This window comes from Mustela nigripes, chromosome 14 (genome assembly GCF_022355385.1).
Source record: "Mustela nigripes isolate SB6536 chromosome 14, MUSNIG.SB6536, whole genome shotgun sequence".
Taxonomy (NCBI): Eukaryota; Metazoa; Chordata; class Mammalia; order Carnivora; family Mustelidae; genus Mustela; species Mustela nigripes.
The window spans coordinates 65,704,802-65,993,159 of record NC_081570.1 but is presented as its reverse complement, the minus strand read 5'-3'; the positions used below and the strand labels follow the sequence as shown (position 1 = coordinate 65,993,159).

The following is a 288,358-nucleotide window of genomic DNA, read 5'->3' as shown; positions in this document are numbered from 1 at the left end:
AAAAACAATGAGCCAATAATTGAATAATGGTTAAAGAGAGGAAGAAGGATCTTCAAAGCTATTAGAAAAACAATAGCCTAATAGCTAGAAGAAGTTGGACAAAGAAGAATCCTAAAAGTCCAAGAAGAAATGTCAACCATGTCATTTAAGACTGTATAGAATAAGATAAAGAGCAGAAGGTCCTTTCCATTTGCTAAGGCTATTAGGTCACTGAGTACCTTCATTCAAGAAATTTAATGAAGTAATTGAGAGAAAACACCACTTGAAATTGTCCTAGGGATAATAGGAGGTAAAAAAATGAAAGTAAAAGAGAAGACTATTCTTTAAGAAGTCTACACATGAAGAAGTTTAAGAGAAAATCCAGAGGAGATGCAATTTTTCAAAAATGTAAAGCTTTGAATATTTGTAAGTTGCATGTAATAATCAACACAAAAAGTATTAAAGGACTCAGAAAAAATAATTGATAAAAAGAAGTCATGAAAGAGAATGGAAATCAGAAGCACCGGTAAAAGGGATTGGTCTTGAGAAGCAGAGATGATATCTCTTCTATGAGACTGAACAGAAGCAGAAATGCGAGGCACCTGGGTGGCTCAGTCAGTTAGGCATCTGCCTTCAGCACAAGTCCTGATCTCATGGTCAGGTGATTGAGCCCTGCATTGGGTTCCATGTTTAGTGGGCTGTCGGCATTTCCCTCTGCCCCTCACCTCTGCTTGTACTCTCTCTCATGTTCTGTGCCTCTGTCTCTCTCAAATAAATAAAGAAGCAGAAATGGAAGAAATATAACATGTTAGACAATAATGTTTTGTTAATGGAGTTCAGTCCAGATTACTACAATTTGTTTGTTTGCTTGTTTTATTAAAATAAAAGTGAAATTAGGGTAAAATATTTGTTTAGAAGATTTGATTCAGGTAGGTTTTTCAGGGGAACAGGAGAAGAGCTTTAAAGGAGGGAGAGAGAAAGAGGGGTCTTGGGGATCCAGGTGTAGATTACACTTAGCATCTCGTAATTCAGAACAGAACAAGCCAACAAGGTGAGCTATTAAACTAAGGAAATAAATCAAACACCATGAAGGCCCTACTTAAGGTTATGAATGTAAAATTACTCCTGTCAGCATGATTGTGTGTTTTTATCCAGGCACGTTCAGCCATGTTGGTACAGAAATTAAATGGACAGAGACTTGGAATCAACCTTGAGCCTTGGGTCCATTATCTTATTGGCATTTTTAGCCTTAGTTCTTAGTTCTTACCCTTAGTTTACCCTTGGTTCTTAGATTCCAGTTGCCACTAACAGAGTGCTGGTACTCAAATGCATTCATCTTTAAAAGCTGGATATAACATCGGACAGTTGATAACGACCTTCCTACAACATGTGCTATTGATTATTTCTCCTAAGTATGTCTGGAATCTATCAAAATGCCTTCAGTTCCAAAGCTGCCATATCAGTTCAAGGGAGTACTATCTCTCTCATAATCTAATTTGTATCTCTCTTCGTGTTCACCCTTCTTTCTCTCACTTTAATTATGAAGTACTGAAACATCCAGAAAGTTGTTGGAAACAATGATAGATATTTATTTTGTCATATACACTACAGAGATCTAAAAGGAAAATGAGATTAAAATATAGCTAAAATCTTTCTATTTCTTTCTATTTTTATCTATATCTTCTATTTCCAAGAGTAAACACTGTCCTAAATTTGGTGTCTGTCACTTTGATGTATATTTAAAATAAATTTTCCACATGTTTATTATAAATAAACATAGGAATGTTGTTTTTCATATTTTAAAATCATTTAAATGATATACTTCATGCCCATACTAGGTTTCATCTTTATTTAATATGATTTAATTTACAACAAATTCAAACACAGAATTACTCAAGCATTTTTAACAAAATATGTAAAATATAGACACGTGTTGAAAATGAAAAAAAAACTGTTATGTTTATGAATTAGAAAATTCAATATTTCTAAATGTCAATTCTCTTTGAGCTATAGATTCAACACAATCCTTTTCAAACTTATAGTGTGTTTTTTTTCAAATACAAATGACCAAGTTGAATCTAAAACATATATTAAAACACAAATGATCTGTAATAGCCAAAACACTTTTTAAAAGAAAAGATAATATTAGAGATGTTACCATGTTTCAATACTGCTATCTATCTAGATACATTAGTCAAGACTCTAGTATTATAAAATAGGATAGAAAAAGGAATTTATTGAACAAAATAGAGTCCAGGAATCCACAGTAGTATGGTCAATCATCAATTCAAAATACATCATAAATCTAATAATAAAAGCTGAAAATATAAAGCTCTTAGAAAAAAATCTTGGCAATCTTGGAATAGGTCAATATTTCTTAGGACATACGCACAAATAAAAAAGAAAAATAAAACAATGGATTTTCTCAACATTAGAGACTTTTTCTTTAGAAGTTATTTTTAGGGAAATGCAAAGCAAGACCCAAAATGACAGAAATATTTCTAATATCTTTTATTTTATATTTACATAATACTTTAACTAATATACTTTTTAAAAGAACTTCATATTGAGAATCTATTAATAATTCATAGTGCAATAATTAAGGAAAATAACCTACTAAATATAAACAATATAAAACATATATTTCATAAGAGAAAATACATGAATGGTCAAGAATCACCTAAAAAGAGATTTAATATAATTAATTAAGAAAATAAAAATTAAAACTGTAGATTTACAGTATCAAGAATTGGCAAGAATGTGGAGGTACTGAAATTCTTACTGTAAGGAAAAATGGCATAACCACTTAACTGTTTGGAATTTCCTGAATCCAATAGATCCCCAACATACAATACAGAAATTCTATTCATTGGCATTCAGACTAATACCAATTATTATATTATTACTAATATCAAGCACTTAAAACAATTCAAGGGTGGGTCCATGAACACATGAAAAGATAAACAAAACGTGGTATATCCATATGGAATACTACTTAGCAACAAAAAGGAAAGAATCACTCAACATTATGAGTGAATTTAAAAATCATTTTGTTAAATAAAAGCAGCCAGACCTGAGCACATAATAAATTACTCCAGTAGTATAAAATTCAAGACAATGAAAACTGGTATATAATGATAGAAAACAGATTATTGCCTGGGAAAGGAATTGAAAGGAGTTATAGTCTGCAAAGTTGCACAAAGAATCCACCAGAAATGATAAAAATGCTCTGTATGTTGATTTGATACTTTAAATGGGTGCACTCTGTTGCATATAAGTTAAGCAAAATAATACTGTCACTAAAAAATTTCGAGGACATTAGAGATACAAGTATACAATCATACTAAGTTAGCCAACAAAAGAATTTTAAAGCAATAATAAAGCTTTCGAAAGTAGATTCAAGAAAAGAAAAAATAGGTAAAGAGTGAATGAACAAACCACCTTACATTGCATGTGTAAAAATTAACAGATTATGAAGCAAATATGTGTATTTTTTAAAGTATGGAAGACAAATACCCAAAAGTTTAAGGAAAGAAATATTTATTTTCCCCTCTGAAGAACATATTTGGAGTAAATGTTTAATGGAGCAATATATCATACTTATATCATTACTTGCTTGTTTTTTTTATTACCATTTAACTTTTTTCTCCATGCAAATCCATTATATGATTTTTTAAAGACAGTCCTCTCAACTAATAACAGTTTTTTTTGACATAGCACATATCTTTTCTTTCTTAGGTATAAGCTCTAGATGTTTGCCTTGTGCCTTATTTTCTTTAGAGAACATTAATCCTGTCTGTCCAGGGAGCTGAACAACAACCCCAAAATAGCCTTCATCATTTTTCCTAAGAGGCCTTATAATAGAGTATTTTTATGCAAATAAGATTCCTTATAGCTTTTTCTCTGTAACCCTGTGTGTTTTCATAAAACTTATATCCCTTTTGTCTCCCAAGTTATTAAATCAGAGCCCCATTCCCTATAGGAAACCATGAAAATTCCCAAGTAAGCAGAGGAGAGCCTGTGGGTCAGAGGCAAAAGCAGTGGTTTATTCTACAAGTGCAGAGCTATAGTGAGAACACAGAAATGTGGCTTAACCAAACATAACATGCTGGAATTGGAAAGAAACATGTTGGGTCCAGTTGATCAAGCACCACAGTCCTCAGTGCTCCCAGCTGCTAAAAAAACATTGGCAGGTGTTAAAAATTGGCCTTTAGGTCTTGATGTATATTCTCATCCGAATTCCACTAGAAGACCCAAGTTTCAAATGTTCAGAAAAATGTGGGTTTAATTATTTTATTAAGATTCATAATTATTTTTATTTACCATTTTTGACATGTACAACTCCCTGAGATCATTCCAAAATCCCTAATAATATTGTCAAGCATGACAAAATGCTAACAGTCATTCTGTCTGGAACTAAAGTGAGGGGTGGAGTAGTGGCATCTTAGAATGTTAAGCTCTAATAAAATTTTTTCAATTCAAAAAACGTTAATTTTAATACAAAAATTTTAAACAATGCATCCACTGGAAAAAAATCTATGTCTGTGCTCATTTCTATATTCTAACAGAAACAGAATAAATAAACTGATCAGATTATAAATCTGCATTAGAATGAAAAACTTCTGTGTGTGTGTTTATATATAAACACATATATTCCAACTGAACACTTAATTATATCTAAGAATGAAGAGATAAAAAGACATATAATGTTCAAACATAATTATTGATATTCTTTAAGATGATGATAATTAAACCTCAGAGAAGATTCCCATGTCTTTGTTCTGAGTCTGTGGTGGTATCTGGGAAGAGTATTTATCTGCTAGTATTTTGACTTACTTCTGAGAAAAATGAAAGCTTTTGGTAATATCCATCTCTCTAATTAAATTATATTTCAGGGAACCTGGGTGATCAGTCAGTTAAGCAGCCGACCCTTGATATCAGGGGTCTTGATCTCTGGGTGGAGAGTTCAAGCCCTGTATTGGGGCTACTAAAAATAAAAATAAAAAATTATATCTAATCAGCATTTCTTCAAATCTTTGACTCACAAGTTCTAGCCAAATGCCTGACACAAAGGTCTAATGACTCAATAAATGCCTGATGAAGTACTGAGTGAATAAAAGAACACAACTATCTTTATTTTTTTTTTAAGATTTATTTATTTTATTTGAAAGAAAGAACAGGGCAGGGACAGAGGGAAAGAATCTTAAGCAGACTCCCTGCTGAATGGGGAGCTTGACCTGGGGCTGCATCTCAAGGCATCGAGATTGCCTGAGCCGAAATCAAGAGTCAGCTGTTTAACCAACTGAGCCACCCAGGCAGCCCAAACATCTTTAACTTTTTATTTGTAAGTTCTTCATGCCTAAATTAATCTCTAAAATAATTTAAGCACCATCAGCTGTCATAATGGCTTTCATAGAACTTAGAATATGAATTAAAAAGAACTTTAAAAAATTCCTACTTGCCTAAAAAAGTCACTGGAGCATGTTTCTTTTGTCAAAATCCAAAAATGTTAAATCAACCTGTTAATCAGAAATTGCCTTTTGGTTTTTCCTGTGGATGAACACAGTAATATTGACAACAAAAATACTGTAAAGCTGTTATATTTAGTATTTCATCTATATTCACAAATATCCAGATAATTTGAGTGTAAGTAGATGACTATTTCACTTTGCATTTGCAGTGATCGGCCTTTTATAAATAGCCACTGGAAGAGATTTAATCTGGCGGGGGTTAGGAAAGGAGAGATTATTAAATTTTCAGTTTAAAAGTTGTTAATCCCTCCATGGAAGAATCAGCACATTTTTTTATCAGAAGTTTTTAAAGAATTAGATCGAAGGGGAACAGTTTCCATTATCTCGTTTTCAGTATTCAAAATGAAGAAATGATTTATAAACTTTATTACAGAAACTTTGACCACATTTTTAAAAAGTTTCTGAAAGGTGAATCCATTGACTGATAAGAACCTAGCTTTTCCATAAGGAATATATTTTAAATTAGGGCTTAGATTTATCTGCCATATAGCTTTTATATAAAAATGTAAAATTATACATTTCTTAAATCTGTGGAATTAATATTGCTGTAAGAATATATTTCTCTCTGGGTGTATTTAAATATGTCAATTTCATGTAAATGCCCATCTTGTTTTCATTGTCAATGGTAGAATGGAGAAATGTAACATTTTACAAAACAACAAATCTCCAAGATAACCATTACCGGGAAGGAATCTGGCACAATATTAACAAAATAAGATGCCTGCATATTAAGTAAAATGACATTGGCTACAATTAAATGTCACCTTTGTTTTTGTAGGTACAGAGTTGAAAAATAGGGATCAGAGATGTTCATACATTTACCCATCGAATATACAAATAACAGTAAGAAAACCTTATCAGGCACATTTCATGAAAACCTTCTGAACTTTAATCATACACGGATAATGGAAAATTTGTCACAGAATTCATGAAGTGAGATTGTGATTTAATTTGATAACATGTAATGAGAGAGAGGCTTGCATAAGGTAATCATTAATTCAGGTCCTGAAGACCCATAACCAAAATCACCCCTCTGCAAGTTTTCCCAGGAGTATACTATATGCTCATTCATTCTGTCCGTGCGTGTCATGCCTAAAGACATGCATGGTTTTTTAATTCCCTCTTCAACTCTGTAAGCTGTGTATTTTTTTTTCCATAAATTACTCTTTTTGCTTAAGTTATCTTAAAATTTGTTTAAGTTAGTTGGGCTTGCTTTGGATCGCTATCAAATAACTGTAATGAATATCAAAATCAATAACAAGAGTAGGTTATGGGCAACATAACCTTGGAAAAGTGGAGCATTTGGAACTGGTTATTAGATTGTAGTGAACCAAAAGACTGAAATACTAGTTCATATTCTACTACTTCTTTTGTTGACCTGAAGCCACATGCCTACCAAATATTTAGCTCCTGGTATCGATTTTTGTATTAGAATCCTTCACTTACCATTATTAGAGATAAATTATCTTATATTAAATTGTAAATAATTGGAAGGAAAAGTATAAAAGCATACATGTTTTATTAAAGTTTTACATGTACATGGGAGCCTTCACAAGACAACGAAGACCTAAAGAAGTGATTCAAGCAGGAAGCTTTTATTCCTTTAAGACCAAAAATAAATTTGTGAATGGTCAAGACAAATGGGTTTGGGGGTGCCAATGTGGCTCAGTGGGTTAAAGCCTCTGACTTTGGCTCAGGTCATGATCCCAGGGTCCTGGGATCAAGCCCCACATCGGGCTGTCTGCTCAGCAGGAATCCTGCTTCCTCCTCTCTCTCTGCCTACCTCTCTGCCTACTTGTGATCTCTGTCTGTCAAATAAATAAATAAATAATTTTAAAAAAAAGGCAAATGGGTTTGGGCTAGACGTAGTAAATAGTGAAGAACTAACTAAAAAGATAAGGGTTAGTTTAGCAAGGTTTGTTTATACTGATGTCTTGGCCTCAATTTCCCTGTCTCTGAGGATAAGAATGTCTTCCCTCTTCCTGGTATAGAGAAAGCACCTTTCATAGGGGAGTTTTAGGACTTGTTCAAGAGAAGAAGGATGGGGGTAGAGGGTGGGTATGAGAGTGACTTCTTGGTTCTGCTGTTTTGTTTTAAATTCCTTCAGCTTGAGCTATATAATATGCCATATCTTTAGGTAGCATATCCTGAGGCCCATCAAAGACACCAGCAAATGCCCATCATAAGTTAAACGCTATCTGATCAACTCCCAATAGTACAATATGTTAGCCCTAAAGTCAGAAATGTGAATGAGGAAGTTGCTCAATCTACATATGTGTTATTTACATATTTACATATGTATTTGCATATTTACATATTGAAACTTGTCCCACTGTCCACAATATGACCCCATGAATAATTTCCTATGACTGCATGGTGGTAAAACCTCTAGGTTTAGAAAAGGCCCAATAAATGAGACACCAACTCTAGTTGGAAGTATGTTGCTTAAATCTTGCAACTTCACCAAGAAATGGCTTCTAAGGACTATGGAAAGTGATTGTCTTGCATTGTACATAAATAGATAGGCTCATTTGTTTTCTACTTTACTGAAAAAGGAGGTGACCATGTTCAATTAGATGTTAACAATCTTGGAATAAACAAGATTGAGGGATTAGTGAGAAGACTTGGGAAGGGAAAATTGAACTTCATAGAGTAAGTCTGGAGTTTGAACATGACTGTGTTTGATGAGCTCACTCATGAAATCCTTTCCACCCACATCCCCCATTCTCATTAAAGACGCTCATTAAAGGTGTCAGATGACCAGGCACACCCTCTCCAAATGTTGTCATCCTCTTCACTCAACCAGATGACCAATTAGCTGTTAAAGGGCACACTACAAAGCAACTATGGGGAAAAAAAGGCAAGGCACGAACTAAACAGCATGTATTTCCCTTCAACACTGAGCTGGTTTCTTTAGTTCCCAAGGTTTTTTTTGTTTTTGTTTTTGCTTTTTTTCTTGGAATAGAAACCAATTTTAAGTTCCTTAGATGTCAGAAAACTTGCAGAACATCTGCAAGTGTCAGTCTGGTGTCAGTTTGATTAATTGAAGGAGGCAGAAATGTGCCCTCACTGGAACAACGCCTTAGAGTCACTTAGATTATTCTGAATTTGGATTTGGGTACTGAGTTGAATATTGTACTCTCAATTATAAGGTCGCACGTAATTAGTAATTAGTTAGGACAAGATCATACTGGATTAGAGTAGGCTGTAAACCCAATATGACTGGTATCTTAATAAGAAAATGTGGACACAGAAACTGTAAAGTTTTTATTTATAATAAGAAATTGTGAAACTGAGTAAAGGAAACCTCATCTAAAATAGAGTTATTTAGAGGGCCGGATAGGGGGAGCTCTCTAGCCCTACCAACATCCCAGATAAGAAGAAGCCTACTTTACTACACCAGCCACCAGCCAGAGGAAGGAAGAGTCTGCCATGCCTGTGCAGGCTAGCCGATTAAGAAACCACTGCAACTCAGCCAATCAGAAACAGTCACCACCTGACCTCTCACTTTCTTCCAACAGATTTTCATTTAAAGCAACCTCTTCCTACGTTCTCCTTTTTCTCTATAAAGTAACATTCCTCTACTGTGTTCTCTGGATTTGCCTAGGCTTTGCCATAGCTTGCAGGTCCCAAATTGCAATCCCTCTGCCACTTCCCAAGAAACCCAGTTTCATGGTAAAATAACTGCTTGTTTTATTTTCAAGGTCAACAGAATATGTATTTGGTTATTCTCTACTGTTGCTGACATGTAGCTCCTAAAACACTGTAATTCCCTATATAAGAATCATACAGGCATATTTTGTAATAATACTTAGCTTGGTTTCCAGTTCCTAAAATAGCTCCAGAGCAATAAAGATTAAATTGGTGTCTTGTTTTTCATATAACAAGCCCCTTTCAACGTCACCTATGTCTGTGTTACTGAGGTGACTTTTATTACGCCCCTGCAGTTGGGGCTGGTTGCCAGGGGAACCAACTGGGTATTTAGCAGTTTGGAGCTTTTAACTCCAACCCTACAGTCAGGGAGAGGGACTGGAGGTTGACTCAATCACCAATGTCCATTAATCAATCATGCTTAAGTAATGATGCTGCCATGAAAACCCCAAAAGGACAAGGTCTGGAGAACTTCTGGAGTGGTGGGGGTGCTGGGAGAGTGGGGATCCCAGAGAGCGCATGGAAGCTCTAAGCCCCTTTCCCACCCACCCAGCCCTGTGCACTTCTTCCCTCTGGTTGCTCCTGAGCTACTTCCTTTTATAATAAACCAGTAATTGAGTAATGTAACTGTTTTCCTCAATTCTGTGAGCTGCTCTAGCATATTAATTGAACCTGAGGAGGGGGTCATAGAAACCTATGACTCATAGCTGGACAGAAGTATAGACAATAACCTAGATTTACAATTGGCATCTGAAGTGGGGAAAAGGAAAATGTGGTCTGTGGGACTGAGCCCTTAACCTGTGAGATTTGATGCTATCTCCAAGTAGATCATATAGAATCCAGTTAAATTGTAGGACACCCAGTTGGTGTCCACAGAATCTGAGAATTGCTTGGATTGGGACTCCCCTCCAGCACATACACACAAACACACACGCAGACTGAGTGGACCAGTAGTGCTGTGAGTACATAATGTTGAGTAAAGACAGCTAGAGGAGTGGTTTTCATTTGTGGGAGCAAAGACCCAAAGGAGAATACCAGAGAGAGATGGAGACAGAGACTGAGTGATGTGTTTATGGCCAAGGAGTGCCGAGATTGCTGGCAACCACCAAAAATTAAGAGAGAGGCATGAAACAGAGTCTTCCCAAGAAACTTCAGAGAGCATGACCTTACCAACATCTTGATCCCAGACTCTTAGCCTCCAGGAAAGTGAGAATAAATTTCTGCTGTTTTAAGTGTCCAGTTAGTGGCACTTTGCTATGGCAGCCTACCAAACTAATACAGGTTTCTTTACATGTCAGATCACTGGAAGTGTCCTCATCTATGGATCAACAGAATCGAAACAAAATTTCCTCTGAGGAAAACATTCCCTTCAAAATGAAAGAAACACAAAAATTGTTTGATTCTCGGAGGATTTATTATAGTGGTTGGGCCGTCTCTCACTGGAAAAGGATTGAATGCATTTTCAGTTGTGATGGGTTAGTGTGATAGGATTAAAGAAAGATGCATTAGGACATGTTCTCTTATAAAAATTATAGAAATAAGCATAAAAAGAAAGGCCTTCAGTATTGATTACATAATGTTGTGTCTAAAAGGAGAAAAGAATCGGTTTATTTGCTTTCCAGAGATAATTGGGTGATTTCGGATTTTAAATTATATTGCTTTTCTGGACAAGAGTTACATCCCCATATTTTCACCCGTACCCCACTGGAATTGCAAAGTTTTGAGGGAGGATGGAGACTTAACAAGAGAAATAAGTGATAAAACAGATAAGAAAGAAACATGTTAAACTACAAGAAAGAAAGTGTTAGAAAAATTAAAATGAACCTCAAGGAGGTTATGGAAACAAATAGTAGTCAAAGCAGAATAGAGGCTGTATTTTATACAACACAATACAGGCATTTAATAAATATGAATATGTTTTCATTATTACTTTTCCCTTGCTATCATTAACGTTATTAATTTATGAATCACAGCAAACTTAGAAAATAGATGGTAATTGTAATGCTTAATTAAACTAGGCAAAGTGCTACCAGAGTAAATGAATGAGTAAAACTTTCAAGTTTATTTTATGAAAACCTCAGCAGTTTCATGTTATTAAAATCCATACTAGTCGGTTCTTTTTTTACAGGCAAATTTTCTGATGTTTTCCTACATCAAATATTATATTAGTCTCATAATTTAAATAACTGTAACATAGGTAACCAAAAATATGTATTTAAACACATTTTATGTATGTGTTTTAAGTTCCACAGAAATCAAAGCAAATCAAAAATTGATGAAAATATTTTAGAAGAAAAGAAAGAGAACTGGAATTTAAACAGTATTCAAGGTTTTCTGTTTTGTTATGAACTGTTTTTTAGGAAATACATTTCAAGGGAAACTGGATTATAGGTTTATTTATAATTTAAGATCTCATCCCCCCAAAGATACAATTAGATTGTATCAAATTACTTATTATAAAAATACTTCATGTCTAATGAGCACTTCCTATGTGCCGGGCACCATTCTAAACTCTTTTCATATATGTGTGGGCTCACTTATGCTCACAGTTCAAGGAAAGAATTATTGATATTATCCTCATTTTGCCAGAGGAAACTATGGAATAGGGAGGTTAAGATAATCTCTGCAAGGTCATAGAAAATTGAAATAACATCCTTTAATATTAACTGGTTAATACTGTGTAGAAAATAAGATTTCCCACAAAACTCATAATCTAATATGGCATTTCTCCAAATATGTTTTACTTTTCCATTACAAAATAATAGGCAATGTAAAAAAATAAAAGAACTCCATGAACACAAAACACCAAGGGATGTTGGTTTAAACAAAGATAGTTGTGTGTGTATATGTCTCATATATGTATAGGGGGTTGTGTGCATGTGTATATTTATGTGTGTGTGTATATGTGTGTAAATGCATGATGACTTTAGTCCTTTATTCTTTAATAGACTAATGTATGTTGTGATTCATGAAAAGAAGGATATGAACAATTATTTAACCAAAATATTTATGAAATTCTGACTATGTTATAGGTACTAGGCTAGGAACTAAGGAAGCAAAAATGACAAATATCTATCTATATGTATCTATATATAGTATGGACTTCTGAGGAAGTCATGAATGATAAGGGCGATGAAGAAGTACAAGATGTAGATAAAGATATAAAAAGCAATCTTAGGAAAGTTTTGGTAGAAAATTACTTTTAAGGTTTTTGGAATAAAATCAGTAGAAGAATGAGTTACTTAGTTGAAGAGAAAGGAAGCTGTTCCACTCAGAAATATATCATGTCCAAGGACGCTAAGGGTAATAGAATAGATTCTGTAATTGTGAAATCTCCAGTACAGCTGGATTAGGAAGAATGAAAAGAGACTGCCTAAAGTGAGCCCTGTGAACTGGACTTAGGTTCAGAGACTGAGATCTGATAAAGATTTTTTAAAAAATTTTATCCAAAGTGTATTAGTCTTTAAAAAAGTTTTTATTAAATATATGTTAATATTATTTACCTGTTAAATAAAGACACAGAGTACTTGCCACATACCTCATGGTCTGACTTAAGAATAAAGGTCATATTCACTGTGCCTCCAAAGTATATTTTCAATCTATTTGCTTCTCTCATCTATTGTTACTATGCTAATCTAAATCACGATCCATTCTTTCTCAGCCTAATTATACCAATTTACTCCCACTTCCCACTGCCCTCAACTTCTTGACTTAACCCAAAGACCACTTTATCACATAAATATCAGATTATATCCCTCCCGTGCTCTAATACCTCAGTACTGGCAATTGCTGATAAAGTACCAATGTCTCACCATGTCCATCAAGCCCCTTCATGCTTTCATTTTATCTAAGTTCTGATCTTGTTTACTCCTAGTCTAGAGCTTTTGTACATACTATTCCCTCTGTTTTGTCTTTAGACACTCTTTAGTTTAGGGGGCACCCAGGCAAAAGCAGAAGCAGATCAGGATTCATTTTTCACCAAGTAATATAAGATTTATAAAGTTGTTGCTTCGTCCAATTGTATTATCTCTTTAATTTCTAGAGCTCTACCAAGAAGAACCAAAATAATTCAAAATTCTAAATATTTCTGACAATTTGAATAGAAACACAAAGATTAACACCTGATTTTTCTTAGAGGGCACAACAAAGTTCAGAATTGGAGAATACATAAGCTATAATTACCTCAAACTTCTATTTTCCTCTTTATATATGGATATAGGGATATATGGATATATATATATATGTGTGTATATATATATGGGAAGAGATCTGGCTATTTCTTTTCAAGGGAGAATTAAGAACCTCAATCCCCTGGTGCATAAGATACTAATACTGAAACATACTTTCCACTGCCCTTGTTAATTATGATGCTTTACTCTTAGGACTTAAAAAAAAAAAAAATGCTTCTGTAAAACAATAGATGGATTGTTCCTGTCCTTGAATGTGTCTTTCTACACTGGGTGCTGGGATCTGGGTGTGGTTCCTGAGTTGATTACTCAGTCTAAGTGAGTAGTGGATTTTTTAAATAGCAAGCTAACACCATCTGCACAGGCTGTGTATTTTGACTTTTCATAAGCTACAGGAAATGAACTCTGCCCTAATTTCCTACATGATTCAATAGGGTGGAAGCCAAGGGAATACAAACTAATGTGACCTTTAAATACATTCCTATGATATTAAGCTTCAGATGAAAAATTTTGAAAAGAGGTAGACTGCCCTTTAATATTAGGAATATGCATATTTTCTAGCATTAGTAAATAAAACATAGCAATTTCGAACTTATCAGTCTTAGCCACAGAATTGCCTCTAATTCACAGAATTTATTTATGCAAATCTTGTAAAGCTTAGAATTGTAAAGACTATTTAAAAATAATTACAACCTAGTCATCTAGACTGGTGCCCAAATTTAATATAACAAGCTTATAGTATGACTTCTGGCAATATCATTTGTAATTATTTTTATCTTTACATAGTTCCAAGAGACTTCTTAATAGTTTTCTTAGACACCCTCATATTATTAAATCTCTAATCTTACTAGAGATCTCTCTCTCTAGTATTAATATCCTAAATTTATAAATTTGGTATAACCATATATTGGCTGCAAGGACTGTCTGATAAAAATGTAAGGATGTCTACATTAGAGAGTTCATTTTCTAAGAAAATGTTGGTAATACTGATGGATCAAGGTCTATGGCAATAATTTTGTTGCTCCTTATGAGAAAAAGAAAGAAAGAAAGAGTTGCCCAAACCACAAAAATGGCAGCTACAGACCTTTTAGGGACAGCTGGGACTTCAAAGTAGAAAACATCGGAAGTCAATTACATTTTGAGGTAAACATCTGAAAAAAAAAAAAAAAAGAATGCAAAAGAGGCTGCGAGTCTGAAAGGAAAAATTGGGCCATTCTTCTATCTAGATAGAAAGAGGTAATAACACATTTATCCCAATCCTAAAATGAGCACATGGCAATAATCACATATTTCTCCTCTATTAAAAAATGTTGTTTTTTTTAATGTGACTCCAGAATATTGCTTAATCCAGCAAAAAGTCTTAAACAACTTTGTCAAAATGCCATCATGGTGCTGGGAAGCCAATTGCCCTTTCTGGCTATGGCAAAGAAATTAAAACCTGAGACATTCTAGTTCAGGAATACAAATACTAGTGAATGTAAGAAAGAGTTTATTTTTCTCCCAATTTATTTATTCAAAAACATTTCAAAGCTATATGCCAACATTGTGCCATCTGGGGGTTCAAAGATAAAATACTGTCTTTGGACTCCAATAAAAAGATTCTGCCCAACTTATACTGTTACAGTGGTCACTCAGCAGTCATGTTTATGTTTTGACTCTGTTCCCTGAGTCTGGCTAATTAGAGTAGTGGTGAGTTCTCAGTCCAAGCTAGAATCATCAAATTCTCTCCCCAGCAAATGTGGGAAGGGAGTTCAGAGTCTTTCTCTGTGTAGCTGGAACTATAATCTGTAGACTCTTGACCTCCAGGTTAGTCATATTGTATTTTGTCATGAGGATAGAATTGGAGACAGCTGGTTTACAAAGAGAAAATACTGAAGGAAATGAAGACAAAGAAACAAAGACAATGGTAAGAAAAACCTCAGTTCACCTCCGTTAGAGTTTCAGATCCTTGTACCTATTTTTCTTGATGAAAACTTGCTGTGCCCCAGTCCTTGGGTTCCATTAAACATCTCTCAATCTTTACATTAGAATCCTCTATTTTCCTCAAACCAGTTTGTATTGTTTCTGTTAATTGCAAGCAAAATGTCCTTGTATTAGTTAACTCTAAGAGTATTTTACTCTAGCATAAAGCCAGAAAACTCAGCCCATAAGTATAATACAGGTACTAACTGATAAAGAAAGCACATGGAGAGGATTATACACCAAACTAAGCTAGAAGAGATCTTGAAAGCAAGGAAGAAAGAAGAGATAAAGACAGATAATGCTTCTGGAGTGAAGATTTCATAAATTTGATGCTTGGTCCTTATACTAATAAATACAGCAGAAAAACAAAGCAGGCACGAGAAAACATGCAAGATTTGAGAGTGCATATGATTGACATATATTAGATTTGGGTTCTCTCTGTGCCTTTATAATACATGTCTGGGGCAAGACATCCAGGGAACAATCACTCTGAATCAGAGGGGACTAGTTTTATTCTAAGGTAAAATGAGGGGGAGCACAGAGAAAACTGTGTACATGCATGTACATGCGCATACACACACACGCACACATTCCTATTTGCCAGAGCATCGAGCCAATATCGAGAACAGTGACTATTAATTCAGTATCTCTGTCTCTTTCAGATGCTACAGATACACAAAACAGTTAGGTCAGCATAGGTGTTATCAATGGAAAATAAAATGCCTACTGACTTCATTAAGATAAACTTTGCCATTGATGTTAAAGAAATAAAACTTCTTTATTAAATACTATTAGCCAACATCCGTAAGGAATGTTATTTCTGTAATAATTTCATACTTAAGAACTTAACCTATTTCAGTTGGCTGTGGATTTCCTTTGCCTCAGGCTTTCTAGTTAGTTGGTTATTGTAACCAAAAGTCTTACTGCAATTTCCCTTCAGAACCTATTAAGAAAGATTCAAGTTAAGTTCCATCAGGTCTCTATTTTAAATGCTTTGATATCATATTAGCAAGATTTATTACTTCCCACTTCATTCATAAAAATGTAACACCACGGGGGATGCCTGGGTGAATCTGCCAGTTAAGGGTTTGACTCTTGATTTTGGCTCAGGTCATGATCTCGGGGTTGTGACATAGAGCCCCATGTCAGGCTTCACATCCAGTGTGGAGCCTGTCTAAGATTCTCTCTCCCTCTTCCTTTCCTTCTCCTCCTCCTCTCTTTCCTCCCCCACCCCAAAAAAGCAAAATGAGTTGGCTTTTATAATTTTGTCAAATTTCACCACAGTTCTTTTCCTTCTGATAGGAATATGCTATTTAGGAGCCAAAAGTTTCATTCTCAAAAGAAATATGGATAGTAAAACAATTCAGTAAACACACACACACTCAAAACAAAAACAAGAAAAATAATAAACCTATTGAAATGAAGATGTCCACACTTTCCCCATGGCCAGTAGACCTACCAAGTTCCTTGAACCAAGGAGTCCCAAAATCCTGAGACAAGCCCTAACACTCCACAAAAGTAACCTGATATGGAGAAATATGCACAAATCTGTTATTTGCTATTACTAGCTCATTTATCATAAAATTTTAAATCTAAAAAACTCTTAGAAATTATTTTTAGTGTCCTGATTTTACCAGAAACAGATGCCCAAAGAGGTTAAAAGATTCTTGCAATAATCTGTCTTTCCAGTCTGCCAGAAGTCACAACTTACACTTCAATGACATCATTGCTAGACTTATAATAACCTCCTTAACATCAGTATTCTTTAATGATCTCCCTCTCCATAAAAAGTATAGAATAATTAGCATAAGTTAGAAGTAACATTTTCAAAGAGTTGGCTTTTATAATTTTGTCAAATTTCACCACAGTTCTTTTTCTTCTGATATGAATATGCTATTTAGGAGCCAAAAGTTTCATTCTCAAAAGAAATATGGATAGTAAATAATGGAAATTTATGGATATAAATGTCAATTCTATAGACATTTTCTGTCTATAGAACTTTCTACAATGTATCTCTCTATGGTATGCTAACCCAAAGTGTATAGAACCTATCTTACCTTTGCTTTGATACTGTTTCTTCAGGAGTCTGCACTATTCACAATCACCCCGAAAATAAAATTGAAACCACTTTCTTAAGGCTGGAATTAGATTTCTCTCTACATAAGCACTTATCTGTCCCTGTCTTTAATAGTATCTTTAGTTATTGACCACCCCCCTACAACTTATTCCATCTCCAAAAATAACAACATAATTGTGAGCCAATTAACTGAATATTTCCTTCAAACCTCTTCATCTAAAGTTGTGGTGAAATCTATCTTTTCTGTTCTTCTAATTTATATATGATTTTTTTATTCTGGGAAGACAACCCACAGAAATCCTTCTGGCACCATTGTTTATTAGTCCCTTTCTCTGTTCAACATTTTTAACAATGCTGTTCATATCATTGAATCTCAGAGCCCTTGATTTAGAAATTTTTTCCCTAGCAGTGGCTATGGATTATACTACTCAAGGCATAGATGATTGAAATTACTGGTGATACTGCATAATTGGTGGAACAGTTTTTCTCTATGACAAGCAAAAAAGCCAATACAATAATAAACATCATGTCTTTGATGTTATTAACACCATGAACCAAATTCTAGCCGAATAAAAAATATGTTGACCCACTGGCTGGCTTATGTTGTTGTTTCTTATTTTGCCGTTGTTTGGTTATGTTTATTTATCTGGTGGTGTGTGTGCATGTGTGCGTACACATGCATGGGTGTGTATTTGTGTTTCAGTGTTAGACAAAGAGCCCACCTAAAAAAATTGCCTGCATATTTTCATATCATGCAAATTCTAAACAAGCAAAAGACCCTGCCAAGCATTACTTCTGTAACTCCTCTGGCTGCTTTGACAAAATCCAACCTGGCAATTGTTCTTGTCATGAAATGAGTTCAAAAGCAATGAAGTACACCAATTCCAACGCCACCCCCACCATTACTCACAAATGTGTGTTCATGTGTGCGGGCTGGTATACAAGTATAACCTCCTCCCAGCCTATGGTTAGGTCTAACAATTCTGCTCATAGAATTAAAGGCTCTTAGAAAGCAGATGCCCTACTCTTGCCTTAGGATAACACATAGCTCTGGATACAGTCTTCTGCAGCACCTACAATGCCCCAATCCACCTTGGTTTTTTATTTCTCTCCTTTAATAACTTAGTGTTTTTTAAGTTACTTCCTGCCATTGCCAAGAGAACTACGATTGCAAAGTGTCCTTCTCCTTCCCCTGCCATGGATCTCTTGAAACATTTATATTAATAAATGATCTCCTACACTCTGAAAAAATCTTAAATTTGATCTATTTCAGTCTCACTGAATTGTAAACAGTTCCATTTTCCTTCAGCATTTAGGTTTTATTAGCTTTCAAAAAAATATTAAATTAACATGCTGAATAATAAAGGAGTCAATAAGATGTTTTTCTACATGCTTTGCATACAAATTTAAGGAAAAGATTGTGGAAGAGCTGACAGATTGAAAACAGTAATAGTTAATGGACACATAGTGCAGGATAAATCACATTCTTTATGGAAATTTGCAGCAAATAATCTTTGAAGAGCATTTCTTTTCATCAGGGTAAACCAAGAGCAAAGACTATAAAAACAAAAGGAACTTTTGTGTTGCACTCACATGAAGGGTCCAAACAGGGTTTTTTAAAGTCAAACGGTAGTCAAAGAACAATGCAAAAAAAAAAAAAAAAAAAAATACTTTGTTAATCTGCGGTTTGAAAGAACCATGTGCACTTCACTTGCCCTTGAATTTCGGCACCTCATTTTTAGCTGTACTTAGTTTACATTTTACTTACAGAGATTAATCTTCTCTTTTGCTAAGTGCATTGGAAATCATGAGCTCTAACTATGTAAATGATGTTAGGAAATGTATCCCCCAAGTATGAAATAAAGCTCTAAGTAGATAATGCTAATAAATATTAATATGTGAAGATAGCAAAGGAATATTAAATGATTAAGCTGCCCAAAATAAGAATACTAATATACCTAAAGTTCTCAAGGAAGCCACTCAGTATTTTAGGGCTCTACAAATATTAACAAAAGCAGAGCCTGCAGAGAATTGTAGATCCTAAAAGCTTTATGACTTGAATCACGAGAAAAACAAGAATGGGCAGTGGTGACAACTAACTAGGTTAAGAGTTGACTTAGTTGGTTACAGCTGATAATTAATTCTCATAGGCACAGTTTATTTTATCATCTTTCATAATCAGCATTTTTCTATAGAAATTACCACACACCAGTCTTTCTCTTTAAAAAAATAAAAATAAAAAAGAGAAAGAGAAAGAAGAGGAAAAAAAAGTAATTTGTAGGGCTTGGGAGCTTCCGGGGACTTTGCTTCCACTCAAATCATATTACCCATTTTCGGTCTTTAGATAACTGGATAGCAAATATTGAAGTCAAGGGAATAGACCGTGTTACACAGAAGTCTACTGGGAAACATTCTAAGGGCACCTTCTAGTTTGCAGGTTCACAGAGAAAAAGATGAAAGGAGTGGCAAGTTCCCGAATTTTCTCGTGCAAGACAGCACCGTAGAACCAACCCTTCATTTAGTTTTTATTGTTTCCATATTTGAAGACTATCATACGCAAGCCATCACAAATGGCTTCGGTTCAGGAGGGCATTCTCTCCATTGCCCGGCAAGAGGGTTCTTTCCCGCGCACTCCGATACTGCTATAAAGTGACCTGACGGATGACCAGATCCATAGGATTTTCTAAGAAAGAATTTTTACCAAGCCATAAAGGTCTTTTTGTATCCATATTTCAGAAGGGAAGAGAGTACATGGATAATGGGTCCTCAGGACAGCACCGCTCCCAAATCCCATCTCAGTTCCAGCGAGGAAAAGATACAAAATTATACTACTGTATGGATTAGCAGCCTGCTAACAAGTTCTGAGATGGCTGTAAGATTACATCTCATCCCTGCAAGATTTGAAAGGGATGCCTGTCTACCCGCCACATTAGCAATGACTCTGTGATGGTCTGCACTATAAATAAGGAAACTGAGTTGGAGATATTAAGTCAGTGTTCTTAATCACAGAAATGCTACTGCCGTTTAAATCTCACTTCTTGCTTATGGGGATTATGGAAAACCAATAATAAGAGAATGACCTGGAAACAATTGAGTAGCCATAGCGTGATTGTTACCCTGCTTGCAAAAATCAGAGAAACACAAAAAAGGGAAAAGGAAGTTATTAGAAGAAGCAGTACAAAGCAAACAGCACAAAGCAACGAGTCTACAGATGTGATTTCAAGTAATTCAGTGAGTTTCCATACAGTGCATTGCTTTCAGCCTCAATAAAAAGCCAATTATTAATCCTGCAATTACCCAGCCTTATCGCTACTGCCCACACATGCTGACTATGGCTAGAGTTCTAGATGATATTCTTTTCATTAGTGTGGCCAAAGGGAAATTTAATTAGAGATACATCTCTTGAATGGACAAGGGAAAATATAAGGATTAACAAATTAATCCTTACACTTAATTACATTAAAATGTTTATCATTCCGTATAGGAAATACTGACACTCTAGCTAACCTCCTTTTTATCTCTTCTCTCTTATATAACAGTGAAAACACTATTTTTGAAGAGGAAAAAAGGTGGGATTTCCTTCCTGCCAGCTTGTGTACTGCACAGGAAGAAATAATCAACCCAGTTTATTCTGGACCCTATCAGTTCCTGACCACATTCCGTAAATGCAGGCAGGCATTCGGAAGAAAACAAAGTGATACGCAGGTAACAGAAACCAAACGATGTACTGATGGAGAGATAGGGGAATTGTGACCAAATGAATTCAGGTAAGTCTAAAAGAGAGTGATGGAAAGAAACGGGGGGGGGGGGGTAATTAAAGAGACAGCCATATTGCATCACAAACCTCTATTACTCAAGCCAATTCCTCTTCCATAAATTGTAATCTCTGCCTGCCCACATCATTCATTCTCAGTTTCCTTTCTCTGGCATGCTCCTGTACTGCACGCATGCGCAGTTAAGATACTGTGTGTGTTTCTTGGGGGATTTCTCAGCTGTCTAAAAATAAGACCCTCTACCATGGTAGGACAGCCACTCAAACCCTTACGTGTGTCTGCTGGAACTTTACTGTTATTGTTTTGACATTTAAGAAACAGATGCATGTTTTTCACTTTGGAAGGGAGACATCTGTTTTTCAGAATTCTCTCCAGAAGCTGGAGCTTTCTAGCAGGAGCGTATTAAATTAAATTAAAGAGGTTCTGCCATCTTGCCCCCTACTTGGGTCCCTCAATCAAAAATATTTCAAGAAACAGAACAGAGAAATTTATGAATAAGCTTACAAGCACAAAGAGTCTCCTGGTGTTGATTAAAGAAGTCCATACAATGTTCACTCCAAAGTAATCTATGCTAATGCAATTTGCTAGGAAGAAGGAAGTTGAGCTCTGAGCTGTGATATAAAGAGAGTTGCCTAAGGAGCCAGGTAGCCCAGAACTTCAGAAAAATTGCTAAATTCGCATGAAAATTAATTCTGTCTGTTTTTATTAAGTAAAATCTAAGCTAAGATGCATGCAATCATTTGTGCCTGGTTCTGGCATGTTGAACGTCATGGTGAAAAGCGGGGGGAATGTTTCATGAAACATGCATAGGAGGAATTCTTTTTGGTGTGCTGTTTCATTTGGGCTTTATTTTAGGAGGGGGTTCTGTTTTGATTTTACTCTGGAAAGTAGACATTGCCAGCCCCATCAAAGTGTAGTTTCTAAAATATGAAATTGCAAAACCCTCAGAACATATCTAATTCATCTGGAATTTGTAAATATATTAACTCGCTATTCTCCAGGGGGAAAATGGTATGTTTTAGATGAATTTTGGATGTAAATTCTAAACAGGTGGGCAGAGCAGCAGGAGGACGATATCAGGCTTTCCGCAGGGGGCCCAGGCCACATAGTTGTAGAAAATGAATCACAGGGATTGGTGGTAAAAGAAATCAGATTTGCCAAGCCGAATATTTATATATGAAAGGAGCGTGAATGCTCAGTAAATTATAGATTGGGGATTCAAAGCTGTGTGTCCACAACCTCAATTATGCAGACTCACTGCAAGCCGCTAACAGGCCTTCACAAAAACAATGCGCACATTTTTAATTTTCTGAATTTTGTGCTAGAGCCTGAGTGTTCATATGGTGAAAAACATCTCTTCCCATATACAGACTGTGAATGTGCCTCGGAGAAAAGTTGTTTTTTAATTACAAACATTTGTGAGCTTCCTGCTGATGACACCGTTTGTGACAGACAGGAACAGAGTTCAAATGGAGAGGTGATGAACTTTATATCCCTCCGAGTTAAATAATACAGAAGAGAGTTGAGGGAGTCCTTGTGTCATTTTCTAGCAAGGTACAAATTGTCCCGAGAATAAATAGCGGATGTTGTTTTTGGTGTCATTCTCCCGGTGGGGACATAGATATTTTTGTGGAATTTCCATTTATTGCTGGCATTCCAAGAAATGGCAGTTTGTTTGTTTTCTTCCGAGTTGGCAATTTGTAGGAAGCTTGAGAGTTTTAGTGAAAAAAAAAAAAATGCATTTAGCACTTTCAAAACATTGGAAGATCTGTATTTATATGGCCTTGGTTTACAAGGCTTCTTAAAATGTCACGGGTTCATCTGTGTCTCCCGGCCACAAATGAGGAAAGCTCCTCAGCAACACAGCCCCCCTGATTGTCCCCGGTGTTTTGCTCTTCATGACAAGCAATATAATGATAATAATGTAATTAAGATTTACTGAGCATTTACTACTTACAAGACACTGGATTAAATGTTTTGCATTCATTATCTCACTTAATCCTCACTCTAACTCTGGGAGTTAGGAAGCATTATTATCCCATTTACAAAATGGATGAGGAAGCTGTAGTTTGAAGAGGTTAATTAATTTGTCTGAGATTATTCATTTCTAATCATTGGTACCACCCGACTCAGAGGTAGAATTCTCTGACAACAAAGCCATATGTAAGACCTGTCAATGCAAAGTGTCCTGATCATTCTCTAAGTTGATCATTTTAATTTTCACTAATTGCAGTTTTAGAGTATTAACCTTCAAAAATTACCTCAAAACACTGTGGTAAGCTCATGTTGTTTGACTTCATTGAACTCGCCTCTTTGTGGACCTGGGAAAAGATATCTGCTGACTTTTCTCTACAGCAGTTCTCTTGTCCCAGGTAAATGACAAAAGTGATGGTTTAGCACTCATTCTTCAGCTCTTAGGTATTTAACTGCCAGTTTCTTCTTACTGGAGCCTTCCCTCTAGGCAGCCCAATAAGACAAGACCTATGAAGACCATGCACGTGGTCTGTTCCTGATAGTCCTCATCTAGTTAACAATGACTTATTCATCCTTAACTTCATCTAAGTCCGGGCTTGTGTTCCCCCACAGAACAGTGCTTCAATCAAATCAACCACCAAGGCAGGGAGTCAAGTCACATTTATACTAGGTGTTTGTAGGTGGGCGTTAGACCATCATTTGTCCTGCCTTCTAAATGTGGAGGATCACATGTGACACTCTTTGTGGACCTCCATAATATCTCCACTATAGGTTTGATGAAAGAGGGCAAGAAATTATCTCACCACAGGGATGAAGGAGAGAATGAACATGGTCTTTACAAATATTACGTCGTCATAAGAATCATTCCTCATTCACCCTCATGAAATCTCAAAGTGGCTGAGGAAACTCAAAATTCTTAGACCAGATTCTATAGATTTTCCCTGAAAACATGCATGTGGTGATAAGGCAAACATTTCAGCATGTTTTGTGTCAGTGACTGTTAAAATGTCAATTTCTTATATCCTATTGTATCTATATCATTGTATTCATATAGCTATTTTTTTTATTTTTGCCAGTTTCCTCAGCTTATTATTTATCTTTTAAGAATTATTATTTGGGGGTGCTTGGGTGGCTCAGTGGGTTAAGCCTCTGCCTTCAGCTCAGGTCATGATCCCAGGGTCCTGGGATCAAGTCCCGCATCGGGCTCTCTGCTCAGCAGGGAGCCTGCTTCCCCCTCTCTCTCTGCCTGCTTCTCTGTCTACTTGTGATCTCTGTCTGTCAAATAAATAAAATCTTAAAAAAAAATTATTATTTGAATGTACTAAGTATTACATTTGCTTGTGCACCATAATGAGTGTCTCCTCTATGGTTGTTCACAAAGTTGTTTGCAATTTTTAAAATAATATGAAACGATATTGATTTATAAATATTTAACCAAATTCCTAATCAAAAACTAAGGATAGGCACTTGGAAATGTAACTATTGAGTCTACATGCATGAATTGCAGGGTTTTGAGCATATAGTATCAAATTTTTCTTCTAGCAAGTAATATGATAGTACTTTTTTTCCTGCATCAATAGGAACATAGGATATTATAATTTTTAAATATATTTGGTATTTTAATAGATTAATTTGAAAATGTAGGGACTACTATGTTTATATTTAAGAATTTTGCCTTTTTTCATTATAATTTAAGGTTTACAGTACTCAAACTTAACATATTATTTCAAAAGAAAAAATATGTTTGATGCCATTAAAACTATCACTTACATTTTTTAATACCATTCTAATATTGGATTATTTTAAAGGAGTAAGTAAAATGATAGTAATACTTATTGCTAAGATAAGCTAATCTATAATTATTTATTTCTTACCAAACAACTATAAAAATAAGGTTCTTTATGAATCTTTATGTAAAGCATAAAATATCTCCTATCCTTTTTAAAGAACTTCCATTCTTTAGGCTGGAATTGTCCATTTTATTTCTCTTCTCTATTTTTTCCCCGAAGTATGCAGAACTTATTCTGCCAGAGTTATTAATGTGTCAGCATTTCCATCCTTTTTGAGAGGTTTATAAATCAGCCATAAAAAATGTGATGCTGGTGTAAACTTGGCATATATACTGAGCCCAGAAGCATTATTTTTTTCACACTTTTTAAATGAAATAGTTTGGCGCTATGAACCTACAAAAAGGCAAAATCTAAATGTTTTCTGACTCTATATATGTTATGCCCTTTTCCTAAAAAGATCTGTTCAACAAAGAGGAAAGGCACATTTAGAGACAGTTCAAGATAACAGCTTCAGGGAAGTCATTACAAGTTTGCCCTGTCAAAGATTTCTGTGTTAATAGCTTCATATATACATCAATGCATACATAATAATAACTTTAGAACTTGTTTGACTCCCACTTAGGCAGCAATGGGAAAACATTTTCAAGAGAGAACAGGCAGCATACAAACTGAGGTATTTATTTAAACATTTTAACTACTGAAATTCTTTCTTGTTCTCACCCACATTTTTGTAACCAAAACTCACTGAAATATAGCTAATAGAAGATAACATAGCAGAAAAGGCAACATCTTAACAAAAAAGGAAAATATACAAAGCTCACTTATAGATCTGCTCAACATTTCCTCTGTGTGTAGAGAAGTCTCTACACTGCTCTGGTTTCTTGGAGTCAGTGGGGGGCGGGGGGGGGGCAGAGGGAGGAGACAAAGGAAAAGAAAGTTTCTATTATTGTTGCTACTTAACATTTTTTAAACTTCAGAAAAAGTCTTAGGCATTTTTTAAAAATTATTTTAACATGCAAAGACACTCAAAAAAATTAAGAAAAATTCCTTTATATCCAATATTTCTGTAATTCTCTCATTTATAAAGCTTTCTTGAAGTATTAACCACATATTCACTGAAAAGCAATTATGAAGAATTAAAATATATGTTTGTTGTTTACTTTCTTCTTCCTACTTAAAATAAACATTGCCCAAGTTGTGGGGGGCCTGGGTGGCTAAGCCATTAAATGTCTGCCTCAGGCCCAGGTCATGATCCCAGGGTCCTAGGATTGAGCCCCACAACAGGCTTCTTGCTCAGCAGGAAGGCTGCTTCTCCCTCTCCTACTCTCCCTGCTTGTGTTCCCTCCCTTGCTGTGTCTCTCTCTGTCAAATAAATAAATAAAATCTTTTTTAAAAATTGCCCAAATAGTATAACTAAGAGAAATTGTATGGTCTTATCACATAGCTGATAACCAAAAGTTTGTAAGAATATAGTAAGTCTGCAGTATTTGTTTGAAGTGTATCCTTCATATCTTACATTTCAAAGGGGAAACAGTGGTGAGTGTTAATAGGTAATTATTCCCTAAGGGAATTTACTCTTTCAATAAAGTGGTTAGTGTCTCTTAAGAAAATCACCAAAAGCCTTGACAGGGTTCATTGACCTTGCAGAGATTATATTTCAGTACTAAAGACTGCCAGGTTATTTTACCAAGAATATACTCCAAGTAAAATCCGATTTTATATTTCTGCTCTAGAGAACATCCTTCCTATTAAAAACCATGGGAAGTAAAAAGAAAATCTTGGATGGAGGATAAAATCATCTAAATGTAGAAGGAAAGAAATTTTCTAGTATGATAAAATATTGCCCAGTTCCTATAGCTCAAAGAACAAATAAGATATTTCATGTCCATATCCAGATGGATTTTGACTTGGTCTCATTTTATTATGAATCAACCATTTGCAAATCACATATTCTATTCTCAGATAAAAAATTATTCATCACCAATGTCACTTAGCTTTTTCTATAATATATACTACACTTTGCATAAATCATTTTGGAGGGCCATATGAAAATAACTCTGACTTAAGATTTAATTCATGGTTATTATAATCTATAAAATTTCTGACAATTAAAGAACTTCAATAAAATACTCATCAGATTTGTTTTTCTCTCTGTATTTCATCATAACAGAAATACTCAGGTCAACAATACAAAAAATTATTTAACTTGTGTTTCATTCAAAATTCCATCTGTTATCAAGACTCTCTCAGGGCTACAGAGCCTAGTAACAGGTCAAGAACTGTTTATCCGCAGAGGAGAGCAGGGCTTTGTCTCAAACTCCTAGGTGGCTGTGCTACAACTCACCTACAAGGACCTCCCAAGGGCCCTAAAGGACGTTCTTGTCTGCCACCACCACTGTAAGCCCCATTGGATCTGCAGGACCACGCCGGGACCTGCGGCAGATCTCTCTTCTTTTCCAGGCCTCCCTCAAACTCAGCAGCTCTTTAGGTCTATCAAGAAATGGGCTGGAGTAACATACCCAAATGAGGAATTAGTTGCTTCCCAAACCAGAAATGCTCCCTCAGCATTGTGCCTTCTGTGTGTGTGTGTGTGTGTGTGTGTGTGTGTGTGTGTGCACGCGCACGCGCACTCACATGCGTGCACATGTATATGTGTGTACGTGTGTGCATGCGTGCACTTCCAATTCTACCTTTAAGAAATAGGATCATCCCTTTCTAAGAAGAGGAAAATGCATTTGAACCTTTAAGTAACTTGACCTGAGTCACTTTGATAGGAAAGATTAGAACTAAAATTTGAACATAAGATACATTTTGTCTGTTTGAAAGAGTATGTTCTTTCAATGACATCCTACTCTTCTCCCCTTGTGCCCTCTCCCTTCTCTGGTTTTATAGAAAAACTAGGCACTGTTGTGGCAAATACAACAATGGTAAGTGCATTCATCCACTCATTTCACATATTTTATTAATAATTTACCACATGTTAGACCTACACTTAGTATTGGGGATATAAATATTAAAAGATATCATCATTTATATCCTCCAGTAGCTGAATCTAGTGCAGAGACAGATAGTCAGACTAAAATTACATATTAGTTTTATGGATTGGCATAAAAAGAAATTTGTTCCCAGATTTAGTATTGGGAAAAGGGAGGAAGGAGGGTGTGTTTGTGTGTGTGTGTGTGTGTGTGTGTGTATGTGTTAACAAATAAAAGACAAAGAAAAGTGTATAAAAGTTGCTAGCACTATAAGAAATGTAAGCACCTTGGTATTTCTAGAGTGTAAGTACATAGAAGAAAGAAATAAAATGAACTAGACAGATAGGCAGTGGCCCCATCATACAGAGCTGTATAAATACAGTATGGATTAGAAGGCTTGAAATATTTTGAGCATAGGCATGGGGAGAGAATAATAAAATATGGATCTAAAAATATTCTTTCGGCAATGTGGAGGCTGGTTTTGAAGACATATGATCTACTCCAGGTGAGCTATGCCCCTTATGACAATTAGAAAGACAAGACTGCAAAATTCTTTGCCACTCTTCGAACCAAGAATTTGAATCTCTTAAATACAGAGAACCAACTGGTGGTTGCCAGAAGAGAGGATGGTGAAGGAATTGGTGAAATAGAGAAGGGATTAAGAGTACATTTAATCTTGATGAGCGCTGAAAAATGTATGGAATTGTTGAATGATTAGACTGTACACCTGAAACTAGCATAGCATTGTATGTTTATGATAGATAGATAGATAGATAGATAGATACACAAAAGAAGTTAAGTCTACTTATCATCCCTTGAATCTGAGAAAAGAAAGGGAGATAAAAAGTTGGTAGGCTAATGTAATCATCCAGTCAAGATTATTATGAGCCTTATCTAGGACAGTAGCCTTAAAAATGGAAAGGAGGTGTTACATGTGAGAAATGTTTAAGACACAAAATTCTAAAGCAGCATACAATTTGGTGGTGACAGTCTCACAGAAAAGAATCTATAATGAAAAGCAGAGTGTGATAGAGTTATAATATAGTAACAGACACTATGCCTAGAAGCATCTGCCAGACCCTGTTGGTGCATTACTCATATCCTCTCGGTGTTCACCTTTTCAGACTTTCAAATGGTATCCACCCTGCCTGAGGAGTTTGGCATAGCCTTTCTGCTAGAAACATCCAAGAGTTAGTGCCCCTATGAGCAGCCCTAAGCCAATGACATATTAGAGTTTCGGGATAAATAAAGACTTCATCATCCTCATGGCCTGGGTGTGATAATTCTGAAGACTTTTCTATTCTATCTCCCTAAATTCCTAAAAGAACTGAGGCTCAAGAGCCCACACTGGTGACCAACTCATTAACGTACCCTTTTCCCCCTTTCTCAGTCCCGAGAAGTGGCTTTTGAGGTCTCCTTACAATAAACTATTCTCACACAGGTCTTTGCGTTAAAATGATCTTTTGAAAATTTCTATAAACCAGTAATAGGTAAAGAGATTGAATTAGTAATTTTGAAACTTCCCACAAAGAGAAGTTCAAGTGCAGATGACTTCACTGGTAAAGTCTGCTAAACATTTAAAGAAAAATTAATACCAATTTTTATAAAAATCTTCCAAAAAATGGAAGAGATTGGAAGCCTTCTCAATTCCTTCTATGAGGTCAGTCAGAATGACCATGATACAAAAATCAGACAAAGACAACATCAGGAAAGGAAACTATAATAATATCCCTTATGATTATTACATAAAAATCCTCAATAAAATATTGCAAAGCAAAACTAGCAACATATAAAAAGGAGCAATGACCATGAAAAAGTGTGACCTATCGCAGGAATGTAAATCAGCGTAACATCGATCAATGTGTCCTCTGTTTACATAGTACTGGACGTCCTCCCTAGAGCAAAAAGTCTGGGAAGTAACTTCTAATGAGTATGGGATTTCTATTTGGGGTGAGGAAATGATCTGAAATTGGAGACTGAAGGTGATTGCACAATGCTGTGGATATAATAAAAACAGAATTATACATTTCAACAGCATGAATTTTTATTGTATGTGGGTTTAATCACTACAAAGGTGTTATTAAAAAGAAATATACCGGGACGCCTGAGTGGCTCGGTCAGTTAAGCGGCTACCTTCGACTCAGGTCATGGTCCCAGGGTCCTGAAATTGAGTACCACATCGGGCTCCCTATTCAGTGGGGAGATGCTTCTCCCCCTCCCTCTGGAAGCTGCTCCCTTTGCTTGTGCTCTCTCTCTGTTAAATAAAAAATTCTTAAAAAAAAAATGTGCTTGTCAAAATTCGGCATCTCATTGTTTTATTTTGAAAAGCTCTCAGCAAACTAAAAATGTCGTCTATCTGAAAAACATTCTTGAATAAACCTCAACAACATTGTAATTATATATTTAATATTGAAATAGTGTAGGTTTTCCTCTAAGACTACAAACAAGCAAGAATGCCCACTACCATACTTCTATGCAACAATATACTAGGAATAAACTCTTCAGTCACAGATAACATGATACTATTTTTCATATAAAATTGTAAATTTACAATCAAGCTGCCAGAAATAAGAAGTGGATTTAGAAGGCAATATTCCAAGAACAATGGTATTTCCATATACTTCAGCATAAATTTAGAAAACATAATTTAAGAAATTCCATTTATAATAACATTAAAATCATTAATATTACTATTACATTAAGCGATTTAACAAGATACAAAGAAGATATCTGTAGTTAAGATTATAAAATGATGTTTAGAGAAATTAAGAACTAAATAAATGGAAAGATATGCCATTTTCATGAATCGGAAACGATTAAGATGTCGATTCTTCCCTATTTAGCCCATACTTTTAATGCCATCCTGATAAATATCCATTTCTTTGTAGGAATTGAGAAATTGATTCTAAAATTCATACAGATATGCAAATGACAAGAATGGCCATAATATATTTAAAAAGAAAAATGTAGTTGGAGTACTAACACTGATAATAATATACCAATAATAATATACCAGTTTGATATTAAGGATAGGCAAGAGAACAGAGGAAGAGTATTCTGCATGTGGAACTAGAACAACACAACCGATTTTTGGCAAAGACTCCAAAACAAGTTACTGAAGAATAAAAAATCCTTTCAACAAAAGTTAGATAGATAGGAAGAAAAATCATACCAAAATATATACTCATAAACAAAAGTCAATTTGAGATAGATCATAAAGTTAAAGGTAAATGTTAAAACCATAAAACTTCTCTTAGAAGGAAATTTTGGAGAGTATCTTTGCAACTGGTGTGCCCATAAAATTTCTTAAACAGGATACCAAAAGTAACAATCATGAAAACAAACAATAAAATATTTTCATCAACTTTTTAAAAAACATCAACCCAAACACCAGTAATAAAAAAATGAATAGGCAAGCTACATACAGGGAGACATTATTCACACTACCTACATTGCAAACTATTTTTTTTCCATCCTGTTTTTTTGTTTTTTCTTTGTTTTGAGAGAGAGAGCATGAGAGGGAGGGCAGGGGAGGAGCAAAGGGAGAGAGTGAGTCCCAAGTAGGTTCCACTCCCAGTGCAAGGAGCCCATTGGGGGCCTCAATTTCAGACCTTGAGATCACAATTTGAGACAAATCAAGAGTTAGATGCCTAACTGACTGAGACATCCAGGAGCCCCCTTGCAAAGGATTATTATGTAAGCATTTTACAAATGCTTACATAATTAAAAAAATAATAAAAATTTTTAAAAAAGAAAAATACAAAAGAACAAATGCTTAAGTCAATACCAAAATACAAGCAAAGACAAAGGTAACCTGACTGAATATGGAGAATAGTGTTTGATTTGAGATTTGAGCAGATACTTAACAAAAGAATATAAGCAAATGATTAATAACCACATGAGAACGTTAGCATCACTGGGGAAAGACAAACCATAATCACAAAGTATCACTTTATGCCTGTTAGAATAGCTAAAATTTAAGATTCTTGATAAGAAATGTTGACAAATATATGGTGTAATTTGGACTTTCCTGTATTGCTTGGGATGTAAAATGATTCAACTACTTTTGAAAACTGGCAATTTCTTATGAAGTTAGCTATATACCTCCCTTGTGGCTAGGTCATTCTGTTCCCAAAATATCAGTCCATAAACAAAGATATGAACTAGAATGTTTACAGCAGATTTATTTGTAATAACCAAAACCCACTAAACAACTCCAAAGTCCAAGAGAATGGATTAAGAAATTGTGATGTGTTCTCACAATGGAACACTAGTCATCAACAAAATCACATGAACAATACATCCATGATCACAGACTAGGTCCATTGGGAAGCAACTACTGAAGAGGTAGGACTGCACAAAATTATTGGAGAATAACACCTGAAGAAAGAGGGAAGAGAAAACTTGGCTTGGTCAGAACATTTCATGCCTTGACAGTCCTGAAGGTCTCTATCAGCTCAATGTGAAGCTCATGAGCAAAGACTTCCCATAGGAGGGGCTCTGCATAGGGTGTAAATGTCTTGCACCAAAATTTCACTCCCATTGGCAGGAGGCCAGATTAATAACAGTGTGATCTCACCTACTTCTGCCTTGATGTGCCATTATGTGAGAGCAGCCCTCAAAGAAAGTGCAGCACAGACTCAAAGCTTATGTGAGCCGTGAAGGAGCTTCAGGTGGAGGCTATCAGCTGACCACAATTCTTGCAGTTGGGCAGTGAGTTCTTCTTATTGGGAAACTCAGAGCAGAATATTCTTTATCATCTCTACTCAACAAACATAAATGAATCTGATCCTCATTATCTGAGTAAGTGAATGTGGACACAAAACAAGATGTACTACATGAGTCCTTTCATATGACATTCAAAATCAGGTATAACTATGTATGTAGAAATCAGAATAATGTTTGTCTTTGAGAGGATGAGAAATGTTTGGAATGGGGCATGAGAGAATATTCTGGGGTGATGAAAATTTTTATATGATAGCTAGCATATAAATGTATCACTATACTTGTCAAAAGTCATCCACTTGTACAGTACTGCTACATGTTTTGCTCCAATTTTAAAAATCACTATGTTTAACCACTCTTCCTCCTTCTTATATTAAATACAAAAGATATAAGCATCTAAAACTAAAATAACCATCAAAATTGCTTATTCCTTATTTTGAGGTCTCCATCAATAGCCAGTGGGGTGATTATACACATGTGTGCATGCATTCAATTAATCCTGTATTCCATTTATTTTACTGAAATAATACAAGTGTAAGGTTTCATGTAAAAGAGCAGCTCCGTCTTTCTGTTCTCCCCAAAGGAAATTATCCCCTTATACTTGTCCTTGTATTTGTCTTAAAATTTGTTTATGATTTTCATATATTGCTGTTGATTGATTCTGTATTTTATTTTAGTTTATAAGATTTATTTATTTATTTGAGAGAGAGGGAGAGAGCATGAGCAGGCAGGGAGAGCAGCAGAGAGAGAGGGAGAGGCAGAGAAGCCCAAGCAGACACCCTGTCGAGTGAAGAGCCCAGCATGGGTCTTGATTGCACAACCCATGAGATCATGATCTCAGCCAAAATTGAGAGGCGGCTGCTTAATCAATTGAGCTACCCAGGTGCCCTTTGATTCTGTATTTTAAATATTATCTAATTACTCATTTTTATGGTAGGTACAAATTTAGCCCTTTTACACCAATAATCCCATTCTGGATTTTTTTCCCCACCTATCATTCTAATGTAATCTTCAGACTATTTACTTAGTATTCATATTATTTCAAATGTATAAAAACAATACACTGCTAAGTCAAGTGACATATTTGTTTTTTCTTTCCTGTATGATTAGTAGTTTCTCCTATTATTAAAAATTGCCTTGTATTTTTTTGCATACTTACTTCTATGCCAGTCAATTCATCTATCATTTCCAGTAGCTATATTAAGTGCAATTTTTCAAATATGCAGATACCTTCTAAAATTTATCACTTTGATTTATTTGCAGAACTCTTGCTCCTGAATACTTATACTTTCCTGCTCCAATATGAATTAGTTATTCTTATGGTCTACACATAGCTTTTACCCTGAAACTTTGGTTTCTTCATCTTTTACCTACCTTTTCAGCTGGATTTCCAGTTTTTTGATCTCATGTTCTTGTCCTTTCTTATTCAACTTTCTCAAGTTAGTAAATTCCTGATCATATGTGTAAAGATGATAATTTCTTGAGAAATTGCATTTCTGATCATATATTTTTGTATCCTCACATTGGATTCATAATTTTTCCCATTATTGAATTCTATGATAAAACAAGATTTTCTCAAAATTTTTAAATCATTAACCTTTTTGTCTTCTGACTACCATTACTTCTGAGAGTCTCTTGACCTTGCACATCAACTTCAATATCTACGGAATCATTTCTATTAACAAATAAATACTCTATAACAAATTTTGACTTAAAAAAAATTCTTATACCTTGTTGGTCCCTTTTACCTACTGGCACGTTTCTCTGCACCTAGAATTTGTTGTTTGTGCTCAGCACCATCACTTCTCTGTGTCCTTGCTTCTTTTTTACTCTCACATTTTGAAACTGCTATTGTCCACGTGACTCTGTTGCCAACACTAATGGACAATTCTTAATCCTACCATCACCACCTCCTCTTCACCATGGAGATAGTTCATCACTATTTCCTTTTTGAAATACTTTCTGCACTGGATTTTCAGAATACTGTCCTTGTGTCTTCCAATTTGTCAGCAGGTCTCAGTCTCACTTTCTGGCTAAATCTCTAAATACTGTCAGACCACTTACATGTAGTCGTGGCTTACTTCTCTTAGCCCACTTCTCTTTGCTACCTGAACTCCTCCAGTTTCAGGTCTAAATCCCTTTTTTATGATGACGAACACAAACACATATAACTGGATGCCTAGTTTTGATACCTTCACTGGGATAACCACTAATAATAAGAACTTAACAGTACTTGAGTACCAAGAACAGTTAGAACATGAATTAATACATTTTATTTCCCAACAACTAATATTACGGATGATGAAGTTGAAACACAGAGTGCTTAATTCAGTTCTGAATATTATACAGCTAATAAATGATTTAACCAAATTTAAACCTGAACGGTCTGGCTCCACCTGCCTGTGCTCGTACTGACTACACTGTATTTCTTTTTGGCTAATTACCAGCTGGCATTTCATACTAAATACAGGAAAACATTTAATTTAAATCAGATTTGTTTCTAACAGAAACCAGTGCAAAATGTATGTATGTGTGTTTATATGTAAATATACAACCCATATTTAAAGATTAAACAATATATGCTCAGGGCAAAAATGAGGTAGAAGCTGATTTCCAAGACAGCCAACAAATGTACACTCCTAAAATAATATGTTGTCTATTTCCCACTTTTATTCAGTTGAAAATGTGGTCACTATCAGTATTAATGTTAAGGAGTCAGCAGTGCAGAAAACCTAGAGTCTGTGGTAAAGATGGAAGAAATATTTATAAATATGAAGTAAAATCCTATTGCATACATAAATAAATTGATCATCAAACCTAGATTATTTCCATCAGCTTATTCCTGAATGAAACTGACAAAAATAGGCTAGGATATTTCTACAGGATAAATGAACATGTTTCTTGCTTCATGTGACATTTACTATTGATTTGATATAATGTGGAATGATATCATAACCCAAATAGTAGTAGACTCCATCAATAACTAAAAGCAGCACAAATTGAGGACAAATAACATGAAAAGAGAGCGTCACCAGTTCATTTTGTCAATAAAAATCACAGCTTTCCAGATCATGCTTGAATTGCTGCTTTTAATCACACTTAACCACTTACAGCAGACAATATTGTGCGGCTGATGATTGATAATCTTCTTGGACATAATGGCAGGTCTTCCATGAACCAGGAAGACTGGGCACATATTTGAGATGTCACAGATTGTCAGAATCCACAGTTCAATACCTGTTCAAATCAGTTACTATTTTTATTGTTATTATTGAATATATTGGGAGAAAACAACTGAAGAGCCATTCTTTCGATTTCTTAGGTCATTTTTGAAATTCAGGTGAATTTATGACACATTGATCATGAACATAAAAGTTATTAGAAGCAATTGTACTATAATAAAAATTGAGTGCACATAATGTGGTTATAGCACCAACATCTGCCACTCATGCAGACATCATTCTGTAAACCCATCTAACTAACTCTATTTTCCTCTCTGATTGCATCAGGGTAGCTTACGGCATGACAGGGATTTGAGTGACAGGCATCCATCCTGGCACGGTGCAATGCATACTTATGTTTTGTTTGTGGGAATCATCCCTCCTTGAAAAATGTAAATTTTTAAATTGGTTTTTATTGAAAAGAGGTATATAAGGAAGCAGTGTTGTTGCCTTCACTCCTTAAAAAGTCAAAGTTATTATAAGCTCCAGCTTTCATAAAAATTTTACTTAGTTTTTAAGTTGACTTTTTGGTTTTGTAATGAAAAAGAGCATGAATTATTAAAAAGCCCCAGACAGGTTTTATTTATATATATATATATATATATATATATATATATATATATATATTTTTTTTTTTTTCCCCCAAGAAAAAGCACATTACTCACTATGTTTAAGAGAGGTTAACTTCCTCACATCTACCTCCCACAGAAAGAGCCCAAATCGTTTTCAAATTTAAAGTTGTGTTGGCGTCAGGTTGACTATATGTCATATATAACTGGTAAGTATCTGTTATGGAATCCTTATTGAGAAGGTTAGCGTGTTAGATTTAAGAGGATTTTTAAGGACACCTAGTTTCATCCTGGAAGCAATGTGGAAATTTCATAATGGTATGCTCATCCAGCATTTGCTCAAACACCTACTTTTATAGGAAATCTATATCTTCAAAAAGCAACATTATATGTTAAAATTCTATGTTAGAAATCTACTGTTGAAGCGACACTTGATCATATTAAGTCAACATCTGTCTGGACTTGACTTCATAAAGAGGCCCTCCAAGGCTACAAACACAACAAAAGAACTCACAAAAGAGACCCTTAAAAATGTATGTAAGTATGTGAAATGTTATTTTGATGCTGAAGCATAACCAATTATTTCCATTGTTCATATAAATATCATAATGAATACAGGTAACAAATATGAAACTTAATAGCACTTTGGTAAAATAATGGCAATGGCTTTATATAATGAAATTCCTTTTTCTTAAGATTTTGTTTATTTATTTATTTGACAGAGAGATCACAAGTAGGCAGAGAGGCAGGCAGAGAGAGAGGGAGAAGCAGGCTCCCTGTTGAACAGAGAGCCCAATGCGGGGCTTGATCCCAGGACCCTGAGCCGAAGGCAGAGTCTTTACCCACTGAGCCACCCAGGTGCCCCTGAAATTACTCTTATCAGAACAAGTCAATTCCCAGTTTTGACAAAACTGTGATAAAGAATCTAATGTGAATGGGGGAAAGAAGCATGAGGATTTAAATTCCTGAACTTTTCTTTCGTCCTATTCAACCATATCTTCATTCCTTCACAATATAGCAGATGCAATGGATCATATATCAAACATCATAAACAGGTTTCCACCACCAGAGCTGTCATGTAGGTGGTATATGGTCCCTTGCCAATAAATGCATGCTCTCCTTTCAATTATACCAATCTGTAAGTTGGCTTTATACATTATGTATTTCCTAGCAGCAAACTAATTTGTGAGGGGGAGAGAGAATTTTAAAAGGAGAAAACAATGCGTACAGCCTCCAATAGTCATGCACCATTATATCAGGGGCTGTGCAAAAGAAGAAACAAAGATCTCTTTTGTTGTTTTTCTTTCTTTCTTTCTTTTAATCCTGTTGCTTCAAAGACAACTTGGCTTTGATGACTATATTTTGTCTTTGAATACCTGATATTCTCTAAGTTATTAATCAGAAAATATTCTAATGGATCACTTAAAAGAGAAGACAGGGATTTAGAATTTAGCAGAAGCGTGTCATTTTACTGTGGATTAAATTAAGAAACCAAACCTCAGTTCTGACTCAGAATTCTGATTATTTGAACAATGCAGAGAAAACAACCAAGGGGTTTAACTAAAAATTCTACTATGTCATGTATTTTGTAGATTTTCATAGACAAATATATCTTATCTTTAGAAAAAAGGGCAAATTCTGACACATTTCTCATAAAAAATGTTCTCTCCACTTTGAATTAGGGGGAAGGGGACAATAGGTAGGGAGCAGATTAACACCTACCCATTCCTCTGTCAAGCTTGGGTAATTAAAAAATAAGTATATTACATATTTATAAGAGAACTTGCATTTTGTGGCTTGAATTATCTAGCAGAAAGAAGGCAATTTACTCAAACCTTGCCATTTTCACTCACAATCTTAAAACATATGTAATTATTTAAGTGATTCTTGGTGAGGGGTGGGCAGTATAAGAAAAAAAAGTTTAATAGAGATAAGAAAATGAAGGTTTTCCTTTTTTGTAAAAGGATGATGCAATATGAAACATGGAACAATTTATTTTGATAGAGCTGTAGAAAAGAAAAATAATAAGACAGAGATCAGTAAAAAATAGTGTTCAGAGTGCCAAGGACATGAGACAGACAGACAAAACTGGGGGTTTAGAACCCTGAATAGAAAATGAGTAAATCTGCCATTGATGTAGTAGAAAAGAAGGTTGAGGCATTATTTTTTTATGGTTATGTACCCCAAATACTATACAATATTGAACCATATAAATCGTGTATCCTAGCCAGAAAACAAAAACATTGCACTTATCTTTATCTAACAGAATGAAAACATGAGAAAAAGATGCCATTAATTTTATTGTTTATTAAAAATAGTTTATTCTCTAAGAACCACATGCTCATAGCTGAGAAACCTGTCAGGTCTATATATAATTGTTACTTTGAAATCATCCCAGTTACCTAAAACAAGTTCTGTCTTTCTGCATTGGATCTGTGTGCTTTTCAAATGTTCAGAGATAGTCTGACCTATTGCAGGGTCACTAACCATTCTGGTTTGCTAGGAGCCGAGGGATTTCACTGGATACAGAACTTGCAGTGTGAAAACTGGGAAATGTCCTGGGAAAACTCGGATAGTTGGTCACCCCCGTAGATCCAAATTTATGAAGGAATTTCTAAATTTAACCCATAAAAGTAAGTAGAAAAAAGAAAGACGCAATTCCGTTACTGTAAAGCTCCAAATTGATTGTTTCCCAGATCATCTCATAGATGAAATAGAATAAGGATTAATTATTTTTTAAAAATGGAAGCTACCTTAGAGAGTTTGTTTTGTTTGTGGATGGTGTTCCTGGTAGTACTCCAGTTAAAAAATAACTATTATCCTTTCAGAATGATGGCTTTTTTTGAAGGAAAATAAATACTGCCTTTTTTCTAGGCAGAGAATTAATTAAGGGAAATCTAGAGCCAACCTATCCATTATGATGCTATTTGTTAGTTCGGGGTGGGGGGAAAGCTTAACAAAATAAAACATAAAAATAGATGAAAAAAATTGAAAGTGCAAATCTGAATTCAGGGAGAGAAGGCAGCTAAAGAAACATTGTGTTTATGCTGTGGCTGAGGATATTTGATAACTGAAAGAAAAAGGTGTTTTAACAGTAACAGAGAGAAGGAGAGAAGTTGAAAAATATACAAAAAAGGGTGAGAAGAAATACAGTAATTCATACAAAATTTGAGAGCTCAGGTAAACAAGTGAGTAGGAAGAAAGGTTGTTTGTAATTATTTCAAGAAAGAAAGCAAAGATATAGAAAAAGCAGTAATTTAACACTTACTCACTGCTAATAGAGGTCCATAGTTCTGAACTCCCTAAACTATACAGAGTACAGAAAAGGGTTTTTTTTGTTTTGTTTTGTTTTTTGTTTTTTGTTTTATTTGATAGAAGATACAGGGAGAGAGGGAGCACAAACATAGGGTGGTGGGAAAGAGAGAAGCAGGCTTCCCGCTGAGCAGGGAGCCCAATGCGGGGCTCGATCCCAGGACCCTGAGACCATGATCTGAGCCGAAGGCAGAGGCTTAACCCACTGAGCCACCCAGGTGCCCCCCCAGAGAGTTTTTTAAGTGGAAGTGGACCAAGAACATAGATGTGTTTGTTAAGAACTTGCAGGTTTTAGGGAATAGGCACATGGACTTTTCATAGAGGTCTTATCAAAAAGTCTTTTGGCTTAAATAACATCTATATGTTGACAATGACCAAATTTATCTTAAAGGGAAGCCTGTCAGTTTTTCCCATTTAAGAATGATATTTGCTGTGGGTTTTTCATAGATTTTATGAAGTTCAGGAAGCATTTTAATCAGGAACGGATGCTGTTATCTTATCAAATGCTTTTTCTGCATCAATTGAGAGGACTCTATGGGTCTTCTCTCTTCTCTTATTGATTTTTTCTATCACAATGATTGATTTGCGAATGTTGAATCACCCTTGCATCCCATGGCTAAATCCCACCTCATCATAGTGGATAATCTTTTTTTTTTTTTTTAAGATTTTATTTATTTATTTGAAAGAGAGATCACAAGTAGAGAGGTAGGCAGAGAGAGAGAGGAGGAAGCAGGCTCTCTGCAGAGCAGAGCCCGATGTGGGACTTGATCCCAGGACTCTGAGATCATGACCTGAGTCAAGGGCAGAGGCTTAACCCACTGAGCCACTCAAGTGCCCCGGATAATCTTTTTAATGTACTGTTGGATCCTATTAGCTAAGATCTTGTTGAGAATCTTGGCAGCCATATTCATCAGGGATATTTTTGATGGGGTCTTTGCATGGTTTGGGGATCAAGGTAATGTTGGTTTCATACAGTCTAGAAGGTTTCCTTCTGTTTCTATTTTTTTAGACAGCTTCAGGAGAATAGGTACTATTTTTTCTTTGAATGTTTGGTAGAATTCACCAGGGAATCAATCAGATTCTGGGCTCTTGTTTTTTGGGAGGTTTTTGATCACTGCTTCAATCCCGTTACTAGATATTGGTCTTTTCAGGTATTCAAATTGGCAAAGAAGAAATCAAGCTCTCCTCGAAGATGACATGATACTTATATGGAAAACCCAAAAGACTCTGCCCCAAACTACTAGAACTCATACAGCAATTCAGTAATGTGGCAGGATACAAAATCAATGCGTAGAAATCAGTTGCTTTCTTATGCACTAACAATGAAAATTTAGAAAGGGAAATTAGAGGATTGATTCCATTTACTATAGCACCATAAGATACCCGGGAATAAACCTAACCAAAAAGGTAAAGGATCTGTACTCAAGGAACTACAGAACACTCATTAAGAAATTGAAGAAGACACCAAAAGATGGAAGAGCATTCCATGCTCATGGTTTGGAAGAACAAACATTATTAAAATGTCTATAATGCCTAGAGCAATCTATACTTTCAATGCCATCCCGATCAAAATTCCACTGAGATTTTTCAAAGAAATGCAAATATTGAAGATCTATAAAGAATTCAAACTCAACACACACAAAACAGATAATCACGTCAAAAAATGGGCAGAAGATATGAACAGACACTTCTCCAAAGAAGACATACAAATGGCCAACAGACACATGAAAAAAATGTTCCTCATCATTAGCCATCAGGGATATTCAAATCAAAAACACATTGAGATACCATCTTACACCAGTCAGAATGGCCAAAATCAACAAGATAGTAAACAACAAGTGCTGGAGAGGATGTGGAGAAAGGGGAACCCTCTTACAACTGTTGGTGGGAATGCAAGTTGGTGCAGCCACTTTGGAAAACAGTGTGGAGATTCCTTAAGAAATTAAAAATAGAGCTACCCTATGACCCTGCAATTGCACTACGGGCGGATATTTACCCCAAAGATACAGATGTAGTGAATAGAGGGGCCATCTCTACCCTAATGTTCATAGCAACAATGGCCACAGTTGCCAAACTGTGGAAAGAACCAAGATGCCCTTCAATGGACGAATGGATAAAGAAGATATGGTCCATATATATATGGAGTATTATGCCTCCATCAGAAAGGAGGAATACCTAGCTTTTGTATCAACATGGACGGGACTGGAGGAGATTATGCTTAGTGAAATAAGTCAAGCAGAGAGGGTCAATTATCATATGGTTTCACTTACTTGTGGAGCATAAGGAATGACACAGAGGACATTGGGAGATGGAGAGAAGTGAGTTGGGGGAAATTGGAGGGGGAGACAAACCATGAGAGACTGTGGACTCTGAGAAACAAACTGAGAGTTTTGGAGGGGAGGTTGGTAGGGGGTTGGGTGAGCCCGGTGGTGGGTATTAAGGAAGGCATGTATTGCATGGAGCACTGGGTGTGGTGTATAAACAATGAATTTTGAAACACTGAAAAAAAATTACATTAAACTTAAAAATAAATAAAATGATATGAAATTTTCAAAAAAAAAAAAATTCATGCTCTGAAGACAAGAGCAGAAAGGAGAAAGCCAAAGAATCTCAAGTGTAACATTTTCAAGAAGTAAAACCTGCTTTCCCCTCTCCCTCTTGTCGGCTTTCCACTGCTTCTTCTCTGTTGCTCTTTCTCTCTTTTAATAGTCTATTCACATACTTAATAACAACCAACATGGGAGTCTTTCTCTTTTTTCCCTCAGATATAACATTCAATTTATCATCAAGCTGGTTGTATCTCCAAAATATATACAGGAAACGACCTCTTCCCACCATATCCACTTCTAGTCCCCTCTCCTGCTTTGCTCCCAGGGTATACTTCAACAGTGTCTGCATCAGTCAGGACCACAGCAGAAAAGAGATGGCATCCTCAAGCTAATTGAGAAGACTATTTGCAAAGGTGTGGGGAAGGTTTAGTAAAAGTAACAAGGAATGGGATAGAGACAGTGATAGAGACAGTGGTAGATTTTATCACTTCAGAATTAAAAGAGTAAGAATAGAGGGAAAGTGGAGTGGTTAGGAACAGCCGATAGGACTTCGGATTTTTTCTAGTCAGATAAAGCCAGCTCACATAGTCCAATCAGGAAAAAAATATCCCCTATACCTCAGTCTCCCACTTCACTCCAATCTCTTGCTAGTATCCCCCACTGGCTAAACTCCACTGGATGTCAGAGGGAAACGTGCCTCCTGATATGGTCTATGCCAGTCAGTCTCCCAAAGCACACATCAGGTGGGAAGGGATGGATAAAGAAGAGTAGCACACCTTCTAACATGGTTTCCTAATCCTATCTTGCCTCACTGCAATCAACTCATCAGCCTTTACCTTTTCAGAAGAACCTCCCTCAGTGCCCTGTTGTCATTAGCCAACCCTTGACTCACTATTCTTACTCTTTCTCTTATTATCCAGTTCATTCTCTTCCATCATGATCACATGTAACTATCTAAATTCCATGTACATATGGAAGGGTTGATGGGTGGGTGGATGCATAGACAGGCATATGGACAGACAGATGAACGAATCGATAATGGATAGGTTAATGTTCTGTCTCCTTCCACAAGAATCACTCCAAACTCCATCAGAACAAAGACTTTGTATGGCCTGGTCACTGCTGTATCCCTTGTATCAGAAACAATGGCTCATTCAATAAATAGTTGTTGAATGATTTGAAAGGATATTTGGATTATTTTGGATAATGGAATTTAATAATGAGACTCTGAATATTTGGGAAGTAAAATAAAAGAGACTATGTGTGATGTCTTAGCAGAAAGTCAACTCAGACTAACAGAGACCTGTGACCCATTGTTTAGAATGCACAAAAATGTGGAGCATAAGAATTTTTAAAATTTTTACAATCAGACCATTCTTTTTATTTGCTCAAAATTAAGCATACCCTGATATGCAATAATGGCAGCTCATGTATTTTTATCTCTTAACTATTTAATGACCTCCATTCATTGATGTGTAGATATGTAATTAAAAATTTTCTTTTATAATTACTGACAATATCAATCTTAAATAAGGGATTATTTCATATAATGTGTTGTTTATCAGACATTTACATGAATTATTTAATTTTATTTTTACATTGGTAAATATAATTATCTCCATTTTATAAATGATTAATCTTGAAATTCAATGATATAATTGGACCAAAAACATAAAACTAAGATCATCCCAAGAAATCTTTTTTTTAAAGATTATTATAAAATATACCTTACATCCTTAAAGAAAGTAAAGAAAAACACAATTTACAGAAAAATGTAAAATCAAGCACAAATGATGTCTGAGGGGCTCTATTGGTTAAGCAGCTGCCTTTGGCTCAGATAATGATCCCAGGGTACCAGGATAAAATCCCACATGGGACAGCTTGCTCAGCGGGGAGTCTGCTTGTCCCTCTACCCTTCCACCCTGCTCATAATCTCTCTCTCTTAAATATAAATAAAATCTTTAGAAGTAATAAAAATAGGATGCCTGAGTGGCTCAGTCATTAAGCATCTGCCTTCAGCTCAGGTTATGATCCCAGGGTCCTGGGATTGAGCCCCACATCAGGCTCCCTGCTCAGTGGGAAGCCTGCTTATCCCTCTCCCATTCCCCCAGCTTGTGTTCCCTTTCTTGCTGTATCTCTCTCTGTCAAATAAATGAAAATAAAATAAAGCATACAAACAACAAAAAGAAAAATCAATAAAACACTTGTGTATGTGGGCTCATCTCAGGTTCAAAATTCTCTTGTTATTTACAACTTATAATAATTATACATCCATAAAGAATATATTGAATAATTTTGAATGTTTTGACTATTGTATAAATAGTATCATACCTTATATATTCTTCTATGATTTATTTCTCCACCTCAATATCATATCTGGGAGATTCATTAATGGTGATGACTATAGTTAAGTCATTAATTTACACTGCTGTATAATATTGTTTTATAATATTTCACAATATCTTTATCTGTTCTGCCATTGATAAGCATTTGGATTTTCTCTACTTTGGGGATATTAAAAACAATTCTGCTAAAAACATTCTGTACATGTCTCCCTATGAAAATGCAAAAGAATTTCTTAGGATATACACCTAGAAGTAAAATGTCTAAGTGTTGGAACATGTGCCTGTTGAACTCCTCTAGGTAATGCAAATTGTTTTTTCATAATGGTATTAATTAACATTCCCCTCAGTGGTAGTCATAATAATGCTCCTTACAGCCCAAAGATTTCCATGTCCTAATCACTGGAATTTGTAACTGTGTTACCTTACATGACAAAAAGAATTTGCAAATTTATGGATAAGAACCTTGAGATTGGGAGGTTATCATGGGTTATCCCCACAGTGGACTCAATAAACTAGGGCCCTTGGAAGTAGAAGAAGGAGAAAGAAGAGTTGATTCTACATGGGAAGGATTTAACTTACATTAGCTGGTTTTGAAGAAGGATGACACACACAGACGGCCATGAGCCAAGGAATTTAACCAGCCTTTAGAAGGTGGAAAAGGCAAGGAAACAGATTTTTCCTTAGAGCCTCCAGAAGGGAAAGCAGCCCTGCCAAAAACTACAACTTAGGCCATTGAGACCCTGTTGAACTTATAACCCACAAAATTGCAAAGTAATAAATTAATGTCCTTTTAAGTTTGTGAGAATCTGTTATAACAGCAAAATAAAACTAACACAAAGAGCAATCATCTCCATTGTACCTTAACCCTACCAATGCTCTGATTTGTCTGGCCAGTTTGCTGGGAATGGCATCCCATTGTGGTTTTATTCTACATTCATATGGATGTAAATGTAGATACATAGACCTTGAAGCTGATTGAATTCCTTGGCTCATGGCGCCATCCTCTATCTTTAAAACCATCAATATATATTTTCCTGGGATTTTTCTCTTTGTCTATCTCTGTTCTGATCCTTTATATGTTTTGTAATATAGATCTCAGAGAGCATTTTTAGTTTCCTATAAATATTTTTTAAGAAATCTTAAGATTTTAATTTAAAGATTTTTAATTTTTTAAGAAATTTTAAGAAATGTTTATTGAGGCTTTTACAGAGAGTAAAATTCACCCTGCTAGAGAAAGAAAAGGAATGTTCCTAAAAAATTATTTGTATCTAGGGGCGCCTGGGTAGCTCAATGGGTTAACATTCTGCCTTCGGCTCAGGTCATGATCCCAGGGTCCTGGGATGGAGTCCCACATCTGGCTCTCTGCTCAGCAGGGAGCCTGCTTCTCCCCCTCTCTCTCTCTGCCTGCCTCTGACTACTTGTGATCTCTGTCTGTCAAATAAATAAATAAATAAAAATCTTTAAAAATAATTATTTGTATATATATTTTGTGAACTAATTCTTATTTTTTCCTCATGCCTACTTTTATTTATTTGTTCGTTCATTTATTTATTCCTTTATTTATTTAAACATTTTTAAAATTTAAATTCAGTTAATTAACATACAATATATTATTGGTTACAGAGGTACAGGCCTGTGATTCATCAGGCTGTATAATACACAGTGTTCATTATATCACATGCCCTCTTTAATGTCCATCACCCAGTTACCCCATCCTTCCATCCACCTCCACCACCCTCCTCTTCAGGAACCGTCAGTTTGTTGCCTATGATTTTTTTTTAATAATATTTTTATTTTTTATAGACATATATTTTTATCCCCAGGGGTACAGGTCTGTAATCGCCAGATTTACACACTTCACAGCACTCACCAAAGCACATACCCTCCCCAATGTCCATAATCCCACCCCCTTCTCCCAATCCCCGCCCCCCAGCAACCCTCAGTTTGTTTTGTGAGATTAAGAGTCACTTATGGTTTGTCTCCCTCCCAATCCCATCTTGTTTCATTGATTATTCTCCTACCCACTTAGGCCTCCATGTTGCATCACCACTTTCTCATATCAGGGAGATCATATGATGGCTGTCTTTCTCTGCTTGAGTTATTTCACTAAGCATGATACGCTCCAGTTCCAACCATGTTGTTGAAAATGGCAAGATTTCATTTCTTTTGATGGCTGCATAGTATTCCATTGTGTATATATACCACCTCTTCTTGATCCATTCATCTGTTGATGGACATCTAGGTTATTTCCATAGTTTGGCTATTGTGGACATTGCTGCTATAAACATTCAGGTGCACGTGCCCCTTTGGATCACTACATTTGTATCTTTAGGGTAAATACCCAGTAGTGCAATTGCTGGGTCATAGGGCAGTTCTATTTTCAACATTTTGAGAAACCTCCATGCTTTTTTCCAGAGTGGTTGCACCAGCTTGCATTCCCACCAACAGTGTAGGAGGGTCCCTTTTCTCCGCATCCTCACCAGCATCTGTCATTTCCTGACTTGTTGATTTTAGCCATTCTGACTGGTGTGAGGTGATATCTCATTGTGGTTTTGATTTGTATTTCCCTGATGCCGAGTGACATGGAGCACTTTTTCATGTGTCTGTTGGACATCTGGATGTCTTCTTTGGAAAAATGTCTGTTCATGTCCTCTGCCCATTTCTTGATTGGATTATTTGTTCTTGGGGTGTTGAGTTTGCTAAGTTCTTTATAGATTTTGGACACTAGTCCTTTATCTGATATGTCGTTTGCAAATATCTTCTCCCATTCTGTCAATTGTCTTTTGATTTTGTTTACTGTTTCCTTTGCTGTGCAAAAGCTTTTGATCTTGATGAAATCCCAATAGTTCCTTTTTGCCCTTGCTTCCCTTGCCTTTGGCGATGTTCCTAGGAAGATGTTGCTGCGGCTGAGGTCGAACAGGTTGCTGCCTGTGTTCTCCTCAAGGATTTTGATGGATTCCTTTCACACATTGAGGTCCTTCATCCATTTTGAGTCTATTTTCGTGTGTGGTGTAAGGAAATGGTCCAATTTCATCTTTATGCATGTGGCTGTCCAATTTTCCCAACACCATTTATTGAAGAGGCTGTCTTTTTTCCATTGGACATTCTTTCCTGCTTTGTCGAAGATAAGTTGACCATAGTGTTGAGGGTCTATTTCTGGGCTCTCTATTCTGTTACATTGATCTATGTGTCTGTTTTTGTGCCAGTACCATGCTGTCTTGAGGATGACAGCTATGTAATAGAGCTTGAAGTCCGGAATTGTGATGCCACCAACGTTGGCTTTCTTTTTCAATATCCCTTTGGCTATTTGAGGTCTTTTCTGGTTCCATATAAATTTTAGAATTATTTGTTCCATTTCTTTGAAAAAGATGGATGGTACTTTGATAGGAATTGCATTAAATGTGTAGATTGCTTTAGGTAGCATAGACATTTTCACAATATTTATTCTTCCAATCCAGGAGCATGGAACATTTTTCCATTTCTTTGTGTCTTCCTCAGTTTCTTTCATGAGTACTTTATAGTTTTCTGAGTATAGATTTTGTGCCTCTTTGGTTAGGTTTATTCCTAGGTATCTTATGGTTTTGGTGCAATTATAAATGGGATTGACTCCTTATTTCTCTTTCTTCTATCTTGTTCTTGGTGTAGAGAAATGCAACTGATTTCTGTGCATTGATTTTATATGCTGATACTTTACTGAATTCCTGTACAAGTTCTAGCAGTTTTGGAGTGGAGTCTTTTGGGTTTTCCATATATAGTATCATATCATCTGCAAAGAGTGATAATTTGACTTCTTTGCCGATTTGGATGCCTTTAATTTCTTTTTGTTGTCTGATTGCTGAGGCTAGGACTACTAGTACTATGTTGAATAGCAGTGGTGATAATAGACATCCCTGCCGTGTTCCTGACCTTAGCGGAAAAGCTTTCAGTTTTTCTCCATTGAGAATGATATTTGTGGTGGGTTTTTCATAGATGGCTTTGATGATATTGAGGTATGTGCCCTCTATCCCTACACTTTGAAGAGTTTTGATCAGGAAGGGATGCTGTACTTTGTCAAATGCTTTTTCAGCATCTATGGAGAGTATCATATGGTTCTTGTTCTTTCTTTTATTGATGTGTTGTATCACATTGACTGATTTGCAGATGTTGAACCAACCTTGCAGCCCTGGAATAAATCCCACTTGGTCGTGGTGAATAATCCTTTTAATGTACTGTTGAATCCTATTGGCTAGTATTTTGGTGAGAATTTTCACATCTGTGTTCATCAAGGATATTGGTCTATAGCTCTCTTTTTTGATGGGATCCTTGTCTGGTTTTGGGATCAAGGTGATGCTGACCTAATCAAATGAGTTCAGAAGTTTTCCTTCCATTTCTATTTTTTGGAACAGTTTCAGGAGAATAGGAATTAGTTCTTTAAATGTTTGGTAGAATTCCCCGGGGAAGCCTTCTGGCCCTGGGCTTTTGTTTGTTTGGAGATTTTTAATGACTGTTTCAATCTCCTTACTGGTTATGGGTCTGTTCAGGCTTTCTATTTCTTCCTGGTTCAGTTGTGGTAGTTTATATGTTCCTAGGAATGCATCCATTTCTTCCAGATTGTCAAATTTGTTGGCGTAGATTTGCTCATAGTATGTTCTTACAATAGTTTGTATTTCTTTGGTATTAATTGTGATAGCTCCTCTTTCATTCATGATTTTATTTATTTGGGTCCTTTCTCTTTTCTTTTTGATAAGTCTGGCCAGGGGTTTATCAATTTTATTAATTCTTTCAAAGAACCAGCTCCTAGTTTCGTTGATTTGTTCTATTGTTTTTTTGGTTTCTATTTCATTGATTTCTGCTTTGATCTTTATGATTTCTCTTCTCCTGCTGGGCTTAGGGTTTCTTTCTTGTTTTTTCTCCAGCTGCTTAAGGTGTACGGTTAGTTTGTGTACCTGAGACCTTTCTTGTTTCTTGAGAAAGGCTTGTACCGCTATATATTTTCCGCTCAGGACTGCCTTTGTTGTGTCCCACAGATTTTGAACTGTTGTATTTTCGTTATCATTTGTTTCCATGATTTTTTTCAATTCTTCTTTAATTTCCCGGTTGACCCATCCATTCTTTAGAAGGATGCTGTTTAGTCTTCATGTATTTGGTTTCTTTCCAAACTTCCTCTTGTGGGTGAGTTCTAGCTTCAGAGCATTGTGGTCTGAAAATATGCAGGGAATGATCCCAATCTTTTGATACTGGTTGAGTCCTGATTTAGGACCCAGGATGTGATCTATTCTGGAGAATGTTTCATGTGCACTGGAGAAGAATGTGTATTCTGTTGCTTTGGGATGAAATGTTCTGAATATATCTGTGATGTCCATCTGGTCCAGTGTGTCGTTTAAGACCTTTATTTCCTTACTGATCTTTTGCTTGGATGATCTGTCCATTTCAGTGAGGGGAGTGTTAAAGTCTCCTGCTATTATTGTATTATTGTTGATGTGTTTCTTTGATTTTGTTATTAATTGGTTGATATAGTTGGCTTCTCCCACGTTGGGGGCATAGATATTTAAAATTGTTAGATCTTCTTGATGGGCAGACCCTTTGAGTATGATATAGTGTCCTTCCTCATCTCTTATTATAGTCTTTGGCTTAAAATCTTAATGATCTGATATAAGGATTGCCACTCCTGCTTTCTTCTGATGTCCATTAGCATGGTAAATTCTTTTCCACCCCTCACTTTAAATCAGGAGGTGTCTCCGGGCTTAAAATGAGTTTCTTGGTGACGCCTGGGTGGCTCAGTGGGTTAAAGCCTCTGCCTTCGGCTCAGGTCATGATCTCAGGGTCCTGGGATCGAGCCCCACATTGGACTCTCTGCTTGGTGGGGAGCCTGCTTCCTCCTCTCTCTCTCTGTCTGCCTCTCCGCCTACTTGTGGTCTCTGTCTGTTAAATAAATTTAAAAATCTAAAAAAAAAAAAATGAGTTTCTTGGAGGCAACATATAGATGGGTTTTGTTTTTTTATCCATTCTGATACCCTGTGTCTTTTGATTGGGGCATTTAGCCCATTAACATTCAGGGTAACTATTGAGAGATATGAATTCAGTGCCATTGTATTGCCTGTAAGGTGACTGTTACTGTACATTGTCTCTGCTCCTTACTGATCTACCACTTGTAGGCTCTCTCTTTGCTTAGAGGACCCCTTTCAATATTTCCTGTAGAGCTGGTTTGGTGTTTGCAAATTCTTTCCGTTTTTGTTTGTCCTGGAAGCTTTTAATCTCTCCTTCTATTTTCAATGATAGCCTAGCTGGATATAGTATTCTTGGCTGCATGTTTTTCTCATTTAGTGCTCTGAAAATATCATGCCAGCTCTTTATGGCCTGCCAGGTCTCTGTGGATAAGTCAGATGCCAATCTAATATTTTTACCATTGTATGTCACAGACTTCTTTTCCCTGGCTGCTTTCAGGATTTTCTCTTTGTCACTGAGACTTGTAAATTTTACTATTAGGTGACGGGGTGTGGGCCTATTCTTATTGATTTTGAGGGGCGTTCTCTGAACCTCCTGAATTTTGATGCTCATTCCCTTTGCCATATTGGGGAAATTCTCCCCCAAAATTCTCTCCAGTATACCTTCTGCTCCCCTCTCTCTTTCTTCTTCTTCTGGAATTCCAATTATTCTAATGTTGTTTCGTCTTATGGTGTCACTTATCTCTCGAATTCTCCCCTCGTGGTCCAGTAGCTGGTTGTCCCTCTTTTGCTCAGCTTCTTTATTCTCTGTCATTTGGTCTTCTATATCACTAATTCTTTCTTCTGCCTCATTTATCGCAGCAGTGAGAGCCTCCATTTTTGATTGCACCTCATTAATAGCTTTTTTTTATTTCAACTTGGTTAGATTTTAGTTCTTTTATTTCTCCAGAAAGGGCTTTTATATCTCCCGAGAGGGTTTCTCTCATATCTTCCATGCCTTTTACGAGCCCGGCTAGAACCTTGAGAATTGTCATTCTGAACTCTAGATCTGACATATTGCCAATGTCTGTATTGATTAGGTCCCTAGCCTTCGGTACTGCCTCTTGTTCTTTTTTTTGTGGTGAATTTTTCTGCCTTGTCATTTTGTCCAGCTAAGAGTATATGAAGGAGCAAGTAAAATACTAAAAGTTTGGCCACAACCCCAGGAAAATATGCTTTAACCAAATCAGAAGAGATCCCAAATCATAAGGGGGGAGAAAGGAGATAAAAAGAGTTTCAAAAAGAAAGAAAGAAAAAAAAGAAAAGAAAAAAGAAAAGAAAAGAATTAAAAAAAGAAAACGAATAAAGAAAAATATAAAAAAGAGAAAAAATATAAATATAAGATAAACTAGTTAAAAAACGTTAAAAAAGAAAAGTGTAAAAGTTAAAAAAATTTTTTTCAGAAGAAGAGAAAAAAATGAAAAAGAAAAAAATTAAATTAACTGCAAGACTAAAAAATCACTGGGAGAAAGCCATGAGTTCCGTCCTTTGCTTTCTCTTCCTCTGGAATTCTGCTGCTCTCCTTGGTATTGAAACTGTACTCCTTGGTAGGTCAACTTGGTCTTGGCTGGATTTCTTGTTGATCTTCTGGGGGAGGGGCTTGGTGTAGTGATTCTCAAGAGTCTTTTCCCCAGGCGGAATTGCACCACCCTTACCAGGCCCAGGCTGAGTAATCCGCTCGGGTTTGCTTTCAGGAGCTTTTGTTCCCTGAGCACTTTCTGTAGAGTTCCAGAGGACGGGAATACAAATGGCGGCCTCCTGGTCTCCAGCCCGGAGGAGCGGAGAGCCTGGGGCCCCACTCCTCAGTGTGCCCTCAGAGAACAGCGCCGAGTTTTTCCCATCTGCCTGACCTCCGGCCACGCTCCGAGCTCACTGAGCCTGCGACCGGTTCAAGGTAACCCCGAGCTGTGAGCTTACTGTTGGCTCTGTCTCTGTAGCCGGCCTTCCCATTCCAATACCCGCAAGTTCTGCGACACTCAGACACCCCTGATCCTTCTGTGACCCTGCGGGACCTGAGGCCACGCTGACCCCACGTGGGCTTCGCCCCGGTTTAGCCTCTGGAGTGATGTCTCTCAGCGGAACAGACTTTTAAAAGTCCTGATTTTGTGCTCCGTTGCTCCGCTGCTTGCCGGGAGCCGGCTCCTTCCCCCCGGGGTCTATCTTCCCATTGTTTTGGATTCACTTCTCCGCCGGTACTACCTTTCAGAAAGTGGTTATTTTTCTGTTTCCAGAATTGCTGTTCTTCTTCTCTTCTATCTGCCGATGGATTTGCAGGTGTTTGCAATCTTTAGATAAGCTAGCTAGCTGATCTGCTAGCTGAAGTAGTCTCAGCCTGCTACTTCTCCGCCATCTTGACTCCTCCCCCCTTGCCTCTGATTAAAAGTCTCTTAGGTTTTGTCTCCCTCTCTGATTTGGTCTTGTTTCATTTTGTTCTCTTGTTCTTTCTTCCCACTTGAATGTAAGTATCATAACAATAAGGATTTTCAATTGTTTTTCTTCATTGCTGAATGCCTAATACATAGCACATGTTTAATAACTACTTATTGAAAAAATTAATGAATAAATTGACCTTGTTCTTAGATGTGCTTACTGAGTTTTGATTATGGGTTGCACATTTTCCATGAGGCACATTGTAAATTTGAGTTCCCCTAGAGAGGATTTACATTTTCTCCTGAAAGTTAGTCAAGGCCCTACCATTCTGAGATCACCTTAACATAACTGCTCACTCGCTTTAGCAAATCTGCCCAGTCTCTTCAGATATGGTCTAGTTATTTCAGACACTCTAAATATAGACTACAAATCTAGGAGGTCCATACTGTTACAACTTTTTAGACACTTCTGTTGCTCAATATGAAGATTCAAGTACTAGTTCATCTTTCGGGTTAAATGGTGCTCAGGGGATGGATTTTCTTTATTCACTGGTCTAGTGAGGATAACAGTGTAGCTCTTTAGGATAAACCATTTATAGTGATGTTTTCCTAATAGGAATCTTGTCATGATTCTGCACTGAGCATTGTCTCCTGTCCCCTGTGTCCCACAAAATCCATGACAGTCAAAGTTTGAGTTCAGCAAATTCAGCAAATGTCCTCAAGACTAACTTCAGCTTCAGTGCTTAACGTGTTGAGTAATCCTAAATCTATGTACTTTTTATTTACTTTTTAGTACACATCAAGTGCTTCTGAAGGAATGTTCTCCCCTTTTTTGAATGGTATGTATCGACAGAAATAGAAATCCCCAGCCCCCAAATGATTGCATCAAAACCATTATCCACCTGAGGAAGAGAGAGAGGACAATGTTGCATGACTGAACCATGAATGGAGGTAATTTCACAGCTACCAATTAAAGGTAATGGCAAAATATTTCAAATTGGCTAAGCTTATTAAATCTTCAAGTAAACAATTCTGCTATATTATAAAATCAACTGGAACCATTTTTAGTGCTGCACTCACTTTCGTGCTTTTCTTGTCAGTGGAAATGAAAAGGAATGTGTGTTCTTCTTATCATTATATCCTCAATCCCTAGAATGGTCATTAGCACATCCTAGGTACTCTCATAGTATTTGAACAGATTCTGTGCATGAATGAATAATCTAAATGAATAAACTATGCTGTCTATGTATAAGTTAATTGTTTTCTCCACATTGGTGGAATTGTCTCAGGTTCTAGGCATCTCTAACTCAATATTAACACTGACTTCAACAGAGCTTATTTTGTTAATAAAGATGATGTAGAAGAAAAACCAATTTATATACAAGTATAGAAAGCGTGTTATCTAACATTTTACTAGTATAAAGCTTTGAAATTTATAATTCTAATTCTTTCAATAATAATACTTAAGCTGTGAGAGGTTACAAAGAGCCTTTGATATGCAGTACCACACTGTAGACCCTTTACATCCTTGTGAATTATAAAAGGAAATAAACTTTTACTCAGAATTTAGGCAAGAAAATCTAATACTCTATGGCTGGTTAGTGGTATTGCCATGATCATAAATAAGTTAGCTCTTCTATGTCCTATCTCAGGTTCTTTCCTCCCTTCTTTCGATATTGCTTCACTACAAATATTAAAATCAGTAACTTAGATCCCTGGTGATATAGAAATAGTCACTAATAAATTAACTATATAGGTTCTAGTTTAAGATTAACAACGGTAATGTGTTATTTTTTAAAAACACTACAAATATCTCCATTCTTTTTCTGAAAAGAATACAGTCATTTATAAAACCTGAAGATTCTTTTTTTTCACCCAGAGAATACCAATTTACATGTTCAAATCAAGTGCAATATGTTATTTCACATAAGACTTTTAAGGACAAATTAAATTAGCCATTCATCAGAATTTCTGATTATGGGTACATGAACTATGGTAATATGTTGGATATCAAATAATTTGCTTCAATCTATATTCTTGCGGAGGCATTATTACTGAACTTATTCAAATACCTTTCTATAACAAAAGAGGTTTAGTCATGGACAATGAGACAACAATTTTATCTTTGTTCAAAAGTTTATGTTCTAAAAGAAAGAAAATGAGTAAAAAATGATGTGAAGGTCTTATACCTCACTAATTTAAAATAAAAAACACTTTAACATTGAACACTTAACTATTAAAATGATAAATCTCTAAACATTAATACTTAAGCATTAAGATATTAAGTAATACCTTATTTGATCAAGTTTGCAAAAAAGCAGGCATATTTGAATATTTCTAAGGCAACATTATTTAGAAAATTAACTTAGAAAGCCAAGTTGGTGATACTTATAAAAAGTTTTACAAGGTGTTCACAGGCTTTGGTCTCACTTATCCATTTCTAGGAATATATATACTGAAAAAAAGACTTATAGGAAAGTTATTTGCAACATTTTTACCTAGTAATAAGAGAATATTTAAATAAAACATGACCATTTATTTTGTGAAATATTTTATAACAGATATAAACTAGAATAAGTCTATGTGGTAGTGTAGAATGTAGTTGAACAAAAATTGAGATGTAAAAACACTATGGGTGATCATCCTAAGTATTAAAACACACACACAGTTTAATTAATGATTTATATGTACACTATTGGAAAATGTAGTGTTTAATACTACCTTTGAAATAAATTGATAGATTGACCAGCCAAGCCTGAAAGTTCAAATTTGTAACGCTTTGAAAGAAAAATAGATTGTATTTGAAGCTTGATTGAGTTCCACACCAGAAGATGAAAGATTAAACATTGATTATTGTAGATAGATAGATGGATGGATTGATGGATAGGTGGATGGATGGATGGATGGATGGATGGATGGATATGACATAGATAGACAGATTCCTTTCTCTGGGCTAAATTCTTTGGAAAAACAAAAATAAGTATGTTTCAAAAAAGAGCTTACATTCTAGTGGGGAAAACAATTACCTAGATAATGATACAAAAACAATAAGACTTATACTAAATGTGATTATGGGAACTTTCCTTTTTTGCTAATGTATTTATTTATTCATTAATTTATTCATTGGTATAGCACTGAAATTTAGCAAGGCTGAAATTTAGATTCAGAGATCTTTGGTGGGCACATTAGTTAATGGGGTTATCCCTCCATCTTTTCCCCTTGATTTCTGGGTCATCTTGAAAAGGGAGTGAAATTTCTATAATAAAATATATAATAAAATATACATCTTTAGGGCCACCTGGGTGGCTCAGTCAGTTAAGCAACTGAGTTTAGCTCAGGTCATGATCCTGGAGTCCCAGGATAGGGTGCCACATCAGGCTTCCTGCTCAGTGGGGAGTCTGCTTTGTCCTCTGACCCTACCCCTCTCGTGCGCACACATACTCTCTCTCTCTCTCTCTCTCTCTCAAATAAGTAAATTCAAACTCTAAAAAAATACATATATATTTATTTATGGATTTGTTTTTATATTAAGAACACTTAAGTTTTAAGGATTCTAACAAATATTTTCTTCAGTAAAATACAAACTTTTATTTTCACTAGGTAAAGGCTTCAGTAGTTCTCTTCAGTCTTCTTAAATATCAAAACCTAACAGTTTTAAGAATTCAGTATGGGGTGCCTGGTGGCTCAGTTAGTTAAATGTCTGCCTTTGGTTCAGGTCATGATTTTAGGGTCCTGGAATTGAGCACCTGCCCCACCCCCTGCACCCATCTTCTTGCTCAGCTAGAGGTCTGTTTCTCCCTCTCCCTCTGTCTTCTGATTGTGTTCTCTATTGTTCTCTCAAATAAACAAAATCTTTTTTTAAAAATTCAGTATAAATGAATAAAAAATTATAGTATAAATGAATCAGAGCATATTAAACTTTCTTTGATATACACCAAACATCTAGAGCTAAAGAAGAATATTAAAGGCAGGGGAGATTTTTAAAGCATGTGCTAAAACCTCAATTTTGATTAAAAAAAAAAAAGGATGAAGAGAGTTAGTGAATAACCACCCTTTTGAACATTATGCCAATGAAATCAGTACATTCATCCTTCAGAGGGAAGTCTACTCTAGGACCCATACTTATTTCTAGCCATGAGGATTATTAACAAGCACTGAATTAACTGCATTAACTTCCAATTCCAATATCGAATAAGCTTTAGTTGTCTCTTTCTTGCACTGAAAGGAACAAATCCTTACTTTTCTCATTGGATGACTTCCGAAAGAGAAAGAGAGAAAGGGAAATGTGGGATATGACATTAGCCATATCACACACTCTAGGGGATTTTATTACTAGGGTATTAAATTTCTTCTGAATGAAAGCACCCAAAGAGCATGACATGTTATTTCTTTAAAAAAGCTTTTCATTTTACCTTCAATTGACATGAAAGAGAAATTATCTTATAATTCCTCATAAGTGGATATGTATCCTGACCCGAATGTACATATAAATTAATGTTTTCACAAAATGTACATATCTTATCTGTTATTTGTTTAGAATATTCTATTTTTCACTGCAAAACCCCTTGACAAGGACTGAATTCGTTGTCAGGTTAAGTGTATAAGTAATCAACAATACAATTCTAAGTTTTTCAACTTATATTTGCATTTTTATAACTAAAGAAAAAAAAAACACTAGCAGGAGAAAAAGGCTCTTCCTGGTTCTCAGAGAAGCTGGGAGTCATTTGCTCTCATATACTTGTAACATCTCAATTATTCCTGCAAATAGAAGAAGTAAACTCATGCATAATTCAAAAGCATGAATAATAACAAATTGTATTATATTTGGCTTTGTGATACATAATTTGGGGGCAGAGACTTTACCTTCCTGATGTGTAAGCTGCAACCAGAATGATGAGTAGGACTTGGATGAGTTAAAGTGGTGGCACTTGGCACAACCTGGAAATGAAGTAGTTGAATAAATCTTATATTAAGTCCAACAGCCAAGCTCTCTATTATGTTGATAGCTAAATCAAATTCATTTTATTCCTGCTTGCATGAAAAAAACTAAAATTATATCCTAGCTGACTTTTTCAGTAAGATATAAATAACCTTGAATTAGGATTCAGAAAATTTCGATTTCAGTCTGGCTCTCTCATTAACTCATAAGCTTTATGTTCCCATGCAACTAGTGTTATTTTTCTGGGTCTTGAGTATTTCATGAGCAAAATGATGGAATTGCATTAATTCATCTCTAGGGTGCTTTCTAGGTTTTAAAATCTGTATATGTGTAATTACTTCTAACACCAAAGCTGACTCTCTCAAGGAAAGAACATGGGCCAGAGCACCAACTTAAACTTGTTTCCACTAGACACACATTAAATTAGATGTTTCTATGGTTGTTGTCCCCCACTCCCAACTTCACTCCTTCCCATCTTCTTTGCATCTACCCCACTACTCCACAAAACCACCTACTGAGGACACCAATGACTTCCATGTTGATGATTCAATGATCAGTCCTTTGTCCTTCCCTTACTATACATTTCAGCCACATTTGACACAATGAATTACCTGCTTTCTTCACCTGGTTCCTGGAAGATCATTCTGCCTTAAACCCCTCTTGCCTGAGTATGCTTTTTCTTTATCTTTAATGGTCGCAGTGTTTCAAGCATTAGTTCTCTTCACATTCACCATCTGAGTGTTCTCCAGTTGTATGTCGTTATGTATATAGTAGCAACTTAAAATAGTATTGTTAGTCCAGAACCGTCCCTCTACCTCCAACCTCAAAATTCAACTGCCTGCCTGATGTATTTATCTAGGTTTTGAATAAGCATTTTAGACTCCACCTATGGAAAACCAGAATCTCGATTCCCGCTATCCACCTGCTTCCAAATTTTCTTTCCTTCTTATCTTCCCACCTAAGTAAAAGATAGTCATTGTTCCAGTGGTTCAAAGCAAATTTTTAAGACCATTTCTAAGTCATCTCCTAAACAGAAACTGTATATTATAGTTAGAAAATTTTATTTCTTTAACATTAACAATTTTGTTAATCCTATTTATTTATTTATTACACATTCACTCATCCAGAGACATCTCAAAATTTAATTATATTTGTTCATTTTTTTTTGTTTTTTATAGTGTAATAAGCTCATGGACTTATCATACAATATAAAAACTGGCATTCAGTGACTATTTCAGATATGTGTTCCCCCCCCCTCCATCCCATCCTCTTGCCACTCTTAAGCCCAAGTAACTACCATCAACAATTATTGTTCAACATTTCCTTTTTGTAGCTTAATATATTTTTAAACTCATCAATATGTATTACTACATATTTAATTATTTATTCACTCCACAAGAAGACTTTTTTTGTATATGTAAATTTATTTTTTACTTGATATTTATGTTGCTGAAATTTATCCAGATTGTTGCATGAGGCTGGGGTTCATTCATTCTGGCAGCTGCATAATCATTATGTGAATATCCCACAGTTGATATATCTGCTCTCATATCAATAAACCCAGAGATTGCTTCTAGTCTTTGGCCACTGTCAGCCAGGCATGAATGAACAATCTCGTACATGTGGAAAGTTTCTCTCAGGTTGTAGGAGATGCTGTGACTGCCTTACCCCGATTTTCAGGGATTCCTTTGACTGGTTGTAGCTAAAAGTTTAGGCCTACAACCTGCCCTGGAGAATTGCTCTTGGGAAATAGGTTCAGTATCAGCTGAGTTTATTGGATTGTATACCTTCCCCAACACCTTCCCCACCAGAAGCATCTGGAGTCAATGGAATTGTACAAATAACAGCGACCTTGCCTTTAGGCAGGAAAGGCTACAGAAAGATCACCTCTATTACATCCTTGCTCAGTTCCCCATCTTTCCCTATTCTACATCCCAACTTTCTTATAAGTGTCTCCTGGGGGCAAAAGCTTAACAAAGCATTGCTCAAGAACCCCTGCCTCCTCCTATCAAGGGAATTTGACCCAAAACAAGCCTAGGGTTGTAGGGTGTACTAGAGTACAATTTTACAAGATGGTATCTGTTTTTCAAAGGGGGTATATTAATTTACATTCCCACTAAATACAGAAGTCGGTCAGTGGATCCATACCTCCATGGCCTAATATTATCAGATTTTTAGAAAATTTTTCAGTAGAATAAATATAAACTAATATCTCATTTTGATTTTGATATATTTTTCATAATCACACATTTTTTATAATATGCTGACTCCTATCTTTTCCACACATGTTTTAGTTAGTTCTTCAAACTCAAATCCACAAAGTTCTTTGTATATTACTGGTATTAATAATCATTTTTTAAAGATTTATTTATTTAATTAATTATTCATTTATTTATTTAGGGATCAGCAAGGAGGGGCAGAGGAAGAGGGAGAGAGATCATCTCTAGCAGGCTCCGAGCTGAGCATGGAGCCCCACATGGGGTTGGACTCCAGGACCCTGAGATCATGTCCTGGGCAGAAACCAAGAGTTGGAGGCTTAACACACTGAGCCACCCAGACACCCCTGATATTAACAATTCATTTTATTTGTAGGCACTCTAAACTCTATTTCCTAGTTTTAAGTAGTCAGTTTTGATTTCTTTGGTATTTCTAATGAAAAAGGGAGTAAAATAATTTTAAGATAGTAAAATGTAATTTCTTTTACCACAGCCACATACTTTTGTTTTATTTTAGAAAGCTTTGCCTCCCTCGGTTTAAATTTTGATATGTAGTGTATTTTTTACTATTCACTTTTGAGTAGTTTTAAGTTCCCATTAGAATTTCTTTTTCAAATATGATTTATTTAAAAATCAGTGTATAATTATTTAAATATCAGTGTAAAATAATAATGTTTCTAATTATTCAGCAAATTGTCATATACCTTTTACTATGTACTTCTAACTTAATCATTTTGTAATCAGACAATATGATCTGCATATACCTATCCCTTACTTATCTTAACCTCAAAGTTTTCTCAGGACTGCTTTTTGGCCTATTTACAGGATCAGTATTTGTAAATGTTCCACGTGGGTCTGAGAAACATTTTCTAGTTGTGAAATTTTTTAAAATATCTTTCAGATAAACTTTTTTGTTCTGATTTTTTGTCTGTTTCTATGGTTTTTTTTTTTTTTTAAAGATTTTATTTATTTGAGAGGGAGAGTGAGAGAGTTTGAGAGAATGAATGGGTGGAGGGGCAGAGAGAGAAGCAGGCTTCCTGCTCAGGAAGCCTGATAGGAGTCTCTATCCCAGGACCCTAGGATCATGACCTAATCCCAAAGGCAGATACTTAACTGACTGAGCCATCCAGGCACCCCTGCCTGTTTCTTAAAATAAAATATAAAAAAATAAAAAAATTTTAAAAGTGCTGAAATTCTCTATGATTACGCTAATTTTTCTAATTTCTCCTGGGATATACTAACTGTATATCTTTTGTTTCATATCTTGCAAGGCCTTTTTATTAATTGCATATAATTGCATATTGTTTAGAATTTTTATATTTTCGTGGTGAATTGGACATTCTACTCTTATATAGTAACCCTCCCTGATGCTTATGATGCTCTATCCTTTGTATCTCCTTCAGCCCATTGACCACATAGCAGTCAGAGTGCTCTTTTTAAAACATAAATCAGAGCATGTTGCTCTTCTGTGGAAAATTGTGATGTTTGCCCTTTGACTCAGAATAAAATTCAGGACCTTACAGGAGAATCTCCCTGCTTACCCTGACAATGACTGCTCCATTTAGCTCATCTCTTACCACTGTCTCCATTGCCATTCTGTCCAACTTCCAGCAGCTTCTTCACTTTTCTCTGACTAGACTGAACACGTGCTTAGGTCAAGAGCTTTGATTGCCTAGTGCCTGTGCCTGGATGGCTCCTCCACGCACAGCTGTGCATTTCTTTCCTTTACTCGAATCCCATTACCGGAGCACCCTCTATGAAAATACCACTCACTAGCAAACACTCCCCTCCCTCCCTCTTACTTACTGTGTTTTTAGAGAATTTTCATCATCATTTGCTTTTCTATTAATACCATAAAAGTAAGACTTATTATTTTCACCACAGACATGTTCTGGTCTGAATCTGTCATTTACTCACCCATAAGTATTCCTGCTTGCCTTCTAGCCATTATTTTTGCTGAGACAATTGCTAACATTGTTACACTTAGTATATCCCAGGAGGAACAACATTGTTACACTTAGTATATCCCACTAGCAGCAGAATTAAGAGTGTGTGATTGAATGTTGGGTTTGTCCCATGTGAGAAAAGAGAATGAACAGAGAGTGTAACAGATAGATATTGCCTTCAAGACATCAGAGAACAAAATGGACATAAATTCAGGAAACTCAAGGGATCAGAAACCCTATATTGACTAATTAAATATTTTGGAGGACACAAACTGTGGCTGTCCTAGGAGTGTGTCACTCAGTCTCCCTTGAAGGGAGAACCTGTAATGAGGAATATAGTCAACTGACAACCTGCCATGATTTTGGGATCTCCCACAATGTCCAGGGTGAGGCACATTCTTGCTGGGCCACTCCCATAAACTGACCATGTTGGAGTACCAGAGCTAAGGCAAAATCATTGCTCTGGGAGTCCCCAATGGGCTGGTTAAGATTTTCTCAGAGCTCCTTGTAGCTTGAGGCTCTTCCTTGTCTTTCTTCTCTTTGCCCTCCCTCCTTCACAGATATCACACCCACATTACAGGCTCTCTCCGTCTACTCCTCTTGTACCTCTCCTATATCCTTAAAAGCTATTCCCACACACATACACCCCCCCTGCAGCCCCACCCCCAAAATGTCTTTCATTTTAAATTCCACCTTGGTGTCTGCTCCCTGGAGAACCCAAACTAACAAACAATAGTCTTTGCTTGTAGCTTTTAAAATACAAAGCAACAGAAGTTTATTTGGGATAAGTTTAAAATCTGCTGATTATCCACTTATTCAACAAATATTTAAGAACCACTATGCATGCATATGATTATTTTAGGAACTACCCTGATGTTATAAATTTGAGAATGAATTCAGCCATTTCTATAGCCTGTTCATAAAAGCAACTTTGTTTTGGAATCCAGAGAAAACATCTCCTATTTTTTCCATTGTTTGAGCCATGATCGTAAATTATCAGAATGTTACTTTATCTCTTGTGAAGTGGAAGACCTTTCATTTTAAATTCCCAGGCTTAGTTGACTAGTCAGGTGTGCTAGATAATAATAAGCCATGAAAAAATAGGGAGAGAATCAAACTCCTAACTGCACAATTGAAGAATAAAATAGGAACAATGTCAAAGCAGCAGATTATATTTCTGGAATGTTAGATTCTCCAAATAATTGGAACCCAAATAAAAACACAAATCACATACCAAACTATGATCAAGGGTTTAGAATAGATTCATTAATAAAATAAAGTTTACCTTCCTTTTATGCAATAGATGTGTCCTGGAAAGTTTTACACAAATTGAATTTGTCTAATCAAATCATGTACTAATGCTTATTATTAAGGGAAATTATGAATCTCTTACCAAAGAATTGTCCCAAGTTTTATACTGGCTTTGCTTAAATCAAGGTGAATTCTCAAGATGGCATATTTGAATATACTACACATGACAAATAATTGGAAAGGAAGTATCTAATAATTAAATGTAAAAGCTTTACATCCAGACTCCTACAAATTGAAGGGGGAAATGTCCCCCGTTCAACTCAATTTCACAAAATTTGTAAAATAATCAGTTCTTTTAAATGAATACTTCACTCATTAAGATATCTTGGCTCCTTTTCAAGTTACCTTTCCTTTCAAGTACTCAGGAAACCAAGTAAGAACAAATTTTCTTTCTATAACTTATACTAATGGTCCCTTCTTGCCCAAGAATATTTTTATTGCAAATATATATGCATACATGCAAAAATCAAGATACTCTGTCACCTTAGGTACCATTAATATGATGCTTTAACTTATAAAAATCGTAAATTAGAGCTTGTCTAAAAAAAATCTCTGAAAGAGTAAAAGGTAATGAAGGGTGGTAATAGTTAGCTAGTCACTACAAAAGAAACACGATCTGCTAGGCAATAGCCACAATTTCTAAATGCCAGAATCAGTTATTTGGTAAAATCACACACCCACTGCAACACTTCCAGCGGAAGAAGAAATTAATATGTTAAACTATGAAATTGTGTTGAATAACTTGTTTTCTATGCAATTCATCCTATTTTCATAACAGAAACTAAACATATTCCTATGGCAATTAGATGTATTCAGTCCATAAACACACCTATATGTTGATTTCATGAATAATTTTATGTATGGGTAAAGATTGAAGAAAACTTTGTCCCCACTCTGAATTTAAGAACACCAAATTGCAGCTAATAATGTCCAGATAGTGGTTTTGAAATTTCAGTTTTATAGAGGGCTTCCCAAATGGCTATTTTTGATTTTGCAATCTGATTGTTTCAAAGGTATAGCTATTTCTCCTGAGTTCACTTAAGTATCTGAGAGCACGATCTTAAGGGGTCATCTGTTAATGTCTACTGATCATTCAGTAAGCTTCCCCAGGACATTGTAGCTAAGGGGTTATACTAGCTTTCATTCAAAACCAGGGCTAATTTAGAATGCAGAGCAGAACTACTTTGAATTTGAAGTCACTGTTAGCCTTTTTAGCATGAAATGTCATGTGCCACAGACTTTGAAGCTACAGTAGCTGAATCCACATGCTTTCAGTTTTCAAACAAAATAAAATGAAAATGTAGAACCGTACAATATCACATTCCTTCTGCTTAGGGCTTAAATTCCGAAGGCATTACAAAGAAATAATAATTAACACAAACCATTTAACTAAACTCAGCAGTATTCCAGCCGCACAGCAGCAATCCAATGGCAGAGACCTGAGTTGAACTTCATATATATTCCAGAAGTTGTTCTTCATAATCCAGTCTTGACTACTGAAATTATATTAAGCATTGTTTTGATTCTTCTTTGAATATTTAATGCCTCAAGTTGATTATGTATTTATTCTTGCACATTCTGTTAGAGGAAAGTATCATTCCGAATCACCATTAGGAATTTCAACCACAGTATCATTGAGTACTTGATATATCCCCATTCTGACTGATTGAAGGAAAACCCTTCATCAATTCATTTTGGGATAGAATCCAGAAGTTGATTCTATCTTTAGTCTGTTTAACAATAGAATGAATTTTCCTCAAAAGGGGGAGGGGGTGTGAAGGCAGCCACAAACATAGTGTTAAAACAAAGCTATCTACTTGAAATAACAATTCAGAAAAGATATATTTGACTACTCTAATGTTGCTTGGTGGTTTAAGATAGAAAATGAATGTCTGCAGAACTTCCTTGCAAATAAAACTTACTATGATCCCTGGAGCCAACAGAGGTAGCCAACAGGTAGCTATCTCAGAGGTAGTGAAAACCAGTTCTGTTCAGGAACTCAAAGAAGCTTCCTCTTCCCTCCATTCCCCCCCCCCCCCCCCCCAGTCCCCTTTCCTCCATTTTAGATAACTCAAGAAACTCAAAATTCTTTACTTATTATTTTTTTCATTACTCTTGCATTTTTTTAATGCCGATTAAGTAATCCCTGCTTTCAATTCATTTCCCTGGCTTTCTACATGCCCAAATTGTAGCATTCTAAGCTACAAATAAATGAATGAGATGTTCTCCTAATTTTAAAGATTTTTTGATATTAGGAAAAAATAGGTTTCACACAGTTTATGTAATGATCTCCCTTTTTGTTGCAAACATTGGTTCATGCATTTCTGTAATATATATTTTAGGAAGAGCACAGAAGTCAACAATTGTGCTCCTATGTGATAAATCCCATGGTAGAGATTTGAAGTGTTGGTATCTCCAAAGAGAGCACAGAGGAGGGAGCAAGTAATGCCTTCTAGGGAATTTCACAAGTGATACCATCCTGAAAGCAGGTAGTATTCTCCTTCACTTTTCTGTATAGGATTTTATAACTCCAAATACAAGAGTTAGAAAGTAAAGAATCCAGAAGGTTCAAAATCACTTAGAGGGTGATTTTAATTTCAGAGAGATATAAATGGTTTAATTCTGAAGGACTTTGGGTAAAATATTCTTCTTCTTGGTTGTACTGGACTTGAAGATTTAATGTAATAGAAAGTGTATTAGAGTTTTGAATGTGCTAATATTATAATTCTTCTGAGTTCACTTAAGTATCTGTGAGCATGATCTTAATGGGTCATCTCTTAATGTCTACTGATTATTCAGTTAGCTTCCCCAGGACACTGTAGCCAAGTGGGCCTGTGGAGAGCCTATGCCTAGGGAATTAAGTTCAGCTGATTTGTGTTAAAGACAGCTTCTAGAGTTGAGAGCTTCAGGCCAAAACGGTTGTGAAATATAATGCGATATTTCTTTTTTTCAAGAGGAGAAACTGCACTAAATAAGATGTGATTTTATCTTCCTCTATTCTTTCCATAATCCAGTGATATCTATAAGGATCTGTTTATGAAAATTTAGAATTTCCCTGAGTTGGTTTCATTTTCTTATTTCATCTTTAAACATGTATTCTTTTTATTTTTTTTAAGATTTTATTTATTTATTTGACAGACAAAGATCACAAGTAGGCAGAGAGACAGGCAGAAAGAGAGGAGGAAGCAAGTTCCCTGCCTAGCAGAGAGCCCGATACGGGGCTCTATTCCAGGACCCTGGGATCATGACCTGAACCAAAGGCAGAGACTTTATTTATTTATTTTTTTCTTTTCATAAAGATTTTATTTATTTATTTGACAGAGACAGAGATCACAAGTAGGCAGAGAGACAGGCAGAGAGAGGAAGGGAAGCAGGCTCCCTGCTGAGCAGGGAGCCCGATGTGGGGCTTGATCCCAGGACCCTGGGATCATGACCTGAGCCTAAGGCAGAGGCTTTAACCCACTGAGCCACCCAGGCACCCCAAACATGTATTCTGTTTTGAACTGACTTACTTTTGTATAATTTGCGTTCTCCATCAGTCACCTATTACTTACTTAAAAAATCACTCTAACATTTCGAAGTTGACAAATATAATCAATTTTGTTATATTTTTAATGGTTCAACAGTCTGAACAAGGATCAGTTGCAATATTTTTTTGTTCCATATAGTGCTGAATATAGTTACAGGATGCTATTCATCTGGCAGATGGGCTGATCTTGAGGCTTCACAACAGCTTCACTCATATGTCTGGAGCCTTTGCAGGGATGACGGGAGACTGGGCCTAGCTGGAACTATCCACCAAACCATCTACCCATGGCCTCACCTGGGTATGTATTTTCAGGATAGTCAAACTTCCTGTATCCCTCTGGACTGCTGAAGGAGCTATTCCATGAGAGATGGGTAGAGGATAAATTCTTCTTACAATCTAACCTTGAAAACTGCAGATTGTCACTTTTGCTACACTCTACTAGTGAATTAGACTCTCTCTCTCAATAGGAAGAGTAACAAAGAATTTGCAGCCATCTCTAGTCTACCGCAGTCTGACGACCGGTATTGCAGGTCCTCTCAAAACCCCCTAAACTGTCATCTCATTATAATACTGGACTCAAGTTCAAATTCCAGGATTTTGATAACTAAATCAAGTCCATATTCGAATGTGCCTAAACTCTGTTCCAGCTGTATATTTTTTTGTCTAATATCTACCCTAAAATGGGGCACATGGGTGGCTTGGTTTGTTAAGCATCTGACTTCAGCTCAGATCATGATCTCAGGGTCCTGGGATTAAGGTCTACATTGGGCTCCCTGCTCAGCAGGGAGTCTGCTTCTCCCTCTCCTTCTGCCCCTTCCTCCTGCTTGTGTGCACTCTCTCTCTCACACACAAAAATAAAATCTTTAATAAAATAAAATAAAATAAAATCTAACCCACAACATTGACCTAAAAATATAATTATTAGTCCTCATGATTCTATAGAGTTCCTGGGCCCAGTTGTGTGTTCCTCATTCAGTATCTGTCATGCTATAACATTCAGACAGGACCTGGAAACAGAGTTACGTAAAGGCTTCTTTATTCACAATTTGGTGCTTGGGTGGGAGGCTTTGAAAAACTGGAAAATGGTCACCCATATTTTCCCATGTGGAAAACACTTGGGTGTTCTCAAGGCAGAAGAGTCGGACTTCTTATGTAATGGCTGACATTCCACAGAGAGAACATAACAAGAGACAGAGAGTAGAATTTACCAACCCTTTAAGATTCAGAACTGAAACCAGTGTAATGTCACTTGCACCATAATCTATTACTCAGAAGCTGCTCAAATTCAATGGAAAGGAAATACACACCACACCCATGAGAGAAGTGTCAAGTAATTTGTAGCCATGTCTAATCTGTCACAGCCCCAGCTCTAGTTACAAATTATTTACATTTCTTTAAATACCTCAAAATATGCTCCTGTCCTCCAAAGACATCCTATAGTCTTACCAAATTATAATTATAGTATAATGTTCAGGCTCAAGGATCTTGTCATCTAAATGGCTTCAAGTGTGGATGAGGCTCCCTGGGTACACTTTCCCTAGTATATCCCCTCATAGATTTCATTCAGTCTGAAACCTAGTGAACAAATGAAATAAGTTATCTGACCCTCTCACACATACATCCAAAAACATTGATGAGATAGTGTAGGATAACTACAATCAACAGTCTGTTTCTTGGGAGCACAGAGAGAACCAGAACCACCGGCAGTCATTATGGTTCATAGAAATTCTGAAATACAACTAGACATATCTTCACAATGCACCTATTAGGAACCTCCCAATGGAACTTGGAAGTAATTCTTTGGTTCTGCTCCCTGGGTTCTTTATAATGTCCTTGAAGTCACCTTTCCTTTTCCATAAAAAAATGGCCAGTATTTGATACTATGTAGCTTTTTCATCCTGCTTTGTTTTTGTAGAAATTTGGAATCCTAAAGTCACATTTCTTCTTGTACTATCAGTCTCTCTTTCAATCTAAGCTGGTGGTATAATTCCCTTAAAGATTCTGTGGGTTTTCTACAAGCTTTATTGGAATTCACTCAAACAAAAAATACACTCACACATTGCCTTGAGATAAGCCACTCTCCATCAATGGCCACCTAGGAGACCATTGTGAAATCACATCTTTAAGTTTACTAGAAATCCTTTTGTCTAAAAGAAGAGAGTCTATAAATCATACCCTTAAATTTTGTAATGATTTATAAAGAGGTTTTCATCCCTACTCTTGATTTTTTTTTTCCTTTACCCAAAGATTACATGTTACTTCAAGAATATTTTACTAAGAGAAATAGAGAATGAGAAACAGTATTAATTTCAGGTCTAGCATATTATAACACCTTTATAGTTCCTCTAAATTCTACCGGAAGACTGAAATATTTTATCTATAGGTGACTCCTCTTTTTATATTTCATCTTAAGGATCCATAAGAAGTCAATTGGCACTTTCTATATTCTGCCTGGAAATCTCTCTAGTGAGATCAATGAGTTCATTTAGTGACCTTCCTATTTTCTATTTACTGTAGATAACACAGGTGCCAAATTTTTGCTGCTATATAAAAGCTGTGTTTTTTGCTCTGACCTCTAAATGTTTTATTTATGGTCCTTCAATTCCTCACTAATAGTCTTTTCAAGGCTCTTCCAACTTTCAAAGATTTCTTCACATTTTTTTCCAGCTTCTACCTATCACTTGTGCTCAAAGATTCCCACTTCCTGCTGTCAAATTATGTTCTGGTCCTCTATCACAGCAAAACAAATAACACAAAAATTAGAAGATTAAAACAATAATTATTTTATCACATCTCATGGTTTCATGGGTTAGGAATTAGATCAGGACTCTGAAAATTCTTCCTTTACTTTGCCTGAATTTACTTGGTGGTATTCAGCTGGCAGAAGATGGTTTAGATGTTCAAATATGGCTACTCACATCTCCGGAGCCTTCACAGGGATGTTTGGAAGGCTGGCTTTTTGTGGAACTGTCTACTAAGGTTCCTATAAGTGGTCTATCTAGCTTAGCAATCTTAGAATAGAAGGACTTCTTCCATAGTGTGTTAGGGCTCCAGAGAGAGTGCATTATAGATGATATGGATGGAGGGGCACCTGGGTGGCTCAGTACATTAAGCACTTGACTCTTGATTTCAGCTCAGGCTGTGATCTCAGTGTCTTGGGATGAAGCCCCTGGCCAAGCCCTGGATTGAGCTCCAGGGTCAGGCTCCATGCTCAGTGGGAAGTCTGCTTCTCTCCCCCCCCCCCCCCCCCGACCACCCCCACTCCCCTGCTTGCAGGCAACACAGGCACACACAGGCTCTCTCCTTTTTTTCTTCTCTCTCTCTGAAATAAATAAATAGATCTTTTAAAAATATATCTAGATGGAAATTAAAGACTTCTAATGACATAGCTCTAAAAATCCCAGAATGTCACTTTTATTTCACTCAATTGTTCCAAAAAGTCACTACAAACTAGATTTAAGGTGACAAAAATTACATTCCACCTATTCATGAGAGGAGTAGTAAATAGCCTGCCGACATTTTTAATGTATGACACATTTCTACAACACAGAACCATTTTCAGAAAAAGCACATTTTGATATGGGCTTTTGGGTGTCGTTTATGTGAAGGTTGTTTTGAAACTGGCAGTTAATTCTCCAAGAAATAATTTTGTTGTGTTTAAGATTCAAACCATTACTTTTCATGGGAAAATTTTTTGAGTTGTGAAGTAACTAGTCTACAAATGCACGTTTACAATCCTAACTCTCGAAATGTTTCAAGTGTGTTCAGCTATGATTCTGTTCTGAAGTACAGATAATTCTTTGGGAAGGTAAAATGTTATATAGGAGTAAGTATACTGGTTTTGTTTAAAATTAAATTTGGGAAACTTTTCCTCTCTACAAAAGTAATTCATATAAGCACTGTCAAGGTAAACCTATAAATTAGTTTTGATGATAAGATAATGTCATGTATGATAGAATGAGCTAACAGCCCCAGATTTTACCTTTCCAAGTCCGTGCTCTGGCCAAGTAACTTCATAGTTACTTTATAATTACTCAGTCTTAACCAATACAATTAGAAGTAGCAAGTGTGTCAGTTCTGTCTGGGTCTCATCACTCTTGGCACACTTGTACTTCTATCACTGCCATGAGAACATGCTCAGGTTAGCTTGTCAGAGGGTAAGTGACATGTGGAATATAGCTGAATTGTCCGAGTCACTCCAGCCAGAGCCAATCTAGATTAGCCAACAGTCAGCACACCCTCAGCCATGGGAGGGAGTCTGAAACCTAAAGAACTCCAAGCAGAGTCCAATCTAAATCGCCAGCACAAGACGCATTAGCTAAATGGTGAGATTGTTACTGTCACTTTCAGAATGACTGCCCATTGAGGATTATTGTGGAAACAAGCAACTGATGTGGAAATTGGTACTAGTAGGGTGATGCTGCAACACAAAATCTAATATAGGGCACCAGTTTAGGGACCAAGTGGCAGGTGAGGGCTGTAAGTACAATGAGGAGACTACAAAGAAGTTTGGGAAAATGGTGAGAGAGCTGCCAAGGAAAGCTAAAATATGGTGACATGTTATATAGTTGCAAAACCAAGTGGTATATCTCTTGCCTACCTTAATTTCCAAGATTAAAAATGTAACTAATAAATATTTAATCTTGAACACAGAGACTTCCAGTCAAAAAGTTGAAAACAGTAATTTCTTATTAACTATATGAACATGTACTACAAGGGATGAGCTCAAAATTGATACTGGAAGTGCGCAACTAGGAGGAAGATAGAAGGGCCAGAACTTGTTAAATTGGAAGATAAAATTGTTTCTGCTCTCCAGCATTTCATGCTAGACATGGCCTAAGCAATATGGCCAAATCAAGGCAATGAGTCCCTTTACTACAGCCTCAGAAAGGATTAAGCAGTTACTAGTAAACCCTTTCACCTGGCAAAAGGACTTCTAAGAAATGAATGTCCTAGTTCCATAGCAACCTGTAGAGCCTCAGCCCTATGAACAAGATGAATTGGTGAAAGGACAATCCAGCTAATCGACACTGGACTGAGCTTTTGTAAAATGTAAATAGATCTTTAGATTCCTAAATTTATATGACCAGAAAATAAGCTTTGAATGATCTTCGTAGAGCAAATTTTCCAAGTATCTTTAGAAGTACCAAAGGATCTCATGGGAAATGAAAGACATCCCAGAGAGCAGAGCCAAACGCTGTAGAGAATAACAAAATGAAAAACTTCTCTTCGGTATCAGAATTGAGCCTAAGAACACTCTCCAATCCCGGAATAGAGGGCCTGGCTATCATTGCCCAGAGCAATTTCAGAATTTTGAGATGAGGGACCTCTAAAGAGCCTCAGAGTCTTTGTCTTTTCAAATAGCAGTATTTATTGTTATTACCCTGCTGCTGTTTCACCGCCTGTATGCTGGATTGAGTGAAAAAGAAAACTTGTCTTCTTTGTTTCATAGGAGTCCAGATTAAAAGTCACTGCATTCAAATTGACAAGATCCTGGAGTTGGAGCATACGTGTGATTGTAGGGGAGGTTAGTATATTTTGCATAAGAGATAGATACGAATAATTGTCACATTAAGAGCAGATGTGGCCTTGAATAATGGCTCAAATTCTTCATCTCTCCGGACTTACACTCTTTGGCATATGAATTTGTGGTGATCTTTCTCTCTGCTTCTTAGCTCATCCATGTGACCCATTCTGACAAAAAGAACTGTGAGACCCAAACTCAAGAGGCTTTATGGGTTTCTGTTTTCTCTCTCTTGAGCTTCTACCATCATCCTGTTGACATGCTCAGTAAGACCAGGGATACATGGAGGATAGCTGAGTCCCCCTAGTCTTACAAACTGAGACCAGTCTATACCAGGTAATATCAAGCTGATCCCCCAAACACCTGAATGAGCCCAGGTAGGACCTGAAAATTGCCTACATGAGACAAATAGGAATGATATCCTGAGTTTGTACACTTCATAAATGCTTATTTTTTAAGACATTGAGATTTAAGATTGTTAGTGTTTTATGACAGTACACCTTTGATACATTACCTTTAAAACTTTTTATAAAATATTTCAGGAAACCCGGGGCACCTGGGTGGCTCAGTGGGTTAAGCCTCTGCCTTCAGCTCAGGTCATGATCTCAGAGTCCTGGGATCAAGCCCTGCATAGGGCTTTCTGCTCAGCAGGGAGCCTGCTTCTTCCTCTCTCTCTGCCTGCCTGTCTGCCTACTTGTGATCTCTATCTGTCAAATAAATAAATAAAATCTTTAAAAAAAAAAAAAGAAAGAAAAGAAAGAAATATTCCAAATATTTGAAGCCTCTGTATATAACTTATCATCAAATTTCTTTCTTTTCTATACTCCAGAGATAACAACAATCACATTTTTATTATCCTTAAGCATTCTCATAACTCTACTATGAAACTATTTTTCTGTAAACAAAATATAGTATTGTTTTTCGTTTTTTAAAAATATTATGTGATCGTAACATTCTTTATCATCTGCAGTGGCTTTTTATACTCAACATTATATATTTTTAGTATTCACCATTTTAAAATACATTGCCCCAGTTCAAACATTTTCACGATTATATTGCATTACTTTATATGGCTGTGCTACAATTTATGAAAATATTTTCCTTTGTATAGATATTATGTTATTTTAGGCCATTGGACACCATTTTGAATACTGGCTAGATATAAGAATTAGGTTTTAAATTTTAAATCCTACTGTTCCGAGTTACTAAAGCAATGAAAAGTCCATACACCAGCATATATTTTATTCACGCTTCAGAATTTGTCTCATGTATTCAGCCAACAAACCCCAAATGTAATAGTATTTATGTTGACATATTCCATACTTCACAACTCTGCAAAACTACAAAAGTTCATATAAACATAGATTGGCTTCAGTCACCAGGAACATTAAGAAACATTTTTAAATAATATATAACTATTCTGTGTAGACTTACTCAATGTGCTATCAATCCGGAAAAACAATTTGCATTATTTGCTCATAATTTAGAAGAATCAAAACAGACTCCTTAGCGTTTCACTTTTTCATCTTGGCCTGGGATCATTGCTCTTGGTGTGAATTAGAATACAGAGAAGTATTTATGTGAGACTGGCTAATGTCCTGTACCAAGAAGGCATTATTGAGATTCTAAGTGTGCAACAAAGCCTCTTAAATGGATAATCATAAAGTTCTATAAGTAAAATTAAATTAAACATTTATTTTATTATTCAGAATATCTCTTAGTGATTCTACATGGGTCTTGCTTCTCCTAACTAGATACAAATATGTTATTTTTACAAACCAATTCATGTGTATTGAGAGAAGCTATTACTTCAATAAGCTCAGAAACATTAAAGGCAATATATTCAAATGAAATTTTGTGACCTATGCTCTTGAAAATGCCTGTGCTGCAGATTGTTGACTTATCTTAATACCAAAATACTTTTGTTGAAAATATTTCCACTCCATTTCATTCACTATGGAGTATGATTTTCAAACACAAGAAATTCTAAAATGTCTAGACAGCCCTCTACTAATGAATCATATAGATTACCTCTTTTGTCTCAAGATAATATGATTAGAAAGGATTCAGACCCATAATTATTTTTTAACAGGACAAAGACTGACCTAATTTAACCATCTTAATTTTTAATTGTAACAACAGTTCTTATTTCCATCATTGTAATATCATTTTTAAGACTTAAGGGTTCAGAAGAACTGAGGAGAGACTTTACATTAATTATCAAGAATTTCTTTAGAAAATATGTAAAAAGCAATGAGGATGTGTTCACCTTTTGATAAAAATGGTTTAAAAATATTTAGATTTTACACAGCTTGAACAATGTTTAATTATGTCAACTCACTACACTCTGTCTCCATTCAATTTTAGAGCTATGTATATCTATTTCACTTTTGCATTTTTCTCTTTTTAAATTATGACAATTTTAAAGCAAAGCTATATTCTCTCATTCATTAAGCTATTAAATAATATTTTATAAAGACTTTTCCTAGTGCCACTTGAACTCCTATTCGATAAACTTTCTATATATATATTTTAAATCTATATAAATGCCACCAGAAACAGGTGTTACCTGCAAATTTTAACATAATAATGTTTGAATTACATTGTAAATAATTAAGCATTAAGTCGGGCCACAAATAAACAATTTGAAATCTATATATTTTTAGTCTCCATGTTCTCCATTTAAAACTAAACTGAAAGCAACCACTTATTGTTTAGTTTGCTTTCGTAAGTAATGCATTAATATTCATTAGTGAAACAGAGTCTTAGAGTTTGATGTGGTTTGGAATTATCTTCATATTTTAATTCAAATCCATTCTTCTAAAGTTATAGATGTTCCTACTATGAATATTTTCAGATTCTGTTATGCAACAAACCACCCCAAATTTACTGGCTTAATGCAAACTTAATTTCTTATTTCTCACAACTGCATGGGTTGGCAGAACAATTTTTCTGTGGTCCCATCCAGACTCACCCATGCAGTTGATTTCAACTATAAGTCAACCAGCAGCTGAGCTCAATGAGGGTCGCTGAAGCAGGTGAATCTTTCTTCCCATGTGGTCTTTCAAGGTGTCTCCATTGATTTCTTCAGAACATGGTCATCTCAGAGCTTCAAAAAGCTAGGTTGGCTACAGAATTGGCAGGGTCCATGAAAGTGAAAATATAGGGCCCCTTGCTTAAAGGAGCAGAGCATTAAACCAAGTGTGTCCCTTTCTGAGAAGGGACCTTGTGAGACCACACAGGTTACATGCCCAGATAAAGGGCAATCGTGGGAGCTACAGAATGACTTGCTCCACCCCCGCCCCCACCCTGGATCACATGACTCATGCCAGCTCGATTCTATGGGCTAAAGGGCCCATACTCAAAAGGATGGACCGGAATGGGGACAATGTGTGATTATATTCTGCAATCTACCATAAGAGAGGTTTTAATTCCACCCCTTCTTAAATCGTCTAGTCGTTCTCAGCATTTTTGTCCAACAAAAATAATCAATCTTTAAAAGCTTTAATTGAATTGTTTAATAAACTCAGATGGAATCTGCAATCTCTAACCCTGTTCACTTAATTTTCAGAATTTGATTAACTAGGAGGGAAAGTTAAAAATAAATAAGGAAATACAATCATTAAAAACATCTATATGTTGAAAAGAAAATATATATTTGGAAGGAAAAAGAATTCTAAGGAATCATCAGGGATTATTATTATTATTAGACATATTAGAGAGACATCTGCCTGATAACCAACTATGTACAAATGCAGCTGGGTGGGTGTGGAGATATCACATTTCAACAAAACAGACGTATGTCATCCCCAGGTCCCACGTATTTCTGACCTATAGGGAAAAGGGACTAGTTTGCAGAAAGATGACAAAGAGAAACTTCACAAGCCAAAACCTTTAAATCTAAGGAAAAGAGGAAAGAATCCAGGTTGCTGTCATTTTCACTGTGGGCCATCTGTGTCCTTAGAGCTGCAGGGCTAAGGTCATTGTGCTAGGATTAGCAATAAAAGACTGCTTTATAATCTCAAGAGATTCAATTAATTTTCCCACCAAAGCTTGGGTGTTTTCGGTATTATTTTAATAGTGTCTTCTGATTTTATTAACTTCTCTTGAAATGCAACTTTCCCTTGGAAGGGAATGGATCTTAATTCTCTCCATTGACTCTGATCTCTCAGTGACACTCTATTATAGTGTCTCTATGCTCTGGTTCTAAGTTACCCTCATCTTCCTTTAGCAATGCCTGAAAACATTTGGGAGGGCAGTTGTTTTTAGCCCTTATAATGCTGTCTTGCCTTATTTGCATGAGATCAGAACCTTTGTTTAATAGAAAGGAAATGGACATGATATATTTGGTTGTAAAATGCGACCACTGTAGAGACTTTGTGTCGAGGGAGGGAGCCAAAATGTTTAGTAACTGAAAGCGGCAGAAGGTTTCCTGGTGTTTTCCAATAAGGTTTTTTGTTGTTACTGCAGTTTTTCCACTTGAGAAAGGCACATGAAAGAGGAAGGGAGAGCAGTGATGTGTGTTTCCAACTTCAGGGTAATTGAGGGATTGGGTTATTCTGCTGAGAGTGCATCAAAGAGAAGAAAACCCATTACCTGATGGGGGCGAAGAACCCAGGGAGAGGCCAGATTGCCAGAAGTATGATGCTCACCGTACTGAAACCGGGCGTGAGACAGGGCCCCCCACAGCTGCAGACAGAAGGATCCTTCCCTGCCCCTGCGCTGAGCATGAGTGAGGCTGAGGACATGGAACAGGCCAGGTTTCATGGGAATTTTCAGCTTTCCATATGCTACCGACTACTGCCAGGATGCATTATGTTAATTAAACCTCTTCCTCCAAAGTGGTTGTTACAAAAGGGGTCTGCTGGTGTCCAGCATAGTGTGCAAGCCCAGAAAGAGAGGACAGGGGCTCTGCCAAGGGATGAGGCCCAGCCCAACCACCAGGACCTGGGCATTTGGGGGAAAGTATACTCAAAACAAGATTAACTGGTTTCTGTACTTTTAAATGTGTGGTGCATAAACAATGAATCTTAGAACACAGAAAAAAAATTAAATTTTTAAAAGAAAAAAAAAAGAGAGACAGTGAGCTCAGTCCCCAAAACAGCACTGTGAGTAGTAGATACCTAGGAGCCAAACTTCTTAATTAGAATAGTCTCAAATGACGCCGTGTCTCCTGCCAAGGACACCAGTGGAAAAGAGTAGATGAGTGCTTTCCTCTGTGGAGCTACTGTGCCTTTATACTCCCCCTCCCCTGTGGTGTTGTCTGAAATGGCAGATTTCACACCAGCACTGAGAAAAGAGAGTAAGAACCCATAAAGTCTATATGAGATCCCAAGTCTCTAAAATAGTGACAAAGGTAACTTCTCTACATGACTGCACATAGATGATTAGTACAACAATAGATGATAGATAGATAAATAAGAGAGAAATGTTAGACTTCTTCTTCTTTTTTTTTTTTAATCTTATAAGCCTGGGGGCGCCTGGGTGGCTCAGTGGGTTAAGCCTCTGCCTTCAGCTCAGGTCATGATCTCAGGGTCCTGGGACTGAGCCCCACATCAGGCTCTCTGCTCAGCAGGGAGCCTGCTTCTCCCTCTGGCTCTGCCTGCCTCTCTGCCTACTTGTGATCTCTCTCTGTGTGTCAAATAAATAAATAAAATCTTTAACCTTATCAGCCTAAAGGAACATGAACTTGTGAACATGAGTTGTGGCAATGAGTCAGGTGATACAAAAAAGGACAGAAGAAAAAAAAAGAGATGAAACAGAAAACAAAACATTCCTCAAAGTTCCACACATGAATAAAATTTGTTTTAAGTGTTGTATTTACATAAAGTTATGTGGGCATGTATCTGCACGGACAAAATGTAAAGAACCTCATGTAGTCAGAAACATTGATTCTTAGAATGAAAAGTCATTTCTAGATTCTTTCATGTTAATTTCTGAACAAGTGAAAATCTTAACAGCCATTAATAGTTACATTTATTGGGGCCAAATAAACGTCAGGCATTATTGAAATCGTGAGGCCCAACAGCCTCCTTCCCCATTGTTTCTCTTACCACATCATAAAAGCAACAGAATAGTATGTGGCATCATGGGGTAAAAACAAGAGGTTTTTCACGCTGGAACAAACCCTATCAAATCATGTGCACCAGCAGTGGGAGTAGGGGACACTTTCCTGGTACAGATGAAGGATAGAGATGTTCATGGATCCACAGCTCAAACAGGAAAGACGAAGTTTTGTAACCACGTCCTGGACACACACATCCATGCATCCACATCTTTGCTCTTCTAGATAAAATGGTCTCAAAAAACTTAATGATTTTTACATATAAAATAATTGAGGTATGATTTGATTCTCATAACTTTTGCATTTTCTTAACATATTCATTTTGGGGCAATGCAAAGTAGAATCACCTTTTTACCGCAATTTATTAATTGCCCAGGATATCATTCTTCTCAAATATGTACCCGCCTGGTTTTTATTCTCTCCCTAGTCTCCACGATGCTGCTGAAAATGTAATCTGATACTTGGCTATTCTGTAAAAAATTAGTTTGATGTCAGGAGCCCAATACTATTGTCCTTTCCCTGGCAAAGCTCCCAATGAGATCAATCAGAGCTTTCCTTCTGACCTAAGGAGAGAGAAATTAGGTCCCAGGGCAGGAGAAAATGTGGGCAAACACAGCAGCTGTTTGGTCACCATTGATTGCTCAAACATGGTTAGGAGAATTTGAGTCCCTTTAAGTCCCGCTGGGAGGCTGACCTTAAATTCAGGCTGCAGAGAGCATCAGGAAGAGAGGCCTGCTTCGGAAATATTCCCTGTCCTTCTTATTCCAGTATTTCTACAGTCACTTTTTTTTTTTTAATTTCTCATGAATTCTTCTGATTCTGTCATGAGGTTAAAATTTAGATACATTCACTGGGTAGATGAAGGTGGCAGTCAGCATGGCTGGAGCTGGAAAGCAGGCGGGGGTAGGGGGTGGTGGTGACCCTTTACATGGGGTGATGGAAAAAACTTTCCCATGAATATTTTGTCCTAGGACCCTAATTACCACAATCAATACAACAGAGAAACTACAACAACATAATTACAATAATATAATCTAGTAAATTATGTGTTTAATCTCCAAAGCATTTTTTAATATTTTCCAAGTCAACAAACTAAGCCTACCTGACTGGAATTTTCCCTATCACATGCTATTATAGAACTAAAGTATTTATCAGAACATGAAGTTTCTAATGTAGTATTTGAATTATGGCTTGAACAATTTTGCTTTAGTCATGTAAAAACACCACCAGGAGAAACTAGATTATAAAGTATTCCAAGAGGCAAAGCTTGCTTTCTCTTTATATATATACATATATATATATATACACACACACATATATAAATATTATATAAATATAAATATATATTATATATATTATTGTTGATGGTGATACTTTATTCCCTTTGCATTATGGAAGTTGTTATTTATCATCAGGATTGTCTGTGGCTATTTTTCTCTAAGGTTGTCTAAAAGAACTGGCTTGAATTTCTCTGTTTAATGAGCTTCTATTGAAATGTAAGAAGCTTATGGAATTTTATTTTTTATTATAGAAACAGCACTGGTATTTACCCTTTTAACAGATTTTTCAGTGTTTGATACACTATTGTTATCTATAGACACAATGTTGTATATCAAATCTTTGAAACTTACTCATCTTGCATAACTGAAATTGTATCCCTATAGTTTAGTAACTCCATACATGGGGTAACTCCTTACCCCAGCACCTGGCAACTGTTTTCATTTCGTTGCTTCTATGAGCTTGACTTTTTCAGATCCTGCATAGAAGTGGAATCATTCTGTGTTTGTCCTTTTGTGACCATTTTCTTTCACTTAGCACCATGTCCTCCAGATCCATCCATGTGGTTGCCCTATTGCAGGATTTTTTTTTTTTTCCTTTAGACTGAATTCTAGACAGGGGTTTCAATAATGATGGAGAAACAGGAAAAGTAACAACTATTGATTAAGAAACAGGAACATTATACAAAGATTCATATAAAGACAAAGAAAATACTCTGGGGGCAAAGATCAAAAGTGTCAAAACAGAAAGGCACTCTCCCTTGACTTCAGGACCAGTTCTTCAAGCATTTGGGGTTTTTGCTAGATTTTGTGGTTTGCCAGCCTGAGGTCTATGGCTTTTAAGTCTGTCATTCTTGAAACTTGATGAACACACGGTGTTGCCGGGAAATACCTTTACCAGGCAAAGGGCACAGCACACAAGCAAGTACTGGGAAAGATATGGTTCTGAGATGGAATATAATTATTCATTAATAATCACAGAAAATGAATCTGAGGCATCCAGTTCATCTCCTTGCCATTTCAAGATTTTTCTCTCCATTAAGATACTCATAGTAATATAAACAAGTAATATCGTGTTTTATTAGTTCACATTTTAATATGACATTTATATTCCATTTTCTATTTCACTAGTCGTCATGTATATTCCTATTGTTTTCATATTTCCCTTTCTGTCAATAGTGTTTTTTAATAAGATTTTTCTTATAAAGTCAATTCTAAAATGTTTTGATGTTCTATATAATCAATTTTCCGTAGTTCTGTAATGATTGCTTCACAACATACTATGGCTGGTTTTATTGCCTTTGTCTTCATTTATAAAACTATTATAGGAATTGAAAATACAAATGCATCTGTAGAGCTTTTCATATCACTGCAAAGATTTAAATTTAGAATTTTTGCAGAGCAGTTTATAAAAACATGACAATATCAGAGAGTTAAAGGATGGTGGTTTCCTGATGGAGTATTGTTTTCATAAAGCAAACTTATAAATGGATACTGAATGACCTGAGTGATCATATTTCTGGTTAATAATCAGATTTCTAGTTTTCCCAGCATCATCATTGCCTGCTGGAGCTAGTCACAAATGTATATGTCTAATAATACTCTCAAATTATCTTAAAAATTAAGATCAATGAAATACTCTAGTATTTTGCTATTTTTATCAGTTTATTTTTGAAGACAGTGAAGACAAAACAAGTTGTGAATACACTAAATTAAATTAGTGAAATCTTTAACTGCCTCACTGATTTTCTATCATTGGAAATGCACACAAACACACACAGAAACAAACAAATGAAAACTAGAGACAAGAAAAGTCTGGAACATATTATGCTGCAGAAGAAAATATGTTATAGACAGAACTATTCTTAGAAATTTTAGTATCTCGAACTATCCTTTAGGGTACACGATTACAGGCTATTGGTCCTTGACCCGATCAATTCAATACCTCTCTTATATAACATATGTATTTATAGTGCCACTTTTACTCTCCCAATATGAAATTCAGTTATTATCATCCATCAATACATATTCAAAAACATAAATCATTAATGGAGAAAAATAAATTAATTTATAACAGAATATTATACATTCAATCTGAACATTTTAGACATGACTGTGCAAGCAGTCATAATGAAATAGGCAAATGCTCACTCCTATAGGTATTATCGCTATGCATGCTACTGATAAAATGCAAATTGATTCATTTTTTGTTGCATCTTTGTTTCAAAAGCCAGAGAAACACAATGCCATTGGTGATGTATTTGCGGGAAATGGCGAACCACTCTTGGTAAAGTTCTTAACAAAACCAACCATCATCTTTCCTCAATTCAAACAGTAGTCGCAATACTGGGAGGAAAAAAAAATCTGTGTGTACTAAAATGATTCACAAAAATACTTGATTCTCCTAGGCTTGGTTATGAAAAGATCTTTCCTTTCCTGGAGACTTGGTGGAGCATTCAAGAAAGTCAAACAGGGACATTCGACCAGACCTTGTGCAGGACTTTCCCGTACATTTCCAGAGCTTCCGGGATTCCTGGCACTTAATTCCTTACTAAATGACAGAGGTGTCCTTCCACTTGCCATAACAGCAAAATGCCCTAACGCATTTCCAGAAGGACCTCCAAGGGATGGTCCAGTGAAGAACCGTTACTCTAAGTAAATCACACTCTATCTGTTTGCTACTAAGACCAAAGCTTTGTTCTGAACAACGACGACAACAAAGTAAAGTCACTGTACAAGAGAATCCCCGAACCTCCCTGTTTTTCTCTTGCTCTTAGTCCAAGAGCCTCCAGTACGATGGAGAGAAGCAGATCTACACTCATATTCTACTTCCTTTGACTTCGGAAAGGTGAGTGCTTGCTATCACCGGAACCCAAACGTGTTTTGTGAGACAATCACCGTTCTTCTATCTGCTTTTTGTTTTTTTCCATTTTTTTCAAAGCACAGCTAGCCACACGAGGGGTTTATGAATAATCAAAAAACCTGAGCCTAGAGATAAACTTAGCCCATTAATTGTATAACTTCAGTAACAAAGGTAATGCTGAAAGGAGCTACTGACCACTGTGTCAAGCACTGCTCTAAGCAGGGGTATAGATATTCATGCATTTAATTCCAACAAACCTGGAATGTGTGGCCAGTCTCATTTTATAAATGAGGAAAATCACACAGCTGGAAAGTAGCAGGCAGGGCTGAAAACCCAGCAGTCTGGTGCCAGAGCCTACGTGCTTCACTACTTTTTATCCTCTTTCTGATGCACAATGGGGAAGGGAGTGAAACAGATATTTATGAACTAGTTGTTTGTCTACAAGTTTTAGAGTTTTATTCTTTCTGTTATTTTCATTTTTTTAAATGTCAAATGATGTAATCCTCCCTTCTTTTTCAGCTGCATCCTCAAATTATGACTGTTGTTCTAAGATAGTATCAGAAGTCCCTAAGCCATAGGTCCCGTGGGAGTTGCCGTGAGCTTGTTGGTCCTGGGGATGACTGATTTTAGACTTATGGAGACTTCCAGAATATGCATCGGCACATTGTGTTTCTGCTCATAAATCTTGGCTTTCCACTTTTTCAGCTTTAATTAAATTGTCTAGCGAACATTTTTATTTCCCTGATGCACTCTTGCACAGTGAATTTATAGGTATTTAGCAAGTCCAGAAATATCATGGCTCAGAAATTATAGTAGTCCAGGTTATAAGTTCTATGAGGGCAGATAATGTGTTTGTTCTGGTTAGCACTTTGTCTCTTAGCACAATGCTTAAAACCAAGTATGGGTTCAGTAATGATTGTTGAATAAATGAATTAAAAAATAAATTGTAGCGGCGCTTGGTTGGCTCAGCCAGTAGAACGTGAGGCTTTTGATCTCAGAGTCATGAGTTCGAGCCCCATGCTGGGTATAGAGATTAATTAAATAAATAAACTTTAAAAAATGGATGTTTTATAAGATTTGAGAAAAATAACTTGGTTTGAATTTACTCATCCTGATACTATTGTTATGGCCACTCTCTCTTCTGTACCCAGTTCTTCCACCTTTTACCATTATTATCATTCAAATTGCTCAACATTCTAGAGTCCTTAGTCATACATGATCTAACTTATCCTGGCCTACAGCTCCTTGAATTAAGTACTGCATCAAATTTGTATGGAAATCATCCTTTAAAAAATCTCCAAGATTGTTTTCATTATACTGAATTACTGCTGGCTGCATATTTATCAAGGAAATCAAACTATATAGTAATCATGCTGTATTCTAACTGTATCTTTTTTACTACAGTAAGTTTCTGCCTTTGGAGAAGTTATTCTCCAACCACTGAAAGGAAAAAAAAAAAAAAAAAAAAAAAAGGAACATTGATATATATAAAGGTCAAAACTGTAAGCCAAGTATTCAAAAACTATTTCCTTCATTTAAATAATTTTTATATGAAAACCAGAACAAAAAATACCAAGTCTTGCCTCATTACATTGGCATGCACTGGTAAAGGTTCACCTTTCATTGCAGGGATACGTCAGTGTAGGGGGATACAGCAGGCAACCCCAAAAGAGACTGTCCTCCATAGCATGCATTTTGTTGGAAAGCCTAAAGATTTAAAATAACAAAAAATTTGGTTATAAAATAAGTATATACAAAAGTAAAATAAAGTGACTTAATCTTCTAACTGTTGTGAAAAAAGCAATTCCTCAAAAAATATAGAATAAGCTTAGAAACACAATATTTTGTGTTTCTGTTATGAAGTGTATGCACAAATCGGAGCAGACATTTTAGTGAAATTCTTCATTTCCTTTTCCCCATTCTGATTGTTACTACATTTTATCTTTTTAAAGGAAAATCCAAATTCTGCAAGAAAAAAAAATAATTGAACTGAATTGCAAAGACCAATTGAAAGTCCCACCTAGGAACAGACCCTAAATTAATTCTCTGAAAATAGTTAATGGAAGTGAAAATGAACTATAGTTTCCAACATAAAAATGCATAAAAATATTCCCATCAGAGGAAATAAAGTAAAACCAAAAATTGGCTCTGGTATAGGAAGTCTCAGAATGGCATGTGGAGCAGATCAGAATGCCTAAAATTTTAGGGAGAAATAAGTATTTAAGAGCGGGGAAAAAAATTAAATGATACATATGATTTTTAGATATTTGCAAGAATATTTTTAAAAGGTAACATGAGAATGAAAATAATAGAGATATGTCATTATAGCATTTTAGTCCATGGCTAGAACATAGCTGTCCCTTCGTCAGACTCAAAATTACAACATAAAACATGCATTTGGATCTTTGTCCTGGTAGGAAGAGTTGGAGAAAATGTTAAATTTTGTTGATACTCTGTAAAATTCTCTAGGGGAGGCCTGGGTGGCTCAGTCAGTTAAGAGTCTGACTTTGTCTGACTTTGGCTCAGGTCATGATCTCAGGATCCTGGGATTGAGCCCAGAGGCATAGGCTCCAAGTTCAGTGGGGAGTCTATCATTGCGTCTCCCTCTGCGCCTCCCCTCCACTTTTGCTCTCTGTCCCCACCTCTCTCAAATAAATAAATAAGATCTTTAAAAAAATAAAAATAAAAAATAACATAAAATAAAATTCTGCCTTACTGCTTTGTCACATTGCCAGTTATTTTCCCTTTATTGGTGTTCCCTGAGAACATTTGCATCTATTTTCTTTCCCATATATATTCTCTTCTTACCTCTTCAAGTTTACTTGAAGTCAAAATACCGTGCCCATAACCCCTTTTATTATTAACATAGAAAAGACAGGTCCTGCTATGTCCACAGAAGTGCTTCTGGTCTGTCATTGCATCCCTCAAGGATTACAGACACATTTTCTATTCGTTGACAGTGTGTTTTCTTACAGCCCTTCCAGGTTAGTTAGTTCCCACCTATGTGATCAATTCTTTCATGTAACTGTGGAAAATAAAGTTAATTGCTGTGTGCTGATTAGAAAGAAGTCACTGTGTCTACAGACGCTGCCCTGTCCTAATATTCAATACAATGCTTCTTTTGTGTATTTATTTATTTTTATTTAAATTCAAATCATGTGAGACTCTTGACTCTGGGAAACAAACTGAGGGTTGCGGAAAGGGAGGTGGGTGGGGGATGGGGTAACTGGGTGATGTTTTACTTTTAAGTAATTTGGGGAGGATTTAAAATGTTGGCAACCAGTCTGCCAACTGCCTCTAACCAGAAAGGTGCCACTTATACCCTTTATCTAATTCCACCACCTCCACCCCTCCCTCCTCCCCCAGCCCACTGCCTAAAGAAACCTCCACTATCTGGTCTTTCAATACATCTAAAAAAAACCAGTTGAATGACTACAGAAGGAACTTTCCAGGTAAAATATTTTCCTGCTAAATTGGAAGAATACCTTACCTAGGCTTTTTGTTTTCAACTTTAGAATCAAGTAACTTTTTGAAAAGATGTTTTAGGGTAGAAGAACAGTTAGAGACCTCAGTGGTACCACACTGGTTGAATGACCTTGACATGGCTCTCCCTCTGCCTCTCAGCCGACTCTTCCTTCATAAAGGATGAGACTGATCATACTCATTTCACAGGGTGGCAGAGAATTAAAATGAATTAATAGACTTAAGGGCTTTGTATATTCAGTATCTGTCATATAGTAAGGGCTATATAAACATTTACTGTCAGGAAGTTGCTGATAGTGATTCTTCAACACAGGAATAAATGATGCAATCTCAGAAACAATCTTAACATGAAAAATGTGAATGGACATATATTTCTATATATCTAGTGAAGCCTTTTTAAAAGAATTCTTGTCAAGAATTCATGACATGAGGCACATATGTGTACTTTTCCCCAATATAACAAATATCTACTATTATTTTCTTCTTTTGCTCTCTAGACTGGGTGATCTGAGGACATAGCTCTTCAACTTTATCAAATGGGGGTTACCGTTGGGAGAGTCTTGATGGAGTGTATCTGTAAAGATGGCCTCATCTAGCTGAGGGCAGAGTTCCAATGTCCAAAACTGATTTCCCCAGGGAGACCTTACTAGATATGAAGTTTTGCTGAAATTCACACCCAATAGCAAAGTGCAGGGAGGGTCACCATTAACCACAGTGTGTTCAATTCTTCAGGTCAGCTCTTTAAGAGACAGCTATATTTAACCTAGATGTTCCTTCTGTATCTACCACTGATGCATATTAGTTCAAAATAGAAGCCAGGGAACTCCTGGACATAGTCTAATAACTGAAGGAATTTCATAAGTCTTTGTGTTGTTTACTTATATAGACACACCTGGGAAAAGATTGCTCATGGGAGTCAAGACAATTCCCGATCAACAAGATACATTTGAAAGTGTGCTTATTCCAGTGGGGAATAAAATAGAATAAAAGCCACATTGCTGCTCAGAAATCCACTCCTGAACAGAGTTAGAAATGAATAAGAAAAACTATTTTCCTCATTTAATTATTTGGCATAGTTTTAAAATGTTATTTCTCCACAAACAGCAGTTTTATTTATCTTAATAGAAAAAAAGTTATTTTGCAAAATTTTCTTTACAGGTGGTTTATATATTGTTTTCCTTTATTGGGAGATTGGGGATGACATTTGTTTATCAAGTGCATCTGGTGTTTTATGATCAATATATAATATACTTATTCTTATTTAAGACTTATAACAAGCAAGTATTGTGTTTTCTAAATTTACAGCTGAGCAAAGTGAAGGTCTTAAGTAATGTCCAACAAAAGTAGGGCTGTGGCAGGACAGTAATCTAAACCCAATTCTATTCCACTTTCAATTTTAAGCTATTTACACTATGCTGTGCAGTTACTCTACCAGACATAAGTATTTGGGCTAAATTATGGGTATTTTCTGACTGTTCGTTTTGTCAGTGTGGCAAATATGACAAGGCTTTTGTTTGTTTGTTTGTTTTTAACTTCCCTTTAAACAGCTCAGAAGCTCTACTTTTGTTTTCTGCTTCTTCCATTCTGATTATCATTTCTCCGTTTCATCTTCTGGATTAGTGGATGTTATTGCATAAGCAAAGGTGCAGACTGAATCATTCATCCAAAAGATTTGTGTGACCAGATCTGTGGCTACCAAGTGTTCATTATAGCATCAGGATATCTTCCACAGTGTTTTCAGGAAATCTACTATTGGAACGTTTCTTCCACCGTTATTCCAAGAAAGCTAAATTTGTATAGCCTTTGGAAAAAAGTTAGCAAAATAACAAGGAAGCTATTAAGAGCCACTTTAAGAATAATCAGTTCCTGTGCCCATACAGCTGCCTCTTATCAAAGGAGGAACATCTCCACAAATTTGAGGCTAAACATGCTTTCGAAATTTGTGAGCGCTTATACCAAGATCTCATTTCCACAGGTAGGTCCTGAGATACACTCAAATAGAAGAAAAACAAACTATACAGGGCTCTTGTAAATCAGTGGAGTTTTTGAGAGGATCCTTGAATGCTGGGATGATATTATTTGTTTTCAAAAACTATTGGGTTTAAAAACTGTTAATGGAAAATAAGATGATACAAGACAGTTCCCAAAATCTAACAAAACAAAACAATGTCTGTGAAGTCTTTTGCTAAAGACCAACACAACATCTACAGAACCAGGAAGCTCACTCATAAAGCAAGACTCCTCACTTTTCACATTTTGGGATGAATGAAAAGTATAATTACTTTGGAAATAGGAGGGAGACTATCTCAGAGTATTGAAATTAATCTTGTCTTTAATTAATTAATTAAAATTAATCCTGTCTCTGAATCTGTGAGGGCAGGGACCCTATCTCATTAATCATACCCCCAGTACCTACTGTTATGTATGAACGATGTAGGTACCTAAAATATATTGGGAAAAGGAATTAGTGAAATAATAAATGGATAAGTTGGTAGTGGCTCCAGGCAGAGAACACCACATGATTCCACCGTAGGATAAGAAGCTGTGGTGAAAGCTGAGAATGAACCTCAAATCTCTTATGATATACAAACCCAAGCGGGAGTGTTAGTGAAAGCTTTGTTAGGGCTCATTCTCTGTGTCCCAATACCAGAGAACTTGTCTCTCTGCCAGATTTTGGTTCATTTTTCTGTCTCCTTCTGTAGGCTGCTCTGTCATCCTTTCTAATGTTACACTGAGCAGAGAGCACTCATTGCAATATTCCCCTACCCTAACAATCCTGTGTTAACTTAAAAAAAAAAAAAAAATTTAACATCATAAAGGTCACACCAAGCAAAGAACATCAGTCATCCTAGGATCTCTCCCCTAAATATGCACTTAAATTCCTTAATCAATAAATTCAAGTCACCAGTTGTCATTAGTAGTCTTATTCAGGGGGGAATAGGGCTATAAAATTGATGGGTTAAGTAATTCATCAACCACTCCACATGAGTGCCCCAGAACCTTACCTCCATAACTCATTGTGTCCATTTACTACACATTCTCAAGTAAGTGGTATTCACTCACAATAACATAGTAAAATCCCAAATAGTTTTTTTTCTCTTATAAATTATGCAGCTACAACTAAATGAAATGGCAGACATCCAATTTAAAATTTAGTAACGTATGATTCAATTTTAATGTTTTGTAAAGGGATATTTTTCATTCAATTCAAAGTAGTTTTACAATCCAGTCCCCACAACGAAAAATTTTGTTTTGAGGATTCAAAACAACATATTTTGATGATTCAAAAACAGGTAAGAAACAGTTTCTCAACCTTAAGATCTACTAATTAAGAGGGATACAATTAAGTATACAAAGAGTATTACAACCATGAAGCAGTAAACACGGGAATTACTTTTTAAAGATTATTGATTTATTGATTTATTGATTTATTTATATCAGGTAGAGAGAACACACAAGCAGAGGGACTGGCAGGCAAAGCGAGAGGGAGAAGCAGTCTCTCCACTGAGCAAGGAGACCGATGTGGGACTCAATCCCAGGACCCTGCGATCATGACCTGGACCAAAGGCAGATGCTTAACTAAATGAACCACGCAGGTGTCCTGAAAACATAGGAATTATTAAATATGTTGATGGTAAAGAAGAAAAAACCTTATCTATCTGTTAGATATAGCTGTCAGGAGGTTGTTGGGTGTTTGAGAATGATGATTAGAATTTCACGATCATCAGGTGATCAAATAGGCAGAAATATAAGGGATAGGAGCCTAATTCCATCCTGGCACAAATACTGAGTATATACTTAAAAAAAAAAAAAGCAAATAAATGTGTGTTACTGCAACATGAACTGTCTTTACCTTGCTAACTATATGCCATGCACTATCCTAAGTGCATGGGTTATATCTCAAGTTATATCTTGATATATATATCAAGATATATATATCTTAGTTATATCCTAAGTGCATTGAGTGATATCTCAATATTGAGATATAACTAGCAGGTGCCATAATATAATTTCAGGCATACAGCATAATGATTCAATATTTGTAGGTATTGAAAAGCAATCATAACAATAACATCCCTCACCATAAATCGTCATAATTTTTTTACATGCAATGAGAACTTTCAAGGTCTACTCTCTCAGCAACTTTCAGTTGTACAATATAGTATTATTAACTATAAAAATTCATCCGTACCACAGCAACATGGGATTAAGGTGTTAAGTTACTTTATTATTCCAATCACAGCTGGGATGGACCCGAGCAGCCTTCCCCCATAAAGCTTGCTCTTAAACACTGCACCATACTTCTCTCGCTTCTTATAACTGTCTAACTGGGGGAGTGGCATGCATGCTACAGTCCTTAGCAAAATCCCAATGTCAGAAGGAACCACTCTGGGTAGAGAAAAGATGAGTTCCTATTTCTATATTTCCAGTTACAGGATCCATAATCTCATGGAGTTGCTTTTGAGAGTTGGAAGAAACTCCAGTTTTGGTTTGGAAATGAGCTCCAGAGAGTTGAGATAAGAATAAACAAGTTTACCACAGAAGGAAAAAGAAATGTGAGAGAGAGGAGGGTAGAAAACAGAGCCTTGAGGAAAGTGTTCACTTAAAAGAGAAGAACAGGCACCGTTGCTATAGTTGCCCAGCAGTTGGTGGTGTCCCCACCTAGGCCAGGCTTTGCAGAGATCAGTCACTCCGAGTGGACCACACCCTCACCTGTCTTACTCGCCCTGCTAGGCTTTGTGCCTGGCACATAGGAGACTTTCAAAAGTCTTTTCAGATAATATTAGAAAGAACTAACATTTTTGCATGTGCACGGTATGAGCCACAGGTGTTGATAACTCTGCCTCATGGAATACTCATGGTTCCTCTTCTCCCTTCTTAAAAATGAAGAGCTTCCGGCATTCAAACAGCAAACTTTGAGGCAACTTCAGGTTTGTCGGATTCCAAATTGGTTTCTATTTCTAAATTGTGAATCAGAGATGTCTGCCCTTTGTTCTTTGAGTTGCTTTTAGTGTAGTTAGTTTTCATTTTTATGGGGATGATGATTGGTGTTTGAAGAAATGAGAAGGCTTTATTTCACATGAAATAATGAGCTGTCATTGTTATGGTCGTGCTCCTACTATCATGAAACAAAGCGGAGAAAATCAGCAATGGGACTCAGATTTGTGTTTAAACTAATGATTACTCTGTCTAAACAAAATGAACCAAGTAGTTAGCCATATATGACACGGTTGAGGAGACAGTTTTTTAATACCACAGTTGCTGTCCTCAACAATCATCCACCTATCAAAAGATACAAAGAAATCAAGATTCTCTCTCTTCTCTCTTTCCCTCTCTCTCCCTCCCTCTCTCTCTCTCTCTCTCTCACACACACACACACACACACACACACACGCACATACACACACATACACACACCCACACACTTTTTTTGTCTTGTATCAGATAAAAGGTCATTCTCTTTCTAAGGTTTTGTTGTTGTTTTTCATTGGTTTGTGTAAGAAAAATTTCTTTTTGTCATTAGGGCTCTCAGATTTATTCTAGACAAAAATCTCTCGATTTGGACCCTGAGGAAATAGATTTAAATCTTCCTTTAAGGGTTATCAGTGAGGTCAAGAGGCATGTTAATTTAGGTATAAAAAACACCATGGCCAGAGAGATGAGCTATCTGTTGTGTCCCCCAGTTTCTCGGCAACTCCCAGGAGGAGAAGAGCAGGTCATGCATTTTCAGAGGAAGGGGTGGGAAGTGGCATTTCCTCTTTTGTAAGAGGAAAAAGGAAACCCATCCATTTAGGGTGTTTGAGTTTGATCTTGATCCCTCTCATCTAGAGTCATCATTTGTTTGTTAGATAGGAAAGAAAGTTGTGCACTGACCCAAAGGAAAACATAACATCTGAATTATGACCCTACTCCTCCCACCAGCAGCCACATAAAAGGACCTTCTGCATTACTAACTATTCAAGTTGACAGGGAAAGTTTGAATGGAAACGTGACATAATGTCATAATGTAAAAGATGGAAGGAAGAGACAAAAAAATGCCACTTTATTCTCTGTTAAGTGTTCTCATTCATAGAAGACCTTGAGGAAAGAATAACAACACAAAAGCCAGTATCAAAAGTATACTCAACTTTTATTCTAGCCACTCACCCTTTAGCACTGTACCTCATCTCTTAAGTTTTTTTATGGTTTTCATCAAATGTGATGTATTTTAGAAAGCCAATATAGAAAGGAGAAGCTAAAACTGAAGTTCCCTCTTTTTTTAAGTTATTTGGATGTTAATGTTTCATAATGAAAATAGTTGTATTTCCTCCTCAAATTAGAGTGGTTTGGTTTTTGTTTTGTTTTGTTTTGTTTTGTTTTTATTTAAGAGGGAGAGAGAGAGTGTGTGAGTAGAGGGGAGGGCCAGAAGGAGAGGGAGAATCAGACTTCCCACGGAGCAGGGAGCCCAATTCAGGGCTCGACCCCAGGACTCTGGGATCACAACTTGATCTGAAGGCAGATGCTCAACCAACAGAGCCACCCAGGTGCCCTGGAGTGGTTTTGATATTTCATCCTGATGTCTTCAAGATTAGTGACCCATTGTAATTTACAGAATATGTTGATACCGGATGATTAATCCACACCAAGGACATTACATTATGTGTTTCTTAAATAAAAATGTTATTTTCTCCAGTGTGACCTCCGTCTCTAAGAACTAACCTATCCATTCATGCAACATAGTAAAAATCAATCAAATACAGAGGTACCAATAATGATAGGTAATCTGTTTGCAATAGATGTGACATTCCACGTGATTGAGTTCACTGAGTTTGCTGCTTCATTCAAGCTTGGCCAATGTGGCAGATCAGTGCTACAAAAGATATTTTTTTACAAAGCATCCAGCCCTCCAGGCCTTCAATATTCATGTGTCATTTTACACTGTCATTTTAAAACACCTATCTGCCCTTGTTAGAATTGTAGGTCTTTAAACAAAAATGGCAAAACTATTGTTGCAAAAATAGAAGGAAAATCAATATGCATGTTCCTTTTGCTTGGAGATGTTACTTTTTCTGTTATTTAAATGAATGTGCATTTTATCATCCTTTCCACTTTTCTATATATCACTATAATTTACATCATATAGAATATGAAAATATTATTGTATCAGATTCTATAAAACCAAAGCTGAATGATTAAGTCCAAAGCCCAAAGCAGGTGTTCAATAAACATCTGTTACATTAACTCAAAGTTCTGATTCTGATTCTTATTTCTATTAATTAGCTCTTTGAAGTTTGAAAGTTATAGACATATAATCAAATAGAGTGGAACACAAAAAAGAGACTGGACATTATTGACTTCATAATACGCTGAAGTCCCAAAGTTTACCCTCAGATATGGTTGTATCCAGGGGCTCAAAAAGTCATCAGGACTTTTTGTTTTTGTTTTTGCCTCCCTAAAGCCCCCCCCGCAACCAGGACCAGGCTTTTCTCCATATTAGCTTTGTTTTCAGGTAGGTATTTTCCTCCTAGTGGTCCTGGCATTTTCCATATTCCATCCTGCTACCCATGGCAGAGGAAAATCCCTCTTTTCAATAATTCTCAAAAAAAAAGTTACTGTTTTTTTTTCTTCAAAAAAAAAAAAGGATACTTCAATGGTCAGGCATAAAATCTGTGGTTTCTCCCAGATCTCAGAAGTGAGGATCTCCTACATAAAGATGTGGACTGAGTGAAAGAGTAATTTCCCAAAAGGAAATACAAATATTATTCATATAACATTTATCTATTCTATAACGTCATCAGAGATAAATCCAATCTTTTAGTATATTTTAATAATAGAATTTCACCAATATTACAATTCTGCAAGATGTGTCTAAACTACTTCTAAAGGTCATTAATGGTCTTAAAGGCTGTTATTTTAGACTTTTGGTATTTAATTTTACCTAATTCAAACTAGTAGTGGACAAAGTATTAATTATTATCATACTTACCCATCTGAAATTAGGGCCACAAGCCACTATTTTGAGAACAAGCTTAACAACATGATTTTAAGAATACTTATTTTATTGAAAATGATAATTCCATGTGAAAAATGACTTTAGTTTTCTAAGGAGTCTGATCAGGTTTCCCTAATAAGTGAAATTGGTGCCAATAAAGTGAGAATAGTACATTTGAGTTGTTCTTCCAAGACTAAGAGGAATTTTTGTGTTATTGTGTATATAGTAACTTGTTTAGTCTCTTAGGAGTGGCTCATGTGCAAAACACCTGGCCGGCCCAGGTTAGATATGCAGTTGGTGATCACTGTACAGAGAAAAGAGTTAATTGGTCCATCCAGGGCTTGAGCCCCTGACCTCAGCCTCATTATGTGTAGAACCAAATCAACTGTGAATGCAGGAGTATCCTTCCATGCCCCAGATTTCCTGACATAGGTTTCTTCCCTACCGTGCCACAGCAGCACAGTTTGGTGATGACTCATCTAAGAAGCAGTCATGCATATCTCAGTTTCCTGAGGAAGGAACCAGAACAAGAGACCAAACAATCTTTAGAAGCTGATAAGGTATAAGTCAGCACCTTCTTCATCAACATCTCCCTGCCTCCTCCACTGACTCTTTCCTTGGCATACTGATGCATCATAGTGACCTCATTTTGCAGGAAATAGAGTCCAGAGCCCAATGTTCTCTGTAGAATTATGATTATTGTTATTATTTTTGTTAAGTGCAAATCTAAGTAGTTCTTTGTTAAAAAAATCTGTTGGAGGATGATAAATCCAACTAGATGCATCTCTGGTTTCAAGCATATCAAGAATTAAATTTCAATTACTAGATTTTGAATTTACTTACAGCAACTTGGACATATTCTTTTTCTCTTTTTCATGCTCTAAAATTAGATTGCAAACGTGTAAGTACTTTCTCCTTCAACACCTGATGAACGTGCCCTAGCTCTCCATCATCACAGCTTTTGGTTTCTCCTTATATAAGAGATCGTTTCTAGACCTTGTCCTGTATGACTAAAAAGACATAGTCAATTTTTCACACGTAGGTTAAAATGCATGTTGTACAATTCAAAATATAGCTACTGACTGAATGCACTTACAGTACTTACTTACATGTGGTTACCACAGCTTTTCTGATGCATGATGCCTATAATTATATTGACATGAGGTCATCACTTCTTAAATGTCTTTGATAACAAGCATCATCATCAGAATCCATAAACTGAGCCTTTCTTTTTAAAATAAGTGGATTATTTTACAGGTTTTGATGTTAAAACTCTTTTCTTTTATCTATTATAAAAGGGTTCACATTTTCTGGAGATTGAATCAAAGATGCTTCCATTAAGTACATGATCTGAGCTGCAGATACTTGGATAAGTAAAACTCTAGATGATAGGATCCATGTTACTAACTGTTATTTTAAGGCAAGAGGGAAGGAAGAAAGGAGTAGAGGAAGGAAAATAGGGAGGATGAAAGGAAGGAAGAGAGAAAGAGGGAAAAATAAAAGAAAAATCACTTACAGATTTTTCACATACCTTTAGTAGTATGATTATGTATGTTAGTTTAATCTGACCCTAAAAAAATCAGAACATGAAAAGTACAGACCACTTCATTAAAGCCAATAGGCTATGAAAACACAGCTTTATTTGCAGTAGATACCAAATGAATATGTGTTGAAAGACTCTGGTAAAATGGCTGAGACATTTCTAAAAGAGATTGCTTTCTTTTTTCCTTCAAGCCAAAATACAGTAGAAGGAAAGCAGGAGTCCATAAAGGAAAGAGAAGAGAAGGGACCATTTTGTGTAAAAGATTTGGCAAGTCACTTTCCTCATAGTGTTTGGAAGGACTCTTTATGTGAGTTCAGAAAGCTGTGAAAATACTGTATATTGTACAACTGAAAAACATTACAGACATCCTGAAAAATAACAAAGGTGAAATACAATGCCATTTCAATGGCAAAAAGTTAAACATAAGGATTTACAATAATGTAACTTATATGATCAGTTATAAACATATAATTCGAGACACATATAAGAACCAGTATAAAGTTCTGTAATTAAAACATCCATTAAAACACATATGGACTTAAGAGTCTCACTGAAATTCCACTATTAACTTTTAAAGGGTCTTAAAGCTGCCAGTTCAGCTGTTTAAATAATAGGAAGACTTGTAATAGGAACATATTAGGTCATTGTATTAGAAAAGCCTACATTTTATACCTCTTTAATGTTAGTCTTTCTGCGATATTCCCTACATATTTTATTAGTAGCAAAGCCTTGCCTGGGTGTTATTTCAGCTACAGAAAGTCTCTCTAGAACCCGTGAATGTATTTGGTTGGGTGAGCAACATAAATGAAAACATTTTAAATACCCTTAAGACTGGTGAGCAGGAAGTACGCTTCTGATGGCAATTTTATCTCTCAATCAGAATTTCATAAGTAGGCATTATCCTACAGTGTTAGTGCTTAGAAACTCTCTTGGAAGGGGAAAGTCCCATTGCCACGAATTTATAGAACAGATGAAACATCCATGTATATATTCAATGCAACATTAACCTTACCCATTCAATAAAGAGCCTCACAGAAATGGGACAAAAATCTCATCTATTAGATTATTCCTGGTTTAAAGACTACGCTAGACACTTTGACAAATTCACTGAAAATTTGCAACCATCTACTCCATCCAACACTGGCTGGGTCCACATTATGTGGAAGAAAGAACACCTGCCCAGAAGGCACAGGCTGTGCCTTGACCCTTCTCCACTGCTTACCAGCTGTTCAATCTGAACACCTCGCTCTACTTTGGTATTAAAATCAACTGAAGATAATAATGGCCAAAGTTCATACATGGCAATAGATATGAAAATTATCTTTACATTTCAAAGTGCTATTCAAGTAACGGGTATTATAATCTTCTGTAAAATTGCACAAAAGACTACCTTTAAATTTTCACATAATTAACTTTTTGTAGCGTAAATTAGAGCCACTTGAAACTTTCCCCTATCACAAGGTCACTTCAGTTTCTCATGTATTCATATGTGGGAGAAAAAGGGGTTGGTAGAAGGATTAGAATTATACATTATTAGTCAATATCCTCAAGCTTCTTCCCTACAATTTTTAAAGCTACTGAGAATCAAGCTTTTATTCTGTGCTAAGTCAAATGCTTTACGTATGTCTTTTTAAAACCATGATGAACATGGCTTCAATATTCTGGAGGAGAAAAGGAAAAAGAAGAAAAAGAAAAATCAAGGCTGAATTGACCTGTTGGTAAAGCTTTTGGGAACTGGAAGTGAGACTGAAAAGGAAGAGCCAAGAGCCTAACATGGTTTTGAGTCAAGCAAGTTAGTGACAAGTTTCTGGTTGGGGAAATGGCCTAGAAACATTTGAAAATGGTATCACTTGAGCATGCTTCATTGAAACATCTGCAAATCTTTGAACTTTAGCTAAGCCTGCTCCCCACCCCCAACCCCACACAAATACACTCTTATGGTGGTGGTACTCCTGGGAGGGATTAAGAATCAAGACAGCACCCGATATATACTAATGTGGTATGGAAAAGGAGACGAGACAGCATGGGAACCAGCAGAAACCAGAAACGAAAGGGGTTGGTATACATGTGTGCTTTATTAGGAAGCCTTAGAAACTAGATTTAAATTGAGTATCTTGCAGTTACAATGGCGTGATACTGGGAAACTTCCTCATTTCTGAGACACTGATCATCAGGAATAATTGAGGATGATAATTTCTACCTTGAGAGATTATTGTTTAGATTAAATATGAAAAAAAATATATATGTAAGACTAATGATGAGTTACATGAATAGCCTCAATGGGCTCCAGTCTCTTTTTAAGCCTTTCTGAACTCTGAGTTAGATCAATGTTCAAAGTCTACCCCTCCTTCTTTGATTGTCTCTAGTTTCAAAGAAGATATTTCCAGGGATTAAAAATTAAGGACCCTTGCTGCAGAGAACCAAGTGGTCACTTTGACTCCATGACGTACAGACTCCTTCTGATGTATAAGCTCTTCTTGCCTACGTATGCTCTGAATTTCACTGTAACAGTGAACTGGGTGGAACTCCACGTGCCACATCACCTGACAACACAGGAAGCAAATGCCAGCCATCTCCATCTTCTTAGCAATACCTAAGATTCTGATTCTGGTCTTATTTCAAGATGGGAAGTAATCAGATAAACCAGATTACGTTGAGGTGATATTGAATGATAGTCTAATGAGTAAACTTCTCTGAGGGATAGGTATGCATTAAAAACAACAATTATAGAAAACATATACTGAGCTCTTCCTGTGCTAACAGGCACTTTCTAAGCACTTTTTACCTATTATACACAGTATTTAATGTCACACAACCACATGGCAAAGCTGCTTTTAATATCCCTATTTTGAAAACAAAAATAACTAAATTTTAACAGCTTAAAGAAGTTAGATAACTACCTCATTACCATTAAATAGTCAGACCATTAAATTCTCTATAGTCAATAAATATTAGCTATCACTATCAGTTCATGTAGTTATTAATATTGATATCATGGATATTAATATTTAATATGTTTATTACTGATATTCTGCTTAGATGGGTTTTTATCATCTCATGACATTACATCTCAGGGCAAAATGGATTACCATATACTTTGTCTTATACAAAAACAATCTGGAGCACCTGGGGGCTTAGTCTGTTGAACGTCTGACTCAACTTCGCCTCAGGTCATGATCACAGGTCTTGGGATTGAGTCCCACAAGAGGCTCCATGCTAAGCATGGAGCCTGCTTAAGATTCTCTCTTTCCCTCTCCTCCTGCCGTTTCCCCTACCCTGTGTGCTCTCTCTCTGAAACAAAGAGAGAAAGAGAATCTTATCTTACTGTCCTGGAAATATTTTCTAATAATCTAATTCTACCCATATGACCTTGGACTGTTAGTATTTCTGAGCTCTAAACTTTTGTATCATGCCACTTTCTTCTTGAATTCCCTCCAAGTTTTCTCATAGTTCCTAGAACTCAGTCTATGTTTCTATAAGACTAGGGTGACTGGTCTGTCCATCTATCTTTGTTTTGTGAACATGTCAACGCTGCTTCTACCTCTGTGCAATGCTATCCCCACATCCTTCATCACCTTGTCAAGTTCCATTCACCTCCAGGGCCAAACTAGATATAACTGTCACAGTGAAGAGTTCTGAGACCCTGTGCCTCAGGCTAGGTTAAGTCTACCCAATAGAACTTCTGATTAAACGTTCTACTTCCCTATGCAACACTAACACAGCACTAACACTAATTTTTATGATTGTTTGCCCTGTATTTTCCCATAGGTAGCTAATTGCATGAAGGAAAGAATATGTCTATTTTGTTTTATTTTTCTTGTTTCACCATTTTATCTCATTTCCTATTATATCATAAACTGTATCCAGGACTTTCCAGACTTTTTTCTAATACTCATACAGGCTAATCAAACTTAAAATGTCCAAGACTTAGCTTTTTAATCTTTCCCCCAAACCTTCCTGAGAATCTAAGCAATGACTGTCCATCTACTGATACTCAGTCATCTAGGGGATTATTCTCCACTGTCCCCTTCTCTCCTTCTGCTCACCCATTGTCATTAGGTTGTATGGATTCTGCTTCTTAAACTCTTTTCCTCCTCTTCGTTTCCAAAACCCAACACTCGGTCTGTCTTGAAATACTTTCAGAACTTGTCTGGCTTCCTTGTCTCAAATCTGTCCCTCAAATAGGTTTTTCCCTCCAAAACACACAGCTGGTCAAATTAATGTTCTGCTGAAAGACTTTCAGGGAACTATTTAACTGTCTTCAAAATATTATTCCATGTTTTTCTGTTGTCTGCTCCTGTTGCCCACATCCACCCTCCCCTTCAGCCATGCTATACAAATATCCCCACCAGTATCATGGGTTTCATGAGCCCTCCCCACCCCCCACCCTCAGATTACTTTTCCTCCTTGGAGAAAGTAGCTAACACTTATTTAAACATCACCTGTTAATTCCTCTAGGAAGCTTTTTCTTACTCATTATTACCATTACTCTGTTCTCCAGGGTTTACTTCCATAGTGCCCTGTAATCAAATATAAAAATTTCATATTGTATATTCATTGTTTATTACTACTGAAATAGGGAAGATCAGATTTGGTTAGAACAATTCCAAAATTCACAGTGGTTAGAAAAAATAGTTTTTTTTTTACAGTCTCTGTTTAGTTTCACATTCAATACTTCATTCCTATTTCAATTCCAGTTTGAGAGAAAATCCAGACACTACAAGAACCCACTGAGGTTTGTGGTTTTGTTTTAGTTTCATAATCTAACATTTGAAATGAAACCTTTCTAATGATCATGAAGCCTATGGGAACTGTAAAAACATTCAGTTCCTTGGAGCGAGTTTTGTTTTGTTTGTTGGTTTGTTTGTGTTTGCTTTGGGGTTTTTTGTAGCTTTAGATTGTTGGTTTTTAAAATGAAAGCTTTAAAGGCTTCAGAAATGATTTGGGGTACTTTCTGCTTTTTTAGAACTACAAAGATAATATTCCAACCAAAGTGTGGTTTTCTACATTAAGAGAATCTCAAAGGAATCTCCACAAAAGTGAGCTGTGGTTTATGAGATACCAAGCCTGATCCTTCAGACTTTTGCAGAAATCATAAGATGACTTCAAGGAATTGGTTTCCTCTTCTTTTCTGTCCTACTTGCTTGCGTTTTAGAGAAAGGAAGGGAGGAAGAGAGGGAGTTTGATGCTTCCTTCCATCTGCAAGCTTTTCTATTTATCCTCTACATTTTTGTTACTTATAAACTTATATGTTTGAAATGTGAAAGGAAGACACATGGGGATGAAGTTACTTTCTGTTTTTGTTTTTAGTTCTGCCGCTGCATCTTTTCAATGTGATCCTGAGCATTGTGGTTGAAATTACCATGCAATTTATTGTTTCACTTTTTATATCTAAGAGGTGATTAGATAAGCTTGAGTGTATATTAAACATGTTAAGTTAAGAAAATTCACAAATATTGTCACAAAATAAAAATTTGAATTGTGTAATGTATATATATATAGATCTATATACACATATATTCTGTGAAATATCTCTTTATATGTATCATTCACAGAAACTACTGGCAAGATGGAAATCTATAGGCAGGATAGATAAATCCTGAAGTCAAAAGGCCTTGAAAAAAATTTTTTAAATCCATCTTTATTAACTTGACTGAAGTTCTGATTCCGTCTTAGTCTCAGCTTTTTGCAGTAAACAATAATAGCATTGACTTCAGATTTCTGTGTGAGTCAAATAAAATAATACACTTAAAGTTCCTAGCACAAATTCAGGACAAAGAAACCCTTGGTAAATGTAAGTATTTTCCCTTCAGACTTTTTAAATCCTAAATGTTCGAAAGGTCTAATAGTTGTTTTATGTTTACAATCATGGTCATGTAATATTTTAAATTATCGGAAAAGAAAATTTAACTCTTAGACTGCAGTCCTATTCTGGTTTAGGTATAGTGTTTTTAGATGTCCTGAGCGTATCTTTTGATTTAATCCACCTACTATTAGCATGGCAAATGGTAAAATTAATGTCTTTGTTAAAACTATAGAAGGGCGCCTGGGTGGCTCAGTGGGTTAAAGCCTCTGCCTTTGGCTCAGGTAAGATCTTAGGGTCCTGGGATCAAGCCCTACATCAGGCTTCCTGCTTGGTGGGCAGCCTGCTTCCTCCTTTCTCTCTCTGCCTGCCTACTTGAGTTCTCTGCCTGTCAAATAAATAAATAAAAATCTTTTTAAAAATTTACCATATTATCTGGGACACAGAGTGTGACGTTTGTGGCTCACAGAAAGAGAAGGCAGCTTTCTGGTTTCGTAACAGGAAATCTTTCTCGTGACCTCTGAAACATTGATATGCAATTTTTCCTTGCAAAATTCAGTGATTGCATTTTCTAACCTGTACAGGGAGATAATAAATACAATTCAGTAAGTAACCCAAAACAAGGAGTTTGTAGGGTTGTTTTGTTTTAAGCAGTTTTACTCAGGCAAACTTGAAATAATATACTGAACATACTTAAAGTTACAATTTAATAAGTTTTGACATTATGATCTGAGAAACCATCACCACAACCAAGACAGTGAACATATCACCCCCCTCACAAGGTTTCTTCCTGCTCCTTTGTATCCCTGCCTCCTGTCTCCTGCCCCTCCCATTCCCCATATAACCACTAATCTGCTTTTTGAAACTGTAGGTTATTTTGCATCTCCTAAGGCTTTACATAAAAGTAATCATAAAATATGTAGTCTGTTTTTTACTTACTCGGTTTAATCATTTTGATTCACCTATGGTACTTCGTGCATCTAAAGTTTGTTCACTTTTATTTTAAGCAGTATTCCTTTGTATGAATATTCCAGAATCTGTTTATCCTTTCACTTGTTGTAGGACATCTGGTTTCTCAGAACAAATAAAGCTGCTATAAATATTCTTGAACAAACCTTCATACGGATATGTGCTTGAATAAATACCTAGATATTTCTTTCTTGATATTTTTCAATTTTTTCATTTGTGCAAAAGAATTTATAGTTGCTGGGTGAAACACCTTTTGATGGCTACTTTGAAAATCCTGTCAGATAACCTGTTTTAGTAGGCAGTCCCCAGGTGAGGTGTCACATGAGGCCAGTTGTGGGTGTGTGACCGTCTTCCCACATGCCTGGCATGTGGACATCATGCACGAGTGGGCCCTGACTCCTACCACTGATGGCACCTAGCTGGGCTGGAAGGATAGTTTCCCCTTGACCCTGCTGTTCCTTCTCATTAAATAGAGGACATCTATTCATACCACCTCGTTACCTCTGAGCAGAGGGGTAGATCAGCTTTCCCTTGGCCTCAGCTACCACCAAGGAGGTGGGAAGTGAATGACTCAAGGCCAGAAACTGCTGATGGATGGAAGATGGAGAAGCTCACCTCTGCGCTGGCCCTCTTCACCATCACCCCTACTCCCAGAAACCATGAGAAGGAAAGTGGGGCAAGTGGAGTTTCAACTAATCCTGCCTCTACTACTTTTTCACACCTCCTGAGGTGGATTCTCAGCAACGATGCTGGGGTGGGGTGGGAGAGGATGTTGTATAGAAACAGGAGTGGGGCAATCCCTGCTTCAGACCACTGTATCACAGTATCTTAGTGTGGCATCGTGGACAAGGCAGTTCAGTTCTCCTTAAGTGGGCCTTAATGACACCAGGGATGGGGAGAAAGGGAACCATTCATTAACACCTTACACCACCTCGTGCCATTTTATTGATGCCAAGTAGGGTGGAGGCTCTTTTTCCCACTAATATGGAGGAGAGAGATGTAAATTCTAATGGTGACCAGTTTTACCAGCACCGCCTCCTTAAGTCTCTTTGCTTCCAGGTGTGATATGGAGACTCAGTTGGCCTCCAAACCCCCTAATACTATTCTGGTAGGGAAAAGGGAACAGCACTTGCATTTGCCAGACAAATGATGAAAAATAAGCTCCCTGCCCGACCTGCCAATACCGAAATCAGTTCTATAGGCAGGGTGCGGAGTGGAAGATCAACAGATCTTCTCATGAAACACAGTGACACAGTGTCTTGAAAAGCAATGTTTCATATATTTCATCCAGTTTTCAGTTATTTCAGGCAGAAGGGTAAACCTGCTCACTGTGACTTCATCTTGGCTGGAAGCAGAAGTCTGAAACAATTCTGTTAAACTAATTACCAAAGTTTTTGAAAAGATGGACTTGAGCAGAGCCGAACTGGTCACAGTATCCAACATTGCAATCAAATGTAATAAGCTGGGATACATCAGATCGCAGGACCAGAAAATGAGTCACCGTGGTATTCTCTCCATAACGACTTCAGATTTTAAAAATGGAGTGTTCCTCAGTAAGATCCAATCAATTGCAAACTGACGCCTTACATCTATACTCTGTTAAACATTCCTTAGTGTTTTATTTTAATGCAAACAAAAATAATGAGATGGGGATGGAAAGATACTTATTCAAATAATTAACTGAGGTTATCACTTACGTACATTTGTGAATGGCATTTATAGTTTCCTTAGCCGTATTGCAACAATATAAACTTCTTAATTTTGATAACTGCACAATGTAAGCTGTTAATTAGAGGAAGCTAGGGGAAGGGAATACAGAAACTGTACTATTCTTGCAACTCCTCTGTAAGTCTAATTCATGGCAAAGCAAACAGTTAAGTCAAAAAAAAAAAAAAAAGAAGAAGAAAAATGTTCTCTATATTCCTATAATCATAGTCATTGACTTGAGATATCAGTCTGTTTCATCCTTAATTCCATTCCATTCCTCCAGTCACCAAACTTGCATTTCTTATCTCCACACCATCTTTTGTCTTCTGTAACACACTCTTTGCTCAAGTCCTCATTATTTCTAACTTGGACCATTGCAGTGGCCCTCACATTAATCTTCGTATTTCTATGCCTGAGAAGGAACAAGGAATGTTAAGTAGGCTCCTTAACTCTTCTAGACCTCAAATGTCCTCAACTGTAAAATGGGAATAACTACAAAGTGACAATGAGACACAAATTGCATGCATTTATATCTCCTGAAATTGGCAAAGCACTTGCATTTTAAAATGCTAATGCATAATCACTTGCTAGATGCAACCAATCATAAACAATTGCTTCCAAAAAAATCGTTTCACTCACGTGGTGTTTTAGGTTCACAGGCTTCCTGTGATCTGCTTGCATAAAAATAGCCTCCAACAGTGACACTAAAACCCAAAACACACTGACATGCCTCAAGCCAAGTCCATCTTGGAGATTGTAATGGCCTCCTATTTCTACTTCGTTCAATTACAGCTAAGTAATATAAGCATACAAGGCTAAAGCTGTTAATTTTCATTTTGTCGCCTTCAGTAACTTCTTAAAGCCATATAGTTCTAGAGCTGCCTACAAATTAACCCCAAGTAAAATAAGTCACCCTCAAATGATTGAATCACCTTCCCAGATACATGTAACAACATCCATTGATTAATGCCCCTGTAAGTACTTGGGTAAAACTAAAGTAATAAATGTTTCGAAAAGAAATGAATTTTCACAAGTTCAATTGCAGGAAACAATAGGATGTGCTTTTAAAATTATTCATGACATTTAAGAACCATCTTCACCTTTATAATTTGTTGTATTTAAATATTCTTCATGAGAATGAACACAAACATTAGCATGGTTTACAGCCTTTTAAAATTAACAATATTTTGTAGAACAGTTGTGTTTACAAGGCACTAACTCAACCCAGCCTTTCCAGATCTCCAACTTCTCCTTTTTCTTACCTTTATGTAGAAGAAATAATCCAAAATTTCTAAATGATAAATAGTGCTGAGATATCTTAACCTTTTGATAATGAACCAAGCAATTTTTTTTTTAAGTTAGCGTAGTTATTTGCAAAGGGTTTAAAAACAAAAGCAAGCTCTGTATTTTAGTAAAAATTTTCCAGTTCTTAATAAAAATAACACCCACACAGTACCATATGTCGGCTGGGTAAAGGGGGGAAACGTAATGAATAATTCAGAATTGCCGCCAGAACCTTAACATCATAATGGTTTTCATACTGCTTGGTTATTTCTTGCTGGACTCGCTTAACTGCCATAGTCCACGTTTCCACACAGCTTTATTCAGTGAAGAAAATCTCTGCTGAGACCCTAAGCCTTAACAAATTGCCAAGGGATGAGGCTGGAGATCTCCATATATTTAAATATTCAGGAAGAAAACCTGATAAATATGGAGAGTATGGCAGACATTTAAGTAAAAGAAAAAGTTCCTATTTGCATCCCAGGTAGTTCACCATTTCACTACGATGTTAGATGAGAACCTTGGCTTTCAATATTGACAGATGAATGATCTGACTCTTGAGGAAGAGTTATTATCCAGTAAGGGCTCTGTGTTATAACAAGCAATTCTATGCTAGTTCTGGGGGCACTTGGCAGAAGGACCCTCCGCCATTATCTGCAGCTTGAGAATGCACAGCTGGAATGGCAATGGATTTGTTATTTGTAAAACAGCCATGAATTTCACCACAGGCCTCTACCAATGTGGAAGCATCTGTGAGTCAAACTGTTCTCCAGCTGCTCATTCACTACCTGCAGGTTCTTGTAGCATCAAGTCCCTATTAATACTGCTGGTTACACGGCACCCCTGATGAGTTCCTACAAAATCGTTCCTCTTATACTACAGTTTAATGCATGAAATCCCTCAAGATAAATCCCTTAAGGTTTAAAAAAAAAAAAAATCCTATCTTTTTGGAATTACTGCCAGGGTTTCGGGAACAGCTCTCCACATTTTCATCTGCACCCTTTCAGTTTCCTAAGTTTTTGCAAAAGGTCCTGCCTTCCAGGCAGATACATCCTTGGTGTTTTTCCAAACAAAGAATAGAGAAAATGTCCATGAAAGCAAGATTCAAAAGCTAAATAGGAAAAGGAAAAAAAAATGACAGTGGGAAGCTGTTTTGGGTCTTATCTTCAAAAGCACCAGTGCTTGAGGACCCCTTAACAAATAGCTTTTCTTTCTAAGGCTCTGGAAATTTTAATTTCTTTAACAGTGACACACATATTTTAGGTTTTAATTAAAGGCTTTAGTGATAATGATTTGTATCATTGTACCACTGTACTTTTATTTAAAAACAAATTGCATTTATAAATCATTTGGTAAAGTGTATTTAACAGTTTTACTTCAGGAAATGGAAAAAGGAGTAGACTTTCATATGAAAAGCAAAATAATAATATATAATGTTTAAATTTGCAAAGAACATTTATTTTAACATCAACACCAACTAATAATTATGGTAAATGAATGATTACAAGGTTTAACAATTCAACAAAGTTTTACAAACGTTCATGGAAAAAAACATATGATGACTTGTTTTTAAAATCCAGGTATCTTTGATGGTTATATTTTGTTTTATAACTGCAGTGTTCCCATTGGATCAGGCTAACTGCTGTAATGCACAACCCCTCCCAACTACAGCCTGCCATTTCTTCCACATCCTCAAAAGTAGATTTTTTTTTACATCAATTTGGGTATTCTCTCTAGTACTCATGTTTGGTTTTCTATAAATTTACGTTTCTCTGAATCCAAAAAATATAGACCCAGTTTAATAAAAATATAGTCACATGGGTATAAAGTGTAGTAGTTGAAACCTGATATCCAATCATTCATTAATAAAGCAATACCAACAGTTTCACTGTGAGTAGATTTCTAGATTCAATTCTGATTTTCAGATTTCAGATACTGACCTTTGTTTTTAGATTTTTTGATATTAGATTTGTTTGTGTTCATACTATAATTTACATAAATAGAATAAATAAATTTAAAATAAAATTTCTGGTATAGAGGCCACTTTAAAATGGGAAATTGTGTATTTGACTCTGTACTGGAAGAAAGAAAATAAATCAAATATTGCCTGCCTACTGACATTATAGGAAATACTTTACCAGTTCATAAGTAGGAGAATAATTGATATTGTGTGTAAACGCAGCAAAGGATTGGTTCATCAACTTCTGATCCATGGCCTGGTTACCCACACTAAGCAATATTTCTCTAAAAAAATAACCACTCTCTTTCTCCATGTATTACCCCTCTCCATATTGTTGCTTTACATACCTCCTTCTCAACCCCAATTTCCATCCAAGCACTTTCTAGGGAGTAACTTCTAGTCATCTACTCCATGATCACAGAAAATATTATCATAATTCATGACACTTTGGCAACATTGGTCAAGCTCAAGACTGACATATGATCATATACTAGATCTGCCCTCTGCCTGGGTTGCTTTTCTGTATATATTACATGTTTATGGCCATGACCACTTCTTATAGCTTTAATGTTATCAATAATGCCTTCCCTAATCTTCCAGTATATATTAATCACCATCCATCATTTCTGTATAAAATATGAATCACATTTGTCTCCAACTAACAGAAAACTCAGTCAAAGAGTAGTTTACATGAATTAAGACTTTATTTTTTCTCACACATGAGACAAATCGGTGAAGTTAATTCAGGGCATTGCCCCGTCTTTCTCACATGGTCACAGCGTGGCTTCTCGTATCAGCCATCCATCACTTCTGCTTTCCAGTTAAGAGTTGGGGACTGCCTCCGGCCAGGAAAGTCCCCACCATTACAAGATGGCGCTTGGCTCACTGCCAGCAAAATACGCTGCAAGTAAACAACGAACTTTCTGGTGAAGCCCGCCTAAAGGAGGACATAGTCATTGGCTGTTTCAAATTTAATCAGCATAGTAACAGGACTCTCATTGGCTCTCCCCATCACTTGGCCCCTTATTGGTCACCCTGCCGCATATAAACTGAGGAAGTTGACGAAATAAAGGAGAGATGAAGCATTAAATAAAAGGGGAATGAAGCATTAACACCAAACCAGGCTTCTTGTCGTCTTTGCGGGTTGAGGGCGATAGTTAAGAAATAAATGGCAAAGGAGAGGCACATCTGTGTAAGGAGAGCAAAACCTCCCAGAAATTTCAGAAGTCTTCTTACATTTTCTATTTTCGATTTTCTATGTTCTGTTCAGAACAGTGTCATGACCACCATTAGATGCAAAGGATGCCTAAATGGGTAAAATTCTTGCCACTTTGAGCAGCAGTGATATTCTGTCAGCAATGAAGGGAGAGTAAATAAGCAACTAACGACATCTGTCAAACTTCCATGCACATCTTGGATTTTATTTTCTTTGCTGCCCTTATTAACTGATTTATTGGGTTATTTATTTAAGTATCTAATGTCTCTCTTACTAGAAAATGAGCTCCAGGAGAACAGAAGTCCTGACTGTCTTGTTCATTCCTGCATGTCTACAATCTGGAAAACTCTCTGACCCATGGAATGAGTTACAAATATTTTCTTAGTGAAAGAATACTGTGAATTCTTTCTTGGTGAAAGGATTAAAGAGTTACTTTGACTTTTGCAATCCAAATATCATGTCTTAAATTGTCACAACATGACTTTCTATTTTCAGTTAAGTGTCACTGATTACTTAAATTTTTGAAGCAAAGACCTACCATGTAGGGTTACTTGGATGGCTCAGTTGGTTAAGCAACTGACTCTTGATTTAAGCTCAAGTCATGATCTCAGGGATCTGAGATAAAGCCCAGGATTGGACTCCAGTCAGGGCACAGAGTCTGCTTGGGATTCTTCCTCTCTCCTTCTGCTCCTCCCTCTACTCACATGCTATCTCTACCACTCTCTTTCTCAAATAAATAAATACATACATACATAAATACATAAAATCTTCAGAGAATTACCATGTAGAATCAGACTGCAAGGGTTTTCTAAGTCAACACTTGCTTTTGATTTGAAAGAACTCTAATGCTTGGAGACCAACACTATCTTCTCAAGTAGAGTTAATAATTCCAGTCACATCACCATCTTCTTCTTCCCACATCCAACCCTCACCAAAAACAAAAACGTAAGAAGCAACATAATTTTGAACAAGTACTAGTCTGTCAAAAACTCTGCTATATATCACATATATAAATATTTCAGACACAAAGAAAGTCATTTGCTTATTTAAGTTCTGTAATACTATAAATGAATGAAAGATGATTATTATTGGCTTTATAAAGCATCATAATCTAATTTTAAAAAGACAACATTTCATAAATGGCTATTATGTGTAAATTAAGACTAGGCCATGTCTTTAATGGGTTTAAAATGAAATAAGCATGTAAATTCTTGCTAAATATAGTATGTCTATAGTTTAGTTGGAAGGTGTTTGAGCACTTTTTAAAAGACTATCTTAAACAAGTACAGCTGGGGGTATAGTAGCTTTCTAGGAACAAGCACCTACAGGCAGAATGGGAAAGTTTACCCACATATCTCCCATCATTGTTAGCACCTGTCATCAAATGCTATCCTTCCCGGAAGTAGGCTGCCTGGAAAAATAATTACTTTTTTATTTCCTGGACTTTGATGTTGTTGGAAGCAAAGGAAAAATCGTTCATTTTTCAACTCTTTTTCAGTACATTTGAGACTAGTATAAGTGGCCATGTATCTAGGTCTCACCACCTGGAAAGGAAATTTCAAGATTATAAAGACAGAGAAGTTCCTGTTAGTTCACTAAGAATTCTCCAGTAGTTTCTTTATAGAAAAATCACAGAAAACTGATGCAATCCTTTTATGTCCCATTATTCTACAATAATTTTTGAAGGATATTATTTTAAATTATCCAAGCAATTGCTTTTCCCGTGAGAGAACTAAAGAATTAAGATACTATAATTTCACTGAGTGAAGAATTACAGAATCACCTTAGGAGTGGTATTAAAATAAAATTCGATTTTCCTGACTCCCAAGCCTGTGTTTAGACCATTCGTTCACTAGGGTCCTTGATATATTGTTAACTGAAAAGGCTCATTAACTCAGGGCACAAGGATATCATTAAAACACTCAGGAAGAAGCTACTTGCCCATTGTTACACAGACTCCCTGAAACAATTTAAAAAAGTGAAGAATTACACCCCCAAGGTATTTTATAGACCTTGGCTCATTCTAGAATCAGAAGTTATCTTTAACTTTTACCTTTTAAAATAAATTAAACTTTAATTGCATGTCTGTATTTGTTTGTTGATTGCTTAGGAATCCAGAAAAGCATTGTAACCCCAGGTGTTCCATTCCCTCTCCTGTGGATCTGCATGAATTTTCAAGGATGGAATAACAAGAATGTGACAGTAAGGCTGAATAAAATTACAATTCAGAGTTTCCGGTTTGTTTGTTTGTTTTTTAAACTTTAGATTACATTATGTTTCTATTACCGAAGACTAAGTTTCTTTCAATATTCAAAACTTCTCCATAAATGATAAAATTTGAATGTCTAATACTATTGCTAATAAAAATTTGGCAGGTAAATATACTCATATATCATTAACTACTTTTGCAATCAAAATGAATATCTGAACTCAATTCTAGAACCATTATTTAAATGACTCAGTTGCAACCACCTATATTCTTGAAGCAAATTTTATTGAGCTTTTATCTAAGTTTTATTCATGTGTTACTGATATGCTGATAAAGTTAACTTTTTGCATATGACAAGATCAAAAATCAAGTAAGATGTGTTGGCCTTTTAAAAGCAATTCTTAATAGTAATATTACTAAGAATACAGAGCCTATAATTATTGCTGGCTAATTGCAAAAGACAAAGTGTATTCTAAAGTTTTAATTATAAATCTACTTTTCTGAGTTTGAAACATATACCAGTGAAAATATGATGAGAATGAAGTTGGGAGGGCAAAGGAAAAGAATGAGAGAGAAAGAAGAAGAAGGAGGGAGATGGTGGAGACCAGGAGGAGGGAGAGCAGAAGGAAGTGAGTGGGAGAGAAGGGAGGGAGACAGGAGGAGGGGAGGAGGGGAAGAAGAAAGAGGAGAAAGAATAGGAAGGGAAGGGGAAAAACGGGAAGGAGGGGAAGGATAAGAAGAGATAAGAAGTGGAGAAAGACTTGAGGAGATCACCAGGCAAAGCACAGTATCTCCTCCTGCTGTGTTCTGTTTTGGCTAAAGGAAGAAATCTAAGCAAAGTATAATTATGTAGTATTGAGGAATTTATTTCCAACCAACTTGGCCTATAACACCTACAACTTCCAACTCCCAGGAGGTAAAGGCACAATTTCTTCCCTCCTTCCCTCATATCTCTTTGTTTCTCTTGGTTTTCTCCTCTCTGTTCCTTCAGTATTTCCATTTCTCATCAGATGTAATCGACTCGCCTGAAGCAGGATGTCATGCTGACTTAAGTCTCCTTGCTTCTTTATCTTTCAGAAAAAAAATCCACTCTATCCTTGAAATCCCAAATTACAGGAAGAAATACACAAGGCATCAGTGATTCAGATTTTGATCACCAATACAAAGTAGTAGTCTTTTTTTTCCTCTTGGAAGTAAAATGTTGATCTTGTAGATAGATTGATAGAAGAACTAATAGTAATGAGAACACTTTACATCTGAACATTTTTAAGTAAATTTGGTTCTAGAATTTGTAGGTGACATCGGAAACATTTGCTTTTGTTAAAATATTGTAGTATTAAAACCAAAACAAAGTGGGGTATTTTTATGATTGCATTTCAGATTTGGGAAAATATTAAAGAATATTTGTATATTTAACTCGAGGAATAGAAATTCTTTCTTTTGAAATGCTCTAAGGGCTACATCAGTCTCATACGTCTATTTTTTCCAATGAAATATTTCTAGTCCATCTGCTGATTTTTAAGTATATGAAGAGATTTTAATATTGCAAGAGATTGATGACTTATCCTTGAGATAACTTTGTAGCTGCTTCTTTTTTACTCAATATTTGAACCTATTATCTTTGTGTTAATTTAGCCATTCAAACTGTTATCTGTTCATATGAATACAACTGATAATTTGTATATCTCTGAAAGGTATAGTCAAATTTATTTTATGCATGTTTTCCAAATATATTTCACCCTTTATGTACAGACCCCATTTGAAAGTCCTTCAGTGTTGTTTCCATCAAGAGAAGGTTAAGTGGAAAGAATAATTGCCACTAGATCTGTTTGATTCTTCCATTTTAATTTTGGGAAGAAATTGAAGTTGTTTAAAAATTTATCTTTTGACGTATCATAGCTAGAGTTCTTCAACTTCTGCCTTTAGTTTGCAATCATGGAAGGAAAATGCCCATAAAAATTCAGCTGCCTGAATAACTTCATACCAAATATACTTGAAGAAAGATGATTTGATAATATACCTTTCTGAAAGATGTTCTCACCAATTTAGACACAAGAATGAATCTATATCATTTAAACTAATTTTCCAACACGTTTGGCAAAAAGCAGAATTTTTTTTCCCCTACTCAAATGTTGCTTCTCTGAAAGCAATTACATTGTTCATGGAAATCAAGCTCCTGGCTGTCTTTTACTCCTTTCAAGGTTTTTGATCCTTATATGGACTCAGACTCCATTTTGCAGGTACTGTTAGACAAAAACCATGAATATTAAGCCATTATTTTTCCATTAGGAACTTTTCCCATGGTGGGGTTTTATCATTTTAAGACATTTTGTTTTGTGTGCGACTCCCTTTTTGTCTAATCACCTCTAAAATTATGAACTCTACAAGAATAATACATGCTGAATAACAAAACAGCTTGAAATATTCATAACTAAGAAAGCAACTGTTAAATGTTCATAAACAAAGTTGTTTGGAGACTCCTTTATTAATTTTTAATTTATTTTCAGTCAATTCCTTATTACTTCCAAATTCCTGTAGGGGATTCTGTTAATTAGTCATGTGTAAAATATTCATTAAAACCAGCTTCCTATTTTCTTCTTTTATTGCAAATTTACATTTCTAATCTTATAACCAAAATAAATGCCATTGGGTAGGAGAACCACATTAATTTTGATCAGCCACTTAAAATAGAAACTCGTGCAACAAAAGATGTGGTAATATAAACTAGAATTAATACTGATCTTGTACTTTTATACCTTTGCACATTAAGGACATTTCAGAAACAAAATATACTTTATATATAAAGATTCAAAGATAATCCATAGTGACGAAGTTGATGACACATTACATCGTTGGGTTGCACAAGTTTTGCTAGACCAGTAAACTTCATGTTTAAAACTAGATTATTTGTTATTTATTACTTTTAAAAATATTTTAAATGTCTGCCTTTGTTATAGATTACTGTTGTTTTGGGTGACTACAAATAGCAAAGTAGGGTAGTCAATGGGACATTCACATGAGCTGAACAATATGTAAAACATTCACACAGATATCCTTAAAAGTAATACATGCTGGCTTTGTGAGAAATAAAATTTCCAGTGCCAGGTATAGTACCACAAGAGTGAAATTCTTCGTCTGGTCAAAAACTACTGTTTTGGGGTACATCTTATACTGCTCTCCTGAAACACTCCAGATAACCTGTGCAGACTGTATCTCGTCTGAAAATCTTTGCCCAAATTTTAATACTTCATTCATGTAATTAAAATATGTGAAAAACAACTCCATTTGGAAAGGTTGTTAAAGTTAAATGATTATTGATGTACTTGGGAGGGTTCAGTGAGCTTAATGTCCGACTCTTGATTTCTACTGAGCTCCTGATCTCAGGGTTGTGAGCTCAAGCTCCACATCAGGGTCTGCACTCAGTGGGAAGTCTGTTTGAAGATTCTCTCCCTCTGCCCCTTCTCCCACTCTCTCTCTCTCTAAAATAAAACACAAAATCTTTTTTTAAAAATTAAATACTTGTTGGGGACAAAATCAAAAATAGATATTTTGAGAGGGAGGAAAGGGAAATTATAATAAAATAAATGGAATATTCTGTTTGCTTTGGGGGTGAGGGGAGCAGTAAATTTACTATCAAATCAAAGTCATGGTTAGTGACAACATATTCATACCAGAAGAAAATTCAGCAATACTAATCAGAGACCTCACAGACTTCTAACTTTGTCTTCAGACATGGGGCCATATGGAGGCAATAATGAGAGTAGCACAATTTATTGGTTGTTTTAAAAAGAAAATGCTGATTCAATAACAAAAACTACTCATCAGGATGCCTAGGATATATTTTAAAAGATGTATTTCTTCATTAAATGGAAGGTCTAGCGTAAGTCTGAATTTTTGGCAGACATAATAGCAATATTAAATGAGATCTGTAAGTAAGAAATAAAAATATATACTAAAAAAAAAAGTGCTAATCATAGTAGCATATGGCCAATCATTAGAGATCACTTACCAGGCTAATTTGAACTCTCGGTCAATACTCTTTAGGATTGTTTATTCTCCTAAAAGTCAACCTACCTGATTATGATCTAGCCTGTATTGATTTCTTCATCTGGACCACAGGATATCAAGAAAGTTTTTCTATGGTGACATGCACACATAAACTAATCGACCAGTCTCATAATTTTTAGAAGTTCATTTAATGTGCCTGTTGGTAAAGAATTCATGCTTGTCCCTTTTCACTGCCTTCTTTTCTAAATACTCACAAAACATGAACTCTCCAGCAATATTTCTCAGAATTAACAACTGAGAGTTTTCCACATCTCATTTTGACTATAGGGTCATTTATCCTCAATATTTTGCAGCTCTTCTTCTCCAAGAGTTTTCAAAAGATCATCAAGTAGTCAAGATCTTCTAACTCCATTATTCCATTATTTTTTTAAGACTTGAGCAATGTGATTCTTTAAGACCATGACCTTCTAACTTACATAAAGCCCTTTAGAAGATCTTAGAGACCTCCTGTTATTTTGGATCTGCAATTTCCCTTGATCATATATGTTGTGTGCATTCTGGGTTGAAAATCATTTTCACATTTTAGATGGGAGAGTAGGAAGTGCCTAAGAAGAACATGAGATTCAATCCTTCTTCACAAATGAGGACCCTGAGATCAAGCACAGGGCCAGAGAAACAGAGGGCCAGACAGGCCTGGGGTCGCTGCTCATTCTCATTCTCTGTGGAAAGAACTTGAAAGCAAAATGAGAACAGTGTGTGTGAGTGTACTATGAGGAAAAACATACTCAGTTTTGATTTGGAGTTTAAGTTCAGCTTAACCCTTAGGCAAAGTTTTGAATATAGTTTCCTCATCTGAAACAAGCAAAAAATTGCCTGCTTTTTTTTAAAATACAGCACTGCCATGAGATGTCTAATTGAGAAACAAAGCAAGAAAACCATAGTGGAGTATACAAGCATAAGTTATTATAATTATATAGTAAATTACACCATCTGTCCTTGTTCTTGCTATAAATTACACCCCAAATTTTAACATAGTCTGCCCTTGCTGCTTCTCAAAGCGTTTTAAGATCGTCAGATTGTTTCTATCTTTCTAGAGTTTATTCCAGAGAAAAGATTGTGAGTTTTTGTATAACCCAACAATAGTTTTTTCCCAAACATATTTTTGATGATGATCAGCATTTAAAGTTTTTAAATAGTTTGTGTGTGTGTGTGTTCTACATGAATAGTTTGATGAGTTTGCTTCCATTTAGAGTTGGGATGGTAGCTCTTCCAAAGAACAAGTAACAACCACTTTCTCAGAACTGTAAGAATGATATATTTCTGAAAATATCCTCAGCTGTGTCTGAGAGACTTCTAAATGCAAGCTGTGGCTCTTTTTTAGAAACATCTCCGCAACAAGAGATTTTCCCATTTAAGACACTGCCATATGCAACATTTTCTTGCCCACTCAGAGATTGTAATTTCTACAGAAATCTCTTCAAAAATATATTGTGTTGGTTTCTTTTGAAAGTAATGAAACTTTAAGTAACAGTAGTATCTTTTAATAAAGAACACCTAAATTTTACACTACTCTAAAAATGTTTTCTGCTTCATTCTTCAGTAGCTGATAGGAAGCCAAGTATTATAAAAGCAAAACAAAATAGAAATATAGTCTATAACCTAGGCAAATGATTAAAGTATAATTTGTCTTTACTGGATACACCATGAAAATTGACTAAAGCAAAGCACTTAATTATTGTCATAAATATATTTGGTTCTTCCAACAGATAAATAAGAAATAGTTCCTCATAATGTTATTATAACCAATTTTGTAAAAAAGTCTTCTATCTCAAATAATTTCTTTAATTAAATGATTAGTTATCAAATTCATGTAAAAAGGGGGTACATGGGTAGTACACTTGGTTGAGCCTCTGGCTTTGGCTCAGGTCATGATCTCAGGGTCCTGGGATCAAGCCCCATGTCGAGTTCCATGCTCAGTGGAGATCCTGTTCCTCCTCTCTCTACCTCTCCCCCGACTCATGCTCTCTTGCTTGCTCTGTCTCAAAGACATAAATAAATAAAATATTTTTTAAAAGTCATGTTAAAAATACAGAAAGGACAGTTTTTATAGAAAGATAGTTGTTTTGTTTAAAGAATTAATTAAGCAATTATCTTAAACATAGCCCCCAAACTTATTCACAGTTGAGCAAAGCAATTAAATATAATGTAATGTTATGAAATTACACTGCTGGTATCATAATAATCTTATTTTTGCTTCACTGTGTTATAGGAAAAAGAAAATTATTTTCCACCATCATTTTGATCTCTAAAAATAACTTATGCTCAGAAAATCATGTGTAAAACTTGGACCCTGATAATACATTTGAACACATTTTTATTCCTATTCAAAAATCTCTTTAAGTTAAAATTCAGGTTGAAAGGGAAGGGATTTAGAAAGACTCAAAGATTAAGAATTCATCACTGCAGAATGACATTTCTTTTGACAACATAACTTGATTGCTACTTGAAAATAAATCATTTAGGATTCAAATGCAGTGAATATTTATTTAGCGTCATACCTATCATTTCTTTGGCACTTTCCCCCACGGAGAGAGGAGAACAGCTATATATCTTTTATTACACAGCCCAAACCATTCCTGGTAGCAAAAATCCACAAATGCTCTGTACCTTAAAGAGTACAGAAGAATTTTTCAGTTGTTCTAATAAACCATAAGAAGAACTAACATACTTCTCATAATAATACTCCACTTGCTCTAATGCTAACACTTTACAAAACGTCATTCAAACGCAACAGTAGAGAAATCTTCCCAAGCTATTTGATAGGATGATATTAGTATTAAATTTAATTTAAAAAAAAAAAAGCTGAAAGTGTCAAGTTCCCAGCCTTTTCCAAGATTAGGCTCCTGTGAGGTCAAAAAGTATCTTCATTTTTATAATGTCATGTCCGTGCCAAAGTTTTCTTTAGGAACTACCCATAATCCTGACCAATCCTGGTCCAAAAGGGCATGATAGAACTGAGAATAGGTAGGAATTAAGAACAACTTGTAGGAAATTAGGTTAGACAAGACACTATTGGATTCTGGGCAGGAATTAGTCACATTTTAATTATATTATGGTATACCTATAAAATAATGTTTCAACATTTTAAATGAACTTGCTTTGAAACTACTCCGCTTCTCATTTTTTTGTTGTCGTTGTTGGAGACCAGTAAATTTAACATAAATTTTTTTTTTTTTTTTTTTGGCTCGGTGAAGGATTTTTGAACAAGGCATTGACCCTCCAAAATTTCTATCTTGTACTATTTTTGTGATGACTGATTGAAGTTACAAATGTAAAGTACACTGCCCAACAAAGCTCTATATAAATATAATGGATTACTGTGCTGATAGTGATGACTAGTATTTTTTAGGTCAATTTAACCTGATACTTTTTAATTGCAACTTAATGAATTTTTAGTAGTAAAACCAGATAAAATGTCTAGATTTTTCAGAGAATTGAATTTTAAGGGAAATCTGTTGATAACAATAAAATAATGAATCAAAAATGTTGAAACCTCATAATAAAGTGAGTGAAACAAGTCAAGAATTTTAAGATCTAGTCACTCAACAAATCACGGACCTAGTTTCTCATGATCTGTACAATATATGAATTGGATTTTAGGTCACCAAATTTCTACCCAGCAATAAATTTCCATATTAACAATCAGAATCAGAAATCAATAGTTTTATAAATCACTAATAACATAACAATACAAATGGTAAATTGTACTTTTTTAAGTCAAACATTATTTCATATCCATTATCTCAAACAATCCTCTCCACCTTCGACCACTTCCCCCCCAACCAAAAAAAAGCTATGAGGGAGCCAGGACAGAATCTACTATCCCCATTTTATAGGTAAGATAACTAATGCTAAATGTGCCATAAATAGAAACACACGATGCTCAACTGGGGCTAAAATAGATTTTTTTTCATCTAAGAGAATGAGTCTTTCAGGATTCTTATAAAACATTCAAAAATGAAAAAAAAATCATTGAGCATTTTGATTTCTATTAAAAATAAAATCTCCTTTGAGTTAAGGGATAGATTAAAATATACAAAGATTGAAATGTTCTCTTCCCTATATTAATATGTAAAAGCAAGGAAACAAACCCTGCTTGTTTATTCTTCATTAGATATTTTTAGCAAGTAGTGGGAAAATGATTGTTTAAGTTTTTCATTGTTAGGTACCTGTCTTTAGCAAGTTACACTTGCATTTTAAACAGTGTATCAGAAACACAAAATACATATAATTATTATAATAGTTAAAAGAATTCTTTTTCCTCTGGGTTCAAATATGAGTAAATAAATCATTCTAATTCTAAAAACTCTAGAGTTGATTAGAATCAAGTTTAATCATATTCATTTTATTATAAAACAAATTAGTTAACTTACAAGAAAGGTACTCATACTATTAATACTATTAATGCCAAATGTTTTTGATATTTTATATTAATATTTCTTTGATTCAAAGCAAAGTAATCATTTCTTAAAGTTGCTTTAAGATGTCCTGTAAATAAATGTTTTAGGCACATGATCTATAGCTCTATTCCTGAATTTCCGTGTTCTATAAAAGGTCATCAGTTTTGCTGTGGTTTATAAATTTTGAAATACAGTGATAGAGGTTGTGTACCATTTATATGTCAAAGACATTTGAGTGTTAACTCTTGAAAATTTTCTTTCATCCCTAATACTGATTTCCTGTGAAAAATAATATATTAGAATGAAATGCAAATCTTGAATGGATACCACAAATTAAGACACAGTAAAATGTATTTACTTCTTCCAATAAGCTCAATTAGATAGAAAGATTATGCTAACTTGTAGATTTCCTCTTTTGGGCTGAGTGACAGGAAATAACCAAAATATCTGTATATAACTATCAAATGTTATTAGCATATAGACTGAGAAAGCGCTATGGTTTGCTAAAAATTAAATTTTTCTAGTCCAACTTTAAAACTTACTCCTGGGTGGACTCCATTCCTTTAACTCACAAAATAGGGAACATATGTACTGCATTTTAATATCTCCTTTTTTAAATGCAATTTATGAAAATAAAATATCAGGATAAAGCTTTTGAGAGCATTATAATGTTTTAAATTACAAAGTGAACCAGAAGAAATAGAGGGAGGGAGACCTGCAAAAAACAAGGAGTGGAAATGGAAAGGGAGCGGGGAGGGGGAAGGAAAACCACCCTCATACTCTCATAAACAAACTTGTCTTCCATTGCCTCGTATTCCTGCACACGGAGCAGTTTGTCAGTTGGCAGAATGAAAAAGTAATTCACAGATTCTGCACATTCCAGTCACACGCACGGGAATGGATTGTGGACTTCCTCGGGACTCACTGAGGAGATGAAACTTGGCAGAACCCATGTGGAAATTCATTTCATCTGTTTTCATTTTATACTGTCTATCACATATTTTTGATGACTAAATGGAAAAGAAAAAATGAAATTCCGCCATATGAATTTCTATTAAATATCATTTTAGCTATCAGTTGTCACACCTGTTTTTTGATGCATTTCAGCCAATTGGTGTAATTATGTATCTTTGCAACCTATATCACTCTACGGGGCCTTATTTATTTTGCAATAAATCCAATTTATTAAAAATTTACTCAAACATTTTAGTATATGCCAAATATTTGTTTCCAATGTATTTAAATATTTTTCAGTCTGAATCTATAAGGAATTGATAACATGTGGTTGTTTTTAAGTGAAAATGAGTCACTGTTTTCCATGATAATGTCATGACAGCTCTGCAGGCTTTCTTTAGAAAAATAAGTCAACACATGCACTTAGATTTGCATACAATTTCAAGAAGTTTTGAGGCTCCCTGATAGCTGTTCTTTAACCCGCCCAGGTTCTGAAGCTCCATCAAACCTCTATAGTCTATCGGTTGCCTCCAAAAATTTATTAGAGTCACATATCCATTACATTTTTTAGTATTCCCCCATATGTGTATATTTTTATAAAATACCATTCAAATTGCACTCTTAAATATAAGATAAACATATATAAAAGTAGACTTGAGGGCGCCTGGGTGGCTCAGTGGGTTAAGCCACTGCCTTCGGCTCAGGTCATGATCTCAGGGTCCTGGGATCGAGCCCCGCGTCGGGCTCTCTGCTCAGCAGGGAGCCTGCTTCCCTCTCTCTCTCTGCCTGCCTCTCCATCTACTTGTGATTTCTGTCTGTCAAATAAATAAATAAAATCTTTAAAAAAAAATAAAAGTAGACTTGAAAAGACAATACAAAGATGCAATGAATAATATTTATTATTTCCTTATTGATATAGCTTCAGAACACCTATATAATTGAGAGTGATTCATAATTAATGATGTTATTTATATAAAATTGTGTTTCAAAAAGAGTTTTCAACTTTTTTGGTTTTGTTTTTTGGCTAAATTTTTGTCAGATCTGATTAGTCCCTGTTTTTGCCTCCTAAAATGATTCACAGTGCAAGTGTCGACATCCCACTTTCAAAACCGGTAGTCTACATATTATAAATCGTGCCTCAAAACGTCATGAAGATGGCTCATCAACCATTCAAACTTCTGCCTGGGTAGAATCTGGCCTAACCAGAAATTTCTCAGTGGGATATAAAAATAAAATCACCCTTACAAGTATATTTCAATAGACACATATTTCAGTTTCTTTAATCACAGTCAACCTTTAAATAATTTTTTAAATGCTTCCATCCTGACTTTTCAATACTTTCTAGATTAAGTGCTATAAATGTGTACTTTATTGAAAATATTTATGGTGGTTTCCTGAGCTCCTGTTTCTAAACTCACATGACATCTTATTTAGATCTTTTCCTTTGGCTGCATCATTATCATCATAAAAAGAAAGATTAAAAGAAAATATATTGTGTTAAAAAAGATATCCTTTTTTGAATTTCCCTGCCAAGTATTTTTCAATAGGCGGAGCAAAGTTTTCTTTTGGAAAAAAAAAAAAATTATACCATCCATTTCCCAACATTCACTTATTAAAAATGCACTTGTATGCGTATTATTTCTGAGTATCAAGCTAGGTACTGTAGATTCCTTTTTCAAAAGTTGATATCTGTTTCCTTCCTTTATATACTCTCAGTCTTAAACTAATTGAATTAACAGGGTACCACCCAAATTTTCTCTCACAGTTTTTCTTACTGCAAATGCACTTTTCCTAAGTCCGTAGAAAATAAGTAATGCTTATCAACTACCAAGAATTACAGAAGTGTATATAAATGGGCACTAAGAATCAGCCCCCACCCTTGCAATCTGGGTCTAAAATAAATCCTGGAAATGGTGCTCATTTTATCAGGGAATATGAAAGTTGACATTTCTATAGTTAGCAAGCTTATTCTTTGGTGGTGATAGGAAAGACTGATCTAATCATTCCAGTATTCCAAATTACATCATAGATAGTGACTCTGAAAACGAAAACATACTTCGTAGACCTACTCTGTACGGTTTATACTCTGTCCTGTGACAAAGTATTTTTTAAAGAGTGAAAGATGACAGATGTGAGGTACATTAACAAATGAATAGTCACTTCTTCCCACCAGACCAAGCACTTTTAACACAGCAATGTATCAGACTAGAGAGTGATTTAAGAGGCAACATTTGAACTACAGTATATATTGCAAAGGAAGTTAACAAGTTTAAAAATATGACTACAAAACTGGGAAGCATTTCATTAATAATTTTAATATTTTGAAATTAAACTACCATTTAAAAGATGAAGTGAAAAAATATACAGTTAGCAGAATATGTCAGGTAAAAGCTAGGGAGGAGGAAATTTAATTCTGATTTAGTCAGTAATTGCTCACATTTTTCACTCTGCATGTGTACACATACATTTTTTTAAAGCACCTGGCTGATTTTGTGGGAAGTACTGATTCTCCCCACTGCCTGTTCCAATGTTTCTGCTCAAGAATTTTAGACATAAATTCAAGTCTAAATTCAAGATCCAAATGCTTAAACAGCAGGGAATTTTCTACTAATTCTATTTTGTTTTATTTCATTGTTCTTATTAATAGTAGTTGGCATTCAGGAAGAGTTATTTTAAGGAGACATGTGTTCAAGAAGAGCTCTAAAGATAAAATATGTATAAAAAATTCTGATAAACGATAAAATTCCAGAATAGAAACATGCTGTTTTGGTCAAGGGGAAACATTCCATCCCTCTGTCTTTCATCCATTTCATTAGACATGAAGAACCTCCTCTGGTAGTGGAGAAATGAGAAAGACGCAGCCCAGGCTTTCAGGAGCTCACATTTATTGACAAGACCATTAACATCCGATTTGCATACAGCATAGACATGGTATAAGAAAAATATGTTTAACATGCCATGACAGAAATGTGAACTAAATACCTCAATTTGGAGGAAATCCTGAGAAAATTCTGCCCAGGCCAGGTGATACAGGACAGATAATGTTCCCCATAGTAGTAGCCAGTACAACTTCTGCACATGCTGAAAAGGATACTTCCATTCTTCTGAACAGCATCACTTTAGGATGACAGCAGGGAGCAATTCTAGACAGTATTAAGCAAGAATCTATAGACAGTGGCGTTCTAGAAAAGTTTAGGAGAAACATGCAAATGGACACATGAAGACATTTCCTCTTTCAGTCTTTGTATGTTACTTTGAGAAGATCTGATGGTAAGAGATGGTACGGTTTTATTACCACTCTAAGAAGAAATAGGAAAGAGAAATTGGGGGCCAACGGAACTGAACACAGTACAATTATTCAGTTACATTTGTATTTTCAAAAAAATAATAATAGTACCTTTGACGAATTTATCAAGTGGTCTAGAGAATCCAAGAGTCAAACCTAGATAAATACCCTAGTTAATTTATCAAAGTCGGGAAATAGAACAGGCAGCTCAAAGCAAGAATCTATCCTTCACTGATCTAGTTAGTCCTATAATTTCCCCCTAAGTGAATCACTCCCTGGTGTCTTGATAAGAAAGCTTAAGTATCCTTGCATTGGCTCAGCTATTTTTAGTTAATGTAAGAACGCATGTTATATACATTATTGCATGATGTAATAATGTGCAAAATGTAGAGAAGGGTAGGTGATTTCTGAAGAGGACTAGAAGCAAGGGACCTAGTCAAAGGTACACATCAAAAGAATGGAAAAAGTAAAATTAAAGTTAAAATAGAGACCCAGGGCGCCTGGGTGGCTCAGTGGGTTGAGCCGCTGCCTTAAGCTCGGGTCATGATCTCAGGGTCCTGGGATCAAGTCCTGCATCGGGCTCTCTGCTCAGCGGGGAGTCTGCTTCCTCCTCTCTCTCTCTCTGCCTGCCTCTCTGCCTACTTGTGATCTCTCTCTGTCAAATAAATAAATAAAATCTTAAAAAAAAAAAAAAAAGAATAGAGACCCAATTTGCCTATTTCACAATTTTGTCTAGCTTTGGTCCTAAATAAAATCTTTGAGATAAATTTCATTTCATACCAGGAGTATAGATTTTATATCTAAAATTACTTCTCTATTTCCTTATTAGTCAAATCTATTATCAACAGAAGACCAGCTGGAAGAATTCTACTGTAGCATTTGCCAGTCTATAATGAAATAATGACTACAAATTGCTCCCATTTATTGGAAATTGCTACATACAAGAAGTGTGCTTGATACGTATTACCTCATTTAATGATCACAGCAAAACTAGGAGGCTAATGCAGAACTATGAAGCTGATCTTTATATTCCCCAATAAAACCAAGGCTCAGTTACCCAAGATCACAGAATTTGTAAATAGCAAAAGTGAGACTGAAACTCAGGCTTTCTGAACGCAAAGCCCATGCTTTTATTTTTATTGTTTTTAAGATTTTATTTATTTTTTTGACAGAGAGAGACAGAGCAAGAGAGGGAACAGAAGCATGAGAGCAGGAGAGGGAAAACCAGGCTCCCTGCTGAGTGGAGAGCCTCATGAGGGGCTTGATTCCAGGTGCCTGGAATCATGACCTGAGCTGAAGGCAATTGCTTAACCAACTAAGCCACCCAGGTGTCCCAAAGCCCATGCTTTTAAACACTAGGTGTGGATGTATAACTCCTTGGAAGAAAATATTGGCAATTAGCCTAGGAGTATTGAGCACCTTGTTGCTACAGAGGTAATTATTTCAGTATTTTTAAGTTTGAAGTAATCCGTGATGGTGTTTTCTAAATTTTCTTATCATAAAATCATATCAAATGTCTTTGTCAAGAAATGGCAACACTGTTTTAAATGACTACAAACTAAGTATTAGCAAGGATTAATAATGTATTTAAAAAATACTTGAAAACACTCCTGTGACAACTGATGGCTAATTTTCCTCCATTTTACACATTGACAAAAATGAGTATCTTTAAAGTTATGCTAGGATAGTAATTTTGACAACCTCTCTTGAAATTTTATGGGAACCAATGAGTTAATATTCATAAAGTACATTGTAATTCTTAGTTTAAAGGTGCTTAATTTAAAAATATATGGACGCTAATAAAAAGGTCAGATGTGTAATTTATTGAACTTAAAGCAAGTTCTTCTTTATGTGTAATTAATCATGGAACTTGTATTGACATGGACTGAAAAACAGTGTGGCTTGTTGCAATTCAACCTCCCCAGGATAGTTAAATGAGAGAACAAATTGTGCAAGTAACATCAGCCTGAACAATACAATGGAAACTAACATAAGCATAAATGCCATAATTGCCATCAATTAATATTCACTGGTTGCCTGCTGAGTGGATAGAACTATGATAAATGCTTTAAGAGTTTTAAAGAGGGGGAACATTAGGGGTCAACAGCATAGGAAAAAATAAGTTACGTGATATGTTTTTAATAGCTCTTGAATGTAGACCTTCTCTCATTTGCAGTAAGCATTATTCACACGCAACTTCATTTTTTGGTTTAATTTTTATTCATTATTTTAAAGAAGAAACATTTGATACAGACGAAAAACCAAGTGCAAGCATATACAAACTATAAAACATAAAAATAACCACATGTATATTACCTACGCCTTCTGTGTATCTTATTTTTGCCTCTCACCCAGAAGTAAACACTATCCTGAATTTTTTTAGTATGATTCCCTTGCTTTTTAAGGTTTTAGCACTATATCTGCACAGAAAGTTTGTTTATATTTTGGGGAGATTCATAAAAATGGCATCCTACTTTATGCCATTTTCAGTAACTTGGTTTTTTTCCCTCTCCTCATTACATGTCTAAGACTTAATTTATTTCATTTTCATTACTGAAAAATATTCCATTATGTAATTACACTTCATTTTATTTATTTATCAGTTCTCTTCCTTGTTCAGGTAAATGTTTTTAGTATTTTGGTATTTGTTTTTAGTATTACAAACTGAGGTGCTTTGTACATTTTTAAATCTGTCTCCCAAGGTTTATGTGCAAGAGTTTCTCCAATTACACATCTAGGAATAAAATTGCTAAAGGGTAGTTTTTTTCTTCCTAAATGGATACACTAAAATACAAAATTTCCCTTTATCTATATCCACACCAATACTTGATATTGTCAAGCTTTTACTTGTTGACAATCTATACTTATCCCAATGAAGTTGAGACAACTTAAAACTCTTGAGATTTTGTTTCCAATTTAATTGAATCTATAAATCATTTTTATGGAGAAGTGACAGGATTTCATCACCCTATTTAAATTTTCTAAGAAAACTTATGCTAAAATTTCATAATATTCTCCATATAAGGTCTCCCAAATTGTATTATACATTTTAGAATACTGGGTTTTTTGTTGATAATGTAAATAGTATTTTTAATTGGGGCAAGATGCAATCAATTTTTATGTACTGATCTTGTATCTAGTCACTTTGCCAATCTTTATTATTATTCCTGATAATGCATATGCTTTAAAATAATACGTATATAATAGAAGCTCTTTTTCTTCAATCCTAATGCATTGTATTTCTTTTTTTTACTCTTTTGGTCGGGCTTTCAGTATAATGTTTCAAAGAAGTGAAAATAAATTATGTTAGTCTTTTTTTCCTGATTTTAAAAGCATTCCTAATGTTTCTGATAATAATGATATTTGCTATAATGTAAGCATATTTTATATTATATATATATATATATTTTTTAAACCAGGAATGAGTATTGAATTTTAATAAATGGTTCTTTTCTATATCTATTGAGGCCACTGAGGCCACTGTATTATTCTTTTTTTCTCCCTTAGCCAGCTAATGTGGTAAATTTACTTAAAGATATTCTGAAGCTTTATGGTCCTTTTTTATACATTGGTGTATTAGACTGTTATTATATTTTTGGTGTGATCCTTGCTTAGTTTTAGTTCCAACGTTATACAGGGCTTATAGACTAGGCTGCTGTTTATTCTTATTCTCTAAATTTTTGCACAAGATTAATTAAAAGGAGATGTTCTTTGAAAATTTGATAAAACTCATCTGTAAAATTATCCGGATTTGATGTTTTCTTGTGGGAATACTATACTTTTTTTTTTTTGATCTACTAAAAACCCCCCTCTCCTGGAAACAATAACAAGAGCTAACACAGAGGACTTACTGAAAGTCCTAATTCCTTTGCAGGTAATTCTTCTGATCCTTGTTATAATCTTAGAAGCAATACATTATTATCATCCCATTTGAAAGGTGAAAAAACTGAGGCATGGGAATGAATGCTCAGCCCCTACGTCAAAAATTTGTAAGTCACATCTACATAATTTTGCTCCAGACCCTGTGTCCACTAGAATCATCTGTTCACCAGAAGTCCTGTGTTTCATAACTTTTGTCTTGCACTGGAGAGTTTTAGTCTTTCCATTTTTCCAATTTTAAAAGTTCTGAGAAAGGTCTTTAATTGGATCATGTTACCCTCCACTCAACTATGGTCAGGAAGACAGGGCCTACAGAAACATGAAGGCTCCCATTCTTACATGTGAATGCAGTGAAATGAAAAGGAGCTCCCAAGGTAAAGAAAGTTGTATTTATAGAAAATGCCCAAGGTCTGGGCAAACAGACGCATCAGAAAAATATCTGAATAACAGGAAAAATGCTAGACTCAGAAGAAAAATGTTCTTTTTACAAATGGAGCTTTTTGTGGAATAAAGAACTTTACCTTGCTCAAAGAGAAGTCTGACCTTTGCCCTTGGTTCCAAAAAGGTAATTCCTAAGATCTAAGATCTTGGAAATTCTTACCTGATAAAAGAGTAATTTTTTTTTTTTAATGTGAAAGCCTTGGGCCACATCAAACAGTCTATGGTTAGCAATGGGATGTATGGTAAGGGCTTCAGGGTAGGCAGCATCAGCTTGACAACCAAAGAAACGGGAGAGAAAATTCAGTCACATAGGCAGCAAACTATCTCTCTGGGACCGAACACCAATAAATTTTCTGGTTGCTAAGGCTTGTGTGAACCTTCCTGTTGGACAAATCTCTGTGCATATTTTCAAACCATTGCTAGGAAGAGTTAGCACTATCCCTGACTTCTTCAGGAGAGGACAGCTAGAAGTTGCACGTAGGAAACCCTCTTGGACGGTCTCATGTCTCTCTTCTCTTTGGCTGATTCTAGTCTGCATCTCTTATAAACTATAACTGTGAGTTTAGAGCTCTCAGTGAGTTCAGTGAATCCTTTTAGTGAATTATCAAAACTGAGGGTGATCTAGGGAACCCCTGAAGTCTGCAGGTGATCTCAGAAATGAGAGTGGTCTTGTGGACTGTTTCATACCTTTGTTAATAGAAAAATATTGTCTGTCTGAAACCTTGTTCTATTAGGTGAGGTGCTCTTTCAGAAAGTGTCTTGGACCCTTATATGAAGAAATTTGTAGCAGGCAGCCCTGACAAGATAACTAATATATTTAATTTTCTGCAGTGCACCTGATTCATGCTTCTATACCTGTAAATCTCTATACATATTTTATATACACATATACATCTGCATATAAATATGATTGCTTATTTAATGATCTTTCCTCCCAGACTGTGAATTCCAGAAACCAATAATCTTGTCTCTCTCTTAACCATTCACAGGGTCTTTATTCATTTTCTGTTCAAATTTGATGTATTTAATGATTGGTTAATTGATTTAACCATTCAGTAAATATTTATTGAGTATTGGTTCTATAACAGGTAGTGTCCCACATGCAGTGGGTCCAACAATAAAAAGTTCAAATTAGACCAAAGTCTCTATTCTCATGGCTTTTACAATCGATATCTAGAAGAATCTATAAACAAAACAAATAATTAAAATACACAGTTTCTCAAAGAAGGGCAAATGTTGTTGAGAAAAATAAAGAAGAGAAGGGAAGGACAGGAGTGATACATTTAGGGCAAGCGTTCAGTAGTCAAGAAAGGTCTCATTTATAAGGTAATGTTTCAGCAAATAACCTGAAGTGTATAAGCAATATGTCAGTGCTGAGAGATAGACAAAGCCATGTGAAAACTAAGAGGAAAACATTTTCAGGTGGGAGAATTTTCAGAATAAATTCCCAAATGATGGCAGTGCTACTAGAGTTGACTGGTGGGAAGGGAGAAATAAAATATAGAAGGCAACATGGGGTAAAAATTAGTGCAGATCATGTAAAGCCCTATATGTCAGTGGAAGAACTTTGACTTCAGTTCTGAATGAACATAGATTGTCATGTAATGGTTTTGAGCTGAGGAGTGTCATTTATACAAGTAATATTTTTGAAAATATCACTCTGGCTCCTGTACTGAATACAGATTATGTGAAGGCCAAAGGTGAGAATAGAAAGTCCAGTCAAGAAACATGGAGAGGGGCACCTGGGTGGCCCAGATGGTTAAGCATCTGTCTTTGGCTCAGGTCATGATCTCCAGGTCCTGGGATCGAGGCCCACGTCAGGTTCCCAGATCTGTGGGGAGTCTGCTTCTCCCTCTCCCTTTGCCTCTTCCATTGCTTGTGCTCTCTCTTTCTCAGATGAATAAATAAAATCTTAAAAAAAAAAAAAAGGAAAAAAAGAAACTTACGGAGAATCCTGGAGAGAGATATGGTGGCTTGGGTCATGGTAATGATGGTGATGGCAGTGAGAAGTAAAAATGATTCTAGATGGATTCTGAAGGCAGAGCTCACAGAATTTGCTGATGGGTTAGATGTTGGGTAAGAGATAGAAAAGTCAATGGTGATCCTAAGGTTTGTGTCTCAAGTAACATTTAAGATGGAATTGTCCTTAGCTCAAATGTAGAAGTCCATTCGGTTTCAGATTTTTTGTTTGTTTGAGAGAAAGAGGAGGAAAAGAGAGGAAGTTTAATTTAGACCTTCCAATGGCATATCTAAGAAAGTAGTTCTAGGTGCTGATGATAGCATTTAAGCTTGTCAAGAATAAACAACAAGACATAAGCTTCATTAGGCTTCACCTTTTTTATTCTTACATCATCATTGTCTTGCAATAGTGCAAGACAATGATGCTCAATAAATATTCAAGACACAAAGAAACAAATGTTTTTCTATGAACATCTAAGATTCTGCCATGATTTTGCCTCTACGGGAGTTATGCAGTAATAGTACTGGAGGACAGGGTCAGGAATTTCCTTAGAATGCAACTCCACATATTAGTAATGTCTGACCTCTACCCACTGAGCAACTTGCTTCCTGTAACATGTTTGATTTTGATCAGTGATATTCTTGTGAGACACCTAGGATGTTAGTCAGAAAGCAGACCTCCCAGTAAGTAAATGAGATAAGTTGAATGTCCTTCAGTTTTACCTAGTAGAAAACCAGGTGATTTTCGTGTAAAAACAGCTCATTTTTCACAATTGATATCCAAGTTTTCCTGACAAAAAAAAGGGCCAAGATATTTGGCTACTTCTTAGGACCACTTCTGGAAAGAGGAAGTTTGTTTTCCTGTTGCTCTGACAGGAAGAAGCAAAATGCAATACTCAATTATTAGGACATAAGTTAAAAATGATGACTAAGTCAGTATATGGTACACTTTTAAGTTACATATTTATGTATACAGAGTTATGTGGGTGTTTACATGTGTGTGTCTACATGCTGAGTTTGCAACGCTAAACAAATCTCTTAAGGGCTGCTGGCAAATCAATTTCACAACATTGATATGACAGGTGAAACTGTGGGCTATCAGATGGGACCCAGACCCCGCCACTCACCAGAAGATGACACACGACACATTCTATTCTTGCTAAACCTCAGATCTTTATTTCTAAAAAGGTAATAAGCATTTAGTTCATGGAGCCATCTCAAAATGTGCATGAATTTATATCCACTAGAGGCTTTCTGTACAGTGGCTGGCACCTAAAAACAGTTACCACATAGTACTTATTATTGTTAATACTATTGTGTATGCAGTTTTGTATCTTTCTGATCTTTACTTGGAATTATACCATTTTAAAATACTGTTTGCAATATCCCTGGTGTTAAGTTATTTCAGTATTAAAGGCTATTTTTAAAAATAAATACACTGGTCTGCTTTTTTTTTTTTTTTTTTTTTTTTTTTTTTTTAGCATCATGTCACCATGGCATTTAAAATATCTGAAATCTTGGGGTGCCTGGGTGGCTCAGTGGATTAAAGCCTCTGCCTTTGGCTCAGGTCATGATCCCAGGGTCCTGGGATCAAGCCCCACTTCTGGCTCCTTGCTCAGCAGGGAGTCTGCTTAACCCCCTCTCTCTCTGCCTGCCTCTCTGCCTGCTTGTGATCTGTCTGTCAAATAAATAAGTAAAATCTTTAACAAAAAATAAATGAAATAAAATAAAATAAAATATATGAAATCTGTATCATTGTTTTATTCAGATGAAAATCACTGACTCTATGATTTGACTGACGTGAAAGACAAATCAACTACTAATCTCTAAGCCTAGATAGCTCTGTGCCAGTGAATCTAAACAGGCAAATGGGTTGTGATTTTGCAACTCTTTTTCAAGAACTATTCTTACTCTACTTCAAAGACATCATAAATGAATGAAATATAAACATGACAGTATTGATATTGTTATATAGTTAAGTCGGCCTCAAAATTTTCATTTATTCATGATAAAGTTTATAAAAGGACAAACCAATAAATTGTTCACTGTATCAAAAACAAAATATATACCTTGCCATCAATAAAAAGTTTGTAGAGCCAAGAAAAAGAAAAAAAAAAAAAAGCCCTCTAAAATCTTATTTTAAATGGTTTTCTTAAAGTTATCAACTAAGGATTATATTATTTGAAGATGAAAGATTTAGAATAAAGTCTTTGGACTTATTTTATAGCCTGTCTCTGCATCATTGTCTTGACTTTATAGAGTCAGAATGAACTTCTTCAGCAACAGGGAACAACCTACACAAAAATATATTCATGAGTTAACATTGACAATATCGACGCTTTGTAAAAACAGTGCTTTTTCAAAAGAGATCAAATATCATTATGCTTTAGATATTTCAAAATAATTATTTTTTACACTGAAAACACTTTATTATGTTAATGAATATTTGAATAAAAAATATAAATTTACAATTCTACTCCATGACTTACAAAACAGTTATAATTTATTGCATTTGAAATGTATCATATATTTGCTCTCATTTTATTTTATGTTTTATGTTTTTTTAAGAAGAAAGTTATTTATATCAGCACTTGAAATTAACCAAAAAAATACCAAAATACCCATTTTGCTCTGCTATTGCTATCACTAGTTTTATACTACTGTATAACATTGGCCAGTTGCAGCATGGTTTCTTTAATTATTTCCTTCCTGTCAAGTTTTTAAATTGTTTCCAGTATTTGATTTTTTTTTTTTTTTTTTTTGAATGCTACAAAGTGGCTGTAAATACCTTCTGCATAAAACTTATCAAAATCTAAGGGTGTTTCTTTCTGGGTTTTTTTGTTTTCTTGGGTTTTTTTTTTTGTATATACATGAAGAATGGGAACTGCTTAGTCAAAAAGTAAGAATACTTTGAAGGCTGTTGATAAACACTAAGAAATTGCTCTCCAAATCAGTTTAAGTTCTTGTTTTTGTTTTGTTTGTTTGTCTAACTAATTAACAATCGCAGGGAATTTGCAGTACTAGGCCACCTTTGTTCAAAGCATTCTAGGCATTGTTGTTATAACAATATTCCCTTAATAAACTTTCATAATGGGCACCAATGAGTAAACCTAGGCAAGGATTTAAAATTACTTATCTACAGCCTGCACCAGACTGGGTTTGTCCTTGAGGGAACTTGCTGCCTACTGTGGGGCACTCTACATAAAAAAGCAACACAGAGGCAGATGCTACAAGAATCAAAGTAGAGAAATAAAGTCAAGGAGATGTAGAGATTGAAGAAGTTAAATTCCATTAACAATCAGAAAGCACAGGAAATGGTGGTCCTCATTACAAGTGTGCACTCAGAATGTGGAAAGACCTTTAGATTATTCTTACTTTGTTCCTTATTAGGCCTACATATTGAGTCTCCATTTTTAATAACTGGAAAGTGTACCTCAAATTCGTCTTCATGTTCTCCCCCAAATTTATTTTTTGATCAATCTTACAAATTCAACACATTCTTAAGATAATATGAATTGTAAAATAAAAGGTCATGCACAATCAATGTTGATGTATAGCAAAAGACAATGTGCCTGATAAAAACTACAGAGACTTCTTGTAAAGATCTAAATGTTACCTTTTTTTTTTTACTTTCGTATGAAAAACCACCAATGCCAGCAAGCTAACATTATCATAATTGCATCTGAGAGGAAAACCAGAACTGACAATTTTACTAATAAAGCTATTAGTTCTAAGTATCTCACTTAAATGTCAACTACTTAGAAATCAAAAGTCTTTATCGATAAGCCACATTTGCTTCACTCAAAGCCGAGGATTGTGTTACAAAAACACTGTGTGATAGTTATAAATTAATAAAAATTCCTATTATCACTTACAACATGCTGGGATTTTTTTTTCATGTTACTCTGATAAATACCTTCTTATTTTTTAATGACCGTCTTCATAATCTATAAATGCCACCATGTCGACGCTCTAGAAATGGTTTCAGTGATCCTTTGATTGAACAAAATCCTTATGGATTTCTTTGAAATCTTGAAGGTTTGTCATTATTTTTAATAGACTAAGTGAAACACTCAAAGGATAAGTCACAGACAGTTAAACCACTTGGATCTGGACTTGCCACACTGATGTACTTTCATGTAGCATTCATATTTTAATCAAGGAGGATCTCTTTAATTTAATTTACAACTTGAGGATCTATTACAATAAACCCAACATGCTCAAAGAATTAGGATTAAGAGAGATATAACAGTGAAGTTAATATCCCATCATAAATTTTGAGAAAACACTTAATTTGCCCTAACTTTGTTTTAATTTCTGGACTCAATAAGTTAGTGAAAAAAACTAATATGAAAATAAAGATTCTAATTTTGAATATTTTTGTTGTACTAGGTATGAAAAAAGTTATACTTTCAAATTTGCTTTGTGTCTATAGAGGTAAGTATACATACACACACATATATCCTATAGACATGTATACATATCTATGTATATATCTATACATATCTATTACATATCTATGTATATATACACGGGTGTGTGTGTGTTCGTATGTGTATTTAATTCCCTAACCTGTAGTTCAGGGCCCCCTGGCTTACCCTAGTGTTACTTCCTGCCAGTGCCTCTGACTTCCTGTGCTGACATTCTCCGATCATTACTAGCTGGGAGTCAAAAGCAAATTAAGGAGAGGCCCAGTATTATGTTGGTACAAAGAAAACACTTGCAGACTGTCCTGGCAGCCATGCCTTTGTCCTGATATCCCAAAACTGTCCTCATCCCCAGCTCTCTCAAATCCAACATTGATAGTTCTGAAAACATTGTCAGTTGGCATTAGGTTTATGTATGCTTGCTTAAGAGTAAATCCCAAAACAACAATGGTTCAAATAAGAGAGGAGGTTATGTTTCTCACATTAAAGGCTAGAAGCCGCCAATTTGGCCAGTTCTGGGAGGTGGTCTTGGCTCTGCAGTCCTCAGGGATAACTGGTTTATGGCTCTACCATTGCCAGGCTGCAGCTCTTTCTCCCAGCCCAAGATAACTGCTAGTGTTCCGATTTTGACCACTGGTTCTTAAGCAACAATATAGAAGAAGTGGGGAGTAAAATATAAGTCTATTTAAAGACTTATTTTTTACAATAAAAATAAGTTTCTACAAAAGAAATCCAAAGCTGTGCTTATTCCTCAATAGTCAGAAATCACAAACCTATCCCCCTGAAATAAATAATACATTATGGGGCGCCTGGGTGGCTCAGTGGATTAAGCTGCTGCCTTTGGCTCAGGTCATGATCTCAGTGTCCTGGGATCAAGCCCAGCATCGGGCTCTCTGCTCAGCAGGGAGCCTGCTTCCCCCTCTGTCTCTGCCTGCCTCTCTGCCTACTTGTGATCTCTCTCTCTCTGTCAAATAAAATCTTGAAAAAAAAAGATAGCCATAAATAATACATTATATGTTAGTTTTACAAAATAAAATAAAAAAACAAACAACTATGGAAAAGTGATGCTTTCCTTTAGTTACGTGTACATAAATACCCGGTTATACAAAACTCAAAAATTTGGAGGAAAAAAAAAGAAAATTTAGTATAATTTTTTAAAAAATAGTTAGAACTTAGTCCCAACAGTACCCATAGCAAGATAGCTTAGAAAATGCAAATGTTTATTCTGGTAGGCCAAGTTCACAGCTTCAAGCGCGGGGCACCATTAGTAGGAAGGATAGAAGAAAATTACCTGTTAGGGAGGCAACCAGCAATCCCGTCACACCCTCATGACAGTCCACATTCTTGTACCACTACTGACATTTATTTCTTGGGCTTAAATGTTAGATTTATCCCTGCTTAACCAAAAAAACCGAGAGTCTCTGATGTTAGCCAGTTTGTACCTAATTTCAGATTATTTGGCTTCCAGGAGTCTGTTACCCCCCTTTTAGGTATTTTCTTAGGTTTATCTATTTAGGGTTATTTATAAGAGAGGAGAACAAAGGGCCAAGTCCCCTTCCCTGGAATCCAAACCCCCAGTGTGTCCTGCAAAGCACCTATCTAGCTAAATCCACAAGCTCATGCTCATCAATAAACAAGAAGGCGTACATCCTCTCCAAGAGAGGGCTTCTGGCCTAGGTCTCTCTGCTGTACATGAAGTACAGACATACCTTCCCGGGGGTAGGGCCCTGCTTTCCTTTTTGGTGGGGTGAGTAGGACAACAATCCTTTCAGTTGTGGAGAAAGAAATTATCGGTTAATTTGGTTGATCTGAAGTCTGAATTTTGATATCAGCTGTTGACAAGAGTTGTCTAGGAAAGTACCTAGGCACCTTGTGGTCCTGTGGGAAGCCAGGTGAGATACTGATGAAGAAAGCAGAGGAGCATCTTCAAGTCCAAGCTAGCTCATTATCCAGGAAACCCAGAATTAACCTGTAGGATGATTTAGGGGTATTTCTGTTTGTCATGCTACAATTTTGAACCTCAGTGTCACAGCGAATAAGACCTATAGTAGGCACTCAACAATTTGTTGGTCAGAGAATCAATGAATGAATAGAGGTTATCTAATGTTACATGTGAAAGCATCATTGAGAAATACATTAATATCTAAATTCTTTGTTATTTTCATTAAATGGGGGAAAAAAGTCACCTTTATGTAGATATTCTAACCTGTCAGTATGTGTTTTCTCTTGAAAGGTCTAAATTTTCTATGATGTAACCAAGGGAAATGCAGAGCTCTACTGGAATAATGCTAAGAGCCTTTATCTTAGGAATAGCCCATCAGAATGGAAGCTTGTTAACTCACTATATTTCTTTCAATTCGATTCCAATCATCTAATTGGAATAGTTTCTTTTAATCATGAAAGAAAAAATAATATTCTCTATAAAACAATGTCCCTGAGGATTAGAGAGGTAAATAGGCCATTGCAACTGGTTTGAAGGCTCATGGAAGAGAGGAAAGCTTGGCAGGGCCACTGCTGAGTTTCCTGTTCTGGTGTAGAGATCAGGCTAAGTAGACGAAACAATTCTTTGGCTTTCAAAGATAAAGCAGTCTGACATCCCTTGGGCATATGAATCCACTGGAAGCCAATAAGGGTGGAACTGTAATAAATATGAACCGGAACTCAGTTTCCAGATATAACAGGGCACTTCCAAAATATATGGCACTCTATTGTTCCTAGTATCTTAGTCCATTATCAGACCCATCGTACAGCCGATTGCTTTTACTGGGTAAAATTTGGAGATGATTCAGAGCTAGAGTGATTTGATATTTTAGTAATAGATTACTGGGTAGAGAGAATATACATTAAAAGTTGTATCTGGACAAGTTATTTTATCATAGTTTGAACCTCTTCAGTGCTATGTAGCACTCAACATGAACCAGGAAACTAGGTTTTAAGGATTCTGGTAAGAGATTATTTTGACCTGATATCTCTCAGTACATATTTTTACAGTGAAAGTATCACACTTTAAATTCAAGGAGAACTCTTTGTTAAGGTCGGACATTTTATGATGACAGAGGTATAAAATTAATCCATTTTGTTGACAGCCTTACAAGTCCTCTAGGAAAAAATAAAACAAAAAGAAAAAGCCATTCTACTGACAAGGATAGTAGGGAAATGGAATAAAATTAGTATATTTAGAGGACAACCTCTAAGACCATAATCATATGGTTCCTCTCTAATGCTATAGTAATGGACCACCGGACATTGTAAACAAGACATTTCACTTAACTATTGTACACATCAACCTTAACAATTTTAGCACTGAATGTATAAACAATGCATATTAATTTCAGCCTTCACAAACCAAAAGAGGCAGTCAAGAGAGGATTCACAATTTTAAAGTGATATGCATTATATAAAGTTTTCAAAAGTACTCTCTTACACGTACAAATAAAACTTTTTTTATCCCCACAAATATGAGGGTAATGAAGGACATATTAAGAAGATTCATTGCTAATAATAGAATACTGATATTATTAAAGGTAAAATGAAGAATAATTATAAAAAGGAAACCTGGTCAATAGTAGAAAATAATAGAGAATAAAAAACTACTTAGGAAGGTGTTCAATATGTAGCTTTTTTTTTTTTTTTTAGAGAGAAAGTACCTACATAAAGGAAAATGGTAGCTGCTTACATCAGAACTTTATTTATATCTTCTGATCTAATTAGACAAAATGAGAAAACGCTTTAAAATAAAATCTCAACCTCAAGATAAAAGGGTCGATTACATTGATAATAATTTAACCACAACTTTTATCTTTCACAGCTAAGCAATTTCACACCTAAACAATATTATTATAATTATAGTTTAGAATACTTTTCATTGTAAATATATGTATTTATATTAAGAAAGTCACTTATAAATACCTGAATATCTCCTAATTGAAAAAAAAAAAAAAAACTTCATTTGTCCAGTGTTCTGGGCTCATTAATTATCTTTGTTACAAAAATAAAATAATATGAGAATTTTCTCCACATCATTATTCTTTGTGCCTTACTAAACTTTTTTTACATTTCACAAATAAGATTCACTTTCAAAAGACATTATTTTTAATACGTTTTCCCTCTCTAAAAATTAATTCAGAGAAAGAAAGGTTTTTAGCATCACCACCAAAACTGATCATTGTTTTAGATTTTCATCATTTTCTTGTAAGTCATTGAATAAAACAAATGTATCTATATAATGTGATATGACAAAGAAATCTATTTTAAAATATCAATTCAAAAATGTCATTATTAATAGTTAAAGTAGTACTAGTACTTGGTAAAATTAAATTTATAAAATTAACAACCACTTAAGAATTTTGGGGGGACCCTAGCTAGCTCAGTCAGCACAGTTTGGGACTCTTGATCTCAGGGTTGAGTTTGAGTCCCACATTGGATGTAGAAATTACTTAAAAAGATAAAAATATTTAAAATATAAAAAAATTTTGGAAGAGAAAGTAATGCAATTAGCTTGTGAATTAATTTTAGACACATGAGAACTAAACTCTGTATTTTAGGCCTTGTTTCACAATGTTAATTCATGAGTTATGTATCCATGATACCTTTTTTTCATCATGACTTTTAGGGGAATATATGGTTGTCTTTAACTTTGTCTAATTATTTCTGTTTAACTAACAGTATATTAGCCATTGGTTGAAGATAGTACTGTTTTTATTCATTTATGGCTATAGATAGAAATATGTGAAAACTCATGACATGATAAGCACCTTTAATAAAAAAAATTTTTAAATGAGATAAATTCAAATGATAAGCTAATGAATTTTACTTAGAGTTTGAAATAGCTCTCTCTTTTTTAAACCTGTCCTTTCTCATAGAAGGCTATTAATAAAACAGATTATAATAAGAAAGTTAAATCTTGTCTGAGATTAAAGATGTGTGACAAAGTAGAAAGTAAAGAGTAAGAATAAAAAGATAATTCTCAAAGTGGTAGGAAGTTAATAATGATGTTCCCTGGAGATGTGAACAAGAGACTTGTATCTTCAATAGGCATATTAATAATAATGGATGATCGTGAGTAACAAGCAGCTAAAATATGCTGACAGCACATAATTACAATATTTAATTTTCCTTAAAAAAATCGAGCAGTTGTGGAGAATTGGAAAAAGGTATAATAAACTAGTGATCGAAGAACACAAAGTAAATGAAATGTAATGGGAAGCACGATGTATTACAAACCTAAAGAAAAAATTTAAAGTACTTGCACATCTTGATGGATTCTGTAACTTTCTAGGATATCATTTTGGACAATCCAATGAAGAAGAGCAATCAACTATGAACAAATCAATGTTACAAAATGTTAAAAGCATAGCTAAAAAGTGTAGCAATATTAAATAGAAGATAATTTTAGCATGGTTTCTATTTTTAAAGTGCCACCTTTTAAGAAAAATAGTGTCAGTTTAATATTTTTGTAACATGGAAAAAGTACAAAGAAAAATACATTAATAAAATATTTAGAAGTCAGTTACAGTGAAAACGATTAGTATAATACACGTTTTCCTTCTTTTTTTTTTTTTAATTAATGCCTTGCCTAAAAATATCAGCTCCTAAGTGTTGGTGATAACCCATAAATTTATAAATCTTTAAGAACAGGAATCATAGGAGAGAAAGAATCATAAAAAAGCAGGGATATTTGCAAATGTGAAACAGAATAAAGGAAGGATTTAGTGAGTTGTCTGAAGGTCACAAAACAATTGAATGACCAGGCTGGGAAGAAACTCACGTCTCCTCCCTTCCAGTCAACATCAAAAATTACCAGACGCTTTTTGCACCCTCTTCCACTTAAAAAATTAGTAGCATAAAGCCAGTCAAGTGCTGCTATTCAGAGCTTTGGAAACTCAATTTAAATCTTTCTTTTAAATAGTAACAAGTTTTATAATGATGGGGTTAAGTTATTAAAATACCTAAGTGGACTTATATTAAAATATTAAAATTAATATTTCATATAAAGTGTTGACAGAAATTAAATAGACTCAGTATGGATTAGAGAGACACAGGTTTCCAGATACCAGACTTTGAAAACTGTATCATCTCTCTACCGATTATTTAAGATCATCAGTTTAACAGTAGACAAAATGCCATACTTCCCTCCTGTTTGAGAACCATTAATTACTCTACATATAACTAAGGGTTTTCTGGCCTTTCTTTAAATATAAATTCAAGATATTTAGATTATATTGCAAAATGTGAAATGTACCTGGAAACCTAAAAGATTTTCAAGATAAACAATTTCTAGCTAATCTCCCAAAATAAAGATTTTCTTTTGTGATGAATTTTACTGTGCATTGTTCTAGACATTTAAGAACTTATTCATTTAATGAGCAAATATTTCTATTACATACTTATCATTCTCACATCACCTTGTGAGGTGTCACGGAAGGAACATTAAAAAGAAGCTAAACTATGTTTCTTACTTTCAAGTTTTAAGATGCCAGGTTAAGAACTCTTAACTGAGAAGTCAGCCTGGTGAAAATCAATCATTACCCATTCCTGGAAGCTCCCTTACAGTGGGGGGGCTGATGTCCCATTTTGGTAAAGCTTTTCTTGGTTCAACATTGTATGTTTTTGCCATTGGATTACTCTTCCCATCCTTACACATAACTCGATTTTCCCTTTTTTACCTTTTTATAGTCCTTTTGCCAAGTATATGTTGTTAATGCTGGGAATAACTAAAAACTAACCTGTGGTGGAAAAATCTGTCCGTAAATTGTAATCCTATTGAGAATCCTATGGGAACAGAGATAATATGAAAGAATGAGGAACTACCTAAATTAACAAATTAGCAACAAAGTCTCCTTAAGTTGAGAAAGATCAAATGACATTTAATGACAATATCTAGAGTATCATCACAGAGCTGGTCAAGCACTTTGCATCCAATCACACTGTTAACCCATAAGGGAGGGATTAGAAAATGTCACAGAGACCTCATGAGACAGGTCTAGAAGCAGCACACGTTCTTCCAGTCTCTGTGGGCATCATAAATACATCTTTGGAGAAGGTTTTTATTTCAATTGTGCATTAATATATTTTGAAGTGGTAAGTAGTAAAAAGTTCTGACATGTATATGAATGATCTTAGCAACGGTGATCCAGTGTGACATACATTGTCATTTCCATGTTATAAAGGGGGAGCTGTTCCCCAAAGAGGTTAAAGAAGCTACTGATGATAAAAGTAAGAGCTAAACCCAGGTCTTCATAGTGAATACTTTTCTATGCAAACTTTAATCTGACCAAGAACCTTTCAAGGAAATCCTGTTAAATTTGGCACTTCATGGACTAACCCAAGCTAGAACTAATCATGAACTTGCAGAATGAGGGTTCATACTAATAATGTTTTTTTTTTTTAAGATTTTATTTATTTATTTATAGACAGAGATCACAAGTAGGCAGAGAGGCAGGCAGAGAGAGAGGGGGAAGCAGGCTCCCCGCTGAGCAGAGAGTCTGATATGGGGCTGGATCCCAGGGTCCTGGGATCATGACCTGAGCCGAAGGCAGAGACTTTAACCCACTAAGCCACCCAGGGGCTCCCAAACTAATAATGTATTAAAACTAATTGGGTAGGCAGTGTAAGATGACTTAACTTCCATTATGTTATACTTAGGCCAAAATCAAACTCTAAGTTTATAATTTTATCGATCATCTTCACTTGGATACCACTGAGACATGTCTAACTTTTAAAAAATATAACGATTACTTAAGGTCTGTATTTCCTCGAGATTATTTCTTTAAAATATGCTTTTCTCTCACAATTAAAATATTTGCTTGGATTGAAAATTATAAATGCTTCATTTTCAGTAATGTAAAGACAATGGGTCTAAAATTATTCAATTGTCTTCCTTAAGAAAATAGACTACTTCAAATAAATTGCTAAGTAATTTTTATTTTTACAAAGGACAGTCTTAAACTGGATCATTAAGCGTTTCATGTTCACCCTTATTCTCTCCTATATTTTCTTGATAGAAATATATGAATAAAATTTTCCTTTTATAAAAATACACAAACAAAAGGAAAGTTTGGAAAATATTTTTTAAATTGAATTTTAACTCACTTTTGTTAATTTCAAAATGATACATAAAGAATGATATTATATGTGTATGTACATGTAAATATTATATGTATGTGTGTATGTGTGTGTGTATACACACATATTTTTAATTGCCCATCTTCTATTATCTTAAGCATAAAGAACAAGCATGTGTGGCTGATATGTGGTATAACCTATTTTAAGGCAAAGATTTTAAAAGCAGATACTGTGTTTCAATTTATAATTTGTTTTGGAAAATAATGTTTTTTCATTATTTTTACAGTGATGCCGTTTGAATGCTGAGTATGTCCAATGATTCCATATGATGAATATATGCCATGACTTTGGGAAAACTAGCTTCATAAATGGAATCAGGTAATTGGAACACCTCAAATTTTTAAGACTGATTTCAGTACTTTTTTCTCTTCAAAGCACCCCTTATCCTATTGTTCCTATTTTGTGAATGGTTCCAACCTTCCTCTACTCATACAACTTGAAAACCTTTACACTCTCTATTTCAAACATGTCTCTCAACCTGAGCAAGTCAATCAGACATCAATTTGTCTTTAATCCTTTTTGGACTCTGTCTTTTTTTTTTTTTTTTTCATCCAAATACCCCTACCTTTATTCAAACATTTGTAGTCTATTTCCTGAACTATTCTGGCTTCCCTGTCTTTGATGTCTCCTTAATATCCTTCATTCCAACTGCTGCCAGAGTTTTTTTCACTGAATCACTGTCTAGTTCCAAAAAAAAAAAAGTAATCTTTAAAAGAAAACCAATTAACAACAATAATATCCCAAAGTTATTTTTCATGGCACTTAGGACATTTAAATCACCTTACAGACTCCCTGGACAGCAATACCTGAACAACTGGTGAGTGCTCCTATTTGCAACACTCCTCTGAGCAGGGCGCTTCTAAGAGCAATGACTGAGGAGCCAAACAGACTGAGTTTGAATCACTCCAGTCACCTTGACTAGCTGTGTGACTCTGGGCAAGTCACATACTGCATCTGTTCTTCATTTCTTTCTTGGATTGTGGTACCACTCTCAGGAGCTTTTTCTGGGAATTAAGTTAAGCTAACAGGGGTCTAGGAAAATGCAGTGGAGAGCCAAGGAGCTATGTCTATACCAGAGACTGTTACGATTGTGACTTGCGTGCCTGTACCAGATTTCGTTACCGCCCCACTGAGGGCCATGACTTGTTAATCTTTGTGAGTGCGCTCTCCATACAAAAAGATTCTCCATAGATGTTTGTCAAATTATACAAAATGTACATGAAACATAAAAAAAGGTGTGCCCCACTGTTTAAAGGGAAAATCACTTGTCTGGACCGCACAAACATCAGTCATTCCTTTTCTTTAAATCAGTTTTTTTGAGGTTGAATCAACTTTATTTACTCACCATAAAATGCAACAATTTGATGAGTTCTGACAAAGGCACGTACTTTCAAAACTTGGGCTTTTTGGTTTGCTCGTTTTTCACTCAGTCATTTGAAGCACGATGTGAACCTGTAGACAAGATAGAGTGTACCCTTATTCTGCGCTCTGAAACCCTGAGTCCCCACAAGGTGCAGGCCCTGTACTGCCAAAGGCCATCGCAATGTTTGCAGGTGGGGCTCAGCCTACCTGTGGGCCCTTGGTTCTTTTTGGAAAGGTATTAGTAAATAAAAGAATTCCGTCCCCTGTAATTTAGGCTCTAGGAAGTACCCCTAAGCCTTCGCAATTCTGGATACTCTCTCCAGTGGGACAGTCCGTGGGTCTCTGCCTTGTTTTGGCTCCGCAGCCCAAAGTTTGAGGGCAGAGCTGCTGCCTGGGGGCAAAGTGAGACCTCAGAGGGTCCGCCGGAGAGCTGGGGTGGTCCAGAGGCAGGGGGTGAGGTCAAGGCGGCTTGGAGGAACCGGCCAGGGGTTGGAGGTGGGGAGGCGGACGTGACAGGCACAGTGAGGGCCTGACCCGCACGCTGACACAAAAGAGGCCGGAAAGTGTCCGGAGGAAGCGGCGCGTCACGGGGGCCGGAGCCGGGACCCTGGCGCGGCCGCCCAGCTGCGTCCCCGGTACTCGGCCCGCACTGCCAGCCGCACTCCCGCCACCGCCTGCTCCGCGGCCGCCGCCAATGAGACTCCTCCCGCTCCTAGGTGAGTGCTCGGCCCGGGCCGGGGTGCGGAGGGCAGCGGGCCTGCAGGGAGTGGGGCTGCTCGGAGGTGCAACTCGCGCGCCCAGTGCCTGGGGCCGGGTTTCTGAGCATTGACGCGGGACTTCTCAGGATGTTTTTCTCCTTGGCCTTTCAACTCTGGAATCCGATATTCAGGGCCTAGGGACTAAGTCACCTTTTTATTCCTGGATACAAAACCCCCCAAATCCCCACAGGCTCAGACTGTGACCTTTCTTTTTTCTTTCTTTTCTTTTCTTTCTTTTTTTTTTTTTTTTTCTTCTGATCTCCCCCCAAGAAATTCGGGAAAGCCAAACCAATCACACCTGGGGGAGGTTTCCTGGCATTTTGAGGGGACTGCCAGCCCAGACTTTGGGTTCGTTTAAAATACCATTTGGAGGCTGCTGTGCAGAAAGATAAATCACCTCTCTGAAACTGAATTAATTCGGTTGGGATGGTTTACACGGGACTATGCGAGGCCGGGATTTAGAATGGAAAGTTTAACAATCTCTGGTTACCCGATAAGGACAGTGTATCTCAGATGAGTGTTTTTGCGAACACTTAACTTGCATGATTCCTGGCTGTCCATCCTCAGGCAGGCGTGTCTTGAGAAGACAGGAGCCAAGGATATAAAAAAAAAAAAAGGATCGGCGCAGGCTTTTCCTTATCTTTTCCTAACAGCCCCCGGAATACCATTTTCAACTTTGTTTTCAGTAACTCTGAAATAAAGTCTTGTTCTCTTTTGTGTCTCATTTTGTTGGGTGCGTTTGTATGGTGTTGGTTTCCGAAAGATCCATCTTTGACCAATATCCTGAGTTTATCTTAAATTCCCCTAATGGAAAAAAAAAAAATAGTATAAACTTTATGATGGGCAAGGGAGAATTTAAAAAGAACATTGGAATACAGAAAAAACAATAAGTACATTTGTCCTACTGGATGTTATGATCTGTTGCTCTTCATCTTAAAATTACACAGATGTGAATTTGCAAAGACCCAAACAATCAATTCATCTTGATTTCTTTACAGAATCATTCCCAGAGGAGGGAAATTGCTTTACAATCATACAGTTTCCTTTCAAAAGAGCTCACCTCGGGAGTGAAGATACCAGTGATCTAGGAACAGTGTTTTCTTTATAGAGCTGCGCTGTTTACTACATTATAGCTTTGTTGAGATTTACTTGATAAACAGAGATTGAAGAAAGTGCTAATCTTTTTGCCTACTTGCTCTTGTGCTGTTGTTTAGGTAAATACTCCCTTGGGAAGTTCTTATAATCCATTTATCTAGATGGAAAGAAAGAAGGGTTTTTGTGTTTATTGTAGTCTAACTCAACAATGTGAAGGGGGGACTTTTCTTTTTCATTTTTCTTTCTTTCTTTCTTTTTTTTAAAAACATATTTCTGTGTTTTCCTTAGTGGGTTTTTCCACTTTGCTGAATTCTTCCTACGCTCAAAATTGCACCAAGACACCTTGCCTTCCAAATGCAAAATGTGAAATACGTAATGGAGTTGAAGCCTGTTACTGTAACATGGGATTTTCGGGAAACGGTGTCACAATTTGTGAAGGTAAACAATCTTTATTGTTTTCCTCTTTTGGATTTTTTTGAAGGATGAAATTCCAATGTGATTGGTTCTTCCTTGTCCAGAAATTAAGTGTTTTACATTCAACTGTTTGATTTCATGATATTGATTAAAAAAAAAAAACTTAATTAACTCAATAATAAGTTTGAACTTCCCACTTGAAAATTTATACTTGATTATTGATTTTTGAGGAGTCTGTGTATATCTTATTTTTGTGTAACCCTTAAAGATTATCCTTGAGGTTAAGCTGGAAAACTAAGTTGCAGAGTGCAGAGTCAATGTTTTTGTGGGCAGGAGAACAGAAAGGTCATGAAGTCCCGGCTATACTGTTAAGTGTTGCCTTCAGGTACCTTTCTTAGTACCTGACTTCCTAAATTTGAGGACAATATTAAGAGATTCAAGGGTTTTGCCTGTATACCCTGCATGATACCCCAAAGAGAGAGAGAGAAAAAGGGAATTTTGAAAATATATTCTTTCCTGAAAAAGTAGATCACATTTGTAGAACTTGAGGCTACAATCCAGAGCAAGAACAGTGGAAAAGGTCCTGGCAGGGTTCAGTTCGGCCCACTGATTTAATAAACAGAACCCTATCTGATAATCCCATTTCAGTGGTTTCTTATCTGTGGTTTCTACCAACACTCTTCCTCTTCCCTCAAGCTTCACTTTGCCCTTATTCTCTCTTTCGTTTTTAGTAGAATTTAGTTTTAACCGAGTCAATGGAAAAACATTCTGTGTAGCAGAGAGAGAAAGAGAGGAGGAAAAACAGAAAGAAAGAAAAAAAACAGTTCCAAGTCATATAAATTAGTTTAAAATATAATTAAATGGCAAGTTCAAATTAGAACTGTGTGATTTTATACTCCTAAATGTATTTAAGATAACACGGATTTTTTCTAATTAGGACAGAATATTGTACATTGTTAATATTGCATGTGTTTGCTTATAGCATAAACAAGTTGTATCTCGTGATTCAATTTGATAGGCTCTTAAAAAAGATTAAATATGCAGTACATAGTGAGACCAGACCTCATCATAATTAGTTTAATGTTTAAAAAATGTAGGGCACAGCTACAGTTGCTTAATGGTGCATTAGATCAGGCGTTTCTGCTTGTACACACAGCCGGGATTTGTAATATACTATTCTACAAGCGCTACAAAATTCTTTCTATAAATAATCTTAGATTTTTATTGTGTATTTAATTGAATGGCATTATGGGAAGTTGATAGTCAAGTGACCTTCAAAATATTGCATCAAACATATTAGTGTGCTTTTCTGCTAATCATTACAAATTGTATCATAACACTTCGAAATGGTGTTGCCTTTTAGTTATTTAGATACTTTTCAACTGTCATGATTACCATCATTAACATTCATAATTTTTCACAATTTGGACCTTCAGCAGCTAACCAGATTATAATCATTTTTTTAATGATTTTTTTTTTTTAAACGCATCTCCCATTATCCAGTACACTTGTTTTTTTTCCCTGTTGCCTAAGTCAATAGTTAGCTGAAGGGCAGAAAATACTTTCTGTTGGAAAAAAAACAACAACTTCAAGATCTTTTGGGCTGTGATTTCTTCTCACACAGAACACAATTTGTAATGGCCTTTTTTTTTTTTTTTCAAGTTCTTTTTAACCTAAAACTCTTACTTTAAACATATTATAAATTCACTTGTTTCAATATTCACTATATGAGGTATATAATGTTCCCTTAAAACTGTTCAAACAATGGTTTCCACCTTTTTTCATCTTTTATTAATTCACTGATAGACTTTTAACATTTTTCTCTGTAAGTATATTTAATATGCTTTTTAGAATTAAAACATGTGTTCTCAGCTGCTGACGACTCTGGGTTATATATTGGGTTTGAAGAGTCTTGGCTTTCTTAATCTCTAAAGAGATTTCCCACTTTTCCTACCTTTCTCTAAAATTGGTATTAGATCAATAATAACCAACCAGAGTTCTGTTACAGAGGGTGCATACTTCTTGAGGAATAAAAGTTGGTTTCTTTTTGATCTCATTACTGTCATCTTCCCCATTTCCATCAAATTTGGTTCCCCCCAGAGACCTGTCAAATAAACACTATGGTCATAACTAGACCTCACTAAATGTACTCTGTTCCAAGAACTAGTTTTGAACAAGTCATTTAGAATTTGGATAACCTGAGCCCATAGAAACAAGTTTTAATAGTAGTGATTTTATTTCACTTAATTATCTATTTATTAAACAAATATTTATTATTTTCATCATCATCATCACATCAGGATAGCTAATATTTACTGTGCCTTGAGTCTGAGATATTAATTAACACAACTCCTTCACCTATTATTATTATTCTCACTTTATTTATAAAGAAATAGGGTCTTAGAAAGGCCAAGTGAATCACAAATGATGCAACAAATAAGTGGTAGAGCTAAGATTTGAGCCAAAGTCTGTTTTCAGGGACTGTACTCTTACTCGTTGTGCTTGAACGTAAGGTCTCTGCCTAGTAGATACTGCTATGCCCTTGGATTAGGTAATAAACAAGAAATCAGCCTTGCTTTCAGGATATCTAGGCACAGTTACAGAACTTTACTAACAGCTTGATGCAGTGTCATAAAATGTATAAATACAGGTAAATTTGAGATGTGTAACCAACTGATGGGAACCTTTCCAACTGGAGGTGATATTTAGGCTGAGAGTTGAAGAATAAATAGGATTGGTTAAGACTGACAAAGTGACAAAGTCAGGCAAAATGAATCACCTGTAACAAAGGCCTAGAAGTTGAACATGGGTGGCGTGTCTGAAGGAGCCCCAAGTATTTCATGCTGGATATGTATCAGAGGGTATATCAGCTGAGGGGTCCGAGGAAATTGAGATAGGATGTCAGGATATGGATGGTATTCTCGTAACAAAGGATACCTGTTGGCAAGTATTATGTAGCTGAGTTACATGACAAACTATGTGTCTTAGAAAGAGGACACCATTAGGTAGAATAGGAATAAACTAACAAGGGTCAACCTAACCTATAAAAACAATGGTACTTTGTATAACTCATTATAGTTTATGTCATTTCTACCCAAGATAGCTTAATTTACTTAATAAGCTTTTGAAATAAAAAGTATGGATGCTGTCCTTTTTTTTATTTAATTAATTTATTTGACAGACAGAGATCACAAGCAGGCAGAGAGGGAGGGGGAAGCAGGCTCCCTGCGGAGCAGAGAGCCCATCACAAGGCTCCATCCCAGGACCCTGAGATCATGACCTGAGCCAAAGCAGAGGCTTTAACCCATTGAGCCACCCAGGTGCCCCCGGATGCTTTTATTTACAAACACCATTTTGACTGGTTATAACTAATTCTGTTGAACTCCACGTTATAGCTTGTTGCATGTGAGAGAAGTAGGACAATGAAAGCTTAAGTGAGTTCCCCAGTGTCCCAAGACTAAGGTGACAAAGCTAGGACTCAAACCCTAGGGTTCTCAACCTTCTCTAGAATACCAAAAATGTCATTATATTACTAACCATCTGGCATAATTAGTGTACTACAGGTTTTAAAACCAAATTGGTAAAACAATATCATTTTAACAAGAAGGTATTCATTATTTTCAACAACTTTACTAAGGTATTGACAGCAATTTATTTATATACTCACCTCTATGCTGACAATGTGGATATTTTAAGACAAAACAGAGAAGTGTTTGTGTAGACATTTGGGGGTACAGTTAAAGGCTTCTGAAATTGTTGATGAGATTTTCCTAAAATTTGGGTCATTTTAGTCTTTTAAACATATATTAATATGGCTATCCCTTATGCTTCTAATAAGGTTGGTTACTTTCTGGGGCACAGTTATAAATCTAGATAGCAAGACATCCCATCACCCCTGGGTAATTAGGAAAGTTTTAAAAAGGGGAGGGAGGTTAGAAGAGTTGAAAGAATCCTTCTGTACCTTTGAAACATAATATTGCTTGAGTTAAAACTGAACTAGGAGAGGGGAGAAGCAAGATAAGGGGAAGGATCCAGGACATTGTGGGTGTGGAAGAGATAGACTATCATACAAGCTCATTAAGTGGTACTGTGTTTTGGGAAGTTTCATGAAGTCAGCATGGGCAGGAGAAAAAAAAGTTGCCCCAGGTGAGGCTAGGAAAGGTCAGGAAGGCAGTAATTGACAGCTTGCATGCATGTATAAAAATCTTTCATAGTTTGGGACATGCCTAATATGAACAACATCACAAGCACTTTATAAGAAATAATGAAGTCTCAGTGCCTGCAACTCAGGGAGACATACTCTACACTTAAAAAAAAACAAAAATGGCTTTTCATCATTCTGAAATAACCATATATATGCCTGTAAAATTGGACTGGAAGGATATCATAATGAACTAGAGAACATTGTGACACTGGTAAATGCAGAGAGAGCAATGTCACAATAGCTATCTAAGAGTTACAAAGAAGAAATTGTCTGTGGGTTCAGAATATGGGAGAAATGCTAATTAAAATAATCCACTAGCATGGAAAGCTAGCATGACTCTGCCCAGGCTACAAGATAAGCACTGATGACAAGTGATTTTTTTTTTCCATAACAGTTTGTTTTTAGTAATAGAGAGGATGTTCATCAAGATGGGCACACCAAAAGTCATCAGGACAGACGCAAAGCATACAAAATGTGTGTGTGTGTGTACATGTGTATCATCAGTTAACACAGATATACTATTTAAACTACAAGAAATAACTGCAGTTTTAAATATTTAACAAAATAACAGTGTGGTAATTTCCATAATAAAGATAGGATCAGCAAAATTTAAATTGTACAAGTCCTTTTTTCCTTCTCCTTTTAAAAATAAAATAATAGCTTAAGGGAGTTTTATTTTTCTCTTCCTATATGTTGAAGGAATTTATCATCTTATGGAATGGATATTTTTTAGAAAATTTCACCTAATTATTATGGTAGAGGTTTTGTTTTGTTTTGTTTTGTTTTTCTCTATTGTGTAGCTCCTCTTGTCAACAAACGAAAGAGGTCATACTTCTAGTATGAGGAAAAGGATTTCTGGAATTGGCAAAGGTACTTTATTTATTTGGAGGAAGTTCATGGAAATCGTGTATCCGGGAATGTAAGCCTTGGGTTAATTCAGACTATTTCTTTGGTTACATTTTCCATTCAGTACAAGAAATCCCAAGGAAATATGTATCTCACTTTAAACAAATCTGGTACATGACTATCTAGAAAAACATCAGAGTTCATACTTTTTCAAGTTTGTATCAGTATTTATTTACCTAAGATTATTTGGAGGACGTAAAAGTGCATTTGTTTTACAAGAAAAAATTTGCTTCCTCAAGAATTTTTATTAACGTATCACATATGAAGGAAGATGAAACTGTAATGTTATCTACCTTTCTTCCATCGAACACCTGCCGTTGCTCAAATATTATTTAAATATCGCTTAAAAATCAGGAACCACTTCCTTCTGAGGATTGCAGTAAGAAAGAGGGAGGGAAGGAAATGAAAGAAGGCACAAATAAAACAAAGTGCTGGTCCCACTTGCTACCTGGGTCATGTGAGTTTTGCTAATCAGCTGCAAGGGTTTTGCTTTTGTTTCGTTTTGTTTTGTTTTAAGGTTTTATTTATTCAGGGACACTTGGGTGGCTCAGTCGGTTGACTGGGTGGCTCCAGTCCCACCACAGGCGCCTTGCTTAGCAGGGAGCCTGTTTCTCCCTCTGCCTGCCTCTCCTCCCCCTGCTTATGCTCTCTCTCACTCCCTGTCAAATAGATGAATAAAGCATTTTTAAAAAAATTTATTTATTCACATAGAGAAAGAGAAAGAGAGAGAGAAAGCATGCGTGCAAGCAGGGGAGAATCTCAAGAAGACTCCCTGCTCAGTGTGCAGAGCCACATGCTAGGGGCTTGATGTCACAATCCTGAGGTGAGGACCAGAGCCCAAACCGAGAGTGTGATGTTCAACCTGCTGAGCCACCCAGCCACGGAGCACCCTGATCAGCTGCACGGTTTTATATGTAAAGACTTACTGATCTGACTTGATGATGATATTTCTGCAGACTGTTTCAGAAATCGTTTTTTTTTTTTTTTAAATCCTCCAATTTCATGTTTCTCACACAGGATAGTTATAAGAATTAATGAGATAAAGAAAGTAAGAAATAGCTTGAGATCTTAAAAGAGGCTTTAATAGGAACATATGATTTCGGGTTTTCCCAAGTCATCTATGATGGAATATCATGAAAAGTTTTTTTTCAAATAAGAGTCTCATTTATTCATTTTTTTTCTTTAAAGATTTTATTTATTTACCTGACAGGCAGAGATCACAAGTAGGCAGAGAGGCAGGCAGAGAGGGTGGGGCTGGAAGCAGGTCCCCGCTGAGCAGAAAGCCTGATGTGGAGCTCCATCTCAGGACCCTGAGATCATGACCTGAGCCAAGGCAGTGGTGTTAACCCACTGAGCCACTAGGTGCTCCAAGCCTCATTTATTGTTATTCATTTTTTAAATCAGTAATATCTAGGTTAATTGGATATTTAATTGGATAATTGGATATTTAGAAACAGAGAAGTAATATCAGCATAGATAATTAAAAATAAACACATCGCTTCTGAGTTCTAATTTCAATAATCAAAAAGCGTTGCTCAAAATTCTGTGCTAAGTTAATTCTAAATAAGACTTACCATCTGTTTTGACATTATTAGAGTGCTGTTATTTTTTTTTTTCTAAGTGAAGACTACCATTTTTGATTTTGACTTCAGGCTAAAACATCAGTTCATAAAGTGTATATATGTCTGTGTATGTGTGTGTGTGTATACGTTTGTTGTGTGTGTATATATATATATATGCCATGTATATGGCATATAATGTGTGCTGACGATAAGGCATCAATAAAAATTGGATATTGTTTTTCTAGAGCTAGTTTCCATTTGTACGCAAAGTGAACATGGCAACTGTACCATCTTAAACTTTCTCTTCAGCCATTTCTTTAGGAGCTGCTAGGAAATTAAAATTAAATGGAAATTGTGCTCTAAATGTGGAATTTTTCATACATTTTAATCCCCTGTTGCTTTTCAAGAAAAATACTGGTAGAAATAAGAACAAAAGATAGTAGAGATAGCACCTTCAATACCATAAATTCAGTTACTGAGTCCCAATTTTTCTACTGTGTTTATTCTAGCTCTGATCCTTCATCAATATTTTAAGATTGCAAACTTTATGTTGCAAAATTGAGGATATTTCCTTTGTTCTGGGATAGCCCCAGTTTGATAGGACATCAGCATACTTTATACTCCTGCTTATTTCAGAAACAAATCATCTAGTCTCCGGATTATCCACCTTGCCATTATTTCTCTTCTTCCTTGTTTAGTCTTCTTTCATACTTAAATAAATAACTTTCATCTTTACAGTTTATTCACAAAACAGAATAATAATATCAATGTTGTCTTTAGTGCCTTCTGTGAGCTACACACTATTCTAAGCACTTTACATGAATTTATAAATTTAATCCTCATAACAACTCTCTGAAATAAGAGCTAATATTATCCTCAATTTATAGATTAAATAATTTTCCAGTGAAAACACATTCAAATTATTGTTTTATATAATTCCCAAACAACTCTGTGAAGTAAGTCTGCAAATAAGGAAATTGAGCCTAACTGAGACAAAAATGAATGATTTTGGTTGTAGCCCCCCCCAACCTCGAAACTGCTTTTTTTCCCCACTACCTTATCAAAGCAATTGATTAAAAAGAAAAATCTATGAAGTATGTATGTTTAAAATAACTTAAATTCAGGGAAGTTAAAACAATTTTTTTAAAAAAGGTTTTATTTATTTATGTGAAAGAGAGAACATGAGAGGGGAGAAGGTCTGAGGGAGAAGCAGACTCCCTACTGAGCAGGGAGCCTGATGTGGGACTTGATCCTGGGACCCTGGGATCATGACCTGAGCTGAAGGCAGTCACTTAACCCACTGAGCCACCCACGTGCCTATTAAAATAATTTCCAAGTTTCCCTATCTTAATGAAACTCATCAGATATAACAGATACAACAGTTGAAACTCATCAGATAGAATAGATATAATAATTGAACTCTGTTCATCCATCTCCATAAAGCCCAGCATACTGACAGTAAAAGGGAGTTGGGCATGAGAACTCTGTAAATTAAGAGTGAATGTCTCAAAGCCGAAGCCAGTGCTATAAAACTAGGCAGTCCAGTGTTCACAAGAAGGCTGTCTGTGAGAAAAGGGTGCTTTTTCCTTGTGGTGATATCCTATTTCCTTCCCAGAAAGGGAGAGGCAATCTACGTGACTGGTGACTGATTTAGACATTATTTCCCAAAGGTTGTGCTGATTGGGCTCTTTATTCCCCATTGGTGTTTGATCCCAAATAAAGCCAAGAAAAAAACTCCAGAGGAAACTGGCATCTGCCTGGAAGGAATGGGTGAGAGTAAAAACTGATGCCAGCTTTCTGCCTACTCCTCATCTATGCTACCTGAAAGAACGCTTGGCAATTGTTCTCTTCCCTCCTTGCGCCTCCCCATACAGGGAATTCTGAGCTCTCCTGCACGAAAGAGGGAGTAATGGCTGGCAGGCAGAACCTCGGCCAAGCTACCTGTAATAATCAACATTGTTCTCTAATTAAAAACATAAGGGTCATGCAAGGATAAGCAGTCATTGGAGAAAAGCCAATAATACAAACACAAAGATGAATAAATAGAACAATTGGCCTGGAAAAATGATACTTTTAGGAAGAAAAAGCAAAGAGGTTGAAGGGAAAAGTCTGGTTTATATCTTCAAAGCGATTCTGGAAAAGTTTGCATTCAAACAAAACTGCTAAAATAGGCTTCTATGTACAAAAGAATTATCATACCACAAAACGCTTTCTTCTTCGATGTATTTTAAAACCTCTTTGCTGCTCAATTCCTCATATACCTGTTTCCTCCTCTTGTTCCTCATTTTATAGCAAAAGGCACCAAGACAATAAGCTGGTAAGGTTGTCAGTAATACAAACCAATGTTACAAATCACTAAAATCTCCGTTCCTGGGTTTCCTCTCCCACCACATAGAACAGGGAAGCTTCAAATATCAAAATTATTAACAAATCAGGACTCCTTGGTCAAGATATTCTCCTTCGTCAAGATATTCTGAGCTGATGGGCTCAGCATTCTCACCCTTTTTATAACACAATTTCACCCTTTTGTCCTCTTTTCCTTTATCTGTGCCAAGAACTCTCCCAAATTCTTTCCATGCTTTATCTCAAAAGTGAAACAAGGTAGCTAATGAGTTTTCCAATCCTAATTGTATGATTTATCTGTGGTTTTCACATCATAATGTCATTAATACAGAGCCCATCACAGTCTCCCCGTGTTGTCTGTTTTCCCAAGTGATTTCCTGAATTCACTGGCTAATACTTTTGATGGTTCCTGCCAGGCACACCAAATGTATTTTTCTCCTCCAATAAAATAAAGTTATCGTTTGATCAATATCATTCCCAAATTGAGTGGATAGTGTATAGTTGAAGGGCTGAAAAATAATATCCAATGAATTGCAGGACTGAAAAGCTCAGATAAAAAATATAAGAACAGGTCCAGACACAGAGAACCTGATAGCCATTTAATATAAGTCTTACTGAAGAAAGAATCAGACAAGATTTAGCAGAGGAAATAATAAAAGATCTGACAGTTTCCCAGAACTTAAGAAAGACGTGAATCTTCAATTAAAAGAGCCCTCTAATTCCCTCTAATTCCCTCCTATCTTCTATATATTTGTGCCTTCACTTCCCAGTTTATGCTCCAGGAACACCCACTGATTGATTCCCTGCTATAAGAGAGGAGTATAGTTTACCTCAGAACCCGTCACTTTGATTTATACGTTCAAGTTGTTTATTACCTTTATGCCCTTAAATAATAATGGAATATTCTGACGGAGTTACTATCAGTCTGCTCTGTTCCTGAAGCCTAGGGTGAAAACCTACTCAAATCACAGGGTCAGAATGAGAGAAAGGACTTTTGGGTAGCTGTTGCCATCAGGAGAGTGAATGACTACGGGAAACATTGTTGTCAGTCCTTTGAGACTCATTTCTCTTTTTATTTTTTTAAAAAATTTTATTTATTTATTTGACAGAGAAAGAGCCTAAGTAGGCAGAGAGAGAGAGAGAGAGAGAGAGAGAGAGAGAAGCAGGTTCCCCACTGAGGAGAGATCCTGATGTGGGGTTCAGTCCCAGAACCTTGAGATCATGACCTGAGCCAAAGGCATCAGCTTAACCCACTGAGCCACCCAGGCACCCCGAGACTCATTTCTACATTCATCTACTTTCACTTAACCTCTGCTTCCTTTAATTCTTTTTCTGAGACTAAGGAAGGGAGGGGGAGTATATTTTAGAAATCCTGTGATATTAATCATCATCTTAAAAATAATCTCCACAGGCGCCTGGATGGCTCAGTGGGTTAAAGCCTCTGTTTTTAGCTCAGGTCATGGTCCCGGGGTCCTGGGATCAAGCCCCACATCAGGCTCTCTGCTCAGCGGGGAGCCTGCTTCCCCACCCCCGCTGCCTGCCTCTCTGCCTACTTGCGACCTCTGTCAAATAAATAAATAAAATCTAAAATAATAATAATAATTTTCAAACCATAATCTTATTTTTCCAGTTCCCTTTATTAGATCCATCCCTTATATCTTTATATTCCAGGAGTTAAGACCCAGCCCTATAAATTGGAGCCTTCCGAGTATGCCATGCCCTAGTAACTAGAGTCTCTGATATAAATTCTAATATTGTTGTGCCAAGGTCTCCAAACTTGTATAAATATCCTAGTCCTGTCAGCTGGGATTCTCACAATGAGTCACAAAGTGCATCTGAGACTGTTTCTCTGTGAAATGAGATCCTCGGTGAACTCCCCTGTGTTTCAGGGCTGAGAAGTAAGCCATTAAATATAACCAGCAAGATCACTACTGTATCAGAGTCATTTGAACCATTTAAAACAAACAAGGAGGCTCTAAAATCTTGATTTTTACATTAGCTTTCCTATTGGAGAGGTTTAGTTACTGTTAGATGCTGTTGAGTGTCACCCCTTTGAATAAGATGGTGTACACATCCATTTTATGGGGAAGAGGGTTGTAACCCATGTGCTTTTATGATCACCATTTAACTAACATCTAGAAAAAAATGCTACAAATGAAACTTGTCCTTGTGCTGCAATTCCATCCAATGGATGACTGCATATTTATGAATATGTGATGAGTCAGGGATGGTGAGAATGGAAGTGGCGAAGAGGGCCAGTCTTGTCTGTTGGAAATCTGGAGCCAAATATCTTCCTTCTAAGGGTTACCTGTATTTACAGGCATCGAAATGGCTTTGGGTCTGGCTCAGTAAATGGGACAGGATAATCAATAATGCATGCACTCAGGGGAGAAGTTGGACACTTTCCATCTTGGAAATATAAGCTGGGACTCATTGTGTATGAAAGACACAGTCTGTGTTGCTCACTTTGCAGGGTTTTCTCATCTCTATTAAGAATAACTGCTTATTTTTTCATGTTCTCTTTATAATTTCTTTTTATTTTTGTGTTAATATATAATGTTGGGGTAAGTTTGAATGGCATCAACCTGCTTTTCATTAGTCCCTGGGGGAATCCCAATAGTGTTGGCTGCTTGGAGATAGTGACTAGTCCTTATTTTGATTGTATCTTTGGAAATTACCAAAATTCCTTGGATCCAATCTATAAAATATTATGGATTGTTTTTCAGTGGCTATTCTGATAGGTTGGTGTGCTATTTTTATTGTTCCTTGCCTGTGCTAAATGTATTAAAACATCACAGATGATCTTTCTACTTACCCAAACCAGCACTCAGTTTCGGCTGAATTTTAGACATTGTAACAGGCCATTATAGCAAAATTACCTTAGATGTGATGCCATCACAAATATTTTGCTTTAAATGATGAGACTCCATTATAGCCAGATGGAAAATTTTCATGGATGATCAGTGAGCATCATAAGCTTCTTATACTTTTTCCATGCTATCTTTGTTTTCTTACTTCATGTTGAGTGATCATCTATCACTCAAAGACTGAATATCATTAACTTATTACTGCTCTTTTAAGTATTTTCATGAATTAGGAAGTAGCATGTGTTGAGGCAGGGTCAGTTGCAATATTGGCACTAATCTTTTGTGATGGTCCCTCAGTTTTAGGCACCCCTGGTCTACATCTTTAGAGTCCAAGGAGTTATGTTGACTATGGTATTTCCTCTTGAATCTTGGGTATCAAAAATGCTTTTTCACAAAAATTTTAGGAAGTGTGAAATTATTGGCACTTAAACAATGATGTATTTACTTTTAATCATATTAGTACTTTGATCATTTTCTTTAATTGCAAAGAGTTATTATAATCTATGTGTTATTAAAAACACTTATCTCAAATTTATTAGTCCTTCTAATGAAGTGACCTTTTTAAATACAACTTTATTACCTGAAATTGTATTTATTTTTTAGTTAAATATTTAAGAGGAAGTTTTACCTTTACTGCATAGTGTACAAAGTGAAGGACTATTGTTCATTTTGTTTTTTATCAAGCTCTAAACTTGGTTAAAATAGAATAAATGATCACATGAAATGGGAAGAAATAAAATATTCTTACTTTCTATAGCTTTAAATCATTTCATTAGAATTTTGATACTTCTAAAATATAAAGATTATGAATAAAATATTTTAACAACAAAAAATTATTTTAACCCTTCCCAAGAGTTACTCACTTTCTTGCTCTAGGAAAGATTCTTTTCATTCCATTTAGCACTGCTGAAATCAACAAAAAAGATTACATGTTTAGGAGGCGGTGAGGAAAATGATTTGAACAACTTCTAAATGTATTATCTCAGATAATTTTCTATTTCCTGTGTGCTTGAGATGCAATTTCATATCCTGTGTTTTTCAACCATCAAACATCATCTTGGTCTCAAGGATCTGAATTTACAATAGATTTGTATAATTTGTTAGTCAGCTATAGAAGAGGACACCACTGTGGATTGTATATAGCATTTATGTAAATGTCTCAGACATTTGCAATGTTAAAAAACAGAGAACACAGCATATTTATCTGGCATGAAAATTGTTATTTTCTGAGTATGAAGATATTAGGGCAAGGTCATTGAAGTATTTCAGTTGCTTTAACTATTTTGGCCCATCGTTATTGAATATAGATAAAAGGTACTAACACTTAAATTACTGCAGTCTCATGTGTGGTTGTAAAGAAGGTGAGAATGAGGATATTAGAAGAAAAAAATATTCAGCTTAAGAAACTGGAATATAGAGAAAGAATTTCAACACGCAAATGTAACAGATGATGGTATTTTTACATTCCAGTCAAAGAGTTTTCATTAAAAATGTGATTATTTTGAGTCATTGGTCGTTGATCATTGGTCATTGGTCAGACAAGCTCAATTCCTACAAAGTCCTTTTATGTGGATTAACTGCAATGTGCTCCTGTTTTCTATATCAATATGATTTTCCCCACAATTTTATGTTTAGATAATTTATTTCTATTACCAAGAAGTCCGGTTAGTATACAGTTTCAGAGATTCTCTTTATAATTGTTTAAGAGTTCCCAAATAAATTGCTGGAAGGTAGAAAGTCAGAACTGTTCAAACCTAGTACTTACTTTAAGGAGGAAATTAACACTTTGGTCTTTTATTTGCCATGGAAAGAGATAATGACATTCTCTAGGAAGATTAGAATCTAACCAAACATTGTAGGCTATATATAGCATACAAAGCCTTGTGCCATTTGTGAAAATGCTATCAGGGAGAAAACCCAATGACTGAGTTTCTGTACTGTATTTTTTAGGTACACAGATTTAATTTAGAGATTATGGTTTGAAAATAAAATTTACTGTATGAGTGTTTTTGGCTGATAAGAAATTGATTTTGTGACCTTGCTACACATTAATTGAAATATCTGGCCATGTGTCTTGACTAGATTTAAAAAACCATACATATGTGGAACCATATTATTCCTTCACATTGAACTGGCAAGTTAATCACTTTGTTAGCTGTATAAGGAAGAAACTACTTTTTTCCTAGTGTGGTGGTGTCTGAATAATCTCTCCGTATTGCATAACAAGTGAGTTTTATGTAATTGATATTATATTTAGTTGGTTTACTATATTGAAGGTGGAGCGCTTTGAGTTATGTAAGAGTGACATATTTATAAATTAAATACAGTAATTTATATTTCCTAATATTTTAAAAGCTATATTTATAAAATCAAAAATAAGAAAGCATGTACATATAAGCCCATTAAAACATAATAAAGGTTGTTATAAATATTATTCACAAACATTAGTAGTTTTTAAGAGATTGAAATAGAATGAAGGTAGTTATGTTGTCAGTGTCTTTTATGTCTTAAATTTCAGTTTACTTAACACATATTGACTCAGGGTATGCTCACACAGGAAAAATGGATTGCAGACAGGAGTTAAAACAAACTGTGCAATATGGAAAATCTTCCCCAAAGAATAGACAAACATATTACCTGCATGAGATTCTTTAAACTGAACTAAGCTTATCTCTGAGTTCTCTTAGATAAGCTTATCACTTATCTACATAGAATTGTCCAGCCAAGGGGACATCTCTACTTTATTTCTCTTTGATGGGTATAACATAAGAACCAAAATTTGGGTCATGTTTATTCAGTACCTTCATGCTGTTGGCCCTCTGCTAAATGATTTTTAACTTACTATTAACTTAATATTAAAAATGTGTTTAACATTTAGAACTTGAGCAAAGAAATGTGATGATCTTTGTGAATTTGGGGGAATCAAAGTTAACTTATACAGACAACAGAATCAATTTTGATGAGATTAAACAGAGGAGGAGGTGGTTCTAACACTTGTTTGATAGTTTTATATTTATGGCAATATTTTGATATTTTGAAATTAAAAAATTGTGTATCCCTTGTGTCAGAAAGATTCTTATGCCACATTTCCTGGTGCCATATGGAGGGTAAGTTCTGAAGATAATTCCTGGACCTGTATAAACACAGAAACCTATTGAGAATACTAAAAAAAGCTACAACAAATCTCTGCTGTATATGCAACGCAGGAAGGCAAGCAGATGCTTGATTATAGCGTTATGTTTGTTCAACTAATGTCATGTTTATTGCTGCAGTTTCATAATGGAATACCATGTGGAGAAGAATGGTTTTTTAAATGTGCTTTGGACTTTGAGTTTCAGTTTATTAGTAGACAAATATGTCAGAAAATTTTCAGGAGAGGCATTAATTGTTGTTTTAGAGTCAATGATCTCTTTAAACTTATCCTTTCAAAAAAATCAGATGGTTGCTTTAAGAATAAATAAATGTAGAGTTAATCTGACTTTAAGCAAGAGTTTAGACTATAACCCATGGTACAATTTCATTATTATGATAAGAAAACTTCAGTCTTGCTAATTATTGGTGATACAGTTAATAAAATATAACAATGATTCATAAACTGTGATCCAAGGACTTACTACTAAAGCCTTAATATTTGTAGATCGATCCTCTATTAATAGAAAAGAAATTATCATTATAACAAGACTTAAAATTGAGTGGAAGTATGATACATTTAGAGGGTAGAATTTAAAATAAAATTTTGACATATGGTAAGTATTCAAAACTAGGATATCAAGTACAGATAGTAAATATAGAAGAGAAAAGGAATGGCTGTAATTTATTTTGAAGTTGGTTTCAGACGATAAAACATTGTAATGGAGACCTACTTTCAAAAAATGGGCCTCAATTTTTTAGATTCAGACACTATTGATGATTTCAACCAAGATTGCTCAAAAGAAGATTTACAGTTTATTATGGGCAGCAGGGCCATGAAGGAAGGGGAGCCCTCTGAGGAAGCCATCTGTTGTCTTAAATCCTGGTTCTGTCATTTACACACTTTCAGATTTGGACCAGTTTCTACATCTTTGCCACATAAACAGTTTTACCAACGTCAAAATTGTTTTGGAAAATTCTAGAAGGTGATACAAATACAGCACTTAATTATGACCCTGGCCATATAAAGATATCTCCATAAGAGATACCTGTGATTAATACAAAGCTGTCAGTCACTTTCTGCCAAATAGTTTTTGGTAGGTTCGTTGTCTTTCTACTTTCCCAAACCATTCAGGAAACCAAATTAAGATCACCTAGGCAGCTAGGTTCTGTGCTGACATTACACGCGTAATAACAAAACCCTCTTCTCAGACTCCGTGAACAACACATATGTGCACTTCAATACGTCTGATAAGGGTATATTACTCCTTACTTGTTAACAGTTTATCAATCCTTATATCTTAGGCTTGCTTTGTCTGAAGAAAAACATTAAACACACACACACACACACACACTCCAATAAAAGAAATTATTTTTAAATGGTTAGCTTTGGAACCGTGGTACCTAATAACCAAACTAAAGTATAAAAGAAACATTTAAAAAGTATAAATTCTCAGTAAAGTTTATTTTGTTTACTATGACTATTTATCACCGTTGATTAACAAATATCTTAATACCCATCACATTGTTTAATGCTTGAAAACAGTTGGGTTTACAAAGAAACATGAGAAAGCCTATTATCAAATTCTATAAGTCAAAAGATCTAAAGCTATTTCAAAGTATATGAGATAAATAGACACAGAAAAATAGATGATAAATATTTCTATATGTGTAGATGCTTTTAAATATTATTATGTGATTTTTAAAAAGACTTGCAGGATACTTTGTTATAACCTTACTAGAATAGAGAGTATATATATAATATTTATAATGTGTGTGTACATATATAATAACATATATAATAGGATCACCAAATATGTAATAAGATCATTAAATATAATTAATAACAAGATTTATTTTTCATTAAATAAGATCATTCTGAGAAAAATACAAGAGAAAGTAATATTGCAGAGTAGAAGGATTGAATGTTTTGCACAACTGTGTTTCAAAGATAGGAATTTGGTGTCTTATCTTCCAATATAATCTTCAAGTAGATTCTTAAATTTTCAGAGGGAAATCACGAATTCATAGAGGAACCTCACAGGACAGCGCTTACTAGGACTTTCAGTGCCTGGGAGAAGTGATATGTGTTTCCTGACAGGAACTGGTTGAGAGGAATGATTGGAATTACTCTATCATGATTCTGCTCTTCCATGGTTGTCCAAGCATTCATCAGTGTAATATAGCTATCCTGAATAAGGATAGATTTGAATGGAAATATGTCAAGACGTCTTTATTCAGTTCAACAATATTTCTGAAATACAGCTTAACTTACATCAACCCAAGATGACCAAATATTTGTTCATTGGACTTGAACCATCTGTAATTTCTTGAAAAAAGTTCCCAATAAATGAAAAGTAAGGAGATTAAATACAAATTCAGTTGATTAAGAATGAAAGGCATCCTTTTGAAACTAAATCTAAACTAATATATATATTTTTTATGTTGAAACAGACTTCTTAGCACTTGACCAATGATGAAAATTCCCATTAGGCCCTCCTAAGTCTTCATTTACTCATCTCATTTTCTTTAAACCTTCATTTCAAAATTAGTGTTCAGGAGCTGATGATCAATATAACTTTAAAAAAAATGTCATGAAATAGAGTGCTTAAATCCTTGATACAATAACATTTGTTTTCCATTTTATAATTTGGCAAGAAAATACTAGGTAATATACATTTCTTCACTTTTAATTGTTATTTTTAATTCTATTCATTTTGTAACTTTAAATTTGTCAACATTCCTGAATTACAGACATCAAAAAAAAAATGGTTGCCATTTAAAAAGTTATTTTAAATGATATGATAAATAATACCTAACAATAAATCTAAATCTAAAATTCTATTGGATAATTAGTATACTTTTTTTAATAGAGCAGTAAGATTTAATCAAATTGGGTGTTCTTTTGTATAGATCACTATTTGTTAATTTCTGCGTTCATTCACTCAAAATATACAGTTGAGCACTTCTGATTTATTAGACAGCTTTTAGTGTTAACTATAAAACAGTGAGCAAGCATACATGGCCTTTATGAATTCCAGAAGGATAAGAAAACTTTAAAAACAAAATTACACAAATGATTGCTTAATCATTTGACCTGAGTGATCATGGAAACTCCATAAGGAGACAATGTCTAACTAAATGAGGGTTGAGCTAGGAATTAGCTTGATGTAGAATATGCTTGAGGATGGGAATGAGAGTAAGAATGATTATTGCATGCACCTGTGAAAGCTGTAATAAATAAATAATAAAAAGATGCAAATGTCAAGAATAAAAATAATTTACAAGTTAGTAAAGTGCTGGAATTATAGAAGATGTATCTAAAAAGTTGGTCAGTATCCATATGGAGTAGGGTCCTGATGTCATCCACAGAAAAAGTTGGATTCTAATTTTAGATAGTTGCATTTCTGAAGATCACATTAATTTTGACAAAAGAAATGAATTGGAAGCAGGCAAAGTGTGGATGCAGGCTCATAAGGTAGGGCTATTGTATTGTTGGGGAGACAGAATATTGGCTTAGTTGAGAGACTATGGACTCTGAAAAACAATCTGAGGGTTTTGAAGGGGCGGGGGGTGGGAGGTCGGGGTACCAGGTGGTGGGTTTTATTGACGACACGGATTGCATGGAGCACTGGGTGTGGTGCAAAAATAATGAATACTGTTATGCTGAAAATAAATAAAAAATAAATTAAAAATAAAAGATTAATGAAATTAAAAGAAAGCAGGAATAATATATGCATTATAGAGATATACAGGTCTTAATAATGAATTGGATGTTCTCAGTGAAGGAAATCTCTTAAATTTGTAGTATGAACCGATGGGCAGATGTCGATGAGTTTGGTGATAAAAGGAAATTATACAGAGAAGTGATTAGTTCTGTTTTGGACATGGTATGGCTAACATACTATTCATATATCTAAGTGCAGACAATAGTACATATTGGTCTAAAACTTAGAAAAGTCTTAAATAGAAAATTTTTTGAGTCCTTAGCAGAATGTTGATGTTAATGGAAGCTATGGAAACAAATATATTACTTATAAAGACAACAACAATCATAATTCTATGATTATAGAATTAAAATAAAGAGAATCTAAGCATAAACCCTAAGAGATTCAAATTTTTAATCAGTTGGGAAATAAAAACTGGCACAGAGTATTTAGAAAAATGGTCTTAAAGGTAGAGAGAGCTTGTATGTTACCCTTAAAGCTAAAGGAATGGGTATTTCAGGAGAGAGGGAGTTCACAATTTTAAATGCTACTGAGAGGCCCAGTCAACGTTGAAAAATACCCAGTAAGTCTTTTAATATAGAGATCAGTGAAGACATTAGCAAGAACCACTTTGGTGGAATATTGGTGAGTGAATCCTATCTAGAATGGGGTGAGCAGTGCCTGAGAAGTAAAGACATTCTTTTAGATAGTTTGGCTATGAAGGTAAACAGAAAGGCCAGTATGGAGATTGACCAAATATAAAGGCTATTCGAAAGAATTGAGTAGAGAAAAAGTAGAAGATGAAAGAAAAGACTAGAAGAAAGAGTAGCTTCAATTAAGACGATAATGGTTGAAGGGGCACCTTGGTGGCTCAGTCATTAAGCATCTGCCTTTGCCTCCGGTCATGGTCCCAGGGTCCTGGGGTTGAGCTCCGCATCAGGCTCCCTGCTCAGCGGGAAGCCTGCTTCTCCCTCTCCTTCTCCCCCTGCTTGGGGTCCCTCTCTCACTGTCTCTCTCTCTTTCTGTCAAATAAATAAATAAAATCGTAAAAAAAAAAAAAAAAAAAAAAAAGACAAAAATGGCTGGAATCTCAAGCTCAGGGAAGGGACACCCGGGCTAAGTGCAGGGTACAGAGCTGGAGAAGATTCTGCCTTCTTTGTAGGCACAGACAAAGATTTGGCATCTAGAGCATCCTAACATACTATTTTGAATTCTTCAGTGGTCGGGACAAAAGAGTGAAAAAATATGTGGTTTGTCTAGGAAAGTGATAGGAGTCTTGCAATATTGAAAAGGACAACAACAGAGAAATTATCCGTATAAAATAACTAAGCAGTATTTGCCAGTGCCTAGGGTACCAGGCCAGATGATGGTTCCAGGGAAGCCTATGCTCTCCCAGAGATAATTATCATCATTTCTGTCTTAATCAGTCCAAGCTGCTATAACAAATATCAGAGTGGATGGATTATAAACAACAAACATTTGGTCACACAGTTCCAAAGGAACAAGGTCAAGGTGCCCTCAAACTATGTGTCTGATGGGAACACTTCTCTTTGTACCTTCCCAGGGGAGAGAAGGAATAATCTGGGCCCCTCATCCTCTTAAAAGGGCACTAATCCCATTCATTAGGGCTCCACCCTCACAATGTAATTACCTTTCTAAAGGCCCACCTTCACACTGGGGACTAGAGCTTTAACATATGCATTTTGTGGGGACACAAATATTCAATCCATAGTAGTATCCCTAATCAGCACTTCTTACATGTTGCCTTAGAATTGTCTCAGAATAGTGTATTATGCAATAACTACCAAATAACTAGAACTGGCAGGGAATGAATCCCATTTAGATAGATGAGGGTGAATTTTTTTTTTTTTTTGGATCCTGCATTTATGCTATAAATTGGCATTTTGCAGACTGCACATCCAATATATGTACATTTATTAATTATATTCAAACTACTCTACATTATGAAAGACTCCAAAATGGAATTATAAAAAGGAAACGTTATAAATAAATGAAGAAATGCTAATATTTTTTCCTGTATATCAATGGATCATTTTGTACACATTTTTGGGTGCATTTCCCCCATGGTAATTTGGAAACAGCTGGTACTGATGAGCTCCCCTTTGACAAGTATACCATGGCATCCTGTCACATATACTGTGTGGCTGTCTCAAATTATGCATGCAAAATATAATTATTGTGCTTTCCATTTAGATATTGAGATGTGCAGCTTCTTTTAACTAATGTTCTTGATGGCGAAAAAAATTCATCTGAAATTGAAAATTTACTATTAAAAATAGCACTAACAGCTCCTTCCAAAATACCATTTCTAAATGATACCATTGTGCCATAATTTATCTAATTTTGTTCCATGACACATGTATTGAGATTAAAGTTCCTTCAAAGCATCTTATTGCTACAGAACACCTCCCTTATGGTCAAATTCATTTTTAGACTCTTCATCCACTCTCTTTGCCAAGATACATTTTTTTCCACTCTTGATCATCTTTTGAGGTGTTAACTTAGATTGTTTGCAGTCATTTTGAATAGGACACCAGCTGCGTTTAGTTATGATGAGTCAACAACTTGGAAAATATTTGAATTTGAGTAGAAACATAGTTTGCATTTGGATCTCAAATTTATTTTATTAGTTACAAATATTATTTTCTCTCTCATCTTTTGAAATTTTGAGTGAGAGGAAAAACTAACGCATACTGCTTTTTAAAAAATTAACATTTTTGTTTTAGATTTCTTCGCCAAAAACCAAAGTCATTTAGTCATTATTCTGCTGTATAAAAACTTAAATGTGAATCATATTTTTCATATATTACTTAAGCTTTGCCATTCATATCTTCCACAACATAAGAGGATGTTCTTATATGTAATTTTAATCTTTTGTCTTCACTTAGAGGAAATGGAAAATGAGATTATTATATAATAGCTATCAACAAATCTGAAATTACCATCGCAGGAAACATATTGTGTTAGTTGTGCAAAACAACTAAAAAGTGAAAATTAAGATACCATTGTTAAATTTATCAAATAAGGAATAAACTGTACTATTTTATTAATATTTGTTTATAAATATTATTTCAGAGTAAAATTTTTGTTTTTATGTGTGATATATACACATAATAAAAATTCCAAACTATTTGAAAAGTGTGAAGGAGAAAGCAAAACATTACTCAAATCTCTATACCCCGGCTTTTGTGTATTTAATGAACATTATTCTGTGGATATTTTACAGGCACTAGTAAAAGGATATTCTAGGTAAGGGAAATCATTGATAGATAGAGGTGATAGATTATTATAGCAGTAAGATTATTATTTTATTGAAAGGTACCCACTCTCATTTTACTGAAAGCTAAGAGAAGAAAAAGAAACTGAAATCGAACTGAAAGAATTGCTGATTGCAGATGTCTATTTTTAGCCACAAGAGCAATAAACTTTAAAGGAACTGTAAATGTAGGAAAAAATATATATAAATAGAATCAGAGTGCTGAGATAATTTTTTAACCATTCATTTTAATTTCAGGCAATTCTGATTTGCTTGTTGCTATAAAAGATGAATCAGCCATCATAGTAACACTTCCTTCTCACTTCCCTTCCCTTTTTAACTGTTTGTTTGTTTGTTTGTTTGTTGTTTGTTTTGTGGGGTTTTTTGTTTGTTTGTTTGTTTGTTTGGGGTTTTTTTGCTTATTCTATTTTTACTTCGTCAAAGCTCATACTATTGATATCCTGTTCCACCATAATTCCCATGGAAGTTTAGTCTTGATTTTATGTTTAAAAGATTTTAGTGCTTCCCTTGAGTAATTTTCACTATTGATTCCCTATTTCTGGGGATTTAAAAATATCTCTAATTAGCTGAGTTTTATATCGAAGATGCTTTTTCAAGAAAGATTTCTGGCCACAGAATTTCCACTGTTCCTCTACATTTGAAAATGTCTAACAACTCCTTTTATACTTGCAAATTTTGTGTGAACGTACTATTTTTAACTCAAAATGTCTTTTCATTAGAACTTTGTACACCACTTCTGACTGCTGACTGCTATTATGCCAAAGATTCAGGCTAGCCTAGCTTTTACCTCACATAGATGGCATGCCTTTCCTGCCTAGATGGCTACATTCAAAACTTATTCAGATGGTCCTAGCAGACATTTTCCTTTTCTGTTTCTTTCCTTTCAGTAGTATCCTTAATTTTTAGCTTCTATAAATAACTACACAAGCCAAAGATAATTAGTATCTCTAGGTCCTCTCAAAATACAAGAACTTAAATATTTCTTTCTTTTTTTTTAAGTTTTTATTTATTTATTTGACAGAGATCATAAGTAGGCAGAGAGGCAGGGAGAGAGAGGGGAGGAAACAAGCTCCCCACCGAGCAGAAAGCCCGATGCAGGGCTCTATCCTAGGACCCTGAGATCATGACCTAAGCCAAAGGCAGAGGCTTAACCCACTGAGCCACCCAGGCGCCCCTAAGAACTTAAATATTTCAACACCAATCACCCACCTCTTGTCTGAATTATTTTTATAGCCCAGTATATTATTTTTGTTCCTCATATTAGTCATTATTTTGTAGTAAAGGTAGTAATACTAGAAACAACAGGAGCTATGACATGCTTACTTTGTGCCAGGAACTGTTTTAGGGTCTTGGCTTATACTAACTCCTATAATCCTCATAACACCCGTCTTTCAGATGTGAAGACTGATATATTGCCAGGCATCAGCCTGCTAATGACTGAGTGGGATTTAAAACAGGGGCAGTCCATAAAACATGGTCTAAAACAGACCATAAAACATGGTCTAAAACCACTAGTATATTGTCTATTCAAGTGTACTATATACATAGCAATATTGTCTTAGATTTTTCTGGTTATTTATCCATCTCTCTTTCACCATTCTTTCCTGTCTGCTATTCCTGACTTCTGGGGTCAATATTCTTTGCCCTAAGGTTCACTGTTAGTGGTAAGTTTTACAGTGTATATTTATCTGCAGATTTTTTTTCTTGTTCTCTAATTTATGTAACATTCTGAGTTAGCAGATCATTTTCCCTAAGATCTTTGAAGGTATATGATATATTACTTTATAGCTGTCACTGTTTAAAAAGTCTGTTGTCATCCATCTTTGTAGGTTATCTATCTTTTCTGTATAGCTGTGGATGAGTTAGCTTAGGCTGCCGGAACAAAATACCATAGACTGGGTGACTTTAACAGAGGAATTTATTTTCTCATAGTTTTGGAGGCTAGAAGTCTGAGTATCAGCCTGGTTAAGCTCTGGTGAAAACTGTCTTCCTGACTTAGAGACAGTCACCTTCTTGCTTTATCCTTACATGACAGAAAGGAGAGAGAGAAAGAGAGAGACAACAAGCTCTATGACATCTCTTTTTAGAGGGCATTGATTCCATCAGACCAGAAGGCCACCCTCATGACCTCATCTAACCCTAATAACTCCCAAGAGCCCCATCTCCACATATCACCCGTTAGAGTTAGGACTTCAACATAGAATTTTATGGGATGCAAATATTTAGTCCATAACACCGTAGATAATCTATTTAGAAGATCATCTCTGTAATTTCACTGTGATGTGTCTAGGCTTAATTTTTCTTTCTTTCATTTTTGTTGCTTAGAATTATATTCCCCAAATTGAAATATTCTTGTGTTCAATTCTGTAAAGTTTTTATCTACTAGCTCTTAAAAGGATAACTCTCCCTCATTAATGCTCTTTAGAATTCCAGAGGAATGTTCTCTTTCTACCCTTCATGACTCAAACTTTGCTTTCATTTTCTGTCTCTTTGTTTATGTAGGATAGATGTTAGGTAATTTCTGTAATCAACACTTTCTTTACAAATTTATCTATCCTATTGTGTAACAGTCCTCTATGTTATTAACTTCAACTTTTTTTTTTTTTAATTTTAGAACTTCTATTAAGTTCCTTAGACTCTCTTGAGTACTTCTTAATAGAACCTGTTTGTTGCTATCACATATTTTAAATCTCATTTCATCTCTTTAATGTTTTAAACATAGCTGTTTTATATATTGCATCCAATAATTCCATTTGTAAATTTGCTATTTACTATTTCTGCTGGCCCTCACTAATGGTGGGGTTTTTGTGTGTGTGTGTTTATGTGTGTTTATTATTGGTTGTAAAATTGATTTTATAAAGTCTTTATGTGAGGGAATGCCTGTGTCAAGGATCTTTCTGTGAGGAAGAATATTCATTTGCTTCTCCCAGCTGCTGTAGCCTCAGTACTGCCTCAGAGTCACTTTTTTTTTTTTTAATTTATTTGCCAGACAGAGAGAGAGAGAGAGAGTACACACAAGCAGGTAGAGAGGCAGGCAGAGGCAGCAAGAGAAGCAGGCTCCCTGACGAGCAAGGAGCCCAAAGCGGGGCTCTATTCCTGGACCTCGGGATCATGACCTGAGCTGAAGGCTGTGGCTTAACCAACTGAGCCACCCAGGTGTCCCTGAGAGTCATTTTCTACTAATTTTTCAGCCAGGGGTTTCTTAGCTACAGACATGTAGTCATGAATTCTGAAATGACTTTTTCTCCCCACATATCACATAAGCCAGAGCATTTCAGTATTTTGCGTTACCTCTTTTTCCTGGTGAAGACCTTTTTAAAGTCTATCCTATCACTGAGTCTGTGCGCCTGATGGTAAGCAATTATTTCAGTCTTGGCCCCATCTTTCACAGGCTCACTCCTGTTTCCTCTCCCAGAGAAGCCATTAACGATCATCAGTCCCAAAAAGTTGAGACTTGGTTGTATACCCCAGTTTTGTCTTTCTCTTTATTTTTGCCGCCAGGAGATTTCTCTTGCTTGGTGGTATGCCCAGTGGTAGTTTTAACAGTAGGTTTGTTTTATTGTCATATTATATCTGACATTTCTAGGTATATTCTTGGAGAATGATGTTGAAATTACCTAGTCTTACATAATTAGAATAAAAAAATCAAAAAATGTATTGTAAGTCATCCTATGACTGTGAAGAAAGCTAGCACAAGGGAAAAGCATCAATTCCGTGGATGAAGAGCATAAGGAGAAAAGAACTCATGACATGGTTGTGCTATTAGATTAATCAACCCTGTAGTCACTCAACTGCAGCACTTTTTCTTTTTTGAGATAATTAATTGCTTTATGGTTTAAGTCATTTTGAAATAGGTTTTTCTGTAACTCAAAGTTAAAGCACCTTCCATGATCTATAATCAATTTGTTTGTTTTGATTTTTCCACGGTTCCCACCTGTGCCTTGACTGGAAGACCAGGTTGGTGTGAGCTGTAGGCCAGCCTTTCACAGGAAAATGTTAAAACAAGGGGTTGTCTGATTCTAACAAAAATTATACACACACCTTTTGGACTGGTATTTGCAAGAATGGGAAATATACATGAGATTTTCAAATTAGAAAATCTCATGAGATTAGGCATTGAATCAGGAAAAAAATTTTAAAAAATAATATTTAATTAAAATATGTGAACACAAGTTATGTCAAATTTCAAAGAAGAAAATCCCAGCATGATATTTCTTAGAAAATCCTGAAATTAGAACTTAAAGGAAAGTGAAATAGACAGGTGAGGCAGATTGCAAAGAAGGCTGAAAAAAAGGTAAAAAGTGGAAGTTGATAATTAATTAAACTATCTATGGAACATAAAGAAAAAATAGTAAAATGTTCTAGAATCATATTAAGCACATTTAGGAAGATAAAAAATGATTATTTACAAATTTAAGTAATTTCAGTTTGTATTTAAGTTTTGTTCTGTATTAGTTATTATTTAAACTTAATCCATACCACAAGAAATAGATATTTTCATGATTCTTAGAAGCCGCTTTTATAAAACCAAGGAAAACCAGGGTATCATATAGACTTATTTGTTTCTGTAAGACCATATTCCTCATCATTCCAGGGGTTTTTGAGAATTACAATTACATAATAAGATTCATATATTTTAAAAGAGTATAAGATCATCAGTGCTACTCCAATACTATTACAGAAAACAACTAACATTAACCGAGCACCTACTCAATGCAGTAACTTTTAATTCACTCATATTATCCTATCAATCCTACAAGTAGGTGTTCTTGTTTTATCATTTTTCGTTAAAAAAGTAGTTACAATTTAACTCTTTATACCTGAATCAGCAGAGGGATAAATTCACACAAAATAATTGGAGACATCATGAAGGGAATGAGAATAATACAAGCATGGCTCGGTTATAACAAATATGTCTCTATTAGTTACTTCATATTAATTAATCTCTTTTATTTTCAACAGCTGTTCTTTTTATACCATCCTCTTTGAGGTTTGCACGATAACGTGACCACTTTTGGAGAAAGGGCTTGTTGAGGGGATGGAAGTGAAAATTAGAAGGCTGTGGTAGAGAGTCTGGTGACTTCCTCAAGAATTGTGAGCTGTCACGAAGGTTAACTCAATTTTGGGAAATGACTATTCAACCTGAGACAAAAGAAGTAGTTAGGGCTCCGGTAATAGGCGATACTGTTCAGGCTGCTGCTCACAAGATGGAGATTAACCTGCTATTCTCAGGCTTACACAGTGATGGTGCAAGAAGAAATCGGTTTAAACACTAACAATAGAAATTTAGGTTACATTTAGGGAGAGATTTTTCGGGTGAAAGGTGTTAAGTACTGGAATGAGTACAGGAGAAGTTGTCATATCTACTTTTACAAATAGTATAGCTTTTTATTTCTCTAGGATGATTTAAACATGAGAGATGAACTCAGTGACCTTTCTGGTTCATGCCTTGCTTTGTAATTCTGTGAAGAAATAAAATATTTCTTCAGAACTGCTCATAAATTTCATTAGGCTGCAGTTAGTATTCTCAATGGTAAACTAGTTACCAAAGATTTGTTCTAAGTTTTCTGACCTTCCTCCATAAATAAAGTTTTAACTCCTCAGTGGCTGTAAAATTTTCTGTTTTAAGAATATTAAGTAAAACTCAATTTTAATTGTAGAAGTCAGCACTGTTTTTCAATGAAACACTCAAATGGACTTGATTTATGGGTCTCTACTGAAAACAATGTTATATTGTAAGAGGCAGTGTTTGGTTTTTTCCTTTTTTCTTTTTTCTTTCTTTTTTTTTTTTAGCTAAATATTTATTGTGTCTATTCTTAGCAGGAAAAGTATTAAGTGCTAGAGAGAAACAAAGATTGTCCTTACTCTTCAGAAGAAAGGGCATACAGTGAAGAAGCAGCACATCTGAGAAGGAAATGCCTTCCCACTGGTGCATGTGCAGATGAGAAAGCATGAAGACTGCCGGAAAAGGATGAAATCTGAGTTGTGTCCTAAAATATTAGTCTTCTTTATTAAAGCGAGTTTAAGAAAGAATAATATTTCAGAAGCCATATGTTTAATGGTTCTGAAAAGGATTGCACGAGTTGTTTGAAAATCTTTAGGGCACTTCATAAAAATAAAAAATTAAAAAAAAAAAAAGAAAATCTTTAGGGCACTTCATAGATCCGAAATACTGGCCACAAGCTTGGGATAAGAAGGGAGATTAACAGCCAAGGGCTGGTTTGTGAAGCAACTTCAGTACCAGGCATTGGGAGGCGGACTTAAAGAGCAAACTGTAGGATCTGAAGTGAATTTTGAAAACAAGGCTTTTTAAGTTGTGAAAGGAAATGACATGTTTTGGGTCTATATCTGTCATGACTCTGAGCAATGTTTATTATTTTTGAGGGTCAGGTTAACCATTTACAAATTATCAGGAAAGTTTGTTTTTCCTTTCTTGGAAGGCTAGCCCCATTGGAGAGGTAATTATGGAAGGCCTAGAGAAGGTTGTGATGTTTTCTTGATTTAAGTGAGGCACATTTGGGATTTTTTTTCATTAAATATAACTCATAACTAATCTAAATATTGCTGCAGCTGGTGGTAAATGGTATTAACAGTCTAATAATATTCAAATGTAGAACATTACATTAGTCACCGATCTAATATATATGCTATGCTATACTAAACTATACTATGAAGAAAAAAAGATAGGATCTTTGGCATTAGATAATCTTGTATTTTAGTCCTGACTACAAGTTTTCCAGTTTGGTAAACATTGAAAAATCAACCTCTTTGACTTTAATTTTCTGACTGGTGAAATAGAACTAATAAAATCCAACCCATAGGAATTTTTGTTAGGATCAATTGAAACAACACATGTAAAGCACTTACAGATTTCAGCACTTGGAAAGTACTTGATAAATGTTAGTCTGGTCTTGTGCATATTTGTAGAACAGTAAGGTTTCTCAGGGAATCCTTCTCAAAGACAAATACATATCATATATCCTGAAGAGTAAGGTTATGAGAAAAAATGATAATAAAAATAGAAATATCAGGCAACAATGGCCTAAGGAATTACATAAGAGGGAATTGAAACATTGATTATTCAGGCAATTTTCTACTTAGAAGTTGTAGGTTTTCATCTTCCATGTTCTTACGGGCAAAGAAGCTGCCTTTCACTTTTAGAGTTTCAGTGTAGGCAGTACATTTTTAATGCAAAAATAGTTGTATGGATAAAAAGATCAGTTATGCCAACAGATGGTCTATCTAGATCCTTTGTCGAGAGCAAGAAAATTCACCAAGAGTCCCCAAGTTCCAGAAATCTGGGAGCTGACAATAGGCATAGAGATTAGAATCAGGAATGGGTACTCTTAAACTGGAGGAAAATTGGAATGCCGATGATCTGACACATGACTTAGGGTCCAAGAGCCAAGTAGAAGTCTTTTTATTTTAGATGCCAAAGAAGCTTAACCCCAGACCTTTTTCTACATCCCTAAGGTAAATGAAGAGGTAGAGCAGAAAGTGGGATGGTTGTGGAAATATACATGATTGCAAAATTTGGTGAGGAGAATACTATTAATTTGAGTATTAATTTTAAATTTTTAATTATTTGCTGAATTCTTGTTTATTTAATAAATTTCTTTTCTGGCCTGGTGCCCTAAATTTCTTTGCTAATATTTTCTACCACAAAGACAGAATAATGGGTTAGTCTTTGTGAATTAATCCAGGTAAAGTTCACACCTGCATATATATACTGTATTCATTAGCATAAATGGTCTATAGCTAGGTTCTAGGAGTGCCAGATGAAAAATAGCACTTATTCTCCAAACTACTCACCAATATAGACACATACTAGTACGACTATTATTACTACTGCTTCTACACACACATATTTGCACATGGATCTGTTTCTGAGCTCTGTGTTCCATTTCACCGGTCCCTTTACCTATCCTTGTATCAGCACATTGGTCATAAGTACTGTAACTTGATATTGTCTTTACTGATAGACTCCTACACTTTATTTTCTTCTCCTTGAGAGTATCTTAGCAGTATTTAGCTGTTTGCATTTTTAATCAGCTTTATTATGGTGTAATTTACATACAACAATATTCATCCATTTTAAATGTATCGGAGGAGTTCCGATAAATTTATAAAGCCATGTAATCAGTGCCACAATCAACACATAGAACATATCCATCACTCCAGGTAATCCACATAATCAATCTTGTCCCTAACCCCAAGCCAGGTCTGAGGCAACCCCCAATCAAATTTCTGCTTTCATAGCCTAGATTTGTCTTAAATATAGGCAATCATTAAATATAGACTTTTTGAATATGGCTTCTTTTTCTCAGCATAATAATTTTGAGATTCATCCTTGTTGTGAAATATATCAATAGTTTATTCCTTTTTTTCTAAGCAATATTCATAATTAACTAATTTTTTTACTATTGATGGCTATTTGGGTTGTTTATAGTTTGGGGCTAATATGAACATTCAAATGTAAGTCTTAGTGTGGATAACTTCTCCTGAGTAAATATCTAGAAATAGAATTGCTAGTTTATTTGGTAAGTGTATGTTTAACTATATAAGAAACTGACAAAATGTTTCACAAAATGGTTGAACCACTTTAACTTTCCCATAGATAATGTATGAAAGATCTAATTGCGCTACAACCTTATCATCATTTGGAATGGGCCATCGTTTTAATTTCAGTTTTACTATTAGATGTTTAATGGTATCTCATTGTGGCTTTAATTTGCATTTGTCAAGTTACTGATGAAGTTGAGCATCTTTTCATATGGCTGCTTTTCATTTCCCGTTTTTGATGTAGTTTCTGTTCAAATCTTTTGCCCAATATTATTGAGTCGCTTTCTTACTAGTGAATTTTTAGTGTTTTTTTTTTTTTTAAATACATTATGGATCTGTCTTTCATGAGATATATACTTTGCAAAAATTTTCTCCTAGTCTCTGACTTTAAATTTTTTAATTTTGATAAAGTTTACTTTATCAATTGATCTCATGGAATCTGCTTTTTGTGCTATATCTAAAAAAATATTTTTATAACACAAGTCACAGATTCATCCTATGTTTGGTTTTACATTGTGGTTTATGATCCATTTGAGTTAATATTTATACATGGAGTGAAGTATGGATTAAGTATTTTTTTAACAAATGAATATCCAAATATTTTATAACCATTGGCTAAAAAAGACTATTCTTTCCAAATAGATGGTTGTTTCATCCGCCAATAAAGACAACTGCTTCCTTTCCAACATAATGTCTTTTATTTATTTGTCCTGCCTCATTTCACTAGTTAAAATCTCTAGCACAATGACAACAGATAACCTCATTTTGTTATTCATCATAAGGAAAAGCTTTCATCTTTGCCATTCAATATGATTTTAGATGATTTTTTTTGATAAGTATTCTTTATGGGGTTGAGAAAGTTTCCTTCTGTTTCCAATCTGAAGAAAGTTGTTTTATCAGAAATAGATGTTGCATTTTGTCAATTCTTTTTCTACATTGTTAGAGATAATCAGATTTGCTTTCTTTTTTAGTTGACAGTTATTATATTGATTGATTTATATTGATTGATTTTCAGAAGTTAAACATGCTCACACTCCTGAGATAAAACCGAGTTGGTCATGATATACTATACTCTGTATGTATAGTTGCAATTAAATTTGCCACAGTCGTGTTTAGAACTTTTACATCTGTTCACAAGGGATATTGGTCTTAGTTATCTTATAATGTTTTTGTCTGATTTTGGTATCAGGATAATGGTGGCCTAATAGAATGAATTGGAAAGGATTTTCTTCTCTTGGATTTTCTGGGAAAGTTTATATAGAATTGGTTTGGAAGCCTTCACCATTGAAACCATTTGGGCCTGGAGGTTTTGTTTGTTTGTTTGTTTGTTTTCTGGAATGGGTTTTAATTAAAAATTTGGCTTCTTCAGTAGTTATAGAGCTGTTCAGATAATTTATTTCTTCTTCAGAGAACATTGATAGTTTGTGCTTTACAAGAAATTTTTCATTTCATCTAACTCAAGGATTGGCAAACTTTTTTATAAAGATCCAGAAGGTAAATATTTTAAGCTGTGCAAGGCAAAATCAGGTTCTTATATACATATTTATGTAATCATTTAGCATGTAACCATTTTAGATTATATAAACCATCCTCAGCTCTTGGGCCATAAAAACAAAACTAAATTAAATTAAAACAAAAACAGACATGCAGGGTATTTTTCACATCAGACATTAAAGATTTTATCTGTTTTTTTTCAATATTCCATGTCTATATGTAATTTTTTTTTTTTAACATGTGGAAGAAACTGCTGAAACTTAACCCGATTAAAACATTCTACCTAAAGTCTTATTTTCCATCTGACATGTGGGAGCAGAAACTGCTGCTGTGTGAGCAAGGGATACTGTGCTCTTACCCTCTCAGTTGGCACTAGTCAATACTTAGCTAAATCCTCAAGGTGAACCTTTGCAGTCATCTATGACTTGGTCTCTCTGTAGCTTTCCTTCCTCCCTCCCTTGCTCCCTCTCTTCCTACCTTTCTTCTTGCTCTCACTCGTTCTTTTCCCCTGTCCTGTGAACCCTAGCTACCCGGGTCTTCTGGGGCTATTAGTTCCATCTGCTCTACTCGGAGAATTCATTAGGCTCCATCTGGGTCATAGGCAAGAAATTCTTTCAGGGAAGTAAGCTTAACTAATTTTTTTTTTTTTAACTCATCTCACAGGGATTACTGTCTTTTTATATTTGCTGTCCAATGTCTTGAAAACCGTTGCTTCAAGAAATTTTGTAAAACATGCTTTATAAAAGTTCAATATTTCTCAATAGTGATTAACCCTCTTTGAAGACAATTTGCACAGTTTTTTTGGTTATTTGTAGATATCTGTGTCTTCTTGGTATTTTAACTGATATTTTAATTCTATTGCTTATTTCTTATTATTAAAATGCTTATTGATTTCATTGCTGTATGAAAGGAATGCAATTGATTTTTTTATTGTTGACTTTGTATCTAATGAGCTTGCTGCATTTATTTACATTTCTGATAATTTATCAAATCATCTACAATTTTATTTTTCTTTTATTTCTTTTTATTGCCTCACTGGACTTCTAGTACAATAACAAGTAGAGATAGTAAAAGTAGACATTCTTATCTCATTTCTAATCTCAAAGAAAAAAATTTCTTTTATCATTAAATATTGTGTTTATTGTATTTGCTCTTTTATTTCTAACTTACAAAGATTTTCATCAAGGATAGATGCTAAATTTTATAAAGTCCTTATTCTTTACCTATTTAGATGATGCCATTTTTTTCTTTATACTTCTAGCATAGTAAATTTCATTGATTTTCAGTCCTTAAACAATCTTTATATTGTTGAAATAAATCAAAGTTAACCATCATGTATTACCCATTTTTGTATTTTGTTAGATTAGATTTGCTGATATTTGTTTAGGTATCTTGCATCATTGTTTATGAATGAAGTGGAGTTATAATTTTTCCTTTTCATAATGTCCTTGTAAGGCTTTTAGATTTTTTGATATTTCTGGCTTCTTATAATTAGACAGAAATCCACCTTTTCTGTTCTTTGAACAAATTTTTGAAATGACATTATTTCTCAGTATCATCCAGATGGTACACCATACAAGTCCTGGTGTTTTGTTTATGTGGAAATATTTAATTACAGATTCAATTTCTTTAATGGTTAATTTTATATTTTTCTTCCATGCTTATTTTTATTTACAACAAGAGAGGTACCACATACACTGGAGAAAAAATGGTCTTTTCAGCAAATGGTGACAAAATAATTAGAAATCCATCTAGAAAAAATGAAAAAACATGTCTTTAATCTACAGCACATATGACAATTTCTGTTGAATTGTGCATCTTTATATGAAATTAGAATCAGAACAGTTTGTAGAAGATTAGGAGGAGGTTAGGAAATGATTTTTTATACAAGAAAGAATAGTAGTAACTCTTAAAGTAAATATAAATGAAACAAGATTAAAACTTTTTTCATCAAATGATGTCATTAATAAAAAGCCAAACCATATAGTGGGAGAACATAAAAGCAACACATGTAATTGATCAATAACATTTATACAGCATAGATCAAAAAAAATTTCCACAAAATAATAATAAGGCAAAAAGTCCAATTGAAAATGAGCAACAGATTGAGTAAGAAGTTCATGAAAGAAGAAATCCAAATGCCCTGAAAACATAAGGAAAAGTACTCACACTTATTAATAATCTCAGAGATTGAAAGTAAACAATAGTGAATCAATACTGCATACATACCAGGATAGGTAAAATTTTAAAAGGTTGTCAGTAACAAATGTTAATGAAATTTGGGGACAGTGGGATACAGCTAGTATGAATATAGGTTGATAAATATTTCCTATACGAAAAACCACTGACCTGTGCATCTTTATTTTATTCACTTTTCTATATGTGTGTATAATAAAATAATTTTGGTACCAAAAAAAGTTTTAAAACCTTATATTTCTATAAACGTATTTTTTTTGCACTCAAACAGCACGTTGCTCTGACTCATTATCTACATCTAGGCTTCTCTCACTATCCATCTGGGTGACATAAGGCATATCAGATTTTTTATTTGTAAAATAAGAATGTGATATTAGTGTAGGATTATCTTCTTCCGGCTCTGAAACCTGAATTTATTTGCTCATTGTTTTGTTATTTTAACTATAGGTTTTCACCATCATTGTTTCTGTGTTATGATTGTCATATCATTAATTTATCACGAGATATTTATTCTAAGCAATAATTAACATTTCCTCCAACAGAGTTACAACTCAAAAACCATTTCAGTTCTACTTCTCAGAATTATATCCGGAAACAAATGATGGTCAAGACTGAGGATTGTTTGAAAATTACATAAATTTCCAATTTCAATTTTGTGCTAGAAAAAAGTTAATTAATTTTTTGCTCTGTAATTGTAATAGGATCTGCAAAACAAATGTTATCACCTGCCTCCTGTAGTCTATTTGCTAGTTTGTTAGTGTTTCTTCACAATATGAACCTAGGTGCTAGGCAGAATAATGGCACCCAACGATACCAATGACCTAATTCTCAGAACCCCTGAATATATCATGTTACATGACAAGAAGAAACCAAGTTTGACGGTGGAGTTAAGGCTACTCATCATGTGACTTTAAAATAGGGCAGTGATCCTAAATTGTCTGGACGGGCCCATAGTAATCTCTCAAGTGTTTTAAAATGTGGAAGAAGTGAAGAAATATGACAAACACGCATCTAGCCATTTCCGGCTTTGACAGTGGAAGTGGTGCATGAGCCAGGGAATACTGGCCACCTCTAGAAGCCAGAAAGGCAAGAAGATGGATTCTCCTCTAGAGCTTTGTGGAGAAAACTCAGTCCCACTGACACATTTATCCCACATTTAGCCACATTTTAGTCCACTGAATCCATTTCAGCCTCTAATCTCTAAAATTGTAAGTTAATAAATTTGTGCTATTTATAACCACCAAGTTTGTGGTAATTTGTTATAGCAGCAAAGGAAATTAATACAGTAATACTATTTCCCTGGTATAAAAGTGAAAGCATCATGGATGTATTTCCGTTATCATTATTTTTTAATTCCTAAAATTTTGAAGTCATATTTTGAAAAGAGACACCATAACAAAATTTTGAAGCCAAATGGCATAATTGAGTTGCCAATAAATACCTGAAAAAGATAAAGAAAATAGATCACGATATTAAAATTCACCTGTTTCCACCAGAAGACATAAATTAGGGTTGTGATTTCCCCCAAATTTTATAAGTAATCATTAAGCAATAAATTAAAATCAGAGTAGTTACCCCAAAAGTAGAAATCAAGTAGAATATTTTTTTAAGGAAAGATGAACTGACATATAAAAAAGGTACGTGTGTGTGTATATATTTGAGAGAATACTATGAAAGGTAAAATCATAGGAAGAGGAGGTCTGTGGTTTTGCATGCTAGCAAGAGGTGCTTGAAAGAGAGGTGTGAGTGTGTGTGCATGTTTGTGTGTGTGTTCAGTATACTGATCAAGCAAAGATAAGAGAGTATATTTTTCTTTAAAAATTATTGCCAATACATTCTCAATAATTCAGTAATGAAATCGAATTAAAACTCATGAATACAAAGATTTTGTCAGTTGCCCTAACCTTAATTTGTTTGTTAAAATTGGTAAAAACTCTTCTTAGAGTTATTGAAAAGGAAAATTATAAAATGTGAACATACGTGAAAAACAAACATGAAACAAAAACCCTTTAGCAGTAATGGATATTTTAGCACAGTTTAAGATCGGAGAAGGATAGCAACCAGGTCAATTTATTATAAAGATTTTAGGTGGCAAAATTCATTGAAAAATGTGTTTATGTGTTTAAGTTAACATTGTATGAATAGACTTCCTTCTTATTTTTTTTTTTTTTTTACTTCCTTCTTATTTCTGTTGACACTGAACTGTTTTCATGTATACTACATCCCACAGCACTTAGGAGAAATTGATATGTGTTACATTTTATTCAAATTGTATATGTATTGTGCTTGCTCATAAAATATCCCTTATTTGAAGCTTTACGTATAAGCCATATAAATATCCTTTAAAACCATATATGTTTATGAGAAGGGTTTTTAAGTAATATTTTTCATTATAAGCAGAACAGATGCTCAGAATCCTTCATTTCCTTATAATGGAGGTAATCTCTTTATCTACAGCTTATGTAAAATGCTTATGTGAATATGAAAAGGAGTTACTGGATATTTACTCTGTTACACAGAGTGGGAAAAAAAAACAAACTCATTTTAAAAAGATATAAATCGGATGATAAAAGGAGTTCTTGGTTTAACTCTTAAAATCTGAACCAGAACTAAGAATGTGTTTTTCAAAATGCTTTGAAACTAGCTCAAAGGAAAAAAAAAAGAAGAAGAAGAAACAGAAGACTAAATCTGGAGTAAAGTGGAGAAAACTTGATATTTGAGAGAAAATGCAAACGCTAACAACCTAAGGGTGCCACCTGTCTAGCTTCCTTTAAAACCACAGAAATATGTGCTTTGCAGCGGAATTCAGTGATGTTCAGAGCTGCGAGCCCCACAGCTGGTGGGAGCGGGGTCCACTGGCAAGCTTATTTCTCAACCAGACTTCCCACCCTTTTGGTGCAGAATGGGCAAGACGGCAACAGCAGATGGAGTATCACTGTGGTACAAAAAACATTTGAGGGGAAACATGTGCAGATGTATTTTGGCCATGAAACCACGTGAAAGGTCTTACAATTTGAGAAATTAATTAGAAAACAGAACTGTTGTGTAGAATTTCAGAAAGTTTTTGCAGTAAGCAATTACATTTGTAAAACCAAATAGCCAATGCCTTTCTCCTCGTCTTTCAAATAATACATTTTATTTCCAACATGTTCCCTTTCTAATTTAACAAACTCCTATCAGTGTACTGGTGGTGAATGGATACAGTCCCTGGTTGCTATCCTTCTCCGATCTTAAATTGTGCTAAAATATCCATTACTGCTAAAGGGTTTTTGTTTCATGTTCGTTTTTCACGTATGTTCACATTTTATAATTTTCCTTTTCAATAACTCTAAGAAGAGTTTTTGCCAATTTTAACAAACAAATTAAGGTTAGGGCAACTGACAAAATCTTTGTATTCATGAGTTTTAATTCGATTTCATTACTGAATTATTGAGAATGTATTGCTATGGGAATGAAACTTTTTTTAGTGCAAATTCCTCATGTTTTAGATTTTATTCTTTCTAACATATCTGTAATTTCCCTTTGTTCTAAATATGCTAGGCTAGAAAACTTACAAGTCAACAAGATTTATAGTAAATCTATTAATTCTATTTGTAGGACTAGGCGGTAATTAATAAGTTTTTATTTACTGTCTTAATGAAGACTTGACCATAAATATTAGACCTAAAATTCATACTGATAGAGAAATCAGACTTTTTCATCACGATGATTCGGTATGGTGATAAGTACATGCTTTACATAACAGAGGTAGGATTCCATAATCTAAGCAGTGGGCTAAAAATAATTCTTTACTTTCCTACATATATATTCAAAAGTTAGCATGCTTTATTATTCATATTCATATAACACTTCCAGTATGCCTAGTACTACCTGAAGCTATTTAATGTATTTTTTTTTTGTTTGTGTCTTTATTTTTTAAAACTATATTAGGTTCACAGCAAATTGAGAGGAAGGTATAGAAATGTCCCTACACCCTTAAACCCACACGTAGCTAGCCTCCCCCACTATCAACAATACCCCCACTAGAGTGGTACCTTTGTTACAATTGCTGGACCTATGTGGACACATTATCACCCAAAGTCCACAGTTTACATTAGGGTTCACTCTTGGTGTCCATTCTCCAGATTAGGAAAAATGTGTAATGAACTATATCTACCATTAGAGGACCAGCCAGACCATTTCATTTTTACTCCCTTAGAAGTCCTCTTTGTTCTGCCTATGGCTTGGCTCTCTCTCTCCCCTCTTTTTTTTTTTTTTTTTTTTTTTTTTAATTTATTTGACAGAGATCATAAGTAGGCAGAGAGGCAGGCAGAGAGAGAGGGGGAAGCAGGCTCCCTGCTGAGCAGAGAGCCCGATGTGGGGCTTGATCCCCGGACCCTGAGATCATGACCCGAGCCGAAGGCAGAGGCCTAAACCACTGAGCCACCCAGGTGCCCCTCTCTCCCCTCTTTAATGGATTTTTAATTTCCACAATAACCCTACAGTGGACATCCTTTATTCCATTTTGCTGGTGGGAGAATTAAAATTTGGATGTGTCATGTAAGATTCAGACCTTGTTCTACATGACTATTCAGTCTGTGTTTTTCCCAATTTCATTATGGCTCTTTTCAACCAGGATTTCCAAATAACACCTTTTTTTTTTTTCCCCTGTGTTGCCATCACTGTCAAACTGAAATAAACTTTCCTTTCTCATTGGAGATTTATTGTTCTTTTCGCTCTATGTTCATTGGAGGTAATGTAAGTCCTGCCTAATATTTTACAGTGTCAGCTCAACGATCAGATTTAAAACCCAGCTCTGATACTCAGATGCTCTATTTTGCTGTGTGCTGCCTCATGTTTCTGTTTTCATCTGTAAAATGGGGGCAATATTATTTCAAAGATTTGTTTTAATATTTAAGTGACACAGTACTGCAACTGCCTAGCAAATAATAAATGCTCAATCAGTGTTAGCAATTACTTTCTTATCTTAAGAGAGAGATGTAAATGGGTCCAGCAGTTTTAATACTTATGACCTCTTGTTCTCTGAAGTAGGTTATTTAAAAGAGGATTCTAGTTAACACTTGCTCTCGGTTGATTATTTTATTGTTTGCTACATAATTGTTGGGATGTGAGACTAGGAAATAATTTTTCCCCTTAAATTAACATATTATTGTTTGGGTATCTCTGGGAGTGCTATAAAAACTGAAATGTTGGTGTGTTGTTCTATATTATTTATATTTGTGTGTTAGCATGCAGGGTTTTCCTGCTATAAACAAGCAAGTACAAGGAGTAAGGACTCCAAAGGAAATATTCCTTTTCTAGTGCAGCTAAAAGTAAGTCATCAGTTGATTTTTCACTTAAATTTTACTCTTAGAACAAAGTATTATACAGATTGTGGTTTTTTGAGTTATATTTAAGAGTGATTATTATAAAGATTTTTAAAAATACAACAGTTTTGGGGTGCCTGGGTGGCTCAGTGGGTTAAGCCGCTGCCTTCGGCTCAGGTCATGATCTCAGGGTCCTGGGATCGAGTCCCACATCATCGGGCTCTCTGCTCAGCAGGGAGCCTGCTTCCTCCTCTCTCTCTGCCTGCCTCTCTGCCTGCTTGTGATCTCTGTCTGTCAAATAAATAAAGAAAATCTTAAAAAAAAAAAAAAACAGTTTTAGCTTTTACGTTAAAAAGAAAAAAAAAAAGGATCTCCCGAAATATATACTTGGATTTTATGAGAACTCTGGACTAAGTAATCATAAGCTTCAATTATATTTTTATATTATGACTTAGGCGAATTTCTATTTTTAAAGATTTAAATAGCTAGGAATAAAATAGCTTCACAGTTTCACTTATTTAAGTCCATTTGCATTCACTAACTCACTTATTGCTGAAAACATTTCTACAGAAATTTAGAAAATATAATATTAATATCACCACTTTGTAGGTGAGAAAACAGAGACGCAGAACAGTGTGACTTGTCTGAAATGATATAATTGGTTATAAATAGATCCAGGACTGGGGCTTATCTTCCCGACTTAAAGTCTTTGTAAAATTTCTTAACATACCAATAAGCAGAATTCTGTTCTGATTACATGTCCTTCTGCTCCCAAAATATCTAGTATGAATCGTTTAGCCAGAACCAAGATGTTCCCATTTTCAGTAAGTCTGCTCAACAAAGTCATTAGGCATAACTAACTGCTATCACAGCCATCTGTAAATGGGTTTTGAAAGAAACAACTTTGATACTGTAGCAGAAAACATCACAGAGGCAGAAAACAGTATTTTATTGGATGAGTTTAACAATATCTCAACTAATAAATTGGCTGTCATCCCTGCCCACTGTAGAGATAAGGGGGATGAGGACATGGAGATGCCCTTTTTGGCTGTCAATTTGTAATTACCCCATGACAGAACACAGTTTTACTATGATTGATGAAACATTTTAGAAAAAAAGGGGGGGGCTTAAATGGAAGAATTTTATTAGGTTTTAAAATGACAGTGCTAACAATAGTGCTGGGAAAAAATAAACATGAAAACATATTAAGTAGATAGCAAGAACGCAACCTAATCAAAACTGCCCAGAATGTCCTTGCTGTTTTCACTTACTTTTGCATCATATATGGAGATATAAACAACTTAATTCTAAAGTTATTGCTGCAACATTTTCTGCTTTGTACTTTGATCAGAAATAGTGTCTGAAAAAAAATGAGATACCTCTAAGACTTCAGTGGCTTGTCATAAAGGGATGTTATTAAACATGAAAAAAATCCAGTAAATGCATACTCTGAGCTAGAAAAAGCACTAGAGTGATAAGGGAATGTACATTATACAGAAATATCAGGATCACTCTGATCTTGAACATTCATTTTCACGTTGGACAAAGTTTTTGAATCAGTCTGCCTTGCTCTTAAGTATTCGTATCTCAAGTTATATAATCAGTTTTACCATCCCATATTGGGTCAGATCACTGGTCCAGAAAATAAGGCATCAGGTCTTTTCCCAGAGTCTGTACTATTAGCTAAATCATCTTCACACTGCTCAGTGTACCTAACCAGTGGTATAAGGCTACAAAACTGATGGAGGAAAGCAATTTCTACCTGACCCTTAAGGCAATTATTTTAGGGTTGGAAGCGTGGTATTTGATTACACCTCGTATCATTTTCAATTTAAAGAGCTATAAATTACTCACACCTTTTTTTTGAATGGCAACAAGTTTTAAATCAATGGATTCTCCTGAGAATTGAAGAAATGCCCATATGTTTATTATATGCCCCATAAAACAGTGTTTCTTTACATGCTTTAATTATTTCTTAGGGCCATGATTTTATTATGTATAAATTTATTTTTATTTTTATTTTTTTTTACTCAGAAATGCTATAAAATAGTCAAGTTACTGATGATTTGAGACCAGCCAGACATAAATGATGAAATAATAGTTCTGTGACATGCTTTATGACAAAAGCAGACTTACCTTCAAAATAAAAACAAACATCATATTTAATCCTGCTAGTATGAAAAACAGGAATACAAGATTTATTTTTCACAGTCCCAAAGTAGATCTCAAATATCCAAATCTAATCAGAGGTTTCTGTCTCACTAAAGACACTTCAAAAGGCAGAGAAAGATCATCTTGGTAGCACTCTGGAAGTGAACATACCCCTAAGTAGACAGTCAGAGGAGTTTGGGATCAGGGAGGAAGAACATGCAGGGGCACAAAGGAGCAAAGTGGGAGCAGGGCAAAGGAAATATGGAGTATGAATTGCCTACTGAACAGCATAGTCTCTGTTGCAGTTTGCTCATATGATTCTTGCCCCTTACAAAGCGTATACCAAGTCATAAGCATACCAAGCATACCAAACAAAGCACATACCAACGTGAGAAAAAGGGTATGACATACTCAGATCTGGGTGTAAATGAGAAGACTCAGTGTTATAATGTCCTTATTGGACAAGCGTTTATTGTGCCTCTACTATGGAGCAGATATATACAATGTCTGAAAATACAAATATCAATAATTTATGGTGTTCTTCCTTGATACTCTCACAGTTTAAAATCGAGGACATATTTGTAGAGAGTTCATCTACTTATAATAATAAAATATGGGAAACTTGTTTTAATAATAATAAGATAGGAAAACAAGTGTTTATGTATACCACGCTTTTGCATATCAAGTTTACTTAAGAAAAGGTAAGCATCTGTGGCCATTTTTTCTCAAGCAGATTGGCACCACAGTTTGTATCAATTAAAATTTGTTATTTGATTAGCTTTATGTAGTGCTGTATTTTGTACATTTTGAGATGTGTGTCAGATTTGAAAGTGTATGTCACCAATAAGATGGGAAAATCATTGACATTATATTTCTGAATTTTTTTTCTCAACAAATAAAAACTATGTATGTTACATTTATACAGACACATATATATACCTATATGTACATATATATTTATTAGTAATAAAATAAAACACATATGTAACATTTCACTCTAATTTAGAAGGCTATATGATGTGATTTACGGCAAATATCTAAAGAAAAAGATGTCATCCTGACATTGTCAAGATAAAGTTCATGCTTGGATGGAGAAGACAGGGAGAGAAAGGAATCAAAGGTGTCTTCAACATGTGTCTGCACAAGGACTCGTGAAATAATGGTGTGGATAAAAAGAGCTTAAGGGAGGCAAATGGTTGTCATCTTTAAAGAGGAAGGTAATAAATTAAAAGTTTCTATAGTTAATTTAGGGAATTGTTGAAAGAGATAAGTAGGACTATCTAGTAGCTATTGAATTAAAATTCAGAGAGAGATTAAGGATGTAGACCAAAAAAAAAAAAAAAAAAAAAAGGCATGTAGGAGTGTCCCCAGGGGTAACAGTTGAATACAGAGAGTGAATGTAATCTCTAAGAAGGACAAAGGGCTGCTAACTGAGGCATATTAGGGATGCATTAAATGTTGATTGCAGATAGCCTGAAATCCTGCCCATGCTTCGCTCTCTGGGCCCTGTACTATAACTGAAGGATTTGAAAAATGAGCGTTAGGCTTTTGCCCCACCAAAAATTAAAATATAATATAGATTTGAACATTAAACAATGCTATTTTTTCATATTAGTCAGTCTGATATCAAGATGCACTACTGACTGATAGAGATATAAGTTGTGTTTGTTCCCATTTCTTTCTCAGAAATTAAGACAGTCCTATCTCTTGGAATAGATAATAAAATGTGCAAGACTTAGGTGAAATTGATACCACCAATGTAGGCAGCGGGAAGAATATCACTCAGACATGGGACAAGCAAAATCCTAGTTTAACTAAAAAAAAAAAAAAAAATTAGACAAAACTAATAGTTTTGCTTTTCAATACCATCTGTCACACCTAAATGTAGTAAATACAGAGGAAAAAGTTATAATCCCAAGTTATGGACGGTAGCATATCATCATTATACTATGTACAGTTGGGTGACAGAGGAAATCCCAAATAATATTAGAACAAAATGTCAAAGATGATTAGAGTCAACTTCATGATACAGTAAAGAGAGTACTATGTAGTTGTATGGATAAATGTTTAAACTTTTAGTAAGAGTAGATTGGATATAGGGTTTTTTTTTTTCCAAAACATTTTATTACATTGATCAAGTGTCATTAAGTTTATGGCATCTTAAAATCAAGGAAACAAGAATGCATTGATTGTCAGGCTGCCAGTGTTGTAGGTATATACTTTGATAGTAAATGTGTCATCCCTATCTTCTTGGTTCATTGATTTATTTTCGATTTGCTTTAAACTTTAAGTACATTAATTATTAACAAAATATGCTGAATTTCATCTGTAATCTAATCTAATAAAATGAGTCTTATAATGGGAAATATAGGTTTCTTTCATTTGGTTTAACAGTTGAATTTGATAAATATTTTTATTCCAGCAAAATTATTTCGTATAGGATATTTTATTTTGTTTATAGTTTCATTTTCTTCCTCTTTATCTTAACTTTGAAATTTACTATTCACCCCTCTTTTCTTTGCTTTTTTGAAAATTCAGGTGTGAATTTTTCAGTCCATTTCCTACGTAGAGGCTAAGGGCAGGACGCCCCAAGATGGGGTCTCTTTAGTGTGAAGATTCTTTTCAGTTAAAAAGCAGTCAAAACCAAGTAGATTCAGGAAAAGCTCTTTACCTCCCCCTTAACTTCTCAAAAAGAATTTAATAAAGGACCTGTATCAGGAAGAGAGATATCACCAAAGATAACTATTTTTTACTACAAACTAGGTGTGGTAGACAGGGAAGAATCTAGCAAGGCTTGTTTGATCAAAGTCGTCTATGACCCACTCATTCTGAGTGGCTCAACAAATGTTTATCCAGCATTTGCTCTTGTTGTGATGAGCACTGCATAGTACAGGAAAGCGATGAACCACTTAATTCTACATCTGAAACCAATTTTACCATATATGTTAACTAACTAGGATTTAAATAAAAACTTGAAATCTAAAAACAAACAACAAAAAATGTACTCTTTTTCATCATCCTGCGAATTGCATCCCTTCCCTTTGAAGTCCCAGACCCTAGCCTCCTTCTCCTTACTTCAGAGTGACATAAATACTTCCTTTTGCCTGACTGTTGTTGATATTTCCATGTCTGGGTGGATTCCCCTACTATTAAATTTTATTTTCTCCTGTTCATCTGCCTCATGTCTATCTTATTCTTAATCCAGCTAGAAGGACCTTGAATGGGGTAGGAAATTCTTGCTCCCTGACACCTATTCCTGGTACTCAGAATCAAATCCATGTTTTTATACTTCACTAAAATTAGGTAACAACACTTCCTTTCTGCAATGTGTTTTGCTTGTGCACTGTACCCTATTCTCACCTTGACCAACGTGATACCAGCTCTATGAACTCAACTATGTCCCTGCTATTAGCTTTTCCTTTGAGTAAATGTAAGAACCCAAATTATCTCTTATTTTGAACATTCCTAATCCTACAATCATTCATTTGAATTTGTATTCTGTAGGGTTGATCATATCCACCATTATTACACCTCAGTCTAATCTTCCTCTGTGTTAAGGCCTATCTACTGAATTACTTTATTATTTAATTAAAACATTATCTTGAATGTTTACTTCACACAGAGTACATGGGTGGGTCACCTACTCTCTGAATTTGTGCTTTTCTACAACTGTTTCTCACTGTATTGAGTGAAAGATTTCTTTAGCTGGCTAGAGAACTATAGGATCAGTTATTTTATCCCAGTGACTTGCACATGCTATCCTACTGCCTCTCAGGTATGTTAGTGAGAATCTGATACTATTTTAATCATTTTCCTTTGTTAACTGGCAACTTTTTTTGTCTGAGAGCTTGTAAGGTTTTTCTACCATTGATTTGATTTTCCCCTTGAATATGTATTACTTTAATGATTAGAAACAAAAATCAATAAAACTAGTTTCTCAAAACCTATTTTATAACTATAACTGAAATACCAAAAAGACTCTAAGAGTGTTATTCATCTTTACTATTATAGTTAATAGATACAATGGAATGAAAAAAAAATTAGAATCATTGATTCATAATTTGAAATAAGTGTATGAGGATTTTGATCTTGCCCTCTGCAGCCAATGAGCAAGAGAAGTGGCTTCCAGTGTCTAGAGAAATTACATGGCTTGTTTTCTTTTTTTTCCTACTCTATTTATATTTAGTTTTGCTTGTTTGCTCTAAAATGTATGTTTTAATAGTTCTGACAAAGAGAGAACCAAAAATGATCATAGCATAAAATAAGAACATTTTCTCAAGTGTTACATTTCCTTCAGAAAATAAGTAAATGCAAAAACAGCCCGAGACCATTCTACACCTTGGGTGTGGGGCTGGGGGATATATATATAAAATATATTAATAATATATATAATAATATATACTTATATATTATGTATATATATATCCATCCTTGGAAAAACCTGATCCATAATCAAAGGCAAATACTTGAAATATCAAGTATTTTCAAAAAACTTTTCTTTTCAAAAAACTTGAAATAATATTTATAGTTTTGAATAGTTTAAGAAAATTTTTTTCATTGAAGAAATTCCTTAAAATAATGAATACCCAGTGGACTTGATTCTTGTGTAATCCAAATTTCCTTGCTGTGATAATTCTAACACTTTGCATTTGATATATCTGATTTTTCTTTACTAAATTGGACTTATTAAATCAATGGTCATAGAAAAAATGAGTTTATACTATGTATTTTATAATCAACAATGGAAAAGTGAGAAGGATTTCTTCAATACCGGATTTACTTATTTTTTATCTAATAATTTTTTATTTGTTATCTAATATTACTTACATTTATCTAATATTATCTTCTTAATAATTCTGCAAATGTGATTCTGTGTATGTGGAAGGGTGGGTTATGTGTGTATCATATTCTGGCCTTCACTTAAGATGCAAGAGAAATTCTTAGAGGGGAAGAAAAATATAACTCTGTCTTTCTTTTCCTTGTCTTAGATAGAGGATGTAATGACATCATTTCAGTGTGGAAGCAATAACTCCAGTTCTTTTCTTGGATGGCTGAACCCATTCTAATTCCACTGTTGTTCTTTCATCTTTCCCTTCTCTTGACCTTTTCTCCCCCTTACCTGTATGTTTACCTTAATATTCCCAAGAAGAGTACAAACCGCAGAAAGTCCATAATTGAGGAGGCTAATAATGATGATTTTTCTAAGTTCATTAGAGTGTTGGGTATGAGAAGAGAATTGTCAGTGCTGCTGGAAATAAATGAGCCCAGCAGGCTGCCTTGGGGAGAAAAATAGAAGGAAAAAAGTAAAGCTTTGGCATTGCCCCACCTTTGACATAGAGGATCTGTTTCACAAGGAGTCACATAATAGTTATAGTCATTTTAGTGTTCAAATTTACGGAGCAATACTGGCAGTCATGTCCGGAGGGAGAATGTGTGTAGAAGCAATGTTGCTGTTAAGGTTCTGTGGCTTTCAAGTTGTTATAATCCATTTGAGCCCTGCCAATAATATCTCAAGTGCTTGCAAAAAGAAGATAATATTTTCTCTTTTTAATTATTTTTCCCTAAGTGAGGTCATTAGATTAACAAAAATGGAACACAAATTGTGTTCAGCTTCTGGAATGCCAGTGTCTTAATAAACCATAAAAAAAAAACTTATAAAATTCTACTTTATCATACACAAAGTCATATCATTGTATGGTTTGTTGCCAAAAACATGTTATTACTTGGGTAGTCTATATCACTCTTGGATTTAGAGAATTAGATGCCCATTAATGGTGCCTTGTTTAGAAGACTACTTTATGACTAAGTACACCTCAGTCTACAATGCAGAGATACAAGGTAGAGCCAGCTAGTCTTGGGATAAAAACTGTGTACAATAGATTTTTCCCTCTACACTGCATGATTTAGCTCATTTGAGGTTTGCTTTGTCATAAGTAAACTAGGGATAATACCAATCATTGTGTTATTGTAATAATAAATAAAATGAGCTGACTAGCAGAATGCCTAAGAAATGTTTTCTCTCTTCTTTCAGATTATTAGGTATAAACTGCACTGATCTCGGTTTTTTGTATAAGCCCACAATAACAAAATGAGTAGCTAGCCACCAACCACAGGAACACGTTGCCCAAAAATAGGTTGAGAGAGGATTCTAGCATTTACACCTGTTTATTATTTACACTTCTGTGTGGCTTTCTGGTAGCTGGACTGAACCTTGTTGGAACTGCCAAGGTTTTTCTTGCCAACACTGGGAACGAAAATAAGCTAAGGGGCTTTCTTGGTCCCTGTTCTCTGTTCTCACATCCTAACCTCTGGATTGTATTACTCAGTTGGTCAGAAGAGCCAAACCCAAGTAAAAACATACAAAGAACAGCTACAACAACAAAAGGAAAACAAGAGTGCAATAATGCCACAGCCATGTTCATTAAAACTACCGAGATGAAAGCAGAAGGTGTCAGGAGACAGGGTCCACCTAGAGATAGGTGTAAAGAAAGACAGCAGGCTTGCTACTTGCACTAGAGCTGAATAAACGCCAGGCTTTTGATTCTGACACCTCCTCTGGAAGAGGAGGGAGCCTTGAGTGTTACCTCGTGATTAAATAATTTATGACTACATGATCGACTGCCCAATTGTTAATACTATTTAATGTGCTAAAGGCACCTCAGTCTTTCCTTGGTCAAAGCAAAATCCTTCATTAGCCCCAAAGGAAGCTCCTCTTCTGCTTCTCCCTGTCCTGGTAATTGGATCAGTTTATCAGCCAGACTTCTTCCAGTGGGAATCTGGGAGTCATCCCTGCCTTCTCCCTCTCTAGTTAATTTATATCTAATTAATCTCTAATCCCCACTGATATTTTAAAAATTATCCTATTATCAAAAATCCAAACACACAAAAGCAAATAATATTAATAATAAAAGATCCACATATAGCCATTATCCAACTGATACAATTTTCAATTCATGCCTAATCAAGTTTAACCTAACCACTTTTTTTTTTCTCTCCCCACATCATTGATTTTTAACCTCTAAATATTTCCAAAATATAGCTTACCCCACTTTCTCCTTGATTCTGCTTTGGTTGGTTCTTCATGTCTTGTAGTGTTCTGCTCTGTCTACTGGGATCTTAGCTAATTTTCATTATCTTTCCAAACCTGTTTTGAAATTCAAATCTAATCAGATTTTTCCACTACATAAATTTGATGATGACCATTATTTTACTCAGTGAATATAGTCCCAAATTCTTGGCAAGTGTTTTCTGAGTTTAGGCCATGCCTACCCACACAGTCTTGTCCTTCACCTTCTACACTTCTACCCAGTGTTCAACAACATAGCTCTGTTGTAAATTATGCAGCTCGCGCAGGCCTCCAAGCCTGGGATAAGCCCTTTCCTTTGAAAGGATTACTGGGAGCCCCTTTAGTTTGTCTAAATTCTTATACTTCAGTGCTTGGCTCCAGCATCCCCTCCTCTTCTAAACCTTCCCTGTAAATAACCTTCACCCTTCTATCTTGAAAACTTGCCCAGGAAACCATTCTCCTCTCTGAGTTACCACTGCACTGCTAAATAGCCCTTGTGTTTGTTACACACCCTGCCTCCTAAGAATGGAGGCCTTTGTCCATCTTCTCCAGTAGTTATGGATCCTGTTGTGTTACCAGATGAGAATGCTTTTGTTCTCGACTGCTCAACTCAGTGTGTTCGACATGAACCATGAAAAAAATTTTTGCTGAAGGAATATTAATATTTCTCTTTAACAGTTTTTGATAAATGTTAAAAATTTTTTATCTCCAACTTAATGGTGTAACAGTGAATTTCTCAAGTGATATTCTAATCGAAATATTTAGTTTATAATCCCACAAGGAGGCTTAAACTTAGAGTTACAGAGAGTGGGTAAGGGAACTGGTCAATTGATTTGAACAATGGAAATTAGAGCACAAAAGAAGCAGGCTTCTGTTTTCCTGTATTATATCCATCCAAAGAAACTTTCTCCTTGAAAATTAATTATTATGAATTTGGACACTGGAAACGTTAAGGCTATTTAAATACTTCAAATTTATATATTACTTCATGAAGATAATTTCTTGCCTATCTCCACTATCTTGGGGGAAACGAGGAGGTTACTTTTAGATAAGTGCTATTTTACAAAAACAAGATTTGACTCAGACCATTAGGGAATTAGTCCTTATTGTATATCCAGTCCAGAAGATTGGGAGAGAGATAACAAAATACTTTTATTTCCCACTTCTTGATAAGAAAGCTAAGAGGTCAAGTGCTCAAAACCACACAGTAGAGAAAGACACAAAAATCATTGTTAATCTCTTTTTTCTGGCTATTAATAATGTTGCCCAACAGTTTTAAAAATGTGTTGGAGTCCAATAACTTATTGCCATGTTAATTTATTTTTAGAAACATAATCAGTTGATATAAAGGGTCTCATTTTCTTGGACTCTGACCAATGCTTCAGACCTAGTGAGTCCTTTTTCTCAGTATTTTTGCATATCATTTTTCAGCTATAGACCACAAGGGATACAATCTTCCTCGTTCTCTTTATTACCAATAACTGATCTGAGAGCACAATTTCTTCTAAAGTTAATATAAACTTTTCCCAGTATGCTGTAAAAGGAGTCAAATTTTGAGATAAAAATTGAAACTTTTATTTTAATAAGAACTCAATTATATGCTACTGTGTTAACTTGCTTTAGAAAGTGAACTCTGACAGCAGGGCACATATCCTGACTTTTTGATTAATTTTTACTTATTTCCCAATATAGACCATATTCACATTTGGGAACTAGGAGACTCCATAAATATTTGAGTAACTAAATGATTGAATCAAACCCAGCGTTATGAAATATTTTTCTTTTACTTTATTTAGATGATTGTGTTCAATCTGTGTGCTGCTCTCAGTTAATTTGAATAAACTAGTTTTGTGTATGCATACATAAACATATATGCTTGCTCCAAGTATATATGTATATACTGTCATTAGAGTTATAGACTGTATCTCTGTGTACAGAATAAATTAAAAATTAAATAGACATGTTAATAAAGTATTACCTCTTAATAAAGTATTACATTTTCAGCACAGTTTATATAAAGCCATTCAAAATTTATCTTACTTGGGTGCCTGGGTGGCTCAGTTGGTTAAGCGTCTGCCTTCAGTTCAGGTCATGATCCTGGGGGTCTAGGGATTGAACTCCCATGTCAGTCTCCCTGCTCAGGCGGGAATCTGCCTCTCCTCATCCTCCCCTTACTGCAGCTTGTTTGCTCTCTCTCTTTCTCTCTCTCTCTCTCTCTAGAACAAATAAACTCAAAAAATAATAAAATAAATTACTGAAATTTTAAAAATTGAGCTGTGAGAAATGTAATCGTACGACCATACATTATAGATTCCTTATAAACAATAAGGAATTTATAATAAATAAATATCTTTATTATTATACCTGTGTAAAGATAAGTGATTTAAACCTGTTCCCAAAATTCAGAAGCTCCCTTCCACATAGAGAAGAGATAACATTACACACTAAGGCCAGGTTGCTGTTAAGAATTTTAAGCAGGAACCAGATTTCTAGCAATTTAAATAGCAATAGTAGTATTTTGTAAATAAGGAGATTAGCAGCCTGTATATAGTGTTTACTACATGCTAGGCACCACTCTAAAAATTGTCTGAATGTCAATTTCGTTAGTCCTCTTGACAATTATCTGAGGTAGTCACAACATACTTTCCATTTTACAGTAATCTTTCTATCACAGTAACTAGCACATAATAAACACTCAGTAAATGGTAGCTATTACCACAATGAACTCTCTTATAATGTAGTATTTAAAATGAGATCACTTTCACATTCAGAATGCTCCAGGCTTGAATCAAACTTTGCCACTTATTAGTTGTGTACCTTTGGGCAAGGTAATCCAACGTTTTGTATTTCAGTTTTATTGTAAAATAGGAATCACATCTGCATCATTAGGTTTATATGAGGACTAAAAACAAGTGTCAGATAATGTATCCAAAGTGCTTAGTACAATGCCTGGTTCATTGGGAGTCTTCAGTGAATGGTAGTAATCATGTCCGATAACCATGTCTTAAAATGTGCTCTCATGGACGCCACATGGTGTCCTAGACTACCCTGCAGTCAGGTGGGAGGTGAATGATATCAATTATGTTAGTTCCTTCTCCTTCCATAACATTTTTTAATAGTTCCATAATGCCTAAAATTATGTCCAAATAAAACTATATAAAAATGTAATGCACGAAAACCTCATCCTTCCAGACGCCATGAAATCTCTTCTGTCCTCTTTCCCCACCCGAGTAAAGGGAATGAGGCCATCATTTATTCTGGCAGAGTCTTTCACCACATATGCACTTCTCTGGTCTCTGCTTACTCGTCCCCGCTTGTCAAGGTCTCCAGATTCTGAAGGGCAGAGACAGAACTATAGTTCCTCTTTCATCCTCCATCAGAGGCACAATATCAAAATATCAACACAAATCAAAAGCACACAAAATAAATGATTGGCCAAGGGAAGAGTAACAGCTATTAATGCAATGGATATGTCTAATTTAAATGATGTTTATTAATTAAAGAAATTACAGTAACTTCAAAAATATAATGTTATCTTCCCTTTTGAGTTCCAATTAATTTATGTATGTTTGCTATTAATCAACTAGATTTTCTCATATTTGGTAAAATTTTTTGGTATTCACATATATCTGGTTTCATTATTCAAATGCAACTATATTTGTGGAACAATAAATATGGCAGAGAGCTCTGACTGTTCAAAATCTCTTCTTTCTTCTTCCTGGCCTATAACCACCAGCCTCCCTTGTAGTTAAATGTGTCCATTTGAATGAATTCTGGTGAATAGAATGTGGACCAAGATGGGATTGGGAAGGAGACAAACCATAAGTGACTCTTAATCTCACAAAACAAACTGAGGGTTGCTGGGGGGAGGGGGTTTGGGAGAAGGGGGTGGGATTATGGACATTGGGGAGGGTATGTGCTTTGGTGAGTGCTGTGAAGTGTGTAAACCTGGTGATTCACAGACCTGTACCCCTGGGGTACAGGTTTTTATATGTTTATAAAAAATAAAAAATTAATTAAAAAAAAAAAAAAAGAATGTGGACCAAAGTGATGGATGACTCTTTTATGCTCCATTCTACCCTAACTCCCTACCTGGATCAATACAGAGAGCCTGGAGACCCAGTGGGTGGTGGAGCCATTAGATGGCAAGAGCCTGGGTCCCTGAACCATTGTGTCAGGATGCCTAGAACACTAATCTTGGTCTCTGACTATAGCAGTAAATAATATTTTTTGGTACTGAGCTCTAACATGTTTAAATACATTTAAAGCACTTAGCTTGAAAATCTTACCTGACCTGTCCATAGTCATTTTTGAAAAAAGAGAGGAATTCACCCCTAGTTTCTACCATATGTTAATGTCTACACATATATCCTTAGTGTTTGCAAATGAGTAAGTGGAAATAAAACTTAAGTTAAAAATAGAATTTTTCATGTGTCTGAAGCCATTTGTATGTCTTCATTGCTATCAGACACATGAAAAAATGTTCATCATCACTAGCCCTCAAGGAGATTCAAATTAAAACCACATTGAGATATCACCTTACACCAGTTACAATGGCCGAAATTAACAAAACAGGAAACAACATGTGTTGGAGAGGATGTAGAGAAAGGGGAACCCTCTTCCACTATTGGTGGGAATGCAAGTTGGTGCAGCCTCATTAGAGAACAGTGTGGAGATTCCTCAAGAAATTAAAAATAGAACTTCTCTATGACCCTGCAATTGCACTCCTGGGTATTTACCCCAAAGATACAGATGTCATGAAAAGAAGGGCCATCTGTACCCCAATGTTAATAGCAGCAATGGCCATGGTCGCCAAACTATGGAAAGAAGATGCCCAAGATGCCCTTCAATGGACGAATGGATAAGGAAGATGTGGTCCATATACACTATGGGGTATTATGCCTTCATCAGAAAGGATGAATACCCAACATTTGTAGAAACATGGACGGGACTGGAAGAGATTATGCTGAGTGAAATAAGTCAAGCAGAGAGAGTCAATTATCATATGGTTTCACTTATTTGTGGAGCATAACAAATATCATGGAGGACAAGGGGTGTTAGAGAGGAGAAGGGGGTTGGGGTAAATTGGAAGGGGAGGTGAATCACAAGAGACTATGGACTCTGAAAAACAATCTGAGGGGTTTGAAGTGGTGGGGGGGTGGGAGGTTGAGGTACCAGGTGGTGGATATTATAGAGGGCACGGATTGCATGGAGCACTGGGTGTGGTGAAAAAATAATGAATACTGTTTTTCTGAAAATAAATAAATTAATTTAATTAAAAATAAAATAAAATAAAAAGATGAAAAAAATAGAATTTTTCTAAATTCTATGTCTGGGTGCCTGGGTGGTTCAGTTAGTTAAGCTCAGATCATGATCTCAGAATCATGGGATCAAGACCCATTGGCAGGGAGTCTCCTTGTCCCTCTCCTTCTGCTCCTCCCCCCATGAGGGCTCTCTCTGTCTCTCTCAAATTAAAAAAAAAAAATAGAATGCAAATAAAGTCTCCATTTTCCTTCTGAAATCACTACTTCAATATCTTTTCATTTCCCCAAATAGACCCATAATTCATTTGATAAGATCTTATTATACATTTTGGCATTTTAAAATAATTCTCACAGAAGCAGCAGGAGGCAACAGTTAAGAGAACAGGCTTTGGAACCAAACTACCTGGCTCTGTAACTAGCTGTGTGATATTGGCAAGTTACTTTTTTCTCTCTATTCCTTCTTTTCTTCAGCAGTTAGAGGGGGTAACAATGGTACCTTCTTCCTAGAGCTTATGTAAGGATCCGATGAATTCATATTTATAAAACATTCAGGAAAATCTCCAACTCTTCGTTACCACTGTATGTCTGCAATAGCCTGTGTACAAATTAAATATCATACCGTTTGTTCTTAAAGAGAAATTAAACTTGGTTTGATAAAAACGGGGGATGAAAATTAAAGATATTTTTTGAACTTGTTTTTAGAGAGATTCCCCTATGGTTTTTCTCTGTGCTCCCCAATTTGGCTTTCCTCTATCTTCAGAAATGTTTCAGTTACCCTATGCTTGCATCTTTGTTCAACATTCTATCTTCCTTTTCCTGATCTTTCTTCTCTCCAACCAATGCTTCTCTATCCTGCATTGGCCAGTATGGGTCCATTAGTTTCTGAGGGATGCCTTAACAACTAGCACAAACTTGGAGGCTCAAAACAACACAAATGTTGTTCCAGAACATCCCTGGTTCTGGAAGATAGAAGTCTGAAATCAAGGTGTTGGAAGGGTCATGTTCCCTCCAAAGGGTCTAGGGAAGAATCCTTTCTTGTCTCTTTCTCGCTCCTAGTGGTTGCCAGCTATTCTGTTCATGGTGTCCCTTGACTGGCAGCTACATGACTTTCAGCGCCTCCTCTGTTTTCACGTAGGCTTCCCCTCTGTGTCTTCATGTCAAATTTCCCATACCATATCCACAAGAATACCAGCCACTGGATTAGGGCCCGACTAATTCAGTGTAACGTCATCTTAACTTGATTACATCTGCAAAGGTCCCATTTCTAAGGGACCTCTACTCACAAGACACAGGATTAGGACTTGAACATATCTTTTTGCAAGATGTAATTCAACCCACAAGATTTAATGTCACCTAAAAATATTCTCTTTCTCCTCCAGTCTATTATGATCCCATCTGAAAAGCCCTTGTTTTCTGTTTTATTTACTTGACAGGTAGTATAAATTTCTTTCTGATTTTTTAAAGGGCTTGTGAACCTATATATTTTTTGTTAACTTGTATTACAAGACTAGAAGGTAAGGACCCTGGACCATGATATAAGTTTTTTTTGTATGCTCTTCTATAGGACAATAAAACACACATAGTATTCAATGAATAAATTCATTAATAAGTGAAGAGGTGTCGACCTAGTGTTGCAAAATTCTTCTAGGGAATAAATAATAAAAATAATGGTACATGATTAGAGCATGTCAATTTGTAATCTCTGATGTTTTAACTTATGGTATGCTTTTGACTAATTCTAGAGAGTATTGTAAATTTACAAAGAAGTATGATGTATTACATTATTATTACTAAATTACACATGAAATTTGGAATATGTTCTGATATAGGTTCAATAATAATGCTCAGTATTTTCAGAAGTAAGAGATTCTGTTTTGCTTTGCAACTACAAAGGAAGTGTCACATTATAAATAAAAATGAGAAAAGTGGGGGGAGGAGTCAAGATGGCGGAGAAGTAGCAAGCTGAGACTGCTTCAGCTAGCCGGAGATCAGCTAGATACCTTATCTAAAGATTGCAAACACCTGAAAATCCATCGGCAGATCAAAGAGAAGAAGAACAGCAATTCTGGAAACAGAAAAACAACCACTTTCTGAAAGGTAGGATCGGCGGAGAAGTGAATCCAAAGCGACGGTTAGATAGACCCCGGGGGGAGGGGCCGGCTCCCGGCAAGCAGCGGAGCAACCGTGCACAAAATCAGGACTTTTAAAAGTCCGTTCCGCTGAGGGACATCGCTCCAGAGGCTAAACCGGGGTGAAGCCCACGCGGGGTCAGCGTGGCCTCAGGTCCCGCAGGGTCACAGAAGGATCGGGGGTGTCTGAGTGTCGCAGAGCTTGCGGGTATTGGAACGGGAAAGCCGGCTGCAGAGACAGAGCCGACAGTAAGCTCACAACTCAGTGTTACCTTGAACCGGTCGCAGGCTCGGTGAGCTCGGAGCGCGGCCGGAGGTCAGGCAGACGGGAGTAACTGGGCGCGGTTCTCTGAGCGCGCACTGAGGACTGCGGCCCTGGGCTCTCGGCTCCTCCGGGCCGGAGACCAGGAGGCCGCCATTTGTATTCCCGTCCTCTGGAACTCTACGGAAAGCGCTCAGGGAACAAAAGCTCCTGAAAGCAAACCCGAGCGGATTACTCACCCCGGCCCCGGGATAAGGGCGGTGTAATTCCGCCTGGGGCAAAGACACTTGAGAATCACTACAACAGGCCCCTCCCCCAGAAGATCAACAAGAAATCCAGCCAAGACCAAGTTCACCTACCAAGGAGTGCAGTTTCAATACCAAGGAGAGCAGCAGAATTCCAGAGGAGGAGAAAGCCAAGCACGGAACTCATGGCTTTTTTCCTGTGATTTTTTTTAGTCTTGCAGTTAATTTAATTTTTTCTTTTTCATTTTTTTTTTTCTCGCCTTCGGGTAAAATTTTTTTTTTAACTGTTACCTTTTTCTTTTTTAACGATTTTATACTAGTTTATCTAATATATATATTTTTTCTTTTTTACATTTTTCTTAGGTGTATTCTTTTTTTAAAAATTCTTTTCTTTTCTTTTCTTTTTTTTTTCTTTTCTTTTTTTGTTTTTTTTTTTTTTTTTTCTTTCTTCCTTTTTGAACCTCTTTTTATCCCCTTACTCCCCACTCACGATTTTGGATCTCTTCTAATTTGGTTAAAGCATATTTTCCTGGGGTTGTTGCCACCCTTTTAGTATTTTACTTGCCCCTTCATTTAGTCTTATCTGGACAAAATGACAAGACGTAAAAATTCAACACAAAAAAAAGAATAAGAGGCAGTACCGAAGGCTAGGGACCTAATCAATACAGACATTGGTAATATGTCAGATCTAGAGTTCAGAATGACAATTCTCAAGGTTCTAGCCGGGCTTGAAAAAGGCATGGAAGATATTAGAGAAACCCTCTCAAGAGATATAAAAGCCCTTTCTGGAGAAATAAAAGAACTAAAATCTAACCAAGGTGAAATCAAAAAAGCTATTAATGAGGTGCAATCAAAAATGGAGGCTCTAACTGCTAGGATAAATGAGGCAGAAGAAAGAATTAGTGATATAGAAGACCAAATGACAGAGAATAAAGAAGCTGAGCAAAAGAGGGACAAACAGCTACTGGACCACGAGGGGAGAATTCGAGAGATAAGTGACACCATAAGACGAAACAACATTAGAATAATTGGGATTCCAGAAGAAGAAGAAAGTGAGAGGGGAGCAGAAGGTATACTGGAGAGAATTACTGGGGACAATTTCCCCAATATGGCAAAGGGAACGAGCATCAAAATTCAGGAGGTTCAGAGAACGCCCCTCAAAACCAATAAGAATAGGCCCACACCCCGTCACCTAATAGTAAAATTTACAAGTCTCAATGACAAAGAGAAAATCCTGAAAGCAGCCCGGGAAAAGAAGTCTGTAACATACAATGGTAAAAATATTAGATTGGCAGCTGACTTATCCACAGAGACCTGGCAGGCCAGAAAGAGCTGGCATGATATTTTCAGAGCACTAAACGAGAAAAACATGCAGCCAAGAATACTATATCCAGCTAGGCTATCATTGAAAATAGAAGGAGAGATTAAAAGCTTCCAGGACAAACAACAACTGAAAGAATTTGCAAATACCAAACCAGCTCTACAGGAAATATTGAAAGGGGTCCTCTAAGCAAAGAGAGAGCCTACAAGTGGTAGATCAGAAAGGAACAGAGACCATATACAGTAACAGTCACCTTACAGGCAATACAATGGCACTCAATTCATATCTCTCAATAGTTACCCTGAATGTGAATGGGCTAAATGCCCCTGTCAAAAGACACAGGGTATCAGAATGGATAAAAAAACAAAACCCATCTATATGTTGCCTCCAAGAAACACATTTTAAGCCCGAAGACACCTCCAGATTTAAAGTGAGGGGGTGGAAAAGAATTTACCATGCTAATGGACATCAGAAGAAAGCAGGAGTGGCAATCCTTATATCAGATCAATTAGATTTTAAGCCAAAGACTATAATAAGCGATGAGGAAGGACACTATATCATACTCAAAGGGTCTGTCCAACAAGAAGATTTAACAATTTTAAATATCTATGCCCCCAATGTGGGAGCAGCCAACTATATAAACCAATTAATAACAAAATCAAAGAAACACATCAACAATAATACAATGATAGTAGGGGACTTTAACACTCCCCTCACTGAAATGGACAGGTCATCCAAGCAAAAGATCAGCAAGGAAATAAAGGCCTTAAATGACACACTGGACCAGATGGACATCACAGATATATTCAGAATATTTCATCCCAAAGCAACAGAATACACATTCTTCTCTAGTGCACATGGAACATTCTCCAGAATAGATCACATCCTCGGTCCTAAATCAGGACTCAACCGGTATCAAAAGATTGGGATCATTCCCTGCATATTTTCAGACCACAATGCTCTAAAGCTAGAACTCAACCACAAAAGGAAGTTTGGAAAGAACCCAAATACATGGAGACTAAACAGTATCCTTCTAAAGAATGAATGGGTCAACCGGGAAATTAAAGAAGAATTGAAAAAAATCATGGAAACAAATGATAATGAAAATACAACGGTTCAAAATCTGTGGGACACGACAAAGGCAGTCCTGAGAGGAAAATATATAGCGGTACAAGCCTTTCTCAAGAAACAAGAAAGGTCTCAGGTACACAACCTAACCCTACACCTAAAGGAGCTGGAGAAAGAACAAGAAAGAAACCCTAAGCCCAGCAGGAGAAGAGAAATCATAAAGATCAGAGCAGAAATCAATGAAATAGAAACCAAAAAAACAATAGAACAAATCAACGAAAGTAGGAGCTGGTTCTTTGAAAGAATTAATAAAATTGATAAACCCCTGGCCCGACTTATCAAAAAGAAAAGAGAAAGGACCCAAATAAATAAAATCATGAATGAAAGAGGAGAGATCACAACTAACACCAAAGAAATACAAACTATTATAAGAACATACTATGAGCAACTCTACGGCAATAAATTTGACAATCTGGAAGAAATGGATGCATTCCTAGAAACATATAAACTACCACAACTGAGCCAGGAAGAAATAGAAAGCCTGAACAGACCCATAACCAGTAAGGAGATTGAAACAGTCATTAAAAATCTCCAAACAAACAAAAGCCCAGGGCCAGACGGCTTCCCGTGGGAATTCTACCAAACATTTAAAGAAGAACTAATTCCTATTCTCCTGAAACTGTTCCAAAAAATAGAAATGGAAGGAAAACTTCCAAACTCATTTTATGAGGCCAGCATCACCTTGATCCCAAAACCAGACAAGGATCCCACCAAAAAAGAGAGCTATAGACCGATATCCTTGATGAACACAGATGCGAAAATACTCAACAAAATACTAGCCAATAGGATTCAACATTACATTAAAAGGGTTATTCACCACGACCAAGTGGGATTTATTCCAGGGCTGCAAGGTTGGTTCAACATCCGCAAATCAGTCAATGTGATACAACACATCAATAAAAGTAAGAACAAGAACCATATGATACTCTCAATAGATGCTGAAAAAGCATTTGACAAAGTACAACATCCCTTCCTGATCAAAACTCTTCAAAGTGTAGGGATAGAGGGCACATACCTCAATATCATCAAAGCCATCTATGAAAAACCCACCGCAAATATCATTCTCAATGGAGAAAAACTGAAAGCTTTTCCGCTAAGGTCAGGAACACGGCAGGGATGTCCATTATCACCACTGCTATTCAACATCGTACTAGAGGTCCTAGCCTCAGCAATCAGACAACAAAAGGAAATTAAAGGCATCCAAATCGGCAAAGAAGAAGTCAAATTATCACTCTTCGCAGATGATATGATACTATATGTGGAAAACCCAAAAGACTCCACTCCAAAACTGCTAGAACTTATACAGGAATTCAGTAAAGTGTCAGGATATAAAATCAATGCACAGAAATCAGTTGCATTTCTCTACACCAACAGCAAGACAGAAGAAAGAGAAATTAAGGAGTCAATCCCATTTACAATTGCATCCAAAGCCATAAGATACCTAGGAATAAACCTAACCAAAGAGCCACAGAATCTATACTCAGAAAACTATAAAGTACTCATGAAAGAAATTGAGGAAGACACAAAGAAATGGAAAAATGTTCCATGCTCCTGGATTGGAAGAATAAATATTGTGAAAATGTCTATGCTACCTAAAGCAATCTACACATTTAATGCAATTCCTATCAAAGTACATCCATCTTTTTCAAAGAAATGGAACAAATAATGCTAAAATTTATATGGAACCAGAAAAGACCTCGAATAGCCAAAGGGATATTGAAAAAGAAAGCCAACGTTGGTGGCATCACAATTCCGGACTTCAGGCTCTATTACAAAGCTGTCATCATCAAGACAGCATGGTACTGGCACAAAAACAGACACATAGATCAATGGAACAGAATAGAGAGCCCAGAAATAGACCCTCAAATCTATGGTCAACTAATCTTCGACAAAGCAGGAAAGAATGTCCAATGGAAAAAAGACAGCCTTTTCAATAAATGGTGCTGGGAAAATTGGACAGCCACATGCAGAAAAATGAAATTGGACCATTCCTTTACACCACACACAAAAATAGACTCAAAATGGATGAAGGACCTCAATGTACGAAAGGAATCCATCAAAATCCTTGAGGAGAACACGGGCAGCAACCTCTTCGACCTCTGCCGCAGCAACATCTTCCTAGGAACAACGCAAAAGGCAAGGGAAGCAAGGGAAAAAATGAACTACTGGGATTTCATCAAGATCAAAAGCTTTTGCATAGCAAAGGAAACAATTAACAAAATCAAAAGACAACTGACAGAATGGGAGAAGATATTTGCAAACGACATATCAGATAAAGGACTAGTGTCCAGAATCTATAAAGAACTTAGCAAACTCAACACCCAAAGAACAAATAATCCAATCAAGAAATGGGCAGAGGACATGAACAGACATTTCTGCAAAGAAGACATCCAGATGGCGAACAGACACATGAAAAAGTGCTCCATATCACTCGGCATCAGGGAAATACAAATCAAAACCACAATGAGATATCACCTCACACCAGTCAGAATGGCTAAAATCAACAAGTCAGGAAATGACAGATGCTGGCGAGGATGCGGAGAAAGGGGAACCCTCCTACACTGTTGGTGGGAATGCAAGCTGGTGCAGCCACTCTGGAAAACAGCATGGAGGTTCCTCAAAATGTTGAAAATAGAACTGCCCTATGACCCAGCATTTGCACTATTGGGTATTTACCCTAAAGATACAAATGTAGTGATCCAAAGGGGCACATGCACCCGAATGTTTATAGCAGCAATGTCCACAATAGCCAAACTATGGAAAGAACCTAGATGTCCATCAACAGATGAATGGATCAAGAAGATGTGGTATATATACACAATGGAATACTATGCAGCCATCAAAAGAAATGAAATCTTGCCATTTGCGACAACATGGATGGAACTAGAGCGTATCATGCTTAGCGAAATAAGTCAAGCAGAGAAAGACAACTATCATATGATCTCCCTGATATGAGGAAGTGGTGATACAACATGGAGGCTTAAGTGGGTAGAAGAAGAATAAATGAAACAAGATGGGATTGGGAGGGAGACAAACCATAAGTGACTCTTAATCTCACAAAACAAACTGAGGGTTGCCGGGGGGAGGGGGTTTGGGAGAAGGGGGTGGGATTATGGACATTGGGGAGGGTATGTGATTTGGTGAGTGCTGTGAAGTGTGTAAACCTGGTGATTCACAGACCTGTACCCCTGGAGATAAAAATATATGTTTATCAAAAATAAAAAATTTAAAAAAAAAAAAATTTAACCAAGGCCCCAAAAAAAAAAAAAAAAATGAGAAAAGTGTGGAATGTGGATTGTACTGTTAACCGTTCCTAAATATTGACATCGCATTACCTTAAACTGTTTAACAGTCGCAGTTCCCAAATACTGGTAGAAAATGTTAGAAATTAAATCTCAATTATATAAAAATAAAGTCTTAAATTGATATGTCCACAGATGATAACGAGTGTGGAAATTTGACCCAGCCCTGTGGTGAAAATGCCAACTGCACTAACACAGAGGGAAGTTACTACTGTATGTGTGTCTCCGGTTTCAGATCCAGCAGTAACAAGGACAGGTTCATCACTAATGATGGAACCATCTGCAAAGGTAAGTTTGACCACCTAACTTAAATTTGTACCGATCTCTTACCGCTTATTACCTCCAGAGATGAAATATTATCTGAACCAAATTCTACCCATCCTTGAGTGTACCCTAGTTGTGCAATACTTTTAGTAACTTCCTCAATTCCTTTCATTCTCTAATGCTGTATAATCAGTTACTATGGAATATTTATCTAAGGATATAAGGAAAATACTTGGGAGGAGAAAATCAAGCAGTTTACGAGAAGAAAAAATCATGAAAGTATGTGATCTAGCATGGTGACAAACAACAGAATAAATATTTACACTTTAATAGGTTGACTCAAAAAAATTACTATTTGCATGGCAAGATATTGATGCTTTTATAGACATGCACTCTGAGATGGGCTTTACATTTTCTTGGAAAATATTCAGAAAGGCATTAGTTATAAAAGAATTATTCCAGTGCTTTTAGAATTATTTATTAAGGTCTGCATTAAATGTAACTACTAATGTTCAGAAAAACTAATGTTTGTAGTTTCTAAATAGGGTCCTATTTAGAAAATCATGTCAGGTTTACTAAAATGTCCTCTGGGATGGTAATAATTTCATCCCTAAATTCCTATGTGAAATATCACTCTGAATCCGAAGAGAGTGTCTAGAAGTTTTTAAATGTCCTTCTATTGTAATTTGGTCATGCATTTGATATACCAGATCCTACAGATTATAGTCTGAGAAATTAAGATTGTTTAGGAAATTCAAAGAGTTGAACAATTTTCAGAGGCAAATTCCCTGAAACCAAAGATTTAAACTTTGAAAGCAAGTTAAAAATCATCTTCATCATGGTTTATACAGAACTGTCCAATTTACCAACAACTAGCTTAATTAATTATGGCGGATAGTGATCTGCAGAATTAATACACAAACTGAGGCCCTGAGAGTGAAGTCATTGGCCAGGAGAAGAGACTAGACTAGAACTCAAGACTAGAACTCTGCATGAAACGTGGACAAAGGTGATGTGCTGCTTCTACTTTACATGGTTAGATAAAAGAGAGATATCCAAGTTAATTTAGATCACACTGAAGCCTTTGATTAGTTCCCTACTGAGATTCTCATCAGTAAGTGAAGGAGAAGCCTAACAATGTTATTATTAACACATGATAAGTTAGGAGACAGTGTTCAAAGAAACTTTATCGAAGAAATGTCTGTATCAAAGAAATTATCTTGTCTCATGTACCTATGGTTTCATAAAATTTACTCTGCTATATAAATAGAAAAAGAATGTATTCTCATTTGATAGCCAAGGGATGTGCACCCTACTCCAGATTCACATGTTTAGGATAAAGAGAGGTTTAGAACCACAGTCTTGTATCTGGAAAGCCATGGGAGGCAAAAATGGGTGGCCATCTAAATCTTAGGCATTGATCTGATTCATACAAATGCAGTGGATCATGTTTTTGCATGAGAATAAAGGATTTAAAATATGAGAAAATAGGACAATTTTTGTTGGATAATAATTCTTTCAGTATTTTATTTATTTATTTGATAGAGAGAGAAAGAGAGAGAGAGCATGAGCTGAGGGAGAGGGGCAGAGGGAGAGGGAGAAGCAGACTTCTGTCTGAGTAAGGAGCCCAACATGGGGCTAGATTCCAGGACCCTGAGATCATGACCTGAGCCAAAGGCAGACCTTTAACTGACCGAGCCACCCAGGCACCTTGTGTTGGAGGATAAATTTTATCTTTAGTGTTTTCAGCAAAAAGTTTTACAGTATATAGCTTTACAGTATATTCAGGAAGTAATCTATGAAGCTCTGTCCAGAAAATTTGTAATATCTCACTATTTGTTCTTCTCAAGCCCCTACTCTTGTTGCTAGTCTTCTTGGAATGTTACGTGTGTGTGTGTGTGTGTGTGTGTGTGTTATGCATTTTACCTTTATTAGTTAAGTTCTAATTAGAGAGCTCTCTAAGCTTTACTAGAAATGCTCCAGTTAATGAAGAAACAGAACTTGTAACATCTTAATCATTGAAATTTAATACAATTTTAACGATGCTCTCCACTTCCTCTTGTCTCTGGAAGACATCTGTCTTTTCATCTGAGCATGTTTACTTTTAATATGCCCCAATTCACAAAAGGCTATATTTCTCTGTTTGTGTTCCCTACAAGTAGAGAATTCCTGTATTAGAAAAAAAAAATCGAATCCCAGACACAGAAAATACACACACACACAGAGATGATCGAATGCCAACGTTTAATGGAAGTATAACATATTTGTAATTGCAGACTCTGTCTCCCAATACTCCTTTATTATTGAGATATTGTGGAATGGGCTTAAGTTTTGGCTAATTCCCTTTTTAGCTTTTTTAAGTAATCAGTAAACACAAGAACTATATTAAAACCCAGCATCCGATATTGAGTCCTTCAGCTTCTACCTGTTTTCTTTGATGGATTATTCACTGGAAAACTCATTCACTGAAAAATGGCTATTTCTCACCAATTTTATTGTCCTTAAGGATTAAGCTTTTTTGAGAAGCAGAACAGCCATAGTTTTTTTTTTTTTTAACCTCTCTTGTCCTATAGTAATTTTCATTATGCATTATGATAATCTTCAGGGACTTTGAGCAGAGAACTATAATTCTGTTTCCATTTACATTAGTAAATCACCTTGTACTGTATCACGTCTGATTTGAAAGTCTAGCTTATCCTTAAATTTGACATGTCTGGTAATTATATTCATTAAGAACCTCTATAAAAAGACAATGTTTTAAGAACCCCCATTCAGGGCAAGAAATGACCCAAGCAAAATTCTTTACTTTAGTCAATATTCAAATACTGTTGTTCATAGAGAAGGTAATTTTGTTGCAGAAGGTTTTGAGGAAATTTAGCATCCTGAACATTTGCTTTCCCTTGGAATTACAGTAAAACAGAATTTCAGATTCCCTCTTTCCCAAGAGACATGGTTCCAGATTCACATTTCGCAAATGAGAAAACCGACATATCCAATAAAACAGTGAATTCTTCCAAGGCCAGATGAGTACAACCCAAGAACTCCTTCCCATTTACCATGTGCCGAAGAGCAGTGTTTACTGCTTATAATTTTCTATGTCTTATTGACTTGGCTACACTGATCATTTCAGATTTTTTTTTTCTGGCTTTGAATAATATTAACGTCCAATTTTGTCTTTGCAAATTACTCTCAGTAATTGCACAAGTTATCTTTTTTCACAGTCTGTGAGTTAAACATTAGACCATTCAGTTATTGATGAAAATAATAAGAATCAAAACAATCATAGAAGATTGTTCTGAAAGAAGATTATGATGAACTACTGCTGGGCCAGCACATTGTAGACATGAAAAACCAGCATAACCTTACTAATGAAAAAGGAGCAAGTGAATATTTTGATGTGCAAAACAAGTAAATGACTGTTATGATGTGCTTACATTTGGCAAAATCAAGTTATTAATATTAAGCTGAGTGTTAGGTTGGTGGTAGAAAAAGTGGACCAGTTATTAAATAGGTATGTCAATTCCAGCCGCACTGAAATAATTACAGAAGAGCAATTTAACTTTTATTAAAATGTGGTAGGGGTTCTTTTCCTCTTTTACCTCTCCGGGGAGTACTAAGACGTGGCAATCTAATGAGACACTCATTATCAATCTGTTTTCTCCAAACTTACATATTCACAGGGCTCCTGCTATTAAGAAAACACACAATATGAATAGAATAACTGTACCTATTACATCTTGGGCACAACTTCAAAACACCTTCACATCCATTTCCTCTTTGTTATAAAATAGCATTCTTTTGAGATAAAAGGTATTTGTATAGTATTACCTAAAGTCACAAGGCTAATGAGTATTATAACTAGAATTTGAATTAAAATCTTCTACGGGTCTTTTACATGTAAGAAGAAGGATACACAGTGTTTTTATTAGATCCCAGCTAATGAGGCCCTGCAAGAGATTGCTGGAGAAGTGGGTATAGATCTTGCTGCAAAACAGCGGTCATGTTCATTTTGGTAAGCCAGTCGCATCTCATTTGGACATGGCATACTCTTTCAATATTTTATGATTCTCTCTATATTACTAGGTAGCAAGGGGCATAGAGTGATATGCTAACCAAAGTAGAGGCACATAGCCATTGTGGTAGTTAGACACTCCCTTACTAGGTTAGATGCAGTGAACCCTACTACTAAGGCACAGAATGAGAACATCAAATTCAGCAAACCTTACTTCCACATTTGAGTAAAAAGTTATAAAATCAAAAAGTATAAGCCAGAAAAGTCCAAACAATTTGGAAAACATGACTTTGGTGGGATGATTAAGATTTGAAAAGCATTACTTTGGTAGGTTAATTAATATTCTCATATAACATTTGGAGTCAGAATATACAAATTTACATAATCCTCATTTTGAATGCTGGTCTCCCAGGAGACTACCTCCTTATTTTCTTTTTACAGATTACCATTTTGTCACTTGGTGAATTCAGATGTTGAAATACCCTGCTTGGTCCAACACTGACATTCTGGGATAGTAACTGGCTAAGTGACTGGTGGTAGGAAGGCTTGAACTAGAGCAGAAACCCAACAAGCACCACGGGTGTGGAGGACACACAGAGAAGAACTGAAACACAGTTGGTTACGAACACCAAGACTATATACCCTGTGTCCAAAACACAAGAGAGAGAGAGGATGGGCATTAAGTTTGCCCAGATTTGTATGTTCCTGGGGCTCCTGGGTGGCTTAGCTGTTAAGTGTCTGCCTTCGGCTCAGGTCATGATCCTAGGGTCCTGGGATTGAAACCCATGCTGAGCAGGGAGCCTGCTTCTCCCTCTCCCACTCCTCCTGCTTGCGCTCTCTCTCTGTCAAATAAATAAATAAAAATCTTTTAAAAAGAAAGCTATTTATGTTGCTTAGAGATGGGTTTGGGACAATGTCTGCACCTTCAAATAATTTTAAAATTGAGAGAAATCAACACTCATTTCCTGTTAGCAAATAAGGCATCTAAAAATAGGAAACATGGGCATTCAGAAAATACAAGCTTCATATCCATGAAATAAAATGTTCCATTGATATCATAAACGGAACATTTTATTTCTATTAACATCTTCATTGGGGTGTTATCCCCATTTGGATACAGTATACCACTGGGTATAGTACATGCTATATATTACTATATACTACTTTATTTTCCGTGTGTGTGTGTGTGTGTATGGAGTGGCAGTCTCTAAACACACATATACAGAAAAGAGAGGAAGAGGTTGGATCTCTGAAGAGTACAGATTATGAATATATAGGCTTGGCAGAAGAACAAAGAGTTTTCTACCCTTTTTTCAGCCTATGAATTGTCTTCTTAAATCTAGTACCATTCCCTTTCTAGCTAATGGACATGTCTTCAAGAACTACCAAGAGACTTACTGTCAGCTTCAGGTTTTGGTGGTTTGAATTTTAATGTTACTCTGTGCCTTCATTGCATTTTTGAAGGGAAAAATCAGGATCAACTACTTCTAAGATAACTAGCTAAATGACCTTTTAAGTTGGACTCTGATTACTCCCCCTTTTTTTATGGCAAACTGTATTGTGGCACTCTATTAGTTTTTTAAAAAATCAAATTTTATATTTATAATTACAAGTTTAATCATTAATCTGACATAGAGTATCTCTAAGATGTCAGAGCCAGGCTGGGAACACAAAAATCTTTGCATTAGCGTAAGGTAATGATCTGGACTCTTCAGTTACTTGGAATCATTCCCTATTGGAACTCTGCCTACTGGCAGAGTATTTATACTATATTTTTAACTTTAAGATATATTTCACTGCAGTATGTAAAATTTTAAATTAAGAATATAAAGTATGTGAGCTTAAAACCTAACATTTTTACTGTGACTTTGATATATGGCTATTGAAAATCTAAAACTTAATTCTGTACAATTTGTTACTTTATCTCTGATGACTGTGTATTCAGAATCATAGTAAAATATAACCTGGACAAAAAGTACTAAGTTGTGGTAAAATTTTAAGGGAGTTGAATCATACATTTTGATAATTTTTAGGATAACTTACATGCAAAAATGAAGCTTTGGGAAAAAATGAGCTACTTTTTTTTATCATGCAGATTAAACTGAATGAATTGTTACAATCCATTTAGTTTAGTAGTAGAAAACAAAGAATTGTAGATGTATTTTTAAAATTGAGTCTTTAGGGGCACCTGGGTGGCTCAGTCGGTTAAGTGTTTGCCTTCAGTTCAGGTCCTGATCTCAGGGTCATGGGATTGAGCCCCGGATTGGGCTTCCTGCTCAATGGGGAGCCTGCTTCTGCCTCTTACTCTCCCTTTGTGTTCTCTCTCTCTCTCAAATAAATAAAATCTTTAAAAAAAAAATTGGGTCTTTATTAAATTAAGATTAAATTTTAAATTGTCAATGATGGAAATCATTTTAATGACTTTGTGGATGAATAATTATACTCAGAAAATAATTCAAGAGTTTGGTCCATGAATGACATTTTTAAATTCACTTTCAAAATGGATTGGCCAAATCGGGGTTTAAAATAACTATATGCAGCTGAGTTTGCTCTGTCATTTTCCAAATCATGGGATTTTCTTTACTTTCTTATAAAATTTAATATGAAATCACTAACCATATATAACTGTATCAGCAAGGTAGCAATTGTGTAAGTACTAAATAAAAAATTTAATTTTCCAAATATTTCCAGATATAGATGAGTGCAGTGAATCAGCTGCCTGTGGAGATCATGCAGTGTGTGAAAACGTGGTTGGTGGGTATAATTGCTCCTGCAAGGAAGGTTATCAGACATCCACAGGGAAATCACAGTTCACGCCTAATGATGGCACACACTGCCAAGGTAAGTTACATGATTACATTTTATGTAATATTGAAGAGCTATATAAAATATAATGCTGCACAATAGTAAAGTGTACAAAGAACTACATCTTCTTAAAACTGCCAGTATTCTTTTATTATCTATAAAATGAAATAAAAAAAAGTTGTCATTTCATTTAATGGAAGAGGTAGACCGAATGTTTTATGCGGTTAACACAGGTAGTTAACATGTAGGGTAACTACAGTCTTCCATTTCCCATAAAATATTGTACATTTTAATGAATAAAAATAATAACAAATGAAAATAAATATGGACAAATAAATGAATAAAAATAAACATTGTATATTTTATTATGAATCGTTTTTTAAAATAATGAGAAGCTAATAAATATTAATGAGTAAAACAGGAAATAAAACTCAAGTGTTAAGAATGTGTTTTAAATATTTAAATAAAGGAGTAAAATTATTAGAATCAATATAATAATCTTAGGAAAAAATATTTCATTTATTTATTTGAGAGAGAGTGAGCGCGAGCATGAGTTGGGTGACAGGTAGGAGGAGAACCAGGGAGTCCGAGGTTGGGGCTAGATCCATACTGGGATCATGACCTGAGCAGAAAGGCAGATGCTTAACTGGCTGAGTCACCCAGGTGCCCCAGGAAAAAAATGTTTAAAAACTTACTAGGTTTTTTATATGATCCATTTTCTTTTTTTACAGAAAATGTGAGTGCGAACTGCCATCTAGATAATGCCTGTATTGCTGCAAATATTGATAGAATGGTAACAAAAGTAAGTAAACTAGTTAGATTAAGAATTTATTGTATTTTGACATTTTAGTTTCCATTAAAATCCTTCCTACATCACATTTTAAATAGAAGAGCAACCAGCTGATCTTCACGTAGAGTCAAAACTATTTACATGTACAGATTTAGGTAGTTTGAGTCACAGAAAGGACCAATTTGAAAATCCCCAAGTCCTGAGGAAGACTTTGAGATACTTCGTGCATATTATTTTTTCACTGTTTAGTATACTGGAAATTTTGCTTTCAACATATAAAGAAAGTTGATGAACAAAATAGTAAGAACACACTTTGACCCCAGGCCGGTTCCCACATTCTAAGAAAACATAACGAATGCCAGGAAATTTTGTACTTCAAAGAAAATATTTCAAAGAGTAAATAAAGTAGGACATTCACAAAATTGTCATGTGATTGAAAGTGTGATTCTCAACACGACAAGCAGTCAGCTAAGAGCAAATTTCCAATCTATCACATTATAAAGAATTTTTCTCTGGTTGATTGAAATCTAAATCAAAATACATTATCATATATTATAACTTTTAAAAGCTCATTTTTAAAAGTTATTAATTCAAACATGCTGTTTCTTTTCTAAAGTAATTTCTCTGCTTTTTATTTGCTAACCTTTTGCAAATAATTTCAAGTTTCAGTGCTGCATGTCATGGTTTAGGTGTAGTCTGATAACTTATTAACATAGAGCACAAGAAAACCAAACTTAGAATAAATTTAACATACAATCTTTATTCTTAAAAAGATCCAATAGAGCTCTAAATCGGTTTCTTTTTTCTGGACTCATTTTTGTACAGTTTAGACACATACAGAAACCTGTGGCTTTACTACAAGAAATCTACAGAAATTCTGTGAAAGATCTTTCACCAATGGATATAATTACATATATAGAAATATTAGCTAAATCATCCCCATTACTGGGTGACATCAATAGCACGAATTCAGCCAAGGACACCCTTTCTAATTCAACTCTTACTGTAAGTATGCTGAGCTTTAACTCAATATAACTGAGCTTTAAATTTTTCCTTACATCTGTGATTCATGGATTCCAACATTTTTAAAAGACATACTTTTTTTTAACAGGAATTTATAAAAACTGTGAATAATTTTGTTCAAAAGGACACATTTATAGTTTGGGACAAGTTATCTATGAATCTCAGAAGATCTCATCTCACAAAATTGATGCATGCTGCTGAACAGGCTACCCTGAGGATATCTCAGAACTTCCAAAAGACCACTCAGTTCAATACTAATTCAAGTGATATAGGTGAGAAGCCAAGGTCAATTTCAAAACAATGGTGTTTGCTAAACAGGCCATCCTCAAAAGGGAAACAAAGTATTTAAAATACTGTTAATTAAATTGGCACCTGTTTCATCAATGCAGAAATGAATGGCAATGCACATTATAAGAATAATGTGAATGAAGTGTGAGTAAAAAGGCGTACAAGTAAAATGAAGCAGTGTGAGTAAAAACATATTCATACATAAGCAAGGTCTTCTCCCTACCATCTTCACTTTGTCTGATTGCTGAGCTGTCTAGCATCCAAATGCTTAGGGTACATTACTCCCTTGTCATTTTAAGTTAGTCATCTCATGACTTGTTTGGATCTACCTTGGCCAAAGATATTTCTAGATAGATTTTCTGATATGAAGCAATCAACTTAGCAAACTAGAATGTTTCCTGCTTCATACAATCTCATATTTAGAACATTCATAATCTTGAATCAAACTGAAGATGCCTATAAAGTTGCTCTGGGAAACAAAGAACATTTTCTGATAATCATTGCATACATCTATATGATATTGTGTGGGTAACATCTGACTATGCAGCAGTAAGTATGCAAGAATTCACCACTTGCTCAAAATTAAAATAGCAAGCATTATGACTAATATATAGGATCCCTGCATTTCTGAGATGCTCTTGAATAAAAAAGGTGAGCTACCCCAGATAAGGAAATTATCATCCAAGAATTTAATTCAATCATTCCCCATATGGTCAATTTTATTATAGATACCATCCTCTAAGACATGGTGGTCGCTTGTCTTTGATTTAGTAATTATAATTTATAGCTCCCTTGTGTACATATGTATTTTGTCTTTTACTTAATCCAACAAAGATTAAATTAAACCATGAGTGATAAAGTGAAATAAAAAAAGTTAAAAACTGAATCAGATTTTTAAGATACAACATCTAAGCATGTTCAGAATATGCTCATTCTACTTGCCAAAAAAGGTGAAATACAATAATGATGGATAAAACACAACAATGATGAATAAAATTGTCCTCATTAAACAAATAGACTGATTAAAGTAACTTCAGAGAATTTATGATTTTCATGGTTTTATTTCAGCTCTCAAGACTTTCTTTTTTGATTCATATCACATCAAACATACTCATCCCTATATGAATGTGGATGGAAATTATATAAAGGTGTTTCCAAAGAGGAAAGCTGCATATGATTCCAATGGTAAGACTCCAATTGTCTTATATTCAATATGTCAGTAATTTGCAATAAATACTTATCATGCCTTTGATTGTATCTGATGTACATATAACGTGTGGTTTCCTAGAGAACACATTTGATGTTTATAGACAGGATTTCTGTCTTTGTGCTCGAGATTTTCAGTCTGATATCAATACATGGTGAGAATTTTAGCTGACAATACCTATAGCCTTCTTGTCTTGTACCCAATTTCTGAAGTTGTCTGATATTGTTGAGATTCTACTGGAATATATAAAGCAGTTGTGATTTTATTCCATCTTTTATAGAAATTATAGGTGCTATAATTTGCATAGGATTCTTTTACTATTCTTTCTTCAGATTACTCATTGGGAGGCTGAATTTATAATTGTGTGAGGAAGACAAACAATGTTCCCGAAGACAGAAAGTCAGTGTTTGGGCCTCAATTTCTTTTCCACTTGCCATTTCATATCCTTTTACTGTAAACTTCTCATCTAAAGGCAGGATTTCTTGGGAAATGGAATGCTAATACTAGCAGGCAACTTGATGATTATCTACCTTAATTTCCTCATGTTATGGATAGTGGAACGAAGGCACAATGAAGTTAATGGATTTTTCTCCATGCACATCAACAAATAAGACAGAGCCAGTACTAGAAGTAAGGAAGTTAACAAAGAAATCAACCTGAGCAGCTTTTCCTTGTCACCTAATCAAGGACAAGGAAGCAGCTATTTTAGCCATTTATGTGGTCTTTTAATGCAATGCACTTAGGAAAAAAAAAATCTCTGCCAACAGAATTGTTATCATTCTCAAATAGGTCAAAATATACTACCTAAGTGAAACATGAATTATAATAGATTTTCAAAGAATATGTGGGCTGTCATAAATGTAAGTGAAAAGTATATATAATAACAGTATGATCTTTAGTATAGAAATCATTTCATAAATGCTATATTTTATTTATTTTTTTAATATTCTACACATCATTCTCAGAAGAACATCCTTTAAAAAAAATTTTGCACAACATTAATGTGGGATTTTTTCCCTAACCAATTGATATTATCCCCTTCATTCTTTCTTGTCATTTTTTTACAATAATAAGAAACAGATGGCCACAAAACAAAGAAAAAAATAACTAAGCCATACTACCATTGAATCCAAGGCTTTTACTCTATTACATCGTATTCTGATTAATCATGCATACATACAACTATTTAGGAGCAAATCCAAAGACTGTGTTAAACTTTTGAAATTTCTAAGACAATTTGAGTAGTGTTTAGAAGTTGAGAATAAAACCACTGAAAATACTGATTATACTGACAGATGATGCACTTAATTTCTCAAAGAGATCCTGTCTGAACGTATGATAGCCTTGTTATATTTGAAGATCACGGGTACAAACTCTGACACTTGAAAGTGACCATAATGTCAGCTGTTAAGAAAACATAGAAAATTTGATTTCCTTAAGGTTGTGTCTTTTTTATTCTTTTAAAGATTTTATTTATTTATTTATTTGTCAGACAGAGATCATAAGTGGGGAGAGAGGCGGGCAGAGAGAAAGAGAGAGAAGAGGAAGCAGGGTCTCTGCTAAGTAGAGAGTCCTGTATGAGGCTCGATGCGAGGCTCAATGCAGGGCTCGATGAGGGGCTCGATGAGGGGCTTGATGAGGGGCTTGATGAGGGGCTTGATCCCAGGACCCTGAGATCATGACCTAAGCCGAAGGCCGATGCTGTAACAACCCACTGAGCCACCCAGGTGCCTTTTAAGGCTGTATCTTAAAAATAAGGGCAAGTCTAACAAACTGATAAAATCTGCTTTATGGTGTCTACATGTGATTATTCATTTACAAAAAAAAAATCATTAATAAAACATAGGCTTCAAGTTAAAAATGTGTATAGTGTCATTATTAGGAAAATAAGGGAGGTCCATGGAAGAACAGGTGGATTTTTCATCTTTTTTTATAGACTGAATTTTGTTTCCTGTCATTAGCAAATAAATCCCTCATTTATTGAATGAAGATACATATCTGATAAGAGAGTTAAAAGCTAAATCAGGCCAAGAATTAGTGAGAAGTCATGGGAATTAGAAGAGGTTCAAATGATGAAAATGGACAAATACTGAAACAATACTCAGAACCGAACCAAGAAGGGATTTTTTAGTATTCTATGCAGAAGAATCACATTTTACCCAAAGTCAAAAATTTGATGTTAAATATTTTCCTTGAGAAAAGACAGGAATGATTAATAGACTTAAGAGATCTATCTTATCTTTTGGGGGTTTTGTTTGATTTTGGACCATCTCCTACTGCAACTTCTGAGAAGGCACCGTGATATGAACTGGTTCATACACTGGACTGAGTCAAGTTGACCTTAAAGGTTTTCAGATCCTGCTTGAGACCCTGGCCTGTCCATGGCAAAGACTGGGCTAGTTCTTATCACAGGGAGTCTTCATAATGTCACTAGCCCAACCATGTTACAATAATTTCATTTCTTTCTTTGATATAAGTTTTCTTAAACTGGCAGTTGAGGAAAATGCTCTTATCTAATATACATAGATTTCAGCAATCTCTTAGAGATGTTTCTCATGATATCTTTTTTAAAGACAATAGAAAATATGAACATGATGCATTTAGGCAATTTCTAGGTCACATAACCACAGCAGTATCAAAAAATATTATTTATTAGTGTGATGTGTGTCGTGTGGAAGGACTCAGATTTGTATCACAGTTCTTTGTTTTGGGTTGGTTTTGTTTGTTTGTTTTTTCTCTTTTTCATTAACCTTGTTTCAACCGTTATTCCCAGGCTTCTTCAGCTTAATTAGCTTCAAAGAACAAATTGTGTCTAAGCAAACACTGAAAAGAGTTGCAGTGTCCAAGGGGCTTGGGCTCAGAAATATTAGAAATCTGGATTTTCTCAGAGACATGAACAGAATTTTTTTAAAAAAACAGTCCTAATACACAGTAGCAGCTCCCAGTAACTTCTTTGACTTTTATCGTCTTCAGAAGTTGACTCAATTAAATTTGCTTCATTCTTGGAAGCTTCCTCAAAATTCTCTACAAGATCTGGAACTTTACCCTCCTCCTCCTCTCCAGTAGCAAGTGGTTCTCCTCCATCCACAGATTGTGTGGGCAGAGTTTTAACGGATCTTCTTAAGCTGCTCAGGCTGTCTGCACCAAGATGTTTTAACATACCGGGTAGCATTTCTGTCAGCAGCTTTGTCTTAGCCTGGCCTGGGATGGTGAAAGTGTTCGCTGCCAAGAATGCCTGCATTTGAGGCTTGTTAAAGTGGATCACTGTTCCTTAGTGTGTGAACATACGTCTTCAGTATCACAGATACAGCTTACCCCTAACTCCTTTAAGAACTGAGGGTTTTTTTATCATCTCCTGGCGCCATTCTATGGACCACCCTCCTCTTTGGGCGAGCAACGTGCACTTGAGCAGTTTGACAAGTTTCTCTTGGTTCGTGGTGGTTTCTTTCACCTTGCTGCAGCGGAAATGAAACCAGGCCCAGAACTAGAGTTGGCGCTCCGGGGTTCTGGGGAGACCTGTTGAGATTAGGTACAGACTCGCAGTGATGCAAGATGGCAGCTAGAGGGCACAGTTCTTTGTCTCTTATGATACAATCAACATTTTATTTATGGTTTTGAAGAATTTATGCCTTTCACATTATTTTGGTCTCCCAAATTTGAGGGACCAAATATAAAAGAGTTCTTTATAAGTTGTCAGTAATCTAAAGTAAATATATAATGTTTCTAGTTTAAAACATAACAATAGTCCTATTAATATAGCACCTTAACTTTTACAAAAGACTCATGTATTATTTAATTTGGTTTCCACCTTAGCCCATTAAGTAGCTAGAGTGAGTATTACTATTATCATTTTACAAGTGAAGAAGCTGAAATTCCAAGCAGTTTATCCATAGCCACACAAGTAGGAACAATGATTGAAACCAGTTTTTGATTCCAAGAGTAAATTCTTAATGCGAAGTTGTACATTCTGTGTCCGTAATTCTGTACAACAGATAGAGAAGCTGTGTGACCTAAGTGGTGACAGGAATTTTAAAAATACAATAGATCTAGATTTTGAGTTGTTCACATACTTAATATCAGTAATAAGGAGCTGCTTCAAAAACCAAGACAATTTGAGATCCATTGATATAGGTGTAATGTCTAGGCTAAGGGAAAAATAGTCACATGATAATCTGTACTGATCAGATTGCATTTCTAGTACTGGGTTATATGCTGATTTACTGCATTTGAGGAGCGTCAGGGGCACAGATAAATAGCTGTCTGGCAAGGCAGTAAATTTCCTACCTTGAGACTGCATAACTATATAACTATATGTCATCAATATTAAATAGGAAACATTTCAGTCGGCATGAAGTGGAACTCAGTGGCATCTAACAACTTGTTTAATTCTCAACTTCCTTAATACTCCAAGTCAGTGATCATTTTCTTCCAATATATTTCTAATTCCCATCTTTGCCTAGCAAAGTAGTAACTCCAAATTTTAATCTTTTAAGTGAATACATTTCACACCTTGGTTCTTAGTCATGAGTTGGATATACATTTATCTGGGACTGTTTTTCTCCTAAATATAGGTTGTTCAAAGGGGATGCTACTGTCCATGATTAGTTTCAGAGTCATGAAGGTCAGGGAATATGGCTTAGTATGATTTGATTATATAGACATGCACTTATTATGATCCACATTTTAGGTTCTAGGTATTCATATGACTTCCTTAGAGTAAAAAACTTTGTTCAATTTTTGTTTATTTTGAGAGCCTAAATATACTTTTGTTTTATAAGAATTTCACTAAATACACTTATTTGATTGATAGGCAATGTTGCAGTTGCATTTTTATATTATAAGAGTATCGGTCCCTTGTTTTCATCATCTGACAACTTCGTATTGGAACCTCAAAGTTCTGATAATTCTGAAGAGGAGCAAAGAGTCATTTCTTCAGTGATTTCAGTCTCAATTAGCTCAAACCCACCCACGCTGTATGAACTTGAAAAAATAACATTTACATTAAGTCACATGAAGGTAAGCTGTTTTTCTAGTAACTATTGGTTATGAGTGTGAACCATTCAGAAAAGTGAACTTTTTTTCATTGTGGCACTTTAATTGTATGTGAATTCTTGAGTTTAAAAATTGAAAGAGTAAAGTAGTTTCAACTAATTTTTCTATAAAATATTTTTGCACTTTCCGTGCTCTGTTATCTTTCTGGTAAATATCAAGGAACTCTGCACATTTGATTTTCTGAAATTAATCTGTATTTCAATTTTATTTTTCATTACATTGTTCACTTTGGAAGTCTCCATACCTTTTAGTAATGAGTTATAAAAATGTATCAGAGCCAAAGAGATAAATTTCATTTGTGTAATGACAGAGTTGTTTGATTACTAATTGCCATTTAAAATAATATTTGCAGGGACTGAAATGCTGATTAAAATATAATCACAGAGAAGTTTACAGTATTTCATAAAGAAATTAGCTGAGACCTTTTTATTCCTTTACTGTTATTCAAAATCTTTTTCAAGCTCATATGTAATTAAAACTCCATCATAATAAACATTAGAAAGTACTAAGTATTTGGTTTTTTTATATACCTAAAAATGAATGTGAAAACTAAAGATCGTAGATCATTTACTGCTCTTTTACGGTTGATGGTTTCTTGGATTTTCAACAAAATTTCAGTCCTAGTACACGATGAAAAAGTACCTCTGATGCTCCATTTGAAGAGCCTTGAAGCTGGGCAATTGTATTTGCATGTTTATGGGGAAGAAGAGAACTAAAAGAACAGATACACTGACACACGATACAAATGTGTCACTGTAGAGACATCTAATGTAGAGAGAAGCTAAAGGCATAGAAGATCCAAGAAAATAGTAGCTCAAACCTAAACATTGGTAGGCATTATGTTCAGAAGAGGGTGTGAAATGTTTTAAGAAAGGAAACTTAAATATTTCTAGGTGCCAACTGACCTTCTGACACTAGAACTGTTGTTCTTTCACATGCTCTGATGGGTTTTCTACAGTTTTTGCTAGTGGCAGCTGAAGAGATGCCAAGTCACGACGCCAAGTCACTGACTCCAAGTCAGTGATAATTTTCTTTCAATATATTTCTAATTCCTATATTTGCCTAGCAAAGTAGTAACTCCAAATTTACATCTTTTAAGTGAATACATTTCACACCTTGGTTCTTAGTCATGAGTTGGATATACATATACCTAAGACTGTTTTTCTCCTAAATATAGGGTGCACTTAGAAAAAATATAACCACCTACTTCACCAGTCTCTGATATAATCACGAAACAAGATACAACACACATTTAGATAAAAATTCTTCAGCAAAATTCATGTGAAAACTTGATTATCCTTAATCTTCCTCTCTGTTCAAATCTTTTTCCCATTCAAATTAACAACCACTATGAAATTTTATCATTTTCTTTTGACAACAGACCTACCTAAGTCATGGTTTCCCTCTTTCTGAGAATAAATTCTGGATCCCATTGTTTTCCTAAAAAAAATAGAAGCTAACACCTTCAGTTTCCTGAATTTATTTGCAATTCCACCAGTTAGTATATAGTTCTCTATTACCTCAAAGGAATATTAAAAGTAGTTTTCATAATATTATGCTATGATCACTTAATATAAATATGTGGTAAAGAGAAGTTTATCTATAAAACAACCATCCTGCAGTCTACGCAAGCAGACCCTATCTCTGATCTTGTCTTCAACTGCTCATTATCTCATGCCCAAACTATACTGGTTTCCAGGGTTTCTGGAATATTCCTACCCAGCCTCAGAGCTTTTCTATTTTCCATTCCATACAGAACCTTCTGTTCCCAAGTCTTAGGGTTTACTCTATCTCTCTAACTTCGTTGAGATATTTCCTTTAGTAGCATCTCCTAAGAAAGTCCTCCTCTGACCCGTCTCAACTACTTTCTCCTTCCCCTGGTTTATTTTTCTTTTTTAATAATTTCTCATCTCATGGGAATCTAAAATCAGCGGCTCACATACTTTTTCTGTTTTGTTCAGTATTGTATTTTTAGTACTTGGGTCAATGACTAATATCCAGTGTATTCTCTGTAAACATTTATCAAATAAAGATCATATGGTAATTAGGTGTCTTGCACTATGCTAAATGATCTCATTTGATAATACATAATTCTCACAACTTTGTGGCACAGGAGTTGATAAAGTATTACATTGTTGCAATAACTTCGGTTCTTCCACAGAACACCAGCACTCATTTATTAGCATTGATTTTGTGTTGTACGTTTTAGGCATGGTTGTAATTATATTGATATGCAAAATGGTATTTCAAATATGAGAAATGTGATACTATATATATAATTCTTTCTCTTTTTTCCATCAGTAAAATGTCTCTTTTTCAGACCACAGATAAATATAGGAGTGAGTGTGCATTTTGGAGCTACTCGCCTGATACCATGAATGGCAACTGGTCTTTGGAGGGCTGCGAGCTCATGTCCTCAAATGAGACCCACACCTCATGCCGCTGTAACCACCTGACACATTTTGCAATTCTGATGTCTTCGGGTTCTTCCATCGTAAGATGATTTTCCATCATTCTATATTTATAAACCTGCTTGTTTTCTTTTTATGTGTGTTTATATCAGTCAAGAGAATTAATTTTTTATGTTTCTTTGGGTGCAAATATATTTAACTGATAAAAACTCCAAACTATCTTTTTTTAGTCTTTGCTTTCTTACCTGTCTTATTTGACATATTTAGACTGGGTTTTAGGTAATTTTTTGCCTGGGACTTATCTAGTCTATGATAGCTGGTGGGTTGTGCATTAAATACCTATCCACTGACTCTTAATTTTTAATGTTGCTTCTAAAAACCACTTATACATTTTAATGTATCATGCTCTCTAAGGGCCATTGCTTTTGTATTGAAAGTTTATTTTTACCAATTACAAATTAGTTAAAAATATTTGAAACCTGGTCAATAAGTATTAGCATATTTATAACTATTACAATGTTTTAATAATGTAGAACTGTACAAGGTTCTTAAACACAGATCTCTTCTATAGCAAATAGGTCCATGCTATGTATTGCGCATCAGTAATATCTTTCTTTTACACTATAGAGTTTCTTATTTGATATCACTGTATCATAATCTTTGTTAAATTACAAGTTCATTTCCATGTCTACTGAGAATCTATCAAATATATAAAGTGACCAAATAAATCTGCCTAACCATAATGTCAGTCACAAAGATTTTTTTCCTGAATGTTAAGTAAGCAAAGAAGCCTCTGCTCTCTATATAAGATATAAATATTCATCTGGTTAGAATAAAACCAACTTTTCCCATTTCCAAGTCTCTCAACTTGACTCTTGATATTCTATATATTCAGCATTTCTGATACCTTTGTTTAATGTGTTTTAGATGAATTGCTGCATAGAAATAAGACTTGTTATTACCACTGATAAATCTGTTTTAATTAACCATTTTCACATTACAATAATGAATTGCCTTTCTAATATCAGGAAACTGATGACGATAACATTGTTAAACCATATACTAATATATACTATGCCCAGGAAAAAAAGCACTAATTACAGAACTTTTAAAGTGCTACATGATTTATATCAGATTTCTCTGAATATTGAGCATTTTCAAAGGCACAGAATTTTTCTCATCTAAATGCACATTTGTATTTTTACATTTTATGAACATTTTGATTAATGTTTCACCAAAAAAAGAAGTTCATTATATGTTGTAGTTCCTTTGACAAGTTACTGAGTTATTCTCTTAACAACTTTATTATTATTTTCCCTTAGGGTATTAAAGATTATAATATTCTTACAAGGATCACTCAACTAGGAATAATTATTTCACTGATTTGCCTTTCCATATGCATTTTTACCTTCTGGTTCTTCAGTGAAATTCAAAGCACCAGAACAACAATTCACAAAAATCTCTGCTGTAACCTATTCCTTGCTGAACTAGTTTTTCTTGTTGGGATCAATACAAATACTAATAAGGTATGTAGATCTCTCTTACTCTCTATTTTGTTTTCTAAATTTGTACTTTCCTAAATATATATGTCATAGAATCATGAATTATAATTAAGAGCTTAATGGGCAAACATACCGTCTACTTTGTTCCTAAGTCTTTTCCAAGTTTGCTAATGCTACCATATCTAAAACCTGTCTGTCACAGTTCCATGAAGCACGATGTCCCTTGTTATGATGAATCATTGGGACAAATGAAAACTTAGCAACAAACTGAAGAAATAGCCTTTTTGGGGTGTTTTCTTTTTGTTTGTTGTTGTTGTTGTTGTTTTTATGCGGGCATTAAACAGAGGCAGATGGGGCAAAGAGAATGAGAAAAAGCTTGTTTTAAGATGGGACTGACTGTAAAAGCAGTGGGTTCACAGGCTGTAAATGTAACGAGTTGGCTCCACCGAGTCACTGCACTTTCCTAACTACCTATTTCTACCCCCGTCACTGATGGAGGACCTTACCAAACAATCCCTATATTGTGTTAGTCTGGGTCCTCCTAGAAGCAGACATTCAAATGGGATTCAACACGCAATAAATTAATTGGACAGAATGGCTGAGAGATCATGGGAAGAGAGGGACTTGGAGAGCCATCTCACCGAGATGCAGGTCTGACCCCGAGTAAAGGAGAGAAGGAAGAAAAGACAAGTGTAGGTCGAAGCTTTGACACAACAGTACAGTTCTCAGGAAAGCTCGGCATGGTTGCAAGGAGTCCTTTGAGAAGACCTTGAGCCAGAGTCACGTGGCGGAGGACTCCTCTGTGTAGCAGCAGCCTGTGGGAAAGATGAACACAGCAGCTAGAGCTCTAGGTCAGTTGTCCTCCATGCAGATAGAGACTGGAGAAGTGTATCCTTGGGGCCACAAGACATTATATTTTCTCCATATTTCCATCCCTGCTAGAAATCTGTCAAACAATGACACTAATGCCTAGTTACCAAAGGCTTTTTCTGATGTAGATGCCACCAAACATCTGTTTAAATAGTGTACCCTAGACTATAAACTTCATATATTTTTTTTTAATTTTGCAAGGGTATGACTAACACCTGCCAATTTTATATACCACCCATTATCCTCCAATGTCAGTTTCTTCCCTCGGTTTCATCTCCCTGTAACCCTTATCCCAAAACTATTCCTTAGAGTGCTTATTTTCAGATCTATCACTCATCAAGTTCTTCCCATTTTCAAGTCCTATTTCAATCTCAGTTCCTCATTAAAGTAGTTCCCCAATTTTGATCACTAGCACTCTCTCTGGTCCCAACATTATATGATACTCCCCAATATATATTAGTATATAATCTCATTATGCTTGGATTGTACTCATTTTTATTAGTGCAGTAGGTGTGTAAGGGCGTATTAAGTTCTCTTTCCAGCTTTATATACTATTACTTCTATTATTACAGAAGTGGGTAACTGTATTTCTTTCTCTGTTATTTCTTATAAGCCTAACTCCAATTCTATGTGTGAAATAAGTACTAATAAATAATATTTAACTGAACTCCATCTCAAATTTACCTGATGATCTTATAACTTAAAACGACTCCATAATGGATATTTTTGTAAACTATGTATCATCATTCATCTCTTTTATAAACTTAACGTTTGCCACAATAATCAAGATACTTACTATAGTTCATTTACCACAGTTTAAGCAATAATTTTCATTCTTTGAGCATGAACAGAATTAAGGAGAGTAAAGGCATCTCCAAAACAGAAATTAACTTAAATCACAACATATTCACTAAGATATCATGGTGTACCTGTGACCAACCTACAACTTCTCCCATGACATAAATGCATAAAAGCAGAACTCTCTGGACAAGAGCAGTCACTTAGCTCTATTGCGCGACTTCTTCGCAACTGATGCTTCACACTGATGAAACTCAGCTGGAAGTGGTACATCTTAAAAAATGGGCACTTGATGAGAGGATATTTTAACGTGATCAGGCATTATAGCAAGTGGCATAATTTAAGGAGAAAGTCAGGATCTTGTGTTATGCTAATGGGAAAGCAAACATTGCTTATGGTTTCTTTCTTTCCTCAATTTCTAGCTCTTCTGTTCAATCATCGCCGGGCTGCTGCATTATTTCTTTTTAGCTGCCTTTGCCTGGATGTGCATTGAAGGCATCCACCTCTATCTCATCGTTGTGGGCGTCATCTACAACAAGGGCTTTCTGCACAAGAATTTCTACATCTTTGGCTATCTCAGCCCCGCTGTGGTAGTTGGCTTTTCAGCCTCATTGGGATATAGGTATTATGGCACCACCAAAGTGTAAGTGAAGATGATCTCATAACTATTTAAAATACGGTTCTGAATATGCTTCATATATCATTGAAAATGTTGCTCTGTGAAGTACATACAAACATATTTATAGATTTGTTATTTACTTTTCAGATGTTGGCTTAGCACAGAAAACAACTTTATTTGGAGTTTTATAGGACCAGCCTGTCTAATCATTCTTGTACGTATATTTAACATCAGTTGGAATTCCAAAAAGGGATGATTAAAATTCACAACAATCGGGCATTACTCTGAGGGAAACCAATGATTTTGAGCACTTTACAGTATGTCGTTTAAATAATATTTTACACATATTTATTAAGACCGAGGGGGGAAATATATTTATATATACATCTTAAATTCAGAGGTATTACAGTTCACCTGCCCCTCCTGGAGGAGGAGATGTTTCTACGTTAACACGCAGGAAAATCATTTCTCACTTATCAGTAGTGTCTGAGCATACTTCAATACTGAGTTTGCCAAGCAGCTGATAATCTGGCATTTCAGATGTTTACATTATTTAATCTTTTATCAATGATCAGTGATCTTTGAAGATTAGACTGTCATCTTTATCGTTTTATCATCATCATGTACCCTGTCATCATGAAAGTGATTTTAAACTTAAATTGCGACGTCAGAGACAAGAACCCACTATTTCTCATGAGCAGACAAGTCATATATTGATAGTTCCATTTCAGTGAGGAAGAGGGCCTTTTAATTCTTATTGGAAGTGGTTTCAAACCTACAAATTTGGCAGGTGTTATATGTTCCTTCCTAAATAAAGACATTTTTAGATGTCTCAAGAGCATTTCTAAGTGCTGTTAAGTTTTCAAAGCCATTCTGAATATAATAGTCTGTCAATGAATCTGGGAGGTCTGACAAGGCTCTAGAATGGAATGAATTGTCAACAGAGGAGTTTTGACAATATTTTGGACAACTTTGTCCCAGATGTTTTGACCATAAACTAGCTATCTTTTTTTGAATTGTTTTTTGTTTTTTTGTTTTTTGCTCACTCTTTTCCCTAGTGTTTTTACGGTTGTAAGGAAGCTGCTAAATGGAGAAAGACTTGAAAGGTAAAGCAGAGAATTTTCACCAAGGCTCAGTTTTTTTTTTTTTTTTAAAGATTTTATTTATTCATTTGACAGACAGAGATCACAAGTATGCAGAGAGGCAGGCAGAGAGAGATGGAGAAGCTGGCTCCCCGCCGAGCAGAGAGCCAGATGCGGGGCTTAATCCCAGGACCCTGGGATCATGACCTGAGCTGAAGGCAGAGGCTTTAACCCACTGAGCCACCCAGGCGCCCCCCAAGGCTCAGTTTTTAATGGTATGGGTGAAATAACGTGCATTCAGAGGCTGTATTTCCTAACCATGATAAAAAATTGCTTATAATTCTCCCAATGAATCCAGTAATATAAAAAGGAACCATTGGCTAGATTTCAGCTAAAACAATTTCAGAGTTAGTTTATTATAATTCCAAAATTTTCAAACCACATGAGACTATAGATTGAATGAATGTTGTCCTTTCCACATACTTTCATTTGTTGCCCAGATAGGAGTATTTTGTGTAAACACACTTTCTATATATTCTGATTTTCCTGGGTCTATCTCTATAGATGGATCATCTCTTATATTGTTCTGTACAAGTGAAAGTTCTTTGAATCAGTAATTCTTGTAATTAAGATGAAAAGGAGTGGGCTAGACAATATAGTGAGACAAGAAAAATAAGAGTGTTTTTCTCTTAAGTAAGAAATGAAAAGTGTTCCCTGAAATCGTTTTCCACTTTTGCTTATGTAAGGGAAAAGATAACTTTGGATTATCTTATAGTGAAGTCCACAGACTTTAGATGGGCTTATCTAAAAATGAGTCCAGCTAACTTTCCTAGAAGCCTAAATGAATAACATCACACTATCCTTGTCTGGAATTAATGAACCCATTTATCTTCCATAGTTTCAGTATGATAATCATTACATTTAACCTGAGGGCCAGGCTACTTAAGAAATGGATGGAGCACCTCACTTTTACTCTAAAACTGAATAATGTTTATCATTTTTAGTATCTTTAGAAGCAGAAGAGATTCCTTAATTACTGAATCGAAGTGAATTCATTTATTCTAGTTATTTCTTGTTTTCTATGCTAATAGTGATCAATTATTATTATTGTCACTGTTACTACTATTTGTTATTGTTGTTATTATTCAGCTATATGTTGTTGTGAATGTTATTATTCAGCTGCATGACAGTGTTAAGTGAGATACATCCTGTTGTCCCAGAATAGTATACATCTTTAGTTCAGAAGTGAAGTAAAAGAAATATTGGGCACCAAACATTTGAAAAAGGGCCACTAAGAGTTTGGGTTTGACACTTCCATGGTTCTGATAAAGAGACAGTAGGACCAGCTGTAGCGCCATAAGAGGGTTGAGGATGGAGGCCTCTGGCCAGGGATAGTGGTCTAGAATTAGGAGTCCTAGCGGTACCTGGCTAATTCCATCAGTTATACATCTAACTTTGGCTCAGATCATGATCTCAGGGTCCTGGGATCAAGCCCTGTGTCAAGTTCTCTGCTCAGTGGGGAATATGCTTTTCTATCTCCCTCCGTGTTCTCTCTTTTGCTCTCTCTCAAGTAAATAGATAAACAATCTTTAAAAAAAAAAAAAAAAGAAGAAGAAGAAGAAGAAGAGTCCTTGACCTTTGGAGGAGTGCAGTGTTCTTTATGAAAAGCTTTACTTTTTGCTGCCAGTGAAAAAAAAAGGCAGGGCCTCCCTTATCTTTTGGAAGACAAGTTTTGGACAAGTACTCTGAAAGGTTTGTAGAGAATGGGATCAGAAATATAATAAGAGTAAAATTATCATTCCAATCTTAGATCGAATGCCAGTGTGGCTAATTTATGAGTCTCATTGATATATAGAGCATAGTATAATGAGCCAGTTTTTGTAAGAGTTTGACATATGTCCCCTGACTTTGGGCCAGATCTGAATATAGAGACTAGATCTATTTGAATTTGGAGTTTCCTGCAAACTGCATGCTTACTGGAGTATTTTTGGACAGCAGGGAAGGAAAGGATTAATAGATAGCATAGCAGACAAAAGTTGTAGGGTTGCATAGAAGTCTGCCAGGTCAAAGCAAAATTATACACAACCAAAAGAACAGGTTGAATAAAGATGAAGTGAAATGGTGGTATGACTGTACTTCTCTGAAGAATAGAAGATAGAAAGGAAATTCTGTAAACACCAAGAAAATCACATATACTGTCTAAGTGGAGGCCATGACATAAGCCAAGATTACCAGCAATAGTAAGAACCAAACTAAACTAAAGTGATGTCATGAAGCTCATCTGGCCCTTCTGGCTTCCAACAACAGAAGAGTTGAAGGGACAGCATTTGAGAAACAACTATGCTGCCCCACACTCATCTACATAGATCTACTGTTTTCAATTAAAATCATTATCCTGGAGCACCTGGGTGGTTTAGTCAGCTAAACCAACTCTTGATTTCAGCTCAGGTCAGGATCTCAGGGTTGAGAGACTGAGCATGATGTTGGGCTCTGCACCCGACATGGAGCCTACTTAAGATGCTCCCTCTCTCCCTCTCCCTCTCTGCCTCTCTCTCTCTCTCAAAAAAAAAAAAAAAAAAATTATCCTATGTTTGGATATATTTTGGTAGGTAAGGATGCCAAGCCATATAAGTAAGTTTGCCAGGTTAATTGGGCGGAATGGGCATGATGGGCAAACAAAGGAAATATCAGAATTATGCCCTGCCTACTATAGTATCAGTGAGGATAAAGCCAGACAAAACAAATAACAAAAAACAACATATAATAAAATAGAAGTGATATTGATATGATGTGGGAGTGTTCAATTTGAGCATGATAATCATTCTACAAGTCTTCACTGAGATAGAGGAATTTGTTTGTAGATGGGGCAAGAAGTAAATTTGGCTTTACAGCAGATTTTTTTTTTAAGATTTTATTTATTTATTTCACAGACAGAAATCACAAGTAGGCAGAGAGGCAGGCAGGGAGAGAGGAGGAAGCAGGTTCCCCACTGAGCAGAGAGCCCCATACGGGGCTCGATCCCAGGATTCTGAGATCATGACCTGAACTGAAGGCAGCGGCTTAACCCACTGAGCCACCCACGTGTCCCTTTATAGCAGATGCTTGATGTGAATTTAGGTGTCTACCAAGGAGCCCCCAAAATTTATTAGATTTCCTTTGAAGGTAAACAAAGGACACAGACAAAATGGTCACTATTGTTCATAAGACAGTGCCAGAAATAAGAGAACTATCATCATCTGTCTGTTGTTAAGAATAGTCAAGAATCTGGGGCACCTGAATGCCTCAGTCGGTTGAACATCTGACTCTTGATGTCAGATGTCGGCTTCAGTTCATGATCTCAGGTCCTGGGATCCAGCCCTGTGGGCTGGGCTTATGTTCTGTGGGGAGTCTGCTTCTCTCCTTCTCTATCTCCCTCTTCCCCTCCCTCCACTCATGTGTGTGAGCGCTCTCTCAAATAAATAAATAAATAATCTTAGAAAGAAAGAAAGAAAGAAAGATCGATCATCGGTCAGGAATCATCATTTCATGAATTTATCACATCCTAGTCTAGTTGTCACCAATTATTGAACAAGTTTTTCCTCCATAAACTCATTCATTTCTTCTTCACTTTCAGAATCAAACTATGTTATCCTTTACAGATATTCTGGTATTAATAACAGGAATTTTTTAAATTTACAATTTATTAAGCAGCTATTACTCACAACTAATACTCAATCTCCTTAAATCATTCCCATTGTTATTATCTATTCCATCTTATAGTTAACAGAAAATGGGATTTGATTCAAAATGTTAAGTGATTGGTTCAAGGCTCTAGGTCTGCAGATAAATACTGATGCTAGAACTTGAAACTGGAGCTTCCTTTCCACTTCGCCTTGCCTCTTTTGCAGTTACCTTATTGACCAATCTTTCTGCGGCCATTCTCTCCAATTTCGTTTTAACCTGTCCGTAAAACTGCCTCAAACTCAGCTCAAACAATAGCAACGATCAATTAAAAAAAAAAAAACATTATGTTAAACCATGTTATTTTCCTGACTCTAATATAAACATTCTCTTCTCCATGTCTTAGCACATTTAATCTAACCCTTCAAACAATTAAAAAATGGCTACACATGTGGGTGTGTGTGTGTGTGTGCGTGCACACGTGCATAATTATTTCATTTTGAAGTTGGAAAAATTGAGGCATAAAGTGATTACACAGCTTGATTAACAGCTAGTAAGTATCTGAGCTGAAATTCATATTCATGAAGTTGAATCCATGGTCTGCTTTCTTAATTTCATGGCTGACATTCCCCTTCGCCTATAGGTCAAATTCTATAGGCTGGAATGTCTAGTTTTCAGTGATGTAGCTGAACCCAGCCTATTTTCAGCCTTTTTTTCTTTTTTTAAACACTGCATAACCCCACAAAACAGCTCCTCCAAAAATTTCATCCTTCTTAGAAAATTTGCTGTTCTTGAATATTTTCTTGGTCCTTGGCACTCAATAATCCTATCACCTTGTGCACAGTTCTGCCCGAAATCTTATCATTGATTAATATAGTACTTGATGAAAACTTTTCCAGCTTTGTAACTAATCTCTTTTTCCAATGTACTTCCATAGACTTTTTATTCAAACCCTCCATAGTGCTTTCAACGACCTGTTTTGTTGCACATGGTAATTTTCTGTATGCATTATGCTACCCATCCCCTACATCTAAACATCCAAACAGAACTATGAGTTTCTTCATTTACTGACCATATCTTGCTCAGTAATCAGTGTCATTGTGGTGCACAAACTTCCTGGCCTCCACTGAGTAAATTGCATTTATTCTTTACAGAGCAACATTCACATTGCATTGTCTATGAACTCTAGACTATAAAACTGACTCCTTTTGGTTACCCCAGATTAAAGAAGTATTTAATAAGTCTTTAATAATTATCTCTGTGTTTTAATTAATGTTAATAAAGACCATTGTAATAAATGCGGCAGGAAGAAACACCATGAGATCCTTTTGAAGCAATGTGACTGCTCTGTGTCCTGGGTTTCTAATACATAAAATGAAGATACCAGTGGGAGCCCTACACAACAAGGCTATGGTAAAAGCAAAGCAAAATGTTTTAGGAAAAACATCCATTCTTTAAACTTAAAATGGGAAAATGCACAATCGTTTGGAGGACAATTTTTGGCTCTCTGATCTATGCTTTTTGTATTAAAAAATAACGACTAATTTTAAAACCATGGTTTGCACAGCAAAAAATTGTATGCAAGGGCATGTATGTTTGGCCAATATAGTGTGTTTGTGTGTTTGTGTGTGTGTGTGTGTGTGTGCGCGCGCACGTGTGCGCGTGTGTGTCTGTGTGTTTAAGCATAGATCCTAATTTTTTAAATATTGGTGAAGATACTGATAACATTTGTTTAACCATAACAAGATATGATCGCAATATGAGTGTTTGTTACTTCTTGGCATTTGTTAAAAGTCTCTACCTCACTCTGCTAGAGAAAGTTTAACCAAAATTAAACAAAGTGTAAAATATCTTAAGAAAAACAATAAAAATGTAGTGGAAGAAAAAGACGGGATAAAGACAAAATGTAAGTGAACGTTCAAATGGTGGTTTTGTTATGCTTAGGCTTCAGTGAAAGATAGGACTGGCTTCGTGACTTTCTCTAAACAAATCTGGGAGGACCTGCAGTCCAGAGTAGATGTCTCTTACAGAACAATGGCAATACCTTTCATTCATACATGGAATCCTTGCATTTCTTCCACATAGGAGGATCTAGGTCCTGCAAATGGTATTTGCTTGTTTTTATGAATGGAACCCTAGAGCATGTCTGGTTTGAGATTATAATGTAAAATGTCTTTAAGACAATATGTAAATGAGCAAGAACTGAATGAGATCAGCACTGGCGGCTTTTTCTACCCTTAGGTATGTTGTTTCTAAGGAATATTCACGCTTTTAATCTACTCTGATAAGTGTTAGTGATTTAGGTGTTTGAGCAACAACACTCCCTGCATTGATCAAATGAAAATATTTCCTCAGGTGTTGACTCATTAATATTAAGGAGCTCTGAGAATTCTGAAGTATGAGCCAATGACCCTGTGGATTCTATCTACGAATCACTACACTTAGAACGTTAAGATTGTAACTACACATAAAAAGCCCTAGCCATGCTTTTGAAAGATTGAGCTCCACAAAAAAGAGGCTTCTAAATCTTTGTAAAGCAAGCTGCAAACTGAAGTTAATTTCTATAATTCATTTCTTTCTTCAGTATTTTTCATCTTTAATGCTGAATTCTTTCAACTAAAACTGCACAAGTGATTAGATTCAAGTACACAAATATAAAAAAAGAGTTGGTTAAAATATTTTAACTTTTAAGTACAAATTGAAGTTTCCCATAGACAAGTTGGTATTAAAGAATAGAATTTGCTTGATTGACGCAAATACTAATTATGCTATGTCCAAATAAGGCATTTTCTTTTAGAAATGTGAGCTTTCATTTGAATTTAAATTGCAACCCTTATAATTGAGTGTTTCTATATTACACCTACCCCTCTTCTTTTTGTTTGCCCAGAATTCCACTCAGTTCTTTGTAGTAGCTTCCTCTAATTGTTCTTCCTATGTCTGCAATCTCTTAATTCCCTTACACCAAGAAATGCCTATTAAAACCTCCTCAAAAGTGAATTCCTCACATAACCCTTACACAATAGACAATGTCTATGTATATTTATTATTATGTGACCTCTTCTTATTACATTTTTTAATTTCACAAATTGCCCAGCTGGAAAGAAATGCAAATATCACAAGACTACATAAAGTAACAAGTGGATTTTTTATCCCACACTCATAGTTTTCACGACAAACTACTTGTTTTCTTAATATTTGCTCTGCATCCTTCCACACCTTTCGTATGTGTGTGCGTGCACACACACACACACATTTACATAAATTTAACAAAAGAAATTGATTACAAATTCAAAAAATCTGAATCATTTGTAACCTGAAATAAATATATCATATTCATCCTTCTTCATTATAATATACGATTCTACCATTTTTATCATTGCATATTATCCATATTGTGCTCTAATTTATTTGACCACTTCCCTATTGCTGAACATCTAATTGGTTTCTAATATTTCCGTATTATAAATAATACTGCATGCCCAGAGAGTTCTTGTTGCGATGTAGCTACATATAGCCATTATGGAAAATTGTTGAGAAATGCTTCTTGAAAGTAGAAATGCAAGTAGAGACAGATTTTTAAATTTGCAAACTGCCTCGGAAACATTTACTTCAATAAATACTCATACCAACAACATTTAAGAATGTCCCTTTTCTGACATTTTTGCCAACACTAGGTATTATCATCCACTAAAATGTCTAAAGAGCTGAACTGGAATACATAAACCCAGGAGAAGGATTATGATAGGCCAGGGTTCCAAAACAATGGCGCCATTGACACTTTGGGCCAGATCTCTGTTGGAGGACCCATCGTATGCTCTATAGGGAGCCTAGCAGCATCTCTGGCTTCTACTCACCCCTGCCAATACACCACCACCACCAGCACTGCCTAGACCAGGCAACCAAAGAAGTCTCCAGTACAACCACATATCCCATGTGGGATGATATTCCAGATACTTTCCATTAGAAAACACTTGTCTAGACTTGGACATTAAACAGCTTATATATGAGTGCATTTTGCAGCTTCCTTTAAACAGCAAAAATATAAGAAAAAGAATTAAAATCTTAGTTTGGGCACTGTCCTTTGGATAACCCCATTGAAACTATATTAGAAATGCTAACCATTGTAAATTTTACATGTTGTGGATAACACCATCAACATTTTAATTACATCTTTTAATTTAATGGCACCATATTTGGTAGATGCATCTTTTAGTGACCTCTGCAGTTCAAGGCATTTTAAAATTCTGACTGTTTCTTCATATTATATATTAATAAGCATTTCAGTGCCTGTAACATTTTGTTACTTTTTTGTATTATTCCAACCTTCTGGAAACTATAGGTAGCTAGAATTTTAAAAAGAACAAGTTAAAAAAAACTTAACATAAATAATACATTAGTAGTTTCCAGTGTATTCTCATATATGAGAGTTATATTCTTAACTGGAAATACCTTCACAGAAAACCTCCATGGGATTTGTACTAAAAAAATTTTTCATAAAAATTGAATAATTTATAGAAATTAGAGATCCAAAAAATATATATTGAAAAAAATCCCTTGGGTCTCTCAAGCCCAATTAGAAAAAACTGGCCAAAGTGAATTTTATCACTGGTATCTTTTAATAAATATAGCTTTACAGTGAAGGATGTTATGTCATGATATGGTGAAAGTGAGTTGGTAGCACAAGATATCATTAGAATTATTATTCACTTCACATTTGTATAATCTTTTAATCTTTACAAAATCCTTTTAACATCTCAGTTAACCCTCACAAAAAGCTTTGGCAGTACAACAAAATAAAAATACTAGTAGCAGTAAGACATAATGTTTTACTAGATTTTTGGTAGATCTAGTAACTGTAAACTTGACTTACCTATTTATTGATACCTGTGGGGGTTCTGCTACTTATAACTTTTTAAAGAAGTACACCAATTCCTTGAGAAGAACTTGTTACACTAAAGCAAATTATGTACATTCTTATGTAAGCAACAGATAAAACTTTAAGCTTCTACTCACTAAGAATTCGTAAAAATCCTTGAACATGGCTAAAAGCTCAGTACATGTTCTGATCGCTAATACCTCTGATCTTCCTCCAAGAGTAAACAATGTCCTTCCTGAAGCTGGTCTACAGAAAAAGTGAGCCCTTTGAATCAGTCTTTCTTAGCATTTGCAGAGATCTTATTCCACATATGAGAAATATTTAATCTTCCCTTTAAGGATTTATTATATCCCTTGATCGCCTTCAGTATTCTCTGCAAAATACAAATGACTTCTTCTGAGAGAATGGGCTATCTGTGTGGCTCTGACTTGATTTGTTTCTCATAGGAAAATGTTCTCATGTCTAGTTTTTAAGAGTTTCCCAAGAAAGGAATATTTAAAATTCCTTCTGATGAAAAAAAAAAAACAAAAAAGCGTGGTTCCTGGTAATATCTGATCATAAAGAGAGCCCAGGTTGTTCACTGTTAGGGCATAGCCTTTAGTCATTAGAGTTTATCTCACACTTGTTTGAATAACAGCCACCATTTTGTCTGTATTTTAAATAAGTGAAAACTAAGGCTTAGTAAAGCCTTACTGAAGCAATTTACTCAGGATCACTCAGCTCCTGAGTGGTGGAAGCAAGGTCACGCTTTCCAGAGTCACGTTCGGCAGTTTCACTAGTATATATCCTTTCCTTTTGAATGGAGCATATTTTGTCAGGCCAATGAAGAACATGTCCCCAACTTCCAGATTCCACAAATGGTTTTAGGGTAAATTGTGAAAAAACACAGCAACTACAGACTTTATAGAAGTTATTTATAAAATTTCAGTTATTTATTTTACTTAGTGAAGTTGTCAAAATAAATTACTTTCCATCTTGTTGAAAATGAGGGAAATCTTGTCCACTATAAATATCTCTCCCCTCATTTTATTTTGTTCTATTTAGATCATGCCAGGAATATCCAACAACTAACCAAAATGCCCTACCTAAAATCATGACTATATCAGACTATAGCTCAGTATGTGGAATACAGAGTCTGGAGGCTTTACTCTTCTATTAATTGATATTCATCAACAAGTAATTCCCAATGCTCTGTTTGACATCTAATTGTTCAAATTCCTGTTTTTCATTTTCTCACATCAAGAAAAAGCTGAAGGGTGAGTTTAATGCTTCACTCATTTTTAATTGTCCTTAATTTCATATTTCTAATTAGAAGATTAATTTTTCTAGAAAAAAAAGTCTTTGGGGTTCTTTTAAAAATCTTCATGATTTTATTTTACTAATATTTACCAATATAACTAGTATTAAGTGAAAATAAAAGTACAGGTAGTATGAAAAGAAAAAAAAAAAAACCTCGGAAAAAATAGGAACAATACTTTGAATAGTTCAGAATAGGTCAAAACTTTATCAAGTATTAAAGACCTAAATGAGGCTGTGCCAGTAACAGAGGGGATATAAAAGGAGAGACTTTGCTAACAAAAAGTGTAGCAGGTTGACATGTGTAAACGAACAACTCTAAGACAACACATTAGTATGCTTGAGGCAATATTTTGGAAAAGAAAATCTGAACATCTCTTTACCCTTTATTTATAACTTTCTTGGCTTTATTGCTCTTGGAGTCAAATCTAAAACTTTTAACAAAGCCTACCAGAAAGGTGACCATATTCATTTATCAATCACCAAAATCTGGACCTTTTTAAGAATGAAAGTAGGCAGGGGCGCCTGGGTGGCTCAGTGGGTTCAAGCCTCTGCCTCGGGTCATGGTCTCTGGGTCCTGGGATGAAGCCCTGTATCAGGCTCTCTGCTCAGTGGGGAGCCTGTTTCTTCCACTCTCTCTGCCTGCCTCTCTGCCTGCTTGTGATCTTTGTCAAATAAATAAATAAAATCTTAAAAAAAAAAAAAAAAGAATGAAAGTAGGCAATAAAAATCACTCAAATTGGTTTCATCTTACTGATGAACCTATAAAATAGCTCTATTCCAAAATCTATTTTCAAAAGTAATTTTTTTTCTACACAACACTGGTGATTTGGATTAGAGCACCCTGTACCTGACAATGCTGCCATTTTGAATCTTTCTGCCGCCACCCCCTAATGATGAAGAAGGTAGCTGTCTCTAACCACTCATGTATCTGAGTGGAAGGTGATGCTTACATTGTATCTGGATAGGGTCTGGAAAGAGAGGTGGGATGTTGCTGGTCATCTTCCATATTTGAGCCCTGGTGAAGGTCAGAATGGTCACTGCACATGTGACTCACACAGCACCCCAAGAGACATGTCATGGTAGAAGTAGAGCTTACCAGACTTCCCCCGGCTTATCTTACTAAGATCTAAAAACCAAAATCTCAGATAAATGCTAAACTGAAATGAACACTGGGCAATCAACATTAAAAATGCTGTAGGCAGCAAAAAAAGATAAAATGTACACTCTACTTAGGAGGCAGTGCATGTTCTGGCCCCTGCCTGCTGATCAGCCTCATCTCACAGGACCCTCCCACGGGCTTTTGTGTTGTAATCACATTGCTTTACAGCTTCTGAGAGTTTCTATGTACCTTCCCATTGCAGCGCCTCTGCACTAAAACACTCCTTATCACTGCCCTCTGCAAACGCTTTGTCTAGATAATTCCTGTTTGTTTTTCAGTTATCAATTCGAGCAACACTTTCTGAGGAAAGTCCTTCCAGACTCACTGATCTATGTCTTTTGTTATTGTTAGATGCCTTCAGAGAAATTCACTTTAAAAAAAAAAAAACTTTCTTCAATTTGTAATTACACATGTATTGATGTAAGTAACTGATTAATAACTGATTCATATCTGTATCCTCCAGGAGACTATACACTCTTTGAGAGGAAATCTTTATGGATTTTCTCTCACTATATTATCCCTGAAGTTTACCAGGTAATAATTACTCAGGTAATTCTGCCAGGTAAATAAAATAAATGATGCACCAAGCACAGTATTTAGTCAAAAATATTCATTCCTTTCCTCCAAAGAAATTTAAAGAAATCATCACCATCATGGAAATGGGATTGTTTTGAGAAGTCTTCTCAGAAGAGATAATATGTAAAGTGTTCATTATAACACATCACTTTTCCTTCATTTCTTTTCTCCTTAGAAGTGATTGCTGTATGTGTCTGTCTACATCGATCTATCTATTTATGGCATGCTTTCACTCAGAGTTTTAACATTGGCATTTTACATTGAACTGAATAAAATGAGGTCCTGGCCAAATAAAGTGAGAGGTTTTCAAAAGCAATCTGACTGGGAACAAGAACCATAGGTTCTTTCTGTGCCCTGGATTTCTACCATGTGCACAAAGATAATGATGCCAACCCTATATACAGTGCTACTATTTAAAGAAAAAAAAAATGAAATTAAAAGAATAAAAGCATCCTTCAAAAGTTAAAAAAGGAAAATTTTTAATAATTGGTGGATAATCTTACGTCTCTTCTAGCTTTACCTTTAAAATCGGCTGTAACTTTTTTAAGATTTTATTTACTTATTTATTTTTGAGAAACAGCTTTCATGCCTGAGCAAAGGGAGGGGCAAGGAAGAGGGAGAAGCAGACTCCCCACTGAGCAGGGAGCTCAATGCAGGGCTTCCCTGGGATCCTAAAGGGAGCCCAAGGCAGACACCCAACCAACTGAGCCACTCAAGCGCCCCTGGCAATAACTCTAGATACCTCTTTGAATTTAATTGTGCAAGTTCTGTTTTAAATGCAAAGTAACAGTCAATGGCCTACATGTGTATATATATGTATATACGTATATATGCATATATATAATGTACATTTTTTACAAGCTTCTCTGTCTCTACAGTAAGTATACACAAGGAACATGTTTCCTTGCTTATACCTTAACAAAGCGGATTTCATTGTTGGATTTTCATTGTCACATTAAATGGAACAACTGTTGTAAATGTTCTTCACGTACACTTTTTCTCATTCACCTTTGTTCCTTTTCTGAATATCTCGCTATGGCTTATGACCATCTATAGTTAAAACCAGCTAAAAACTAAGCTCGTGGAATTCCCTTACACCCATGGAATCACTTTATCCTTCATGTTTATACATTTCTAGTTCTCTTCCCCTTTTAGTTCTATTTTAGAGACAGTAAATTACTCTTTCAAACACTGAAAAAAATTCAGCTATTGAAATATTCCTAATGGAAACATGTTAAAAATATGAAGTGTGAATTTTTTAATGCCTAAGGTGATTATATATTGGGATGGGATTTTTAGCCATAATAAAACAGAGCAATTATTTAGCTATAACGTGAAGGGATGTGGGAAGATATTTTCCTAATGAGGCAGTATTCTGCCTACTTGTGATTAAGACATTTGTTGTGACCTACCTGTGTGTTCAAGACTATGTTCAACAAATATACATTAAAAAATCCACAGATCTGTAGATTCTGTTAGATGCAAAAATACTGCATATACCCAAGGTACCCACCAATAAAATGCAATTTTCCCTTTATGCAAAATTATTCCTAGAGGATCATTACAATTTGATAATGTATAATATATCCCTCAGTTACAATTGCTATATCTATGGATAATATATTTCTAATAAGATATTGTTCTGTCAAAATCTGCAAGATGTGAGACAAAACAGAAAATACAATTTTTTCTAAAGATTTATTTATTTATTTGACAGACAGAAATCACAAGGAGGCAGAGAGGCAGGCAGAGAGAGAGGACGAAGCAGGCTCCCTGCTGAGCAGAGAGCTCCATGCAGGGCATGATCCCAGGACCCTGGAATCATGACCTGAGCCAAAGGCAGAGGCTTTAACCCACTGAGCCAACCAGGCGCCCCCCAAAATACAATTTTTAAATGTATAATCAAATTAATGGCTAAATGCTCTTCTACATAGGCCATTAGGTATAACATCCTTCATCCTTTTATTCATTCAACAAATGTTTATTGGGCATTTTCTATGTATCAGACATTGTTCTAGACCTTGGGGATATGTCGTTGAATAAAATAGAAAAAAGCCCTTACCCTTATGGATCTTGAATTCTTGAACAAGAGTCAGCAATTGCCACAGTCTATTTTTATAAATAATTTTTTACTAAGAAACAGTCACATTCACTTGTTTGTGTATTGTCTAAGGCTTATTTAATGGTATGGCAAGGTTCAGTGGTTGTAATAGAGACCATATGGCCCTCAAAACCTAAGCTATTTACAATCTGTCTCTTTACAGAAAAATGTCCTGACCTCTGTTCTACACTAGAGTGATTTAAGAAAAGATAACTATCCTCTTCCATAAAATATCCTAGAATATCATATTGGATTCATGAAGATTTGTATTTCTTATATTTAAGATATCTGGTAACTTTATCTATGGATTGCCCTTTGAAATACTCCTACTTTCTCTATAAACTTCTTGAAGATATCCAGATTTTTGACCTGGAAATTCCTATTCTACCCTGGAGGCTTTTCAACAAAAAATGAGAAATTGTTTATATGAACAAGAAATGTTTGAGTTATTGTTGAATGATATTACATTATTAATTTATTGTTGAAGTATTTATTTTGCTGACGTTATCTTAAAGGAAAGTCCTGAAAGAAGAAAGAGATCATCTGTTTTCTATTGAGATCTTATTGCCCAAAATAAGGACTGAAAGATCTAAGTTCTGATATAAGGTGCTATTTATAGGTCCAATGAGATTATATCACAAAATCATTCCTATTCAACTGTGAAGTAAATATATTATGTTTACTATTGGGCATGTCAAATATTTAGACAATTTAGAAGAACATATTTCCATATAAACATAATAGCCATTATTGATAATAACTGATATTTATTGAGAACTTATATTGAACACTAGTCTACATACTTTATATTAATTATTTAATACATACAATCCTAGATGATAAACATTAATATTTTATCTGTATTTTACATAGAAGGAAAGCAAAACACTAAGAGTTAAATAAATTGACCAGTCATTAATTATCAGAGCTAAAATTCGAATCCATGAAGTGTGGCTCTGAGTCCATTCACTCTATTTATTTTAAAGAAGCATCTATTGTTTTTTGAAACTGCCAAATTATATAAGGCAATGATCTCTGAATTTTTTGACTAAAGAGCCCATCAGTAAAAAATATGTAACTTAATAAATGTTTACATCTTGAAAAATTATAGACACTACTGTACTATTACATGAAATATACAACATATATACAATTATTTTATTAAACATTCAGAAAATATAAGTTCAAAATATTAAAAATAGCAATACTTCAATTTAATAATTCTCACTAAAATATTATTCGTTTTTTAAATGAAACATTGATTATGCTTTACGGCAATCCAAAGGTCTGGACCTAAGTTCATCTAAACACTTGGTTTTGATGGTTATCAGAGCTGATACCTCCTCACAAAGAGGCATTAAATCCATACTTTGGTGAAACTGTGTAATAGATCACATTGAATGCTCTAACACTCATTTCTTCTTGAGATCTTCAGTATTGCTTTCTAATTGCACTTTGCAATAATATTAGTAAGAAGAATGTGTATTTAAATTTATAAATGGAATGCATTTAAATTTGTGCCACATTATTTTTCAAATATTATTTTGGTTAACTTACTTCATCATGAAGAACAAAGCTATTTTCCAATGTACATGACTTTTTAAAACTCTAAGTAGAAAACATTAAAAAGAGACTGCTAAAAATGCATTACTGACTTTAGAGAAATGATGTGTTGAATTGATTATGAATGACTTTAAATATGATTGAAAACTGTGGATCTAAATGCATACTTCAAATAGTCCTCTTAATAATTTGAATTTTTAAATAGCATTTTATCAAATCTGATTAGATCTTCATGTACTTTTTAACCTGGTCGACTTGCATGACCTTACAGTGTGGCTAGCAAATAAATAACTTACTCTAGAGGTAGGGAAACATCAGTTCTGTCATTGTCTCATTTATGTAGCCATTATCAGGTTTAATTTTAACACATGGAAACATTTGGGGTCTTAGTTTTTTACCTAGTTAGCATTACCTTATTAAAACTACATAATGTGACCTGAAAATCCACTTAACAGGCACATACGCAGTATGTTGCAGTAAGCCATAAGATAACAAAAGGGTGAGCATCTCTACCTTTAGGAACAAATAATTATCCCACTGAATGGCTTGTTCCTGACATGTGGCTTTGTATGACATTGAAAAAGTGAGAACACCAGTATCATATGTATTTTAAGTAGTAAAGCCTTTATTTTTCCTTGGAAAAAGGTCAGTGGTAATTCTAATGTGTTCCCCCTGTGCCCCAGTAGATGATTTTAAGGCATTCTACTTTACCACTAACACAAACCCATCAACCATATCTGAATTCTAAAGGAAGACAATTCTGTTGTTCACCAGCATAGGAAGACTATCACATTCTTAGAACTTTGACCACAGAGAACAGTGAAGATAGCTGTCTCCATTAGGGGATCACTTGCATTACACACCAAATGCTACTGTTTACAAGGCCTTCGCCACTCGGGTCTTGACTAAGTTCAAGGAACACATTGATGCCAAACAGCTAGCCATATCACTATTCATTAATGTTTTGCTCTTCTACGTTTAACCATCTTCTACTTTAAACCATTTCTAAAGTGAAGCAACTATTAGCAGATAATATAGTAAATGTCTAAGCAGTTAAGTTCATGGAATTTTAGATGTCAAATGAACTTTTCTTTACTGGCACTTCATCTATCATTTGGTAGTTTTATAATGTGCTTAAGGATGTATCCTGGGGCATCTGGGTGGCTCAGTCAATTAAGCCTCTGCCTTTAGCTCAGGTCATGACCCCAGGGTCCTGGGATCAAGGCCCACGTAGGGCTTCCTGCTCAGTGGGGAGCCTGATTCTTCCTCTCCTTTTCCCACTCGCCCTTCTTGTGCTTTCTCTCACTCTTTCTCTCTGTCAAATAAACAAATAATTTTTTTTTTTTTAAAGGGGGACATATCCTCTAGAACCTGTCTACTAGGTATGAATCTTCTCTCTGATACTTCCTAAACATGTCACCTTGGGCACATTATGTAACCTCTCTATGCCTCTGTTGCCATTATTGTGAAATCAGTAATGAGGATGATGATAATGATAAGAAGAGGAATTACCCCATAAAGTTGGTGTGAGGATGAAATGAATTAAAAATTAAGAACACTTACCACAATGTCCAACACAAAGAAAATGTTCCATAAGTGTTTTGGTCATTGGCTCCCATCTCAATGTTACAGTAGTTTTTAACTACCTGCAAAATGCTATTTTATCCCAGAACAACCATTCTTCCAGTTCTCTACCCCAGCAGTCAATGCTTGGTGGAAAAGCACTGTTATCTTCTAAAGTATAAACCTGAAAGTATTATACTGAGAATGCTGTTAATATCTCAGATGTTCTGAGGATACTGTTGGATGCTGTTGTCTGATCACATTTAGAAACTGTTTAGGTTATTTATTTATATTTATTATGTTTTCAGATTGTTTCAGCTGTTTCAGCATGTTTCACATTACTCTTTTTTTTTTTTTTTAAGATTTTATTTATTTATCAGAGAGAGAGAGAGGGAGAGAGAGCAAGCACAGGCAGACAGAATGGCAGGCAGAGGCAGAGGGAGAAGCAGGCTCCCTGCCAAGCAAGGAGCCCAATGTGGGACTCGATCCCAGGATGCTGGGATCATGACCTGAGCCGAAGGCAGCTGCTTAACCAACTGAGCCACCCAGGCGTCCCTCACATTACTCTTAATATCTTCCTCCTAGCATTAGAGACGGCACTCCTCTCTCTCTCTGCTCTCCTCTCTTCTGGGCCAAGCGTGAATAACCTGAGCTGAGGAGTAGCTCTTAGGTCTGTAGACACTCCCCAGGCTGCTGGACCCTGAGCCTCAGGAATGTGAATGGAATAAGATGAGGCTCATGATGTTTGGAAAAAGATGCTTCCTAGCTGCGTCATGTAGATGTCCGTGGGGGCAAACTGACTCCACTCCACGATTCTGACAACAGGTCAACAAATACCATGGTGTCATAATTTTGGAGAGTTTGCACTAAATTTATAGTAATGCAATTTCACATCTAAGCTTTGGAAATTTTAATTCTAGTTATTAGTTTATTAACAAAAGTTTTTTGGATGTTTTTTTGAGGTGGGGGTTTGTTGTTTTTGTTTTTGTTTTTGTTTTTTAACAGAGGCTGGTCTAATCCATTGCCTTCCAGCATAGCTTCACGATGCACACCAAGGGGTTTCTAAGGGGAAGGAGTCCTGCCTAGCCTGGGTGTATTTGTTACTGGTCTCAAACCTTTGATATGTGCTTTCATGCACTATACACTATTAGGATGTTTTGTCAGTCTCTGCACACACACACATGTCCAGGTTCCACACCAATTGCAGCATCTGATCTCTTCCTTTGAGATCTCTTTTCAAACTGTCATATGTGGAGAGGGTGATGTCCTTGGGGTTTTCTCCTAAGAAGACAGTGTCCTCAGATTACAAAAAGGCTCAGATGTGAAAATAATTTGAAAACTATGACGTTTTGGTTACCATACAAAACACAGGATGCCCAAGTAATTTGAATGTCAGATAAACAGCAAATCAGTTTTTAAGTTTGCCCCATATATTGTGTGGGAGATACTTAGAGTCAAAAGTTAGTTACTGTCTATCTGAATTTAAATGTAACTGGCAACCTGTATTTTTACTTGTTAATGAAGCAACCCTACAAGAAGGGCCTATAAAGGTGTGCATTATACAGAGGAAAATGTGACAGGTCCTTGAAAGTCCAAACTGTGTTTATGACTTACTGAAGAGCCAGTCCTATACTAGTTATAATTTGTGATTTCTTTAAAAGACACAGAAACAGAATCCACAAATAAGTTTTTAAATGATCAATTACGCACCAAATATCTAGAATGTCAATAATAAATATGAGTTACTAAAAAATTAGGTTTTCTTTTAAACTAGATTTTAAGTTTTTATTTAAAATATAAGAAACACTAATTATAGGGTATTTCATATATATATATATATAAATACAATTTATATTTTATATTTACATGTCTTTTACTTTGCATTAGTTTTCTGTTGCTATCATAACAAATTATCACAAATTTGGTGGCTTATAACAACAAATCTGTAATTTCACAGTTCTGGCAGTCAGAAGTCTGGGTACAGTGTGGTTTAGCTGTCTCTTCTGCTTCGAATCTCAGTAGGCTAAAATTAAGGCCATTCTGGAGTCTCCAGGGGAGAATTTGTTTCCACACTTATTTAGGTTGTTGGCCAAATTTAGTGCCATGCAATTTATTTCCTTGCTGGCTGTTGGACAGGGGTCAGTCTCAATTTGTAGGGGCCTCCCGTATTTCCTGCCTGACCTGATGACCCCCTTTGTCTTCAGTTCTCTCTGGCCTCCCCTTCTGCCTCCTCCTCTTTAGTACCTCACTGCTGTGGTTCTCTTTCATTTCTAAGGGCTCACATCTCACATTGGGCCCAACAGAATAATCCAAAATAACTTCTTTATCTTCAAGTCCATAACCTTATTCTATCTGCACCATTCCTTTTGCTGTATTCACAGGTTCCACATTTTACTTGTGCCTGTTTTCTTGGAAGAGGGACTTTTTTTGCTCAGCACATACCCCACTTTTTCTGATACTCTATGGGATTAGCTTGTAAGTAAGGCATTTAAGGATGTGATTCCAATTGAGAACAGTAGAAGAAAATCAGAATGAAGACAAAACTCAACTTGATTCCAATGTCAGTAGTAGATATTTTTCTTTAATTAAGAGATGATATCTTTTCACTTTAAAAGCTTCAGCTGAAAACTACTGAGCCATCTCTGCAGGGATCTAGGGATTGAGAATGGGTCACTGTTGGTGGGGGGCAGGGGAGTAATGCCCTCTTGGTAGGCTAGGAGAAATCCACCCTTTGTCCATGGCAGAAGAGGATTAACTAGGCCAGTTAATCTAAAGGTAATGAAACTATTTGAAAGGACATAGTATTTGTGATCATGACGCATTCTTAAATGAACCAGACTCCATTTGATATATGTGAAAAATTAAAGCATGGGTCTAAAAGTGCTGTAAGAGAAATTTTCTCATTCTTTTTGGTGAGATCTGACATCAGCATATAGATGGCTTCATCAATTATTGAGAAAAAGACTAAGAAAAGAAAAATGACTGATTGGGATGATTCATTTTGAAGTCTGAAATTGAAGCCCTTGGGTCGAATGTACCTGTAGGTCTAAATCTTTCAGAATTAGCTCCTGCTCTCTCTCCAGCTTATCTATTTAAATTTCTTGTTTTAAAAAATAAGGCACTTAAAAATTTTTAATGCACTCTGTCAAACATCAGAAAATGTGTGCCAGACTTTGAAGCAACTGCATCTATCAATGAAGGTAAGAAACAGATCTCTGTATAGATAAATATTCCTTAAGATGAACCCAGGGGAAGGATTTTAAATTTAAAATACTAGTTTCTCTCAAGGGTTAAGTTTTCACAACTTGAATGATTTTTTTTTTTTCTACACAGCTGTTTTCATTCTCTGGATACTCAAGTGCAACAGTGAATTTCAGAGTTCTCATGTTTGCCACTAACCTTCTTGTCTTGCTTATTCCTAGAAAAGTATTAAGGACTCCTAATCGACAAGCTTAATCTTTTCTTTTTTTTTCAAATTGAAACAAAAATGATAACGAATGACTTCGTTAATTTGCAAGTCATTAATTAGCCCCTGTGCTTTCATGGCACTAATATTTAGAGATAAATAATAAGGGAACTACAGCTGATAAAATCGGCACACATAGCTAAATATTAATAAGCAAAAGTGTGAATCATTTTAAAGGCACCATTTCCTTAATTAAGGTTCATATTAATGAGGTTTCTTGTATTTGAAAGAAAAGCTCAAGTGTTCAAGTCAGTTATCCCCAAGGTAGTCTTGCCAGTAAACACAATGCTAGTAGAAGCTTTCCAATTATTTAACGTAAAATGCACATATTTCTCTAGCCTCAAAGTCATGACTTCTGGAATAATTGCAAACCATTTATTATCAGAAATACTTTTTAATTCTGTATAATCTTGTTTTGAGCTTCTGTTTTTATCTTATCTTAGACTATTTGTAGTTAGTTCATATAATATCCCCTCCAGAAAATACTTGTCCATATCATATAAAATGCAGAGTTTCAACTTAATTCCCACCTCTGAGTAAATAAAGTCATGTGCCTTTGGGTGATACTGATTATTCAAGGTTTTTCACTCTATATAAAGAAGGGTTTAAAGTAGCTTATGTATTTATAGATAGAGAGAATACAGGTAGTGTAAAAGCTGCAAATACAAGTGTTTCCGGTTACCCTAAATTTGCTGGATATTATGATGTTGCATTTGGCTCTGAGTTTTATTAAAGAAAAGAACTATTCTGACACTTGCTAAAATGGTAAGGAAGACTTTTTTCAGGACTACTGTGATAGGTGTCAAAACTATTACAATAGGTGAGAGAAATTCAGCTCAACTCTGAATACAATAAAGCCAGCTGGGGATTTACAGACCAGGATCAGTTTGTGTGGTGTGGGGAGGGGAATGAGTGGAAAATTACTAAGAGCGGATGGCAAGGGTTGTGAGAATTCTTGCTAAATTTACTTTAACAGGACTCTTGCTGAGAGGCAGGCCAGTGTGATCAGATATCAAGGGTGGGGGATGAGGAACTTAATTAGATATTGAAAATGACTGGATATCAAGAGTGGTAGGTTTCTCTCTAAGCTGACTTAGCAAGATGCTTGCTAAAACTGAATTCTTCAAGGAAGGGCACTGAAGCCCAAGGTTGAGGCTGACTATAGTTTGGTCAAGGAGAATTTTTTTTCTCCCATGTTCCAATGATTCAGGCAAGGAAAGATCATGTTTGCATATAGAATTTGCACTGTCCAAAACAATAACTGTCCAAAACAGGTGCCCCATCATCTGGGGTACCTGGGTGGCTCAGTGGGTTAAAGCCTCTGCCTTCGACTCAGGTCATGATCCCAGGATCCTGGGATCGAGCCCCGCATCAGGCTCTCTGCTCAGCGGGGAGCCTGCTTCCTCCTCTCTCTCTGCCTGCCTCTCTGCCTACTTGTGTTTTCTGTCTGTCAAATAAATAAATAAAAGTCTTAAAAAAAAAAAAAAAAAAGAATACCATCATCATCTCTATTGCCATAGAATTGAACTCAGCTCTGATTTTATCATTTGGGTTTCGGTTTTTAATAAACATACAGCAGGAGGCAAGTATGTAGATAAGGTGGCATTTAAACAGAGATGGTGAGGGAATGGCCTTGGGAATATGGAGAGCCCTAGGGCTTGCTGGTGGGCTGGAGGAAGGACAGAGAATCCAATGTGAACGTAGTGACGTAGTGACGTAGTGACGTAACCAAAGGAGAGAGAAGTAGGACTAGAGAGAAGAAGCATAGTGAGAACAAAATCATTTCTGACCCAGAGGTCATCATGCGATCTTTAGGTTTAACTCTGAGTGCTGTGGGAAGCCATTGGAGGGTTCTGAATAGAGACATGGTCTGACTTACATTTTAAAGGGATCCATCTGACTGCTGTAACGAGTACAGATAGTAGGAGGGCAAAGATGGAAGCAGAGAGACCAATTAGCAGTTTTGCAATAGCTCAGGTGAGGCGCAATGTGGCTTCTCCCGGGATAGGCACTGTGAAGACAGTAAGTGGTAGTCCTCTTCTGAGAATGTTTTAAAGGTGGAGGTGAAGGGTTTCTGATGAATGAGGCTGATCTGCTAGGAGGATGAGATAGCTTTTATTTATTTATTTTTTTTTGAGGTGGGAAAAATTGAAGCAAAAATAAGTTCTTTAGGGGGAAGAACAGCAGCTGATTTTTTGGATTTTTTGACACGTTCAATTCCTGATGCCTATTAGACTTAGTGAAGCAGTCAGATAGGGTGTAAGGGTAATATTTTGAGCCTTTAGGTCTGATCACCCAAGAAGTGACTGTGCAGAGATAGGTCCAATGACTGATGATATACTGAGTAATCACTTACTTTCTCTGGGGTTGCTCTCCTTTGGCTTTACTGGTCATTAGAGGCTGGCTTAGAAATCACATGTGAGGGTGTCATTTCCTGTGTTCTTTTGCTCTTTGCAAACAATCCCTGGGCACTTATTGAATAGTGTTTGACTTGCCGATTGACTGGTCATCTCTTCCATATATATATATATATATATATATATATATATATATATATATATAATTATTTTTTCATCCCATTTCCTTAAGTGCCTTAAGGAAAAGGCTCAAGTATGTAAGTTCTTGAATGAAAGAATAAATTAAAATCCTTTGCATTTGAGAGAAAATCCAAGTAATATTCTCATTCCTGTCTATTTCACTCACCTCTTCTCATACTACCTCTCCCTTTGTTGCCCCCACCCTGGCTACTTTTGCTAATTCCTTCAAGATCTGCACTGTCCTCAATTCTCTCAAGCCTCGTGGATCCTTTGATCTGCTAATCCATTATAATTTATCGGGTCTTGGTTTAAATACTAAATCCTAAGAGAAGCACCTCCTGAACCCTTCTAACCCACCCTTATTTTGTCTATTCAAATAATCCAAATTTGTGACTTGATAACATTTATCACAGTTTGTAGATTTGTAAGTATTTATGTCAACGTTTACTATATATTTTCTTAATAATTTTATGAGAACAAAAGATAATGCCTCTTGTGTTCATTAATAGATACCCACTCCTTACTACTATACCAGAGAATTGGACCCTTTATAAAATGTTTAGAATACATATAAGAAGCTTCATATATTTATATTAGTACCAATGAATATGGATAATAAAATCAATATATCTGTGATTTTTTATTACATAGAACCATAACACCTTTTTGATAAAAGTATTTTAATCTGTTTCTCTTATAATGTGGAAAGTATGAGATTATGGAGTAAGTCTCCTACTTGTCCAACAGCACCTGGTTTTTATAAGAATGTAAACATTCTTTCTCCCTATTGTACAGAAAAATGTACTTTCCAGAACTGTATCACCCGTAGGGAATGTTCCATTGCTGCTCTTCGCTATTTTAGCTTATGATGTGGAACAGCATTTCAAATGTTTATGGACTTCTGAGAAGACACAGCAGTATGAACAACTATTTTTCAAACCTGTTTTATTGAAGAGTATAAGAAAATTTAATATTACAGTCAGTCACATGGAAAAATTATGCATCTAGAGAACAATTTTTTTGTTACAGTTATCTCATAATTCTTACTGAGATAACAAATTCAATATAAATACTTCATTAAAATTATTTGCAAATGTTCAAACCAATAATTTGACATATATTTTTCATAGTAACCAACTTTAATACTTTTATTATTTTAAAATATATATATATACCTATTTATAAAATTAAATAAAATTGTTGTTTCCAAATTTATTTAAAGAAGCTGTAGCTATAAAAACCTAGAATATACTATGTATTCTCCTTTCATAAGTAAAAACTCCTTATAAAATTAAATATTAAATTATAATTTCAGTTAGTTACTTGAGCCTAAGATAAGGTGAAACTATCAATTCAATCACTTTTAATATACTTTCTCTCCCCTCGGCAATTGCTGAAGTCTTTCCTTTGTATGGAAGAATTACTGTAATTAGAATTAATTAATCATATCATTCAAGTGATGGACATTTGAAAGCAGGAAGAAGGGAATAGACCCTTATCCCTTTAAGATTTTCTCTCAAGGACTTCTCCATGGAGAAGTGACAACATGAAATTATCTGACCCGTTCTTTCATACTGCTTTTTAAATAGTAATTAGTAAATTTTTTTTTTTAAGGATTTTATTTTATTTATTTGACAGACAGAAATCACAAGTAGGCAGAGAGACAGGCAGAGAGAGAGGAGGAAGCAGGCTCCCTGCTGAGCAGAGAGCCTGATGCGGGGCTCGATCCCAGGATCCTGGGATCATGACCTGAGTCGAAGGCAGAGGCTTTAACCCACTGAGCCACCCAGGCGCACCCAGTAATTAATAAATTTTGAGAAGCTACATAAAACTCCTTAAAATACAGAAGGAAAAAAACAATTTTTTTTAACTATAAGCTTTTGAAATACTAGTGTAAGAATTAGGTAAAAATTAAATTATTGCACTTTGCTATTATTGCAAAATGGCTTTGGAAAAAATCTATTTGGATTAATAAAATATTCAATAAAAGATCAATCTACAAATTTTTATAATATTTGATATTAATTATTAGTATGCTCAGATTAAATAAATATACATTTAAAATATACTTTTGACTTAATCTTCTGGCACTACAAATATGAGTTTAGGTTTTCCAAAAATATAGGAAAAGAGGAGACTTTTCATAATGCAGTCACTTTAAAAAAAGTGGAAATTGTATGTACTTTACTTAGCCCATAATAAGAAATATAAATACTAGAATGATAAATGTTTAATAAAAAGTATATACCGTCAAACAAACATTTATTTCAGTGATTAATATTTTGAAAGTTTCTGAGGTTCAATCTAGGGAAAGGAAATCTGAGCATAAATATTAGGAGACACAGCTAGGTGAACCATACAAAAGAAAGTACACTCAAAACACTTTCTAGGAATAGAAATTGAAGGTGTTTGGTTGGATTTTCTAATTTCTCTGAATATTCTTTTTCCAGTTTAATTTTTTAAAGGTTGACACAATTATCACTAACACTTCTCCTCGAAGCAACATATAATTTAATGAACAAAATTTGATTTTTCAAATGTTCACAAAGTTTTTCAAACCAACATTTAACTTAATAAGTCTATGAATCTGTAATTGGCAGCCGATGATAGTCATCAATCTGTAGACGTGATCGTACATCTGAAGAAGTTTCTGGAACAGGGTGTTTAAAATATCTGGCAAATTGTACTACCATTTGTACTAACAATTTTCAGTGCTATCATAAAGATCAGCCACAGATTTGCTTCCTGAAATCTACCAGAGGGTTTGTACTTAATAATATACATAAAAATCCCACTGTTTTCTAGTTTCTATCTTATTTTAAATCTTTTGTATTTATTTACTTCCTTCATATGTATCTAATTGACTATGAAAACTATCTCTTCTTTGAAATTCATTTATTTCCTCAGGTTAATCTCTTGGCTTTTGGATTTATCATATACAAAGTTTTTCGTCACACTGCAGGGTTGAAACCAGAAGTTAGTTGCTATGAGAACATAAGGTAAAGGTCTCTTTAACTCTATTTCTTAAGTAGTTAAAAGCTTTGGTAACTTAAGGCACAAATAATTCTTGAAAGGACTGTTTTTAAAATTATTTTTATACTTTCTTATGCCATATCTAAAATACTTATTGTTAAATAGCATTTAATATATTTAATAAGATTGTAATCACCACAGATTAAATGGTAAGTAAAGCAATCTTTTCCAACATAATCCCCTTTGAAAGAAAAGATGATGGTTGTGATTTAGGGCAAAAATAGGCCTTAGTGATTTTCTTTGGAAAACATTCCTCGGAGCTTAGTAACTGTGTTTCTTTCTTGTGACTCCTCTTTTGCATGTTGCCATGATTTTTCCTTCAACCCTCTCTTTAAAACTGATTTATTGAGACCTTGAAAATGGTTTGTTCAGGAAAAACTGAAGTGTACTATAGGGAACATTAGAAACCACTAACGTTTGTGTTGCTTGGAAACACTCCTGTAGTTTCAATACCTCGCACAAGATTTATAGTTCGGATTTAGCAAATGTTTGATCGATTACTTTCTTTTATCCCTCACATTCATAGCTTCATGTAGTGTGATGGTTTTAATAAAGTTGAAAATGACTCATTTTCTGAGGTACACTGCTTAAACATCTTCTGCAGTATGGAATGATTAGACGAAGAATGAGAAAATAATCATTCGTTGCCTCATTTTCAAAGCAGTGTCCTCAGTGACCAGGAGCGAATATTGCTTGACCAAAGTCATAGGCAATAAGTTGAAAATACATGTTTCTTAAAAATTTTTAAGAAAACAGTATTCTGATATGAATTTATTTTGAGGTAACTGTATTGCAACAGTGAAAAAAAATCTAGTTTTATCTCTTATCCTTTCTTGTCTAAACCTGAAAGGAAAGCAGAAGTTTCCTTTGATGTCGTGTACACGTACTGACCCAAGTCCACGTGGTATAATTTCCAAGGTTTCTTAGGGAAAATACCTCCTAACAGATATATGTCTTATCTTCAGGAATTATTGCAACATTTGATTTGAAATCAAAGCACATACACTGCAGTACAACAGATAAAAATATTTTAGGATTAAGGAAATTCCTTGAAAAGTACCATATTTTAATAAATTTGCTTTCATTTTGGATGCACATCCCCACCCCGGGGCAGTAACATACCCAGAAGCCCATCTCCTGAAGCTAGAATAATTTGTCAGTTTCAAAATCCCTTGTGGTCTTTGTAGATTTCTTCATTATACCAACAACTCTTTTCTCACATAATTGGAGTTTAGGGGTGTGTTGAATATATGGGATGTTCTTAACTGAAACATTTCAATTATATTCTAGGTCTTGTGCAAGGGGAGCCCTTGCTCTCCTATTCCTTCTTGGCACCACCTGGATCTTTGGGGTCCTCCATGTTGTGCACGCATCAGTAGTAACAGCTTACCTCTTCACTGTCAGCAATGCCTTCCAAGGGATGTTCATTTTCTTATTCCTGTGTGTCTTATCTAGAAAAGTAAGCAGTTTTATTTTATATTTGTTCATTTGTTTGTTTTTTTAATTTTGGCCAACCCTACAGCATATTCATGTAGCATCAGTTACCAAATTGATAAAAACTCTTATTCTCATGGATTTATGGTGAGTCCTTCTGTAGTCTCAATGCAGTATACTTTAGTATCAAAGTAATCAGATCCCCTAGCTTTTCATATGGAAATAGGCTTTCAAACAAAACTTGTTTTTAGGAATATAAACATAACATCTATTAATTTGAGCATATTCTGACAGATGATGAGAAAACAATACTTTTGAATCAGCATGGATGGGACTGGAGGAGATTATGCTGAGTGCAATAAATCAAGCAGAGTCAATTATCATATGGTTTCACTTACTAGTGGAGCATAAGGAATAACATGGAGGACACTAGGAGAAGGAAAGGAAAAGTGAATTGGGAGAAATCAGAGGGGAAGACGAACCATGAGAGACTGTGGAGTCTGAGAAACAAACTGAGGGTTTTGGAGGGGAGAGGAGTGGGGGATGGGTGAGCCTAGTGGTGGGTATTAAGGAGGGCACGTAGTGCATGGAGCACTGGGTGTGGTGCATGAACAATGAATCTTGGAACACTGAAAAAATTAAATTAAATTTAAAAAAAGAAAATACTTTTGAAAACCAAATATAACAATTAATGTGATTTGAAAATAATTTGATGCGGTTGTTGCAATTAAATTTAACATTTCCTTTTTTTCTTTCTTTTTTTTTAGATCCAAGAAGAATACTATAGATTGTTCAAAAATGTCCCTTGTTGTTTCGGATGCTTAAGATAAAAAGAGAGAACTATGGATAATTGCCACACATAAAAAAGCCAGGCTGTGGATGGCCAATGTATAAAAATGACTTGAACCAATTGTCCAGTTATTAATTACTAGATAATCAACTATTTTAAATCAGTTTTTCTGTTTACAGTGTAGGAACTGCAGATAAGATACCGTACTTATGTACCATATACCTAGAGTTTGCTCTTCTCCACGACATAGTTATGTCAAAATAGTATTACAGATATATGAAAAGTAATTGGTTTCTCAGGAGTGATATCACTGCGCCCGAGGAAAGGTTTTCTTTCTAGCACAAGAAATATATGAATGTCCTGAAGGAAACCACTAGCTTGATATTTTTGTGACTCATGTTGCTTTTGAAACTAGTCTCCTATCACCTTGGTAATGAGCTCTGTTACAGAAAGTGGAATATGAGAGAATGAAGGGGCAGAATGTAAAGCAGGAAAAAGGAAATGGCTATTATAACAATGAGTAAACTTGTTTTTTTGTAAAATAAATGAGAAATTATAGGTAAAATAATTCAATGAACACATCTTACCATTGTGTGAATTGTTCTGAACTTAAATTTCTATCAAAACAACTTAGATTTATATTTGTTATATCCATTTCTTTCCTAATTTTCTAAAGAAGACACAAAAGTTCATAAATGAAATGACAATTATGTTCTGTTTTTTAGGTTAACATTATGAGGTATATGCTGTTTTATACTTATTTCATGGATTATGACTTCATATTCTTAATCAGTTATACATAAATGTTTCAAATTAGAATATTGTTCATGGCTGTAAATGTAAAAATAGTGTATATAAAGCTCAAGAATTCTGGCCTATAATCTTTCAGTTAGTGAAAAATATTGTTATCTCATTAGGCTAGTATATTTGATTTCTTTATTTCTTTTAATTTTAGAAAAGTTATAGCTCACATCACAATATTCCCTTTTAACTTACTATTTTTAAAAGGGCATTGTAAATATGAAAGTATTCAGAAAGTGAATTGCTATTTTTTTTCTGTTCAGAAAAGTACACATTTAAAAATGTTATTTATAACAAAGAAATCACTGAGAACTGTAGAAATGGTCACAGTGGATCTATTTTCTGACAGTTTTCTACTATCTATTAAAGCATATCTGCTTAAATGTATGGCTTCTATCTATCCCCAAATCTTCTCATTAGAATGTAGAAGCAGTTATTTTATTTCAAAAATATGTAATTGTCTGCACGTACCTGTAGAAGTTTGCCAATACACTAAATGTTGTGATTTTAAATTAATTTCTCCGGCTGTTAAAATGAAGTCTGTCAAAACTTGCTCTAACAAATAAAATGTTATCTAAATGAATACAGCTACTGCTCTGCTGAGACGTTTTCTCAAGAAAGATGAGCTACCTGACAATATGTCTTACACATCTTTAGAGACTCCATGATAAATTTTCATTATATCTTCTGATCTCTCATACACTAAGCCTATGACCCATTATTATTATTGTCATTATAGAACAGTGTTATAAGAATGTGATATTGAGGGGTGCCTGGGTGGCTCAGTGGGTTAAAGCCTCTGCCTTCGGCTTAGGTCATGGTCACAGGGTCCTGGGATTGAGTTCCGTATCAGTCTCTCTGCTCAGCAGGGAGCCTGCTTCCCCCTTTCTCTCTGCCTGCCTCTCTTCCTGCTTGTGATCGCTCTCTCTGTCAAATAAATAAATAAAATCTTTTAAAAAAAAGTGTTATTGAAAAACTAATCTGCTTAATTGATATATACAAATGATGTATGGTAGGCAGAATAACACCTCTCCCTACACTTCCACACCCTACTCTTCAGCATCTGTAACCACTATTGTTAGGCTACATAAAGAGGTTGGTTACATTAGGGGTTGCTAATCAGCTGACCATGACATGTGGAGATTATCCTGGATTATCTGGGCAGATCCAAGGTCATCACAAAGGAACTTACAGATGAAGAGGGGAGGGAGGGAGGGAGAAAAGGGAACATATCAGGGTGATACAGCCTGAGACATTTTGACCAGTCTTTTCTGGCTTTGAAGACAGAAGCAGTCCACAAGCCAAGGAATGCTGGCAGCTTCTAGAAGCTGGAAAAGGCCAGGAATTTTTCCTTAGAGCCTCTAAAAGAAAGTCGGCCATGCTGATACTTTTATTTTGGCCCAGGAAGACCTATTTTGAACTTCTAACTTTTGGACTGTCAGATTAATAAATGTATATCATCTAAAGCCACCAAATTTGTTGATAATTTTTCATAAGCTTATTGATAATTTTTTATAATTATAGCTACCATAGAAAATATTATGGAAATATGTAATAGCATCTTTAGAGATAAACAACTACTCATACCATTAGGGCAAACCTTAACTCTGGATATCATTGGCCAGAGCTTGTATTCTTTAGCATGCAGTTCATAACCTTCTTGGGAGCCTCCTGGGTATATTCTGAAAATGTCCCCCATGTGTGGAGGACAGGGAGAGGCCAGGGAGGTGGCAGGTTCAAAGCAAGAAAATGTGTCTTATGAGATTTGTCTTGGATGGCCACAAATGAGTAGATCTCCGCACTCACCCACCAAATCTTAAGTCTATATAGAGGCCCTACCTGGATTTAGCCACATGTACCATCCAGATAATCTCAACACCACATTCCTATCTCAAGGCTGCAATGTTGGGGCAGCTTCTGGAAGCAGTGAAGACAAGCAGTACACACATTCCAAGGACTGTGAAGAGGTGAGGAGCCTCCAATTTCTGAGGTTTAGTTTGCGAATCAACCAGATGTCAAGTCTTCTTGATACCCTCCTCCAGTAATGGATTTCAGATCTTCTCATATCTGCATACCTCCCTCAGTTTTCACCTTTTCCCTGTGAACATGTCTTCCATTCCACTAAACTGTTTCTCTTTCTCAAAACTTACCATGGTTTACCAAACTCCCAATTCCTGGAATTTCCTTCTTGTTACCCTCATTACCCTGACAAACATTTAGCCACCCCTAATGTGTCTTTCTCTATGAAGCCTTCCTGGACTCACACAGGAATTAATCACTTCCATGTCTGTGTCACCATTTTATCTGCACTTAACCTATTTTTTAACATTCGTCACTAAGTATTGCAATTATTTAGGCCATTCTCAGGATATTCTTTATACCTAGTTTTATTCATTAATGACAGTTACCTTTTCTCTTTTTTGTTTCCGAATTAATCTTACTGCTTTCTGCTGCCTTCTGATCATGCGACTGATAGGAGAGTCCAGACCTTCTGAACAGCCTGGCTTTTGCTTTAGGTATTCCACACTGGAAACCCATTCAGTGAACTGGATTTCTCAAGGAAAGCCCTCTGTGCTTGTCTCTGTTAGGGAGTTCAGTGTAAGAGATGACCTAGCAATCTCCATCTGGTGAAGTATAGCACACAGAGGAATTAGGCTACCACTGTAGCCTCTGACTGCAACTCAGTTTTTCCAGGAAAGACCTTTGAGGATTTGTAAGGAGCTTAGAAAACCACTAATAAAGTAGTGATTTATTTTCCATGTGGCTGTTATTCCTTATGTACGGCTCACTTCCTTATTTGATCGGGAGACAAATATTAGGATTTTAGGCTCAATCTCCTCCAACCCTAAAACGAATCACAAATTCTGTTATATTAATTTATAAACTCGTTTTTTCTTGATAAATAAATAGGGATGAGAAGAGATTATAGGCTCTCAAGAGATCCAATCAAAGAATTCAATACTTTAAGGTTGGCCTCAAACAATGAGAAGGATGGATACCAAAGAAGTATAAGATAAACTCCCTGTAAAAACTTCCTGTTGGGGCGTCTGGGTGGCTCAGTGGGTTAAGCCACTGCCTTCGGCTCAAGTCATGATCTCAGGGTCCTGAGATCGAGTCCTGCATCAGGCTCTCTGCTCAGCAGGGAGCCTGCTTCCCTCTCTCTCTCTCTGCCTGCCTCTCTGTCTAGTGATTTCCCTCTTTCAAATAAATAAATAAAATCTTGAAAAAAAATTTTCCTATTAACTGGACATAATAATCCCCTAATTAAAAAAAAAGTGTTGCTTGATTGATTACACTGTGAAAATATATTTACAGGCAGTATGAATATATAAAAATATATTTACACAAAATATAATAATTAGAAAAAGTATTTAAAAATCTATCAGCAAATACTCCACATCTGCATGCTAGGAATAATCAACAACGGTACTTACTAATTTGATAACATCATTTCTTCAGTCCCTTTTAATTCAATGCCACTGCCCTAAAACTAGACAATAACTCTGCATTTCTTGATTTTCTACGCACTCAATTTAACTTATCATACCTATCTTCGATGCCTTACACAGTAGGAGTCTTTTCTATATATTAACATCATTCTCTAATTTCTCCAACATAAAATCTTTGAAGAAGACATAAATTATGGATCCAGAAAAAGTACCCATTGTTCAGGTGTTTCCTTTACCTGGAAAGTCTTCTCCCATGCAAATTCTACCCATCATTCAAAACCTCCCTCTACGAAGCTTCTCTGATCAATTTGGTCCTTACTATTTCCCCAACCTACCACAGCTATAGCATAGAGAGAGTATACAAGATAACACAGCACTTAGTAGGAGTCATTGTAAAATTGTCAGGCAGTGTTCAAACTTAAAACTTTTAGGGTTTTGATTACATATATATGAGAAATAAATTAGAAAAGGCATTTAAAGGAGGGGGGAGAAGATTATTTCCTGAAAGTTGACAGAGATTTCAATTATTACATTACATGATTTCATTTAATCCTCACAGTAACATATGCAATTCTATCCTCATTTTTCAGTGTGAAATACATGCAACGTCACACGGCTAGAAAATTGCAAAGTCAGTGTTCAAAGTGAAAGCCCCAGTTCCTTGTGCTCCCCCATGGGAACTCAGGGACTGGCTCACACCTCAGATAGGAAGTTCTACCATTCCATGGCCACAAACTCATATAGTAGGAGGACAGTATTCCTATTTATAATTATGTTCTCTTGGGAACGACATGCTTTTTTAACATGGGATGTTGACAGGTCTTTTCTACATGCATATACAATATGAAATACATGCATATCACATGATTTAAGATATAATGTTTGTTTTCTTTTCTCTTTGCTTGGTTGCCATCTCTTGCACATTTATTTCTCTTGTCCTGATTCACATCCTCAGCTAGGCAATTCATTTTAATTACCTGTTATGTATTCTTCATACTGTTCTTCCTGTTTATGTTCTCATGTTCAAATCATTAATAGATTACATTATAAACACCTCTTTCCTACCTGTTTTTTTCTCACTTGGAAAGCTGAAAGATATAGCTCACTCGTTCTTTTTAGTGGAGTAGTATTCCATATTGGGGATGGACCATAATTTGCATAGCTGATATGCAATTTAGATTAATGCAGTAATATACACTAGAAGACTTCAGTATCTTTCACTAGGAAAGATACCGTGTGCCATATAGCTCGGTTTTATTGTCAGAAATACCAAATGCTATCTTTTTCCTATGTTCCTATGGTACACATGGGTTCATGCTGAGAAGACAAAACACTATAACTTACCTTTCTTTGATGTAGAGCTTTCTTGTTACTTCTTGAAAGTATCCAGGGAAGCCATACCATGGATTTGAGATCCACAAGTCTTGAGTATTTTAAGTGAAGAGGATTTTAATTATTTACCCGAGACTGAAGGCTGGAGCAAGCATTAAGATCAGTAGGCAAGGGATGCCTGGGTGGCTCAGTCGGTTAAGCCACTGCCTTCAGTTCAGGTCATGACCCCAGGGTCCTGGGATCAAGTCCCGCATTGGGCTCCTTGCTCATTGGGGAGCCTGTTCTCTCTGACTCTGCCTGTCTCTCTGCCTGCTTGAGCTCTCTCTCCCTCTCTGACAAGTATGTAAATAAATAAAATCTTAAAAAAAAAAAAAGATCAGTAGGCAATCTGCAAGTAGAGAACATTTTACTTGGTCTTTCATTCAGATGTTACACATCACAGGCTTGTATGGTAGTTACACTTAACTATAAAATGAGAGGGCTCCTTTAGCTGCAATAGATCTCTTCTGGCGCCCACAAACCATGATTCTAATTCCGACCCCTCACGTGGAGACATGGTAAATAATAAAATCTATAATGTATATTACATTTTAATGCACTCAAAAATAAGGGAAAAAATAATGGGCCTCTTTCCAAATTGTCCTTAAGAAATGTGGATTTGTTTCCTATTGGGCTGCTATTTGTCATATATCAGAATCTAAGGGCCAGGCTGTTCAACCTGAAAATGATTATTTTCTTTCTTTTCCTTAATGTATCAGAAGTGGATCTAAAAGAACCTCCGTATGCAGGAGGGCTAATTATCCTGGCAGTCAGTTAAGCTTTGGAAGTTTTAGGTGATAAGAACAGAGCCCTAAAAAGGACTCCCCGCTACTGCTGCCTGCTGCGAAGAAAGAAACATGTGCTGCCATCCCTGCAAATATTGTTCAAATTACCCGAAAATTCTTCTGGTTTTCTGTGCATCCTGGCTCCTGGAACATGGCACTGTTCTCTTGAGGTCATTTACTCTGTCACTTCCGCCTGCTCGGCAATCATGCCAACTACATCTCTCCCTCAATCTTACGCAGGAGGCTTCTCCGCCAGACCTCATGTGACCTGAGTGGGGAAAGTAATTATTCAAAACAGCCCTGTTGCTTGTTCCTCAAGGGCCATCAAGTTCCTCTGCCAACCACTGAAATGCTCCCTCAATTTGATTCCTTCTCAGATGCTCCTAAAGGAAGGTATCCCTAAACAGCCACCTCTCACATCTTAGGACTTAACTCTCAAAGAAGCAGGACAGTGAAGCAGAGACGGGAACCAGACTCTGCCGTCTGTCAGCTCAGGTCTCCAGGGCTAGAATTCCACCTCTAGCTCTGGTGAGCCGGGATTGCAGGCAAGCTAGGGCCAGCCCTGGCTTTGAAACAGATAATAGTACCTGCCTTATAATGTTGCTGTGAGTATCACATCACTTAATAAACGGAAGATCATTAACTCCATTGCTCAGCGCACAGCAGGTGACATTGAAGGACTAGCTCTTATTGTTCTAACCTGCAGGAATAACTATTGATTGTGGACCTACTGGGTGCCCACAACAGGTCTAGGTAGGTGGTAACATTCACTGGTAAAACTGAACTGATCAAAATAGACCCAAATCTCTTGTACATAATAAGGATGTTCCTGGTATTGATTTATCAGCAAGTTATTTCTCAAACAGCAAGGAAACAATAAAAATAGAAATCAGTAATGATGAAGTCAAACTGTAAGTTTACCATCTCCTTTTCAACCATCTCCCAGATGACCTTCCAGACTCCCATCCTGCCAGATTCACAACTCCTAACCTCAAATGTCATTGCCACGCATGGTGAAGCTTGGTAGGATGGCAGAGAGAATTTCAAGTGCCTCGCATTGTTGACATGTTCTTGGGGCAGAGGTGAGCCCAGGCCCCACACTGCTCCATACATGGAAAATCTCTGCTCCATACATGGAAAATCTCTGCTCCAGCGGAGCTAATGTCTTACAGTTTGATGAAAACAGCTTTCTTGTGCAAAGGTACATTAATATATTTTTATCTAAATATATATACTACTAGCATTTATAGGAACTTGAAAAATGGGATCTCTTTTTTATAAACAGTGCACAGAAGCAAAGATAATTTAGTATTCTTAGATTTTCATATATCCCTTTCAATGAGAGAGATATTTTTATTGGCATTATTTGGGCACTTCATGTTCTTTGTTCAGGACAATTTTGCAGTCATTTCATTTGCTCCTGCTGAACGTAAAACCATAGAAACCATGCTCCTTAAAACACAGTTTTGATTTCTTTAGAGGCAAAAGCAAATGAGCTATTTTAATACTTGAGAAACAAAATAATATAGAAATCTTCAATAGGAAAGGAAAAATATTTTTTAATAAATGTTTGTTATTCGCAGGTAAAATGCATTTGGTTTTACCTATTATTTCTACGATTTCAATGTTCACCATTGTTTCCTAAAAAGAATAAGATGTTTTTGTTATTATATAAGGTGATTTCTAGTTTCTGTATTTAGTAAACCATATTGAAAATTTTTGAGATAAATGAATTAGGAGTTCTATTAGTTAGTAATTTGGGAATCCAGACATTTTGTTTTATCTGTCACCCTCATCTGCATACCTCATTCTGATAAAGAATGCCTTAGAGGTCAGAAACATAGTTCTTTATTCTTCTATGTGCAAAAGTGTAAGACATGTTTAGCATTGTGTGATTTTTTGTTTTTAACCAAGTAGATTTGCATGCAGAGCTTGAATGAGCTGAACACAAAGCCAAACATTTTTCTACTTGTAGAGCTCTCTTTTGTTCACCAAATCTCGATTTCCTTGAGACTAGAAGTATGTTTCCTAGCATGCTTCTGTTTTCTTTATAAAATACAAAAAAGAATAAGTGGATTAATATATATAATTTCTGACTTGGGCATGATGTGAATTTTACACACAGAATTGTGTACATCCAAACTTCTTGAAAAATGAATTTAAGGCACTTTACAGAGATGGATAAAATAGAAACTAGATAGTATAAATGCAAAGCACATACTAGAGTCATGTCAAAGGAAAAACAAGGTTACAGTCATAAAATGGAGGTAAAAACTTTAAGTAGGAGTGCTTTATTCATTCAAGTTCTGTCCTATTACCCGTTGCCATGTAACAACACCACTCCAAAACGTGCCTTTGAAAAACTGATTTATTCTTATTTCTTACATTTCTGTTGGTTGCTTGAGCTCAGTAAGGTAGCTCCCACCCGGGGTTTCTCATGAAACTACAGTCTGATGCCCACTGGGGGCTGCAGCCATCTGACAGGGCTGCCTGCTAAAATCGTGAAAGGGATCATGGACCAAGCCCCCATTCATGGTCTCTCCAAGTCATTTGGGTTTCACATGACATGGGTTCTGAGGTCCATGAGGGAGCATCCCAAAATAAGCATTCCAAAAGACCCTGGTACACACTGAAAGCCTCCTTACTACCCAACCTCTGAAGTCATACAATCTGCTTCTGCCAAAGTAGTCAATCGCCAAGCCCACCCAGATTTAAGGGGTTGAAGAAATGGATCCCCGTTTTAATGGAGGAGTGACAAGGTCACATTGCACAAGAGTATATGGAAATGGAAAATATCATTGAAGTCATTTGGGGAAAATATAATCTGTCATAAGTTTTATGCTCTTGCTAATGTCTGTATATCATAATAATATCCTTACATTAGACAAAAAAATGAATTTCATAGGACCATTTCCTCAAGTGTCCTTGAGTGTAAGCCAATGAAAAATCACACCAAAGAACAATTCAGTAAAAGCAATAAAAACCATAAAAGTTCTAAGTTATATGACCCAGGTAACTATTTTTTGCTATTATGTCTTAATCCAGGGGTAGATTTAAAAATCCATGTCTATATCAGTATTTCCCATACTATATCCTAGTATTCTGGTTAATTGAAATAGGAACTTCTTTTTTTTTTTTTAATAGTACCTTCTTGAAAAAATAAAATAATAAAGGCATTCCATAAGAAAAATTTTTGAAAAACCCCACATAGTTACCCATACCAATACTCAATTTCACCACTGACCCCGAATCAGCCCTTCGATTCTTTTAACATAGAAAATGTTTTCAGAACTATTGCTGTCTAAAAAATAAAAATAAAAAACATACACACAAACCAAAATGCTGACGTTAGTCTAACATAGCTTCGCCATGCCTTTTTAAACTCCAAATACACCAATTAAGATCTGGGAGACCTCAGAGAGAACAGACCACAGAGTGTGGAAGTGATACACTAGAGTTGTCACAGCCTTCTACTGTCACTCACCACAATTATCGACTTTGTCACTTGAGCTGTTCAGAAATACTGAGTAGTGCTCTACCTGAGAATAAACTTTAAGTACCTACTATATATAGAATAATATGCCTTTGTATTCAATCAATCCAGGAATACAATTAGTGTTCTTTTATAAAAACATACAGCAACAACATAAGAGGACTCAGGAGCTTCATTAAGAGGTAAACCAAGGGGCGCCTGGGTGGCTGAGTTGGTTAAGCAACTCAGTAGGTTAAGTGACTGCCTTCAGCTCAGGTCATGATGTCTTGGGATTGAGTTGTGCATCAGGCTCCCTGCTGAGCAGAGAGTCTGCTTCTCCCTATGAGCTTCCCCCTCTCATATTCTCTGTCTCTTATTATCAACCCCCCCCCATAAATAAATAAATAAATAAATAAATAACGTCTTTAAAATAAATAAATAAAAATTTTTAAAAAGAAGAGACAAACCAAGGGAATATGTTACCACAGAATATAAACAAATGATTGGATGACTAAGTGGCCAGAGTTATACCCCGTAAATGTAGCACAGTGAGAACAGCTTAGTTAAAATTCTCAAGCAAGATGAACTTTTACAAATAAAGTTATCTCAGTATTAAAGTCCAGGTTATAGTATAAAATGTAAGGTTAGTATAAAAATCTATGAATGTCTTTCTTTCACTTACTTGATAACTTTCAAAACAGTTTCAAGTTTAGAACATATTTGCAAATATTTAGTTTTTTAAAAAACTACAATTCTAAAATTTGGGTGAACACATTTATGGTTCATAAAATGGCAGGTAAATTATCTTGTATTACTCTTAATATTATTTTAAGTCTAATCCTCATAAGACTAGTAATAGTGTAATGCTTTCTAAATTAACATGAATGAACTAATGTTGCTTAGTTCTATGTCCTAGGCAGTGGATCCCATTTACAGAATAATATTTCTGATCTGAAATAAGGGAAGACAACTAATGAATACAAGAAAAATTAGAAAGGAAAGTTTATAAATGCAAGCGTTTCAAGAGTTTGATATATTTAGTAAGACCAGACTTAAACTAGGTCATATTTTCTCATTCCAAGACAACCTGAGTCAAAAGGCTAGGACCTAAAACAGATTGTCCACTGAAACTAGATTAGATTTTCTCTAGCCTAGATCTAGTTGAGGAACTTTTTCAAGACAAAATGATTCAAAAATGAAATGTGTGCTACCCTTGAGATTAAAGAACTTTCGGGTCCCCACTTCACTGTGACAGTGTACAAAAGGGAAAAGGAAATAATGAAGTTGTGCTTAATGGAAAATGAATTTATGAATTAGTGAGGAAATGAAAAAAGCTTTAAATGAGAGCAGTTTGCAGGGAATCCTCCCCGAAGCTACACAAAATTGAAAGGCATCTACCGAAACTTAAAACTGCATTCAGTGTTATCTTCTAGTCTGCCCTTTTAATGGATGATTTGTATGCAACACTTCCAAGTGAGATGAGAGTATTACAGACTACTGACTCAGACATAATCACCCTATAGACCCAGCAGGGGCAGCCTGAGATAATAGGGGGAGAATGAAAAATCCTGTGTTCAAAAAGTGTTTTTCTCTGAAACCACCCAAGCAATGCAGTCTCTGAGCACACACACATCATCGTGTGGACTTCACAGTAGCTCCCGCCTCTCATTGTTCAAGGGAAAAGAACCACCCCCCAAAATGAGCCTGCTTTCCCTTAGCATTCTGTCTCTGATAAGTTAAATCTCAAAGTAAGTGGTGATTGCCTTTTGGTGGCACTACAGGGGCCAATAGGCTGGAAATGAAGATACAGCTATTTTGGTTTTAGCTCAATTTGTTTTCAAGAGGTGACATTTCAAAAATATTATAAGCTAATGAAAACCAGTGAAGAGAGCTTTATATAGTAACCTAATCACTGGAAAACAGACACACAAAAACATTTTAGAAGCGAAGGATGATAAGCTAACTTTAAGGGATTGTGACCCCAGTTGGAAGAATACATCCATGAAGGAAAGACCATGTGTGGGGCTCCTCTCTTTCCTAGAGTGTTAGCGAGAAACAACAGCCTGTAAAGATGAACGTGTAGTAATATAGAAAGACTTCAACAACTAAAATGCCTAACGACAAAAACTGACCATTTTAAACACCTTCCTTATTTAAAAAAGCTGTGTTACAAAATCCTTAAACATATTATAAAAATCTACTTAGGAAAGGAAAAGGTTATAAGTTCTTTAAAAATTTCAAAGTGTGTATTTTTCAGCACTGGTAATACCATCACTACCATGCATATTTAAATTCTGTTTCATGATATGTAAATTTCATATATATTTTTTATGTGATTTGTAATGAAGAATTAACTTTGCCCAAAGAGAGGTCTGAGCTTTGCCTTCAACTGAAGGCTGATCTCCACGTCTCTGGAATGTCCTGCCTGATAGAAGCTCCTTTGTTGGCTCAGAGACTGGCCACCAGATAGCCCAACAGTGTGATTCATCATGGGAGCTTTGGGGCACACCATATTGGTTCTGAACTCCTGAGGAACTAGAGACCAACAGTCTTAGCTCAGTCTCTGGGAGGGACTCGAGACTAAGGTCAGCTATACAGGAAGTGTAAAGTCAAGCCCCAATAAAAACTCTGGACACCACAAGCTTTGGTGAGCTTCCCTTGCTGGTAATACTCTATATGTATTGTTTCACACAGTAGCCAAGAGGAGGTAATGTTGCCTATGACTCCATGGAGAGAGGACAACCAGGAGTTCCACATTTGAACCCCTCCTGGACTCTGCCTTGACCATCTCTTGCTTTGGCTGATTTTTTTTTTTTTTAAGATTTTGTTTATTTACTTATTTGAGAGAGAGAGCATGTGCAGGAGCAGCAGGGAGGGTCAGGGGGAGAGGGAAACTCACACTCCCCGCTGAGCAGGGTGCCCAAGGTGAAAGACAGACGCTCAACCAACGGAGCCACCCGAGCACCTTCAATCTGTGTTTTTCTCACTGTAATAAAAACTTGAATTATAAGTATAGTCCCGTTCTGAGTCAGTTGTTCCAGCAAATTATCAAACCTGTGAGTGGTCACAGGGACCCCATGAATTTGTAACTATATTGAAAATATTATAGCTGTATTGTATCTATAAACCCTGATTTTCTTGAGAACCCTAATTGATCATTAAGAAAGAGAGAGAGAATTTTTTTATAAGAAATTGGCTCATGAATCTTCATAGTAGCTGGCAAGTCCAAAATTTGCAGGGCAGACTAGCAGTTTGGAAACAGGCAGGAGCTGTTACAGTATTGAGGCAAATTTTTTCCTCTCTGGTAAACCTCAGTGTTTACTCTTAAGGGCTTGAACTGATTGGATTAGACTCATCCATATTATAGTGGGTGATTTCCCTTCCTTAAAGTAAATTGATTGCAGATGTCAGTGATATATACAAAATATTCTCATAGCAACATCCACACTAGTGTTTGAGTAAAAAACACTAGCTGACACAGAAGACTAGCAATAAGAGTAGCCAGCTGGTCTGAAGTGAGGGAACTCCAAGGGGCTCCTTGAACTTGCAGTTGGTGTCCTAGAGTAGTCTTGTGGGAACTGTGTCCTCTGTAAATTTGGCTAAATTCCAAAAGTAGACCCATACAAATATAGTCAACTGATTTTTGACAAAGACACAAAGGTAACTCAAAAGAGAAAGAACAGTATTTTCAATAAATGGTACTGGGACAATTGGTATCTGCATCAAAAGAAAAAAACTAGAAGCAGACTTTACATCTTTCACAAAAAAGATCACCAAAAGTAGATCATAGGCTTAAATATAGAATTTTGAACTATAACATTTTTGGAAGAAAATGGTCTCTGTAACCTTAAATTTGGTGATGAGCTGTTAGATATAATAAGAAATGCACAACTATGAAAGAAAAAAAATGATAAATTGAACTTTTTAAAAAAATTAAATACTTCTGGGGTGCCTGGGTGGCTCAGTGGGTTAAAGCCTCTGCCTTCGGCCCGGGTCATGATTCTAGGGTCCTGGGATTAAGCCCCACATCAGGCTAACTGCTTGGCCAAGAGCCTGCTTCCTCCTCTCTCTCTGCCTGCGTCTCTGCCTACTTGTGATCTTTGTCAAATTAAAAAAACAAAAAAACCAAAAAAAACAAAAAACTAAAAACTTCTGCTCTGCAAAGAACTGTTAAAGAAATGAAAAGACAAGCTATACATTGGGAGAAAATATTTGCAAATCACACATCTGACAAAGTTTTTGCCTCCAAAAAATACAATGAATGCTAAAACTCAACAATAAAAGCCAAACACAATTTAAAAATGGGCAGAAGATCTGGACACTTCACCAAAGAAGTTATACATATGGCAAATGGGTCTAAGAAAAGATACTCAACATCACTTGGCATTAAATAAATGCCAATTAAAGCAATAATGAGATAGCACTACATGCTGATTTGAATGGCTAACATCCAAAGAGCTGACAATATCCGTCTCTGGCAGGAACGCAGAGCAACAAGAACTCACGTTCATTGCTGGTAGGAACGCAATGTCACTACCCTGGAAGACAGTTTGGCAGTTTCTTATACACTAAACATAGTTTACCATATGATTCAGCAATTGTATGCCTAGATATTTACCCAATTCATTTGAAAATTAATGTCTACATAAACCTGCACATAAATATTATAGAAGCTTTGTTCATAGTTACTAAAAAATGAGAACGACCAACTGTTCTTCAATAGGTGAATGGATAAACAAACTGTGGGCTAGCCATCGGATAGAATGATGTTTGGTGATTAAAAATAATGTACTATGAAGCTATGCAAAAACATGGATGAACCTTGAATACTCATTACTAAGTAAAAGAAGACGGACTGAAAAGTCGATATAGTGTATAATTCCATGTAAATGATGTTCTGGAAAAGTCAAAATTTTAAAGAAAATAAACAGATTAGCCATTTCTAGGGAGACATGGCAGGTGGATCTATGGGGAAGGGAAATGGGGATTTTTTTGGTGCAGTGAAATTGTTATGTATAATGCCATAATGACATTATCGCAGTTGTGAAAATCCATGGAAATTTACAGCACTAAGAGTGAAACTTAATGTATGTATATTTAAAAAAAAAAACATTTAGAAAGTTGGGGGATTCCATGATGTAATGCAAAATGATGTGACAAGAGAGTATAACTCTATTACAAATGTATGATACATCCTCACTGAAATGGGGTAGGAGGAAATGTTGCCAAGTAAAGGAACTTTGGAAGTGATTAGTCTATAAGACTACAGGGGAGAAAAAAGAAATATGCAAAACACTGTATTCTATAAAGTTGTTTTCCGTAGAGTTACAGGTTAACAGTTATTTTTTTTAAAAGATTTTATTTATTTATTTGTCAGAAACAGAGAGAGAGAGAGCGCACAAGTAGGGGGAGCAGCAGGCAGAGGGAGAAGCAGGCTGCCAGCTGAGCAAGGAGGTGGATGCAGGGCTCGATCAAAAGACCCTGAGATCATGACCTGAGCTGAAGGCAGATACCAGGTACCTGTGGGTTAACTATTCTGAAATCATTATATATATATATGTACCAGAATTGAAAAATTAAATGAAAGTAAGATGGGATGGTGTTACCAAAGTTTCTCAGTTTTGGAGTGAAAAGTCACAGTTAAGCAAGAAAAGGAGGATAGAATGATATATGTGGGAATGCATTAGAAGGGTTGGAAACATCAGTGAACTGACTAGCTTAATACAGGTACAGAATTACGTACAGAAGTGTGTGTGTGTGTGTGTGTGTGTGTGTTCATTGTGTATGTATGTATACATGGCTTGATAGACACACATCTATTTCATTGCTTTACCATCTAAGAGGGCTTAAAACAGTGATAGTCCAATAACAACGTACGTATCTTATAGTCAGATCTTGGCTTCAAATTCCATTCTCCAATAAAAGGAACCAAAGTTCCTTGAAGAAATTGCTGTTCCAGGAATGGGGCAGGAAATATACAAAATGAGCCTGGAGTATCTTGTAGTGCCAGAAAGTAGGGAAGTTCTCAAAAAAAAAAAAAAAAATTAATGATGGGAATATATCATCAAAGGGGACAACTTGGCCAATGGAAAGAGCTCCCCTTGACCAAAGCTGAAATACAACTGATCTTTGATGAGAGAGTAAGGGCAACACACTGGAGAAAAGTCAGTCTCTTCAAAAATGGTCCTGGAGGGGTGCTTGGGTGGCTCAGTCAGTTAACCATCTGACTTCACTCAAGTTTTGATCTCAGGGACCTGGGATAAAGCCCTGCATTGAGCTTCTCACTCAGCAGGGAGTCTGCTTGTCCCTCTGCCCCATGCCCCATTCATATTCTATCACTTTTTCTCAAATAAGTAAATAAAATTTTTATTTAAAAAATGGTTCTGAACAACTGTACACCATATGCAAAAAAAAAAAAAAAAGAGTTTACTATCTTCACAAAAATTAAACCAAAATGGAACATAGGCCTAAATGTAAAGTGCTAAACTATAAAAACTCCTAGAGGATAAAATAGGAGAAAATCTAGGGGGCCTTGACACTGGCCATGAATTTTTAGACTGAATACCAAAGGCATGGTCCATGAAAGAAACAATTGATAATTGGACTTCATTAAAATTTTAAAATTCTGTTCTGTGAAGGACACTGTCCAGAAAATAAAAAGATAAGCCACAGGCTCAGAGAAATTATTTGTAAAAGACATACCTGATAAAGGACAGTTATCCAAAGTATTCAAAATCACACAACTCAACAATAAGGAAATGAACAACCTGATATAAAAATGGGCAAAAGGCCTAAACAGACACCTCACCAAAAAGATTACGCATATGGCAAACAAGCATATGGGAAAAGCTCAACAGCATATGTCATTAAGGAAATGCAAATTAAAATAGGATATAACTATTAGAATGGCCAAAATCCTGAACATTTACAAACACCAAATACTGGCAAGGACATGCAGCAAAAGCAACTCTCATTCATTGCTGTGAGAATGCAAAATACTAGAACCACTTCATAGTTTGGCAGTTTCTTGCAAAACTAAACATACTCTTATCATACAATCTAGCTATCACACTCCCTGGCATTCGCTCAAAGGAGCTGAAAGTTTCAATCCACCAAAAAGTGGCACACAGCTGTTTATAGTAGCTATATTCATAACTACCAAACAACCAAGATGTCCTTCAGTAGGTGAATGGATAAAGTGTGATGCCATACAAACAATGAAGTATTATTCAGCACTAGAGAGAAGTGAGCTATCAATCTGTGAAAACACACAAAGAAAATTTAAGTGCATATTACTGAGAAAGAAAAGATAATCTGATGAGGCTACATACCATTCGATTCTAACTATAGGACAGTCTGGCAAAAGCAAGTAAAGAGATCAGTGGTTGAGACTGGGATTAGCAAGAGGGAGGGATGAATAAATAGGTCAGTGGAACTATTCTATACAATATTATAATGGTGCGTGCATGTTCTAATATAGTTATCAAAATAATAGAATGTACACCAAAAGTGAACACTAATGTAAAGTATGGACTTTGGGTAATAACCGTATGTCAATTTAGGTTCATTGATTGTAACACATATATCACTCTCGTATGTCATGTTGATGGGGGAGGGGCTGTGCATGTGTATGGGAGCTTTCTGAACCTACCATTCAGTTTTGTTATGAACCTGAAACTTCTCTTAAAAAATTAAGTTTATTAAATAAAATATCAAATTATAGCCCAAAGTATAAGATGGATACCCATGCATTCATCTAGATCTTTAAAAAAAAGTTTACATATATGAATGGAGAAGAGTAAACAAATCTTCCATGCAACAGAGTTCAAACAGGTTCATATATTATGACCCCTGAAGGAGTTAAACCTTAACTCCGTACATATTAATTGTGGACTGAGACTTCCTTCCAAAGAATACGCTATGGAAAAAGGGACAAAAAGAGTAACTTTACAGTGGAGAAACCTGAGGAATAAACCCCAGTCAGGTGATCTATGTTAACACCTGCAACACCTACAATGAGAAGTCGTTTTGCTAGTCTGTAATCTCAATACAATAAGAATGGTAATTAATGTTTGTGATCTTCTTCTCCAAAGCCCATAATCCCAGGCTAAGAGAAAAACATAAACACATACCAATTGTAGGACAATCTACAAAATTCCTGAGCAGTACTTCTCAAAACTGTCAAAGTCATCAAAAACATCAAAAATCTGAGAAATTATCACAGTCAACAGAACCTAAAAAGACAAAAGTAGATGGTATCCTCAATGGAACTCTGGAACAGAAAAAGGACAGTAGAGGAGAAGTAAGGAAATCTGAATGAATTTTGGACTTCACATAGTAATGATGTATCAATATTTATTCACTGAACAGGACAAATACACTGGGTTTGAGGTATTTAGGAACACTGTACTATCTGCACCAAATCTAGAATTTTCATTCTAAAATAGAAAAGATGATTTTTTTTTAACTGAAGGAATGTTTCCTTTAATTTCACCTTGAAATGTAATTCAAATCCAATGCCAGAGTTGAAAAAAAATTGCAGGTGGAAAAGATATGTTTTACATTTTTTATTTATAAACTGTAACTGTACCCACCATCCAATCTCTGTTTGCTTTCAGATACACAGCATTACTTGGTAATGATGAAATTCTGCTCCATCACTCAAATAACATATGGAAATGGTAGATAACCTCAATGTTTGACCTGAAATATAACTGACCACATTAACACCTAGCCAACAGGAGATGTAATTGCCATAGCTGACTAATCTCTTCAAGGTTTTGACCCTGACAACAGGAACCAAATTAAATTCCTTGAGTAGAGCAAGCGTGGCCTGTGGCTCTGGGAGACCTGGAATCAAAAGATGATGGACATTCTCTAGGCTCAAAAGAAGGGTGAAGACCCAAGCTGGTAGAATGAATAATCCAAAGAAGGCAGCAAGGGGGTAGAACAACTTCTGAGGTAACAGGATTGCAAAAGGATAAAGAAAACTATAGTTGCAGCCTTTGGGATTCCTAATACAAAGTAGAGACTTGATATATAGTGTCTATGGTGTCACCTGCCCTCATAATTGGCAGGCTCTGTCCACGATGCTGAGCATGAGCCAACTAGGACAACAGGTTTTCTATTCCTCAGCTCTTGGAGTCTAAGCTTGAGACATGAACAGGGTTCTCTTATTCAAACTATGAAGTATAGCAATTTTGAGAATTGTAAGAATGAAAAGGATGCAACTCATAATAAAGCATTAATATTGGAGAATACCCCTTTGGGCATCTAACCCCTTGGAGAGAAAACCCCACACTAAGAAGACCAATGGATAGAGGAAATTGGTCATGCCACTGTCTCTGACTCTCCTACTAATACTTAATGATATCATTCTGACTTCCTCCAGCCTATCTAAATCTGTTTCTCTGACTGATTTGGTTCCTCATTTCTTACCTTTGGATAACTATATTTTGTTACCTCTGCACTGATTTCTGACTCCTCATCCTATAAAATGGGTCAAGTCTAACCCAACATCCAGTGGTGTTCCCCAACCTTCAGTTTGGGCTAATTCACCCTTCTTGATAGCACCATGTAGAATCGAGGACAACAACCTATTGTATATTACCTCTCAGAGCTTTTATCTCTATAATGTAATCCTTTGATATATGAAATATTCTAATAGTGTGAAGGCCAAGAAAAACAAGGCTGTACCCACCTCGAGTCTAGCCCTGACATAAGTACAGCCATCTTGGCAAAGCAAAAGCTGGCACCTTGCACCCCTTCTCCACCCACTCCCCTCCCTTCAGTAGTATGTGTGACATTCCTCAGCCACCCCTGGCTGCCCTAAAAGAAAAACAAATAGTTAACTTGCAGAGATCACAATCCTGCAAGACAGGAGTCTCCCTCGGTTTACAAATGTCCTAGTGATTTACAACAAAGAAGCTATCTTCTCAATAGTCCAATTTCAAGAGACAAATAACTCAGTTCCTTAAGCCCTAATGTCGCCCTCTCCACCATAAAACTGAAGGAGGCTGAGGCAGAAGGAAATGTAAATAAAGTTAAATTTCTTCTAAACCTAAATCTCACTAACAAGGACACTTGATGGAAGAAATGTGAAACTTTATCTCTAAACCTCCAAGATAGTGTCACCAATCATTCCCAAGCATATGACCCACTGATATACATCTAAAGGGTCTCACGAGAAGATTTTTATTACTGGTAATGAATAACCTTTTCCCCAGACAATAGCTAGCCCCTCAAGGTCCTGGAAACCTCGCTTCCAAAAGTCCTTAGAGACTTATGCCATCCCTAATCCCCTTTGTCCTCACCCACGGCTGAGTCTATGCCTACTCTGCCTTTAAAAACTCTGACTGTAATCTGGTTGAGGGTCCAAGTCCCTACTCCACTGTGTCGGGTATACTTGGGCCCAAACTTAAGCTTGTCAAACCCTCGTGTGATTGCATGGGTGCTTGGCTCCTTGGTGGTCTCTCGGACGTGAAAACTCAAGCATAAAAATAGATTCTTGTGAGTCTTCCTAAAATAGTCTTATCTTAAGAATCTTATCTGTATACCACTTGATAGTATACAAAAACATTTCCTGTCTATTAATTTATCTGATTCTTCCACAAAAATCAATGAAATAGTCCATTAATAGCTTCCCAATATTAAAACTAAGTTCTAAAAATGTTACTTGCTCTAGATCCCCCAGCTAGTGGAGGGATTTCAAAGTTCTAAACCAGAAGTACACTACATCAAGTACAACATAATCTGTTAGTTCAGTTTGAGAACCATGAATGATAAGACTGGTGTGAAAACCTAAGAGCACAGATATGTCAAATGAAAACATCTTTGTTTCCTCTGCAATTTTTGAAAGTTATATATTAACCACTAACACTGAAAATTCCCTCAAAATAAGCTTCTTTCTCAGCTGCCCCTCATCACCCACTGTGGCCATGCTCTGGTATTATTGTGGAGATTAGTTATCTATAGGAAACAAGAAATTATAATTAACCTCGAATTACAATCAGCCGGACCATTATCTTATTTTGCTTCCACCATTTGTACATGTATTCAATGCTCTTCATATTTTCTGCAGACTCTTTTGTCACTGCATGTTGAGATTGTTACTGATGCTTCTCCTACTCTTCACTCTATCTTTTCAAACATGGTTTCAACAATCTCCCTTACCGTATTTGGTGTATAACTTTCAAGTAGAATACATTTTAACAGCCTTCTATCAATCCTTATCTAAATATAATCTTCTTAGCAAAGCATTCAAGACCCTAATACATTGTCTTGTTATGAAATTCATCTCTACTCCCGTCCATAACATGTCAATCAAGTCAGCATCTCATTGTTCTCCCAAGTAGGTGCTGATCACTAATCACCCTATCCTGGGTTTTATTTTACATTTCTCTCCATTAATTATTATCCTTCACTGAATTAAGATCACAAAATTAAGATCTCACTCTTTTAAAAGAATATATTTGATTGTCTCTAATAAAAAAAAATCTATCTATGAATTCCTCTCTGATAATATTATTTTCAGAAGGTATGTTTCTCATCTGGAGTAACTGGGTTTCATATGTCAGGAGGGAAATACATTCTCTGTTCTCTGCCAAAACCCATGCTAGCACTGAAAGCATGAAATATGCTCTTCTTAGCTATTCCTTCAAAATAATCCAACCAAATTTAGTATAGAAAGCAACTGCTTTTTTTTATTAGACTCACTAATTTGAAGGGTCACAAATTCCACCAGGACACAGTGGTGTAGCTTATCTTCCCTAGTCTCTTGTCTGGAGTCTCAGCTGAGAGGGACACAAATGACCAGGACCTGAAGAGCCTGGGGCTGAAGGATACACTTCCAAGAGTTATTTCAGCCACATGGGTGGTGTTTGGGCTGGAGATCACTCAAAGGCATGGATTAGCTAGGACTATCTATCAGAACATATACATATGGCCAAACCATGTAGCTTGGGTTTCTCATGGTATGGATTCTGGGTTCCAAGAAGGAACATCCCAAGCACAACATTCCAAGAGACCATGGCTGAAGATGCAAGACTTCTAGCCTGGCTCCAGAAGACTGTCCCATGTGTATTGTGCTATTCTATTGCTCACAGTCCAGACTTTGGTGACAGTTGGAAGGAGTTAGACCCCGTCTCTTGCCTGGGAAGTGGTATGATCACACTGAAGAAAATAGGTAGGATGTAAGATTTGTTGTAGTGATCTTTGTAAAATACAATCTTACAAAGTACCATGAGGCAAAAAAAATCTTGTTAGGATAGCATTCTATGTCAGGATGCATCCTGCTTCCCTCATTGTTCCCAATCTAGACAGTATAATCCCCACAATTAGGTCATAATTGTAGATATACACCGAATGGCCAACATCACTTCTTTTTTTTTTTTTTTTTTTTGAGAATTCTTCCTTCAACACATGTAATCTTATGTGCTGTTACATGTGGTGCCCAGCATAGCCTGGCCACTGGAGGTGATTGGGTCTTAGGGAGAAAAGACACAACCAACACTAGACTAATTATAAAACCCAGTGCCTCTGTAATTAGTTCTTAGGAACTTTATGTCATGCAGGACCAATCAGTCTTTCCTGAAGACAAAGGTTAGAGAGAATATTTATTTCCTCTAGAGTTATTAAGCTAGAAACAGATAATTGTGCTCTCTGGTAGCCTCCTTAACTAGTCATATGTGAAAAGCTCATCTGGAGTATAAAAAATTCAAACTGATACACAGCAAGAAGAAGAGTCAAGGAATGAAGAGAAAAGCCTGATAACATCATTAGAGTTTTAGATTTTAACGTGCATGAAACTAGATCTACCCTTGATGTCCAGCCTACACAAGCCAGTAAGTTTCCTTTCATGCTCACAGTGACTGAAAGGGATTTCCAGGACCTGTGCTGAAAAAGTCCTGATCTGAGTAAGGTCCATGTGGTTCTGCCACTTGAATACTTCAAAGAAAATCTTTAGTAAGAAAGAACATTCAATCAGAAAAGTTTATATGAGAAGAAACATAGAGAACGACAAGCTCTTATCCAGGTATCCTGGGTACAATTAATAAAGCAGCTTCAAGGACCACAACAGAAGTTATGATGTTAATTAGCTCACTTAGGAACTAGCAAGAAACCTTAGCAATGAAGACCAAAAGAAAAGTTCGAGATTTTTGAATCAGTTGAATCTGGATTACTTTTTGCTTACCCATGTCAATAGTAATCTCACCCCATAACATTTGGCACTAGAATCCAGTCCTCTATTTCATTCAAGGGATTTTATTTCTAGTTTTGGGATTTAAACAAGATTAAGATTTACCTTTCTGAGGTACAGTGGTGAAGAAGGAAAAAATCCTATTTCTTTAGTAAAAAGAATCACTCATTGATGGAGATTCATACTGAAAATAACTTTCTTGCTGACCAATGAACATGATAGTTTCTGGGTAGTACCACTGATCATCATCCTTGTAGAAGTAATTTGGTCAATTTCCTCTTTAACAATTGCTTATCCTGGCGCACACTGTATACAATGGCTCTTTGGGAGCTTACTATGCGTCTAGAACTGGATAGAGCACTCTGCCACATGCGCACTGTAATAAACAGTCCAAATACCCAAAGAGCCCAGTGCAAAGCCAACAATGACACTGAGAAGCCAACTGGAGACAAAGTATTAGGTAAAAAACACACACCAAATAAAGAGCATGAATAATGAGGTCTAGATAATAACACGGTACTTAGAATGTCCAAAAAGAATGAGAAAAGGGACACTCAACAAGGGACAAAATTCTTGCAGAAGCTCTGTGAAGGTGGTAGGACCGGATTCTTGCAGAAAGGGTGAGTTGTGGCTGCATGAGTAAGGTGCCAACAGCAGGAACTGACTGAGATACATCACTTTGGTGAGATGAGCGTTATGGGCAAGGGTGCAGAGGTGGGAATGTGGACAGTGTGTGGAAGAACTGAAAGGAAATGGATCCTATGGATCCATAGGATCCAAATGGATCCAAGTAGGGCAGTGAGCACATGCTGGAGAATAGTCAGCAATAAACCTGAAGGTTTAAGGAGAGTCATGCTATCAGGGAAACTGAAATCCAGGGGGAGAAATTTTAAACATTTTTATGGCCATGATAGAGAGTTGGGTTCTTGGAGCTGGAAAGTTACGGGAGCTCCCACCCAAGGCTGCTGCTCAGGAAGCAGAGATGGACAGTGCCTTGCACTGAGCGGACAACGAACTGCATTGGGGTGGGTATCCAGGGTGGTAAGAAATGATGGATCCGCCAGTATGAACCCTGGTGGTTGTTATTAGGTAAGCCAATCTGCTGACTGAATGAAGGACTGCCCAGGGAAGAGTAAGAGTTCAAAAGGGGGAATTTGTAAATAGAAGCAGGTCATGAAACCTTGTAAGTCATAAGAAAGACTGAGACAGTAGACCGTTTCTTTCAATAACTGGATATGTAACATGGTTTGAGAAAAACTCTGTTCTTCCACTGGAAAAGCCTAAGTACCACACTGACATTATGAAAGTTTTACTTAAGGGCATATTTATCAGGCAGTGTTGCTGAATCTTACAGCTAGGTAAAAGAAAAGCAAAGGGAACCACTAGGAATATATCAAAGCAAGCCAGATTTGGGAGCATGAGGGCTACCCACTGTGATAATGGAAACGAGCGCAGGGAAAAGAGGACCGTGTGATGCAGAGAAAGAAAGTAAGAGAGGTCGGGGGTACTGAGTTGATCAGCATCAGATTTGATTCCCTAACTGAATTCATAGATAACAGATATAAATTCTTTGTAGGGGGAATAAGTAGTATTTACACCCAAAACTTGAACAAAGGAGTTAGAGTCTAAAAGGAAAAAAAAAAAGAGGGAAAGTGTCCTTCTTTCTTTTTTTTTATGTGGATAACAGTTTAGTTGAACCACCAGGCGCCCCATCAGGCAATCAGGTTAACTTGGTTAACTATGTCTATTTGACCCTGAGGACAATGCAGTTGGCTTATCAGTGGTCAAAGGAGGACTATCTCCAAAGCCGAGCATTTTCAAAAATAATTAAGTCACCATGGACAATAAAAAAATCATGAAGCCGATCACCTACAGTAATATTTAGTTCTAAATACAGGCAACTACAACATTGGCTTATAAATCTGAAACATAGCTTGGGGGCCTCTGCTGTTCTATTTTCAGTTCCGAATTTTCAGATCTGTGCACCTTGTGGCAAAATGACCGACCGTGCAAATTCCCCTGTGACTCGGCGAAGCCATAAAGCTGCTCATTGCAGCTGGTTTTGTGCTCAGCAATGTTAACCAGGCAGCACTGGAGGAAAGAAAGAACAGACAACAATCATTCTCAAATGTTAGTGTGAGTAAGAGTCATAGGGAGCGATGTTACAAAAACAGATTCCTAAGCTCTATCCCTCGAGATTCTGGTTCCATAGGTCTGGGATGGACCCAGGAATCTGCATTTGAAGAAGAGCTCCCAGGGTGATTCCGACACCAACAGTCCATGGACACTACTTCATGAAACTCTGATTTGTGAACATAATGAGCTCCAGCATGTCCCCATGGCAGGCAGTACATTCCCCATTACGGCAGGGAGCACCTCGTATTAATGTGATTTGTTTATATTTTGTCTCGCTAGAGTGTGAGCTTCTTGAGGGCACATCTTGGTCAATTAATTTTATGTCCTCAGTGCCTGGAACAGTGAGTTTAATGAAAGATAATCTGAAGTTGATGCCACAAGTGCAAACAGAATGTTTCTCAATGACTAAAAGAGATAAAAGAGCATTACAATTTAATTAGAATTTACTGTTTGCTGGGTTATTCCCAGCTAATATTTACTGTCCTCAGCCATATCTGGGATCCCAGGCTGACTTCTTGGGAAACTGTTTTTTCTCCTTCAGTCTCAGTCAATTCTACTAACCTGAATCACCATTTTCTTTTATTAACTCACCTCTCTATCCAGAAAGAATTTGGGGTTTTGTTTTTCTTTTCTGAGAAGTGGACAACTGACCAAATGTGAACTAACCTTGTTACTTAGGTTCCTGGTCATGGTCATGGGATTTATTTGGAAATAGACACAAGCCCAAAGCAGAGTGGCTCAGTCATTCCAAGGACTTTTTTAAAGTAGACCCAGCAAGTTACAGTTTTTCCTTTTTTAATGATCACTCATTCATTAATTCATTCAGCAAAACCATATCCTTTCTCTTTAAGAACTAACAGTCAGCCTCGAGTCTCTTGACGAACTTCCTGCCCCTGACCTCCTTCACCTCAACTCCTCACTCATCGCTTCCTCCTCACTCCACTCAGCCACAGTACTGAAGATGCTCCAATCCAACTCCAGCCTCCGGGCCTTTGCACGGGCTGTATTCGCTGCCAGAAACGCTCTCCACCGGTTCACTCCCTCCCCTTCTTTGTGTAGGTCTTTGGTAGAATTAACAACAGCCTTCCTCAGCAGCATTCCCAGTCTCCTGTTTCCTTGCTCTACTTCCTTCCCATTTCATAGGATCTATCATCTTCAAACAAACTAAGAAATTTATTTTTATATTATAATTATTGGTTTTTCCCCCCCAAGTCCCTATCTAATGTGAATTGTGCAAAAGCAAGGATCCTTGATGCATTCCAAATATCTAGAATATTGTTTGGCATGTAGTAAGCATGTAATAGTTCATTTAATTCATCTAACCAATAGTTGAATGTTTCTATGTGTCAGGTGGTTAAGCAAACAGATCATTATTCTCTTCTGGGTGGGGGGATGGGTGAAATAAGTGATGGAAATTAAGGAGGGCACTTGTTGCGATGAGCGCTGGGTATATGGAATTGTTGAATCAATATACTGTACATCTGGAACTAATTTAACACTGTATATTAATTATACTGGAATTTAAAATAATTTACTTAAAAAAAGACTATTCTTATTGAACTTACGTGATAGTAGAGAATACAGATAACAACCAACAAATATAATGCCAAAATACTGATAAAATGCTTAGAAGAAAATAGAGCATGGGAAAAAGATAGAAAGGACCAAGGGTATTATTTCAGATAGAGTGGTCAGGTCTCTGAAGTGCTAGCATTTAAACAAAGTCCTGAAGGAAATAAAAACGAAGATGTAAAGACTCAGACTCTGAAGCCAAGTTTTCCGGGCTCAAATCAGGCTATGCTACTGATTTAACAGTGTGACATTGAGTAAAATAACTTTCTATGAATGACTTTCCTTCATCTGTAGAGTAGAGGTAAAATAGTGTGTGTTTCAGAGGTTTGATGCCGAGTATTAAATGAATTAAGTGATACATTAAGTGCATAGAACAGTACCTGAACATAATCAATACTCTATAACTGATCATCACTCTTGTTATCCTGGGGTGGAGAGTTCCAGAAAAAGGCCAGCATTGGGAGCGTGCTCCGTAGTCTCACAGGACGCGAGGAAATTTGGTGCAGCTGCTGAGAGGAGGCAGAAGAGCAGAAGGAACTAAAATCTGAGCACTATCTATGGGCCAAATCATGGCCTGCCCTCACAAAGGTGGTGGGGGAGAGCCTGAGAAATCCAAAATACCAAGTTCCCCACTGCATGGAGGGAAACATTCTTCCGTAGCAGAGGATAAACTTCACATGCAGACAGAAGGATGAGAGACCAGCAGGAAAAAGCTTTGATGACGCTTGCATTGCTGAGAGCCAAGGGAAGAGCTTCATTTCTTTCCCTCAAGAGTCCCTGATTCTCTTCCTATCTGGGAACCTCCTCGAGCCTTTGCGATAAGTCCATCTCTTTCCATGGAGCACGAGGAGAGGGTGGGTTGGGTTCCTACTACTGCAACCAAGAAGGTCATGTACAATGTACCTCCCAGCAGCCATATGAGATAGGTACTGGTATTATTGCACTTATTTTAAAAACACACAAAAAAAGGACAAAAAAGTATTTTCCAAGATTATGTACCTACTAAATAAGTTAAGAGAATTGAACTTACCGTGGCCATTCTTTTGTATTTCTCTTAAATATTTATCTGCATTTGGGCTGGGAATATAGACTCTGTGCCAGACTGCCTGGATTCTTAGCTTTTTCAGTTAAAATTCTACTTTGTCACAAATCATTTCCTTATCTACAAAACTCAGCCAATAATAGTGCACTCTTTAGGGGCATCTGGATGGCTCAGTTGTTAAGCATCTGCCTTTGGCTCAGGTCACCATCCCAGGGTCCTGGGATCCAGCCCGGCATTGGGATTCCTGCTCAGCGGGAAGCCTGCTTCTCCCTCTCCCACTCCCCCTGCTTGTATTTCCTCTCTCACTGTCTCTCTTTGTCAAATGAATTTTTTAAAATCTTTTAAAAAAATAGCACACGTTTAAAAATATTAACAAATGAAGAGCCCTAGAATAGTCCTCAGCATCCTGTAAACTCTCAATAAAATATTGTCATTGTGTTATTAGTACTGAGCTGCCTGGGCCAGAGCTCCGCATATGTATGTCCTCTTTTGTCAGGTTTTTCTTGCCGTGATTGGCCTGTGAATCGAGGTCACCATTTTCCAGAGACAGCAGCAGCAAGCCCACAGCAGAGCCGGGACCATCCCACGTCTAGCTCTCCTCCTCTAGAGCTCCCACTCCTGATTTGCCACTGACGGTGTCCTCTTTCCTTGCCTTCCTCCTGAAGACAACTTATAATTGTCCTGAGTTCAGTATTTAGCCCTCTCATTTCACTTTACATTCCCCCTTGGAACAACCTCACCCATCTCCCAGCTATCCAGTTGCTTTAGATAAATCCAAAGTCTGCCATTATCATTGGATCAGTTTCTGATCGCTGCTGTAATAAATTACCACAAACTCAGTGACTTCAAACAACAGAAAGTTATTACCTTGCAGCTCTGGAATCAGAAGTTTAAACCAGTTTGACAGAGCTGCATTCCTTCTGTAGGGTCTGGGGGAGGATTTGCTTCCCCGCCTTTTCCCACTAACAGATGCCACCTGTTCTCCTTGGCTTACTACCCCTTCCTCCACCTTGAAAGCTGGCAATCAAGCATCTTCCAGTCTTTCTCTAAGAGCTCTGCTCGCCTCCATCAACCCATAACCTTCTGTCTTCCTCTTATAGAGTCACTTGTGATTACTTTGAGTACGTTCAGAAAATCCAGGGTAATCTCCCATCTCAAGATTTTTATCTTAATCACACCTGAAAAATCCTTTGATGTATAAGATAGCATATTCAGAGATTCTGAGGATTCAGATATGGACCTCTTACGGGGAAAGGGACATGATTCTCCTACCACACTAGCTTTGACATTTCTCTCAAGCACTGCATAAAACTGCCCAAAGCTCTGCTTCTAAAAGTTCCAGCTCTTCCCCCAAGTATTTCAAATATAATAATCTCTCA

General features: G+C 35.7%; 1 protein-coding gene, 1 long non-coding RNA gene and 1 pseudogene across 2 annotated transcripts in view; 2 read left to right on the top strand and 1 right to left on the bottom strand.

The window, feature by feature from the left end:
• Positions 1-53,890, top strand: part of LOC132000931 (uncharacterized) — a 65,390-nt gene extending 11,500 nt beyond the window's left edge. The window contains exons 2-3 of the long non-coding RNA XR_009399496.1: positions 20,927-21,154; positions 53,746-53,890. This is a non-coding gene — a long non-coding RNA (uncharacterized LOC132000931). The remainder of the gene's footprint in view (positions 1-20,926; positions 21,155-53,745) is intronic.
• A 90,225-nt stretch (positions 53,891-144,115) lies between these two features.
• Positions 144,116-260,537, top strand: ADGRL4 (adhesion G protein-coupled receptor L4). Its single transcript, XM_059375217.1, has 16 exons — positions 144,116-144,380; positions 145,806-145,955; positions 208,509-208,661; positions 215,341-215,490; positions 216,186-216,256; positions 217,070-217,249; positions 217,356-217,539; positions 218,624-218,740; positions 223,573-223,778; positions 226,135-226,308; positions 227,548-227,751; positions 229,818-230,038; positions 230,162-230,228; positions 256,804-256,895; positions 258,220-258,388; positions 259,131-260,537. Exons 1-16 carry the CDS (start codon positions 144,359-144,361, stop codon positions 259,191-259,193), a joined length of 2,223 nt encoding a protein of 740 aa, XP_059231200.1. The 5' UTR covers positions 144,116-144,358; the 3' UTR covers positions 259,194-260,537.
• Positions 221,647-222,885, bottom strand: LOC132001546 (transcription factor BTF3-like; annotated as a pseudogene).
• Positions 260,538-288,358: the final 27,821 nt, after the last annotated feature.

What these genes read in the sequence shown, in the direction of transcription:
- ADGRL4 (XM_059375217.1), top strand. Translation starts at nt 144,359, where the DNA reads ATGAGACTCCTCCCGCTCCTAG. An exon ending in TGATGGCACACACTGCCAAG is followed by an intron (nt 215,491 to 216,185) that starts GTAAGTTACATG and finishes CTTTTTTTACAG; the next exon opens with AAAATGTGAGTGCGAACTGC. An exon ending in TTTCTAATTCAACTCTTACT is followed by an intron (nt 217,250 to 217,355) that starts GTAAGTATGCTG and finishes TTTTTTTAACAG; the next exon opens with GAATTTATAAAAACTGTGAA.